General features: G+C 52.0%; 1 protein-coding gene and 1 long non-coding RNA gene across 6 annotated transcripts; both read right to left on the minus strand.

Annotated features, from left to right (window-relative positions):
- Positions 1-11,052: 11,052 nt before the first annotated feature.
- On the minus strand, positions 11,053-12,768 carry LOC144378920 (uncharacterized). Of its 2 annotated transcripts, none has more exons than XR_013440875.1 (3): positions 12,630-12,768; positions 11,786-11,926; positions 11,053-11,070 (listed from the first exon to the last, which is right to left on the minus strand). It is a non-coding gene; the product is annotated as an uncharacterized LOC144378920 (long non-coding RNA). The 2 variants fall into 2 exon arrangements; XR_013440874.1 differs by lacking the exon at positions 11,053-11,070 and adding an exon at positions 11,227-11,319.
- A 42,222-nt stretch (positions 12,769-54,990) lies between these two features.
- SMOC2 (SPARC related modular calcium binding 2) lies at positions 54,991-213,401 on the minus strand. Of its 4 annotated transcripts, none has more exons than XM_036088111.2 (13): positions 213,197-213,401; positions 163,780-163,951; positions 151,548-151,654; positions 149,244-149,343; positions 138,245-138,292; positions 135,089-135,139; positions 133,764-133,838; positions 100,078-100,264; positions 93,728-93,810; positions 65,893-65,992; positions 63,822-64,069; positions 59,048-59,085; positions 54,991-56,465 (listed from the first exon to the last, which is right to left on the minus strand). In XM_036088111.2, the coding sequence occupies exons 1-13, from the start codon at positions 213,278-213,280 to the stop codon at positions 56,448-56,450; spliced, it is 1,311 nt and encodes a 436-aa protein (XP_035944004.1). In that variant the 5' UTR covers positions 213,281-213,401; the 3' UTR covers positions 54,991-56,447. The 4 variants fall into 4 exon arrangements, with proteins under 4 accessions (XP_035944004.1, XP_035944003.1, XP_035944002.1 ...); XM_036088110.2 differs by having other exon boundaries at positions 63,795-64,069; XM_036088109.2 differs by having other exon boundaries at positions 135,089-135,172.
- Positions 213,402-275,427: the final 62,026 nt, after the last annotated feature.

Raw genomic sequence — 275,427 nt, forward strand, 5'->3', positions numbered from 1 at the left:
GCCAGAAAGACAAGTTTTCTCTTAGGGTTTTGGGTTCTCCTATTGTCACTGCTTCAGGGAGCCTGGGGCTTGAGCTGCCACAGGACAGGGCCAGTAGGGAAAAGACGCAGCCAAAAAAGGAAAGAAAAGGGAAAACAAGAAAATAAATGATTTCCTCCCATACTCTTAGCTTCTCCGTCTCTTGACCCCAGTCCCGGTCCTCAGACAGGTAGATGGTAAATCTCAAGACTTTGCTATCTGTGTCTGCGTGTTGCTCCTGACTAGGAGGTCCTCACATCAAAGCTGGGACATAAAAAAGGGAAGTCAACCAGTGAGGCTTCTTGAACTGTGACTGCCCTCCATAATATAACTGTTAATGAACATTCAGAGTCCTTGGGTAATTGCTTTTGGATTTGTTAAAAAACAAAATTAACTGAGTAAAATTGGTACATCTTATTGGCTTTATTAAACAATTCATGCACTGGGCAGCATCCCATCTAGCAAACAGAAAGGAGTTCCTAAGAGTGATACACAATGAACATCTTTCGTAGGCAGAAGGAGGCAGGAAAAAGACATTTGTTACTAAGAGTGGATTGGTTCAGTCAAGGTCACCTTCCTACAGGGACAGAAGGGGTCTAGCAGGCTGGTGACCTCACTAGCACTGACAAGGGGACGCCACATGGACGTTCGGTGAGGGCTGACCCTGCAGTTAGGTTGGGGGTTAAGTCTTGGTTTGCTGATGTAGGACTTAACACGAGTGACTCCATTTGGGGCCTGTTGTTTCTTTCTTGACAGTTTTAATTAGTGGGGTGTTTGGGTTTGTTTTTTGTTTTGTTTCGGGTTTTTTTGGTGTTTTGTTTTGTTTTTATAATTAGTAGGAGAGGCAGGCTGCAGGGTTTGCTGCCTGGGCAACACCACAAGTATTTTTTCTCATATTCTAAACCTCTCATGCTGTATCTATATATTGATTATGAACTACAGTTAGACTGTGGGAAGACAGGAAGGAAGGGAGAAAGGAAGGAAGGAAGGAAGGAAGGAAGAAGGAAGGAAGGAAGGAAGGAAGGAAGGAAGGAAGGAAGGAAGGAAGGAAAAGAAATAGAGAGGGAGGAGGGAGGAAGAAAAACATTTGACGTTTTGGGGGGTAAAGGAGATCCAATGACACGCTCTCTCTCCTTCTCTATCTGGTATAAAAAGGATGAGAGTATTGTCACCCTGAATGAGGAAGTCAAACCAAGCAAAATCTGAGTTTCTTCCTCTCATATGAAAATACAGATAAAAAGGAAGCCCGTCTGTGCTCACGGGTTCCGTGGCATGTGGTCAGTATGTGCCGTGCTGCATCGTGAGCCTGCTCCCCATTCAAAGAGACCAGACGGCCTGGGGACCCACAGCCCCTCAGAGTTTCAGTTTGCTCATTCGGGGGAAGTAGGTGATAACCCCCAGCCTCCTATCTGACCGTGGGGTTGTGAGAGTCCACGAGATGCCCTTTGACCTGCCACGTGGGATATAAAGAGATGCACATATAAGGTGCTTGAATAGACAACATACATTACCACACATGTGTGAAAGTGAGTGTCACCAAAGACACAAAACTTCGTTAGAGAGACCTTCCCTTGTGCACTGCCAGCAAGTCGGGGCCTGGGGTTGCTCAGGGCAGAGTTTCCCCTTGTGACAATTACTACACTGACTTTAATATTAGCAAAGGGCTGTACGGCTTGTCACCTGAGCGACCAGTGAGGGGTCCTAGGCATACGTGAGGTGCTTCTCTTTTCAGCCAAGAAGGGTTATTGTCTCTCATTCCCGTTTACATTGAGAATGCTTACAAAGCAGCATTGCAAAATAGACCGATGCCTCGCTCTGCTCTCGCGCGGACCGCAGGGTGCTCCCAGTCTGCCTGCCGAAGGGGTCTTAGCTGCAGTCAGACGTACAAGGAGAAGGAGAAAATGCAAAGCTCTGTCCAGAAGCATCACCCAAATACACATCCAATGAGGAGGTTTGTAAAAATCCTTTCTGAAGTGATAACGTAACTCAGTACAAAGACTACGGGCGATCATAGCGTTTGCTTTGCGTAGATGCCGCACAGGGACCCCTCCTTGTCTTTGTCTTTGTTCGTGCGTCTGTTTCTAAGAGGCCCGTGACTGGCCCCTCCGAGGACGGTGCTGGGAGCCTGTCCACCACACACAGCGGAGCAGATCCTGAGGTTATAAAAACCAAAACGGAAACTGAGGACAGGATAGATTTTTAACTGTCACAACACATGCCTTTAATCAACTCTATACCTCTCCCAAAGTATTTACTGAACATCACAGAGTAAGGTGTTTATTTAGTTCAATACAGCTATGTCCACAGGACAACAATTAATTGCTTCAGTGAAATCAGTCATTTCTGTGAAAATAAATTAAAACCGTCATAGAACAAATTGTCAGGTTTGCCTATAACGACTTCTGTAACAAGGTAAACTAGGGTACATTAAAGAAATTAAGAGTTTATTTATTAAAAATCAATTCTAACGGGGCAGCGCCCAACCGGAAGTGGTTAGTAATGCTCCGCTCACGGGCGGAAGCCAAGCGAGGGACTGATGGATGGGCTGCCGCTGAAAGCCCAGTTGGCTGTCAGTGATGGGTTGTCCTTACATTTTGATTTTGTGACCTTGAGGCATTTACAGGCTTCGATTTTGGTTTGCTTACATGGGCCACCAGGGCACCCACGCCACCTCAGGCCAGTGTCCTCCTTGTTGAATTACAATAACACTTCAATCCTTTTTATTTGTTTGCTTTCTGCTTTTGCAAAGCCGTACTCTTGGTCTGTACAATGGATTTACAGATTCACTGTGAATGCTTTTATACAGATGTTTCTCACAAAACTCACCCGGAAGAGTCAACCCTGAGTCCCTGAGTACTGACTGTTTGGCAGATAAACTTCTACCCAACAAAACGTGCCATCAACAATGGTGTGTTTCGAGATCTTCTTGATTCTAAGAATATTAAATAAAATAAATGTTGTTGGAGTTTGTTACTTAGAATAAGTACCCTTTTTATGAGAAACAATGGCTTGGTGTGGTTTACTTATCATCACAGGACCCTACACAGATCTTCCTTTGCTCGTGTTGATTTTGCACTCTGACTTCTGTTTTTATGAAAGATCTGCCTTTTTTGTTTTTTAAGTAGGTTCCACACCCAGTGTGGAGTCAAGCATGGGGCTTGAATTCATGACCTGAGATCAAACCTCAGCTGAGATCGAGAATTAGACTTAACTGACTGAGTCACCCAGACGCCCCAAAAGATCTGTTTTTAAAAAAGTAAAACTAGTATTGATGATATTTGATAGATCATCCATGTTCTTTGCGTCATGGAACAAAATATCTGCCCTGTACAAACCTAGTTTCTAGGGAACAAAGTACTGTTTTGTTTCATTTGATCTCTTGCAGGTGAATTTGAAATGTTCTTATTCCCCGAAGAGGAAAAGTGTTTGCATAATTTCATAGAAAATTTAGAGATGCTCTACCACCCAAGTGAAACGTTTGATTCTGTTATCAGAAAGCACATGGGACTCCTGGGTGGATGCCTTCAATGTCCCACTCTTTGGTTTCTTTTTTCAAAAGTAAAATGATTATATTTTATAACAGAAGACAAAAATTAAATAGATTAGCATTAAAAAATTACAAAATTCTAATTTGATTTGCTAACATGGGAGGGGCACTTACTGCTCAGAAAACTTTCCAGGTCATAGGTGTGAGAACAGAGATAGGATGGGATCATGATGAGGCCCCTGAGACACTTGCTGTAAGGGCCACGGGCTGCAGAGCTCACAGGACTCCAGGCAAATAAGAGGGGAGGAAATGAGTAAGACCTGCCAGTGCCGATCACGTTAACACATTTCTACGATTAATTTCCAAACTGAATCTTTGAGGCAAAATGAAACTCAGAGACATTCAGTAACAAGCCCCAGTTCATATTAGTTAATAAATGGACCAATGGACCAAGATTCACAGTGAATACCCCAAATTCAAATTCACTGACTTGAACACATACGTGATATTTTAATTGTTCTGTGGCAAAATAAAGCAAAGGAATGCTAAATTTACTCAGTGTAAAAAAATTATTGATACTTAAAATTTATACTTTCTCCTTTTTGGATTATTTTTTCCCTTTCAAATGAAATAAGGATAATAATAGATTGCATTTCTTTATAATGTCTAATCAGTAAATAAATACAAATATGAAACAAAAACCATGTGTTGGTCTTCCAATTTATTAGGCAATTCTGAATGTCTAAGATCTCAACTTTAAGGAGCTGCCCATGTCTTATGCTCGTGATATAAGCTATCTCTAACTAAGATCTATCTCAATCGACAACAGGCTTTTTTAGTTCAATCGGAATGCAAATGTGATAATTATTTCTTCCATTGTATTCTGTGTGTTTAAAAAAAGACTATTCATACCTACTTTGGTACTATGAGTCAGAGATTTAGAATGCCACCCCAAAACTACACTCTTGGAATATGAAATAGTCTTCAAAAGTCTCTAGAGAAAGAGCTCAAAAACACGGCATTGGCTTAAAACCACAATCATATTTTGCAGGAAAATATTTTTAGCTACAAAAAATAATTACTACTTTCTTGTACTTTCTTGGTAGAACCGCCCTCTCTGCTTTAAAAACGTCGGGCAACCACTGAAATTCCTAATCAGAAGATCAAGATACTAAATCCATTTTTTTAAAATTTTTAATAAGATCATTGATTCATACAAAAACATATTTTTTTTTTTTCCTAGAAGACCATTTTGGTAAGTTTTTGAATCAGAATATTATTAGCTTTGTAATCTTGACTTTTCGCCCTATTCCTTTAAAGTGTGAGAAAAGTGCAGTCTTTCTCCTCGGTGACAAAGCCCCTTTCTCCCAGCGGCAGGAGAGGTGACGGGCCGGCCTGGTGGCGGGCGCTGTGGCCTGGGCGCTGATCCCGGTGGGGCCGCCGGGGCCACGGTCCTCAGGCTCCACGCAGACGGCGCCGGGGCTGTGTAGCTCTCTCTGTTACAGCAGCTGCAAAACCAGGACAGGCACGGAGAAAATCTGGAGAGTCTCAAGTGAGAGAAAATTCTAGAATGATTTACGCGAGTACTTTTTCACTTCAGAGCAGAGTCCGCGAACGCTGATTCCAATCCGGCCCTGGCGGGGATGGCACAGCTTGGAAGGCGCCCTGGCCGTGGGCAGGACGGGCCTGAGGGACCCAGGGAGGTGTCTGGGGGTCTGCTCGGCTCGGGGGGCCTTGCCCTGTTCGCTGTAACTCATCAAAAACGGAACCTCCCACCCGTGATAAAGCCTCTGAGGTTTCCAAGGATACACACAAGCAACGTTTTGGTTTAAAAATGGAAGACTTGGGCGCCTGGGTGGCTCAGTTGGTTGAGCAACTGCCTTCGGCTCAGGTCATGATCCTGGAGTCCCGGGATCGAGTCCCACATCGGGCTCCCTGCTCAGCAGGGAGTCTGCTTCTCCCTCTGATCCTCCCCCTCTCATGCTCTCTGTCTCCCATTCTCTCTCTCAGGTAAATAAATAAAATCTTTAAAAAAATAAAAATAAAAAAATAAAAATGGAAAACTGAATTAAATGTTCATTTCCCCCCCCCCCCAATCTTACTCATTTCCATTCAGCCACATCAATTTTGCTTTTGGTCTTCTATGGAATTTAGGTTGAACTGGAAAATATTTGTGGTTAAGGCGAATATGATTTTATTGGAATCATCAGCAAAGGGCTCATCGGGAATGCTTCCCAACTATAAATGTTTAAACAGGCTTTACCTCCTGGAGGTTTCATCATTTCTCCTCACCCACCTTATGTTCACGACCCTAGGCTGTCTTCCCCGTGCCGTGATTTTTCTATTCCTTCCGTGAGAAACCTGCACATGGAGGTCACGTAGCTAGACGGATCGACGCCCTCGCTCCGAGAGTGTAACCGAGTTGTTTTCCTAACACGGGTCTTTCCGAGCCTGCGCAGAGTCGTGCATCCTTCATCTGCCGGCAGCGGATGCCATGTCGGGCGGGCACGTGCCTGGGCCCAGGCTCTGGGAGAGGTGAAGCTGCGGCTGTGTGTGGGGATGCTGGGCAAGGGGAGAGGACGCAGGAGGGAGAAGAGGGGGAGACAGAACCAGCGAAGGCTGGGGAAGGCAGGATGCACAGGCTTCTAGATAGGACTGCTTCCCGACACCTGGAAAACCTTGCCCCACAAGGCTGGCAGGGGGCTTTTTTACTGGATGCAAAGCAGGGGAGAGGTTGAGCTCTGCGGGGGGGGGGGGTGTCGTCTGTCTGACCCGGGGGATGTGGAGGCAGAGACCCGGGAAGGAGACGGGGGCTCTGGGCAATCGCAGTCTGTGAAGCTGGGAGCCAATCCCCCTCCCATTCTGAGTGGCTGGGGAGGGGTGTGGGGTAGCTGGTGGCCCTGTGATGGGCAGGAGGGGACCCACGGGCCTGCTGTCCTCACATGCTCGCCGTGAGGGGCTCTGCCCCCTCTTGTCGCTTGCTCTGTGTGCAGTAGGACCAGCCGCACAGGGGAGCCCCCAGGCTGCCACTTGCCTGGCTCTTGGGATCCGAGCGTCTGGGCTGATGGCGGAAGCCGTCAGGAGGGGCGGACACAGACTTTGCGTGTTCTGGGGGAGTCGTGTCTGCAGAAGGCACACTGGGGCATTAACCCCAGCCACTGTGAATATGATCGCATTTGGAAACAGAATCTTTGCAGATGTGGTCAAGTTAGGATGGGCTCATCTGGACCCTGAACCAACATGACCGGGGTCCCTCCGGGAAGAGGAGATGAGGACCCTGGTACAGGGGGAGACAGAGGTCAGGGGCGCGGCCCGGCCAGCTACCCTCAGCCCCCGGGAGCAGGAGGCTGCAGGAAGGAGCCTCCCCAGGGGCTCGGAAAGGGGCATGACCTGTGACCTGTTGGCTCCCGCCGGACCTCTGGCCCCCTGAACGAGCTTAAGAGAACAGATGTCGGTTGTTTCAGACCACACTTTGCAGCTCACACCTGTACCAGGTCGAGCTGCCCGGAGACCGTCACGAAGGAGGGAGGGAGCTGTGAGTTCCTCTGGCCTCCCCGTCCTGCCACACGTGGTCAGCACTGCCGAGGACCGTCCCAGAGCCGTGACCACACTGACGGGGGCCCCGGCAGACACGTGCGGCCCAGGAGGCCCCCCACTGGCCAGCGCAAACTTGGCGGTGACCACAGGTGACCATAAATTATAAGTGTCCTTCCTAATTACAGCTTTCAGGAGTAGACGGAGCTGAAGTATAAATAACGGTGTGCAGGGAGAGTGGTCAGCTGGGGCTGGGGCTCAGCCCGCCTCGTCCTTCTGGAAGTGTGGCCGCGGCCACCCTGCTCTCCTCCCCACAGCACATGGCACCCGCTGCTCCTCACGGTGGTCGTGGAAGAAACGTGACGCTCGCTTTGTGGGTGACAGAGAGACAGAGACAGAGACAGAGAGAGACAGGGAGCAAGAGACAGAGACAGAGAGCAGCCTGCGCATCACGCTGTTCGAGCCCGTGCGGCGGAGGATGGAAGGCACGCTGTGTGGGGCCCGCGGACCGTGTCTGGAACGTTGCTCTTCTCGGCCCCCCCCCCCCCAGGCACGAGAACATGGCCCCTCCCCCTGAGCCAGCACCGCCTCTGGCGTCCTCCCAGCCCCGAGCGCCTTCACGGCCGGGGAAGCCTGTCCTGGGGCCTCAGCAGGTGACACCCTCACGGGCTGCTCCGAGTGGCCCCCGCCACCTCCACAGCACGGCGTCCCGCCCACCGTCCTCCCCGCCTGTTCTGAACAATGCAAATCGCCCCACAGGACCCCAGGATCGGCCTCCCTGTGGCACCTTCTGAGCTCATTTAGGGCGCGTGGCCTGTTGCGGGGGGGCCCGCGTCCAGCGCCCGGCACCACTAGTCTGGTGTGAAATGGGAAATACCACGGCCAGGTCGATCCTGTCACTCCCGTTACTTCCTGGGAAGAGTCAGCCTGCTTCGACGCCAGAGAGCGCTGGAAAGACCCTTCTCGTCCCAGGCCTTCGTGTCTGTGTTCGGAGCTGGCCCCCTGACCTCCCCAAGGTCACCTGGAGCCCCACTTGGGATCAGGGTCTGGCTCGGCGAGGAAGGAGGGGCCGGGCATGGAGTCTGTTGCTGGTGTCTCTTCCTCCGCAGGCGGGAACCGCACGACTTGAGCGGACGGTGTTGTTGAGCAGGTGGACGCTCCCCGTGTCGCTGTGGACGGAGCAGAGGTGGGAAGCCAGCTCCACGTTCACACACAGCGGACCTCAGCACCCCTCGTGCCCGCCGCGGCCCCCCAGCCTTGCGCCTGGACCCCAGGTGCGCGGGGCCTCCACGCCAGGCGCAAGCCACAGCTGCCCTTATTGACTCTAAACAAAAGGAGAAATATTAAGGGGGAGGAGAAAAACGCCGACCAAAATGGATGTGTTTGCTTTTTCCATTTCAATCATATTGGGCTGAGAAAGAGCAATTATGGGAAACAGCAGGGAAACGAGCTTTTCTTGTAACTGTTCCCCTGATTCGCCGAAACGCTTCCACCGCACACAGGAACTGGTGCTCCCCACGGAGGCCCAGAAGCTGCAGGAACCCGGGTGGTCTGGGCCCTGGCCTCGTGGCCCCCAGCATTCTGAGACTGGCTGCATGTGTGGTTGGTACCGGGACGATTTGGGGTTTATGTAGTGTGGTTTAATTCACAAAAGAAAATTCCTTTAATCAGGCAAAGGGAATGCTGTCCTGCGCTGTGTGCACCAAGGACCCGGTCCGATGAGTCTGCTGCGTCTGTGGGGGGCTGGGACCCCTCCCCGGGCTCCTGCCGCAGACACAGACCTGCCCTGTCCCCGTCCCTCCACGCTTTTGCTGAGGCCGGCCGCCTGGGCTGGGCACGGGCTTCTCGTAGGAAACACACCTGTGCGGGGCCCCCGAGTCCACACGGGCCCAAAGCGCAACGCGGGCCAGTCCCCGCCACCGAGGGTGCCAGGCGGGCCTCCACCCCTCCTAAGACGCGCGGGTGCGGGGGTTGTGCTTTTGTCCCGAGCCTGCCTGGGGGCAGCGCGCTGAGGCGGGACAGTCAGGTGTCCGACCTGCACTGGCCACGTGTGGACGGCACCGGGAGCACCAGCCTCATGGGGAACGTGCCGGTCAAGGCCCGAGCCACAGGACGCCCCGTGTGTGCAGGCCCGCCGTGGACAGGTGCCTCCCAGAGCTTTATCCAGGCTGCCGGTGCCAGTTTTCAAACACGCTCGGCGGATGGAAGGGTAGCCTGGCGGTCAGGGCTCAGGCGCCACAATGTCCCCGTGTCGTCAGCGCACCGGCTCCCGAATGGCACACGTGATTTGTTTCTGTCGCAGACGATGCTGCCGGGGTGCGTTCTCGGAGGAGTTGACCCTGCGGCCTCTGGATGGAGGGCTGCCCGGACGCATCTGACAGGTGACTCCAGGCTTTGTGAGGTGGGAAACACATTGTCCCAGAAAACTTTGTGCTGTTCTTAGGACGAAAGTTATTTCTACAAAACTCTTTGAATATAGGCGATGGCCTGCCTTTCTGGTAGGAGCTTGCCAAAACCGGGTAGGAGTGATGCCAAGGATAAAATAGCAGAGAGAAGGAAACAGGGACTCCAGACTTTGAAACCCCCTCGCGTACCGGGGTGCCATCTTGGTCAACAGTGGCGAGAAGGGGGGCGAAGGTCTGGTCTCCTCAGCTGCTGGGTGTCCTGTAAGAGCACTTGCTTTCCCCAGTGGCATTCAGAGGGAGGGCACAGAGGTGTTTAACCAGGAGAGAGGCCCCAGTGGTCAAAGCCACGTCCATGTGGCTGAACCTCTCACAGATGGGTTTAGGAACAGATACTGGAAACATACACTAAGTCGGTTAAGAAGCAGAATTGGAAAGAGAGGAGCACCTCAACTTCAGAGCCATTCTTTCCTCCATGCGTCTTGGTGATTGAACTACGTTTCTTCCTGGGCCGCCGGGGCGCGGGGAGGGCAGGCCGCACGCTGGGCTCGGGCAAGCCTCTGGGCTCCCCCAGCCGCTGCAGGACGTGCCCTCCAGGGGACTGTGCTGTCTGTGCTCCCGACGGGCTCACCGGTGGGGGCGCTTTGGGTCAAAGCAGGTGTGCCGTGGAAGAGGCACAGTCGTGTTCTGGCTTCTGTCCCCCGTGGCCCCGAAGCGCTCCAGCCTCGGTCAGTCCGGGGGAGTGTGCGCCAACAGGAGCGCGTAACCCCGGGGCCGTTTGCTGTGGCTCTTGATCCTTCACCACCTGAGTATTTGTTGACGGGATGGAAGCTGGGCACAGGAGGCGTGCTGTTTTTAGCCCGAGGGTCAGTCCTGGACCTTTAAAGCCCATCACAGACCAAAGGGTCTGTGAGGAATGTTCTCAAAGGTGTGCGGCGCTGCATGGCGGCTGGGGGCGTCCCTGAGGGAGGGGCAGCCTTGAGCCGCGTCATGGGCTGAGAGGCTAGAGCGGGCCCGCACCAGGACCCTCGGACCTCGGAGTGCCCTCCGCTGAGCCCAGCCGGGGTCAGAGGGAGAGAGCTGGAGCCCGCACAGGGGCATTTCCTCAGCCCCCCGGGTCCTGTGAATTCCTCACTGTTCAGCTTCAACTCGAAAGGAGGTGCCCGACGTCCTGTTACGAACTGGGGAGCCCTCTCCTTCTTTCTTTCAGGCTTGCAGCTTCCCCTTGTCTCTGCCCAACAGAAGTGGGAAAATGCCAGCCCCTTGTGCTTCAAACCCGAGTTTACAGTGTTTCTAAAAGACTCACATTCCTGGAGAAATTTTAAGTGTTGTCATTTCAAATTGGTGCTAATCTATAGCAAATTATTTTTATTAGTTATAAAGATAAAACTTTTTTTCTGCAGTGGTAATTTGCATTTAAAAATATATGAGTGAAATCATACGGTATTTGCCTTTCTCTGACTGACTTACCTCACTCAGCATCATACTCTCTGGCTCCATCCAAGTCTGCAAATGGCAAGATGTCATTCTTTCTGACGGCTGCGTAATAGTCCATCGTATATATGAACCATGTCTTCTTCATCCATTCGTCAGTCGATGGACACTTGGGCTGCTTCCATAAGTTGGCTACTGTAGATAATGTTGCTGTAAATATTGGGGTGCATGTACCCCTTTGAATTGGTATTTTGTTTTCTTTGGGCAAAGTGGGTAGAGAAGAGTGGGAGACGCAGGCTTCCAGCTATGGACTGAAGGAGTCACGGTGTGGGGAATATAGACGAGGACACTGTAGGGGTGAGTGTGGGGACAGGAGGTGGACACACTCAGGGTGGGCACATCATAAGCTGTGAACTTGTCAGTCCCTGGGTTGTGCATCTGAAACTAATATAGCATTGTGTGTCAACTATACTCAAATAAAAAAATAAATATATATATATATTAACACAGGCTAACCTTAAGCTTCTTACATACTCTCAGGGGTTCTAGAGAACTTTCTCTATGAAAGGTCTATACGGGCTCTGAATTTAAAAAATGCCGTCTGTTGTATTCCCACAGACCCCATCCTCCTGGTCACTACTCGGCACTCAGCCGTTTTGGAACTGTGGGGTTGGGGTGATGGTCCCCGAGAGCTGGTCGCCCACCGAGGGCCACGCGGCGGCCCCTGCGTGTGCTCGCTGCCCCGTGGGAGGTGGCGGCCTGGGAGCTTCCCGGGGCTGCCGCGCCAAGCACTGAAAACCGGGCAGCTTCACACGACAGATATGCTGTCTTGCAGCTCTGGAGGCCCAAAGCCCCAAATCCAGGTGTGGGGACACATGTCCTCTCTGAAGCCTCCGGTGAAGACGCTTACCTGCCTCTTCCGCGTCTGGCGCACCAGCAGTCACGCTGTCCCTTGGCTTGTGGACCCGTCCCTCCAGGCGCGTGACTCTTCTCCCCGCGTGCCTTCAGCCATCTGCCTCTGGGCAGGTCTGTGTCCGCGTCCAGATGTCTCCTGCCCATAAGGACTCAGTCACACTGCGTAAGAGCCCACCCTAATGACCTCGTCTTAACGTAGCCACCATCCCAACAAGGTCACGTTCTGAGGTTCTGGGGGTCAGGACTCCAACACATGAACGGGGGGCCCAGGTAAGGCTCTATTTCCCCGGGGAAGAACCGAGGGTCAGAGTGTTTGTGGAATACCCTCCGCTGAGGCGACCGAGCCTGCTGAGGATGATAGCGACCCCCTTGTTGTGACAGGCCCTGCCCGCTCCTGGATGCCACAGGCCGCACGTGTGTCCTGTGCGCACACAGAACCAGGCTCCCAACCTGGGGCACCAGCCTCGCTGCCCGTGTTCCTGCGCCTGAGACTCGCGCTGTGCACTCGTGGACCGCTCACGGTGGAGGCTCTTCAAGCTCCAACCTGACAAGGAAAGCTCCTTCTGGCCCCGAGGTCTGGGCAGTGCCGGGAGTGTCTGTATAAGCCGCACAAGGACCCCGGGGCGCGGCCGCCGCTGGGGGGACACAGCCAGCCAGGCAGCGAGCGGTTCGCGGGGGCTTGGGCTGTGATCAGCTCTGCTGGCCTTCGGAGGGCGCCCTGAGGGCGCACCAACAGTGCACGCCCATTATGGGTGCGCAAGCGCGCTGTCAGGGTCGGAGAGCCGAGGACATCCCCCTGCCCACACCTGTCGGCAGACCGGCGACGCAGGACTACTAACCATGGGAAGGAGGAGAAGGACAAGGAGAGGACAGGTCCACAGGTTTCCTCCTCTGCAGGGAACTGAACTGCGAGACAGGAGGGGCCGGGCCTGCCCAAGGACGCACTCGCGCTGCTTTCCAGGAGCACCGGCATCTCGGTCTCACTCATTCTCCCCTCCCCGAAGTTAACCTGTGAACGCTTCACTCTTTGACAGGTAACCACAAGTGGATGAACACGGTAAACCAGTCCGCACTGAGACAGCTGGCATGTTATCACGTGTTAATTCATGTTAGTCTGGTGACAAAGCACGTGGCCCCACCTCAGGAAGCCCAGAGCTGCGGGGGTGGGGGGGAGCAGGGGTAAAGAATCCTGAACACCTGGCCCCTGGCCCCAAACAGGTAGGCCTTTATCTGTGAAAACGACCAGCGCAGTGATCCAGTCAGATGGCTCCCAGTCCATCCTCCTCCTCAGAAAAGAAAATACGGTTACCCCATTTGGTTTACTGAACGCCTCCAGCCATGACCTTTAGCCGGGCTGGGACAGCCTGCCTCACCCCGCGCAGCTCTCCAAAGGCCAAAGCAACATGACAGATAGAAAGCAAGTGTCTGAGCAGCCTGTTCAGCCGCCATCCCCAGAATCCTCTAAACAGAAACCCACCACCAAGGTACCAAGAGAGTATCGTACACATGAGCACCGATGCTTGTCCACTAGGTTCTACGGATTCTTCCTCTGGACCTCACGGGCTTTGTCACTGATCAGAACCAGATTCTGTCAGAGGAAGCACCGTGTGATTTCGGACATGTGGCATTCCTGTCGCAGTTCTGGAAGGACGCTCCCATCCCTCCTTGTTGCTCTTGCTTCTCATCCCCCGCCCGCGGGAGCTCCTCCCGGCCTCCTGCACCTGCTGCGCGGCCACACCTGGGAACGTGGCGCACGTGAGCTCCTGCCTGCACACCTGGGGACCGTCTGCCGCACTCCTTTCTCCCCTGAGGCAGTCGTGCACCTGCGAGGTGTCTGGAAGGAATGCAAGTGACATTTGAAAACAATTGGCTCTTTTCTTCTCTGAAGCTTCTCAATGACTTTTCATTCTTGGAGAACAACCCTACCTCCCACAGCACACCTGTCGCCTTAAGGTGACCACGGTGCTGTGAAGCAGACATTTGAGGATGCATTCCGTAAGGAGGACGCTAGGTTAGGGGCTTATTGTTACCATCAGTGTGAATCAGGACACACTCAAACCTGTTCTGGGCTGTCTCTCCCAGGAGGGACCTCCGACAGGGGGACCGAGGGGGTGACCGTGGCCTCGCCGCATCGCGGCTGGGGCCGTAACCAGGCAAGGTCAACCGTGTGGGTTAAAACAACAGAAATTTGTTCTCCCACAGATGTGGAGGCCAGGAGTCTGAGACCAAGTGTCGGAAACTCTGTGTAGATTCCCTCCTTGCCTTTCGAGCCCTGGGGGCAATCCCTGGCGTTCCTGGGCTTGAGGACGCTTCACGCCGTCTCTGCCTCCTCCACACAGGACTTCCACCGTGTGCGCGTCTGGGCCCAGACTTCCCACTTATAAGCACAACAGTCTTGCTGGACCAGGGCCACCCCAACAATCTCATCTTAACTTGAGCACATCTGCAAAGACCCTGTTTCCACATAGGGTCCCATGGCCAGGTCCTGGGGCCAGGCGTCCCCTCACGGCGATGCCCTCACAGTCCTGCCTTCGGGGGCGGTTTCAGGCAAGCAGACCTGTGTCTTCCCCAGTGTCTGTCGCTGCTCTCTCAGAGATCCCTAAAATCAAAACAAAGCAAAGAAGAATACTCCAGAAGAAAGCCCATATTTTTCTGTAACTTTTTACCTTAATAAACTAAAAAATCACACGAAGGAGCTAAAATGTGAATTTTAGCATCATTTCCTGTGAGCCGATGTCATGAGTCCAAACTTCTGCACAAGAACCTAATATTTGTGAACTTTGACCCCATAAAACTCTAGGATTCAAGAAAATGTCCATCAATCAGGTAAAGGCATGTGAGACTTTGCCACTACATTCCTTGTAGTTTTATGAAATAATAAGTTATTCACAAGTTCGATAAGAGGAAAGGGCCACTTCGCGATGGGACAGCCTCGGTGTCGTACCGCCTGGAGAAAAACAGAGTCTGAGCATGTGGATACAGAATGACCTCAATTATACAAATATATGTATAAAAAGCCTGAAAGAAAATACATCCAAATGTTAACAGTAGTTCGCTCTGGGTGGCAGAAATAGGAGTCATTTAGATTTCTTCTGTATACTCTCTTGTATTTTCTTAATTCTCGACAGTAAATATAAATTATATTTATATAGAACAAAAAGGCAGGAAGCATTATTTCAAAATAAATACAGGTTATTTTCTGACAGCCACAAAAAAAGGGGAGGCAATCAGTACAATTTTGGCTTCTGATGGTTCTTCTTAACAAGCACATTGTGTGAGTGCCCGGGGATTGAAAGCCTCCGAAAATGCGCAGAGCAAGGCAAGTTGAGAAAAATCAGTGAAAAAAAAAAAAAAATAGGGACTCTGGGGCCATCTTGAAACACTTACCTTTTATGTTTTAAAATGTTACTTGAGCAAAATGAGTCCGTGGGGGTGTGAGGGACAATGATGCATTATGTGGCAGATGTGATAATGCGTGTAACTGATCCATTTTCCGGCTGCGTGTATCTCAGAAATAAACATTTTAATGCCGTGGTGCCGTAGGACCTACCTGCCTCCGGATGCCGTGGGCCACATGTGCGCTTCTCCAAGTGGGCACCGTCCCCGCGCTCCTCCAGGACGCGGGCGCATGCGGCTCTTCCGGCCACGCTCCTGGGGTCGCTGCACGCCAGCCCCCGGCCGCTCAGCCCCAGACGCCCTCCGGGACCAAAGTCCTCAGCCCATGGCCTTTCCTCTTCCCGGCACCAGGGGCACCAGGCGCCCCCAAGCCCACCCCACAGATGCCCCTCTCTCTCTGATCTCAACAGCAGCCTCCCCTGGGGGACGCGGACTGCGGATGAGGAGACCTAATGGTCCCGTCGAGAGCCGTCCCCGCGGCGCCCTGTCTCTCTGCAGCGAGGGCTCCCGCCGTCCACCCAGGGCCTTGGCAAGTCAGCATGGAACACACCTGAAGTCCTTCTTTCGGTGCCAACAGAAGCTCTCACCTTAAAATAATGGTGGGCCCTGCTCCCCTGCTGCCTCCCCTTGACAACAGAACTGGGGGGAGCCTGGCGGCTTCTACTTCCTTCGGCCGCTTCATCTCCATCCTCACGGGGGCCCTGAAGCAAGGGCCCCCTCACCCTCCCTCCTCAGGCACGGTCCTCCCTGGCTCCCCTCTGGGTGGGTGGCACACAAGACCCCGGGGCCCGCCTTGCCCCCAGTTCTTCCCAGGGCCTCGCACCAGTGCTGGTCCAAGCGGCTCAAACCTGTCTCCTCGCCCACGGCTCTCACGCTTGTATCCCCAGCCCTGACTGTGCCCCAAGTCCCAGACTGTCTACCAGCCGCCGCCCCGCTACCTCCACCCAGATAGCGAGTCTCCGAATGGCGCGCTGTCCCCCTCCTCCACGTCCGCCTCTCCTGGGCCTGGGGGTTGGCTTCGGGCCTGGATTTCGAGCTGCACCCACCCCGCGCCTCCCAAGCTGCACGGACGGGGTCACAGAGGAGCATCGCCTGTTCTCCGAGTCCTGACGCTGAATCAGGACGACGGGATTTCCCGGAGCCGTCTTGAGTATACACTGAGTCCTTACGCTGAAAGCCCCGGGCACTGTGCCCGGCATACAGTGAGTGCTACCTAAGTGTTCACTCTTGATCACCATCACCATATTCTCCACCCAGTTCCTAAAGAAAAGCCTGACAGTCCTCCTTGAGATTCACCCCATCCCCCCCGCCCACACCAAGCTCACCAGCAGAACCGCTCCGGACACCTCTCCACTCCGCACGCAAGCCTCCGGGAATGGCCGCCACGCACCCCCCAGGCGGCCCCAGCAGCAGGAGTCCTGGGCTCCTTCCCGAGCGGTGGGTGCGTCTCCCAGACAGTCCCCAAGCAGCTGTGTTTGAACACATGCTGTGACTGCCAAGCTCAAGCTGCGGGAGCTTGAGTTCTGTGGCCCCAGCCCTCTCTTCGTGCCATGGCAGGGCCCTTCCCCTCCTGCACCCCGGCCCCCGGCCCCCCATACGCTCGTCCCACTGTGTGGCCTTGGTGCCTGCTCGAACCTCTGCCTGGCACGACTTCCTAATTCCATACCGATCCCATCTTCCTCGAATTCAGGCCAAAAGTCACCTCCTCACAGAGGCCCTTCCTGATGACCCTGAAATCTCCCCCGCCGCCCATTAGTCCCGGCCCCACTGTCCTCCTGTTTCCCGTTTCCCATTACAGCACTGACACTCTCCCACGTAGGTCCATTTGTGTGTCTGGGTGGTTTTTGTCTCTTTCCTCTGTAACGCCAATTCCTTAAGGTCGGAGATGTCTGGGGCGTGTGCCGCGGGGTCTCCAGCTCCTAGAGGAGAGCTTGGCCTGGCTGGGTGGGAGATGCTTGTTTGGGTGGGGGGAGGCGGAGGAACGAGGGAGGAGGGAGGAGGGAGGGACGACCCAATAGGAAGATGAAGACCAATACCTGGGGGCCAGGCTTCCTCGCGGACTCTGCGTCCCCGCCATCCTGCCGCCGCCCTGCTCTGCTCTCCGCAGCTCAGCTCCCCATCAGTGCATTTGAACTTCATCTGCATTAGTCTGAAAACTGTCAAGTGCTGTTATTAGGGAAGAACTTTTAAAACCAGAAGGGACTTCTTCAATCCTGGTTTTGGGAAACAGTTCATTGTATTTGAAAACTTACGTGGTTATGAGCCTGGGTGTTATTCCGAGGCCGCAGACACCTGCAGACCTTCTGCTTCAGGGAGAAGCCCGAGCTTCCCTGAGAGCCGGCGGCCTGGAGTCTCGCTCAGAGCGTCCGGGGCGACAGCCTGGCTTGCGCCCCAGGTGCCCAAGGCGGAGTGTTGTCACGTTCCCTGAGGACCAACCCCCTCGGCCTTCCCCTCCTGAGAAACCCTTTGTAACAAAGAAGTCTGTGTCGCTGGTGTTGAGACGAGCTTGTCACCTCCTCACGTCTGCAGGATGAGACGCCTGTCCCACCGGCGTGAACACTCAACAGTTTGGGGGTCTTGAGAGGCGTCGATCGATGCTTGCCGAGGTCCGCGGCCGACACAGCCGATGCACGATGCTTGCTCCTTACCGCACCTGCTGAGCCTCCCGCACGCGGGCTGGCCAGACCTGGGACTGGCGGGGGCGATGGGACACTGGGGTCGGGGTGACGGCGAGCCCTCCGGGCCGTACCCGTCACCCTGCAACATGGAAACGTCCACACTCAGAGCCACTAGAGGTTGGGCACATCTGATCCAGTTCTTTTAAAAACATGAACAAATAAAATCTGAGATGTTTCGAGTTCCAGGCTTGTTATCAGGATTTCGTAAGAGAAAGGTGTTTTTCTGAGACTTTGGGTCCCAGAGTTGGGGTTCTAGGGGCCAGGGGGCAGGGGTCTACCAAAATATATTTGCCGTTCAAACCCTTTCGCTACGGCCCTCGGGGTGGAAGTCGGACTCCATGCACTCCCACCATTTTTCACGTGCCCCCCTCCCCCAAGCAGCGCCACCGGCGACCCGCGCCTCACACCCTGGGCTTCTTCACAGAATTGAGTTTGGAGAAGGGATGTCATGGCAGAGATGTCTGAAAAGCATTGGGGCTGATGATCTTTAAGGTTGCATTTCATCCTGGGATTTGACCATCTTGTAGGTGGTTTCTTAGATACTCACCGTCAAGGATTTATTGTTTTCCAACCACAAGTGTCCACTCTGTCCCTTTGTCACCGAGCCGCCATGAAGGGCATCTACGCTGGGCACCCAGCATCCCCAAAGACACACAGAGAGGGACAGTCCCCCCAAATAAACCTACGGGGCAGAAATCCACGTTTCCCTTCAAAGAAACTGCGGGTAGAAAATGGAAGGCTTCAGATGGTCTTTGAAACTAAAAGGTGTACTTTTTAATGAAAAGAGCTTAGAAATGCAAATTGCAGCGAGACTAGAAATGAGTAGGTGGCCACGGTCGGTCACTGTGCGCACTGGGCTCCGACCGGCTGCTGGGGCGGACAGGCCTCCGCCTGCACCGTGTCCAGAAACATTAGCTACGGAAGATGGGCCGTGGAGAGACACAGCTCCCGGGACTGACAGGCGCTGGGCACCCTGCTGTGGACACGGGGTAATGAGCACAAAGTTCTCATGGTGGCAGGGTGCCGTTGGAGAGGAAGGATCGGAGTCTGGCGGGGCGGCCAGCGAGCGGAGCTGGGAACGGGACCCGGCCGCCCCGGTGCCTCCAGCCTCGGCACCTCTGGGGGGGAGGGCTGACTGATTTCTTTAATGTCAAAGGATTCCATGGACGTTGCTCAAAGCTCATATTCGGCATCCGACCTCTGGAGCACCTGGAATATTCAGAAGGTCACTGTTGTTTTGTACGAGCCCTCTTCTTAAAGTTTATTTTTATTCAAAATTTAAAATTATTAAAAACAATTTAATTCCTAGATTTAATGTCTCATCGGAGCGAGTTTACTGAATTTCAGAGCAGTGTTTTCCAGCTTTCTCCAACAGTTTAGCCTTAAAGCACATTTGGCGCCTCTGGAGAGACATGAATTTTTCCTAGACAAGGTTTTTATGGTTTCATTTTGTAACATTTAACTACATGTTTGATGAAGAAACCACAAAACCTCATGAACCTAGATGCAATAATGTCAGATGGAATCCACTGATTCTGTTCTAGGCTTCAGCACAGCCATATGACTTTAGTCAAAACCATGCCAATTAAGACAAGAGCTGCACTGGAGGCCAAATGAAGGGTTTGGAGGCCGCGCCAGCCCGTGTGTGGGGGCCGTGGGGCTGCGTCCCACAGCCCCAGCCCGACTCGCTGCTGCCCGGGATGCCCTTTCTAGAAAGGCGGCCCACCCCGGGCTGCAACACGGCCCCAGTCGTGAGATTACAGAAAATTATCTTTAATAAATGTTCCGGGAAGTATGAAAACCCAGCAGGCAGGATTTCCAGACCCAGCCGGAGCACCCGCCGCACCAACGCTGTCCGCCCAGAGCCTCGGGCCATGCCCGGCTGGCCCAGCTCCCTCGGAAGGGGAGGACAGACAATGGGGGCACAAGCACTCCGACACTGTTTCCAGGATAGTTGGGCACATGCTTTCCAAAGGCAAAAGCTCGTTGGAAAGCTCACCTCCGATTATTACACTGAGTTTGGCCGTTCCTGTGAGCAAATGGAACTTGGATCACAATCTGGATCTTCTGTGCACATAGCCCAGCTCAGGCTCGCTATGAAAACAGTGACCGCCCGGACACATGAGACCCTGTTCACACCTTGAAATTGCTGCACGCTTTTTAGGTCTATGATCCCAGAGTGAGAAAGGTGGATTTGGACACCGGTTACTTGAGTTAGTGAGTGAGGAGATGTCCACACTATGCAGGGATCGGGACAGTGTGTTCTAGCCACCGAGGCAGGGGTGTGGCCTAATTACGGGAGGAGAAGCTCTATGAATCTTACGTTTAGGTTACGAATTCTGGTACTCTCTCAGCTCCTCCTTGGGGCGCCCCCACCCCGCTGTGCCCCTGAAGCCTTGGGAAGAATCCCCTAAGATCTCACACTCTGGCAAGACTCAAGCTCATGCCCTTCCCAGTGTGCCGGTCTGTCTGCTTTGCTCTTTCTCCCTGAACTCAGAAACGATCCCTTCACGCCCTAGAAATCTCGTTTCCAGCTAAGTCTCCGTTTCCAGCTAAGACCTTCCTGCTGGTCCTCCCATTCCTGTTCTGCGCTCTCAGGAATTCCATCCTTATGTGAAGAAGAGCAAGCAAGAATGTTTCCTTGACACTGAGTGAAAAGTAAGTCACGTTACGTGCTGTTCTCCTCAGCAGGCGAGAGAGTCGACTGTCCAGCTTCAGGGGAGTCGGGGGCCCCGTAAACTTGCATCATGCGCTGGCACAGACTCCAGCAGGATGTTACTGTCAAACCAAATGCAAAATCTAACTCATGCCAGGGCGCCGGGGTGGCTCAGTCGTTAAGCGTCTGCCTTCGGCTCAGGTCATGGTCTCAGGGTCCTGGGATCGAGCCCTGCATTGGGCTCCCTGCTCAGGGGGGGGCCTGCTTCTCCCTCTCCCACTGCTGCTCCCCCTGCTCGTGCTCTCTCCCTCTCTCTCTCTCTCAAATAAATAAATAAAACCTTTAAACATTTTCTTTAACTTGTGCTGTGCCATGGCAGGGAGCAGAAGGCCAACTGCAGAGCCAGTTTGCGTTGGGGGGACAAGGATGCGAGAGCTCAGGGACACTCAGACAGGCGTGCACAAAGAAAAGCCCCTCCAGGAGACCGAACATGTTGGCCATGAGCGATGCTCTGTGGGGCAGCAGACGTCGGGGTGAGTGTGCACGAAGATGTGCCCTGTGATGGTTTAGTCTCCGTGAGCCAGCGTGCCGGCTGATAGACGCCGAGAAAGCAGGGCCTCTCTGAGGGCACCACCACCAACACCCTTCTCTTCAGGTCATCCAGGGGCTGCTCCCAGTTCAGAAACACCCCGTCATAGGTTTTGGTCGTCCCCATCAGCATCCAGGTGGCATTTGACAACACTGACAAGTCCTTTTGGGATAATGATTCCCACTGGTCCAGCTGTGGACCAGATGCGGGGGGCACCAGCTGCTGTCCTTCCGACGAAGCTGCAAGAGGACAGAGCTGTGTTTGGAGACGGGAACGCACTCATGGTCACAGGCCACGCACGGCCAGAGCTCAGCAGAGCAGCCTGCCCTGCCCCCGCCGCGGCACAAGGCCCCTTATCCAACTTCTCTGCGTCCCTGTTTTCCATGAAAATGGGTGGTCCCCACAGCGTTTGCCCCCACCTGCCCGGCCCTCCCCTGGCACCTCCAGCCGGTCGGGCTGCCGGAGTGCAACACCACAGCTGGCCAGACACTCCCTGTTCCCACTGCTGAGGCCGGAAGGCCCAGACCAGAGGGCCGGCGGAGTCAGGGTCTGGTCTGGGCACGGTTCTGGCGCAGAGAGCCATCTTCTTGCCCGCCACGTCCTCATGAGGGGGAAGGGCAAAGGAGCTCTCCTGGGTCATTTATAAAGGCCCTGATCCCACTCATGAGGGCCCCACCTCGTGACCTGCCCCCCCCAACAAGCCCCACCTCCTCACACCGTCACGTCGGGGTTGAGGTTTTAACATGGGGATTCAGGACCCACACCCTCTTTCCTGCATCCGGTCCCCTGCATGTCTCCCTGAGGCTGCCACCCCCAGTCCAGGCGTCCTGGTGACCGGTCACTGCACACACCTCTCTGTCCTGTCAGCTCCGGCCTCTAGTCCACACTCGGCCTCATCTGTCCTCCAGGGAACCTTCTTCACATTCTGATTATGAACTGATTACATTTCATTTTCTTGAAAGAGCATTCATTCTTATTTATGTTACAAAATAATAAGCCTAGACTTTCAAAATAATGATGTCAAGCACAGGTCCGCTATCCTAATAAATGTCAAAAAAGATAACGCAAAGAACAAGGCACGTAGTAATGTCACTTCATAATTCCAAAAGCCCTGCTGTGGTCCATGTTCTAGTCAAAATAATGCAACAGCCTTGTCTTGCTGACCTGTGTTCATCATAAATACTGTTTTTAGAGTTCTTCAGATGGCCCTCCGTTGACCGCCATGACTTCCTTCTCACAACAGAAATACCAAATCATAGATAGGACTCCAGAGGGGTGCACGATAAATAAACAGGAAGCCCCAGTGAGTTAAAGGGCGGTTCGGTTAAGTACGGATGCTATGATGGAGTTAACTGATGGGTTCAGTAAGTTTCTCACCGAACTTACACCTGGGGATGTGTTAATACTTTAGATACTGAAAGATTTAGAATTAAAGAGTAGATACAATGTGTGCTGTAATTTTTACAAGTCAATATTTTAATAACCACAATCATAAGGCCTTCCTTACATTTGTTAACACACTTAAACTATTCTGGCACTCTTCTGAGTTCTATGAACTACTTAATCGATTAAATTTTTAATATTAAATTTTAAATTTTATTTATTAAAAATGTGGTGTTCCCACGAGCCTGTGGAGTAGGCTCGGTTTGCACTGCAGCTGCACGGTTGCTGGTGCATTTTCCCTGGCCGAGTCGCCACCATGTCCTCGCACTCTGTGCCCAACGCCCAACGCTCCACCTTTCCTCACAATCACCCAGACCGTTACAGCATTTAGTCACTGAGTCAAAGGGGCGACAAAAAAAGAGAAATTTCCAGAAAAGTGCATAACACAAAGTCTTTTTTTTTAAATAACTTCCTTATTTTGTTAAAATGATCATGCCATTATAATAAGTCACAATGATACAGGGAAGACTTCTCCCCCAAAGTCATTGCCAAGAGGTAAGCAAAGTGCAAACTTTAGTATCCACCATGGTTTCCTCAAAACCAGAAATTCGTCCTGGAAAGAGGTAGGGCCTGTGAAATCCTCTCATGATTTTGTGTCGTGTTCCTTTGGATCTCCCTCCATCGTGTTTTGTGATGACTTAAGGGCGAGCTTAGAAGTAATGTTTCACACAAGAAGGGACAGCGTTCGAGCGTCTTCTTGCACCTGTCTGTTTTACTTCCCATTAAGTCCTTTCCTGGGGACCAGACAGGATCCTGTCCAGGGCGGAAGCAAACCACAGCCCCCTGGAGGCCCTTGTGCTCAGACCCGCGCTCCTCAGAGGAGGAAGCCTGCCAGCATATTTCGTTTCTGAAATCCTGGCCCTGGAGGGCGTGAAAGGGTTAAATCTGTATCCTTGATCCTGGACCTCTCCCTCTAGGGCAGGACAGATGGGAGCAGGCGCATCCATAGTGAACCCCCGCCAGCCCCTCGCCCGTGGGCCGTGTCGCCTAAACGTGTGAGCCGTGAGAACGCAGCTGCGTCCTGACTGAGGCTCCCCGACTCTTCAAAGGAAGCCCACAAACCCCCGTGCGAGGGCGTGCGCATACACGTCAGCCGTGTCATCCCACTCGGATCTGCACACGGGCCATTGTTTAAATGACAAATATGGAATTCCCTTTATATTTACAAAGTTCCATGTGCACATGCAACCGAAGCAGATGTAAAAATCACAAAGATCGAATAAAAGCCCTCGATGAAACCCCTGCTTCATGTCTCAGAAAGTAAAACAACAGCTTCTAATAGAAACGCTGTTTCCATAATAACCTGTCAGAAAGCCTTCGCCCGCGGCCAGCCGCGGAGCCCAGGAATGTAAGCTCAGGAAGCCTCATGAATCACTGGAGACGTGCTCGCCTCGGCCGTGTCTGCGGAGAGTGCTCCAGGTTTGGGCTCGCAGGTCCGGGAGGCGAGGGCAGACTCGGCGAAGAGGAGGAAGGGCTGCTTTGGAGGGGGGCACATCGAGAGCTGTGCGGGCGGGTCCCATGGAGGGCGGCGACCCCAGCACTCAGGGGCGCGGGGGGGCTGGGGGGTGCGGCCCCACGGGCACCTGGCCAGGCCGAGTCCTGCTTCCAGACGCTGACCGCTCGTCACAGGCCAGCTCGGCGCCGGGGTTAGGAGAGTGTGGCTCCTGGGCCTGCCCGCTCCTCACCAAGGAGCCACTTTGGCCTCGCGGAACGAGGGTCCCAGCACATGTACACGAAGAACTTTTCTCAAGGTCCCACCCGGGCCTCTTCATCCTCCACAAACTGGGCAGGAGGAAAGGATGGCCCAGGCCATTCAGTGGGTCCGGAAGCACATTTTGGGAGGAATAAGAGCCGTTTGTTCCATGTCTCATTGCCAGACTTGCCACTATGTGTCCCCAAGGAGCGTCCTGCTGGGTCACAGTGGGTGAGATCACCACGGGCCTTGACCACGTGCACCCAAAGCAATTTGCAAAACAAGATGGCGTTTTAGCTCTTAATCCATGTTCGCCGTAGAGCTCCTCTTTGCTGAGGCTCTAGGACAAGTCAGGTGAATAGATATTCTCCACTCTGTAGTCAAAGGCACAGAGAGAGTTAAGAGACCCCAAATCCCCCAGAGCTGCGCGGATACGGTCCGTTCCTCAAGCAGCAGAGTCTTCCCCGGAACAATGATGTAAAAACTTCACCAGCCCTGCACTCGATGCTCCCGTGCCCGGTCAGCTTCCTACAGCTGCGTGAAGAATTAGCGCTGTCATCTGCAGGAGGGGGCATGGAAGGAACCAGCCAGGGCCCAGCGGTGGTGGTAAGAGCCAGGACCCCACCCAAGCCAGGCCGCTCTACGCTAGAGCTCCCGCTGCCCATATCGGTGTTCCGCCACCGCCGCGACGGGCCACTAAGTGGCCACGGAAATGCCCCGGGACCGCTCGGCGATGCTATTCTTTGTCTGTAGTTAGGGTTGGTTAACATGCACCTTTTAAAAACTAATTACGGTCAGAAGAAAGCAGTCTGTTCCCAGCCGCGGCTCTCCAAGCCGAGGCAGGCGGCAGGTGGTGTCTCCCACGGCAACACGGGGGCAGCCTGACCGTCCACGGAGCCAGAGGGCCTAGATGAGGGGCGCCAAGCAGGCCCTCCACGGTCAGCCCACTTGCGTTTGAAGATCGGGGGATCCTCCACTGCCTGCGGCATGATGGAAATTCCCGTTGCTTACAGCTTCTTATAGTTTTCTCATCTGCAAAATACAGAGAATCATACCCATTCTAGAGGCGCCCAGGGCATCTGAGACAATCAGCCGCGTGTCCTTCAATGTCAGTGCTGCGTGCCTGGGGGGGCGTCACTGTTCCGCAGTTTGGGGGGAGGCGAGTGCCTTAAAACAGGGACCCATCGTAGAGCCTGTGGGGGCTTCTCTAAGGGTCCTCCGCAAAAAAGCCGTTGATTGAGGGAATCCTTAAAACCAGTTTTCCTTCCTCGTGAAGATCACTACCTCATACATCAACTTCACACCCCACTTCACACCCCCACCTCACATTCCACTTCACACCCCCCTCACACTCCCACCTCACATTCCACTTCACACCCCCACACCACATCTCCACTTCACACCCCACCTCACACTCCCACCTCACACTCCCACCTCACACCCCCACACCACATTCCACTTCACACCCCCCTCACACCCCCACCTCACAGCCCACCTCACACCCCCACTTCACACTCCCACCTCACACCCCCTCCTCACACCCCCACCTCACACCCCCACCTCACACCCCCACCTCACACTCACACCTCACAGCCCACCTCACACCCCCACCTCACAGCCCCTCCTCACACTCACACCTCACACCCCCACCTCACACCCCTACCTCACACCCCCTCCTCACACTCACACCTCACACCCCCACCTCACACCACCACCTCACAGCCCACCTCACACCCCCACCTCACACCCCCTCCTCACACTCACACCTCACACCCCCACCTCACACCCCCTCCTCACACCCCCACCTCACACCCCCACCTCACACTCCCACCTCACACCCCCTCCTCACATCCCCACCTCACACCCCCTCCTCACACCCCCACCTCACACCCCCTCCTCACACTCACACCTCACACCCCCACCTCACACCCCCACCTCACACCCCCTCCTCACACCCCCACCTCACACCCCCACCTCACACTCCCACCTCACACCCCCTCCTCACATCCCCACCTCACACCCCCTCCTCACACCCCCACCTCACACCCCCACCTCACACTCACACCTCACACCCCACCTCACACCCCCACCTCACACCCCCACCTCACACCCCCTCCTCACACCCCCACCTCACACCCCCACCTCACAGCCCACCTCACACCCAACACAGACTCCCAGCTCATGCTCTCAGCCTGTTTTCTTTTTTTCTTCTTCTTCCTGGTGCGTGTGGAGAATGCCTGTAGTTAAACATTTACCAGCCCCACTGCTTGTACCCCACATCATGACCAGCCTTAGAAATGTGTACTTTTGTTTATGCCATGTGGAAAGCCCTCGTGTCCTCATGGTCTCACAGTATGAGGATTGCATAACTGTGGACTTTAGGAGAGGTTTGGACTATTGATTTTAAACTAAAGATTAATGCCTTATACTTTATTACCAAACCATTTTAGAGATAAAAATAATTATCTCAAACCTAAATTATTTTACCCTATTTTAATATGACCATCTTCGTTGTGGATAAAAGAGCACTAAGTGACCCCAATTGATTGGCGCTATTCCAAGACCCATTCTCTTTGGGAGTGAGTATAGATGAGTAGGTGTGGCCGATTGCAGCGACATCTGCTCCTTTATCATTCCTGGGGTATTTTCCATCCACCTGCAGTGTCCTTCACTTAGGAGGGAAGACACCCCACTGCAGGCCTGGCACTGGGCCCTGTTTGGCCAACACTGTCTTAGCAGGAGTGACACAGCCGAGGTCTCAAAGGCGCTTGTTCACGGGGCTCTCTCTTCTTCCACTGCCGGGAGAATGCACGCATGTTAGCCTGCTGGGGGATGAGACGTGTGGAGCAGAGCCAGAGTGCTCTAGTGATCCTCGTAGCGGCGCCCTCCATCAGCACGTAGTCGGACACCCCAGATGTGTGAGCACGCCCGCTGAGGTCAGCCGAGCTATCCCACCAACCACCCATACACAGGAGCCATGTTCTCTTTGGCAGATGTCACCAAGTTGTGATGGTGTCAGCTTTCTAGTCGCAGTACATGACTTACACGGTAGGGTTCTGCAGAGCTCCTCACTGCTGATTGGAGCCCAGTGCCCCTGACCGTTTTTAAAGACAATGCTGCCCTTATTTTCTTAATTGCTGCATGGAACAGGTATTCCCACATGCTCTCATTTCTTTTACAGGCATCTTAAAAATGATTGCTTTACTTCCCACCTGATTTTCTTCTCTCCATAGTACAATATAATTTTTTCTGACTATTGACTTCAATTGAAATTCCTTTTTTTGTTGTTTTTTTGCCTTTTTTCTGTCTTTTTCTCCAGAGTTGGCTGGTTAGTGCTATTACCTGTCTCACGGCCCTTGTCTACTTGCTGGGAGTTCCCACCCTCCTTTGCTTCCTCATCTGAATCTGTGACGGCCTCCAGCTCAGTTGAGCCCTAGTGTCGGCATTCATTCACTCTGATCTTTATTCTCAGGAAGAAAAAGTAAATAAGCCTCATGCCATACCCGAGCCTGCCTCTTTAGTGAGGAAATAACATTCACACTAACATGTGCTTTCATAACAAACGGCAATTACCACAGGAAATCCGACGAAGGCCTGGAAAGACATGGGATCTCATCTGAACGAACACTGGGCTGCACAGTCGCCTCTCATCAGCACTGAGGACCAGAGGACGACATAACCGAGCTGCCCCTGCCCCGCAAACACGGGAGTGACGCTCTGCAGTCTGCACCACGTTACACACGGGTGAGGGCAGACAGCCAACAACCCGCTCCATCTGCGACAGAGGTCCCAAACGCCGGCCTGGTTCGGTGATTTCAGATGGACAATAAGCCATATTTCTATGTGAGAGCAGAGGACAAAAATGGGACAAGAAGGAACCAACCAGCACGAATGCTAATTTTCCACCTACCCTCTTGGTTCTTGGTTCTAACATAATAAGGAGAGTTTCATTTTTTAAATTTTCTCTCTTTAAGAGACGTTTCATGTAGGATTTTCTCAGTGATTTTCTACGGTATGTGCTGACTAATGTTTACTTTGGGAAGGTGATGACTAGTTTAACTGATGCAAAATATATTTAAGAAAGAAAAATTCTTGGGGAGCCTGGGTGCCTCAGTTGGTTAAGCGTCTGCCTTCAGCTCAGGTCATGGTCTCAGGGTCCTGGGATTGAGTCCCGCATCGAGCTCTCTGCTCAGCGGGAGCCTGCTTCTCCCTCTCCCTCTGATGCTCCCCCTACTTGTGTGTGTTCTCTCTCTCTGTGTGTCAAATAAATAAAATCTTAAAAAAAAAAAAAAAGAAAGAAAAATTCTTTCAAAAATCAAATAAAAGACTGCAAAGCCACGTAGAGTCAGGGTCATACCCACTTAGTCATCAATGCCACACCCACTTTACATCTCCCATCCGCACATATGCACACACATTCACACCTACAGAGGTCAGTGGTCTCCTTGGGTATTTTTAAATACTCTTGTATGTTAGCAGTAAACATTCACTATCTCTTAACATTTCACAACTTGAGAAGTTCCCAGTATGTTTACAGGTCAAAAATTAAGCTTGCTCATTCAGCATTGACTTAAGAGTTAGCTGCTTCTCGTGCTTCTAGTGAGTGTCTTTACCAGTTCTGGTAAAGAAACATGATAATTCTCAATAAGAAATACTTTGACTTTCAAAGGTATGCCCTCCACCTTCACTCCCTAGACTCATGCCCTAAAAGCAAGTAAGGACATCAGCAGCAGCAGCCAAAATTTATCACAAGAATAAGTGACTTGATGTTGATTTTAGAGTGCAGGAATTGCTGTCTCTTCTCACATAAAGAAAATGTCCTGCAATCCAAGTAATTAATCCACCAGTCTGTTAAAATATTATAGTTTTACTACTTCTCAAAATAGACTTTTAAAGGTGACACAAGTCACACACGGTGGAGCAGGCTGTGACCTGTGGCACAGAAGGAGGTCGTGTGGGTACAAGACTGGCCATCCGAACTATTTTCATTGGATTAATAGCAGCACAATTGTGGTCTGGGACAGAATTATTCAGGGGACACTCAAAATTCAGTTTCCAACAAATCGTGCAGGGATCAAACCTCAGCATTTGTGTGTCTTCTTAGGTCATGGGTTTGTCTTATTTACTCATCTAATGGCAAGCCAGCCTTAATGAGTAATTGTCAGCAAGATAATTGCATCACGTAATAGAATTAATTGAAAATATGAACTAGTTACAGTATTGAGGTTTATTAATTCCTAAAAATATTCCTTCAGAAATCTCTTTTATGCTTTATTAAATGGAATTGTATCTTCAAAACAAAGATGAGAATCTATACATAAATATTTACCAGTAAGGGAAACATACTGTTTTCAGAAAGAAAAACTGTGCTTTAATTTCTCATAACCTGATAATGTAAATCAGCTATGCATTCTCTAAGGAAACTTACACCAAGGTGAAGAAGTAACTATACTTAACATTGCAGAAATGAACTGAGAACAAGAGCTAAGAGTTCAGGCAAATGGGTCTGCTGAGCCCCATCACCTATATCTTTGGAATTTGAAGGAAACCGATTCAGTTTTGATTGCCAGAGAAGTAATGAAAAAAAGAAAGATAATTTTCATGTTCCAAAATAAAATGAAATATGGTTCGACTTGGGGATTTGGAAACCTATCGCGTCATAGAGCATAGAAAATCTATGAAAAGATGTTGTTAACATAAAATAGAGAAAGGATGTGTAAAACCTTAGAACAGAGCTGCGAAGATTTAGATTTCAGGTTCTATTAAGATCAGTACTTGAAGTCAGACCTCCTTCAGCTTCTTAAATGATTCCCTCTGTCTTTTTGAAGGAATAATATATTTCCAAATCACCTCATGACCCAACACGTCCTAGCTCACTGGTACTGATAGGCAGAGCCCCGTCTACGCTGAGTGCTGGGACAGGAAGCTGCGGGAGAAACCAGTAGGACTTGTCTTTTCCAGCCAGGAAAGTATCAGACGCAGAGCAGATGACCTGCCAGCTACCCGCCCCCTCGGCCTGCTGGTCAAGGGAGAAGTGGTCCCCGGAGGGGCTGACATTCTTCCTTCTTCGAGAAGTTGGCTGGACTGCATTTCCCTGTGTAAGTCTCCACTTGGAGTAGCTTTCCAACACTGAAGCCCGTGCCTTTTGTGTCCAGATCGTACTTGGTACCCCAACACCTCAGACCTTTGTGGTTGACGATCCTGATACTTCTTGCCTCTTCCTCGTCCTCTGCTCACCCCTGGGGTACACGGCGCCTGGCTTCATTCTTGGGGCCACTAAAGTGTGACCTTCCTATGCCTGCATTTTCAGTTGCCTTTCACTGAAAACAGACTTCTTGGGTTGTGCTCCTTTCAGTCCAAAATCCATCAGGGGAATGTGCCCTTGGTAAGAGTGGGGGGGGGAATATATGTATGTATATATTTATCTACAAACACTTACCACCCCAGGGAAACAAATTATTCCTTCCCTTCTTCTAAATATATGTATATATAAAATATACCCACAGAGGAAAAAATGTGTGTTTTTGAGCCAAAACATGAGGCAAACATTTTTATTCAGCCACACGAGTTGAAACAGAAGTTAAAACTGCAGTTGTACGTTCAGAACGCACCAAGTGTGAGTGCAGATCTGAGCTCAACCGGACTGATTTTTCCCGGCCCGAGCCTGCCGTGGGTTGGGCACCATCGGGGAAACACGGGCTCCCGAGGGAGGTGCCCTCCGCCGGGGGCCATGATCCTGACCTGACCCCACCCCTGGACACAGGCCTGGATGCGGGTCCTCCCCTTTGCTCCACAGCAGGACTGTATTACGGGTCTCTGTGATTCAAAGGAGATGTTTCTGAGCCCAGAGACTTGATCTCCCCCATTGTAAGGCCTGAAGAATGACTAATTACCTCTAGAGTTCCTAAAATTTTGCTAAAACCAACCTGCATACTACATTGGCGATGGGCCGGGGATGAACTAGCCTCATCAGTTACATACATATTTATCAGTAACTTGACTAGTTCTTGGCAATATACACCTGAAAAAGACAGGCCCTGCCCTACGGAATTTGTCTTCTGGGAGACACAAATCTATAAACAGTACATACAAAGAGTACAAAAGTCTCACCCAAACATGCAAGACTGGGATGGCAACATGAAGGGAGGGTTACAAGGTTTGCTGGAAGGCCCTCGAACCAGGAGAATGGGGAACATCACTCCTCCAGATTTGGGGAGAACAATACTAATTTTACATTCAACTGGGCCCTCGGTCATCCCACGCCTGCAACTGGGCTCGTGGCCGGCAGGGTTTGGGAATCGTAGGGGGACGTGCCGAGGTAAGACAGGGAGCGGTTGGAGTCATTCAGAACGCGTGAAAGATGGGTCGGTTCTCTCTCGATTCTAGCAAATCGATGCTTCGGAGGCACGATGCACGCCCGGAGAGGCAGTGGGGGTGTCCAGGTCAGCGGTCCCTCGGACGCCAGGGCCCGGGCTGTCGGCGCTGTCACTGGACGTCAGCAGCGGGGTGGCGTCTGCACCACCTGCTCCAGCAGGCCTGTCACCTCTGCTCCCCCCGCGTCAGTGCGCACGTCCTCTGCAAACTGCTCCCTGTGCCTGGACACGGTGGACACCGGTCCAGCGCTGGACGTGCCCGCGCAGCCCACTGTGACGGAGGCTGTGGGCCACATGGCATCCCTGCTCCAGGCTCAGCGGGATGGGATGGGGACGAAGGAGAGAAGTGCTGTCCTGGGGGGGACAGAGTATGGGACTCATGCCGCTGTGCCCCCACCCCGCCACCCCTGAGACCGGGGGCTGCCCCCAGAGGAAGCGGCAACTGACTTTCCACCCAGATGCAAAGGTGGCAGGTTCCGGACAAAGTCTGTAGGTCGCGGGATTGGGGCTGGAGGTGGACAGTCTCTTACCCGCGCAGATCCCAACGACCAGGTCGTCCCCCTGCCCCGTGGGGTTAGGTTTCCTGCACGCGGACACGCCTGATCAGCCGGCCTACCGAGCGCCCTCGTTGTGCCAGCGTCCCAGCGCCCTCCCCGGGCCTCCCAGCTGTCCTGCCCTCAGCGTGTTTGCGACTTACATCCTAATAAGTTCTCCAAACTAAATATAGAGGGATTAAATACTATGATGTAGCAAATTTTTCCAGTCACATGTTTATGAATTGTTTGTTTTTCCCTCCTTGGCGGATAGAATTATAGTTCCCATTAAAAACTGAAAATTGTTGGAATTTTCATTTCTCTTTTAATATGAATTTTTAAAATACTGTCTTAAATTGTTTTTAATAACAACGAGAAAGCATAAGAAAAACCCCGCTTCCTTCGTGGCATCCCAGCAGTCTCTTCCACCAGTCCTGACGGTGTCTCTGTGGCCAGATCGCTGCCACTCTGACTTTTCCCTTCCCCCGAGCTCCCCCGGGAGAGCCGCCCGCGCCAGCCGCCAAGCCAAGGCGGCGAGAACCGGGCCGCGGCTCTCCAGGCCGTCGGGCTCCAGCATGTGGTTCTCATTTGGAGGCTGAGAAGCTTCAGTGTTCTCAGGGAGCTCCAAAGAAAAGCCGTCTCCCTGAAAACCAAGGAGCACAGTGAGAGGTGATGTCCTCAGGATCTCTGACAGCCAAGAGCGGCACAAAAAGGTGCATTCACTCACGCTCAGCTCTGACAGGATGTCCAAGGAGGCTGTCTGCTCAGAACAGCTCGCGCCACCTGGACCCCCACCAGCTCCTGCCCTGGAGAACGTTGGCCCCCAGGGCCTCCAGAGTCAGATAAATAAACGCTTCGTGAAAGTCAAGTGCATTCACATTCTTGGGAAATCTTCAAGCCCTAATTAGGCCTAATAGTCCCCAAGTTGCGAGCTCCTATGGAAACCCTAGACCCTACTCACCTAGTGTGTGCAGAGCAGCGGCCGTGGGAAATCACGCCTGGTGGGGGCGTAGGAATGACTGCCCCGGATTAAACTGAAGAGGTGACCAGTGCTTAGAGTGAACTGACCACTGACTGAATATGTGGTGTCTTTGCTGTTTTTATGAAATAACTGCATTTGGGAACAGAAAAGCATAGTCTTCTCCATGAGATTTGCCTTGTTTTCTTCATATCCGTCAGTCAGCTGAGCAAACACACAAGTGAGATGGCATTTGGCCGCTCCGGTCCGTCTTAGATGGGGCAGAGGTGCAGGGCGCTGGAAAGATGCCTGGGGTGCCCTGCAAGCCCGTGCAGCAGGGGACCTGCTGAGATCAGCCCGCCCCGAGAGCCCATGACCCACAGCCCCAGCCAGCAGTCGGTGGTCAGAGTCATCTCCTGGGCTGGTGGCCCCTGGCTCCTGGGGGTCAGGGCTCTGACCCCCAGGACAGAGGAGGACGACCCAGTCGGCCTATGGAACATCACTTTGTCCCTCACATACTGACAGCAGGTTTGAGGAGTGGGATGACCTCTCCCAAACAAAAGGCCCACGTGGACATGGCCTGGATTCTGGAGCGTGGACTCAGCGTGGTCAGCCCACTGCAGCGGCCTGGAACCACTTCCCCACGGAAGAGAACGGTCTGTTACCCTGACTCCCCTGTGTGGTGCAGGCCGGCGGGGTGAGGTCACTTCACAGAGCTCTCCTCAGAGGGGCCTGGTGCATCAGGAGCCCAGCAGACACCCAAGGCCAGCCCCTGCAGGGGTCTTTGGAAATATAGGGCCAGGCTTCCATAATAGAAAGTACCAGGCTTTGCTTCCTAAAAAGGGGAAGGCACTCCTAGTAATCAGGTAACCGCGATAGTAGTCATTGTTTCAGGAACATCCATACTCCTTGTACGTTTCATTCCAATAGCATGATGCCCATCACATGGGGATGGTGCCCACATTCCTAATGAGACCTGACGTCCCAGGTTAAGTACGTTACTCAAAGTCGCACAAGTGGTGAGTGATGGATCTCAGGTTTCAACTAGACAGTGGTGTTAAAGATAAACATAAGGAACTGTATCCAAAAATTACAACCCCTTGCAGTTACCAACTAAATCATGTGATGTCTCTAAGCGCCGTCACAATCACTGGTGAGTGTCTGCCTGGGTCAACCAGGTGAGCAGACTCCCTCGAGGGGAAGAAGCAAGCTGTATTTTAGGAAATCCTGTCATAAAATAAACAACAATGTTTATTCGGAAAAAGAAACTACACTCAAAGTAAAATTGGAAATGATATAGTGGGGGCTAGCGCTCCGCATGGCCAACGGAGCTCATTCCCCACGTCGTGGGGGCGGGGGGCCTAGAATGAGGTGAGAAGAGACTGCCCCAGAACAACGGACAAAACACACCAATAGGGGTCACTGAAGAGCAAGCCCAAGGGGCTCAGACTAGAGGGAAGTGGCAATAAACGTCTTTCTATAACTGAGAGATTGAGTACGTTGTGATGCACCATATTATAAAACACCACGCCGCTGCTTTTTATAATTTTGAAATTTTGAACTAATCACAGACACACAGGACGCAGAGGACTCCTCTGGTGGTTACGTCCCATGTGACTCAAGTGCGCTGGAAAGACCAGGGCATTGAACTCCGCACAATACGTTTAGCTAGACTACCATCCTTACCCGAATTCTCCCGTTTTTGCAAGTGTTCTTTTCTGCATGGATGTATTTTGTGTGTAATTCTGCAACATTTTATCACATGTGTGGATTCACATCAACACCGCCATGATCAAGGTACAGAACTTTTCCACTGCAACAAAGAACACAGCTAATCTTCAGGTGGGTTGTGTCTGTATTTTTGAAGTAAGGAGACATCAAGGCGAAGACGTCTCAGGGTAACGCACAGGTCTGACCCCACGTGAGAAGGGAAAGTGCCTGAGCAGATTCGTAGGACAACAGAGAGAGGAAGGAACAGAAGGAAGGAAAAGATGTGTAACTTCTTCACGCACCTGATATTACCTAACCTAAAATAAGCATTTTTTTGATATGAGGTAAAAATATTAAAATTCAGTAAAGAAGAAAGCAAAGCACTTATGGAACGGAAGGATACCTTCCACACGGAATTTGGAACGCCGTGGGTGGAAAAGAGCATCAGCCTCACTGAGAACGCACAGCACCTTCTGTCAGCAAATTTGCTCTGCGTGGGCGTTTTCAACAGAAAGTCATCCTATGCTCTGAATGTTGCCTCTCCTGGAATGTTCCAGAAGGACACAAAGGCTGACAGAGTTTGTCTACAGTATTGGCTCATGAGGGAAGCTGGCTTGCTCTGCAGACCAGGAGGTGCGGCGTCCCCATCCCAGGGTGAGAGCCCCTCCCTCCCGCCGCACCCCGAGTTTGCACCCCACCGCGGCTCCAGGTCCCCAGAGGCTGACCGTTGTTTTTGAGTTCTGAAAGCTGGCTCCTATCGGGCGGGATCTGAAGGTTGCATGTTTTGCCTGGCTGCGTGGAAGGTTTTCTTGTCATTTTGTTAGATTTCTGACTTAGCCACTTATTATATTTTGTCCTTCAGTGAGTTGAGTAGCCATTTGTCCATTTGTGTACGCATGGTTTTTAATTTAGCCGAAAATCTTGCCTAGCTCTTCTTCAAGGTCCCAGCACTCTCTTTCTCCTTCCAAAACCCTACCGAGCACACTCGAGGACGATCCAAGCTAGTACTCACCTGCAGGAGAAGATACGGACTGTCTTAGGCGCATTCTTCCCCCAGGCACGTGAGCTTGTGATTACAGCATTTTGAGCATTGAGTACACACAGGAGACATTATTTTATTTTTCAGAGTGAGGCTAGATCAATAGAGTGTCTTGTTCCAGGTCAATTAGTAAATTAGTAAATTAATTAGTGGCACAAATGAGACCGGACAACTTTCTCCATACTTTATCTTCCTCTGCGATATATTCTGCATGTGGGCTTTAGGCTAGCTACAGAGCTTCAGTGAAAACATGGAGAGAAGAAAAATGTATTTAAAAAATAATTTTTGCAGGCCCACAGAATAAAATCATTTTAAAGATGTAAATTATTTATTAAACTTCATATTAATAAATAGAAACTCTGTAGCGGCTCTTAATAGGCTTGTAATGAAGTTCATTTTAAATTCCATCCAAAATGTTCCCAACATTACCACCATTAATTGGTCTTTTTCGTTCCCTTTTACTCTTCAGCATTAAACTCCATTTCTTTACTCTTTACCCACGTGTGTGTATGTACAATTTGAGGGGGTGGTGTCAGGTGGAAGAGAGGGTCTGGGAGTGAGGGGAGAAGCTACAGGGAAATGAAGGACCCCAGAGAGGAAATATAAAATGTCAGAGCGCTCCACTCCTAAGATAAGAATTCTGCCACCTGACGCCTCTGAGCACGGCCGGCGCATTCCACACCGCACCCGGACCCTATGAAATGCCATCTGGAAGGAAAGAAGACATTCCTGTCTGAGCCCAGCTGGTGATCTGTTCAGAGCCCTGGGCTCGAGGATGATGCCCACCACAGGCCCCTCGCCGGACAATGGGGGTCATTGGGAAGGTTCCTGTCATCGACGGGTAAGCTCCCACAGGACGTGCAAATGCAGTGTGTCGGTGCAGGGCACAGTTCAGCCCTGGTTCTCATTCACTGCATTTGCCACATCTGACGCAGACTAATACCCAGAAGATTCTTCGGGAATTAGGCCTCTTTCCGATTCTGAACATTCAGTGTAAAGACAACAATTTAGGAAGTTTGCTAACTGCATCTAACTAGCGCTATTTCATCATACCAAATCCATCAATAACTTTCCCCTTCTTTTCATTATCTCAAAGACTTTACAAGTCTGCTCTCTAATTCTATGAATTTACATGGAGAACAGACGTCTTAAGAAATGAAGAAAAAGCAAAATAAAGAAAAGAAAATGCATGCGTACATTAAAAGAACTTTTGAGGTATGTGAGCTAAAGACTAAAAAATGGGTTAATAAGTGTTAATGTCTGTGGAATCACTCATCTTTTTGAAGTGATTTTTGATAAATATCTTTAAAATAAAATTTAAAAAATTAAAAAAAAACTATATTGTGACTGATGGCAACTAAGTAAAAGGCAAACAGGCAATGTTCCCTCCTTGTCTGGGAAGCCAGCTCCATGCTCCTGTTATACACTTCACATAGGCCTTACCGTTGTTTTAATTAATCAAAATATTAGTATTAATAGTTATTATTTATTGGTGCAGATGATTGACATCTTTCCCTATTTTCCTCACTTTATGAAAGGGTTCAAAAAGAACATTTCTAAAACCAGAGGACAAAAGGGGTTAACATCACTTTAAAATCACTCTATATGTATATATATAAATATACTGACTTTCTCCTCTGGTTGCAAACATGTTCATTCTTTTAAAAACTTAAAAAAAAAAAAAAAACCCACCTCCCCTATTCTCCCCTCAAGTCAATTTTTGTGTTCCTGAAAATTCTTTATTTAAAACACAAAAACAAGCCTGCATCTTACGTCGGGGGAGGGGAGAAGTCCATCGTGTGGAAGGGAGGCCGCGTGCTGAGCGTGGAGGGGCTCCTCGCCCTGCGTGTGCTTTCGGAGAACCCGCAGGCACGTTCCCATACACAGTAACTTTAGAGAGCCCCTCGCCACTCACAACCTAAGACCCCCCTCCCCCACAGACCGGCTGGGCCCCTCCCCAAAGCTCGGGGGGACCGTGGGTGCAGCCAGGCCGATGACCTGGGCAGGGGCTCGGGAAGGGCAGGAGCCGCGTGCCCGGGGCCCCGGGGCCAGCAGACTCGGCTGAGCGCTCAGGAAGCAGCACGCGCACCGAGGACCGGGGAGCTCGCCTTCAGACACAGCGGTCCTCGGGCCACCGATGTGAGGCTGGGCTGCGTGGTGACGGGGGTCGGGGGGAGTGACAGGTGTTCACGATGACTTCATGGTGGTCCACATAAAAAGTGAATACCTCGTCATTCATGCAGAAGTTACAGAAATAAAAGAAATGATCTGGAAAGGCTTTTAAAAATATGTATGTTTAAAATCCTCAACGAGATCTGGTAGGAAGAGCAGGACGTCATGAGGGAAGGAGAACATGTCAACGTCTAGGCGGCGATAAAGGACGTATTTGTCCCAGGGCAGGGGAATAATATTTCCACAGTTCTCAGGAAAGATGTCCTCAGCCTAAAATACCTCCCAGTGAGGAGATCAGATGACAGCATGGTGACAGAGGGGGAAACTGAACTTACTGCTTGCAAAGAAAGCCCTGAGGAAGAATCACAAGCGCACGCACGTGAGCAGAGCACGAAGACACCGGAAGGAGTGAGAGAGATCGCAGGGACGCGGTTCTGAGCAAAGTCATCGGCACCGCCTGACAGAGTGATGCCGTGTTTATGTTGAAAGGGGAACTTAAGGCATCGTGAGCACGGACGACTGGGGAGGCATCTTAGAGGCTGATTGAACCCCTTTCTGAAAAGAAGGTGGAGATACTGAATAGCTCAAAACTTGCCATTTGCAATGAAATCAAATATACTAAACACGTTTAAGTAGCCATCAATGGGATGTGAACACTACCTGTGAATACTGGAACCAACAGGGGGACAGGCAGGGGGGTCTGGAGAAATGGGACCCTCCCGTTCCAACACAAGCCAGGAGGATGAGGAACAGAAGAAAAGAAGGTATAAAATGCAAAATAAAGTTATTTTTATTGCATCAGTAGTGACAATAAAGATAAGTGTCTTACCTCATACAACAGAGAAAAAAATTGAATTGAAAAATTGAATTAAATTTTTAAAGAATTTGAATTTAAATCTCCAGCTTCATGCTGCTTATTAGAGACAGTGTTAAGATAAGGAAACACAAAATAATTTGAAACTAAGAGGAAGGAAAACCACAACTCTGATACAACAATAATATCTGATAAAGTAAAATATATGGCAAAAATGCTAAGTGGATAAGGAGGGTTTTATAGGTTGAATTGTGTCCCTCCCCAAAAAACATATGTTGAAATCCTAACCCCCAGGACCTCATAATGTGGAAAGGTTTTTTTTACTATTATTTGCATGTATTTTGTTATTTGGAAATAAGGTTCTTACAGAAATGATTAGGGTGGGCCCCGATCTCCTGTGACTGGTACCCTCCTGAGAACAGGGTTTGCAGACATAGGCAGGGAGGGAGGACGCTGCGAAGACACCAGGGGCTCCAGGTGAAGACCGGCCGGGGGGCCTGCAGCCCCGGCTCCCCCAAGCCCGTGCTCCCCGGAGCCCGCGCCGGGCCTCCCGCGGCTCCCAGAGTGCAGGCTGCTCGGTGCCACCAGGTCCTGGAGCTCTGTCACGGCAGCCCTGGGAAGCCGAAGGGAGCGACACACTCCTTGCAGAGAGGAGAGCGGGGAAGAGCAGGCCGAGCACATCCCGCCTCCCAGCGGGCTCCGGAGGTGTGAGCAGCGGCCGTGGCGCGGAGCGGAGGTCACACAGACAGAGGGGCCGCTGCAGCGGCGAGCGGGAGGGGGCGGCCGCGGGAGGGAGGACACATGGGCGCGGCTCGCGGTGACAGTGGCCACGCCAGAGCAGGGGGGAGACCAAGCCTCAGGATGAAAGGCGAACGAGAAACGAGCTCCTTCAATACACCCCTTGCTGGGGACGTCGGCAGAAGTCCAAGGTCCTGGAAGAAAAGGGACGCAGGACCTGCTCCAGACAGAAGGAAACCCGGGCGGGGGCAGCGCACGGACAGAAAGGAGTCCTTCTGTTGTTCTTCTGCTTGGCTGGACCCGCTGGAACCACCCACCACCTGCAGAATTTGAGTGGGGCCCGTGGGTTACGTGGTGGCCTGACTGGTGTCAGCTTGTAGGTGGTCTGACGGTGGGTGAGTGTCCTTGTTCGGGCAACGTGGAGTGAGTGCGTAGGAGCGCTGGGACATCACGTCTGCAGCCTTCGCTCAAGGGTGTGAGTGCGCGCACATACGTGTTGTGTGTGCATGCATGAGTGCACACGTGTGTGTGTGTGTGTGTGTGTAGGAGGGCGATGAGCCAGATAAGACAAACGTGGAAAAGAGTTAACAACTGAAGAATTGCACTGAAGCACCTGGGGGGGGGGAGTGTTCTATGTGCTGCTCTCTCAACTTTCCCGTTAGAAGTTATTTCAAAATAAAAAATAATCAGGTAAAATGCAAAATAAACACGAATGTCAAAAGGAAGAAGAGAAAGACCCGGGCAGAAAGGAGGTCCTGACGACGTCCAAGGCGGTTCTACGTACATGCTGCGTTTGCCCTCAGCAGCGGAACGGCTCGGGTCAACGTGAGCATCACCGTGCCCGCGCTTGGGAGCCAGACGGCGCGCTCCTGTGTTGACCATCCGCTCAGACCCCGTTGCACAATACTTGCACCCGAGTGGTTGAGGAACCGCGAGTTATCAAGATTAGTGTGATGCAGCACCAGGTCACTCCAGGGGCGAGTGGCCGTCGGGGCACGTACCGGACGAGAAGAAAGTGAGTGAGCTCACGGGGCGTCCGGCTCCGGGCTCGGCCTGGGTGCAGGGCTCCCCGCTGACCCGCTGTGCGGGGCTGGGGTTGGCGGTTCCCTCCGGGCACAGAGAAGCGTGTGTCGCCTCCATGGAAAGAGCAGGCTGCAGCCGCCTTCCCGCACACGCGCAGCTCCCCAACCTCATCCTAGGCTTTTGCTGCTTTTAAATGTATGTTCTATCTGCACCATTTCCTGACTTATTTATTTTCATTCCGCTGTTCTAAATATGTTTTGTGAGCTGTGGAGCAATTTTATATGGGACTGCCATCGACTGAGAAAACATATTTGTGCCTTTGACAGAAAGAAAAGCACCCAAAGAAGTCGTTAAACCTCAGTGGGCTGCATAATGCGTCAGGGCGACGGCGAGCCGGCACGCGCTTCTCGTTCGGTAGCTATCGGCACCCTCCGTCAGCGCCTCTGAGAATCGCAAGGTATCTTTTCTGGCTGGAAGTTCGGGAAGTCGCGGAGAGGTAGTGCGTGTCTACACCAACCCCGCCGACCCACTTCGGCCTGAGCTGAGTCACCTTGGCTCCGGGACGACTGGTAGGCGCTCTCCAAACACTGCTGTTTGCGTGGCCCACGTGGAGCCGAGGACGGGTGGTCACTATTTTTCTCCCTAAATGTCACTTCACATAGTTTGGATTCAGTAGGTTCTTTCCATGCAAGAGGGCTTTAAAGGAAAGTATGACTCATATGTTTCTAATTCTCTTATTCTTACTGAAACTTATCTAACGTTGCTTTGTAATGGTTTTCTGATGTCTGAAAGTTTTTGAACTTTCAACTGTTTTCCCCAAGTCAGGACCTTATGCTCAGAAAAACAATTAGCTCAAAACCCTGCATATTTCAACTCTGAACTCATGAGGTTTGAAACGACTTTTGTGCGCAAGCGGATGGCATTCTCCACAAATAGCTGAGAATTCCATCATCGAATTCCAGTTTTCTGTGTGGCCTGGTGGGCAAGAAACAACGATCCCCCAGGGACAAGTGGGCTGAGGAGCAGAAATCAATGTAATACATCACGTAGATGAAGGTGCCTCACACAGACAGAGGTGCTTTTTCTCTTCCTTTTCATCTCTTTTGCAAAAAAAAGGGATTTTTATTCCAAATAAACTCTAGTGAGTTTATGTCTCTGATCCCCAGGGGGTTTCCTGTTAGAGTTCTGCGGTGCTCTCCACTGCAAATTCTGTCCTTAGTAACGTGTGTGTCTGCACTGCTGAGGAGCTCTGGAAGCATCCGCAGACATGGAGAGAGCGAAGTTGAGACCCAGCCCCCCAGGCTGTGGTGCCCATATTAACCTGGACGCCCAGACGCGGAAGATCTCAAGACAGAACACTTGGGGTTGAGTCCTAGATGCCCCGATTTTTAACTCCAGGACCTTGGACAAATAAATCAAACTTAACAAGCCCTGAATCTCTTCATTTGAAAAATGCAAATAATAATACACCATCTGCTTCACCATTGAATTGGATGAGAGTACTTGAAAAAGGAAGTAATAGACCCAAGCACTCCACAAATACCAAGTTATGTGTTATTTCTGTCGTCTGGGCTGTGGCCTCCCCACCTCCTCCCGGGCCCCGCTCTCCTGCCCACCAACGGCATCCCATCGGACTGGAGGTGGCCGGGGGTCCCCTGGGCACCCCATCAGAGCTTCAGTGGCAACATATGGCACGATCTGTGCTCGACAGACACTTTTCCTCACGGGTTCTGTGAGCCGTTCTCAGGCACTGTGTCAGGCCCTCCCCAGCAAGATGGCAACAGGTGCTTGGCGGCTGTTGAATTAGTGCAGCTCTAGGCAGAGACCCTTTGCGTGTGATGTCCCCGCCCACCACTGTGGCTGAACCAGCCGCTATCCACCTGCTAGGCACTTCCCCGGAGACATCCCTGGACTCCCAGGACAAAGACGTCTGGGTGCCCCTCCCCTAGCGGAGTCACGAGGGCAAACTCCCTGGGATATGCTCTGCACCTCGCTCGGAACCTGGGTGGCAATCGTACAAGACCAAGGATCAATGAGGTCGACCAGAAGGTTCAATCAAGGTGGCATCACAGCCCAGCCACAGTCTCTGAGAAGCAATGCAAACCTTAATAAAGCACCGGAATTTGACATTTCAGATGCAGTTTAGCTTCCAAGTGACAATTAAAATTCTTCTTACATGAATAAGCATGAGGAGCCCGGTTCACACTGGGAGCAGGAGAGACTGGTACACAGGCTTTCTCTTCATGATGCACAACACCTCTTGTCAGCGGGATGAAGTAGCTCATGTTTATCAAGTATTTATGAGGGTTTGTTTCACTTGTCCCAAGACCTCACCCACCATCTAGACCCCCTTCAGGGCTTTGAAAGAGCCTCTGAAGATACACCAGAGTCAAAACTGGAAGGATCAGGGCAACTGGGTGACGTTCTCATTTTATGAGGAGCTTCTGTGTTGCTCTCTGAATGGGCGCTGACCAACCTGTCCTGCACTAGATGCGGTGCAAGGCCAGCCCGGCTGCAGAGTCCGCTTTGGGGACAACATCATGTTCGTAACTAAAACAGTCATGGAGAACATGCCAGCCTGGGGCCGGCGTGTTCCCAACGATGATGTTCACATATGAGTCCCGGGAAGCATTTGGGACTGATGGTGCATTTTAGAGTCCTTAAGTCCTTTTTTCTTGAGTTTCTATGTTCGGCTGGAAGGACGTCTTTGCAGCATGATCCCTAACGTGTCGACATCACGCCCACAGAGGACATGTCTGTGATCGCACAACCTATTGACCGTACTTCTGCTCTAAAAACAATCTCTCTCTACAACAGCCTTAAAGGCGGTTTGGAGGAAGAAAATCCACCCCTCCCCCAAATTCAGACTTGTTTCCTTGAGGAGTATATCCCCTTCCTATTTTGCTCCTGCACCATCTCTGCTGCATGAATGCTGAGACGCACTGGGTGGGGACCAAGGGTGAGGACCCCCGGTCCCCTGGGGAAGATGAGCTCGTCTGAGCCAAAGAAGGCAGGGAAGCTAAAATGACGGGAGTAATCTGCCAAGAGTGGAGGAGGGATCCCCATAACCAAGTGACAAGTGGGGAAAGTGGCAAAGGGAAGGGAGGGAGGCCACAGTGTGTGAATTCTGAGGACCCCTGGGTAATCTTGTGAAATTGTGTCCTCAGAATTACTCCACTTTATGTTGAGGCAACTGGCCGTTTATCCACCTGCTCCCGCCCTTGATGGCTTCAGGGTTACCCAGAAGCCCCAGGTCCCGCCTCTAGTAGGTGGGGACGTTCCCGTGACAGAGAGGCACAGAGGACCTGTCCTTGGTGTGTGGAGCTGTGTTCGTGGGAACCAGCCCACCTCGGCAACCTCAGCACTGGGCCAAGGGGTCCTGGGACCGGGGCAGCTGTCTGCGGTCACTGCCCTGCTGACCTGTGAGAGCCTATCACCAGATGTGTCCACATAAAACCCCTTCTCCAAACCATGGAATAACGTGACACAAAGACACAGAGCAGTCCCACGCAGCAGGCCATGCATGCAATCAGAGATCCGGGCCCAGACGTGGACTTTTCCCAACCTGTAAGTGACGAGAGACTCGGGTGACAGGGGCAGTTGCTATGCACCCTTGAAGGGGTCTGAGGCCCCGAATATTGCTCTCCTCTCCCCCAAGCTGATGGCGTCTGGGGCAGAGAGGGTCTCATAGCTCATGGACAGCAGATGCCCGTCTCCCTCCTACACTCACAGGGACCTTTGAAGTTATTCTGTCCCTGTAATTTTGAACACACTCTCTCTCTTTTTTTTTTTTTTTTTTTTAAGATTTATTTATTTATGAGAGATACAGAGAGCATGAGCAGAAGAGACAGAGGGGGAGGGAGAGAGAGAATCTTAAGCAGACTGCACGCTGAGTGCAGAGCCCAATGGGGGGCTTGATCTCACGACCCTGAGATCATGACCTGAGCCAAAACCAAGAGTCGGATGCTCAACCCACTGAGCCACCCAGAGGCCCCTAAACGCACTCTTCTGATGAATACAGAATTTGACTATACATAACACATCACACTTAACCACATTTATCCCAACCCTGGCTTAAGTAAAGGGCAGATCCAAGACATTCTTCATGGCTAAACACCAGCTCAACAGAAGAAACAATGAAATTACTAATAAACCCTTCCCATCACTAATTTCTTTCATCCATTTAAAAGAAAGTAATTGTAACCTTGACTCTTGCCCTCTGATGGGAATCCCATATCCCAAGCGTGTAGCATCTGCAGAAGAAAGCCAGTGAAAATCTGAATGTTTTAGCTTAGCTGAGCGGAGGCCGCCTGACCTTTTTTTACAATTCTGCTACCCCTCCCGATTAAATGTTTCGATAAAATCTCAAGACAATAGGGAGACCATTATTATTAGTTCACCTCTGGATCTTTAGCAGCACATGAGGTTTTCGGAGAGCATTTAAACATAAAAATAGACCTAAGAGAAGCACGCATTAATGCTCATGTGATAATTCAAGCCGTATGCTTCACGTTGTACATGGAGGATTGATGTCAACCAAAAACAAAGTTACATTTAAAACAATCGCAGCTGTCAATGAGCACTCATTCTACATTTGCATGTTTTAAGGAATTCCAGGGCAGAGAAATATGGAACTCATTGTCTTTTCTCTTGTGATCCCATAATAAGGGGCAGCTTTTGATAGAACCCTCAAGAGTATTTGCGCTTTGTATGACTTGTGCTTCCTTCAGCCTTGTGTTCAATTGGTTGTTTTTAGTTAGAGATATTATGGAAACCCAGTGGACTTACATTGAGGGACGTTTCTGGGAACAATAAGAATGGGAAAGCCTGAACCTGGTCACTGTGTCCAGAGGGGAGGAAAGGAACACACTGTTAGAAATCCATAACAAGATGATAGTCTTGATGGTCTTCCCATTTTACCAGGGACAGACGGATCCACTCAACTCAGCCGGGTGCTAACAGATCCCCATGCAAGATGCCAGGCTACACGCAGCCTGCTGCGCAGAGAGCAACTGCGAAGGTGGAGCTTGAAGCGCACTTGAAGGCTGAGTGGCCAGGGGAGGCAGCGGGGCTGGTGTCCCTGGCTGTGGGGCCCGCGTACCAAGGACACTGCAGATGGCGGGCACGCGGGCTTCATGGCTCATGAACACACTGGGAGGAGGTGCTCCTGTCTTCTTGGAACTTGGGCCATTCTCATCGGAAAACGTCTTACACTTTCTGCTTCTCTGGCGAAACTTCTCCTATGTGGCAATGCTCCCCGTTTGTAAACACTTCAGGGAGATGAAACCAGGCAGGACCTGCCCTATTCCTCAAGTTAAGAAAAATAAAAAATATAGTGATGTAACAGGAGTTTCACCAGGAAGCACATTTCACTTTATTAGAAAATATGAATAATTGACAACCATTCAAACATAGTCCAGAGACTGGAAACGGTAGGAGGGACCCATGGGAAACAGGGATAAGGCAAGGCTGAGTTAATGGCTTACACAATAAAAATCCTTTTTTTCAGAAGAGTTTTCTAATTAAACACAAAAGTGTCTTAATCTTTAACTGTTTCTATTGTAGTCCTAAGGCATGTGCTTGAATCAAAGAACCAGCCGCTAAGCTCCGGATGGGAACAGCAGGTGCACCTCGGCAGCTGCGTGAGGGCAGGAGGCAGCTCCGAGGGCTAGGGCCACCGTCCAGGGAGTCCATTCGTTGCCTGCTTGGGTGCAGATCCCGTCAGCTCTGAGCCTCGGGGGCTTGCGGAAGCGTGCGAGAAACCGAGTCTCTTCCGCTTGGCCTTGCAGTTAACGTGGCCTCGGGACCCCTCCTGCAGTGGCTGAGTGCTGGTTAGCGGGTTACCCCCGCTCTCTGCACAGTGAGGTGCAGGCTCCCCAAAGACGGGCTCTTTCTTCATGTCTTAGTTTTCCCCTGATGCTGCTGGCAAGATCCTAACACTTCATGGACTTTTCTGTCAGACAGACTGGACTTGAGCTCAAGTTCTGCCGTCTGGCCTCGCCATGTGAGCCGTGGAAGCCATGGGCCCCACACCCTGACCCCAGCGTCCCCATATGCCCGAAGTGCAAGTTCATCATGAGGTTTTGAATATCGAGTGGTCAGTCAGCAGGCAGCGGGCATAAATCATCACAGCTGTTTGTATTTGTGTAGTTATGGGGGGCCCTTTATTTTCCCAAGCACCGTCTGCATCACGTCCCATTGAATCCACCCGGGCCGCACCAATCTGGGCGCAGTTTGCAGATGCAGAAGCTGAGGCTCGGCCTCCTGGAGCAGAGGGCTCCAGAAAGGGATGGAGCTTCTCGGGAGCTGAAGGAGCCTTTGGGTTTGGTATTGGCAGGGAAAGACCACTGACATAGATAATGTCTTGCTCACAGGGTCCCCAAGCCTCAGTGCCGAGAGCCTCCAGCAGAGCAAGCTCTCAGTTGTGTGGCCGTTCACCCGCTGTTGGCTTCCGCAAAGCCCGCCCAGGCTATCTCTGCCATAAAAGTGAGTTATGCAGGAACTTCTGCTTTATTTTAAGAAATATTTATTTTTCTTAGCTACAGCACACCAAAATCTTTCAACCACCACCAAAAAGAAAAAAAGTGAACACTTTGCTATTTCCTTCACCATCAATGTGTTTGCTAAATAAATAAGTAAAATGTATTCTATCAGCCAAATCTTCAAAGGATCTCCTGGTATAGAGAATAAAAGAAAAAAAATATTATGGAATTAAGTTTTGTTTAAAGTCTTAATATATAAAACTTACAAAGAGAAATTCATCTCTGTTGTGGTTCAGATTTCCTCATTCTGCTGAGATCTGCTATTAATTTGGAAATGTATGTTGGTTTCTCCTTTAATTTTTCATTAAATGTCACCTAGGCTGCGTGCATCTCGTGGGGACTAGGAGCTGGTCTTCACTACAGACGGTATGTCACTATGAAGGCGAGTGAGAGTCAGACGCACACGTGGAGGAGAGGAAAAGTCTCCAGGAACGCCTGAAGGACTTCATAAGGAAGCGGGTTCTCTCCACACATTCAACCCTGTGTTGTCTGTGTTCGACCCTCCTCACTCGTCTGGCCCCTCTCCAACCTCCACACCTGGCCCTATTATCCATCAGCGCTGCGGAGTGCAAACACCATTCACCTCCTCCTCCAACTTGTATTCACTTCTTTACAGTATGTTACTCAAGGGTCTCACCTGGCCCTCCGAAGTTTACTTGAAACTTCTCACTTCTTGAATGCATTTACATCCAAGTAGTCCATATGGAGAACCTATCATGGACTGAACTGTGTCCCCCCAAGATCCATAAGTGGAAGCCCAGACTGAGTGCTTAGTGCAGGTGACAGGGGGACACCAGGATCAGAGGAGGAAGGATGCTGAGAGTCAGCGGGGTCCATGGAGGGGAGGGATGTTGCACAGAGAGTGTCACCTGCTAAAAGAGAGGAAAAGGCACATCCCGTCCACTGAACCACGGGGAGGGAGGGGAGGGATGTGGACCCAGAGATCTGTGTGATGGGGAAGGGGGAAACTGTGCCTGCAGCCGTGAGGTGAGAGGCTGAGCAGCTGAAGGTGTTCAGGGTGGGGGCTGGGAGCCAGAGAAGGAGACGGGAAAGTGAAGGGAGTGGCTGGGGACCCAGGAGAAGATGTGGCATCATCCTGGCGTAAATGAGAGACAAAGTCAAGACAGAACAACCCAGTATAACCAAACGGCGACATGAATTGGCATAATTTTTGTGATTTTTCTCCAACCGTGCTCTATTGCGCGGGTGTGAGAGCAGAGGACCTCGATTCCTGGGTTCACTCAGTGCTGGAGCTTTGCCCGACAAAGGCAGAATGCTGTCATCGGGTTGAGGACATTCGCAGAGGGGTGAGTCTAAGGACAAGCCATGGAGGGCGGAACGTCAGGTCGCAAGCGGCAGAGGGGTGAGATGAATCTGCAGGATATTTTCAGGGGGCTGAGGGGCATTTCTGGGAACCAGGGACATACGGTGCCTGGATCTAGGGGTGAGGGTGAGAGCTGTCTCCCCTGTGTCTCGAGGAGGATGACCACTATGGAGGAGGAAGGACTCACGGCAGAAACTAGTAGGGACCCGGCGTTGGCGGAGTGAAGCTGTGAGCCAGGCGCTAAAGTAGTCAATGGGAGTGAGTGAGAGCCCGGGATGACATGGGCACCACGCTGGGGCAGACAGCGGGGAACCAGAGGTGGGGTCCTCAGGAGCGCTCCTGTGAGGAGGAGGGGTGGGGTGTGGAGGCTGTAAGAAGCCGGGACAGCCCTGACTTCCCCACTGGAACCGGCTTATCTGTAATCCGTGAGACGGACATTAATGTTCTCATTTTCAAGGGGGGGAACTGAAGTCCAGAGAGGCTAATATCCTGCCCAAGCTCACCGACTACTAGAGCATTCCACAGGGTCACACACTGCCCTCCTCAAATCAACTGCCCACCTGCGGGAAGGATTGCAAACAACTTCTACTACCTTCTCTTTGAAAATGGAATCAATCGTCGATCAGCTTTCAGCAAAGGTGAGCCTGAGCCACGTTGCTCTACGAGAAGTTACCAAGGAGAGAATTCTGTGGCTGTAAAAGAGAAAGATAGCCAGGAGTATACCCAGTGTCCTTGGTACGCTCCTGGGAACGTTGGCAGTAAGCCCTTGGAATGATAACCAGAAGAGGTGCCCAGAGTTTGTGTGATTGGGGTCCACTGCCCGATCAGCACATGTTAGTCTGTCTCTAATTGATTGAAAATGCATCCAACTTATAATCAAATAAGAGTACTTTGGGCTCTCTGCCAGAGGGTATTAATCTATGGGGCTTTTCTACACCCTAAAGGTAGCCATCTGGGATTGTTAAAAGCTCCTCCTTTCCAAGTTCTGTTTACATGAATGGTTTTGCTTTTAATACTCAATGTGCATTTCATCAACAAGATGGGATACAGCCCCGTGCCCCAGTCTCCAAAGAAGCCGGCTCTGCAAAACGGGGGTGTGTTTAGCATTAAATGAAAAGATAAGTTCTCCTACATTTTTTTCAAGCGTGAGAGACTAAAGAACATGAAAAATAGCATGCCCGCTGCAAATTTATCAAATGCCCTTTCTGTGTCAGGTTAAGCATATGAAAAATACGAAAACCAAAAGAAAAAGTTGTTGTTAACTAAGATACACCTGAAGATAATGAAAATAAACTTGTTGGGAAGAAAATATATGGATTTAATTATGAAGAAGGTATTTATTTGATGTGAGCCCTGAAAATACAGAAAATTCTTTGGTAAATCTAACTTTTTGAAATGGTGACATAATCATGACCTAATTTAATGACATAATTGGTGTTTGCTAAAAGTGTGATGTACGGTTTTAGAAGTATATCCTTTACAGACACACTTGGCATGTGGATTCTTGGACTTAAAGGAAGAAATCATGGGTGGATGAATTCTTAGCAAATCTTACACATGAGGAATTCCCAAAGGCCCTTACGGGCATCTAGTGAATTACACCTGAGCCCCAGCAACACGTTGCAGACAATCCAGACAAAAACACAAAAATAGCAACTTCTAGAAATGAAAAACGGGTGAGATTGTTCAAAATTTGGTGAAACAAAAATCAAAGTGACCGACGAATGTGGAGAGCTGTTGCGAGGTGGGAATGGTGTCACAAGATGTGACTCTGTGACGATGCGGTGCGACCGACCTTGGGGGGGTGACCCGCGGCAGGAAGCCGCCACGCCCCTCTCGCCGGGCTGGGACTTCAGTGGCTCGTGCTCACGGAGCAGCTTCCTCTCCAGAGTTTCCAATCTTCTGTTACTACTATTTTCCTGTCTCTGGAACATATCTTGATCATTGTAATTAATGACATTAATTACATTGTAATTAATTTAGAATTTATTTCTAAATGTTTCACTCAATAGACCTATTTTCCGGGCACATATATTTGGAAAAATCAAAGATAACTACACTAAATACCGGCAGACAGGGATGAAGCAGACGACGTAGTCTTACATTTATTACTGAAAATGTTGGTGGAATCCTGGGGCCATCTTGATCCGTCCACAGAGTAGTTTCTGAGAGCTTCTTTCATGTGATTATTGCGTGCTTTGAGGAATGGTAAGTGTTGGAGTACGGGCCCTGCTTGGAGGACCTGACAAGACATCGTGGCGTGCTCGGGACGGACGCCATCCCCGGGCTTCGGTGTTTCTGGTTGGCTCCAGTTAAAAGCTGGTACGTGAGCGGGGCTCCCAGGAAGAACGGCCTTCCAGTGCAGGCTTGAAGATTGCAATGGGCACATCCTGCTTCTATTTTATCCCTCTTTCCCCAACTGGAGAAGGAGTTTAACGGGAGGCTCAGTGAGTATGCAGTCCGATGTCAGAACGTCCGGAAGCTGCTGTCTGCAGAGACTCTTCAGATGCAACAAGGGAGGGATGTCCAGTGCAGATGCCACTGATCAGAGCGGGACTGGCAATCAGAAATGCTGTTTTCTTTTTTAAATTGTTTTTTATTTCAGTGTAATAACACACCAGTGTCATATTACTTTCAGGCATACGGTATAACTATCCCGCAAATCTACACATTACTCAGTGTCATCACCATATATGGACTCTTAATCTCCTCGGTGCTATTTCTTTCAACATTAAAAGAAAAATCGACTATGAAACCAAATCCCAACTCCATCTTAAAACACATTTAAATTGCTTATTTTATCTTACTTTTTAGAAATATGTTTCTTTTATTAGAGCAAGGCTCAGTTAATAAAATTACTAGCCGAATTAGAAAGACCATTTTCTTCGATGAAAAAGTAAAATGCTCACCGAATTTTATGTAATAAAACTGAGTTCTTCTACTATAATACTCAAAGAATCATGAATATGTACCTTTAAACTAAAACATTCAGAGTCTTACCCCAAGGCACACTTACAAGATCCTTAGAAGCAATAAAAAGGCACCTTTCCTCTTAACTACAGTAGCCACAGTTAATTGAAAAGGCGATATAAACACAGGCTGGTAGGGAATATAAAAATTCCATCTTTTCAACAAAGAAACAATATAGTCACTGAGCATAATTTCCACTTTAATTCAGGGAAACAGAATATTTGTTCTGAAGTTAAAAAATTAATAACAAGAAGTATAAAACCTTTCTGCTAGGAAACACACATGAATTGAATTAAGTTGTCAACTTTATCAGTACTTAACCTCCAGACGTCCAGAGAAAATAGGCAAAAAAGAAGGTATTTATTTCACGTAAAGTATATAAGAGAGAATAAAGGTTATTATGGGTGTACCATTAAATATCAGAGGGTGGCTGAGGCAAACATTGCTGACGCCTTCCCCCTCGGCGTTTCCAGTAGAACTCCCTTTTTGTCCCCGGCGGCAAATGCACGACTAGAAGTCTGAAGCCAGGGATGCCGAGGACAGATGTCGGCGGAAGGACACTCATGGGAAGTCTACTGGATGGGCCCAGGGAGCTGTGAATGCTGCATTCAGCGGGCACAAGCCTCTGCCTGTGCCCTCCGCCCCCGCTGTGTCCACTGGCACGCACACAGACGCGGGGGCCCGGCGGTAACGTGCCCGGACCAGCCTCACGCTGGGATGGCAGCACGACCCTGAGGGGGCTGGCCCGTGCGGAGTCGGTCTGTCTGCTCGCGACAGGAGGAAAATGCCTCCTGCACCACCGTGACCTGGCTTTCTATTCCGTTTCTTATAAATGAAGTCAATCCCCAAGGATAAAATTCCCATATTTCCGTCCTGAGGGAGTTTCCCTCTGTAGGAATGACCTGCCATGTTTACCCCGATAAGCGTTGCTCGGGGTTTCAGGTTCAAGTTTCCCTGTCCTTGATGCTTTTCTGAGGGGGAGATTCAGAACGCCTTGATACAAAACAGTCCTGACACACGTTTGAGTTCATAATGCCATCACCTGGACGCCTGTTTTACACCAAACAGGTCACATTGCCGGTAAATGCTGAAGCGTTCCGTTCTGTTGGTGCAGTGCGGTCTGTGCTCTCTCGGTCCGATGCGGCACACTAACGCGCATCCCCTTCTGCCGCTGCTGTTCGGCTGCACCACTGGACGCTGAGCACTGCTAGCAAGAGGTGCAGGTCCACTTGTGTGCTGGACTGCGGTCCAGGTGGCCGGTCTTCCCTACATAAGTAGGGCCCCATATCCACACCCTGCCATGGCCTCCTGGTGGGCAGCATGCCTTTCCCTGCCTTGTGACTCGCTCTGAGCCATGGGATGGGTGCTGGTGTGTAGACTTGGGCAGACAGGTCACAAACTAAGGCCTGAATGCATTTGTGTGGTTGGGTTTATTTTGCTTCACGCACAACCATGCAGGAACGTGCCCCCGATGACCGACTAGCCCACAGAAGGTGAGGGAATGAAGCAGACCTGCACCAAGTGTGATGCACGCAGGAGAGTCAAGCTGAGCCCAGACTGGACTGCCAACCCCAGCCAACACGAAAAGTGTGCACAGGAATAAACAGGGGCTGTTTTAAGCCCTGAGTTTTAGAGTGGCTTGCTCACAGCATATCAGTAAAGATGGCTAAAATAACTTTTTAGAGTGAAGCAATACCAAAAATGGCTAAATATCTAATTAGTTAAAAATGCTTTTTACAATTTCGGTTTATGTAGTATTGTGTGATTAGGGAGAAAACATCATCACCATCATCATCACCATCATCACCATCATCATCACCATCATCATCACCACCATCACCATCATCATCATCACCATCATCACCACCATCACCATCATCATCATCACCATCATCACCACCATCACTACCATCACCACCATCATCACCACCATCATCATCACCATCATCACCACCATCACTACCATCACCATCATCATCACCATCATCATCATCACCATCATCACCACCATCACTACCATCACCATCATCATCACCATCATCATCATCACCATCATCACCACCATCACTACCATCACCATCATCATCACCATCATCATCATCACCATTATCACCATCATCACCATCATCACCATCACCATCATCATCATCACCATCATCACCATCATCACCATCACCACCACCATCACTACCATCACCATCATCATCACCATCATCATCATCATCATCATCACCATCATCACCATCATCATCATCACCATCATCACCATCATCACATCATCATCATCACCACCACCACCATCACCACCATAAGGCCCCATTCGTACATTCTGGGGCAGTTTTGTTGCTTGCATGATGTCTCTGTCCCCTTGGCAGTTTATGATTATGTCAGTCATTTCTGCACATTGATTAAAAAAAAGCTGATGCCTTTCACCTGATAACTTTAAAAAATTCCAGGTGTAACATTCATAGGCCTGATTTGTAAGTCGGTCAGTACACTTCTAAAAAATCTCTAACTTGGAAGTTTTTGACAAGGATGCAGGAGACCATTTTTAAACATGAGCAGAGCTGGGGAGGGAGGCATCTATCGCTAAAAGCAGCCGCACTAGGTCTGTGAAGGAAAGAGATTCCTGTTTTAGATTTTGAAATCTTGATGCTCTACAGTAAGAACCATCTGCTCCAGCCCACACTCACCGGCTCGCTACCCTCTGGGCCCACCTTGACTCTCCTGCTTGTCTGCCTTTATGTGAGCTCTTTCAGCTCCCGTAAACCCCTTATCCTCGCCTCCCTGCTCCAGAACCTGGTCCAGGCCCCACCCCACCCACAGGCATTTCCCGAGGGCTGTGTTTCCCCTAGCTCCATTCCCAGTGTGGTCTTTACTGCACAACTCACTTGCTAAGATTGAGTTTTAAAAGATGACTCTTTTCTGAGTAGAGAAAAATGTGCAAGAGTAAAAACTTATCAGAAGGGAGGAGAGAATTCTAAAGGAAGCATGACTGCTTAAGACACTCCTGCAATGGTCCAACTAAAACGTAAGAGCCTGGCCTAGGACTGGACACTGGGACCGGAGAGAAAGGGAGGGCTGACAGCCGTCAGGGTTCTGGTTGTGGGACTGTGAGGAGCAATGGCTCTGAATAAGGACCTTCTTTGTTCCTTATGTCGTCTGCCGTCTGCCGTCTGCCGCAGCACCTGGCAGTAGGAGGTGAGTGAGTCAGTACTCGGTCAGTAGTCAGTGCTCAGTCAGTACTCGGTGAGGGAGTGAGGGACTGCTTCCCATGACAGGGCCCAAAACTACACCCTGAGTGCCAGGCCCTCAGCACCGCACAAACCCACGCGCATAATCCTCACCCGGAGGTGCTGCCGCCACCCTCCCTGTTTTACGGAGCAGGACTAAAGCACAGAAAGTGGAAGTGGCTTGTCCCAAGTCACACAGCCGAGGAGCAGAGCCAGGATTCACTCACTCCAGCCCTTTGCCTCGTGACGTAGACAGCTTGAAGATTCAGCAATTCTAAGAGGCTGTCTTTTGCTGGAAAGAAAACAGTAAGCAGAGTTTTGATAGCATATTTTATTTGAATCTAAGAAAAATGATTAAATTCAAAGTTCAGAAATATAAAGGATTATCCAATAAATTTAGGATCATAACTGTTGCTTAAACAATGATAACACACACTTAAGCTGGTTTTGTGGCTCCAAGGTTTCGGGCTTTACTTTCGCACAGTTTAAATAAGTAAGAAGCCTCATAAAATATCTTCATGCATATGCACAGAGATCATTTTACATGACGTGTGTTAGGGAATTTGGGGCCATGAAGGTTATTTTTCCAACCAAAAGTTGGAGCTGAAATAGCATCACTACTTGGCCCACACAGCCCTCGGCCCGCCCTCCAAATGGCTCCATCGAGCCAGGGGACGCTCGCTGGTGCCCACTGGTTGTGCCTACGGGCCAGTCCTGCTGCTCACAGTGTGGGCAGTCGGCTCCGACCCTGCTCTCACAAGCACCACTCGGGCGAAATTTCCTGAGGCCGGGAGAGAAGGAAACTTGGGGCCTGCAGGCACTTGTCCTCGGCCGCCAAGACCAGCGTCCAGCGCACAGCTTATGCGGGCTGAGCCTTCTCTAAGGAGGATATCCCAAATTGGTTCAGGGGATCGTTTGACCTTCCAGTAGGCCCCAGAGTGGACCGGGGTAGGACGGGTAATGGTCACATGTAAGAGAAGCAGCAGGGCAGACAAGCACGGGCATGGTCACACTAGGACTAAATCTACTGCCTGGTTACGCTGCCTCTGGACAGCCGGGGTAATTCTCTAGAACTTTACGGCGTGATTAATCCGAGCCCAGGCCAGAGCTCAAACAGAAGCTTGGAAAAGAAAAGCTGCACATCAAAGATAGGTGGACAAATGGTCTTTCCTACCAGTTACCAGATGGCTTAGTGGTGACTCATGGCGTGAACAAGATCTCTGGACAGCAAAACAAAACACACTAACACAAAATCCCAAGAAACAAACAAACCCATGCACTTGTTAGCGGCATGATGAGGACCGCAACAGGTGGCAAACTTCGATGGAAGCTTCCGACGTAGATTCAAAAATGCCGCGGGCACAGCGGATCTCAAAGGGGAGCGAATGTGGCATGACGAGGAGTGACTGCCCTGGGTGGGGAGGAAGGCACAGGGTTGGGACCACGGGGCCCGTGGCTAAGAGTTCTACTATGTCAACATGTGTAGGATACAGAAATTAAGCTTAAAGCCATTCAAAACACATCTCCACCAAATGCCGATTTCCAAGGTCAAAAGAGGACACATACATTGTATGTGATTAGTTTTCTGAAGCCCTTCCATTTCACAGATTAAAGCAGTCTGTTTAAATATCTCATTTCTACAAAGTGAATTTACATTTAAAGTACAAAGTGCAAAGACTATGTGTTTTTGTTTTTTGTTTTTTGTTTTTTTTTAATTGGTTTTTGGTGAGGGAGTCTCCCACATGTCCAGGACCGCCTTGGATATGTGAGCCGCTATCCTTGCTTCCTTGGCTGAAAAAAAAGAAAGAAACAGAGACATCATTAGGACGTTTCCACACCGCATCTGTGAAGACCGAGGCTTGCCTTCTGGGGATGACATAAGCCTACCTGTTGTCAACAGGGCAAAAGCAATATTTTTAAAAAGACATAAAAAGAAAGAATGCTGGTTTGATAATCTGGGTCGTGAGGATTAATAAAAACACAATGCAAACATCAACTTCCAACACTTGCCTCCGTCTCAGTGATCAGGAATATCAGGAAAAACATACTGGCTGAGAAAATTAGCATTTGCTTTAAATATTTTAAATAGATTCAGTACATCAAATGTTCTGTGCAGTCTCCCATCACCTTGGATTTGTTATACAAAATAATCTTAATAATCTAATTTATGCTTCAAGTTTGACAAAGGCATCATTGATTTTTAATTTTTCTTTTCATCCATTCCATTTACAAGTCTCTCTCTCTCTAGGAAGAAGAGAAACTTGAAAAGTTTGCTAAATACTGGAATTCTGCACCCTGACTGCCAATTAAAAGTAATTTGGAATGAAAAGGAAAAGCCATCTACAATCTTCTAGATCTATTTTCCCAAGTATACCGATTCCTATGATATAAATTGATCCCTGCTTTTGCTTCAGTATTTAAAATAACACTTAAACCTTTAGGAGGCTTCTGGGCTTGCTCTCCTCCCCTGATAAAGATACTAGTAGGTGCTCAGAAGAGAAAGGAGCGTATCTCCTGCATTGAGCTAATGGGAAGTTCTGTTTTGATTTGTTATGGATAAAGATAAGCTATCAGCATATTCCTGGAAGTTCTGGAAGCACATCAGAACTGTTGGAGGAGGGGCGCCTGGGTGGCTCAGTGGGTTATATGTCTGCCTTCCACTCAGGTCATGACCTGGGGTCCTGCGATTGAGCCCCATGTAGGGCTCCCTGTTCAGGGGTGAGTCTGCTTCTCCCTCTGCCTCTGTCCGTCCCCCCAGTTCATGCTGTCTCTCACCTCTCTCTGTCAAATAAATAAATAAAATCTTAAAAAAAAAAGAACAGTTGGAGGAGACGGGGCTGACTTTTAGCCCACATCCACGTCGGCGTGGGGGCACTGCTCTGGTCCCGTCTGAGTCCTGCCAGGAAAGAGAGACCTCAAGAAAGACAGCTCGCTCTCTGAATCAGTACCAGCTCCTGGGCCCTCCTAGCTTCCCTTTTTCAACGTTTCTTGTCTGGTTATTCATATAGTGAAAGATTTCAGTGCTTGGTACTATGTTTGACTCTTCAAAGACACATCCACATATTAAGGAGGGCACGTGTTGTGATGAGCACTGGGGTTAGCAAATAATGAATCGTTGAGCACGACATGGAGCACTAGTGATGGACTATACACTGACTAATGGACATAAAAAGAAAGAAAGAAAGAAAGAAACATCCACAGCCTCCATTATTTCATCCCGTGCAAGCCACAGCTGCTTTCGTGAGGGACCGAATCCCGGGGTCACAGTTACAGTAACGGCTGGGAAGTCAGTCCATCCATCCACACACCATAAAAAGAGCTGGAGAAACTGTCTGGCTCCCTTTTCTGGGAAACAGCTGACAAGGGAGGCTCGTGTCTTGAACAGAGTTTACTTACGGTCGAGAGCCCGGGTGGTGATCGTCACCACCGCGTAATGACAACCACCTGCGGGCACCTCAGCTGGGGTAATGGCTTTCAGACCTGCCCTGTTCTAAAGTGTAAGTGATTTGTGGTAGGACTTAAAAGTTAAAACTGTAAACACGTGCTAAACAAAGAAAACCCTATCACACATTGTTCCTAATGAAATGGTTTTAAATTACATCCAACGTGTGCTTTGGAGGTCTCTACTTAAACCCTACAACAAACACAGGGCTCGCCTTAGGAAATGTCGACCTGACATCAAACAGGTGCAGACAAAATAAAGTACAAATTGGCAAGTGGTCCTAAGAAGGGAGGATTTTGCCTTGGCTTTGAGGGAGGGAGCAACGCATCCACTCCTGTTTATCCTCTGGAAAACATTCTCGACTTTGGATGGGTGTGGCATGGGGTGCTGGGGAGAGACAGCATAATTATCTATTTTAATTGCACATGCAATGATACGAGAGTCAGAAACACAGAAATATGTTTGTAAACACACATGGCAGGAAACTGGAAATCCCTTTTGGAGCAGAAGATTTGTCTCATTAAGATCCCGAGATGAAAAGAAAATGTTCACCTGAATGCCCAGAGGATCTCCTGTCCCTGCAATCTCCTTAACAAATTATAAAAAATAAATTGTAAATCCCTGGATAATTGTTTTAAAAAAAATTTTCCACAAAACAACAGGACTTGAAATTTTTTCTAAAAATAACAGAATGATTGAAATTTCAAATGGTATAAAAAAAAAGACAAAATCTTCAAGTTGATGATTTTGATGGAATTTTGCAAGACTCTTCTTGGTCTCACAGGGATGTATGTATGACAGGTTGCTTCTCCTGGATGGTTTCTTTTTGGGGAAGGTACTTTACTTACCAATTCTACAAGACACTGAGTTTTCATTGCCTATAATTAAACCGGCAAATTATTAATGCTAAGATACAAACTAGAATACTCACCTGTCTATTAGAGGCACTTTCAGCATTAGCTCTAGGGGCTAACAGGGAAACAAAAAAAAGACACTATTAAAAACCAAATACTCTTCAGCTAATGAAAGTCTCAATACAATTTTTCAGGAAGGGACCAAAACCACTTTAGGGAAGCCTCATCAACCGGCAACCTTACTGACGTGAGAAAACACACACACAGGGAAACAGCACGGATTCCCAGCAGCGGCTTCTGCCACGATGTCCGCACTTCCTAACAGTACAAATGCTCGCATCCAACTACAGAAGAATGTTTTCTTTTACCAAAACTTGCAGAGCACTGTCTACGAACCAGAGACCTGTCTCACCCACGCGGAACTCCCCCTGGGGACAGGAGGCCCTGGGCAATGTGCTACCTTGGTTCTTCGACATCTTTGGGTTTTTTATTTAAATCACGAGAAACTAACATGTGTGACTCAAAGTAATTTTTCCAAATCCTTGAGGGAAATGGAAGGTGGAGGGAGATGCGTGAGATGCATGGTGTTTGCCCTGTGGCCTTGCCCCGTGGCCTTGCCCCGTGGCCTCGCCATGTGGCATGTGGTAGAAGAGCAGCCTCCCGCGGGCACTGCCGGGGCCCAGCCACGCGGCACCTGCCTTCCTCGCTGGAGCCCCCCCCCTCTTCCCCCCGGCTCCTCCGTCCCTTCCTGCCCGCACAGAGCACCACCCCAGCAACACGGGGCCACGCGAGGCAAGGCCACATCAGTAGAAGAAGGAGACAAACACAGAGGGGAAAGGAGTGAGTGTTTCTCAGCCACGCGCATGGTGTGGTGTTCCCGGACCGTCGGGAGTGTTTATGCCATTGGTAACAACGCATACTGAGTGTTCAGGCGACCCCACGGACAACAGTGCGTCCATCAGGCAGTATGTCTGGAAGGGACGCAGCAAGCGTGGCAATTTTGTTGAAAGAGAGAATTTGGTCAAAAATGAGTATTTCTTAATTGCTGAGTTTCTGTGTAATGGTCATTTTGGAGAATCATGAGGGAATGATGTAATGGTCTATGAATGTTTTTTTCAGAAATATTTCCTTTCCTGGTTGTATCATTTCTCCATGGTTCCAGTTATTTTTTTTCTTTTCTGCTTTTTTTTGTAATAGTGAAAATTTAGATCAAATTTTCCAATAATATATCTTAGTTGCAATACTTTCAACGGAAAATCTTTTGTAATATCATAAATTAAGTGTGATTAGAAAATACATGGGTGACTCCATCAAAAACTAATAATGGATTGTATGGCGACTAACATAACACAATAAAATAAAATTAAAATAAAAAAAAGAAAGTACATGGGTTATGACCCCATCTTGTAGTGAAACGTCATAACACACGCACATACTCGCGTACACGCACACAAACATTTCAGGGGAAGATAGACTTGGGTCTCATTATGTCTAAGAAAAAAGTCACATGTGATCTGTTTTCTATTTAATTTCTGACTTTTTTTAGAATAAAACGTGTACTGCTAAGTAGTGAGTAAAGATGAAGGAAATGAAAGGCGCTGGTAACAGTCTGCATATTTAGAGCACCCAAACTAACCCTCTCCTGAGTACTGAGGTTTTTCTGGCTTTTCAAAAGCAATTTCAAAGTACACAAGGCAGGACGAAGGAACGAATTGAAAATTGAAAAGGAAAATGTCAGTAGGAAAACAGAGAAATTCCTCCAGGAAAATAAGAGTTGCAAAATCCACTAATTATGAATCCAAATCCCCAATGCTCATTTTTGACCAAACTGCCACTTCTACCAAATTTTAGCTGGCTTTTTTTTTTTTTTTTTGGAAGGGGGTTCACGAGCTCTCCTTGTTGCTAATGTGACTGTAAAACTCAGATACATCCGTTGGCGTAGAGCCACCTGAGGAACCTAAGTGATGGATGTTTCTAGTGTCGAGGTGTCAAGGGAGACCCCTCCTGGGCACAGGGGACGCACTCCCGCCCACTCCCTATGCCGGCCCGGTGCACAGACGTGCCCTGGACCCTCCCAAGACACGGCCAGCCGCGGACCAGCTGCACTGCCTGAACACCTGCCGCCTGCGAGTGGGCGGGTCGCTCAGCCTCTGTGCCAACACGCACGTCCCAGACGGGCTTCTCCGCAGACCCACCCAGCGGGGCAGCCAGCCTCCAGCCTGGAGCAGGACGGTCCCGGCCCGCAGCCTGCCTGACCCCTGAGCCACAGGAGACGCACGGCCCTGGAGGATGGGCAGCGGGGTCCGACGTCAGCCCAGCCACCGCGCAGCCTGCTGTTTCCTGTGGAATCTGAACCTGCGCAGTCTCCACGTTCGAGCTTCTGCTCCATGTCAGCCCGGGCCACCGGGGAGGAGCCAAGTCCAAACATCACAGTGAAGAGCTTCTATTGTCCACAGCTGTGCAGAACGCCTCCCGAGTAACCAAGGAGGTCGACTTGTCGGGAAAGGGCCTGTCTATCCTGGTGAATCCAGTCACGGGCCGGTTCTCCCCAGAGGAGGTACATCAATCATGCTTTTACTTTCTGATGCTTTCCCAGCAGCGGCCTTACTGACCCCGGAGTGACTGCCCCTGTCAGGGCAAGCCACTTCCTACAGACAGGAACACTCAGCCAGGAGCAAAGCAGCCCACCCACAGCCCCACACTCAACCCCCTCTGTGGGGTTCTCCCACTCTGGGCCACTAGCCCCCTGCCCTCATCACCCACAGAGCACGGACCAGACAGCTAGCCCCCACCCTCATCACCCCAGAGCAGTGACCAGCCAGCCCCCCACCCTCATCACCCCAGAGCAGGGACCAGACAGCTAGCCCCCCGCCCTCATCACCCCAGAGCAGGGACCAGACAGCCAGCCCCCCGCCCTCATCACCCCAGAGCAGGGACCAGACAGCTAGCCCTCTGTCCTCATCACCCCAGAGCAGGGACCAGACAGCTAGCCCCCCGCCCTCATCACCCACAGAGCACGGACCAGACAGCTAGCCCCCACCCTCATCACCCCAGAGCAGTGACCAGCCAGCCCCCCACCCTCATCACCCCAGAGCAGGGACCAGACAGCTAGCCCCCCGCCCTCATCACCCCAGAGCAGGGACCAGACAGCCAGCCCCCCGCCCTCATCACCCCAGAGCAGGGACCAGACAGCTAGCCCTCTGCCCTCATCACCCCAGAGCAGGGACCAGACAGCTAGCCCCCCGCCCTCATCACCCCAGAGCAGGGACCAGACAGCTAGCCCTCTGCCCTCATCACCCCAGAGCAGGGACCAGACAGCTAGCCCCCCGCCCTCATCACCCCGAGCATGGACCAGACAGCTAGCCCCCTGCCCTCATCACCCCGAGCAGGGACCAGACAGCTAGCCCCCTGCCCTCATCACCCCCGAGCAGGGACCGGACAGCTAGCCCCCCTTACAACAATATGTGTTTGCCCAAACGAGGCTGTTCTCTGGGACACCACACAGCTACGGTGTCGGTCAGGCCGCCGCTTTCTCCAGTGGAGCGGGGTTAAACCGCTGGATTCTTAGGTGCCGGAGGGGCCTGAGGGAGCACAGTGTCCCCAGTGCTGGCCACAACGCCCGCCTGGTCTCCCTCCTGACATCCTGAGGGCTGTACTGGGATGTCACTCCCGCTGAGACCTCGGCTGAGCTCCTCAGCCAGAGCCCAGTGCTGTCCCCCCGGTCCCAGGGCCACACTTGCACAAACCGTCACACCCCGAGTCGTGCTCGGGCTCCTGTCCTGTAAGCTGTAAGGCCTGCACGGGGAGGCACGCGGGCGGCCCCGTATTTTTGCCACTGGCCTCTAGAAACTTCCAGGACGGCAGGAAGTGCAGGTGGTCTCCGAGATCCTGCACACAAGTCTTCCAAATAAAGCCTAAGTTTTCTAAGATTGACTTCTCACGGAGACATTGGCAAGGAGCATCTCACAATCACACAGATCCAGCCTGGAACCCACTGAGCTGGATGGTGCTGAGTGACCATTATGACAAGAACTGGGGACGCGGGACAAGTCAGAAGGAACTGGCCACGTGGGCCAGAGCTCGGGGCTCCGTGTTCCACAGCCGAGCGGCGGACACGGACGGCCACGCTGAGCACGATGAACCAATGCCCCAGAGTCTACTCTAACCGGGTTTCTATTTCAGAGGTGGTGTCACCAAAATTGGTAACAGAAGAATGGAATCATAAAATACCGGTGATACCAGGGACCTCTGCAAACCCTCCCCAGCACCCACTGCACAAATGAGGAAACCGAGTCCAGCAGACGCATGCATGCTGCCTGTGGAGGATGTTGGGGTCCCGCTGTTGTAGGGTTTCTCTCGACAACAGCTGGTTTGTTGGGCCATGCCCACCTTAAAAAGATGCACTCAACTGGTAAATCAGCTAAAACAATGTTTTCAGCCATCAACGTGGCTGGTTGGGATAACAGGAATTATTTAACTGCCTAGAAACAGGCCCGGACGTTCGGATGGAGTCCACACACAGGGTTCTCGAGTGACTCCCAGTGGTTCCCAGATTTGCACTTCAGACATGGGGACGGCAGAAAGTGTTTGCAAAGTCGGCCACCGTGGTCAGAGCAAAGAGGACTTGCCTCAGACAACACTCAGCTCCTCCCTATGAACCGGCTTCCTTCCGACAGGTTACCGACGGTCTGTTATTACTTCTATGGACAAATGACCTACAAGTAAGCAGCACCCTCCGACCAAAAGGACGATCTACTCAGCCAGTCGAGCAGGTGTCAAGACCTGACGCACTGCAAAGCGCAAAACAACGAGAAAGGCTCTTACTAGGGCGCTTCTTTGCGTTTGCTTTACCTTCTTCTTTCGTCACCCCGAGGCAGCCCATCAGCTCTTGCACGGAGATGGATTTGTCGTTATTCACATCACAGTATTCGACAAACTTCTTCACACATTTTTTGGGTTTTGATTTTTTCCGAAGGAATCTCTTGAAGGGCTTAATCTCCTTCTTGCCAATGTCCCCACTGGAGTTTTTATCCAGTAGTTTGAAGTACCAGTGGACCACTCTCTCCTCTAGTGTGTGGCTGGGGTTGGGTTCAGAGAGCCTGGAAGAGCACACAAGGTCGTCAGTCACACGGGCCAGCCGCCGCCTTCCCCGGCCCCTGTCCATCTACGGAAGGCACACGTGCCCTCCAGCGCTCCCAGACGGGGCGCCCCGCTCGTCACTCCTGCGATGCTGATGCCTAAGCCTGTGCTGGTTCACCATCCATACAGTGATTTTAAAAAATAACTTAGAGAAAGGAATTTAGTAAGAATATTTCAAGTTGGTTTCAAAATTGCAAATGGCACAATGAATTTCACGTGCTTATTACACACTGGTGTTGGCCAAGTCTTTAAGGACAGAAGCCCCCTTGTCCCAGGTTCTGTGCTCCATGGAGTTGGCAGGTCAACTTGCACATCAACGCCCCCTACTAAACTCTGGGACCCCAAGGTTCTCAACTCCTTTAAACAGGATTCACTGGCATACCATTTTATACCGTAGGGGTACAGAAAGATGCAAATAAAAATACATCTTAAAGTGGTAACTAGACATTTTCCCTTGGATTAAAAATAAAAAGTTTGATATTTTAAGATATAAACAAATAAAAACTCTCCTAGAAGGTCTGCTTTGAGTCAAATCTTTGAAAATGTCCCACGTGTTAAAACGTGCCTTCGCACTAAGTGGAAGATGAACGCATGCGCGCATCTGCTGGCCCCCCCTCCACTGACGCCCACGTCTAGATTCTAGAGGCGCGGAGCAGAATGTGCTCCCCGAGTGTGAAAACCTAACAGGTCTGAGGCGTCCTGACGCGACTGAGTATGTCCAGACTTTCAGAGGAGCTTCTGAGACAGCCATTCATTCATTGCCTTCAGAGTAGAGCAATCTTTCCAAGAATATGTCAACTTGAAATGTAGGTCATTTTTTTTTTTTTTTGCTTTATTAAGCTTGATCTACTGCTTGACTGTGACATGTTCTGTTAGCATCGCCTTTCTTCTCTCCTTCAATCTTACTCTTAAGGACAGAGGTAGAGAGACAGCCTTTAGCTGAGGAGACTAGGGAGCTTTAGATCATGCAGAAGAGACGAGACCATCAAGGCTTTGCAGGCAGAGTGGGGAGGAAGGCCAGCGCTCTAAGGAAATAGGAAGATCCTCCCTCTGAAAAAGCCTCTTGGAAGAAAGGCATAAACTACTGCTAATTCTCAGGGGGTCCAGGGCTCGCCATGCCACGCCCAGCAAAGCTGGGAGCACCCTCCCACCTGCAGGTAGCTACAGAACAGAAGAGTTTTGGGGAACTTACAGGAGCTCAGCTCAAAACCCCAGACCTACGCCACGTAGCACATCTGCCCCGCTTCCAGAGTTTCAGGAGTCACCCTCTGAGCAGTGTCCGTGTAAATAATGCCACTGATTGTGCATTTGAATCTTAAGATGTAAATCTTATGTTATATGGGTTTTTCTACAATAAATACATAGTATGTTTAAAACCTGAAATCAAACACTTTAAATCCAAGTATTAAAATCTACTCGATAGCTCTAAAATGCAATTCTAAGGCTCGAAGCAATTGGAACGAGGGCCCCACATTCTGTTCCTCGCCTGCCTCCTGCTGGCCCGTCACCGCCTGACGGGACGCTGGGAATCCCAGGATCCGGCTCCTCCCACGGTGACATGGCCCTTGGCGGATTAACTGCATCACAGGGAAAAGCTGCTGGACAAACCACCTCCAAACGCATGGAGCACTGTGAGGTTCTGGGAGGGGACCCCTTTCCCAGAGCCCTGAGCGCCCTGAGAAGCTGAACTGCCTGGGATGCCCTAACAGCTACACCCACTTCCAGCTTTCAGACCCTTGGGGCTTCTTCTCGGCTCCTCGCTCTGTCGTCAAATGTAACGCACCTGCCAGAGGAAGCGGGGTCGGAGACTGCGTGGACCATGTCCGTGGACAGCGCATCCAAAATGCTCGTCAGAAACTCATTCTTTTTGGCACCAGGACAACCTAAAAAAATAAAGTACATATATTTTTTTTTCATATTTCACAAAACCCGCAGGGTAAGAGAGATCTTTCTCTGTAACGAAAAGAAATGTTTAATATTTGGAAGTTAGTGTGCTGGGACACCTGAGTGAGCTCAGGTGAATGGTCATTTGAGCACATTGTAATACACATATAGATTTGGATCATAATTTTTTTAAAGATTTATTTATTTATTTGAGAGAAAGAGAGAGCGCGCGCGTAGGCATGCGAGTGCGGGGAAGGGCAGAGGGAGAGGGAGAGAGTCCCCAAGCAGACTTCCCGCTGAGCGCAGAGCCCAGCCTCGATCTCATGACCCATGAGATCATGACCTGAGCCAAAACCAAGAGTCGGAGCTTAACCAATTGAGCCACCAGGCGCCCCTTTTGGATCATAATTACTGTAAATGACAGGACCTAACACTCAATACATCAACACGGGACGAAGAGATTCGCAGGCGCTAATCATCAGAGCAGTGGTTTCTGGGGGGTGCTACAACTAGCCAACGTTACATCTGAGGTCCTGGCACTTGGAAGCATCAGGAGGCGCCCCGAGGTCACACTGCTGGAGCAGGATGAGGCTGAGTCCTCTCCAGGTGAGCCAGAGTCCAGGGCTCAAGAGTATCTGAGTTCATGGGAAGCTCAGCTTCCTACAACATACTTTACCTGCAAGACACCACCTGGCTGGCAACCCCTCTTTCCCACACACACGCCGCCGGGATGCCCCAAACTCCACACCGCGAATGCTATTCCCCATCCCGTTTCAGGAGAAGGACAAGAAGGGCAGGAGCAGGGCTGTCTTCTCTGGACTCGGGAGGACAGGGCCTGGGGGGACGGTGGTGCCCTGTTACGGCAGGCTGGTCATTCAGATACCAACATGCTACATGGTCACATATGCTCTGGTTTCATCAATTTCCTTCTGACACTTGAGTTTTTGTTATTATTATGCAAGTACTTGTTAGCTGCCGATAGCAGGAATCTATTTACGTCGGTTCCCACTTCATTAAGTACACATGTCAGAAAACAGATGCGAGTCCTCACTGGGGACAGGAAGAATGGTGAAACAAAGCTGTGTCTTCCCCTCTGATCCAGCTGAAAAGGTGGATTCTGCTCTATGGGGAAAATGCACACTATTGGGAGAATGTTACTTTTTAAGAAAAAACAATGGTCTACTTAGCTCTTCCCTCGGGGAGGCTGCGGGAGCGTCGCTCGTGATCCCGAAACCTGGGGAAGCTCCTGCAGCCGCCCGCGCTCTGGCTGGGAGAAGACGGCGGCCTCAACAGAGGCCGGCAGGGGCAGCGACTCTGCGAGCAGCAGGACCGGCGGCTGTCAGAACACAGAGGACCGGCAGACCGGGCTCCCTGCCCAGGAGCGTGAGGGGGGCCTGCTGCACGGGGGAACCCCTCCAGCCCAGACAGGCATCCACGGGCAGGAGCATCCGGGGCGTGTGCACGACCGACCGGCCCCAATGTCCCCGGGGCCCACAGAGGTGGGTCCCTGGGATCCCTAGGGCCCATTAGCCTCAAGACACCCAGGGAGGGATGAGCTGGGGGTGAAGAAGATCCTGGGTTTCTGGGAAAAGCCTGGCATGTTGAATCGTGCTCAGCACGGAGCATGGTGCATATATTCTGCGTGGAGAGCATGACCTCGGTGGGGACACAGCCAGGTCGTTGTTTTGCTGCTGACCTAACCATATCCTGTAAATGAAGTAAAGCAGTGCACGGTTTCTAATTGGAAATGACACCTACTGTCAGGAAACAGGACTGAGGGCATGCGGAAGCTTTAGAATTCTTTAATGCACAAAGGGGTTAACATAAAAGCTTAATTTACTTCTAAAACAAGAAATATTAAATCAATCCTGCTAAAGAGCTTTCTTTCTGTTCCATAAAACAGACTGAGTTGCACTGATCTTCCTGCATAGGTAAGGACTGTATTTTGCCATTGAGACGCTCTTTGGTCCAAAAAAGAACACTTTCCATTTTTATGTGGAAAGACATCGAACTTCCTTTTAAATAAAGAAAATAAATCAAAACTGAGTTCGTCTCAGACAGACAAAGCCACCTCCCCTGCAAGGCCTTCCTCAAGGCGAATTCCGTCCCCCATCTGCATCTCCCCCGTGGGTTGGCATTAGCAGGGACCGCACACACAGGTCCCCTCGCGGGGGGCGTTCTGGCCACACCACGGCGCTCGCCTCACAGAGGGTTGTTGAGACCCCGGCGAAGGTGCTGGGCCCAATCAAACCAGACGGGGCCAGCGTCCCGAGTCCTGGCCTGCCCTGGCGGGACCACGGGATCCTGATTTACCCCGGACTTTGGGAGCACCATGGCTACTGCTCTAAGGATTATGCTAAGGATGCAAGGATGGGGGTGCCATGTCCAAATCAGTGGGGAAGGTGGGGCTTGTCGCCACCAGGGTCCAGGGAACAGAGTCCCACAGGCCCTGCACGTCAAGGGTCGGGTGGGTCTACAGGTCAGTTGGCCTGAGGGGCGGGAGTGGGGAGGCAGCCGGGGAGAGGGGCCCGGCCTCTGTTGAGTGTCCCTGTCCAGTCTCCGCCACCATGTTCAGTGACGACGTTTGAGAGGACTCTCCTCCTGGATGGAGAGAAGATTCCTCGTTCTATTCACCCTGGAGTGCTCTTCGTCCCTGCACGATGCGGACTGTAGCTCAAAGCTATTTCCGAGACAAAAAGGCAAATGAAAATGTAAAATGAAAAGAAATCAGAAGAAAAAAGTTCAGAACTCTTTGAGGGACTTTTCACCCCATGGGAAGTGACAGAAATACCGTGACACGGACAAGGTCTTGAAAACGTACAAAAGCAGCCCCAGGCCTGGGCAGGAGGGAGCCCGCCCCCAAGCCACGGGGGCTTCTCCCACATCCCCGCCTCCGTCCCATTGGCCACTGCTCGGGGGGCAGAGAGACGTTCTCGGAGCCTGCAGACCTGCTTGTTCACCCAGGCCTCTGGGGCCTAGGGGGGGCCGCATGCCGACAGGACGGCTGCCCGACGACGACGCAGGGCCCTCACTGCATGGCTCTCCTCCTTCTCTCCCTGCACAGCTGCCCCCAGGGTGGCTCCCCCTAAAGCTCGTGTTGTTAAAAGCACAGCCCACAGGCTCCAACGTAACACCAAGTCACTGTTATGTGGGGACAGCTGTCCGCAGAGTGCGCTCTCCAGCCAAGCCTCGGCCCGGGGGGCACGGCACAGGGGGAGCCCCCCAGGAACTCAGGCACGGCGAACCTCACAGCCACTTGGAGACGCACACGTAGGGAGAGAGGAAACCAGACTGCCCTTGCCAAAGCTACAAGCAGAATTACTACGCCAGTTTATTTACAAGTCTGTGGCAAAATCAAGCATGCCACTTAGCCTGAAGATGCTCTGTTGATCTCATTTATCTGCAGAATCCAAGTAAAACCCTTGGCACCCAATTAGATTTCCACGAAAACGCTTGAGCACTAATCCTGGTTTGGGGACGCAGTGAGGACGCCAGACTGTCCAGCGGCCGCCGTCACTGGTCTCCCGGGCGGCCGGGCACCCAGGCTGTGGACGGGCTCAGCCGGCCGCCCCGCCCTCCCCACGTGCCACGGGCTCTCAGGAGACTGCTGTAGATTGGGACATTTAAAAAACCATTTTACTAGCTGTCTTTCAAGATGAACGTGTTTCTCACTTTCTATGAAACGTCCTTATTTTTAAAAACAGAAGCTTTTTGTCTAGAAATTACAGTTTCTTCTTTTCCCTTTTTCCTTCAAACAGACATTGATGCATCTTCAGGACTTCTCCCACAATCACATCAGAGAACCGCTCTCTGAATCAAAGCCAGCGTCCCCTTCCTTCCTGTCACCTGGCACGCTCGGGATGGCCGCCGAGTGGCGAATGAAGGCCGTTTCCTCAGACTTCCATCAAAAGGAAGCATTATGTGGAGATAACCCATATTTGAGGACCCATGTCCACCAACACTGACCCACGGGTGTGGTCCGACCACTGACCCACAGGTGATCACGTGGGCTCCCCGGCCACGGAAATGGGAAGGGGGCCAGGCCTCGCGCTTGGGTCCTGCATTTCAGTGTAAGTGGCCTCGTGGGGTGGGGGTCAGGGGCACCGACACTAACTAATCAGCTTTCAAGCATCTATAAAGTTTTGGCTGCCTGGTTGCAGGTTTGTTATTTCACATGCAAGGGAATGGATGCAGGTGATCATTTATAAAAACAAGAAATATTAGGTTGCTTTGATACTCGTTGAAAACACAAAATCTGGCAGAGAGAAGAAGGAAACATCTAGAGCAGCCAAACAACACGGCTGCTGAAGTAAAACCATCTGAGACACGGAGAAGATGTGAGAGCAGAGACGCTCTGAATCCACGGCACTGCGCCGATGACAAACACCGCACCCTTCTTGCGCACAGCCCAGGTCGCGGCGGGAGCCCGAGCGTCTGCAACAAAGCAGCGACCCAGAGCAGGGTAGGACGGGTGCGGATCCCCCGAGACTTGCGGGGTGCCGGGAGCCACAGGAAGAAGCTTGGGGGGATCTGTAGGATGACACAATCTGACTTCCGGTCTCTGAGTGTCCTGTGAGCACTGTGGAGGCCCAAGGGAGCTAGGCTCCCCCTGTGGTCCAGCGACGGGCTTCCTGAGACAGATAGGGCGTGGGGCCGCGGAGGCCTCTGGGGACGAGCTCAGGGGGAATCGGGGAGGACGCAGCACTCTGGGGGTTTCCAGCCTGGGTTAAATCAGGCCCCAACACAGCAAGTACACAGAGAGCGTCCTCTGCAAGACGCGGGCTTCCGTTCACTCCTCGAAGCCCACCGTGGTGGAGGGCCTCTGCCCTCTGCCCTGCAGCCGCAGGAGGAAGCCACAGTCCAAGCTGGCTCGCGGTCTGAGTGCCCCTTCGAGATGACGGAGTCAGAGGCCTGGGGCTCCCGCCCCCAAGAAGCACGTCCTCCTTAAGCCTCTTGTGAGGCTCACAGCCTACTCAGTTTCTAGAACCCATACTGGAGACTCTCAGTGAGGGTCCACACTCCAATAAAAGCCTTCAGGAAAAAGCAGGAAACTTTGCAATTTTAAGATAAAAACAAAATCTCAACTGTAGTGTACTGACTTTAGTTTTTCTATCTTTCCTGTATTTACATATTTTATATACTTATTTCCATATTTCCTTACTTTCAACATTTTTCATTATTCTAAACAGAGAGGCTCATAGGCTTGCGACTGGGCTCTGATCAGTTAACAGTAACACACGTCAGAAATCAGCGTTGGATTGGAAGCCAGGGCCCGCGGGACTCTGGAATCACTCCCGTGAAGATGCGCAGAGAGCCACCACCCACTAGGGGCCCTCCCCATCCCATCCTCGCCATTAAAGGGCTGGGCTGCGGAGGCCCTGGGGGTCCCTCGGCCTGTGACCTTCCAGAAATTCTTGGCCTCTGATTTTAATTCTCTCTTGGTTAGGTCATCTGAGTCTATAATGTGCACTAGGAATTTGAAGTAGTTGATAAGTTAATTACGAATATTTATCTTAAAGACAAATGTTTACGGTTCCCAAATCTTCCTACATTTCTTGAGGACAGCGCTATGTCACCGTTCACTCAATCACTGTCTGCTAACCATATGTTTGGTGCCAAGTGCCGTCTTTACCCTCAAGAAGCTCATAAAACGAAGTGTGGGCGAGCACACACGGGGGTTCTCGGTGGCCTGAGTAATAAGGTGCACACCATTTCCATAGTCCTACCTTCAGGGGATGGCCCCACCACCTGCCGTGGAACTGGATGCGTCTGTTTCTATGTTTCAATGTCTGATAAATATTTTCACCAAGTCTTAGGATTATCTTTATTGTCCTTTAGAGGCTTTCCTGGTTGAAGGCATGCTATTCTCTCTCCCCGTGTCACTCAGGAGAACAAAACAACTGCTTTTGGTTGAATTTTTTCCTGAGCAAAAATTTGTTGATGTTCCCAAACTGACAACAACATTTTTAAGACCACTAAAAATAAGTAACTGTCCAATGTTTACTCTCAAAGCCTTTGAATCCCTACGGACTTCAGGAAGCCATCCTCACCCTTGTGGGCATGTGACCCGACATCACATAATGGCCCCCCTTAGCCCCAGTTCCTTAAAATGACAAAGCCTCAACGGAGAGAGCACGCCTTTGTTCAAAGATAAGGCAACTGAGAAAGAGACGCTCAGAATCAACACGGAGTCAACGTCCAACCAGAACGAACTCCAACCACACGCCCAAGGCTCATATGCCCTTTGGAAACCGTGGTCCCTTGTGAATAAGCATAATGCGTGTCCACGGGAAACGATTTTGATACTCTACTGTGTGCAGAAGCATCCTGCGTTTGACTCTGATCTCATTCACTGTCACACCCTCCATGAATGGATCGCATACCCTGGCTTGCATTTCTAAGACTACTTCTGAAATATTTCTGGAGATAACACTGCCTTCCTCTAGGAGCTAAGCCATGCTTGTCGCCATAAACGTAGCTGTGAATTAGAAAAGCCTTGAGGTCCACTATTACTACTACAGACCCGGAGGTAACAGCAGCCGCGGGTCTGAGCTTCCGCACGGCGGACAGCACCCTCAGATCATGTACTGCGACCCGTCCAACGCGCTCAAACACGATGCCCTCTGGGTGAAGAGTGACGTGCCCTTCTGGGGCTACTCAACCGGGCAGAGGCCGGGCCAGGAGGAGGGTGACCCGGGGTGTGGGATGGGTCCGCTTTGTTTGCTCCCCGAGCAGGGCACGCACCCCCCAGCTAGCTGCCATTCTGAGAGGCAGCCGTCCCCCTCTGAAAGCCTGGCATCCTCCTGGTCCGGGGCTGGAGGGAAGGAGCAAGCAGCTCGCTCCGGGCTCAGCAACAGGACAAACGTGCACCTCGTGGACAGTCCAGGAACAGATGGACTCTATCCAGGGGTTCAGGAACAGGCTCGCTTTCCTTTTTTTAACAGATGCAATTTAAGGAATGCTTTCCATTCATACAGAGAAAACTTCCTTTCAAACTACTAGCTCCTTTAATTTTACTTCCAATAGTTCGCTCTACAGTGTTACCGCTTCCATATCCATCGTGAGGAATTTAAGAAGGAACACAGGCTTGACAACAGGATACACAGCCCATATATTTTAAAATCGAAACCTGTGCAAACTCTTCCTTCACTGTCATAAAAAATAAGCTTCCAACCTATGATGTGCTTGTAATTTATATTTTACAGCACCAATGACCTTGACTGGATTGCAGATAGAGTTCCCGGTCACTCAACTCCTAACATAATGTCTGGGGACAGATGACCCCAGCCACCTCCGTGATAACTGGCAGGGGAGCCGGGCTGTGTGTGGGTGACTGCAGGTGAGGTCGCCAGACTCGGCGCTTCTCCCGGCTTCCTGGGGCGCAGCAGCATCGGGGCGTTTCCTGTCTCCGAAACAAGCAACAGAGCCGTGGCCGCCCCACAGCCTTTGAGCTCAAACACGACAGGGCCCGTTCTGTAAAACCACAATAGAGTCACGTTCAAATAATGCTCGGAAACCAACTGAAAGCCACACACACTTCTTAAAGAGGTGAAGGAAAGCAGAAGCGAGGCCGACCGGTGCCTGGAACTCCGGGAGGCTCAGCCCACGAGGGCGCCGCTCTGACAGGCTGCGCGGGAGACCTTCCCCGGGGCCTCAGGAAACCGGCCGCCCTCCCTTCCAGAACGAGGTGAGGGGCAGCGCTCTGAGAGCCCCGCTGAGAATCTCCCAGTCCCCGCGGCCACCCACCTGCCAGCGTCATCACCGCCCACACGTGATGCGCGGTCACCCCACGCCCTGAGCACCTGCTGAGCCAGGGGACAGACGCGTTATCGCGAACCTCGCAAGAACCCTGAGGTGTGGGGGCACCCCCTCATTCCCTTCGCAGTAACGAGCAGACAGCCCCAGCAGGAGCGGGTAGGGGGCACACCAGGCTCAGACCCACGGCCCCAGCAGGAGCGGGTGGGGGGCACACCGGGCTCAGACCCCCGGCCCCACAGGAGCGGGTGGGGGGCACACCAGGCTCAGACCCACGGCCCCAGCAGGAGCGGGTGGGGGGCACACCGGGCTCAGACCCCCGGCCCCACAGGAGCGGGTGGGGGGCACACTGGGCTCCGGACCCCCGGCTCAGCAGGAGCGGGTGGGGGGCACACCGGGCTCAGAACCCCGGCTCAGCAGGAGCGGGTGGGGGACACACCAGGCTCAGACCCCCGGCTCAGCAGGAGCGGGTGGGGGGCAAATAGGGCTCCGAACCCCCGGCCTGCCTGCAGAGCCTGTGGCTCGAACCGCTGTTCTCCCTTCACACAGAAGCTCTACGCAGCCCCGACCCGAGGGCGTCGCAGATCTGGGAACTCGTTCCCGCACCTTGGCCCTGGCTGCTTGCTTCACCCAGCTGCCCTGCGTCCACCTCGTGCACGGGGTCAGGCTGCCGTCCTGGCACGGATTCGCCTCCCACTGGCTTCCATGCAAGCGGCCAGGCGCTCCTGCTCTAGCATCCTGGGCACCGTCTCTGGTTTGGGGTCGTTCTTAAACTATTACTGAATCTATCACATTTGGTTGTTCCCTTTCCTTAACAGAGTCCACGTGCATGCGGACGAGGGCCCTGTGTCTGTGTCACTGTGACCCCGAGGCCACGCCTCAGAGCAGCGGTGCACAGACCACTTAACCAAGGACCTCCTTCTGGGGTTCGCCTTCCTGTTGCTTCTGAGATGTGTGGTTTGTCCCCAGAAATGAAGACATGGATCAAACTCTCCGGGGCATGTGTGAGATGGTTTCTCAAGTTTTCAAATATCAGAAGACTTCCTATGTCTGCATTCCTCAATGTCCAAATGATTATCTGAACACAGCACGTGTCCCAGAGCCCATTTCCCACGTCACGACACCCTCCGATGCCCACAGAGAACAGACACACAAGGGAAAACTCTCCAAAGAAGACAAATGACATCATTCCGACTTAGGTTCTCCAAAGAGCAGCGGGAATTGGATTGGCCTGGTTGCTCACCAACACGCTCAGAATAAAACAGAGAGAGAGCTCCTCATGGTTCCGAGCGGCCTCCGTTCCAAGGGGAAGCTGGAACTGAAAGGTCGGCCCCTCCAGGCTTCGCTTTGGGCCACTTTTTCTCATTTCCAATGAAGATAAGGTAACTTACTCTGCTCAAGTGAAAGAGGTCAGTGACTTGCCGCTTTGGGGTCAAGGCGTTAAGTCAGTGGACTAGAGTCAATGTCTGTGAGCTCTGTGGGGGGCGCCCCAAGACCCTGCCTTTAGCTTTCTCATTTTCAAAAACCCTTGCAAAGGCATGAATGGAGAAAGACACGAATGTTCTGCGTATCAAACTTGGAAGTGCAAAAAACGAGGATGGGCTGTAATAGGCTAGACAGGAGAATTATTAAAATCCTGATTCAAAACTATCATGGTGTCTGGACATGGAGTCAACACCAAACAAAACATGACAAAGTGGAAGCCTTGCGGTTTGACCGCGCAAATGCGGGACGTACGGTGTTTGAGACAACTGACAATCACTGATTTTAAAACGTTCAGTAAAAGGCAAATGTCTACACAACCCTACCGTCTTACCCACCAGCCCGCACGGAAGAGCATTCCATTCAGCAAGGAACAAAGGGAGAGCACGAGAAATGAGAGATCATTTCTATGCCTGACTTTCAGTTTCGTACTTTTGAAAAGAGTATCTCACAAATAAATTGTCAGGGATTGACGTTACTGACATCTGGCACAGCTGCCTTGCGGACAATCTGTTCTCGTGCATAGAGGGCAGTTTTTAGGAATCGATCTAGTTAAGGGAGTACTGGCTATTGGGATGGAATATTAATATGGGATATTACTTCTTGTGTGCCTGAGTTAAGTCACTATTAACCAACTCAACCAACCACTCACCAACCAGGTGCCACAAAGTCTCCTATCATTTCAAGGATTCAGACAACGATGTTTTAAGATTCTGGAATGATTATTTTACTTCATATTTAGAAAGCATCCGGTCTGGAGATGCTGAGAGGGGAAAGGTGTTCACTCATGGCTCTTACGATTCACATCGATCTCTTAAAACTGTTTGTGATCCAGAGTCTGTTTTGGTAGCTGGTTAGAGAGCAGCTCTGTCCTCCTGCTCTGCCATCATCATCATCATCACCCCCGAGCCAGCCGTTATGAGCCTGGGTCGGGAGGCTGTGTTCCAGCACAGGATTTCTGGTAAAGGGCAGAATCCTTGAAGAAAAGATTACATATATGCTTTTCACTTGGCCCCACAATCAATGACTGCAACTGGAAATATTATCTTCCATAGGAAAAAAAAAAACCTAATAGTACAATGGGATATGAAAAGAAAATTAGGAAACCACACGGTTTCTGTCTTCCTTGAATATAAGCTCTTCCCAGACACGTTCTTAGGTGAATTAATTGTGAACCTGTGTTTACACTTGTGCTTCGCTGCTCAAGGAGCTCACCACCCCCCCCCCCCGAACACAGTGTATTCACTGCCCTACTCAATTCTCTCCCATTTTTAATAAAGTAGCTGAAAGCTGTTTTTCTCCAGGGACACTTACTGCCTAGTTCAGCTGACATGACCCGTCTTCTCCTGCAAATTCCCGATGTCAGCAGCAGCCGTACACCTACTGGGACCAAGCTGGGTGCCAAATGCTTCACGCATTCCCGTGCTTTACAGGTCGGTTTTGCTGGGATGGCTTTGTGTTGAGTTTGGAAAATCAAGCTATGTGTGTTTGGATTCTTTCTACCCTACAAATCTCTGACGAGGCGGGGCTCTTGAAGGAAACAGCCTGAGCTGGATGTGAAAAGGACACCCCACCGACACACAGTTTATCCAGATGCCTGAGCCAAAGGACGCTGAGCCATGAGGTTTCGACGCGGACCAACCACAGGAGAGGCACCGACTCACGGCTTCCCAAAAGCCGACCGCCACCAAGTCACCTGCTGGTTTCGAGCAAACGATTGCGCTTTGAAAGGGAACAGGATCTGTGTGGGCCAGCTTCATGAATGCTGGAAACACCTACACTTCAGGAGAGTTTTAAAAATCACCGCATCAAGCCGCAGAACACAAGAAAACAGCTCCCGGTCTGACTCACGCCCTCTGCTCCGCCCCTGCCCCACGCACACGTGTAGCGGCCCACCCAGCAGTGTGAGCAATCATCTCTGCCTCTTGAGGACTCCCGGGGTCCCCGGGGATGTAGCACCCGAGTCTTATACACAGAAGGCGATGTGCCCCGACAGGGGTCCCCACTTAGAGAAACTCCAGCTGAATGACTTGTGTATCGTAGTCCCAGCTGCATTACAATTTCCCAGGTAACAAACATGGATTTAATCACCTCTTCAGAAACCAGCGCTCAGGGAGCCCACACACCCCAGATGAGCTGACACCTCTGAGGACCCCTGCCCAGAGCCCTTCTGAGGAGCACAGCCCGGGGGAGCAATCTCCAGGCCCCTCCCATCTCAATTTTCAGACGGAAGAAATGAAGAGAAGGCAGTGCCCGAGAACAGGGGTGCACCCCCACCCTGACATCCGGAATCTGCAGTGTGAGCGAGGTCACAGGCTGCGTGCACAGCACCAGGCCCTGCAAGACCGAGCACCTGGTCCCAGGAGAAAAGCTGCAGACATGGCCGCCCCCACCCCCCCCAGCCAAGGTGGAGACCTTCAAGGACTCTCCCTGGGGCCCTGGTGACCTCAGGGCACCTCAATGACGGGCCTGCTTCCCACCTGCAGCCCCACCGCACCGGGTCGGGAAGCTAGCGCTCTGCTCCTCCCAGCCGTCTGAACGCGCTGGATGAGCCTGGATGAACACCCTCCCCGGCGGGCACGCCACGCGGGACAGCGCGGCCAGAGAACCAGGTCAGAGAGCTCGGCGGGTATTTACGAAGGACAGACAGCACCAGACAGCGTGATCCCAGGTCAATGCCTACCTTTCAAACCACGTTTCATCTGCATGGTCCTGCCGAAAGCTATAGCCTTCATCTGCTGGCATTATTACATTTTAAAAGAGTAAAGGTGTAAAGGGTACACAATGAGATTGCAGTGAAGTCATGAGAAAGTCTCCCCGGGATGTGCCTGAAGCTGGTCTGATGGTGAACCTTCTAGAAGCCCGACTAAATGAATAAACACAGTGAGGAAGTGAGCACTTATGAAAAGGAATATGGTTCAAGGATAATTTATATTGGATCCACACCACGAGTTTCACATTTTCAGACTTACACTGTTTCTCTAAATTACACACTCAAGTCATTTCTTAATGTTGAAACTGCATGTGTTTATTATCTCCCTACAGATTTTCCATGGGCTGGCCCTTCTAAACAGATGGTCACAAACTGTTGCCGACATGGAGAAACAGAAATCCTGTTTCATTTTGGAATGAAATGCTTTCACTCAATGCTTCAATGTTTATTTATATTTGTTCAGGGTATATTAATTTAAGGCAGAACTATTTTCTACAATCCAATATTTTTATTTGGGAGGTAGCCACAGAATGGCTAACTGTTCTCCCTGGAGGGTAACTGGATTTTATTGTTCTGTTTCCAAGAACTTTTGTAGGCACTTTGTTTCCCCAATATAACCGTGCCAGAGGTTGAACGGGCCGCGTGCAAACCGCCTCACGGCCGCGCAGGAGGCCCCTCGGGGGGCAGCTCGTCACAGCCCCACCGGCAGGCACGGTGACGCCCACTGGATGCCCCCGGCTGCCCTCCCCTCGGGCCAGGACCTCAGACCTTGAGCCAGAGCCCCCCGTGAACCCGCACAGCGACAGGGCCATCCATCAGCTTGGCGGGAATCCATCTTATCCGAACTCCTTGCTTAGATTCAATCACATTGAACGACAACCAGCAGCAGCCGATCCTGTACTTTGCAGTAAGAAACACGTTTCCCTCCTCGACACTCTGCCCACAGATCATAACACAACCAGCACATCCCGGGGAGACTTTCTCATGACTTCACTGCAATCTCATTGTGTACCCTTTACACCTTTACTCTTTTAAAATGTAATAATGCCAGCAGATGAAGGCTATAGCTTTCGGCAGGACCTGCAGATGAAACGTGGTTTGAAAGGTAGGCATTGACCTGTGCGAGCATTCACTCTGACTCCAGGGAGTTATGTTCAGCTTGCCAGGGCACAGGCACCGGACCACAGTACAAGTCAATTTAAAATGAACGAGGAGGACATCAACACAGGGAGAACGCAAGGCTACCGAAAGTTGGTGGAAACTAGAGTCAGGTTAATATACGGAAGGCACATTTGCTGTGGATCGAGTCCAGAGCTGACACAAAGAGGGAAGGAAACGCAGCATGAATCGGACAGCAGGGAGAGAAAATGCCACCTGCTGATACTGAAGCAAGAGAGGAAATCTTTCCTGTGGCCAACGCATGAGCTGCGTCGTGAGGCCGGCCGCAGACCTGCCGATATCGCGACCAAGGACAGGGCTTCCGAAGGGTGTGCCCCCTGCAGCTTAGAGCGAGGCCCCAGATCTTACTAATCTTACTAGAGGAGACTCGGCTGCGCATACACTCCCCTCCCTGCTTGCCCAAGGTTCCTGTGCAAAAAGATCAAGAATAGTGTCTATTTCTCTCATGCACATTTGTTATGTTTTCTCAGATTTTGATAAATACTGCTCTCCTCCAGATGTTAGGGGCCTGGAATGCATCTCTTCTCTGAAGTTGGTTAAATGAGGAACTGTTTGCTTTGAGAATCACATCAATTAGGAGTCTAACCATAACACACTGGATAGAAGAATGTTCCTTACTTACAGCGGTGGCAGGCCAAAGTTCCCAAAAAGCCGTCTGGGGCCCACTCAAGCACACAGAACTGGGTGATCCAGATCCTGAGTCTCTAGGGCGGTATTTCCAGCCTAAAAGAGCCTGTGAGCAGGTGTAGCCAAAGGGGTCCTTCAGCCATGACTAAAATTCCTAGTGAAGACGCTGGTCCTGGGTGGTGCAGCTTCCGGGGGAACTGTCCACGATGGCTGTGAGACACACGTGTGGGTAACAGAACGAGGTTGGCTGCTAACCAGATACCAGTAAAGGCTAATGTTTAGTTTTAGGATTACTGACCTATAGCCCTTCTTTGTGGGCGATAATTAGAGAGTAGGGACCATTGCCTTTTATGGCCCCGAAAGGTGCAGACTGTCGTAGAAAGTTGCAGCCAACAAAGACAAAACCCAAGTGGCCACAGGCACGTTTGTGCAAACGTTATGGCCAGGTCCTATTAAATGTGTCTATTCTGATTCTTTAATAGAATGTGTATAAAAGTGCAGCTGTGCCCCAGACTTCCCTGAACTCCCTCGAGTAATCTGAGCGGTGCCTGCAGAAATCTCTCACAAATGGCCAATTATTTCCGAAGAGGGAAAAGCGGAGGCTAAATAAGAATTCTGATTTTCTGAGTCCCTTCCTCGAGCCCCGCGCAGCAGCGGCCTCCATCGCTGGGGTGGACGTGGCTGGCCCGACACCGGCCCCAGAGCACCACCGGGAGCGAGGCAGGCCCGCGCTGACTGACCCCGGCTCGTCTCACTTACGCTTGAGGGGATTTTCCCTCCAGAGCTAGACTTCTCTTCCTGACCAGCTGGAGGAACGCACCTCTTGAATGCGACGGGGCTTCATCCCCTGTACTGGAATCTTGTCTCTGGTCAGGCTGTTTGGATGATTTCTCCAATGAGCAACGTCGCAGACTGTTGATTTTTACTGTTCCTAGCGAGGCAGCTCTTATCTCGACAGTGCCCGCAGACTATGAAAGCCAGAGCGATGTCTTCACTCCAGCGTCCAAGAAGGGTGTGACAGGCTATTACACGTGTAAACACAGAATTCACTTTCTCCTCAGAGGGCTGCTTGCCTTCTGCGGTGAGAAAACCCAGGGCTCGCCTGTCTGCGTTCTCTGCACCCACGAGCTGGCGTCCCCGACCAAGGAGCTGCAATGGGCGCACCGCTGCACCTTGCAGAGGGAGGAGGGCGCTTGGCAAGCGGGTCACATTCGCCTGCCCCAGGGCCTGGGGTTACGGAGGGCTCAGCTCTCGGCCCGCCTTTGCTGTGTGTACACCCTCAACACTCAAAGGGAAAGGAAGCTTCCCAGGAGGTGGCACGCGAATCCAAGTGGCAAACTGAAGGCCAGCTCATTGCTTCCTACATCTGAGCCTGTGCCATTTACTTTTAATAGGTAAAGAAGAAAAAGCAGGAAAAATACAACCATGAAACCAAATGCCGTGACGAAAGGAAACTAGAAGACCGATAACACAGACGAGAGCAGGATTCTAGTTCAAGAGGCACCCCACACTTGCTGGTGACCTCGCGCAAGTCACCTGACCTCTCTGGATCTCAAGGTCCTCACCTCAGAGCAGTGCCTGGACTGGCAGTTACCCAGGCCAACACCCTGTGCTAGCATCCCATAATTTCTGCTGGGTGGAACCCGAATGGGCATAAGGGAAGGTGGGTCTCCTGGCCTATTGCCCTCCAAGATCATCCTCCCAAAAATATACTCATCATAAGCCAGAGCCAGAGCAAGATCCCAGCTCAGCCAAGGATGCTCAGCATTCTCGGTGGCCTGGGAGCCCCAGGTATCTTGCTATGTCTAGCAGCAAACCCTACACAGGAGCCCCAGGGAAGAAAAGTGGGAGGACAGGGAGGAAGGTGCAGATCATTTGTACTGATTTTGGTAAGTTGAGCCTCATTCAAATTGGACATTGATAGTATTTGTAGTGATGATGGTGGTGATGATGGTGAGGGTGATGGTGATGATGATGGTGGTGGTGATTGATGGTGATGGTGATGGTGGTGATGGTGATAATGGTGATGGTGGTGATGGTGGTGACGGTGATGATGGTGATGGTGATGATGATGTTGATGGTGATGGTGGTGATGGTGGTGATGATGGTGATGGTGGTGACGGTGATGATGTTGATGATGGTGGTGATGGTGATGATGATGATGTTGAATGATGATGTTGATGGTGATGGTGATGATGATGATGGTGATGATGATGTTGATGATGGTGATGATGATGATGATGATGGTGATGATGATGGTGATGATGATGATGGTGATGGTGATGATGATGATGGTGATGATGATGATGGTGGTGGTGAAGATGGTGATGATGGTGATGGTGGGGTAGTGATGTTGGTGTGTGTGTGTGTTCCATGGTGTGGGACAACAACTTTATTATAGTTTTATTTTGGTTCCTTTAATAATACATCACATAAGGCATTCAATATAGCCCACCTTATTGTAAGTGCCATACTACAGAGAATTTTGTTCCATGTGTGTGCGTGTGTGCATGTGTGCGTGTGTGTGTGTAGCTCTGATCAGCTTCCACATGAGCTATAATAGGTAGCTCACTATACTACTGTGGTGAGGTCTCAGTTATACAGATTTGGGATATTTCATGACACTGTATTCATCTACAAAGAACAGATAAAGTGGCTGCTGTGAAGATTGAGTGAATTAATATACATAGAGCTTCTGCACTGATGCCCTCTGAGTTCTCAGTCAATATTCACGAGCACGGATGCTGTTTGGTTTTTGGTGCTATTGCTGTTTTGTCTTGGGCACCTCTGACTCACCATCCACAACTCTGTCAGTGATTTTTTTAATAAAAAATTAATTATACAAAACTTGTCCAGGATACAGTCCAAATTCCTTAATAGGACCTGATTTGAATCCTGCCAAACCTCCAGCCTGTTTCTCCTTTTAGAGTATCACATGGTGACCTCGGTTTGCTTCATGAATCCAGCTTCTCTGGCTTCATATATTTAAGGAATTCCATAGGAATGCCCCAGATGTAGGAGCCAGCAGATCATGAAAGGGCTCATTTAATCCATATTCATTTATGTAAAAATTGAGCTAAGTCACTGTCCAGATACATACGTTATGAAAATTAAAACCTTGTCTGTAGAGAGGGCTTCCAAAAAGATTGCTCTTTCTAGTGTTTACTAAGGCTGGCTGCCAGGACACTCATTCTTGCTCAGAACCTGAGCGGTTCCTGCTTTCTGGAGTTGTCCTGTGCTTGGAGGGGAGAAGCGCTCTCATGAGCCCCAGAATAATGGCCTTCCACATCCTGACTTCCCTCTTTATGGGCCACGTGTCCCAGGTGCAAAAGCAATCTGCTTCTTCTGTAAAGCATTTTGTATATCAGCTGCTCCTTTAGAAGGAGACTCTGTATAGGGGCGCTGACATCAGAAACAACGCCATAAAGCAGAAGGGACTTTGAGTTAATAGCAGGAACACAGGATTGCAGTCACAGCTCTACTCTTGGTCGGCTCCCTCGACACAGGGCAACCACCTCACTTCTACTGAGTTGAGGTGAAGTGGTCAGAAGTCAGGCAGAAGTGGACTCCAGGGCTGGCACATTCTGGGAAAATAGCATGTGCCAGAAGAGTTGGTTCACTTGGCAATAAAAAGCGATGTCAACAAATAACATGTCACGTGCCGTGACTAGAAAAAGAGGGGAGGGTCACAAGAAACGGGGATATGCACAGGTGTCTATGTGACCCATTGTATTCCTCTCTTTGCTTCAAAAATAATTTCTCCATTAGAGAAATTACGAAGAAAAGATTGCTATTCCCTTGCATTTGAATTAACAAATTTAGCCTGCGTAGGTAACAAGCGGTTATTATTTAACAGTGTGAAGCGTTAAATAAAACATTGACTTCAGTGGACTTCTAGGGGCCCATCAAATGGTGCTACCAAGAGCGGTATTTCATAGCAGACAATGCATGTATCTCTGGAGATTAAAAAAAAAAAGTCAGAAATCTAGGACTTCCTGAATTTAAGGAATCTCTGACGGCAATGCCATTCTGTATAATCTGCCAGATTCTGACATGTCTGACTCTGAGCAGAGAGAGGGGCCTCAGTTTCCCCACTGGGAGCAGGGCATTATACACGCCAAAGAATTTACTTAATTTAATAAGCAAAAGTGCAGAGAAAAGACAGGATGAGAACCCAAAGCTCTAAAACTAGTCTACTGAAAATCACTCTCGAAAAATTCATCTCAGGCATTTCTGAAAGTTACCTAACAACCAAGGGACAGTCCATTTATCCTTTTCTGTCAGAGGGAGAAACCACTGATTTTTCTGAAAAATTGTTCTTGATTTGACAAGTCAGGAGAGAGCTGAGAATAAAATTAAATCATCGTGTCAGGGAAAGTATTCTAGAAGTTTCCATGGCCTGCTGTTATTCATTATAAACCAGGTTTTGAAAGTTTCCTACCATCGCTGGTCATCTGGGAGTGTCCAAGTAGCTAGACACAGAGCTTATGTATTTGAGCACTGTGGTCTCGGTTTGTCCACTGAAATTCTTAAAGAATTAAGTTATCAGGAAGAATGCAACTCAATTTCTACCGTCAGCCATGCCATTTTCATTAGTTGGGCCTGCATTCTAAAAGTAATCACCCTGTGCTCTGGCCAATCTCCAGCTTTGATTGGATTTTGCCTGTGTCCATTCCCTTTGGGATTTCTGGAAGAGAAGCGATTTTTCACTCCGACCCCCCAGCCCTGCTCGGTGTCGGCTCGATGATGCTCCCCAGACAGTCCTGACTCCAGGAGCACTACCTGGGGTGAGGGCGAAGTGTTCCTGACCTGGACACAAAACCTGGAACAGGGCTTTTAAGAATGATGATTCCAGGACATTTTCAGGCATTAAAGGGAAATTTTATCGTGCACCAATCTCTCTATTTCCTTAATTTTCCTAATTGCGTAAAATGTTGCTGTCTTGTTTAAGAGCATCGGTCCCGGGAACATAAAACTGCAATCTTGGCTCCCAGACCATAGAGACTGGGTCTTAAGTGTCTCCGGCCCGGGGCCATCTGCACAATAGGATTGCCACCCACGAACATTTGCTCACAAAGCTAGCAAAGAAAGGAACTCTCAGTTATATAAGAATATAAAACAGAGAAGGCCCAGCACAGTTTTGGGGCTCTGACCGGTTCTGGGTTTAAAAACAGGAGAACCAAGAGGATAAGGGAAAACTGTATGGGAGACCCGGTGAAGGGCTGGGAGGAAGACAGCCGAGCTGAAGGCATCTGCACAGCTTCCCTGGTGAAGAGGGACGAGCAGGGGCACACGGCAGCCCTTCATTCCAGGCCTGCACGCCGGGCGCCCGGGACCCGGCCTCGCCGAGCCCGCGGCCCAGACCCACAGGAGGAATGCTCGGGCTGCGCTCGGGAAGGGAGTGTGGGGAGCAGTGCCGATGGCCGGCCCTTCCCACAAGACGACTAAAGATGCAGAACGTGGGGGAGCAGAGCTGTAGCTGTGGCACAAGGAATTCTCCAGCTGCGGCCGACGCCAGGTCACAGCCCGGGGCGCTGAGACCCCCGCTCTGGGTGCCGGGCCTGCACCGTGTACCCCAGCACATTACTGAAGTGAGTGTGTCACAGCAGCTCGTGATCTGCTCACGGCAGGGGCTCGATAAAGTCAGACGCGTACGAGGGACGCCGACGTCAATAAAAGGGAGTTGTAGGCCAGTTAAGAGCGAATTTGTTATTTTCCAGTGTACCCTATACTTGGAAGGTTTTTAAAGTGGTTATTTGGGACAAAACTGCTTATCGTAGAATAGCAGTTGTTTAACAACAAATTTAACTTACTTAATGGTGTTTGAGGACAGTCTGTCCTCCTCAGTTATTCAAACTGTCTCTGAAACGTTGCTTACACCATTAGTCAATCTGGCAGATGCTTTCCCATGATTAACGTACATTTAACCTTATTCCCTCTCCCCTCTGCCGAATCATGACTTTCAAAGGAGCAGATCAACCAGGATTCTATGTACTAATGTTGTTGATAGAACTCCCCTACCATCTGAGAGAATTTTTTAATCAGATTAAGCTCAGATTTCTTCTGGAAGAACCGTGGGAGCGTGGTGCTGAGCCCCGGGCGTCTCTGTGAGCTGGTGCGCCCTGAGCTTTCCCGCGGCGGCAGGTGGGGGTCTGCCAACACCCGGGGCTCTGCGGTGACGGCAAACGCCTGGACGTTTGGAAATGAAGGTACTTCTATGCTGTTACACTGGGGAACGAGAAGTCAGCTTGGACACTGCATTTTAGAAATTTAAAACTTAAAAAGAAACAGCGAACCTCTTTTTAACCATCGGTTGGTGTGATTGTATTTCAGGAATCCTAGGTCACCAGTGCGGGTCTAGCCACGGCTCAGGTGAGTTTTCAGTGGTCCTACCACGGCCTCGGCCGTGTGCCAGCCCAGGGGGCCGCAGGGGAGAGCCCCATGTCCCCTGGAGTGGAGCAGGAGTATTCCTGACCCCTCAGACTGTCTGCGGACGACCCTGAACCGTGTCCACGTCTTCCCTCGCCCTCCGGGTGGCCTTCCTAACCCGCTGCCGTGTCCGCTGGCGCCACGCACTCCCAACCTGGCTCCTTGTGACCGGGCGCAGGACGAAGTGTCAGCACAGGCCACACCCAGCTCACTGGCAGGGCCCAGTGCAATCCTGAAAACGCGGGCCCTCGTGTTCAAAACCCTGAGGAAGCTCGAGTTGGCAGCAGAGAGCGGTTAAACCACACGCAGACGGGGAAGCTGCCCAGGCCGCTCCCAGGAAGCCAGCCCTGCTGCTAATGAAATACTTCCATAAATATTTACGTCCCAACCAACCAGGGCCAGGAAACCTGTCCATCTTCTTGGACAGGAGGCAAACCTGTCCATCTTCTTACCTGCCCACAGATGTCAGATGATTCACGCTCTGGGGGACCCCGTTCACCTGGCAGCTGGGAGAGGGTGGCCAGCAGGTGAAGGCCGGCCTCATGGGACGCAGTGGAGGGCAGACCCTCACGACGTCGCACATCGGCTTCGAGACTCATGTGCCTCCTTTCCTGGAGCAGAGGTTCAGTAAGAGAGAGATACGGGGCTCTTGGCAGGGAGAAGAGGGAAGTTGTGGGGTTGGCCACGGCGGGCCTCGCCTCCAGGACACGCATGCAGCTTTGGCTTCTTCTGGTAGCAAGGGGCCCCTGTCCCCAGCAGCGGCGCATGGTGGGTCCACGCCAGCAGCTGTGACCCAGGGATCGGAAACCCGCTGGGAGGCCACTTGGAGACCTGGCCAGGGAAGGAAGCTGAACGCAGAGGGTGAGACGTGAGAGGATGCGCCATTGAATACAAGGGCCACATCGAAGTAGCTGTTAGGCTCAGGACAAGAGTGAGCGCGGCTTCTAATCAATGAGTCATGAAAGTCGATCTGAAAGGATAGGAAAGACACAGTCTCCCCAGCCCCCTGCACTCCGTAAACTCCATTTTTATGCACAGGTTTTCATGAGCTAGACCTTTCTACTTGCTTGCGGGCACAGCCCGGCGCCCAGGAAGCCCCTCTTCACATTCTGTGGCTTAGCCAAGAAACAGCCCTCACACTCACTTCTTCTCATTCAGCTGTCGAAGTATAAATAAACGGAAAAAGTGCCCAACACCTCCTTGTAAGTAACTTCAAATTTCCAGCTGACCTTTATGAGTCTTTCCTCTGCGTGGTAAGGCCGAAAAAAAAAAAAAAAAGCCTTTGCTTTTTTAACTTGTCTTTATTCGTTCTTATTTTATTGTGAATGAGTAATTCCCACAATTTTCCACCAAGCCTCCTCCAGTGTCTCCTCATCTTCTTAAAAATGGAGGAAAAAAATCAACTGAACTAAATAAATATCCTAATAAAAATCTCACTAAGAATTCTGCCAAGTGTGACACAATTAAGACCGTGTAGTTCCTGCCTCACACACGCCTCCTGCCACATCCAGCATCCTATCTGCTCTCCTAAGAAACAGCGCAAGCATCCCGCTTTTCACAAGTTTGCAACACGCCTCTTCGCTTTCAGGAAAGACCCACCTTAGAAGCTGTTTTCACTAATGGAAGGCGATCTGCAGACGGTGAGATGAAAAAACAGAGAGACGCGCCCGCGGCGCCCACCGTTGGTCGGCAGCGGGCTCACCAGCGGGCACGGAGGCCGCGCTCACCGAGCACAGGCTCCCGCCCCGGGGACGCAGCAGCATCTCCGCCCCAGCCCCAGAGCGCCGGGCAGAGTCTGTGAGCATCCGGGCTTTATCTCCACCTATTTTGTGTCTTTTAGCAAGATGTATCCTCAGGTATCAGTCAGAAAAGCCTAAGACAGGTGAGTTTTGGGGTCTGGGAACACTCAGAAATTCTTCCACATAAATTAATAGTAATGACTTCTTTACACCATTTAGTCTTACAGGAGATTTCACCGAGACGCCCTGCTTTCAGGTGGTAGGCAAAACAGAACTAAATAAAGGTCTCATTGAAGACATGTCCCTGTGTCCTTCAGGGCCTTGTGGGTAATTCTCTGAACACACCTGGGAGATGGAAGCAGCATCTCCGGATGTCCCCACAGATACCATGCCTGACGGTCGCGTCTTCTCAACCACTGCCCCCCACCCCTTGTCCTGGGGTTCCTGCCTCACATGGAAAATACATGTGGGATTATAACGGAGTTTTCGCTCATGGCATCCTCTCCTAAACCTGGATTTAAGGGCCCATTTCTTCATCATACATCCTACAGAATGCAATTTGCTTTTGAAGGTTTAGTAATCCTGTTCACCTACAAATGTCATTTCACATTTAATCATCAAGCTCACTGGTCAAAAAAAAACCAAAATAAAGTAGCTCCGGTCTCTCTCCCAAGCATTGCGACTCAGTCCCTGGCCACATCCAGAAATCCAAACCCAAACTTCTCACCTGAGTTGACAAGCATGAATTGTTCACTGTGATGCCATCAGACAGCTCTTAATAGCAAAACCAAATCCTGTCTCACACCCAGCACCCCCTGCTCTGTCCTGGCCCGGCCTCTTAGCAGGCAGGTGGCAGGAAGCCTCTCTGAGCAGCCGCTGAGCGTGGACGGTGCTGGGCCACGAGCCCCATGGACACAGAGCACGTGTGGCGACCCTGAGCTCACCCTGTCTGCCGGGTAGAAGGCTGCCCGTCTAAAATGAAAGACTTTGTTTCAGATAAAATTTGGGAGACGCATGTCTGTGAATTTGGTATTTGATTTGACACAAAAATCGTAGAAGTTGACGTTTTTAATGGGTGAAATATTGACATCTCATATTATCCTTGAAAGAGCCTTGAAGGCTGCGGGGTCCTCTGTGGAAGAAAGGTAAACACGGGGGTTTCCCGGGGCCCTGCAGTCCCTGCGAAGGGGCTAGGCTCAGGGTCCGGGTGCCCTTTTGTTCAGTGGAGTACAACCACCATAGTGTTGTATTGGCTTCAGGCGTAGGATACCGTCATCCCACAGCTCCCCACATCTCTCGGTGCTCCCCACATCTCTCGGTGCTCCCCACGTCGGTGTGGTCACCAGCTGTCAGTAAACACTAGCACAGAATTACTGACCACACTCCCTGTGCTGGACTTTTCATCCCCGTGACTTATTTGTTTTGTATTGGAAGTTTGTGCCTCTTAATCCCTTTATCTCCTTCACCCATCCCCGCTCACCTCTGCTCTGCTGACCAGATGGTTCTCTGTAGTAAGTCTGGTTTTTTGTTTGTCTCACACATACGAGTAAATCACACATATGAGTAAAATCATATGGTATATGTCATTCTCTGACTTATTTCACTTAACATCATAAATATATAAAGAACTTACACAAGTTAACACCAGAAAAACAAATAATCTGATTAAAAATGGGCAAAGGACCTAAACAGACCTTTTTCCAAAGAAGACATACAGATGGCCAGCAGACACATGGAAAGATGCCCAAGTGCTGGCGAGGATGTGGAGAAAGGGAACCCTCCTACACTGTTGGTGGGAATGCAAGCTGGTGCAGCCACTCTGGAAACCGTATGGAGGTTCCTCAAAAAGTTGAAAATAGAGCTACCCTACGACACAGCAATTGCACTACTGGGTATTTACCCAAACAAAATGAAAACACTAAAACACTAATTTGAAAAGGTACATGCACCCCTATGTTTATTGCCATTATCTACAACAGCCAAGACATGGATGCAGCCCCAGTGTCCACCCACAGGCACACGGATGAAGAAGAGGCGTGCGCGCACGGGCAAACACACACACACGGAGCGGAGTGTTACTCAGCCACAAAAAGGATGATCTCTTGCCATTTGCGACATGGATAGACCTAGACAGTCTAATTACCTTTGGAAAAATATCTTAAGCTATGCTCAGGGCAAGGTAAGGATCATTTTATGCTACCTCAGAAAATCATAATTAACTTTGAAAAAAATTAGAATAGTGCTAAAATATGACTTGGAAAACGCAGGGGTGCTTTTAGGGTTTCTCACAGAACCGAAGATTCCTCTACACCCGCAGTCACTGGGGGCCTTAAGAGAGGAGCCTTTTGTGTCTGTAGACTCGAACAGACGCTGTGCCGTGGCGGGGGAGGGTCCCCGTCGCTGGCAGGTGTGCATCCCAGCTGGCTCCTGCTCCCCTGCACCTCGGGCCTGCAGTCGGTGCCTGTGTGACCTCGGGGGCCTGGGGCCACGGCCGTCAGTCTCGTCATGAAGCTGCAGGTGCCGCCCAGAACGGGCGGGGGGGGGGGGAGCACATGCCCTTCCTCCGTCCACCTGGCGGCAAGCACGCGGAGGCCCAGCAGGAACGACGGGCTCTTACCCATCAGGCCGTCCTCCCCCCGCGTTAGAGCCCCCGGGCCCCCGAGACTCACACTGCGCACCCCTCCAATCAGCAAAACCACCCAGTGCCACTCAGTACAGAACAGCCCAAGGCTTCGAGCAGGAGAAGAATCACGGCCGAGTGTCCTCCCGACAAACTCTTCCCGCGAGCCGTCTCCCGCATGCTCCCTGCTGCGCCGGCTGGCGGGGCCCCCGGCGGCTCAGCGCCCCCTCTCGGAGGCCACGAGGGTGTGCGACACCGCACACAGCCCGCGGACCCCGGGTGCCTCGGGGACTTGTACGGTGGGCCGTGCCCCATGGACAGGAGCCCAGGACAGCCTCCCTAAGAAGCTGCGTCCTGGAGGCCACACGGGGACAGTGGGTCGGTGAAGGAGCAGCCCCGGGGGAGGGACCCGAGCAGGCCTGGGCTCGGAGAGGCCCACATCTGGCTCCTGCGCTCCTGCAGAGGCGAGGGGGTGGGCAGGCTGGAGCACATGGGCTGGATGTCGACCTTCCTCTATAGCGAGATGCTGCCCGTCCCTGGGTGAGAGCTGTGGAAGGTCCTAACTACCCCAGAGACGGCGGGAATAAGCATCTGACAGTCAACAAACCCTCGAAACAAGTGGGCCACGTGGGAGAAGGTTATCAGCTCGGCTTGGAAAATAAAGGACCCTCGCTGGCTGGGACTTAGCCCCTGAAAATGAACACTGCACCTTTTAAGAAGAAAACGCATCTGCCTAAATGTGGCTCACGTGTGTGCCCACGGAGCTGCCACGGTGCTCTTCTGAAACAGTTTCCTCTCCACCAAGAACAGCCTCTCTCCTGGAGTCCTTCCAAGACCTACTTGTTTTTTTCCCTAATAAGGATAATTATCTCCAAAATGATGAAGTGGTCATGAGCGGTACCGAGCTGACCATTACACGGTTTGCATAAAGCGGCTTGTGTGCCTGGAGACTCTGGTTTTTATTTAAGGTATGGGCGAGGAGGGGCGTCTCTGCCAGGACAGCCTAATAATCCTGCTCCCACTCGGCCAGGGGCCGGCTTTCCTGCTCTGGGGACGCCTCCTCACCACGAGCTCCCGGACACCCGGACCGCACTCCTGACAGACCAGCCAGTGAGACGCCCCTTGCGTTTCTCAGTTGGACGAGCAGCTGCTCCCACAAGCCACCACCATGCCCGTCCTCAAATCAAGAGCCCGGTCTGGTGTTTAATGTGCTGGGTCCACCGTGAAAAGAGCTTCCTGGCGAGCACGTCACTGCTAGGAGGGAACAGGAGAACTGCCTCTTGTCCCAGCACCTTTTACTAACAGACAGCAAAGCTAGACTGGACGTTCGTAAATGGACTGGGTTTCATATCGTATGTGCAAAAACCACCCACAGCTCGATTTCTGATTCTTTATCAAAAAGAAACCGGTAAGAGTCTTGGACCCTTAGAGCCAAAGAACAGATTGTCTGATACTCGTGCAACATGATTAAGACCAGCTAAAACCAGCAAACATTCAATGAGGGCTCTCCATGCACCAGACGCCTGCTAGATTCATTGTTTCCTGTGAAGAAAAATCTCGTCTACCCACTCATAAGGCCTGACTTCAGAGGCAAGAGATTACAGCAGATGACGGAGGGGGAGAACTCCTTCTGGTCTGAGAACATCAGGGAGCATGCAATCCAGCTGTTCACTGAGCTCCTTCCAAGGGTAAGACATCACGTATACAAAAGGTGCTTAACTAGGAATCCGCATGGGTGCTTGCAGTTGCTCCTTTGTGATCTCTGTCTCCCTCTCTCCCCATCCCCAGATGCAGGAAGGAGCCTGATCCGTGAGACGCACACACACTGACCACAGAGAGAAACACGGTGGGACAAAAATCAGAAAAATAAAAAATCACAGGCTCCTTGAACCTGCATCAGAAGGAAGTCACTGGAGAGACCCATGGCCAGGAGACGGCCCGGCACGGGAACGTCTCAGAAGCAGCAAAGGGCGACGGGCAGAGTCGTCTTCAGGTAGGAAAGCAGCCTTCGTCCCGCCCCTCCTCTTCCTCTGTCTTAGCTACTTTCATTCCCAGTGTTGCTGAACAGATTGGGACAGGTCTGGGTGATAGTCTAGTCATTTCTACCTTCGTCCATAAACATCTTTACTCAGAACTGAAAACCCTCTTTACTGATACTAGTGCAAATAAAGCAAGAACCCACTTTTCTAGTGGAATTTATCCGGACTTGGTATAAGACCAAGACCAAACATGTGCTCTGAACTAAGGACATCAGAGAATGGTTTTCACAGTCTCTGAGACATTGGCTAAACACACACAATCTGGAGATATTTAAAAGAAAAAAAAAAGAACCAATTTTCTTTTAAATATCTGGAGATATTTAAAAGAAAAAAAAAAAGAGAACCAAAATGAAATAAAATAGCGACTAGCTTTGAAGCATCTTACAGATGCCATCAAATTCACCCCATGATGTCAGAGCTGTGTCTCTAAACTCCTTGATCTCATGAGATGAGCCAAACTGCGGGACGCTCGCCTGCCGGGCGGGCCGGGCCACCTCACTCACCGCCGCCACTCTTAATCCCACGTACATTCCTGGAGGGACTCGGGGTCCAACAAAGGCTTTAGGTTTAACTACTAAAATCATCATCATTTTTGGTGCATCATAAACACTTTTGTGCTTTTTGATGAAAGATAACATCCATAAAACATTTTCTGTGAACGTATTTTTAATAATTATAAGATTAAACTCACTGCCTCTGTTTAATTTGAAATACTTCTTTGTAATTGAACTCACTTGATACAAAGACTGAGCTCATGTTTTATTAAAACCTAAACTTCAGCTTCTTGAACTGTTGATTCTATTCAAAAGGAATGCCAGAAAATGACATTTGAATTATTGCTTTTTTTTAGGGAAAAGAATTAAAGGATCCTTTGGTTTAGAAGTTCTGATTTCAGGGGACATTGTTTGCTTCCCTGGGTCTTAGACTTGGCACTCGAGCGTTGCTGGCCATGGGTGCCGCCGACCTGCGCGTGCCCTGTGCGTGCTCCCCGGGGCCCTCGCACGTCTGCTGACCGCAGGCCCCTGGGGAGGAGGTCCCTGGTCGACGGCTCTGAGGCCACCGCCCTCCCCACCGGGAACAGAGCTGGAGAAATTCTTTCTCGTTCTAAACCTGCAAGAAAGCTCAGAGCGGGGGTAGATGTCTCCACTCACCTTGGAGCTGGCGGCCCTTGTACAAATCCCTTGTTTTGGTTGGGTGAGCCCTGGCTGTGTTATCGCATTTCGGCTGCTCGTACCTGTGAGGAGGGGAAGAAAGGGAAAACGGGTTTGACACTTGGAAGAGGATGCTTTCCTCCGCTGCTCAGGCGCTCAAGCAAGGGCAGCCGCCCTCGGGTCGATGCACACGTGTGGCGTCGGCTTCCCCCGACTGAGGACCGTTTTCGACCTCTGTGACAATTTACTATAATAAGCTTATTTCTCACAGTCAGTAGGAAGGAGCACACCGCACAGGGCTCTGCCTCTGCATCCAGTTTCTGAAACAAATCTTACACAGGGGCTGCCGAACACCCCACCTCCGCAGCTCTACCTGTTCCAGGATCCGACAGGGTTCAGAGAGGAGGGGCCGGGGGGAGAGGAGGCCAGCGGGTGCGGCCCCGGAAAGAAGGCAAAGTCTCAGAAGTTTAGATTTATGTATTACTGAAAGACCAGCTAAATCTTAAACTGATTAATGAAGCTACAAAATGTTGTCCCTGTATTAAGGGGAAAGGAAGGGGAGGGGAGGGGAGGGGAGAGAGCGAGAGAGAGTGCTGCGTGGCGCCCCACGTCCAGTGAACAGAAACTGCAGAGAAAGCTTGACAGGTGGGTCCTGACATGGGGGCAGGAGGTGTGGGTGCTGCGGACGCCCCCCTCACGAGAGCGGCTCCGTGGTGATTCTGGAGCAGACGGGACCCAGGGCCCCTCTCCCTCACGGGCTTCCCATGCAGGCCCAGGGCAACAGCGGGTGCTCTTGGGCGGCTCTTCGGAAACGCCCATGGTCTGGGCACTGGGTACCACAGACAGGGAGACCCGGGCCACGTGGAGAACCGCCCCCGTCCAGTGGGGACACTGACAGAGAGAACCCGCCGCCCCCAGCTCCCCATGTAGTCTGACGGGTGGACAGTGTGAGCCAGTGGGCAGGGCTGCAGGTGGAATGTTCTGGACTGAAGGCCTGCTGATTTCCAGGATGTGAACAAGGTTCATTGGCTCCTCCCCACCCACTCTGCCCCATCTTCCTTTCTCACTCCCCAAGAAAGGGCTGGGAGCTCATATTTACTTCATAGGAATCATTTCAGATTCTTATTTTTCCTTACTCTTTGTTTTCCCATCACGGGAAATAAAGGAGAATGAAATGTCTCCCCGAGGGACACACTGTGAGTGTCCTTGCCCTGGTGGCCAGTCCTGGCAGGGCTGGCCGGCTGTGGCTGAAACGGAGCCAGGGGCCCCCATGCCCCTCCGGCCCCCCCACCCGGAATAGCCTCTTGGATGCCAGAGAACGTAACACCCACTCCTGCAAACCTAATATGTCTTTTTGAAATGCTGTTTTTGAAATTAAAGAGTCCCTGACACACTCCAGCAAATAGCTAAGCTGTCACGTTTTAACCAGTAGCCATTAGCTCATATTCTTTTGAAATGCAGCGGGGTTCAGCACAGACGGCAGAGGGAACCACAGTCATGAGAATGTAAGGGGTGAGGGGACCCACGCCTCCCTGACCAGGGCGGCTCCTCTCCCCGCAGGGACATCGATGAGAGCCGAGCATTCGCCACGAGAAAATGAGCAAAAGCAGCACGCTCACGGAGGGTCGCTCATGTCCAGGGACACATGCTAAATCTGGAGAACGCTCACAGTTTCAGGCTCTGGGCCAGCGTCTGTGGGGTTGGAACAGGTCCGACTGGCACCTACGTTAGCTGGCATCTTCACAGCTGAAGGCCCGCGAAACGTGAGCTGTAAAAAGACAAGCAGGTGCCCCAGCTCCTGATGGATAACGTGGAAACTCAAGCGCCCGGCCATTCTTGGGGACGTCCTGTTTGCAGGAGTATCACAGTGCACCTCGGGGATGGCCACGGGCTACTCTGTTGGGTTAGAAGCTGAACTAGTAACAGGAACTCTGTGCGGAGCCTCCAAAACGCTAGAAGTCAGCACTGGCATCCTTCACCTGGGTGATAAGAGGCCATATCGTTCCTAAACCCCCATTCTGAATCTTTAACTTTGCAGCAACCTGGAAGCTAGCCACACTGGTCATTCTGGTTCTGTTCCAAACTTAACCTGGAGATGCCTTAAGGATCCCAGCACTATGCTGACATGAAAAATGTACATTTAAATGACAGTATTCTGCCTCTTTTAAAGAATACTGGGAAATGCCTTAACTTGCAGAAATGGCAATCTCAAGAAATAGAACTAATGCCTTTGAAGTCTCAAATAAAAGAAATCCAAATTTAGTGTTGACATCCATCACATTCTTTTCAATAGTGTTTAACTTATTTGTATGAAAACAATGAACACCCCATGACTATCTGCTTGCCCATCAGATGCCAGGCTTTCTGCCAGGGAGAAATGCGACGTCACACTCACATGGCCATGTGCACTCGACCAGTGAGAGAGGCGGTCTGTGGAGTCAGGGGACGGGGCAGCCCCGAGGCGAGGTAAGAACAGCCTGAAGCCGGCAGCAGGTGGTGAGCCCTTTCTCGGCCATCAAGATGGTGAAAGAGGAATCTCTCCGTTCTGGGAGCGAATGCAGTAGCTAGCAACCAGCTTGCTCCATGCTTAGCCTGACAGCCCATTCCAGCTCTCCCCATGACCCAGCAGCAGCCGGGCTGGAACCTGCCCCTCTCCTCCCAGATCCTATTGTGCCAGGCACGGCAGGGGCTCGTCCAGGTACCTGGGCCCTAGCCCACAGGCAGTCTGTACACCGCGGCCAAGATGTTAATTTTGACACCAAAAAGCAGGAGGACCAGGATGCACTTCTGCCCCTGGTCCAACTCATGTTTCTACCCAGGTGATTATCCCAACTAGAGACTGTTAGAAGGAAGCTGCTGTCTACCTGGGCCGGCAAACAGCACACGTTTATTGTCCTCAGCACAGCCTACAACAAAATCCATGCATTTAAATTATCTTGCTTGGTAGGGGCGCCTGGGTCGTTAAGCATCTGCCTTCGGCTCAGGTCATGATCCCAGGGTCCTGGGATCGAGCCCCACATCAGCCTCCCTGCTCGGCGGGGAGTCTGCTTCTCCCTCTCCCTCTCCCCCTGCTTGTGTTCCCTCTTTCGCTGTGTCTCTCTCTGTCAAATAAATAAATTAAAATCTTAAATAAATAAATAAATAAATAATCTTGCTTGGTGACATGAGGAAAAGGGAGCTGGCTTATAATGACAATGCATTTTATATTTATAGCTTCTGTCTTGGATTTTTATATTATTCTTCCCCATTTGCACATATAAATAGGATAATTGAGGGAGAAAATCTGAATCGTCTACCCAAATATAAAGCAAAACTATAAAGTATCTCCCTTGAACTGCTTATTTCAGGAAATCATAAGAAAGTAGCATGAATACAACAGAGGGTATTTAGGCAGGAGTGCGGAGGACTTCCCGCGACTGTTCTGGCCGGTCGCAGAGAACCAGCGGTAGGAGTGGGTTGGTGAAGCTGACCAGCAGCTTACCAGACAGCCCTTAATGTTGATAATTTTGACTGATTTCCCAACATCCATGTCTCCCTAGAGATCAATTTAAACTAATTCCATTTTTCTTGCCAGTGATGGGTTTAGTCATGGTCATATGATCCGATTCTGGCCAATAATCCATGCATTAAATTTGCCAGGGGGCTTTTAGGGAAGGTTGTTTGGCTTCCTAAGAAAGAGAGAGGTGGGCGCTATATCCTCTGAGCACTGTGGTGTCTAGATGAGATGCCCAGAGCTCTGCAGCCATCCTGTGACCACGAGAAGAGTCTGTCCAAGGGCAAACATCACTGTGTCCTCAAGTGACATCACCAAATCACAGTGTCAACTGAAATGGAGTTTTCTCCATCTCTGTAATTCTTACCTGAGGTAATAGAGTCCCTTGTTTATGCCTCCTTGTCAGATTTACCACTATTACAAATGAAAAACTTCCTAATTGATACACCCTACCTTTGGGCCAAAACAACTGGATTCTGGCTCAGGGCCCTCCACTGTGTGGGGCAGTGCTCACTCCCTCTGCCTGGACTGTGCTCCCACAGACATCGTCAGATTGCCCCCAGCACCTTCAGGACTTGACTCCAACATGCTTTCCAGGGAGTGCCCCTGGCCATTCAATTCAAGTTGACCGCCCCCCCCCCGCCCAGCATTCCCTCTCCTATTTATGGTTTATTTTCCTCAGAACACTTGTCATTCACCAGCATATTTACTTATATCTGGTGCATCTACTTATGTGCTTTACCTACAGTCTGTTTCCTTCCATTGGAACATAAGCCCTATGGAAGCATGGATTTTTGTCCATTTTGTTTCCTGTACATCCCCCACCCCCAGAACAGTGTGCACAACAGTGAGGGCACTGGGCTGGTGGCCCTGTCCCAGGCCTGGTGCCAAATGATGGCCTCAATGGCCCTTCCTCCATCAGCAGTAGGCCTGGTCTGGGGGTGATAGTCTGACCAATTCAAGTGGGGGGAGGCCCCCTGAGGGTCTGTGGGGAGGGCTGTCCTCGCTGTCAGAAAGAAGCACCAACTATGTTGGATGATGCTTCTAGAAACCCTGTCAGGGATAAGCCACAAAGCAAGCCAGTAAGTCAAAGATGGCAGAGCAGGGAGAATAAAAAATGGCTTACTGAAGGATACCCTTGAGCTGCTGAGATAGTCCGAACTTCCCTTCACCTTTGAGGTGTGTGAGTTGTTAAGACTTGAGGGGAGAGAACGTCCCTGAGAGAGGAGACCTGCTCTGTTGGCCAGTGCTCTTTCCTCAGTCCCTGGAATAGTTATGGGCTATTGCTGACCATTAGCATTCGGGATGGAAGGAAGGAAGGAAGGAAGGAAGGAAGGAAGGAAGGAAGGAAGGAAGAAGGAAGGAAGGAAGGAAGGAGGAAGGAAGGAAAGAAGGAAGGAAGGAAGGAAGGAAGGAAGGAAGAAGGAAGGAAGGAAGGAAGGAGGAAGGAAGGAAGGAAGGAGGAAGAAAGGAAGGAAGGAAGGAAGAAGGAAAGAAGGAAGGAAGGAGGAAGGAAGGAAGGAAGGAAGAAGCAAGGAAGGAAGGAAGGAAGGAAGGAAGGAGGAAGGAAGGGAGGAGGAAGGAAGGGAGGAGGAAGGAAGGGAGGAGGAAGGAAGGAAGAAGGAAGGAAGGAAGGAAGGAAGGAAGGAAAGAAGGAAGAAGGAAGGAGGAAGGAAGGAAGAAGGAAGGAAGGAAGGAAGGAAGGAGGAAGGAAGGAAGGAAGGAAGAAGGAAGGAGGAAGGAAGGAAGAAGGAAGGAAGGAAGGAAGGAAGGAGGAAGGAAGGAAGGAAGGAAGGAGGAAGAAAGGAAGGAAGGAAGAAGGAAAGAAGGAAGGAAGGAGGAAGGAAGGAAGGAAGGAAGAAGCAAGGAAGGAAGGGAGGAGGAAGGAAGGGAGGAGGAAGGAAGGAAGAAGGAAGGAAGGAAGGAAGGAGGAAGGAAGGAAGGAAGGAAGGAAGAAGGAAGGAGGAAGGAAGGAAGGAAGGAAGGAAGGAAGGAAGGAGGAAGGAAGGGAAGAGGAAGGAAGGAAGGAAGCGTTGGCGAATGATGGATGGATGGATGGATGGAGTGTCTCCTCCTTGAAATGTCTCATGGTCACACTTGAAAAATTGGCGAAAATAACGTAGAAAGTGCCAGAATGCCCGTGCCTAGGTGCTGGAGATGAAACCAGTAGCTAAATTTGATAACTTTTGAGAGATAATATTTTTGTACATTTGTAAATTATTTTATATAAATCTATGAACATTCAAAGATCAATTCATATAACGAAGAACTGCAAACACATCTTCACCCATGTTTTTACCAATCCGTGAGTAGTTCGTGTGCTTCGGGTGTGATCATGCAACTGTTTGCTCAAACTCACACAAAATAGGAGTGAACAGATTTTTGGATCCGACCCTGACAGCGACTGCTGCTCTCGCCTTAGCACACTGTCTTTATCTTTATGCTACCGAAAGCCATTCCAGCCTGTGTGGTGCTCGGCTCCCTTGGCCAAAACCAGAAGCTCCAGGAAGCTGCAGGTGATGTGCGAGAGCCCGCCACGCCGGATCCGCGAGCGGCCTTCACAACCCCGGCCTGCGGGAGAAACGACAGCAGCAAACCTGTTGTAAAGACCTCAGCCTGCAGGCTCCCTGCTGTCGTTCACACAGGAGCTCCCGGCGGCCGTCACAGACGGTCTCCCCCAGCTTCTGATGGGCAGGGCCGCCAGTTCCCGCAGGCCCCCCGTGCAGGGGAGCGAGCACACGGCCAGCACGGCCCAGCGGCCAGGCGAGGTCTGGGCGCCGGGCCTCCACGTCAGCGGCACCCGCAGGGGCCTGCCTTCCCCGTCTCCGCCCTCCCCGGCCCATGGGCGCAGCTTTACCTGGTGGATGTGCCGGGGATGGGGCGTCCAGTGTCCACCAGGACGCACCAGCAGTAGCCGGTGGAGGGGTGACACTGCACTGGCTTGTAGAGGCCGCCGTGGGCGCACTCGGGGATCACCACATTGTCGTTCTTGGGCTGCCTGGCCTCTTCCAGGGCCGACTGCTGCTCCTGGTCGCACGAGGACGCTGCAGGAGGACAGGCAGGGTGTGAGCACGCAGCGCACAGGCAGTCCCACGCGGAGCCCCTGAGGGTGCGACCAGAAAGCTGCGGGGAAGCGGGAAGGCGGGGGCAGGGGCTGGCCAGTCGGAGGGGCAGACAGCTCAGGAGGCAGGCAGGGCGCGGCGGGCCCATGCGCCCCTGTGGCCATTCCCGTTACAGGTTCTGGACGCACGACTGGACTGCATGAAAATCAGGACGACATCAGCCGGCATCCGGGTCTCAGTCTGGGTTGTAAGCGCTGAGGCCATTTGTAAGCATTTTCAAACACTCTTTTGCAATCAGTGCTAGACCTAGAATCATTTTCTACTTCTTTCAATGTTGTCACCAACTTTTATTTAAGATGATGCTGAAGCAGAGGGAGTGAAAGCCTATGCGCCCGGCTTATTTCTGAGCACAGTGGAACCCCGTCTCAGCAGACGGTGAGCCCAGGGCCACACGTGGCGGAAACAGCCCCAGTGTGTAGGTAGCACAGCGAATCCTAGAAATGACAGTGGAAACACTTGCTGTTATTCTAACAGCATCTAACACTCATGTAACAAAACAGCTGCAAGAGTTTTCCATGCACTAGAACTGCCCTCATTCATTTCATGGGTTTTCTCATTTAGCCCCTTGGTAGGTGAGAAAACAGAGGAATGCACAAGTCATGTGGGGAAGGCCAAGCAGTCAGGGAGGGGCTGGCCCAGAACGCAGATCCAGCCCGTCGAACTCAGAAGCACACGGTCTGATTGCTCCGCCAGCCGGCGGCCCACTGCCTCTGGGAAGATGGAAGTCTCACACCGTCTGTGTAACACTGACTTAAATAAGCCATCTGCAAAACAGTACGGAGGTTCCTCAAAAAGTTAAATACAGAACTACCCGACCCAGCAATTGCACTTCCGGGTGTTTACCCAAAGGATATGAAAACACTAATTCAAGGACACCTGCACCCCGATGTTTATAGCAGTGTTATCAACAATAGCCAAACTATGGGGAGAGCCCAATGTCCACTGACTGATGAATGGTAAAGAAGACGTGGTATATACACAATGGAATATTATTCAGCCATAAAAAAGAATGAAATCTTTTTGCTGCATTTGCAATGATGGGGATGGGGCTAGAGAGTATGATGCTAAATGAAAGAAGTCAGTCAGAGAAAGACAAATACCTTATGATCTCACTCACATGTTGAATTTAAGAAACAAAACAAATGAACATGGGGGGGAAAGAGAGAGAGAAAAACCGAGAAGCAGACTCTTAACTATAGAGAACACACCGATGGTCACCACAGGGGAGGTGGGTGGGGCATTGGGGGAAATAAGTGATGGGATGAAGGAGGGCACTTGTCATGGTGAGCACCAGGTGACGTATGGAAGTGATGAATCCCTATATTGTACACCTGAAACTAATGTAACACTGTATGTTAACTAACTGGAATTTAAGTTAAAATTTGGAGAAAAAAAAGAAAGTTCTAAAAGTGAGTGTACCTCATGGGGTATTCACACTCTAGCATCACAACAAAGTGAGTCCTATCTACTCAGTATTCCTCCGATGGTAATGAGTTTGAGTCAAACAAAGCAAAACATGGAGAATACTTTATCCTTCACTATAAAGTCACATGTGGTTTAAAATATAATTTAGAAATAATCCACATATTCCAAATGTTCCTCTTCTGGATCCTTCCAGCCTAAATACATGACAATAAACATTAACACTGGCAAATTAAATCACCCTTCTCATACATTTTAAAGAAAATGTGGGCATGTGTGTCAGGTTTGTCTTTGGAGTGGGGTTTCTCCAGGTGTGGCCTCTGGACCACTGAGCAGGAAGCGGGTCGAACGAGCATCCGGAGGCACGGCCACTTGCCCTCTGACCCCAGGGGGCTTGAGGTCAAAGCTAGTCACAGAGCTGCCATGTCTCGGAGGCGGGACTGGTCGGGCCTCCCAGTCACAGAGGAGCTGCCGAGAACCGAGCCCTGAGTCCACGGTCACGCACACGGCTAACCACAGAGCGGCTCTCCACCCCAGGGCCCGCACACCCAAGAGCGCACCTGCCCTCACCCGGAGCTGTCCTGTGGCGTCTAGAAACGACATTCTTTTGCTTTGACGTTTCTCCTTACAAAGGAAAATAAAATAGAATGAGGCACTGAGTGAATGTATTTGATATAAAAATCTCTATAGCACTTTTCTGCTTATGAAGTGATTTTCCATAAATTATGCTTTAGTCTGCTTAGGAACCAGCTAGCTACAATTTACAGGGATTTTATGACTGTAAATGTGACATCAGTCAGGTGGAAACCACTGAGGGGCTGGGAAAGAGCATGTTCCTGTGCCAGGAGGCTGGAGCCTGGAAGCAGGGCTGCACTCCGGCGGAGGACGAGCACCTGCTTCCAGCCCCGCCACAAGGTCGAGAGTGAGACGTGCACAGCATGACCACAGACCGTGTTTCAGAAGCGTTAGCTAATATTTCCACTACTCCCCCAATACTAAAAGAGTGTCTGACCTAGAACAGGCACTCAGTAAATTTCTTTTTAGATAATAAACCTGGTTATGATTTTAATAGTTGGAAAACTATCCAGATTTTAGCTTCTCTAGCAGCTCCATGTACTATATGTGGGTAATCGTACATGGAATTTTGTGATTAGTCCCTTACTGACTTTACGAATGCTATTAGATTTTTTTAAACCATATATATTTCTGTATATGTACTAGAAAAACACAGAAATGTTGCCTCTTAGATCCTCCTCCATGTTCCTACTCGAAAAGTGTGTTCCCTCCCATGGCCTCCTAGACTGAACACAGCCTCCTGAAAATGCGGATGAGTGAGACTGAAGCTTAATTAATCACCATACCTGTCCAGATCCACATTTTGTAGGATAATCACAGAACCCATGAATCATCCAAATGTCACAGTAGGTGCCAAAATCATTTTCATGGATAAGAGAGAGAAGGAAGAAATTGGCCCTTGGGCGCTCAGCCCAGCTCGCATTCCTAGCGGTGCATGCTCTGGTCGCGGTACAGAAAGCCTGGTATGGAGAGCCGTCCCAGCGGCCAGGGCTCCAGCCCGGTACCGGGCAGCCGGTGCACCCTGAGGCTGGTCTGCAGGGTCCTGCGCTGGGTCCAGCCGTGCCCACTCGGGCGCTGTCTGCCTGGCATGTGAGTATCGAGGAGGCTGCTGTATGGTCTCTGGGGCAGTCCAGACCACGGAACCCACTCCGGAACCCCGGGGAGCAGCTGTCTGAGCTGCCCTGCACTCTGCGAGGCCTCCAAGTATTTCCAATAAATTCCCTGTAGCTTTAGTTAGCCAGAATCAGATTCTTTTACCTGTAAGTTAAGAACTTAAACAACAAAGTTTTGATCCTTGAACAGACCGACCTTAGGGCTGGCATTTGGTTTCGATTTCTGAAGTAACACTAATGATCAGTGTGTCCGACACACGCTGGAAGACCCTCTCTGTGCCAGGCACTGTTCCAGGTGCTGGCGAGACAGCCCATGCAGGCGACCTCTAAATACACAAAAACAATTCGTGGCCACTCCATGTCTTATGACACCATCACCTGATTCTTTTAAAATTTTAATTTATTCCTTTTGAGTTCTGTCCTATTCTGTACACTCTAGATTTTGTTCATCAAATATGTAGATACCTAAATAAAATCCAACCATGCGTTACATGGTTATTGTAAAGAAGCTTTCAATCCGACTCCAACTTGGAAATTGTCAAGAAGAAAATGACGGTGCTTTGATTTCTTGCTGCGTTGTCCAGTAAGTCACCATCGGTCATGAGAAGTCACCAAGGAAAGCAGAGTTGAGCCACATCTCAGAGGCAACTAGGTGTTGCTTTTCAGAAACCTGCAGAGTAGTTAGCCCAAGACTAGATGGACTTACATCCTCGGGAGAATCAGCCAGTGCTGAGGACTGCTTTTCTAGCTGGCACCCCTGGGAAAATGCACCACTCACTATAGCATGCGCTTGGTTCCTTTTCGGAAATTTTATTAATGAACAGAATTTATGGTGTGATTATCTGGGCACAAAATACTTTTCATGCTCCATCCAAGGACATACTGTACTTATAGAAATGGTTTAGGGAAATTCTTGAAATGTCCCTTTTGAGTATTTCATTTCATGTTTGCAGATTCATATAAGCAAAATAAGACTGATTAAGTCAACAATCTCTTAAAATTTGCCAAGAATGTAAAATATAGAAGATAGTACAGCTGAGTCAGAAGGAAGTTCGTGCTTGTTTGCATAAACATCTTGGTTGGTCAGAAACGTTAACTGAAGCCATTTTATTTGGTAAATCTGGTTCCACATGGGGAATTCAAACTTAGGGCAATGCAGTTATGTTTTCTGTTGGTGAAGGCCATAATGGAGGAAGAAGATCTTCTTTAGACAAACTACTGACGACCCTTGGGAACAGAGGCTAAACAGAAGCATGATTTCTGCATTGGACAGTTGGCCTTCACCAAGATGGCCCCAGCCCCAGGGAACCTGACCACTGGTTCTACACCAGCTCACGTTGGGGCCACAAGAAGATGGCACAATCACCCCTTGTGCCATGAGGGACATCAAGCACTTACAAATGGAGGTAAATGGGGAGCAAAGCAGTGTAAGTAATATTTCACCACAATTCCGGAAGCTTTCAATCACTGAGACACACAGGAGAACAGCTTCAAAAGGGACCCAAAGAGACAGGTCTTGAGGAAGGTCCAGAAACATGTCGATAAGACCCCACAAAGCATTAGAAAAGGACACAGGGAAGAGGGGCCTTTTCTGAGAGAACAGAGCAGTGAGGATGGAAACAAGGAAACTCAGAAGGAGAGCCTGGCCCGCGGAATGTGGTGAGCAGGGGAACGCCGTAAAACATGACATGGGGGTGTCAACGTCTGCAGCTGGCCGGATCCGTCAGGTGACAGAGGCCGCCAAAGTTGGGGTTTTAAAATAATGGTAGTATTAGAGGTTAGACTTAATCCATTCCAAGTAATGTCCATCAATGGAGAAAAATAAAGTTTGGGATTCTGGAAAATAACTCAGCAAGAAAATAAAATAATTAACGCATACAAAATTCAAAGTATAATATCCAGTTTAATACAATAGACACAAATATTTCAGTTTTCTTTCCTATTCAGCAGGGCTTTATTGCTATAATTTTCTCTTACACTAAATGTTGAAGAGTTAATGTATAAAGGAAGACAGATTGAAAAAGAAAAAAAAAAAAACGAATAGAAGGAATTTTAATGTGAGGTCATAGAAAGGGCCAAGGAAGGTATGGTGTGTCAGAAGTCACTGAATCTGTCCAAGAGAAACTGCCCAAAGAGAGTCCCCATTTGGGAAATATGCCACGGGAAGGAGAAAAGTTGAGATGTTATTTAGAACTGATGATTGGGTTGAATGGATACTTTTCTAATTAAAGAGGTGGGGAAAAGAGCCTTGGGGATAAGTGAGGTTCCTGTTCCTGCAGAATTAGAAAGGGAGTAGAAGCTTCCCAGTGCAGCTGTGGGGGGATGGGGACAGGACAGGAAGGCGGTTCTGAGCCCTGCAGTGTCATCAGGGAAAAGGTCAGGTTTTGGAGTCGGAGTCAGGCTCCCAGCATTTCTGGGTCCCACAGTCTCTCGTCTGACCAATTTCAGCAAAAATCGAATCCCACGTCCTCATTTACGCCCATCCTGACTGTCTCCCAGGATGACTGTGACTGAGCGTGGTGATGCATACAAAGTGATAGGTTCCATATGAACTTAAAGTGTTACCAATATTGAGTGCAAGATTTACATAACCCACAAGGCATAGAGACACAAAGGTTAAGAAGAACAAGACTCATAGCCCAAAAGAAAATTTAGATGCATTCAATATCATGCATGTAGATATTTTTAAAATCACATATACCAGCATCAGAATGGTGAAATACTAGATATTTCTATAATTGGTGGATTCATCAATGCCCACGTTCACATGACATTATCCTACTAATGACCTGGCACACCCAGTAATGATATATAAAGAAGCCTCAAGTTATTGATAAGAGTTGAAACAGCTGAAGGTATTTCTGCTCATGTTCTGCACTTTCTGTGTCTGTGTCTGGTCATAGAGGAAACTCCTCAGCTCTCAACATTACACGCACAATTCATCATGCCGCGAAATCCCAACATTCTCTACAGAAGAGCAGCCTTCCATTCAGTTTATCAGATCTGTTCTCATCCAGGCCACTGGTTTTCAGCAATCTAGATGGTTCTGCTCTTGCAATAACTTCATCGGCTGCCTCGCTGATCCTTTGAGCCCGTGTGGGAAGGCGTTAGCTCTCCAACACAACTGCAATAATTGCATTGAACTTCTTCCCTAGCTCACCCCACTTACTGCCGTATGGTTCTGAGCAGTCGTGCTCTCTCTGGCTCTTCGAGCTTGCTATGTGTGTGGCTCAGACACATGACCTGCTGGGCCACACACTCCGTTCTGAGCAGACTCCTGAGAGGTAATTAGCACTTTGGAGATAGTCTGCCTCAATAGTTTTCCATTAAAATATTAAACTAGAAACATGAGTACAATCCTAATTTGTTTCTACAAATTTTAATTTCTACAATCATATAACAACTCTGTAATTTTAGAAAACTACCTCTGTAAATTCGGTTGGATTGAAAAAATTAGTTAATTTTAAAAATTATTTTATTTCCCAAACTAGCAATAGATTTTGGTGATTTAAAATGTGTCTGACAGTGTGTTCAAGTAATCTGACAACCAAAGGCAAATGAGATTATAACAAACAGCTCCAGGACATTTATGAACTTAAAGGGAGAAAAAACCTCTTAATTGATGATCTCACTAACTGTATACCACTTGATTTTAGTATGATGATGCCCAAAGCATTTTTAAAAAATCACATCCATTCTAAAAACAAAACAAAACAAACAAACAAACAAAAAACAAAAAAGAGACCTTTGGGTTTGGCTACATTTCAAGAATACGCAGGCTGCGTATGTCAAGTTCTTTCGCCTAGCTCACCTCCTAAGAGTTTCACATTAATATTTAGGGTTCCATTGTTCACTTTCCAACAGGCACAGAATCCTGAAAAGCTCCTTAAAAAGCTAAGATACTTGAAACTATGTCTTTGCCCGTCCGCAAGTCCACCACCATAGACACGGAATTCTGACACCCGCAGCTCATCACGAGGTTCTAGTTACTTCTTCTTGACTCTGTTTCCCCCTTGTTCCATTCTTAGTTATCTGTACACTTTGCAAGGACTCCACTCCTGGTCCCAAATCCTCCACAACGGAGTTGCTATTGTTTGTGTTGTTGGGGAGAGTGCTGCCCAGCTGTTGGCTGGTTGGTTGGTTGGTACTGTTGTTTTTTGTTAAGGGATGCTGTGCCCCTCTATCCATACAATAATCTGCTCTTGGAACATTTTGTTTTCTAAGATATACCTTGTTATTAAAGAATTCCATAAAATTGTTATTTAATAGTAACCAATACCCTTAGAGTTCTTCAGAAGCTATTTGCAGGTATTGAAAGTGTGCCTATCCATTACCCTAATCGTTCTTGCTCATTGTATTTACATTAACTCATATCTAATTTATACTGACAGATTCTATATTCTATTTACTCTCATCTAATTTATTTCTATAAATGAAGAGGCAATTCAGCAAATTTAAGATTCAAAGTCAGCATTGTTACTTAAATCTCTGGTAATCCTTCCGAAAATATGGCAGGCTGCGTAACATGAAATGGAGAAGATTAAACAAGATAAGGAGAAACACAGAGTCAAGACTCCATTTAGTCTGATCTGGCCTACAGCTTTAGGGAAGTCATGTGAATTACAGGAATCATTTGCCAAATGGTATCATACCAGTGTAACTCCTCATAAGATGGTCAGGGGAGCTAATGGAATAATATATGAGTGTATTTAGAAAGAAGGATAAGGTGTCTTGCAAAATTGAAGGGACTATTTAAAATACTAGAAATAATACTCAGTAACTTTCAGATATTTTAATAACATTATGCCCTACATTAAAATGTTTTCAGTTATAGTAAAACTATCCATTTTTAGGCAAAGAAAATTTAGGTGTTCACTTTTATTAAGGTGAACCACTTTGTCAATTAAATGGCAAAACTCCCAGAAAACTGGTATTAGAAGAAAACCTTCTCTATCTGCTAAAAAGCATATATTTTAAAAACCCACAGCTAACATCAGATTTAATAATAAAAGACTGAACGTTTTCATTCTAAGACTGGAAATAGTCTCACCACTTCTATTTATCATTACACTGGGTACCCTAGGCAAGGCATTAAAGGTAAGAAATAGAAACACAGAAAGATTGGAAATAAAAATGTAGAACCTTCTTTAATCACATGAGATAGAATTATGCATGTAAGAAGGATCTAAAATCTCTACAAAGAAAAAAACTGCTAGATTTAATAAGTGAATATAGTGAAGTCTCAATGTATAATGTCAATATACAAAATCACCTGTAACTCTATGTAGTAGCAATGAATAACTAGAAGATAAAATTTTTAAATGGCATTTCCAATAACATCAAAAACATGAAATAAATTTATGAAAAGATGTGCAAGACATTGAAAAAGCGCTGATGAGGAAAATGAAAGGAAGCCAACACAAATGGAAAGAGATGTACCATGTTCATGGGTCAGAAGACTCAGTGATGTTATAATGTTCATTCTTCCCAAATTGCTCTGTGGTTTCAACACAATTTCTATCAAAGTCCTGGGAAGCTTTGGGCCCCTGGGTGGCTCAGTCAGTTAAGCATCTGCCTTCAGCTCACATCATGATCCCAGGGTCCTGGGATCAAGTCCCAAGGAGCCTGCTTCTCCCTCTGCCTCTGCCTCTCTGTTTCTCATGAACAAATAAATAAAATGTTTAAAAAAAAGAAACAAGGGGATACATAGTACATTATGCTATTTATATGAAACTCTAGCCCAGGTAAAAGTAACACAGAATAATGGAATAATGGAATTCAAAACAGGAGTTACCTCTGAGAAGGCACTGACCAGAAAGGCCTGAGGGAGCTTGTCCATGTGATGGAGACCATCTTGGTCTTAATGGAGTATGAGTTACATGGGCATTCCCACTTGTAAAAGCTCATCTCACTGAACACATCTCACTGGTCTGTGCATCTCACTATATATAATTTCCTCAATAAACAAAACAATACTTAAATGAGTTTTTAAGTAAAAAAAAGTTTTTAAAATAAGAATAAAATAAGAATTCTAAGATATGAGAAAATATTGGTCACAATTTAAATGGCAGCATGTTCTTCCTTTTTTTGGTCTGTCTTATGATGGATAATGGCTTGAATCAGTGATGTAGAAAATACATGTGAAAGCCCACAGCCAGTCCCCAGGAAGTGGTGCTTAATGAGTGTTTAGTCTTTTCCTTCTTTTTCCAGTAGGACTTGGTGTCCCATTATCTATACATGCTACAAAACAAAGAACTCTTAGCATGAAATATGGCATAAAGAACAGGACGTGAGCATCTACAGGCTGAGTGGGACTCTAGACCTGTAGTGTTAACTTTGTCCATAATAACCCTTGGGCCTCCAAGTACTGACTTACTTGGTTAAAGAGAGTTTCCATTAAAAGCATGAATAAGACCAGCAGAAACTCTGTTGGGTCTCATGTCCAAAGGACCCTGATTAACTTTGGTGTGAATCTGTTCTGTAAGAGCCCCCCAGTTAGAAGCAATTTTCCTGTCTGGTCCGATGTGTCACATAAACAACCCCTGCATCGACCCCTCCGCCTCACTTCCCCCGTATGGTCCTCGGTGTCGTCTGTAAGTGTCCTCTGCTGGCCCGCAATCTCATTATTATTGGTTGGCCCAACTCCCAAGTGTTCACAGGCCTGCAGCACTGCTCTGACGTGCATGGACGTGCTTGTTTACCTCTGAAAGCTCTGCCAAGTCCCAGTTACCACTTCAACCACAGCCTGGGAGGCTGGGAAGGCATTGTTTCCTCAGCCGATTCCCACACTCATCCCTGATGGTGTCTCAGCTCCTCCAGGGTCTCCCACTCAGGATAATTGCACACTAACTTCAGGAATCAATAGATGGCCTTGCTGGCCCATCCTTCCTCCCTCCCTATCAGCAGAGTTTCTGCAGCTTTTCCACACTGGCAGGGAGCCTTCTACTCTGTGAACTACCTGGCTTGTGGGATGTCCGTAAGCATCAAGCAAGCTGGGGCTTGGCAGGTGTGTGCGTTTGGACCTGCTTTCCTAGCTCTTGCTCCAAGAAGAACATTCCCATTTTCCCACTCAAGCAAGGAGGATGAGACATGTGGAGCAGAGCCCAGCCAAGATCAGCAGGTGCATGAGAAACAAACACTGATCATTGATTGCCACAAACATCCTGGGGTTATTTGTCATGAACCACTAGCTCTCTATACAATAGTCATTCCAGTGTAAGCTTCCAAAACCAGTATCTCCCATTTTTTTTTGCATCTCCTCCATATTCAGAATTCTCTCAAAAAATATTCCTAATTAAGATACCAAATATTTTACTCCAAGCATTTTGTCACATTCCCTTGTTAGTTCATGACCCTTGCTTTTAATGTGCACACAGTTAATGACATGCTCACTGAGCAGACCTGTGCTCAGCAAACACAGTATAGGGGGCACTGAGCTACACGTGACGATACGTGACCACAGAGGGAGGGTCCACGGCAGCAAGTGGACATGGAAGGCAGCAGAGACCTCACCTGGGGGGGGCTCCTGAGCCAAGTTGAGGGACTTCCACAAGCATGGAAAGCCTTATAAGAATTTTAAAGACTGCTATGGTCATATTTGTGCTTTAAGAACGCTGGTGGCAAGCTCTTCGATAGAGGACCAACTTAAGACTATCTTACATTTCCTTACCTACAAGAGATAATGAGGCCTTACAATCTGAGGCTACAAGATACATGTGGGGTGAAGTAGTAAACCCTGCAAATATTAGTAAGCCCAGATAAAAATACAGAGATGATTTAGCAAAAATGCAGTAAATGACTAAGGCCCAATTAAAGGTGTGTCTAGACCACTGTTCTTTGGAAGGCCAAGGATACCCCACTTTACCTCCTGAAGCACTCAGGTGTACATACACACTGATCCGGTCAGTACACTGGATCAGTGAGCCTCTCACCTCTGTTCTATTGTTTTAAAGTGTATATAAGTGCCACTGGGGCTCATAAAATGTAAGGTACTCTCCATAATACTGCATACACACTGCTTTGTGTGAATATGTATGGTCTAACTTGTGGATATTGCAAGTTTCACTGCTACATAAAGGGAGGTCTGTGAAGTATTTTGAAGTTTAAAAAGGACTTCACATATACAAGTATTTCAGAGATAAAATAATAAGCAGTTTGTTCAGTAGAATCCCACTTATAAAAACCATGTGAATTTTGCACATGAGCAGAGACTGGAGATTGATAGTTGATAACATTTAGTGGATATGTAGGACTACGAATTTTTCATGTATTAACTTCCTTAGTTACATGTTAATTCTATGAGGCGGGATTATTGTCATCATTTTACAAATTCAGTGACTGAATCAGAGAAGATAAATCATTTTCCCAGTCTAGGTAACGAGTGGCTGAGACTGGACTGGAACCAAGCCATCAGGACCCCAAAGTGCTGGTCTGGGGTGAGCTGAGTGATTTGCATTTCTGACAAGTTACCAGATAATGCTAAAACAGGCATATATTTTCATCTGTCACAGATGTCATCAGAGTGGTTTCCATATTTTCTTAGAATTGAATCCCTGCTCTTTACTCATACTGTCTTCATCAGTCATGGAATTTTTGTGGTTTTCGTTTTAATTATACAACACAGTTGATCAAAGAAGGCAAAAAATAAAAAAAATAGAATAAAAAGAAATGCACCCTTACAATTTGATTTTCTAGAAATGGCAGATTGGGCCAAGGGAGACCTTGAAACTTACAGTACGAATGGAGTATAATTACCCACAGGTCCACTTTCAGGAAGATACCAAATGGGAGTCACAATGCTAAGGCTTTGCTCATGAGCAACATGTATTTGTGACCAGTCATGCTATTTAATTCCAAAGGAAGGTTTTTCAGATTAGCTTTTAATCCAGGATCATTGCCTTAATATTTACAGACATTGCAGGCATGGAACTCAGCTTCTGCGTATTCTCCTGGAATCCTAGTAATAACAGAATGAGGGATATATATTCCCATCATGTATTTTACCAACAAAACAAAGGGAGGTTCTGAAAAGGTTTATGGCTTACTCAAGATGGCAAAGCTAGGAAAAGCTGAGTGGGAATCCATACTCAGGCTATGGCCCATAAACCCACACACCAACCACAGTGCCCCCACCTCTCGCTGCCCTCTCTAGAAATGCCAACAGTAAACAGACAATATGGGAAGCCCACAGCCAAACTCATGTTTCCAAAAAAATAAAGATTTGGATGCAATTCATGGATCTGGTTTCTTTGGAAAGAAAATAGTAACCACAGGTGTCCATCCCGATTATTTTTCCCATATTTATTTCCCATAGCAACAGACCCAGACTTGAGTAACTGTAGATCTAGAAGTCATTCCCAATCTGAAACATGAGGCGAAGGCCCCTGAGAGAGGAGGAAAGCACAGCCCCGGAAGCCACGACAAGGACAAGCTGCCTCAGCTGGCTCTCAGAGCCCCCTGATGCTGAACGATCCTCAATCACACCCCTTCCCATCTGACCGCTCTCTATCTTCCCTGTGTCCCCAGTGTCTTCGGAGGGTTCATCCACAGTGAAAGGCAACCTCAAAGTTTTCTTTTTTTTTTTTTTTTTAAGATTTTATTTATTTATTTGACAGGCAGACACAGCGAGAGAGGGAACACAAGCAGGGGGAGTGGGAGAGGGAGAAGCAGGCTTCCTGCGGAGTGGGTACTCACAGATACTCAAAGATAATCATGAGTACTCACGGATACTCCCAGATACTGATGAACACTCATACATATTCACAGATACTCATGGATACTCATGAACGCTCATACATGGTCATAGATACTCATGGGTACTCACAAATACTCAAAGATAATCATGAGTACTCACGGATAATCCCAGATACTGATGAACACTCACACATATTCACAGATACTCATGGATACTCATGAACGCTCATACCTGGTCATAGATACTCATGGGTCCTCACAGATACTCAGATAGTCATGAGTACTCACAGATAATCCCAGATACTGATGAACACTCACACATATTCACAGATACTCATGGATACTCATGGATACTCGTGAATGCTCATACCCGGTCATAGATACTCATGGGTACTCACAGATACTCAGATAGTCATGAGTACTCACGGATAATCCCAGATACTGATGAACACTCACACATATTCACAGATACTCATGGATACTCATGAACGCTCATACATGGTCATAGATACTCATGGGTACTCAGTTCAGAAACTGTTCTCGTTCCACCTTATAGGTGAGGATCCTCATAACTCGCCCAGGCCCCCTCAGCTCCACTCAAGCACTGCTGGCACACGGATCACACATTCTACCCAGAGCACAGCCACCAGCAGCACCTGGTAATTTCCCTCCGTCCTAACCACCTGTGCAATAAGCACTGAAACCCCTCATGAGTTCCCCTCATGGACACAGGTGCAGGGAAGTTCAGTGGCTTCCCGAGGCTGTGCAACAAGTCATGGTGGAAGCAGGACACAAGCCAAGTTGTTAATCCCGAGGCGATGTACTTCCACTTTCTCAGGAGCCCAAAATGTGGTTAAAAAGACTGAGCCAGTGGAGTCAGCTGTGGTCTCCCAGAAGCTGGCCTCTCAGTCCTGGGCTCAGCTCACAGGACAGGCAGTGATCCCCTCCATCCACAGTGCACTACTGTGTCATCACGTCTGTGCCCTGGTCCAACTTTCTGTCCATGGCCTTGTTGCATAGGTGCACCTGACCCTGAGCTAGATCTGAACACCATTCATGCTGTGACAACCAGCTGATGACTGCCAGGGTGGCTGGCAGGCATGCCAGGGCCAGGGGCAGGACAGCGATGCCTCCCACCCACTGGCAACCTCAGGGAGGCCAGGACACATGTATCAGGTCCTCCCCTCTGAGACTGGCTCCGTGAGAAATTCTGACATTCTTCAGTCACTTTTCTATTCACTGGACCCAAGACAGCTAATGCAATTGAAACCAGAAGCATTTATGTAACTGGGGCAAGAGGGGAGAAAACTAAACGTCATGAAGTTTAAGTGCCAGCAAGCTCTTGAGGAGATGGAAACAGAGGCGCTCAGATCGAGTAAGACGCCCTAACTGGACTTTGGCCCCAAGATATTTTTTTAAACATGGACAGATTTGAAAGGGCAAATGGCCATTTCAACACAAGTATCTCCAAGGATACGGTGGCTGGAATCTCCTTTTCAGGGTTTCTTTGTTCTCGGAAACCTTAAGAAAGGGCCCTTCCGGCTCTGCACATAACGTGCATCCCCCTACTTGCTTTTGGAGAAGCATCTAAATGGCCTGAATGTAGACGTTCGGGGCGAGGAGCCAAGAATTCTCATTAGGGCTGGAAGCTTACACGTGTGGGTCCAAGATGGGCCTCAGGCTGATGAGTCCCTTCTTTCACTTCTGCCCCACGTCCTCAGGGGAACTCCCCTAATTCTCTGCACCAGCAAGGGACTTGTGTTGTCTGACCTCCCACTGCACTCAGCTTGTCCGCGTGTTCTCCACACAGACACGACTCCTCTGTTTGCCTGTGATGTGTCCACGTCTTGTCCCTACTCTAGAGCAGCGGTTCTCAAAATGTGGCCCCAGGGCCCCCCGGGGATCCATGGGGTCAGAACCGTTTCTGTAAAATATCAACGTGTCCTTTGCTTTTTGATTCTCGCAAGTGACTTGTGATGACACAGACAGGCTGTGTCCTCAGGTAGTAAACACTTGTCAGCTTTAACACCGACCATAAATACTTGTAGCTACAACCCAGGTTAAGAAAAGCTCTTTGAGGTCTCCAATAAGGTTTAAGAATGCACAGGTTCTTGCGCTAAAAAGTTTGAGAATGCTGCATCAGCCCACCAATTTAAATTATTTGAGGAGAAGACCCTTGCGCTGGGTATGTGTCTATGGACTCTTCTAATAACGGTGAATCTGTGGAATGTTTGGGACCAGCCAGGCCTGCTCCACGCACCCGCCTGGCTGCTCAGCACAGCCGTGTATGTGGAGACCACTGTCCCCCCACAGGACAGTCTGAGAGCTTCAGCCTGACCCACACGCGGGCCACGCGGGGGAGCCCCGCACCTGCTGCCTGGCTGGTCCGTGGGCGCGCGGCCCCCAGGCGTCGAAGGTCTGGCTGTGTCAGGCCCTGGAGAGCTGAGATCAGTGAGGTCACAGCGCTCGAGTGCAGTCCCTGGACAGAACCACAAGCTGGAGACGGGACGGGGCAGCCTCGCAGGAGGGCCGCCATCCCGAAGAGGGAGGCGGGTAGTTCTGGAGGTCGCCGAGGACGAGCCGGATTATCGAGCTGTGTGTCCCCAAACAGGCAGCAGCCAGGGGAGCCGGCCCAACGCCCGGGCAGGTTTCCCTCGGCCATAGGGAAGGCCTCACACTGCCCAGCAGAGTTCATTTTTCAATGTTTATGGCTGGTTCAGATCGTTCTGCCTGTGTTTTGCTCTCCTCAGCGAAGCCAGGCCGTCGGCTTGGCTCTGCCTTCTTTGTGAAGACACCCAGCCTCCGACGGGCTTCTCCATCTTCCTCGTCAGGGGCAATGAACGGCAGGTCTTCGCGGGTCCATGCGGTCCTCCCGCTGCTGTGGGGAGGGTCCCCACGTCCCAGCAGAGGCAGCTCTGCCCCCTCACCCCAGCCATGCCCCAAGTGTGGGGACCTTAGCAGACACGCTCGGAACCGAGGAGGGAAAGACGATCATCAAAGGCGAATCGAAAACACACATCTGATGTTCATTTTGTGACCTGATATCTACATTCATTTTCAGTCACAGAACAACTGTGTTTAGACGTGAAGCCGAAGAATTAGGGAGCTCGTGGACCACCCATCCCATCCTCGTGACGACTGACCCTGCTGGGCTGGCCCCCGGGGGTCACGGCCGGGCCTGCCCCCCCACCCAGCCCCTCTACTCACCTCCCCCAGACGCTCACCCTCCAGCGAGGCCGGAGGACCATGCACTCGCGCTCTCCCTGACAAGGGGAGAGAACCTAAAAACACGTTTTGGCAGAAGTGTTCAAACAGAGCTGAGTCTAAATATTTAACTTCTGCAGATCCCAGTGCACAGGAAATGGCAAGTCTGGCACCGAGGCCCCTAATAAGGCAACGTTTGCTCCAGGGGATGCAAAGGGCAGCCGCCGGCCTCCTGGCCGCCTTCACACGCGCATCGCGCCCGGGGCGCCTGGGTGGTTAGGAAAGCAGAGCCCCCCTGGCATCTGCAGCGACAGACCACGGAGCGCAGCCTCACGGCGGTCAGGGAAGCCAGGACCAGCGGTGAGAGCTGCACTCTGCCTCTCGTCCCCGGGCCGCCACACAGACTATTTCCCTGAGTGAGGGGCACAGAGTCTGACGCGCTCAGGAGCAAACCTGAGCTCTAAACACTCAGCTGGAACATTCCAGAACACATCTGTCCCCTTCATCTGCCCGTGCCCAGGGCTGCACGTCGCTGACCCGCACGCTCCGGAGTGCTCCCACTCTTTTGAGTCCTGCGGTTTGAGGGAGTCTGAGTGCACAGGGCACGCGTCACCTCCTCACGCCGTAATCCTGCACGCTTATGTCTCCTGTCCCCTCCCTGCTGCCCAAACTGTCCTGCTGACACTTAGGCCTGCAGTCACCTATCCCACTCTCCCCCCACCCATCCTGCCGTGAGCCCCGTGACCCCCAGCACCGCTTCCCCAGCCTGGGCCGGTTCTCAGCTGCAGGGTGTGGGGGGCACAGTGGTCACCCCACAGAAGCAGCTTGTCTTCAGAGAAGAGGCCCCAGAGCCCCTGGTGATGGCTGCTTCCTTTCCAGGCACCCCGTCCTAGTCTTGTAGGGTGAGGGGACCACTCCCCCAGCAGTCAGCCCGTGTAGTGGGCACCCACAGCTACCCTCTCCCCGCCTCCGGCAAGGGACCCCAGCACAGCCAGTGAGCATGCCCTATCCCTCCACCCGAGGCTGGTTCGGGGCTGGACAGATGACCCAAGATTGTCAGTTGAAAATAATTTCTGGGACTTCCATTAAAAAAAAAAAATCCACTAGATCTCTGGAAGTATGGTCGAAAAAACCCTGGAGCCACCAGAGCCCACACATGGAGAACGGCTGCTTGATAATGAAGCAGGTGCAGAGACGGGGAGGGGGCAAGGGCCCCACAACCTGGAGTGAGCCCGAAGCCCCTTGAGCTGGAAACCAGGACATGCAGCAAACGGTCCACACTGCCTCTTTGTACGTCAGTGCTCGCTGCTGAAGCAGTGAGACAAACAGTCACCCTCTTTGCTGCCTCCCCAGCCTGACCACGCCAACTGGGGTCCCAGCACCGGGGGCGCGGGCGTCCCCTGGGGGCCCGCCAGGGATGCAGGCCCCCACCCCCACAGCGAACCAGAAACTGTACTCTGATGTGATTCCAGGTACCGCTCCTGCACACCAGGGTTTACGCAGCGTTTACGCAGGAGTAAATGGTCCAGAGGCCGTGCTACGGGCATCCAGAGCTCGGAAAACATGCGTCTCCTTCAGCCAGAGCGTGAGGAATCCTCAGGAAGTATCTCCCACGCACATAATCACAAATGTGCAGACAATGGATCAAGAAATTTGTTCCTGGGGCGCCTGGGGGGCTCAGTCAATTAGGCGTCTGCCTTCGGCTCAGGTCATGATCCTGGGGCTCCCTGCTCAGCGGGGAGCCTGCTTCTCCCTCTGCCCCGCCCCCGCTTGTGCTCTCTGTCTCTCAAATGAATAAAATCTTTTTAAAAAAGAAATTTGTTCCTTAAAGAATTGTTAATAATACCAAAATATTAACATCAGTATAAGAATCTTCTCTTGAGAAATGGATTCAGTAAACTGTGTCACATCATACAACGATGTGGAATAAAGCCATGAAAATAATACTGTGGAAAAGCATCTCCCAAGTATTACTGTGCAAAACCATCATCTGGAGAACGTTATAAAGCCTCAGATTCCTGGACCCGCAAGATGCAGACTCAGCAGACCAGCCCCGAGGCCTGCGTCTCCCCGCTCACAGGGACGGCTGTGGCTGGACCGTAAGCAGTCCCACGGCGGAACGATGCGTGGGGGCGCGGAAAATGCTCAGTGTCACCTGCGAAGTCCAAGCATGGCACATGCAGATGAGGATGCTGTACCCCCCAGTTATCACTGGATTAGGAATTCACAAGTTATTTTGTTTTATTTTCCTCTGTGCCAATATTTCCTATACTAAACACTTGAAAATTTTGTAGTAAGCAAGAAATGTTTCCAACTGCGAGTCTAAACACAGGCCCAGATGCTCCCAGGCAGAGCCCACTTGCAGGTGAAGTAAAGAGCAGCCCATGTGGGGTCTGCCAACAAAAACGAGTTGCTACAGGGGTTCTGCTTCATGCCCTGAACTTCCCTGCCCCCCATTCAGAGACACACCAAAGTGGGGGGTGAACGTCCCCACAAGCAAGATGCTCTTGGGAAAGATGAAGGCATGAAGAGAGAAAAGAAGAAAGATTTCCAAAAGAATACCCTGCCAAGAATATGTAAATAAGGCAGAAGTAAATGCAAGGAAGCATTAGAAATGTTCCCACCAAAAATAGCAATGTTACATTTTCCATCTACGACAGAGTGTTTAAAGTACTAACTAGAATTATGTTATCTTCAATTGTCTCCTCGCCTCAAATGTTCTTTTCAAATTATTCTTTCTGGAGTCACATGGAGCCCTTCTGCCAGGTTTGCAAACACCCTACATGTCCTGATGGGAACAATGCCCATTGTAAGTGCCGCCCCACCTCACGCCACAGAACGTATTTCAGCGCTTCTTCTCCCTGCAACATGGGGCACATCGCCGAGGAGCAGAAGCACAGCCGGCAGCCCATCAGGGACGCTGGGGAGGGTGGGCTTCCTCTAGCAAAGACCACGACTGAACGTGGGCAGCAAAGCTGTGAGTCGTGGGGAGCGGGGAGCATCCTGGGACCCACTGGGACCCCTCCGTCAGGATTTTTCAGCTTATTCAGGAGAGAGCATGGCCAAGAGCTTGCATCTCCACAGCACCTTCCTGTTCAACAAGTAACCTCCCCATCCTTGCTTCTGAGGCCTTTACTCACCATCAATCCCATTCCCAGCCAACTACTCACCCCGTTGCCGGTTTCTCAACATTTTTATGTCTCAGCACTGTTCTGGAGGCCAGAAGTAGACGCCCACAAATACACCTAACTGAAGTGTGAAAAAGCAGCAAAGACAATGTGAGGGGATCAGGACCGTCTTTTCAACAAAGACACAACTGGACGTCCACAGGCAAAAAATGAGTCTAGACACAGACCTTCCACCCTTCACAAAAATGAGCTCAAAATGCATCACAGACGAAATGTAAAATGTAAAGCTATAGAATTTCTGGGAGATAGCACAGAGCGAGTCTGGATGACCTTGGGCTTGGTGAAGACTCTGGATGAGACAGAGTTGTGAGCCATGAAAGAGACGACTGATAGCCTGGACTTCGTCAGGACAGACACCGTCTGTCCTGCAAACGACACTGTTGGCAGAATGAAGAGACAAGCCACAGAGATAAAATACGTGCAAAACATATATCGGATAAAAGACTGTGTCCAAAAGACATAAAGAACACTTAAAACTCAACAATAAGAAGACAACTTGAAAAAATGGGCAAAAGCCCTGAACAGACACCCCACCAGAGAAAAGACACCCAGCAGTCAAATAAGCACATGAAAAAGTGTTTGTTCAAAGTGATCTACTGACAGGTGCTGCTTCCCATAACCCCACTTCCTGTGCAGCTTTGTCGTAACAAGCGGTTATTTCAAAACTTGAAGCAATGGCTTTAGATACAATACCTCAGCAATCATGAGAACACATCACGACTGAAAAATGCTTCAAATTAAAAAAAAATCTTGAGCTAATAAAAAACTCTCTTCCCAACCAAGCATTTTAGAGAAAATGTTTTCTTTTTTCTTTTCTTTTTTTTTTTTTTGTTTGTTTCAAAAACTAACTTCCAAAATGAAGAAAACATCCTCCTTTCTCTTGTGGCAGGGTAACACAAAACATGAAAACAAACTTATTTCCAAGTTTCCAGGCAAGAGAGAAAACACGGCCACTGGCCAGGATGAATCTTGGAAACCTCGCTTCCCAAGCTAAGGTCAAACAGTGGTGAGTAGCAGGAATGTGGTTAGAGGGAGCTCCTTCTCTTTCCATTCTTTGTCGAGTCCTACGTGGGAATGAAGACTCTGCTGTGTGTCGCCAGCCTCTTCCCCACATCTCCCCAACACGCGCCCAGCAGGTGCGCCTTCTGGCAGGACCGACCCCGCGTACCGCCCCGCGTCCTGGGCGGTCTCGCTCTGCACCGGCCGAGTCGAGGACTGACGGTAAAGCTGGCAATTCCTTTCACACCTTTAGCTGAACTAGAAATTTCATTTCTGAAACTAAAATTAAACGCACAATTATTCAGTGATTAAACCCACAAATGTACGAAGTAAAGGCTGGTTATCTATTACAAGGATCTGTGATAAAATCTCAGAGGCTGCATTTCACCCACAGCAGGTCTTACTGAGAATTGCACCGAAGTTGTGAGTCGTCAACAGCTCCCACATCAAGGGCCAGTGTGGGGATACGGGAGCATCTGGAGAAAGTCCCCACTGGCTTAAGTGGCCGACACATTTCAGTAGCTTCATAAAATACGTGAACTTCTTCTTAGTTGACGTGAACTGTACTTGGTTGGTTTTCACAAAAATCGGGGGGGGATCACCAATTGAAAATACCTATTTTATACAAAATATTTGTGGGGATGAAAGCAAAAGCTAAATTTGGGGGAAATTGTCAACTTTGTCTTCATCCATGTCACTGTAGCTCAAAGAGGACGCTCGTACCCAGGTGCACGATTGTTAGAATACTCCTTTACAGACCACAAAGTCATTCCTGTTGTAAAGGAACTTCTTCACAGAAAGACACTAAGCATCTAGGGTGACCACAGAGAGAAGGATGAAGAGGTGTGGTTGAAGATGTACATCAACAGGAGACAATCCAGGGGTGAATTTTACCTCCACGCTGAGCCTTTTTACCGATAGGTTTTGCTTTTGGTGCAAAACATCCAAATGCAAGTCACACTAAAATAATTCTATATGTTTTGGACTGAGTTGTGTCCCCCCAAAATTCATATGTTAAAGCCCCAACCACTCCCCAATGTGACTATATTTAGAGATAGGGTTTCTAATATAATCACCTTCTAAGGAGGTTTTGATTGAGGTTAAAGGAGGCCATGGGGGTGGGGCCCTGCCGTGATCCGGCTGGGGTCCTCACAAGAAGAGGAAGGGACCCCATGAGCATGCACTTGCAGAGGAAAAGCCACACGAGCACCAGAGGGAAGGTGGCCGTCTGCACGCCCAGGAGGAGAGCCTCGTGGGGAGCCCACTCTGCTGCACCTGACTCCCAGCCTCCGGGACAGAGAGAAACTCTGTGGGGTTTCGTTATGACAGGCCTCGCAGACAAACACACTGTGTTAACATCTGATTGTTGAACAAAGCCCAAGGAAACTTTCTCCACTAAGGTGAGCTACACGACGGCCGAGCCCAGGAAAGTGTATTTACTGAGGGAAGGTGGACAGATCACATGTGCAATAGCAGGTTAAATGTGAATTAGGGTAAGTTTGTACCATGCAAAACTTAATGTTTTTTTTTTCTTTTATAGCATTTCCTCTTACTCTTCCCTTATTCAGAGTTCCTGTTGGTGTAACTTCTAACCAGATTCACTTACTTTAAATAAGAAGGAGGAGGAGGAGGAGGAGGAGGAGGGGGAGGAAGAAGAAGGGGAGGAGAAGAAGAAGTTGTTCACAGCGAAGGGAGGAAATTATCCAGCGGGATTAACCTCAAGGTTCGGGTTAATCTCAGGTAAGAGGAAGATGTGCGGGCATGTGGCGCACATGTGAGGCGTGCTGCTCCCGCAGCCACATCAGGGTGGGGGGCGTCTCCCGGGAGCCCCGGGGTAGCTGCAGCTTGCTCTCTTCCCCGGACGGGGCTCAACTCCTATGGTTTCCTAAGGGCAGGACCAAAGCACGACCAACAGAAGAAAAACAGATGAACTGGACTTCATCAGAAATAAAAGCCCTCGTGATTCAAAGGAGCCCATCGAGAAAGAAGTCACAGAACAGGATAAAATATTTGCAAATCAGGTATCTGATAAGAAACTTGAATCAAGAAAACATAAAGAAGTCTAACAACTCAGTGATAAAATGGCCAATAACCAAATATTTAAAATGCACACAGGATTTGAATACACGTTTCTCCAAGGAAGATACGCAAGTAGCCAACAAGCACATGAAAGGGTCCGTCTTTAGTTACTATGGAAATGTGAGTCAAAACTGTAATAGTACGAGACAGCACACATCACCAGACGGCTGTAATTGTCTTAAAAAATGGAAAGTAACAAGTATTGGAGAGGATGAGGAGAAACTGGAACCCTCCTGCGTTCCTGAGGATCCAAATCAATACACTGACTCTGGCAGTTCCCACAGACGTTCAGTCCAGAGTCACCGTACGGCCTAGCAATTCTACTCTCAGCTAGGCACTCGAAGGAAGGGAAAACTACGTTCACCCAACAATGCACACGCAGATGTTCAGAGCAACCTTGTTCATTGGCCAAAAAGCGGAAGCAACCCAATGTCCATCAGCTGATGAAGGGAAGCATAAAATGTGGGTCACCACTCCATGGAACATTATTCAGGCATGACCAGGGATGGCATGGAGACACCTGCTAGAGCTCGGGTGAGCCTCATGACCAGCACGCTGAGGGAAGGAAGCCAGGCTCGAGAGACCACACCCTGCCTGACTCCATCTGCGTGAATGCACAGGGTGAGCACATCTACAGGGACAGAAGTAGATTAGTGTTACCCGGGGCTTGGGGTGGCCAAGGGGAGTGACTGCTAGTGGATATGGGGCTTGGGGTTTAGTTGGAATGATGAAAATGTTCTAAAATTAGATGGTGATAGCTGCACAACCCAGAGACTCTACCAAAAACTTCAACTTTGTCCCATCTTGAAGAAAGATTTGCTGGTAGAAATAGTGTAGGGCTAGCAAAGCTCTATACTACTCACCCAACACAAATAATTGCACACAGCTAGGCAGGGAGAGGGCACAGGCGGACGCACTCGATGAGGACAGCCATGGACAGAAGGCCCCCTCTGCTCTCCCTGTGGGCGAAGGCAGGAAATCTAATCTCGTTTAACTGTGAGTCATTTCCAAGAAGACCCTCTCTTGCTCATGAGCTGAACTGATTCTGATTTAGTCTTTAATCTAACTGATGGGAAGACCATAGAGACAGATCATGGTTATCTGTTCTGTCAAATTTCTATTCCTAAGCATGAAAAACAAGGAGAGACATTTCATTCAAGTTCATCCTTCAAACCACACCAGGATTCAAGACAACCCATGAATTTCATTGCAACCAGCAAACCCTCTCTCGGGGCATCTGTTATTTGTCCTGTCCTTACAATTTCTCGCTCCTGATTTCTCAGCATGGGTCTCTAGTAACTTTACAATGAACACACATGCACAGGATTCCCAAGGAGCATCCTCTTGTTATTTGCAAAGTCTGAGGCTGACCTGAGATGTGAGCCACTGGGAACTAGTCCATCCTGGGACTGCTGACACGGATGACCCCACTGGCCGGCAGGGCTTTCACACCCATGGTCCGACTCCTGCCTGGTCGGTCTCCACACTACGCTTTGAAGATGAGATGCTGACACACAGAGAGAGATGAGCTGATGAGGGTCACGTAGAGGGAACCCCAAACCAGCACCAGTGACCTTCTGTGCCCTCAGATCATCACAGAGGCCAAGGGAGGCTCTCGCAGCAGCTGAGATTCTGCTGGAAGAAAGGCCACAGCTAACTCGCAGCCACCCAGAGAAGGGACAGTCACCTGCTCTGTTTGCAGTGTTCCCACGCACACCATGTGTGTGCATGGCGCCCCAGAGCCCTTCACGGCACGCAGCGCACCTGCCTCTCTGCAGGCGCCTCCGCTCGCCCAGGGCATCCCTTACCCCGTAAATGGCAAGGAAGGGGCAGCTCTGCTTTCAGTTTCCAGAGTGAAGACGCTGACACCTTCCTCGTCCTCACACCTGTGGCCCGTCCACTGGCCTGACACCTGCTTCTGCCCAGTGCTACTTCCCATCACGTCACTTCACTGGCCGCCCCCCTCCCCCAGAGTCCAGGCCTGCACCCGGTCAAGAGCTCACAGCAGATGCACCACGGCCAGGCAGCCCAGTCTGCTCTCAAGCACAGGGACAACTTCCAGAGAATGGGACCAAAGTCATTCCATGGCAAGCCCACTGGCTTTGAAACCAAACACACCTGTCTGATCTGCAATGCAGCGGTAGGAAATCTGGAACCCCAAATCTGGGCTAAATCCAAGCATCTGCTACTTAGGGATTTTGGAGACACGAATTAGATTACATTATCCATTAAAACACATGACACTTTGCCAGATGCATAGCTTTCTCTAAATTGTAGCTATGGTTCTATTTAGTACCAGACCTCATCAATTCAATGGAGAAGTAGATGCACATCTTTACATGGTGAGAGCATGAAGCTTGGATAAACACACGGCCGGCACGTGTTTTCAAGCAGCTTGGGTGTGATGTGCTTGTTCTCATTACTATTTCCTGCACTCACACTGAAATGCTGCATCCCGGTTATTTAACCACAGTTTGGATACTGAAATCTAAGAATTACACATGATTCAAATTAAAACTCCCCTTTACAATTGGAAAAATTGAATAAATTCAGTTATGCACACTTTTGGGTACATTAATTAATATTTTTTAAAATAATATACTTCTACAGTCCACATTTAAAAGAAGTTACTGGATTTATTTTAATACTTAAATCTCTGCAAATAACCGAGATTTTATCACTTAAGAATCTAGTTGGTATCTTGATGTTACTGCAATCCTGTGTTTGAAAAACAGAATAAAAAGGAAAATGGGAGAACGAATACTTTAAAACTTAGGAACGATAAAGAAAACATAATGGGTATTACTTTTTCCCAAGGGAATGCAATTTACCATGATTTAAAGCAGAATCAAAAGATAATTATCTTCTGGCACTAATTTTAATATGTGCAATAAAACAAAAATTATCAACTCTGAAGAAAGCAGAAGAATGTTTCCACTGAGGGGGTCCCATAAAACCGTGGAACATCGTGGGCATCACGGACATCCCCTGGATGTAAAACAGAGCCGTTTTTAAGAGTTCAGGAGGGAGGAAACATTTTTCTCCCGAGTGGGAGGAGGACGTCAGAGAGGACGAAACGGGCCCCACGTTTCCTCCCGCCCACAGGCACTACTTGAAAAGACCAGTGAAACCAGAGGCTTCTCAAGGCTGCCCACCCGGCCCCAGGCTGCGCTCCCCCCTGGGGTCTCCAAAGGGCCATCTCGGTGCCCGGCTTTTGGAAGAGCCACAGGCCGAGAGAGAAAAGACACACTGCACCGCCGACTTCGGATGCAAAACAGTGACAGACCACCAAGTGCCACGGAGTCTGCCCCGTGGACCCTCCCTCGGAGCTGCTCCAAGAGGCTGCCGGCGTCCCGAGGCCCATGGCCCCCAGGGTTGGACGGCGCCCTGGGTCGGCGCCCCACTAGGGCTAAGCAGAGCGCTGTGACCTGGGCCCCGAGAGCAGAGCTCAGCCATCTGGGACCCGCACGGGTGCTCACAGCTCCAGGGGCCAGGCTGCCTCTGTGCTCACGGCCGTGGGCAGCAACACTGTCTCCCACGGGGCACGTCCCATGGCGGGCGCGGCTCAATCCACCAGCAGCCCCAGGTCATTAAAGGCAGTGGCCAGAAAGGTCAGCCTATTGCCCCAACACAGAGAAAGGTCACGACCCCTCACCTTCCCCGAGCAGGGCAGCGGGCACACCCCTGATGCTGGGCCCACACCCTCCGACTGACCACCCGGACGTGACACACTGTGGGCCTGAGTCCCGCTTGCCCCCGGGCACAAGTCAGTGTCCACATTCGGGGAGGGACTTAACTGGAACGTGGGGGCCCCAAGCAAGTAGCGGCAGGGTTCCCTCGGTCTTCCCTGAGAGGGCAACCGCGTCATTTGCCTGGCGATGCGGAGGTCACCCCCGCCCCCATGCCACGCCTGCACTTGACATGTGAGGCTCCCCCGTCCTGCTGGGAGAAGCCCACTGAATTTTGAGGGCAACCTGCTTCACTCGGAGCCGGCCGATTTAAATGTTCATCTACAAAATACCACTCAGAAATATCTAGGGTGTGGCCAGGCAGCTGGGCTCCACGTCAGTCAGAAGCTGCTGGGCCCTGGCGATTGGGAGATTTGGGGGTGCAGCTGGGCTCCACATTCAGGCTCCGGTCACAGGGGCAGGCCCGGGACTGCGTGGAGGCGGCTAGTGGGGCTTCGGTCGCAGGAATTCTGTCCTGAGGTGCTGGTATGACGGACCCCCAGGGACCTCCTCCTGTGCCGGAGAGGGGGATGGGGCAGTTGCCGTGACAGGGGAGTGTGAGCTCTGGGGCCCACGTGTCCTGGCAGCCCCCAGCTCAGGAACCCTGGACTGGACCAGCCTGGTGGGCACAGAGCTCAGGCTGGGTTTCCTGATGGGTTTAACAGCTCCCAGCGTATAATTCTTTCCTCTCCAACTTGCAGAACCACTAGCCACTTGGTCTCTTGTCTCCCTGGCCAGTGATCACAGGTCCCTGGAAGCGGGACCGTCACCAAGGCAGGGAACGCCGGAGGCCTGAAGGACAGAGGCCTCGCAGGCCGGGCCGAGGGCAGGAGCTGAGGCAGGAGGGCGGGGGCGCCGGGCGGGGCCTGAGCCACATCACTGTGCAGACAACTCAGGCCACCAAGTCCGTCTCTGTCCCCCCCTGGGCTCTGCTTTTGCTTTGTTCTCCGCGGACTGTGTGGTAATGGAGCCCAGTGGAGCCGCTGCCCAAGGGAGCGCGTACCCGCTGCGCCACGAGGCTGACTCAGGGCAGAGGCGACAGCGCCCAGGCCCAGGTGGACGACTGCAGAATCCACCAGCAGGCCCCAAAACGACAGAACTCAGAGGAGAAGTAGGCGTAAGGTCTCCCACCAGACAGAACACCCTCGGGGCAACCGGCGGGGGCCGGGCCCACGGTAACAGCGAAGGTGCAGGCCCCAGTCACACAGAGCTCGCCCGCCAGCAGAACGAGCCTGCCGGGGGCCTTCCCGCCGCGGGTCCAGGTCCTGCTCCTCACTCTGCTCTCACGCAGCCGAAGCCACAGATTGCAGCCCGGAGCTGCCTTCCTGCTCCTCCAGGCAAGGGCAGTGCGAGCCGCACCCCAGGCCGGGGCCTCCAGCCTCCCCAGACCCTGTCCTCCTTCCAGAGGCTGACGGCTGCAGCCAGCTGGATGCTGTTCGCCGGGGGTCCTCCCCTTGTCTCAGCTCCTGGACGCTCCGCGTGACGGCCCCCGACACCGACACCCTGGAAACAGATGCCGCCCTGGGCCGCCTGCGTCTCTCAGTCCCCGTAGCCCCCCTCGCCCGTCTCTGCTTCACCCAGGAACTCTTGTGCAGCCGGGCAGCCAGGCCCTGCTGGAGGTGGGAAGCTTGAGGGGAGCTGGAGCCTCGCCGGGATCAGCGGATACAACCCTCCGGGTTCTCAAATTAAAACCCGCCTGTTGCCCCTGCGCAGCCCCTCCCGGGGAGAGGGTGCTCTGCGCTCCCCAGAGTTCCGTCCACCCCCGTGCCCAGTGCAGGCCCACTCCCCTTTGAGCCCCAGCCCCCCTGGCCTGTTCTGAGGGCCAAGCGGACAGGGCAAGAGTGCACACGAGGGACTCGCACACAGCTCCCCTGCTCGAAGGAGGGAAGGACCGGCGGGAAGCGGTGAGTGGACGTCTGCCGACGCCCCCAAACCTCCAGCGCGTCACACTGACCCACAGAGCCCTTCCGCGCGCGTGCGTTCGGGGTCCAGAGAGGATCGCTCTGACGTCCCAGAGCCAAATACGACACTGGGAGGAGGATGGCCATGGCAGTCCTAACTCAATCACAGTCATCTCCGGGGTCGATAAGATTTTACTTACTTTGGTGAAAATACGTTCAGAAAAAGACCCGAGGTAAATATCTAAAATTAACACCTACGTTCAAGCAAGAAAGACAGTGTCTGCAAGCTCAAAGAGGGACGTGGCCAAGTCAGCCCGTCTCCCCCCAGACCGAGCCTGTCCTGAAGGTGGGGGGCCCCGCATGTGCACGCGCTGCTTGGAGGCCAGAGCACGAGGGTGCGGACGGCGGCGAGACCGTGGGGCCGCTGGGTGATGGGGTTGTTGGAGGGCTCAGGGTAGGTTCGTGGATCTGCTCATACACAAGGAACCAAAGTACTGTTAAAAACCGTAAGGAACCCAGAGCCGTGACTCGACAAGACAGGAGAGCCATAATGTGTCGATTATGTGGGAAGGTAAGGAGGGCTCAGGAGGCGGGGGCGATCCAGGGCCAGCAGCACCGATGTCCCCAGAGGAACGCAGACTGAGGGGGCAGAGCTCAGCGTGAAGGAAGGCAGGAGTCCCGAGGAGCAGTGGGCACACCCGAGGGGCAGCCACAGGCAGGACTGATGGAGGGGACCGCACAGCCTCACCCCCGGCCCAAGCGTCAAGCGTGCACCTGCACTCGCCTCAGCCTTGTGGGGCTTTCGTCCTCTCAGTAAGCCTCACAGATCACTGGAACATTCCGAGCGGAGACGCTTATGTCCATGCAACTTGGCTTCTTCTTACAGGACAGCACATTAAAAAAAAACACATATCCACCTGGTCTGCCTGGAGTGAATTACGTGTCTGTCTTGAGGTCCATTTCTTCGATCGTTACATTAAATGGGTTGAATGAGATGATCTCTGCGCCTTATTAGCTGTAAGATTCCGTAACTGCACTAAAGCCCATCCATTGTGCAAGGCATTTCCGAAAGCTTGGCTTCTCCATGAAATGTACTCAGTAAGTTGAAGAAATCCCAGAAACGGCACTAAGTCTCTCCATTTTTCTGAGAATTGTTTTTTTCCTTTTCCTTTAATTCATAAAATGAGGGGGCTGGGCTACAGGGCACGACCGTCCCTTCTAGCTCAGAGATACATGATCTGCAGCCTCCAAATCGACCCGTTTTCCCGGAACTCCTGTTCAGTTCTGATCAATATTGCAAACAATACTGACTTTCTGTTCTCTAGTATGAGAGCATATTTACAGAGGTTTCTTGTTCAGAAACCTCTTACTCCTTTCACATTCTATAAATGAATTTTACATGATTCAAAGACCATATGTTACAAAACCTCTTCTGTGGTAAAATGTTGTGATCAAGTTTTATATCTTATTGGATAGAAATAAAATATGATAAAATGATTCAAGAAAGTAGTTGAAACTCTCAATTTTATATTGAAAGGGAAAACTGAGTAATACATTCCTTTTTTTAAAAAGATTTTATTTATTTATTTGAGAGAGAGCACGAGAGAACACAAGCAGGGGGAGCAGTAGTGGGAGATGGAGAAGCAGACTCCCCACTGAGCAGGGAGCCCGACGCGGGGCTCCATCCCAGGACCCTGAGATCATGACCTGAGCTGAAGGCAGATGCCTAACTGACTGAGCCACCCAGGTGCTCAATACATTCTTAACTAAAACACAATTTTACGTTTTACTCATTGATGTATAATGATTCACATAATGGGAGCAATGCTCTTCTTGCTAAATGAATCACCAAGAGACTATTTCATTTATATTTATATTGAATTTTGATTAATAAAAGTACAGTGGTCAAACTGAACTTAAATTAATTCTCTTTTCTAGTTATTTATCTGGTTTTGTTGTTGTTGTTGTTGTTTGCTTCATTTAGTTTGTTTTAGGAAAAAATGTAATGATACCATCAGAGAGCCAATGGAACCTCTGATGGTAAAACTCTTTACTAATTTAATAAACACTCCTTGAGTACCTACTATGTGCACATGTTCAAAGACAAGAGTACTACATTGTCCTCTGCAGGAAAGGTCCCTCCTGGTGAACTCCTTCACCGAACGCTCCAAGGCGCACTAACTACAGGCCCACAATACACACTCACTACACAATCATATTCTACGTATTTAGTAGCAGAAGTAATATTCTATTATTTTAGCACAAACTCACGGGGAAAAAAACAGAGGGACTTTTAATTGATAAAGAAACATCGGAGCAAGAGAAATACACTCCCAGTCTGGCCTCTTCCGTGAAAGAGCATGAATAAGTAAGGACAAACAGCTAATTTTTAAAAAGAATACAGAATAATAAAACACAAATTATTTGTGCTTTATTAAATAAATGTGCCTACTTCTATCATAGAAGATCATTAGTAAAAGTATCTTTTAAAAATAAAAATTAGGGACGCCTGGGTGGCTCAGTCGGTTAAGCCTCTGACTTTTGATTTTGGCTCAGGTCATGGTCTCAGGAACCTGGGATGGAACCCGCATGGAGCCTGCTTGAGATTCTCTCTCCCTCTCTTTCAAAATAAAAAAATTAAAAATTAAAGAAATAAAAAATTAAAATTAAATACAAATGAAGCTCGTTTTACATTTGAAACCTCAAGAACAGTGGTTGTTATCCAAACCTTATGGTTGTTTGCTGTTTCACTGTTAGACTTAATTAATGAAATACTATTTTAATATTGTAAAATACCAATTTCATCTTTTTTTGGACCCTCAGAAAGAACTTATATCTAGAAAACTGACAGAATCCAGTAATTTCATGCCTCATGTCCATAAGTCAATTGAATGTCATCTTTTTGTGTTCTGCTCATTTAGGCTGACCTAAATCAAATTACAGTATAGGGTGACTTAGGTAAACTGGCATTTCCTGAAACATCATTTTCAGCCCCACCACGCATCGGCAGCCTGGCCTGCTGTTGGCCTGAAAAGAGCCCGTGATGAGTGAAACCCAGAGACGTGCTTGCTCCATGAGCTCACAAGCAACTTACTCTGTCAAAACCTGAAATCATGTCCTCTGACAACTCAAATGGCTTTTATAGAAAAACGCACATTACTGGGGACATTATTCAGAATAATTTTACATGTGTTCTTCAAGTTAAGCTTGGGGAATGCCACATTGCTTCACCCATGAGAAGCTTCCAAGATCCACGGAAAACATACAACGTTTTGTTCATTCCCCATGTGCTAATCACACGCCACAGGGCAAACCTAATGAGATCACTTTTGGAATTAGGGTGACAAGATTGAACAAAACTAACTGCCCATTTCTACAATTCATAAGAGAAGGATGCATGTTGATATCTTTATACAATAGGAAAATCTTTTCCCAATCACTTCTGAGAAAAAAAAGTCGAATTCTAGAAATATGATTTAGATTTCCCTGCCATTTGTACACATGTATCTGATAGTCAAACCTTTGGATTTTTCCCCCTCTCATCTCAGCCCTGCAGGACCTGTAGCTGGAAGGGGTGCGGGTCACGTCCTGGGCAGTAACAACGTAGCTGAGCGTTAAGATGTGGGGCCGGCACTCTGGAAAACAGTATGGAGGTTCCTCAAAAAGTTGAAAATAGAGCTACCATACAATCCAGCAATTGCACCACTGGGTATTTACCCCAAAGATACAAATGTAGGAATCCGAAGGGGTACGTGCACCCCGATGTTTATACCAGCAATGTCCACGATAGCCAAACTGTGGAAAGAGCCAAGATGTCCATCAACAGATGAATGGATAAAGAAGATGTGGTATATATATACAATGGAATATTATGCAGCCATCAAAAGGAATGAGATCTTGCCATTTGCAACGACGTGGATGGAACTGGAGGGTGTTATGCTGAGCGAAATAAGTCAAACAGAGAAAGACATGTATCATATGACCTCACTGATATGAGGAATTCTTAATCTCAGGAAACAAACTGAGGGTTGCTGGAGTGGGGGGTGGGGTGGGAGGGATGGGGTGGCTGGGTGATAGACACTGGGGAGGGTATGTGCTATGGTGAGCGCTGTGAATTGTGCAAGACTGTTGAATCTCAGACCTGTACCTCTGAAACAAATAATACATTATATGTTAAAAAAAGAAGAAGACAGCAGGAAGGGAAGAATGAAGGGGGGAAAATCAGAGGGGGAAACGAACCATGAGAGATGATGGACTCTGAGAAACAAACTGAGGGTTCTAGAGGAGAGGGTGGGAGGATGGGTTAGCCTGGTGATGGGTATTAAAGAGGGCACGTTCTGCATGGAGCACTGGGTGTTATGTACAAACAATGAATCATGGAACACTACATCAAAAACTAATGATGTAATGTATGGGGATTAACATAACAATAAAAAATAAATAAATAAAAAGAAAAAACAAAAAGATGTGGGGCTGGAGGTAGTGAGGCAGTGAAAGGGAACGTCATGGGCAGAAGCCGCACAAGAAGAACGCATCGGACATGTTCCGCGCCCACCCTCCAATTGTGCCTCTGCGGCCCATTCTCCGTGTTGCCTTCTGGGTGGTGAGTCAGTGACCATTCCCACCATAGAGAGTCTGCCCTGGGGCTTCCAGGTGGCTGCAAAATAGCAAGACTTGGGGCTTCCCATCAGGAGTCCCCAGGGTGCGCATAAGGGCACAGTAGGGGAAGAGAATCAAACTATTCTTGGTATCCTGAACTTTGAGAAACCTTTTGAATTTTTTTTTCTGTAAATGGGCATTAAAACACTCTTGAAAGGAAAACATGTAACCACAGGTAGCCAAGCTGTGGTTCTAAGGCTGCTTTTGTGAATGCTAATGGCTTTTACCTGAGGCCCATCACAGAACATTCCTGTTATTACAGAGTCTGTGGTCCCTTGGCAGCTGGATACTTTAAACCTGGAAGGACACTTTCTTTCAGTAAGTATTTATACAAAAAAATCATTTGAAAAGGCCAGAGGAAACACACACAATCCACTAAGCACAAAGATCACAGAAGGAGTCTGCTTTCGCAAAACCAGCAAAAGTCGCAAACCAGACAGGAGGCAACCCATCACCTCTCCAAACGTCAAAACGGCTTTAAAACGTAAAAGTCTGCCAAACACTCCTTTGTAGCAAATCAATCCACATAGTTTTGAGAATTTTGAACTAAATTAGCCAAGTGTTCGGACATCTCTGAAATTAGGTCAAAAACAAACACCTATTATCAAATACTTCTATTTTTATTCCTGAAGCTATCATTTGCTTGACATTTTCAAAGAACCCTTTTAAAGAACTCAGAACATTTAATAAAAGCACTAAAATCTGAACTATATTTTGGTGGTCAAGTCACAAGAATTATTTGCATGACTCACTGAAAACTGCAGAAAAAGAAGGACTACATGCTTAACTTCCAGAAAACAAAACCACTTCCTACGTCTATTAAAGCACTCCTCACAAAGTGACATTGGGCCCCCTTTTACCTGAATTCTTATTGGTTTTGTTCTGCCGACTTTTAACTTGTTCAGTCCAAAGTGTGGGGTAACGTGATGCGATATCTAATAAACCAAAACAAAATGATAATTATTTTTAATGCATCATGAAAACACAGTCTCTTAATTAAAGATCTCAGTAGGTAACCTAAAAGCCAAAAAGTCAGTGTGCTCAATAAATACATATCGTACATTTTTAAAGAAACCCTTAAAATGATTATGTATGTGAGATAAAAGGAAAGAATAATACACGTTTTTAAAAGTTGAGCATGTTTTTTTCCCCTTTCTTCATCCGGAAGTGTAAATAAAAGTTATATGGATCCAGACTGGCTCCACTGAAAAGAAGTGGGTTTCAGAGAAAAGCCCTGACAGAAACAGACCCTCATGCAGTAAAGATGGGTATTCATGCAACACAGGAGGTTTTGCTCAGGGAAGATTCAGTACAAACTACAACGTGGAAGATATAATTCTGCACAAAACGTTTCAGGAACACATCCTTTTCTGCAATACCATTGAGCAAACCCCTGAGGGTTAGCGTGTGCATCAGTCACACTGAGGGCCTGAGAACCTGCGGCAGGGCCGTCCTCTGCGGCTCTGAGCCTGTGACCTCAGACCCGTGACATCAGTGTTCTTGTCTGTGAAGCGGCATCTGAGGACTCCGTGAGCTAATGACACATGTCGCAGATGTGAGCCTTTCCTATTCCTGTTCTCTACAGAGCACCATGTAATTCTACCTTTCAATCTCTGATTTATTTATCATGTGCATTCCTTACACTTTGTCTTCAAACCCTCATTCCTTTCAAACTGAGAATCTGTGACCCATTGGCAAATACCGAAGACGATTTATGAAAGGCTAAGAATAGGAAATCCATCCTTGCCATGATTACAAAGTTCAAAAACCCTTTAAAACACATGCATGCATGTGACCTCACACATCTCGTCTCATGCACCGCATTGTGGTGAACACATGATGGGAAAGACATGATATATGAACAGGGAACATGATGTATGTGTTACACCCTTTTGAAATAAAATACTTTATGTTATCCAAATTATACAATTTCAACTCAAATTTCGATTCAAAAAAAAGACCTTTGGGTTGTGCTATATGAAAGCACCATGGCCACACTCACGAGCCTGCTCCAAAGTCAGAGGAAAGACAGCAGGAGCCCTCATAAAGTTGCAAGTGGCCAAATCCAGTCCACTTTGAGTGGACTCCCAGCAGCGTGACTCGCCCGCACTTCCCAGGCCCATGCCTGCCCCGCTGCACACCCACCGTCCTCCCCCAGCCAGAGCCTGTTCTGTCCCGGGCTCACCTTCTTCATCTCCTTGAGGTTGAGTCTCCAGCGCTGGAGCTGTGGCATCATCTGAATTCAGAACGGAAAAGATTTGCAAGGAGACTACAATTATGAGAGTAAGTTCAGTAAGTGTGCATACAGGATGGAAGCTGAGGGCTTGCATACACCCCACACATCAACAAAAACCACCCCCCCAAGGTGCACAGGTAAGCGGAGGGCAGGGGCTCCCTGAAACCGCACAGCAGCCTCGGTGAGCTGCCACATAAAGGGAGTGCAGGCTGGGAACCGGGCCCCTAAGGGAAGTGCTGGGCCAGTCCCTGGGAGCTGGAGCAGCTCAGACAGGTGAGGAAGACGCAGAAATAACATAAGCCAGGGAACATAGCATGGGAGGGGGCTCACGTCGGCAGAGTCAGTGAGTTGGGGTGACCAGAGGGACGGGATGGGGCGGGCTGGGGAAGCCAGATATCGTTGCTCTGCCCCCTGCCCCATTTTCCCAAGTGCAAGGCAAGGATCAAATAATCATAACTGACTTGCTGCCCTGCGCAGCCCTGCACCATCAGGCCCTCCGTCACCCCTGCAGGAGCTGGAGGAAGGAACCCATGGAGGGACCAGAGTCAACGTCACAGAGCTGGGGACAGGCGTGGGTTAGAATATCACTCTGTATCATTTCTTTGGAGGCATAGATCCCAGTGGATAATCTTTATTTAATTTGTAGAAAAACTGACTGTGGGTTCCCTGGTAGGGCATAAAGTTCTAGAGAGTTCTGAGACATAGCAGGAAGACAAGGAGAATGAGCTGCTGGCAGTCGGCTCTGGATGAGCGGGGCCCCTGCCAGGGGTGCAGTCACAAGGCACTTTGTGGGGCTCCCAAGAGCCAGTCTGGTGCTTTTCACTCAAGCTTGCTCATGTGATTTTGTTATATAATAATTTCAGGATTAAAATACAATAAACAGTGGGAGAGATAAGGACCAGCCATAAGGCTTATCTGTGATTCATGACTTTCCCAGATGTCTGAAGAATAAAAATGAAGTTTCTCATAAATTCTTTTTGGGGGAAAACCAAAAAGCCTTTTTTAAAAACTTTAACACAGAACAATCTTTTGGGGAAAAAATGTTTCCTTTCTATCAGAACACTGAAAACAAAAAGTAATGTTGCCTATTTGAGAAACCCAAGTTCTAATACTGATAGTAACTGTAAACCCATTGACCATTTTGTAATCTCCTTCCAGAAACTAAAATTAAATGGGGGACATAGCTACAGTATACTTAACATATTTAGAAGTCCTTTGAAATGACATCAATCAAGCACATTATTAGTGTTGGACATATTTACTGAGGCCTAGGCAGGTCACCACTGTGGGGCCACCAGCCTGTTCCCAAAATCCCTGGGTCCGAGCCAACCTAAAAACTCAGCCCAGCTCACTCACAGCGGGCGAGGCTCAGGGCACCGTGGGGAGGATGATGCTGAGGGAGCTGCCACAGGCCTCCCTCAGCCCCCAACTCCAGCACCAGGGGCCCTCATGTCTCTGCCCTGGCCCTACCCCTGCTGTCAGCATGAACCCCCTCCACCACTGTCCACGCTCGGGGCCTGTGTGTAGTTCTGTCCCAATGTAACAAACGCACCAGCACCTACTGAACTCAGCCTCAAGAAAATGAAACAAAACTGTGGAGAGCTGTGTGCTTTCTGTTTTCCCTACTAGAGTTTGCAAAGGCCTCGTTTTTATCCATAAGCCAGATGTGTGGCTGAATTTCAGGCATTTTTCTCTGTTGTGTACATGTCTGTAGATCAAGAGCCTTCAGCAAAAGGAATGTATTCCTGCCCACATACCAATTCCTGTGCCCACACACCAATTCCCTAGGGATTTGTTTTTTTTTAACTTCCACAGCAGGTTCAACAATGTGCTGCAAGGCCCTGCATCAGGAAACCGCGTCTGAAGAAGCGTTTCCTTTGTCAGCTCTGCCCTTGAGCATCTGACTGATGTTTGTAATCATGAATATTGTCCCTTCCTCCTCTCTAGAAAATACTGACATGCCCACCATGGGACCTTACAGACCCAAATCCAAGCTGTTCATTTAGCATTCTTTTCCAAATGTAAACCCTCACTCCGGCCAGCATTCTGACTCTGCCTGCAACTGTCTTTCCCCTAGAAAACAGGCTATCTTCCCCAATTATGAGGTTGCTCTACCCCACATCATACCCGCCCCCACGTCCACACCCTCCACGCCCACCCACCGCCTCCCCTTTCATGAGACTGCTCTGCCCACGCTCCCACCACGCCCCCTCACACACCGTCCTCACAGGCTGACGCTGTCCCAGGTGCCCATCCCGTGTTGATCTTCATGACTTAAGGGACCCCACTGTCCTCCGAGGAAGGGACCGTGTTTGCCACAGCCTCAGTGCATGCTTGTGGGAATGGACTTGAGTGAAACTCAGGGCTCCTTGGCTTTATATCACTTTCCTTTATTACTGGGTCATATACTATAACCTACGTCAGAAAAAATAGAATTGCCTAAAATTTTGGTACTAAAAATGTTTTATTTTGTCTTGAAAGCGACTTCTGACTTTAAAGGTTGATATAAGATAAAGGCAGAAAACACATCCCTGGGTCCACAGGACGATGACCGCGGGAAGGGCGAAGAGAAAACGTGGGGCTCGTGGAAGGCCCCGGGGGTGCGCCACAGCCCGCGTGAGCTGGACAGGTGCTACGGAGTGGTTCCAGAAGCAGACGGCTAGCTGCTCTACCTGGTTCTTGCTGGCCCCAGTCCCAGAGCAGGTGACGGTCACAGGCGGGAAAGCATACCCCTCTTTCTCATGAGGAAGCTTTGAGAGGTCTTTCTCGGCGGCCCGCAGTGAGTGCCGTGCTCCACAGTCACATGCAGAACATCCCGCGGGAGCCCGCCCCACAGGTACAGACTCCAGGAGGCACCTGCCAGCACCGGGGGTCCCGGCACAAGCCACGCCTGAGAGGCCCTCACGCGGGGTGCGGGGGTTACCTGCCCAGCACCTGCAGACCCCTGGCCATCCAAAGGGACAAATACATGTGTGTTGAATGAATAAGTAATTAACTGTGTCAGCTCTCCCTATCACGTAGTCCACATTTAAATTTTAACTTAAGGCATTGATGGAATTAGCTGTTATATATTATCATCATAGAAATTCATTTTAAGATAGTTACCTGTTTTTCCTGTGCCTTCCCGTTGGGGTACCTTTTCATTTACGGAACCTAAAGGGGGAAAATAAGGAATAAATTATTTTTGGCCCTCACATGGTCATCAGTAGTTGTTATGCAAATATTGGGTTCCACTTTGATTAGTTCACAGTGCTTGTCATTTCCTAGTTGAATTACACGAGCCATGTAGTACCCTGAGGTGACAACGTCATCTGCAGTCATAGGCCTTCAACTAGCAAACCGAAGATCAGTTCCTACTTCTGCTGCTAACTAGTTGGCCTTGTATATGAGGACATACACTCTAATATGCAATATATCATAGTTTCTTCACTTGAAAATTGTCCTAATCCCCTTAACATACATTGCCATATTGAGGCAGCAGAATGAATTAGATTTAAAAAGGGAAACATTTTTAAAATAATAAAAAGTTATGCGACCAAAGATAAATAAAACCCTGGTTTCAGCTGGATTTCGTCCTACAGGAAAGAAAACTGAGGAACTGCCTTTTTGTGGAAGAATGCAGGAAAAACATGAAGGGTGTCGAAATAATTCAGGAGAGCACGTCTAACATTTATGTTAAACTGAGAGGTTTGCATTACAAATGTGAGGTGTGGCTCTCTCTTCCCCATTAGCTCAAAACTGCAACAAGCACTGTTTCCCTCGCCATTATTACACCTACTCGAAGGAATAAAAAAAAAGAAAATTCTGTTCAGAATGAGTTTGGAGTTTACCTGCTGATTGTGTTCAGAATCGTCCATGCAGGATTCACTTAGAATTACCACAGTCTCATGCTGGGGTGCACTCCTTAGCAAAAACATCTCACGACACAGAACGTGAAACCCATTAACTTGTTTTATAATTTTGAATGTGACGTTGAAATACAAACCAACATTTATGCCAAAGATATAAACTGCATGACATTTAAGAATGTTTATCCTGTTTCTTGGAATTTAACAGTAATATAATAGGAAATGCAGCAGCAGTTCATCATAGGAAAGGATCTCACAGGAGAGAGAAGTTAACACAACCTTGCACAGACCATTCATTCTCTCGAAATACTGGTGGAAATCACATGAAGGTGACAGGTTCTCACATCTTTTCCCAAAATTAAGTCAGCAGGTTTACTTCAAGGAACAAAATGCACACACAATAAACCGTTCTCCAGCAGTGGGTCCACCGTGGACCTCCCACCCAGCTCGGGAGGAAACGCCCCCACTCCTCCTGCTGTGAGTCTAAGAATCAACTGAGTGACGCGCATTTGGAAGTTTCATTCCTCCAGTGGACGGGAAGGACGCGGTGTGCCCACTTCCCAGCTGTTCCTTCTGCCCCTGGGGGAACGACCCATGGCCTCCAGGCTTCAAAACACAGGATTCTACCTCGGCTAAGAACCCCCTGGCATAGAAAAAGGGCCCCAGTGTGTGGCCTTCTCTTAAAGCTTTTGGGGCCCTACTTTGCTTGCTTTTCCCTTCGAGCCTCTCTCCACAAATCCAGATTTCTTAAAGAGCTTAACTGTCCTTAGTCGTCAGCTTACTGTTATCATGTGTTTCTGCAATGAGTCAAAAAATGTTTTCTACTTTGGACTGGAAATGATAATATTTCAGTAATATTTCTGAATGTGACTATTCAGGTTTTAATATTCTGAGCTAAATGTAAATATCCCACATAGTCGTTCGATGCCCCACATGAGAGAGCCTCTCCACTGAATTAAAGCAGTATTTTGTAATCAAAGGTTTGAGGACCACAAGCTGTGGATTCGCAGGCTGAGGCCAAGGCCCTGGGGGCATTCGGACAGCGTCTCCCTGCACCCTCGGGCATGCTTTCTCCCAGAACAACCACCACTGAGCTCTCTCACCAGCCCCTGAAATTCACTTGGTATTTACTCAAACCAGTCCACACAAAAATAATTCCATCTTGTTCTTAATAGTATGAAGTGATTTTAAAGCAGAGTCAAGTGTCCTTGGTAAGCTGCTCCATGATTCAAGTATTTTGCAACAGAATTTAAAGAAGATCCAGATGTGCTCTTTATTTCATCTTCCTCTGGACAAAAAGCCTCCCTCAAACCTCACCTCCTTCCCTGCAATGTCCTGTCCCCAGGAATGTAGAAGAAAGCTGAACATCACTCTCCACACAGCAAAACTGCTATGCCAACTAGAATCCATGAACCCCAAACCAGAAAGCAGCTCTTACTCTTTCCTTACAGTTTTCTGAAGGATTTGCTGAAGAATTCCCAAGAATTTGGGACAGGTGAGATTCTAGGATGTAGGTGTGGAAAAGGGCTTCAAAAGGGGGGACCTGGGAGACGGTGAACAGCTTTGTAAGCCACGGGCTGGTCGGGTGCACCTTCGAGACCTGATCCCTGCTCATGGACAGAAACACCGCTCCTGAGTCATCTCTCAAAGGACACCGTTGAATTCCCTCCATTGGTGAGATCTCAACCCTTTTAAATGCTATTTTAAGAGGTGGCTTTTTTAGCAATTAGGGTATGTGTTACCAGTGAAGGAAACCACAAAAACACAATGTGGGGGGATCAACACCTGCGGTTCACGGGGAAATCATGTGAGCTGTAGTTCCGAGCACCTGGTTCAAATCCAGCTACACTCAGGCATCTCAACTTGTTGCCGGAACAGCCCCGCCGGAGTGTGCCATGTCTTGCTGAGCGTTGGTGGTCTCGGCAAGCTCCTTCCCCAGCTTTAGAACCAATGAAGGTGTGTGTGGCCGGGGCAGAAGGGAGAGGGTTAATGACGTCGCCCACTGCAGGCGAGCACAGGTCCAATATGCAGAATGGATGGCTCCTTCGGGGCCCAGTTAAAAAAGCCACAGTGATTCATCCATTTCTGGAAATCGCACATTCAAATGCAGATTTACTACACCACATGGCTTTGCTTCAGAAAAAAAAGAGACACACAATGGGGGGAAAATAGACAGAGAAAAGGAATACAAGGAACGGGGCTCTGTTCCCCCTGCATCTTCTGGACACGCATCTCTTTGCTGGAACTCTGAGTGACCCAGTTGGTGCTGTGCTCTCTGAAAGCATGCTCACCGCCCCCTCCAGGCCTTTCCTCCCGCCGCGGGACAAGCCAGCGGGCTTTTCTCAGGCCCTGGCTGGTTGTGTCTGCCCCTCATTCCCTGGTCAGAACGGCCTGCAGTGCCATGAACGATCCCGCAAACACCACAAGGCCTAGCGGGGCAGGGAGAAGGGCAGAACCTGGGCCAGAGAACAAATTCACTACATGCCAGGCGGCTTCACCTGCCCCAACCTCCATTCCCTCATCTGCAAAATGGGCAGTGTCAGGAGTATCTGCTCACTGGTTGAAGGAAACGGCAGAGACACCAACAGGTGAGAGGCACACAATGAACGCTCACCCGAAACACCTCAGGCGCTCCGTCACCCGTCCGTGGTCTATTCCACCTGTGGCCGCTGTCTTCACACAGGAGCATTTTACATGCAGAGGCGGTGACAGGGTCTGCGCATGACACACACCAATGCTGTGTCCACTCACAGTAAGCGGTCAGGCAGGGCACCAGGGAGCCCGGGTGAGGTCACCCTCTCTCCGTGACCACGTTCATTCATTCATTCAACACACGCTCACTGTGTGTGGCCGACAAACAATGCAAGAGATAAAGCACTAAAAAGTTTCATCTACTTTGCGGAGATAAGTGTGAGATGGAAATTACTGAAACGATGTACACTACAGTCGTGCACACAGCTATCCATACAGTTCTTACTGCGTGTTGGGCATTGTTCTAAGTACTTCACATCCATGAAGTCATTTACTGCTGACAACAACCCTATAAAGTAGGTACCATCATTATGCCCATTATACAGATGAGGAGACTGAGATCTGGGCAGGTGACTAACTGGCCCCAGGTCACCTAGCCAGCAAGTGGCAGAGCCAGGATCTAAGTCTGCACCGTTAGCCCTTGGGGGAGCTGAGCAGACAGGCAGGCCCCTGAAGAAGATGGAGGGGAGAATAGGCCCTTGGGAGGGGATAGCAGCGTGAGTCAAGAGCGAGGCCAGCAGTGCGGTGGGGCATGGCACGTCCAAGAGAATACTCCACAAGTGTGCTCTGCAAGCTACTAGTCCCCCTTATTCTGTGCACATCCTCTGTTTACGAGGACATACCTCCCCACATGGGGACTTTCCTATCATCTTGGCCTCCGCAGAATCTAGCATGGTGCCCATGTATGGAAGACCCTGACTCAGAGTCAGGATGCCCGAGCGTGACCTGTGAAGGCTGACCCAACCTCTGCCAGCTCCAGTGGCCCCTCTGATCTCAGGTCTGCTGACCCTCCCAGCAGCAAACGGGCCCAGTGGTGGAGAGTGAGGGCAGAAACACTGAGCGTGAGATTTCTGTTAAGTGTCTGAGGATGAGATTTCTGTTAAGTGTCTGAGGAATCCTGGCTTTAAAAGATTCACAGAGAGGGGAGCCTGGGTGGCTCAGTTAAGCATCTGACTCTTGATTTGGGCTCAAGTCATGTTGCTGGGCATGGAGCCTGCTTGGGATTCTCTCTCTCCCTCTGCCTCTGCCCCTCCTCCCCCCCCACTCTCGTGTGCATGTGCGTGTGCGTGTGTGTGTGATTGCACGTGCATCCACCGTCTGGAAATTTTATCCGAAATTTTACATACCCCGTGTTGGCTATACCAAATTCTTATTTTATCTCATTAGGGATGTAAAATGAATTTTCTCAGTACTTCAAAAATTGTCACAGTCGTCCCTGATGATTTGTATTTTTCTCGAGAGCAAATCTCGGCGAGTGACGTCTACACTGCAGCCCCGCAGCCACAGTAACCCACGCTGGTTCTCACCCCCACGGCCCACAGGCTCCGTCCGCGTGCACCTTCTACTCTCGCTAAAGCTGTCTGTTTTTATTCCCTTGCCAGTATGCACTGAAATATTTTACTTTACTATCACTTTTCAGGAAGAGAATTGTTAAGCCTAAATGAAAGCCAATTTGAGGGAAAAAAGGGCTCCTTCTGATTGGTAACCCTGCAGTTCACACACAGCAACTCTGAATTTGCATTTCAATAATTTGTACAAAGAAATGCTCCAGAGACTTTAGAAGCCAGGTGCGGCCGTGTTGTTGATTTCAATACCTGGAAATTCAGTTGTTCTGGGTGTTTCTTTCAAATTCCTCAGCTGCACAGGTTCCTTCACTTAGCACCAGGGAAATTCATTAGTGAAAAATGAAAAAAATAGTTAGCTTCTCTCTATCAAGTGAACATTTTCAGAAATGATTAGGATATTCATACAAACGTGAAGCGCCCCCGTTTCCGGGAGAGGCCAGAACTGCAGGCATCGTGGGCAAGTTCGAGGATCACAGTTAAACTCACATAGACGATGTACTGAGAGGCGGTCCAATCTAACCCCAAGTCCTCTGTCATTCATGCTGGACCTTCCCAAACCCAACCGAGAAGTTGCTCAGATAAGCAATCAGCCCCAGGAAAGGACCGCTAACCTGCTCATTCCTGTCCACAGAAATGCAACGCCTCCAGTAATGGACACCGAAGGAGAGAGAACACTTGACGTTATAAAGCTTGCCAGGAAACGAGCAGGGCCGGAGAGCTGGCTTTCTGTCCCGCACCACGAGAAGGCGCTGGAACGCGGGGAGTGGAGCTGTCAGGTTGAGCAGGATCTCCGTCCTGCTCGGGACAACTCTCCCCATAACCGGCCCTGGTTTAAGAAGGGGGTGGGGGGGCAGCTCTCAGGCGGGCCTCAGTCATGGACGCAGGACTTCTCCCCTCCTCTGCTCTGTATCCCCACGTCTGTAGCTGACTTCAAACACATACCTCAAGCTGAGCTACATACGAAGATTCTGGGGATATTGTAATACGAAGAATTCTTGCATGTAGGTTCAGCTTACAGTGTCTCAAACTGCTTTGTACTCATGCCAAGAATAAGCTCTTGGCCACGGTGCATAGTTACAGAAGGGAGATGAGATTAAAAACCCTAAAGCTATTTCCAAATAATAGCGAATAGGCGAGCTACAAAAATCCTCCCTTGGAGAAAAGTCCTTTGTTTCTGAGTTCTACTCCACCCCCAGCAATGTTAGTCTTCAAATCTTTAGAAGAAGAAAAGAAAAAGAAAAAAATCCTTATAGAATAAATATAAATCAGTGGTGCACAGACAGAGGCATGTTGACCTGGCCCCTTACCAGCACCAGGGATGGGGAAATGCTCGGTGGGCTCCCTATCATTTCCTTCATCCCCCGAGAGATCTCCCATGCAAGAGAAGACCCTGAGCAGAAAGCCATCTGCAGACCCAGGGGTCTAAATCAACAGGGCTTGGTGAGCATATAAATCTCCAAGCCATGAGCAAGAAACACCTGCTTTGAGGCAGGGCAAAGCCTGGAGTGCCTTTGGAGGCAGGTCAAAGAGCAGCTTCTTGGTCCTAAATATTTCTCAAGGCAATGTGCTGTTTGCCATGGACATAAGCGCCTTCCCCCAGAAGGGAGAAAGCTCCTACCATCCTCCACGCTCACCTTCCGTGCTTGCCTCAGGAGCAAGCACAGCAAGGAGGGAAGCAAGGAGCCACACTCTCAAGAATAAATGTGGGAACAAGATAGTTCTGCCCCATTGTTATGCCAGGCCAACGTGTCCCTCTTTTTCAGAACTGTCCTCACCTGTTCACATCCTCAGGCAGCAAGCCAACCTCTCCCAGCCCATGACATGTATGTCTGCAGGGCCCTCAACAGACCAAGGGCGCCTTGCCTGGCAGATGCTCAATAGATTAATCAGAAGGAAAGACGAGTGATTCCTTGGGAGGAAGGTAACGTTGGATGCTCTCCGTGAGTTTCTAGTGAACGGGCCACATACACTATGATTTACTAAAGCAGAATCTCATGACTCGTTAAGGGATCACCATGTTAGGCCATTCAGTCACTGGAAAGTGTGTGTCAACAGGGGTCTCGGGAGGGCAGGATCTGCCACCCCCAAACTTGCCCCTCCACGGAAGCCTCTGCCTCTCCCCGCCTGAGCACCACTCACTCCGTGGCCATGGCTGGAAAGACAAGGCTGATGACTCACTAGCTGTGAAAATCTGAGCAGAGCACTCAGCCCAAGGGACAGTCCTTGATTCGTGTGGATTAAAGCCAGTGGTGGGTTTTCAGCAGCACCGAGGAGCTGATGTGCTGGGTGGGGAGCAGCACGTAGCTTCCTGTCCTCTAAGTACCTTGCAGGGGCCGGACAAAACCTCCATGTGCTCGTGGATCTCACACCCGGAGCTATACATATTCTAAGTAAGGAGTTCACGGCCCATGAATTTACATTATTGGATTTGGCAGAAAATGTGGGCTATGGAGACAAAAAGAGAGAGTTTTAAGTCTTAGCTCTGTTGCTTACAAGCACGGAGGCCTTGGGCAGAGTCCCCACCTGTAAACTGGAAAGTAATAGCACTTCCTATCCGAGCTGCTGTGACTCCCGACGCCTGGCGGGTCCCCTCGCGCGCGGGCAGAGTGGTGACACTGACAGGGGACAGCAAGCCACCACCCCCACTCCTCCAGAACATGGCGGACGGCAGACGGGAATGCCGGTCGCCCCCAAATCCTCACCTAGGCCTCTTCCACCCCGTCCCCCCCCATGCAGCCATGGTGCATCCTTTCTTCCCCACCCCTTTCCCTCCATCCATACCCTCAGGTTGATGCATAACTTTGGGAAGGATTCAAGTCAGTGTGCTACTTCCTCCAGGGACATCTGCATTTTTAACTCTTTAAATCTCTTTAAATCTGTGGACTTCTGCACTCCTACCCATAGACATGCACGCACAGCCCGATAAACTATTGTCAAAGATCCAGAGAAGAAGCTTCCAGGGCAGGAGTCGCCGTGCCCCACCCCCTCTCCAGTCAAAATCCTCCCTTCCCACCTGCAACTGCTGACCTGATCCTACCATAACCCCTTCCTCACTGTCTTCGTGGCTCTCTACCCAAAGATGTTTCTCTAAGTGCGGGAGTTGAGCTTTGTCTGGTTTTGAATTTTAAATGGACTCGTGTGTTGTGTTCTGTGCTGTGGTGCTTCTGCTCAGGACCCCGCCGGAGCCGTGGGTCCTCACAGACCGAGCAAACCACGTGGTCCATGCATTCGGGTACCGTGGCATCCAACCGTTCCCCAGATCCGGTTGTCAGCACAAACGTGGCTCTGGACGTTCCGTGCGTGTCTCCTGCTGCAAACATGAGTGCATGTCTCCGGAGCCACGGCGCACCCCGTCACCCACGCGTGGGGGGCAAGCAGATTCTGCACCCGCGGCGCCCCCAGCGGGGGAGGGTCTGCGCATCCGTGTCCTCACCAGCACACCACACATCACTTTTTCGTTGCTGCCAATCAGGGTGGGGGGTGTGTGGAGGGGAATCTCACTGCAAAGTTCATTTGCACTTCCCTGGTACTAATGAGCCTACCCACTTTCTCCTGTGTTCACGGGTCGTTAGGGTTTCCTCCTTTATAAAACTCTGTCTGTTCAGGAGTTTTGACCATTTTTCTGCTAGAGTATCTCATCTAATTCTCCTTATCAATTTAGTAGGAATTTGGGTATTTTGTATTAATGGCTTAAGAATACATAATTATGGAATAAAGGAATACTCCCCCTTTTGAAGGGCCTTCTGGGAGAAGCAAGAAGGTGGAGTATTTGGGGGCAGGAGATCGGACACCTCGCTAACACATGGATGTCTGCTTTCCTCCCCACGGCTTGCCTCACCGTGTGTTTGCACATGTTCATAATAAACACACACGTGCATGTTCTAAGTGATAGCTATTGTTTATAGCCACATTTTAAATCTCTTGTCACATTTTTATAGCGTGTATTTATAGGGTAAGCTTGGTGTGAACTCCAGGGCAAAAGATAATTGTTGAACCCTGAGGCTTACCTGATTTTAATAAAACGGATGAAAACCACTGCCATCGTTTACAGTGAGTGGGTAGTGTGCACTAGCCAGAGGACGCACCCGCTCATGCACCAGTGAAGAGACGAGGATGTACCTAGAGAACAAGCGCCGGGCTGTTTGCAGATGAAAAACGTGGTCATCCGCGGTGATGTCAGCAGCACGACCCCATGCAGAGTCATGCCCTATCGCCCTGCTCTGCTGCGTTATTTCTGAGGCTCTGACAACATCTGGGAAGAAGTTAAAGTACATTATGCAAAAGTCTGGCATAAAGTGTTCCTGCATGTTTGTGTGTGTGAGAGACTGTGTGGGGGTGTGTGTGTGACTGAGCACTATGAGTTTGTGTGTGCATTGTGCACGCGTGTGTGAGCGTACTCGTCCCGAAACTCTCCCCGGCCTCAGACATTCTCAACAATTCCCCAAACTCTGCAGAGTTTCTGAGCACAGGCACCTGCTCTCCCACACCCACATTCCTGCAGAATAAAAGCGTGATGCAGCGGGGGGTTGGCAGACCATTTCCACAGTGCGCTGGCGTTACCGAGCGTGTCTAGAATGAGCAGCTGTGAGGTGACCCAGCCCCGAACTGCCGCCCAGGACTGAGAAGAGACAGCGAGTCTGAGAGCAGAGCCCCCAGCCTTCACCGCAAGTCTGACCTGACCCACTGAGCCTTGCCCACAGTCCCCACACAAGAAATACCAGACTTAATTTTAAGCACACTGTTTTCCATAATCCATCACGTGGGACCAAAAAGTCCACACGGACTGCAGCATTTCTATATAGTCAAATTATAATTTCCATAATTATAATTTCTGGTACCTGGTTGAAAAAATAATGTGTAAGTGGACAGTACAGTGGTTTGATTCCCAAAACAAAGTACTATTTGGAGAATGTAAGAAATGCAGCCAGTTTTGTACATGGCTTTCCAATAAAGATCTTTCAGACACAACTTAATTTTCTAACAGTATTGCTAAAATCACAGAAACGGGCACCCCCCCGGCTTTCTCCTTCGTAAAATAAGGCTGGGTGCCTAGTGGTGCCGCATGCCCAAAATAAAATGCGTATATGACAGTATCTCCCAGAGTGAGGGACACACAGAGAGGGCGTGTGTTCATTTTCCTCTTTCTTTCACTTACTCAATGAGTTCATAAAAGAATTATTAGGTGCAAATGTTAGCTCACTAAAAATATTTGTCAGCAATTTTTAGCTCTTGAATTACCAAAGTTTTTTTTTAAATAAATATATTTTAATTTCACATGATGCACACCCCGTGGCTTTTAAGTGATGACCAGTCACTGGAAATATTAGGTTTCACGTTACTGTTAATTACAGATGTCATCACGCTGAAACAGTTATGAGTTCTGGCCTGTGCCTTGGCTCCTGGTGTAAACGTCTGAGTCACGAACAGAATTCCTAATTATAAGATGTCTGACCTTTAAAAAAAATAAGTCTAAAAGTAAATCCTAAATGCAAATGTTTCAGTATTTTACATGAAAAATCAGGAACATGCTCTGCGCTCTCTTATCACCGTGGCTGCTTCGACAGTTAACTCGTCTAGTCCAGGAGCCTTGGGGCAAAGCTCAGGACTCCCGTCAGAGGCAGTCCGATGATCCCCCAGCCCCGGCCAATTAATCCCAACTCAAGCTGTAAAACTTTCTCCATTTACATCATTTTTGGTAAAATATTAAAGGCAAACAGACTATTTCGCAGGTTATATCCCGGCAGCGTTAACGCCTCCGTGCCTCAGGCCCTCTATGAGGAACAACACCAACCATCTGGAAATGGACTCACACAGAATGACCCTCTTTTTCTTTGCAAACATATACATGTAAAACCAGAACTTTTCTTTTCCTTTCTTTCTTTTTTTTTTTTTGCCAAAGAAAACATGTGGTCGTTCCCCTGCTGCCTGCAGCCCTCGGGGTCATTCCCAAACCCCAGAGCCGGGAACCAAAGCCCGTCAGAGCTCGCCCAGACCCCCGTCTCAGGAACAGTGTCCGCCAGGCCCGGGGCTTCGTCCCGACACGGACCCCGGTTCCCGGCCTCCTCGCGGCCGCCTGCGGGTTCCCCGGGCCCTGCGCGCAGACGCGGGCGGGTGAGCGGCCGACGCGCGGGGCTCGGCAGGGGCTCCCCGCGGACCTACCCGGGCACCGCGGCGTCTTGCGGGCCACGGCCGTGCCGCTGACGGGCCTCCCGTTGGGCGTGACGCACCAGCAGTATCCGGTGTAGCTGTGGCACTGCACCTGCGGCGGGACGGGGGGACGGGGGGACGGGGGGTCAGCGCCGCCCGGACGCGCTTCCCCGCCGCGCACGCACGTCCGCGAGGACCCCCGGCCCCGCGCCCGGAAGTAGCGAGCGCGCCCCGCGACCGCGGCCCGAGTGCGGCTGCGTGCCAGGGCGCGGGCTGCTCGGCTGTGCGGGACGCCCGCCCTCGAGCTGCAGCCGCGCCTCGTGCCGCCGCCGGGCAGCTGGGCCCCAGGGCGTCGGGGACACGCTCGGCCGCTCCCCGCTGCACCGCGGCAGACGTGCGGAGGGGGCGGCATCCCTCCCCGCCCCCGTCCCTGGCGTCCCTCCTGCTCTGCCCCCACCCCAGGGTCTCCCCGGCATCCCGCCCACCCCCCCGAGGTCTCTCAGGCATCCCACCCCCCCACCCCCTGGGGTCTCTCAGGCATCTCTCCCCCCTGCCCCGGGGTCTCTCAGGCATCCTTCCCACCCCCCCCCCCCGGGTCTCTCAGGCATCCCTCTGCCCCCAGGGTGTCCCCAGCATCCCTCCCACCCCCCCGAGGTCTCTCAGGCATCCCACCCCCCCACCCCCTGGAATCTCTCAGGCATCTCTCCCCCCGCCCCGGGGTCTCTCAGGCATCCCTCCCACCACCCCCCTGGGTCTCTCAGGCATCCCTCCCCCACCCCGGGGTCTCTCAGGCATCCCTCTGCCCCCAGGGTGTCCCCGGCATCCCTCCCACCCCCCCCAGGGGTGTCCCGGCATCCCTCCCACCCCCCCCGGGTCTCTCAGGCATCCCTCTGCCCCCAGGGTGTCCCCTGCATCCCTCCCACCCCCCCCAGGGGTGTCCCCGGCATCCCTCCCATCCCCCCCGGGTCTCTCAGGCATCCCTCTGCCCCCAGGGTGTCCCCGGCATCCCTCCCACCCCCCAGGGTCACTCAGGCATCCCACCACTCCCCCCCCGGGGTCTCTCGGGCATCCCACCCCCCCCAGGGGTGTCCCCGGCATCCCTCCCACCCCCCCCCCGGGTCTCAGGCATCCCTCTGCCCCCAGGGTGTCCCCTGCATCCCTCCCACCCCCGAGGTCTCTCAGGCATCCCTCTCACCCCCCCACCCTCCCACCCCACCCCCATCTCTCAGGCATCCCTCTGCCCCCAAGGTGTCCCTGGCATCCCTCCTACCCCCCAGGGGTCTCCCCGGCATCCCTCCCACCCCCCCCAGGGGTGTCCCCGGCATCCCTCCCACCCCCCCGGGTCTCTCAGGCATCCCTCTGCCCCCAGGGTGTCCCCAGCATCCCTCCCACCCCCCCCCAGGGGTGTCCCGGCATCCCTCCCACCCCCCCCGGGTCTCTCAGGCATCCCTCTGCCCCCAGGGTGTCCCCGGCATCCCTCCCACCCCCCAGGGTCACTCAGGCATCCCACCACTCCCCCCCCGGGGTCTCTCGGGCATCCCACCCCCCCCAGGGGTGTCCCCGGCATCCCTCCCACCCCCCCCCGGGTCTCAGGCATCCCTCTGCCCCCAGGGTGTCCCCTGCATCCCTCCCACCCCCGAGGTCTCTCAGGCATCCCTCCCACCCCACCCCCATCTCTCAGGCATCCCTCTGCCCCCAGGGTGTCCCCTGCATCCCTCCCACCCCCGAGGTCTCTCAGGCATCCCTCCCACCCCCCCACCCCCCCACCCCCCCACCCCACCCGCATCTCTCAGGCATCCCTCTGCCCCCAGGGTGTCCCTGGCATCCCTCCTACCCCCCAGGGGTCTCCCCGGCATCCCTCCCACCCCCCCAGGGGTGCCCCCGGCATCCCTCCCACCCCCCCAGGGGTGCCCCCGGCATCCCTCCCACCCCGCCCCACCCCAGGGTCTCTCAGGCATCCCTCCGCCCCCAGGGTGTCCCCGGCATCCGTCCAGCACGGGCTTCACCCTCAGAATTAAACTGAGACTGGATCCTCAGAGATGAGCTGGGGGCACAGGGGCTGACCCGCCTCACGGAGGGAGCCGTGCCAGACCAGGACACAGTGAGTGACACAGGTGGACAGCGTGGCCCCAACAGAGAACCTGCGCCTGGAAAGGCATAAGTGAATGGGCTCGCACAACTGTCCGTGAAAGTCAGCCCTGTCATTCACTCACTTCCAACATGGGCAGCGAGTTGTCCCCCTGGAGCCCCGGGCCCTCCTTCCCGCAGCCCCCGCCCCGCTGCTCAGGTGCAGAAGCTGCAGGGCGAGCTGGTCACCTGGCTGTAGGTGCCGTCATCGTTGCATTCCGGGATGAACACCTGCTGCAGCTCCTTGCGGGCCTGCTCCTGGGTGTACTTCCTCTCGGCCACACACCTGGACACATCTGCAGGAAGGAGCCGAGCAGAAGGGCAGAGGTGTCACAGAACTGGGAGATGCAGATGCATGAGTCACCGCGGCCGGTGGGGGGGCAGGGCAGAGGGTCCCCCGAGGAAGGACCACAGGCCTGCACGGTAAGAAGGGCGGGGTGCTCTCTGCTCTTAAGGAGCAGACACTGAGGCTCAGAGACGGCCGCCCTGCTTATCCCGTACAAGGTGGACTTTGCTGCCCGAAGGTGAAGACGTCCCCCTGTGGTCTGGCCAGCCGCAGACAGGCGTCTGTGGGTCCGAGGAGGTGTGTGAGCTCACCAGCTCCAGGACACACTGTGCACCAGGGCTAGAAGCCCTGCTAAGACCAGACCCAACGCCCTGGCCCTCAGCCGCAAGGTCTGAAGCCCGCCTGGGCCAGGAAAGGACAGTGACCCTCCTGTCTGTCATGCTGCCCCAGGGTCTCAAAGCCATACTGAGGTCCTGTCCCCCCAAAACTGCAAGTGGAAAATCTGACAGTAAGTCAGATAAAAAGTCAAACATCCTTAGCCCTCCCTCCACTCTGTCCCATATTTTCAGGCTTTTGGGTTAACATCACTATAACATAATTCAATAAAAAGTGCCACGTTCCTCCTGCTCCTCAAGGAGTGATCACCTGGGTCCCAATAAGTTCACAAAAAAGGGAGAGTCTAAACACACTGGAGTGTGTCTACTCTCTCTCTGGACACCGGAGGTTTGGAGACAGACCCTCAAACCAAACACGGAGACGCGTGTGTGCGAGGGACGCGCTGGCCTCGGAGTGAGTCCCCTCTTCATCCCCACAGCCTGCAGCAGCCTGCGTGCAACCTCTGGGACCAGAAGGTGTCGTAATTCCTGCTGTGAGCGCCCGCCGTCCAGTGACGCGCGGAGGTGTGAGCCCCCAGCCCCCCAGCACGGAGGGTGTAGCAGAGCGCACCCACGTGCACCGTGCACGGCCGCGCGCCCCAGGACGCCTCCACAAGCTCACGTTCCCTTCCTCGGCCGCCATTCGAGGTCTCTCATCGGAGCCTTCAGACTTGAAAAGAATGGCTATCCCAATTTTTCTAAAGTGTTTCCAGATTTAAATAACAAGTTGTCGAGATCTTAAAGGCCCTCTGGACTCCGAGAGATAACTTCTTCAAACGTGTCCACTGGCCAAGATCTTTAGATGGTGACTTTTGATTGCCTGGTAGTTGAAACTGCTGGGTCGGACCGCATGCTATCTGGGCACCCGCTCCAGGGCCCTGGGCCGCGGCCACAGCTCCAGCGGCCTCCGCGTGCTGAATATAGACTCTGCCTCTGAACAGACTCGTCCTGGGCTTCGGTGGGACCCTGGCTTGCAGGCTGCTCCACACACTGCCGAGAACAGCCTTTCACGCAGGCGCGGTGCTCAGGCCCTCATCTACAGTTTGGCCTGGCCGGCCAGCACTTGGCAACATGTGGTTTTAGTGCACTCTGTGTTTTAGCTGAGGACAAATCACTGCTTTGCTGGACTTCTGTCGTTTTTTTAGTAGAACCTGTGGTTTGACTGTCTAAAAGGAAAAGTGATATGACTTCCAGCTTGCGAGGTCTCCACCAGGGTACAGATGGAATTACAAATCATTTCTAATATTTGAGCTATCATGGAACGTGCCAAAATAGCATAAATTTTCCAAACAACTCGTGGACCTTGTTCCTGGCTTGGATGCCTTCCTTCAAAGACTCTCTACTTACTTCTGATCAGCTAGTCCTCAAACAGGCAGCTCTCATCTTTGATGGAAGATTAAATTCTCAGTTTGCCTCCGAACGGGGGAGCTGGACGAGCAGAGGCTACCAGACAAAGGAGACACACTCTCCTGGGGCGGTGGCCACAGAAATGCTGGTCCTATGCGTGACATGCCTTTTATGTGTATTGGCATCCAGTGAAGGCAGACACTGTGTTTCAAAGGTTGTAATATTTTATCCACCCATAATTTTGAAGGCCAGACTATGAGAAAAATTAAGGATTCTGTGCTACAAATCTCTTCGCATAAATAGAACGTTCTTTCCCTCCCTAATATAGGTGGCTGTGCTGTGATAAAAGGCCAGCAGAATGGGCAAGGTGACCCATCCACCCTCCTCCTCCAGGCAGGGAGGACAGCAGGGCCGTACGTCCGCCAGAACCATCCCTTGACCATAGCACTCCAGGGCTAGAGGGGAAAGGAACAGAGTTTCCTTTTTAAATGACTATTATCAGTTTAAATGCAGAGAGACAGAAACAAATTGTAATAGGAAAACCTTTAGTCCATAATTGGGCTTGCCAAGTCATACAGGAAAAAAATTAGATACACTGCAAACTCTTGCAAGAATATAGTAAAGTATTCAGACAGGTTTTACAACATTTATACGGAAAAAGACTGATGACAACCATCTGTACGGTAATTGATAACCATGAGCATCCACGCATCGAAACAGACCCCTGCAAAACCGTCACCAACTCTCCTTTAACCAAGTCTGAGTGCAACCTTCCAAGGACAGACAGGCCGACACTGTGCTGAGATTCTCCCGGTTCTGCTGATGAACTAACACTCTGAGAATGTAGGTATTGCTAAAGCAGAGGGAAGATTTTTTTTTTCACGTATAATTCCAAAAAGTTCTGTCGTGTTTCTGATTGCAGCTTGAACGTGAAAGTGATGGTACTACCTCTTGTGTCAACTTTAGTCCATAAGGAAGGACGTTTCTAACATCAGACTTACTAGAACACCATAAAGGAGTTAAGGCAGACATGATCTGTGTAGGGTTTCAGCAAGAGACAAACACCGATATGATTAAAAAGTCCTCGAACACCACCTGATGTCATGGCTATCTCAGAAAGCCCGCTGTGGGCAGGAAGAGGTGTAGCTTCGACGCGGCAGGTGGCACTGACAAGGACCCAGCCTAAAGACCGGACAGGAGAGTCACTACGCACACATGTACACGCACAGATACATGGGCATGTGCACATACCTGTACACACACGTGCACATGGCGTGCACGCACACACAGATACATACATGCACGCAGCTACATGCACACACATGCACACATACATACATGAGCATTGCGCACACACATACACGTATGTACACATGAGATACACGTGTACACAGACACGTGTGCACATGCTCACATACACACGTGTACACACGCACAGAGATACACGTGTGCACAGCTACACGCACACGCACACACAGATACACGTGTGCACAAATGTACATACATACACACGTGCACACGTACATGAGATACACATGCACGGAGATATGCATGTGTGCACACACATGTACGCACACAGATACACACATACATACATACACATGTGCACATGGGGATATACATGCACAGGCGTACGCATGTGTGCACACACACGTATGCACACAGATACACATATACATACATACACATGTGCACATGGTGATATACATGCACGGAGATACGCATGTGTGCACACACATGTACGCACACAGATACACACATACATACATACAGATGTGCACATGGAGATACACATGCATGGAGATACGCATGTGTGCACACACATGTACGCACACAGATACACACATACATACATACACATGTGCACATGGGGATACACATGCACAGAGATACGCATGTGTGCACACACATGTACGCACACAGATACATACATACATACATACATACACATGTGCACATGGGGATACACATGCACGGAGATACGCATGTGTGCACACACATGTACACAGATACATACACATGTGCACACGGGGATATACATGCACAGGCGTACGCACGTGTACACGCACAAAGGGATATTCATGCACACACACACGCCTATATCCTGCATAGACTTCTTTTATGGAAATATCTGTTTTAATGAAGAAAATAACAGCAGGCTAACAATTGATTTATAGTAACCAAAACACACCCTGAGACCGACGCTTTCTGTGGGTTCACAAAGTTCCTGGTGAAGCCGCGGCAGACACCCAGGTTGCTCCGGCTTCCCAAAGATAATGCCACCAGAAGCCTAAGGAAATGGCAGGCGAGGGAGCTTCCCAGCCGGTTTCTTGACTCTCCACACGTAAATCAAGGCTCATTAGGAGGAATTCTTGGTGTTCATCTGATCCCACCGCCCTGTTTTACAGACGAGAAGGCTGGTGCAGACCGGGGCCGGTCGGTGAGAGAAACTCGCAGGTGCCCCGGCTCAGCAGCCCTCACGCGGGTCTGTGATTCTCGCACTGGAGGGGGCGGCAGGGCGCTAGAAAGCCTGCAGCTGCGGGCGCTGGCACCTCCCCTCCCTGAGCCCAACCCAGCAGCGCGGGGCTCTGAGCAGCGGAGAACCAGGGAGAGAGCAGAGCAGACACAGGAGTCAGAGGCTGCAGGGCACTTACTGCTGCTGGGCATACACCACATTTTTAATAAAATTAATGAAAAAATAGAGGACATTTAGAGATGGCAACACCCAACCCAATGGGGGGTGACACACAGAAACCCCGCTCGAAAGCCTGGCTGATTTCAGGGATGACACGTGTGCGGCCTTCTGCACTAGTGATCGTGGTTTATCTGGAGAAAACCATGTATGTGTCACTCAGGGCTCTCGAAGGGAGAGAACAAGACGCTGAAGCTCATCCAACGTAGCAGTTATTATGAATAAGAACCACTCATCGGTCCCTGTTGTTAGGACACAATCTGCCTCCAAGCTGACACCGCGTGTCCTGGCCCAAGTGCTGTGTGCTCGCCAGGGGCTCACCAAGTGCTCGCTGTGTGTTCACCGTGTGCTAGCCGTGTGCTTACCGTGTGCTCGCCGTGTGCTCACCGTGTGCTCGCCGAAGCTCACTGGGGACCCACCGGGGCTCGCATGTGCCCGCCGTGTGTTCGCTGTGTGCCCACCAGAGCTCGCCAGGGGACCACTTGGGGGTGGGGGCTCTTGTGGCTCACGGAGACTGCAGCCTTGCTCAGGTGGTCACAACAAGGACCCCAAGACGCTGGCAGCCCACTAGGGGGAGGGAAACCAGGAGCACTTTGTAACTATGCTCCTTTCTTCGGTCCTGGGAATCCCCAAGACGGCTGTTTTCCGACAGATATCCGTGATCACTTTGTTTCCAGAAATCTCAAAGTAGGTCTAATGCCTCCTGGCATTTAACTGTTCTTCTTCTTCCTTTTTTTTGTTTTTTGTTTTTTGTTTTTTTATTCAATGCCAGAAATTTTGTTGAAAAGAAAGACAGCTCCAATGGTCTCAGATCAAAAGAAAAGTATTAATGTGTTCGCTAAGTTCTGAAAACACAAACTCCACAGATTTCTAAGAAAAATCTATCAGCGTAAACCACTGCATTTCTATTCAAGGTCAACAGTTAGATCGTAACATCCAATTCATAAAATATTTTTATCCAACTTAATTAACTATGGACTAAAATATTTTAACGGTTGTTTTCAAACTAGTATATTCAAAATAGACAGGCCTAGGGCGCCTGGGTGGCTCAGTTGGTGAAGCGACTGCCTTTGGCTCAGGTCATGATCCCAGGGTCCCGGGATCAAGTCCCACATCGAGTTCCCTGCTCGGCGGGAAACCTGCTTCTCCCTCTGACCCTCCCCCCCTCATGTGCTCTCTCTCTCTCTCTCATTGTCTCTCTCTCACATAAATAAATAAAATCTTAAAAAAAAAAATAGGCCTATAGGACTGTCACCCTCCACCCACAGACCATGAAAATGCCCTCAAAATATGCAGTTTCCCATTTGTCAAATTGACACTATTGTGCACTAGCTTATTCCAACATCAGGAATAATTTAGAGGAAAAATCCAGATGGTTATCAGTATCACGTGAAGTGGTGTAAGGGGACACTCGGTCTTGTGCTCCCTCCTTCCCACTCAGGGAAGCAAGCTTTTGACCTGGCTGTGTCGTCGAATCTGCCGTATTTGTGCCCACAGAGGACAGAGGAGGGTCACAGCCTAATCTGCCCTGCGGCCGCGGGATCCCTGTCTCTGGGCCCCACCCACACCCCGGCTCACTTTACCTCCTCCCATCCCCAGGAACCACTTCCTCCCCGTTGGCACCTGGACAGGCTGGGGGTGTTGCCTGCTGGACGTCAGGACATGGCTGGTAAGCGGCTAGCAAAAGACGCCAGCCAGTGCAAAGGAGCCCATCCTCGGAAGAGGCCCGCCTCCCGCCATGAGCCAGGACCCAGGCCAAAGGTGCTTGTGCAGGAAATGTTGGATTGTGGACTGGAAGCCCGCTTTCAGGGCGCCCCCCGCGTGGCACAGATTCATGTCACTCACAAGATGAGGGCTGTAAGGGGAGGCTTCAGAGCCCCCGCCCTGTGCCCTGAATCCACCACAGCAGAGGTGCACAATGCCCTGATAGTTTATTTTGTTTATTATGTAGGCTCCGCACCCAGCACAGAACCCAACGCAGGGCTCGATCTCACGACCCTGAGATCCAGACCTGAGCTGAGCTCAAGAGTCAGACGCTTAGCCGACTGAGCCACCCAGGCGCCCCACCCAGTTATTTTAAAATAAACATGTGGCTAACAATGTCCCTCTAAAGTAACTTTAATATTTGCTACCCTTGTTCGCTAAAGCACCAAGTAAACATGATTTTGAAATCTATGGGCATCTGTACATTCTTTTTATTTTTACCCTTTTGATTTAATTGAACCAGCTTTTGTGAGGTGAGTTTTAGTTCTACCCACTTCCCTTCACACATTTTCTGTGTCACAAATTTATGGGACGACATTTGTTCAGTGAGCTGAATGAGAATCCCACCCAGGAGAATTAGCCAGAGCAAGTAGGCTGGGTCCAAACACAAAGAAGCGAACAAGGACGTTATCAAGAAGCAATCCAGCGTGGACCCCACAGCGGGCACAGCCAAGCTCTGAGTCGGGTTTCCACCCAGAGAGGACGAGGTCCTCTGGCCTTGGTCTACCTGACCCAGCACAGGTGCCCACAGCATGAGCGCTAATGCAGAGGCTTCACCTGGCACTTCCTCATGGCCTTCCAAGACAACAGCTCATTGGGGTTGTCTAAAGGAACGTGGCGGAGAAAGGAACGTTAACTCAAATGTTACCACCACCTCCACAGCACATTGCCACAAGCGATGCCAGCCTGGGTGATTGCTTCTAGAAACTTCTCTGAAGATTAGAGCATCTGATATTTGAATTTATTCTTAAATCACTTCTCTAGTCTCAGCACAGATAACTGAGGTGCAAAACTACAATCAAGGCATCCGAATTTTTCTCAGATTGATGTGTTTAGAATAAGGACACACAAACTAGACACAGAACGGAAAGGAAGAGAAGTCCTTACATGGAAGCTTCTTCTTGGATGCCACTTTGAAGCCATGATCCTGCTGCTTCCATGCTGAGGCCCACTGCAAATCATTTCTTTAAATTCCAGGATAGTTAACAGGCAGTTACAGGTGGACAATCTAATGATTCACCAATTCTGCACATTACTCAGTGCTCATCAGGGTAAGTCACCCTAATCCTCATCCGCTATTTCCCCCATCCCCAACCCACCTCCCCTCTGGTCACCAGCAGTGTGTTCTCTAGAGTTAAGAGTCTGCTTCTTGGTTTGACTCTCTCATTTTTTACTTTGCTCATTTGTCTAATTTCTTAAATTCCACACATGAGTGAGATCATATGGTATTTGTCTTTCTCTGACTGAATTATTTTGCTTAGCATAATACCCTCTACATCCATCCATGTCATTGCAAATGACAAGATTTCATTCATTTTTATGTCTGAGTAATATTCCATTCCAATATATATAAATATATATCACTTCTTTATCCATTCATCAGTCGATGGACACTTGGGCTGCTTCCATAATTTGACTATTGTGGACATTGCTGTTATAAACATCGGGGTGCATGTATCCCTTCAAATTAGTGTTTTTGTATTTTTTTGGGTAAATACCTAGTACTGCAATTGCTAGATCATAGGGTAGTTCTATTTTTACTTTTTGAGGAATCTCCATACTGTTTTCCAGAGTGGATGCACCAGCTTGCATTCCCACCAACAGTGTAGAAGGGTTTCCCTTTTTTCACATCCTTGGCAACACCTGTCATTTTGTGTGTTGTTAATTTTAGCCATTCTGACCAGCATGAGATGATATCTCATTGTGGTTTTGATTTGTATTTAGCTGATGATCACTGATGTTTAGCATCTGTTCATGTGTCTGTTGGCCATCTGGATGTCTTTTTTGGAGAAATGTCTGTTCATATCTTCTGTCCATTTTTAATTGGATTATTTGGGGGTTTGGGTATTGAGTTGCAGAAGTTCTTTATATATTTGGATACTAATCCCTTATTGGATATGTCATTTGCAAATATCTTCTCCCATTCAGTAGGTTGCCTTTGAGTTTTATTGATTATTTCCTTCACTGTATAGAAGCTTTTTATTTTGATGAAATCCCAGTAGTTTATTTTTGCTTTTGTTTCCCTTGCCTCAGGAGACATATCCAGAAAAATACAAATCATTTTAATCCCCAGACAACTGTCCGGGCACACCATCCTTCTTAGTAAAATGTGTGAGAACTCCAAGGGTGGTCTGTGTTGAAAAGCAAAGTAGAACAAACCAGGAATGGTGGTTTCTGATGAGCAGAAGTCCTTCGGTTTAAATATTGCTTCTTCAAAAAATATTTCATCTCCAGATATCTAGGCTAACTCAGTCTTTGTTGAGGACACAGTAAACAAATTTCTAGTGTTAGGGGGTGCAGTTTTGGGGGCTTTGGGTGTCCTGTTTTCATGGCCCCCATGATGGGTGAGCTGCCCTCTGGGCCCAGGAGACCTCTTGTCTCACTTTGCCTCATGAGGTGCAAGCTGTCTGGTCACTGCAGGTTCCTGAAACCCATGTGAGAGATCGTCGGAGGAGAGCCGGGTGGTGGGAACATCTGGGGTTCTGGAGAGTCTCACACGGGCCATTTTAGAGCATGGAGGAGGCCATCCACAGTCTAGATGATGTCATCGTGAACTGAAGGTTCTTACAGAGCCCCTGAGTGCCTAGGAACTAGAAGTCAATCAAAGGCAGGGAGAGAGCCTGGCGGTCATGTAACAGGTGAAGTCCGCTCACGCTCATCCAGGGAGCCATTCTTTTTTTCTTTTTAAAGATTTTATTTATTTATTTGACAGAGAGAGACACAGCGAGAGAGGGAACACAAGCGGGGGTGGGGGTGGGAGAGGGAGAAGCAGGCTTCCCGCTGAGCAGGGAGCCCGATGCGGGACGTCCAGGGAGCCATTCTTAACAAGGAACGTTAGTTTACCAAATGTACTCATGCAGCCATACCTCATCTCCCTTTATCAGGCAGATACTCTGCCAACCGAAGGCTGGTGGCAAACCAGCATCGGGAAGTCAGCCAGCGCCATGTCTCCAACAGCATTTGTTCACTTCCTGTCTCTGAGTCACATTTCCGTGCTTCTCGCAATATTTCAAAACCTTTTCATTATTATTGTATTTGTTTGGCGATCTGTGCTCAGTGATTACAAATTACTGAAAGCTCAGATAAGGGTTGTCATTTTTTAACAATAAAGTACTTTGTAAGTAAGGTATGCATGTTGTTTAGTTAGACAAAATGCTTTTACACACTTAGTAGACTGCAGGATAGTGTAGACAGAACTCATGTGTGCACTGGGATACCAAAACATTGATCGGCCTCGTTTTATCGGGATACTCACTGCGCTCGGTGGTGGGGAGCCCAGCCCGCCGTTCTCTGAGGCGCGCCCACACCGAGTAACTTCAGAATCTATTGGAAAATCTCAGGCTGGTGCTAAGCGATGATTTAACTTTAGAATCACACAGAATGAAGCTGCCTCAAGAGTATCGATTGTTTGCTTGAGTGAATGAAGTTTTCGTGTGTGTCTGTATCGCCATCAGGTGTATCTGAGGTTTTTCACTCAAGTTTTCTCCGAAGGAATGAGAAACAGCATATAGTTTACCGAAACCTAACGGCCACCGAGAAAACAGGTACAAGGACAAAATAGGGTTCAGAACGCTGGAGACTCAGGTGGATGGGATTTGATAAATTATATTCTACTGTTTTCTACAAGTGGGAATGGATATTTAAGGAGAAAAAAATCATTTTTCATTTACAAAAATCTTTTTTTAAAGGTATGTTCTGCTTTCTTCCATCCCACGAAGAAAGGCAGAGCAAGCCTGGCTACACCAGGAATCCAGCTTCCTCTGCATGTGACCCTTCCAAGATAGCTTTTATTGTGGATGGTACACACAAGGATATATAATTCAATTAAATAATTTCAAAGGCTGCTAATTCGAATTATCTCAACTTTTATGGAATTTTTCTATAGAAGGATATTTCATATCTGTGCTTTAACATTTTAAAAACTATTTTTCCCTACAAAAGTAAAATTTAATTTGTGAACCATATGGGTTCTGTTGAACAAAAATTACAGGTCTTTACTTTGAATGCACTGTTTTCTGCTTGGGCCGGAGTTGGAAGAAGCGCCTTCCTGTGCGCCCGGTGGGCTGCAGCATCAGATCCCCGGCGTCTCCGGACTCTGGTAGGACACCCCACCGCAGCACCTCCATTTCAGGTATGAATCAAATACTTTGTTCCCTGCATTTTCATAAACTCAGTAACTTACTGAAACTGAATTAAAACCACGCTTCCCCTCTGGCAACAGCTGCTTCCTTCACCTCGGGCATCCCTCTGAGAGCAGGTCCAGGAGGACGCTCGTCGTGGCCGACGCCTGGGGGAGCCCAGAGCCTGCGCACCCGGCAAAGGCGCAGCGCAGCCACGAAGGAGCCGGGTGGCGCGGTACGGCGAGGGACGCGGTCTCAGCGCAAGTCAGCTTACCTCTGTCCCTCTTCTGCCTCAGCTCCCTTTGGCTTCCCATTTCCCCCTAAGGAAAAACTCCAACACCTGATACTCTAGGTCTCCATAGTGAGATCAACCCCTTGTCTCCCACCCCTCCTGATGTCTCTGCTCGGCCTCAGCGCTGAGGTCATGGCCCCTTAACGAAAAGGAGGAAACACTCCTTCTGTGTGATTCCCACTCGGGGAGCTGCATCTGACCACAGGATAAGAAAGGGACTCGGTGTGCAGTGCTCTGCTGTCCCCTCACAGAGAGGACCTTCCCAGCTTCCCCAGCCGGAGGGCGTCCCACTCGCATCAGCTCACGTCCAGGCCTCTCTGTGGCCTTTAAATCCTAAGGGTCTAAAATACTTAGACTCTGAACCAACCACGATGGTGGAAAGAAAGCCTTCGTGAATGTGTGACCATCGGTCATGGGCAACACACACGTACCCACGTGCAGTGCGTGCGGACACGGACCTGTCCCGGGCGAGCCCACGGCCCCAGCGTGGGCGCAGGTGTGGGTCGCTGTGGGGAGCCTGGGTCTGCCGGCAGAGCGCCCCCGGGGGTCAGCGGGAGCAGGCAAGGTGCCGACTCACTCACGGGCAGAAGTGACTCAAACGTGTTCACCTCGGATATATCGTATTATGAAAGAAGGAAGAGCAGGTTATTCAGAACGTGGCCAATTTGGAGCCGAGACACGGACCACCGTGGCCGACGGAGTTTCGCCTTGCTGTGGGATTGCTGGGCCAACAGCGAGACCGAGCGGAGCCTCCTCTCAAAGGCGATTTTACTCTGTGTGGTCTTTTCTCTTAAGATAACAGCAAAAAGAAGGTAAATCTCTTTCTGAACGCGACTGTTTGTGCTTGAAACATCAGCGTGCTTTGTTGAGTCAAAGCCTTCATTAACATAGGAAGTATTTCAATGTTTTGCTCTAAGCATGTTAGCTAAATCTAAATCTGATTCTTAAATCAGGATCATCAGAAATTACACGTGTAAAATCAACGGGAAGGAAAATCACTGACAGTCGGAGCAGGTGCCGTATGCACGTCCCGTTTGCAGAGAAACAAGACGGGGTGGAAGGAAGCAGTACTGACTCTGGTGAGAATCCTTTCTGAAGACTCAGATAAATGTATGTCCTGATAAAATATCCCAAGGAAAGAGCATTAAACAACTTTAAAAGATGCCTCTGCTCCTGAGACTCATAGAAATTACTCTTCTTCCTTATACATTCTGAAAAAAAAAAAAAACAAACCTAAAACCCTTGAGCTTTTACATATAAAAATTAGCAAAGATGAAAATAACATACATGGCCTTCCATGTTAACGGCTGATGGCACCCAGCTTACCTCTGCAGTTTCCTCGATAAGCAATTTCTAGCTGAGGGTCTTTGCATTTGGCGCGCTGGAACTCGCAGCGAGACAGGAAGGTCCTGCCGTCCGACGCACAGAGGGGCTTCTGCGAGGAGCCCCCACAATCCAAGCTGCAATCCTTGTCTTTATCTTGATCGACTCGCAAAAACTTGGGGGAGAAAAAAAAAAAAAAGAAGCCAGACAAACGTAAAGAGGCGTCCTGCAGAGCCGCAGAAAACAGAAGTCTGCCTGAGGCCACGGCGGGAATCCCTGAAGAATCTGAGCCCCGGGCAGTCGGGGATCTCGAGAACCGATCCTCTCCAAGCCAGCTACACTAAGTGGTGCACAAAACCGTGAATATCTGCAGTGGGATGTGCAGGAATTCTGTTTGGCCGTCAATATTTGCCCTTCCGTTTGTAAATTCGCTTGCGAGTCCCCTCCTGCATGCTCCGTGTCTTACTGCCACCCTGGAAGTTACTCCCGAGAGTCAGGAGTCCACGGAGAGGACTGGGGGCGGGCTAACCCCTTCTTGCGTCCTTGCTTGAACTAGCTTACCGTCTTCTGAATCAACGCCCGGGCCCGGGGGCGGCTGCTGGTTTCCGTGACGTGCCTAGCAGCACTGCACCCCATGCCTGCATGCATCGCCCCAGCGTCAAGTGGGCACAGAGGTCAGGGGCCTGCCCTCACCCAGCGCTGCAGGTGCATGCGAGCACAGGCCCACGTGAAGGAGCCCCTGAGATGGCCCAGCAGCCCCTGTGCGGCTGCCCGCGCTCCCCCTCGCCTGCTCCAGGGTCCCCATCCTTGCCTTGGCTCCTCCTGATGCCCTGACACTCCACTGCAGAGCCAGCTGTGTCTTCCAGGGGCCCGTCTGCCCGCACCCCTGCCCTTGGTGGACAATGCCACTCTGACCTGTCCAGTCCGCACACACCGGCGGAGCAGTGAGCATGCAGCCGGGTCTCAGAAGACACTTGGGAAGGCTTTGTACTGCAGGATAAATGGGGTCTCCACGCAACTGTGGTCACTGATGGAGGTATCCCCTGCCCCGAGGCGTTTTCTCTGATTTATGGAGCATTAGCAATTCATTAAAGGAAAGAAAGGAAGGGAAAAGTAGGAAACTGAGAGCTGTGGTTATTTTTTTTTTTTTTTTAAGATTTTATTTATTTGTCAGAGAGAGAAGCAGGCTTCCTGCTGAGCGGGGAGCCCGACGCGGGGCTCGATCCCAGAACCCTGGGATCATGACCTGAGCTGAAGGCAGACGCTTCACCGACGGAGCCCCCCCCGGCGCCCGAGGACTGTGGCCATGACCGAGTACCGCACGGTGGTGTTTGGCTCTCTGAGTACTGTGTGTATTGAATAGGTTTATTTGGCACGTTAGTCCCAGTAATATTTATGGAGGTAGAGAGAGCCATGCTCAGAACAGCCTGTTCGGTCTCAGAGTCCAAGCTGGGGGAAAAGTAGGAATGGGGTTCAGAAGCTCAGGGACCCTCATCCACTTGTTCCCTCATCAGTACAAGAAAAACAGGAAATTCTCAAATTTAAGATACTTCATTCCTTAAAAGGTACCGTACTTCCCCCATGAAGCTCTGTGGGTCCTTGCAGGCACTGTTAACAGAGTAACCCAAAGCTGACCCTGAGACAGCGCGGAGGGAAGGAGGACCGAAGCTGGGACGGACCCCACAGGGAGTCCGGGCCAGGCCTCGCGCCCCTGACCGGGGTCCTGGGAGGGAAGGGCCGAGTGCACCGGCCAGGAGGGGGCTGGGGAAGGTGGTCATGTCTCCGACGTCTGGATGAAGGCTCCAGTCAGGAGACAGGTGACGGCAGCTGGAGGCAGTGGGGTCTCCCCTCAGTGGGGCCTGGGGCCACGGCAGGGACACGCTGTTCTAACTTGCTGCAGCTCAAGCAGCACGCCCTAATGTGTCCTGAGAATAAGCTGACTTGCTAAAATGATCTGTGCTTATTTTAGCCAAGAGGCAAGTGAAGACAGATCATTGCTTTCTCACGGTTGTACAAAACGTTGTTCTTTTACTTAAAAATGGGCAAAGCAAGCCCATAAAAACGCCTGATTGAATTCTGTCTCTATAGAGTTTTAAGGCCTGGTTTTTTCACTTTGCCCCAAATGTGTTCTAACTTTCCAGCCACAGAGGTGTGCCCCTGGGGGCCGCCCAGTTCCTGGGAGATGCTGACGCTTCAGCGTAGTGAAATTAGGAAGTGCGTCCACTGACATGTCGCTTCCAGTTTTGTGGAGGTTTCCCCCCCTTGCCTTATTCTTCCCGCAAAGCTCTGGGGGGTTTGATAGACCTCCTCTGAAAACAGCATCATGCAGGAGAGAGACATAGAGACAGACAGAGGGACGGACAAAAAGACAGACAGAGACAGAGATACACAGAGAGAAAGAGAGACAGAAAGACAGAGAAACAGAGACAGAGAGGGGAGACAGAGAGAGGAGACAGACATTCAGAGACAGACAGAGCAGAGACAAAGACAGAGACAGAGACAGAAAGAGACAGACAGACGGACAGAGATGGGAGACAGAGCGCATGTGAAGCAAGGAGCCCACCTGAGGCTGTGAGGTGCTCAGGACCAGCCCCGCCCCATAAGCCACGCCCATCCCTGTTTCAGTGGAAAGGTGCAGTCACCCAAATCCCACTAAGTTCGATGTGTAAGAGGTGGTCTGTTTGCATTTCCTAAACCTGAGTTAGGAAATGCAGATTACTTATGGTAAGACATTGTAATTATCATTTTCTCTAAAGAGAGAGACAGCTTCTACATCTTGCAATAAAAAAAAAAGAAGGCCTAGCATTCAGGCATTTGGAATTTGACCACAATTCTTTATAATTTAATGGTGTAGAACTAACAATGGAGCTTTTCTTTGTCAGAAATAAGAGAACACACGCTTTACGCACGTTTCTCCTCCCCCCCCCTCACTTTGAACAGCAGTTACGTTCCAAGGCAGACGGTGCACAGAAGAAAATGAGCTTTTACTCGGCTGTACTCTTTAACCAACAAAGCCTGTTAAAGGAAAATAAAACAGCCCTATTTTAAAGAATTCACAGTTTATTAAAAGAACTTGGTTGAGGGTCTTCAAACTCGTTAAGATAAAAGGTAATTTGCCAAATTTAGAAAGAAATCAGACATTGAGTGACACGAAGACAGACCTCAGAGTGCCAGGGGTCCCCGTGTCTTTTATCTTGACAAGGCTGTGCTGTGTGCCATATGCAAGGACAGTGGCGGGAGGAAGCTGCAGAGGGCGCCCGCGCAATCCTGCGTGGAAAATAGGTAGGTCCGATGCAAACGATCAAAAACACGGTCTATATTTTGCTTACTAAAAAGCAAGGGTGTAAGCCAGAGGGAAAGTTAGAACAAGACCCAAACATTGAAGAAACGGGTTAAAACACACTCTTTAAATATTCATGTGGATGGATTTTCCCACAGTGATACTGATTTAAGACTTTTTTTTTTTTTTACTGTTTATGCTACGAGATAGCATTAAGAAATACATAGTTCTGCAGCTGTAGGATTCACAAAAGCAAGAACTTTCTAAATCAGAGACCACTGGAAAGTGAGTATAGCTTCTAAGTGTGTTTGCTTAATCTGCAGATGAGGCTCACCCTGGGGTTCGGGGGAACAGACACACGGCGAGGGCATCGGTGAAGTGTGCACACCTGCTGGGATGTAAGAGGGAATAATTATGAAAGCACCCGAAGGACAGGTATGAGCACGGTCACAAATGCAAGCCTGTTCGAAGGAGCAATGTCTCCCTTTAAGCTCTGAGCTTTCTCAGATTCCAGGAAAGAATTCCCTGCTTTTTTAGTAAACCAGGGAACTGAAATTGACGATGCCAACATAGAGATCTTATCCGTCTACAACCTGCACTTAGAGGATAAAGTGAAGCCAGAGGGTACTTGCTGCAGGGTGCTTCTCCCAGTGAGACCGCCTTTGCAATCCCTCACTCACGCCACGCGCTAGAAGAAGTACAAGTCAAGTCAGATCCAGCTTCAACTGAACTTATTAAATAATTATTGAGTGACTGCTCTCTACCTCCTCTTGTCTCCAGGACAGTGGGATCCAAAGGAGGGCCTGCCCTTGTGGAGCTTACGATTTAAGGGGCAACAAATCTGGGACCATGGATGATCACCAGGTCATCTGGGGCCACAGAGGATCACCATGTCACCTGGGCCTACAGAGGATCACCATGTCACTTGGGACCACAGAAGATCACCATGTCACCTGGGCCCACAGAGGATCACCATGTCACCTGGTTCCACAGAGGATCACCAGGTGATCTGGGACCACAGAGGATCACCATGTCATTTGGGACCACAGAGGATCACCACGTCACCTGGGACCACAGAGGATCACCGTGTCACCTGGGACCACAGAGGATCACCAGGTCATCTGGGACCACAGAGGATCAGCATGTCACCTGGGACCACAGAGGATCACCAGGTCATCTGGGACCACCCATGATCACCAGGTCAAGAGGAGGTAGCAGGTTTTTTAAGGAACATGCAGGAAGCAGAGGAAGGGTCAGCCCTTCTCTCAGGGTCAATGCTGAGAGGGTGCCTGTGACAGGAGGACCCACTAGATGGGGCAACAGGTGTGGGACGGGGTGACAGTATTGCTCTGAGTACCGAACCCCAGGAAGCTTGTCTACTTTGAGTGGGGAACCAAGACAGAGCTCTCAGGGCTTGAAAGCCTCTGGGAGAAACGCAGTCCCGACCTTCGAGGAGACGCTCAGGGATGAAGGTTCTGGATGCTTCTTACGGTCAGTAGTGACATGGACAGTCCAGACTCACTGTGAGGAAAGCAGGAGCCTAGAAACTGCCATTTTTCTCTCTATTTGCCGTGCTGCCGTCACCGCTGGCATGGTGGAGTGCTCTTACAGAGTCCTTGCTGGCCTTTGGTCCCCTGACCCGTTGTTTCATGGACTCTTCTAGCTCTCTGTGGACATCCCCTTCTGCACGGTGAGGCTTTGGTCCCAGCCCACAACTGAGGATGGGCATGTGCTGTGCTGTTCTGCCTGCTCTGCGTATCTCTTCCCCTTTCCCCAAACACTTCTTTCTTGTTTGTTTTCCTCACCTGCTTCCACATCAACATTAATTTCAATATTCTTGTATTTTTTGCTTTTTGTTAGCACTTCTTGGAGATAAGTCAAGAAATCTCTTGGGTTATTAATTTTCCCAGTTCATGTTAATTTGAGATTCAGTGAGAACTTGGGTATCATAAAATCCTTCTTAACAAAAAATCATATGGATGGTATTACCTTAATACAAGAAGGATCTTTGGCAAAAACAAAAAAAATCACGTTAGTCAACACTCACCATTGTTCCCCGGTATCAGAATTGACTTGTCTGCACACGGCAGACTTTGACTCTGATTCCCTATAGAAGACTGCGTGGAGGGAATTTCCAGTCCCAGGGGTCACACACCTACCTGAGGGTCTCAGCAGATTTCCTTCATGTCAAAGCATTTACAGAGGGCTCACTGGACCTTGGGTGCTATCTCTATTAGTTCAAGGGACAACCAAGTGCCACTCTCTTATCCAGAATCCCAGGAAGAATCAAGGAATATGCCAAATGCATATATCACAATTTACATGTTCTTCTCGGGCTACAGCCTCAGGAAACAGCACAAGGCTGGCACGTGGAGAACATTATAGTGGACACTCAACCAACAGTCGGGAACCCACGGGACACCACCTTTACAGGCTACAGAGGATGTACGTTCATCCATGTGGCCTTGGCAACCCCACATGGGGTCTGGTCGACAGCTGTGCTCAATAATGTTTGTATATCGTAACTCTGTGGGACTCACTCCGGAATGGCTAGGGCAGACGGCAGGGGAAAGAGAAGGTGTTTGAGCACACTGATGCAGGGATGCGGGAATGAGAGCGAGCCGAGGCCGTGGACAGACACGTAAGCTCAGGAGGAAGCCACGGCCGGTGCTCGCTGCCGTGACTGCGTTAGAACAAACAGCCTGCTCTCCGACCGGACAGTCCGGCCGTCTGTCCGCCACCCTCCGTGGCACACGCCTTATTTGGCAGGCATCCCAGGCATCTCCGGACCCTGGCACGCAAAAGCTCGGACCTCAGCTCTGCCCTTCAGGGGCAGCAAAAACAAACATCCTACCTGGAGAGCCATTCCCAGTGACAGGATGAAAGTTTACATGAGAAGTGTCTGAAAGTAACAATAAAAGGGATTAAGCCGCTGCCAGACTCCACTTCTTAAACACCCCGGTCTGCACACAGGGATCCCCACCGCCGGCAGCTGGCTCACCACGCAGACCCCCCGGCCTCCCCCGCAGGGCCCCTGATTTGCAGACCTGGGGTGGAACCTGGGAAGTCCACGACTGATAAGCAGGTCACGTGGCCGCGCAGGAGGCGCCCACCGTCAGCACGGCTGGCACCCGGCCAGGTGGTGGTGGCCGCTGCTGGCTGTGACGGCCAAGCCCCCGTGTTCCGGGGGGGGCCACGTGACTTGTCACTTCCCCGGGAGCCCCCACGCTTTCTGAAGCAGTGAAAGGAGCAACAGATGGTTGCTCTTTCTCTTGGAGTCCTCACTTTCCTTAGACTATCAAATGCATTTCATTGATAAAATGACATTTTCAAAGGCATTCAGGCCGGAGTTCCTGTTTTGAGGCTCCTGCTCATTTCGAAGCATTTAGAACAAATTACACTAAAACACATGTTAGAGAGTAACCTGCGAAGCCGGGGAATGCATCCAGAAGCAGAGATACCAGATCATTTGTTCCCTGGCCAGACCTCAGTGGGGACCACGTGCTCTGCAGGGAAATCATTCCCACTGCAGGCACCATGAGGCGGAATCAGGAACCAGGACACAAGCCTTGCTGGAAGCAACCAGCTCACGCTGCCGCGGGGAGATCAGCACAGCACCCAGAAGCAGGCACGAGAAACAGGAAGTGCCAGGAAGCCTCAGGGATGCTTATGACCATGTTTGCATTCTTTAATTGTTAGAGAATGAATACCTCATGTCAGGGCCAGGGACTCCGCTCTCTGAATGAAGACCAAGCAGGGCCCAGTTCTGGGTCCGCATCTAAACACCAGCGAGACCCACACGGCGTCCAAAATCCCATCTGCATTCCTATTTCTCCCTGGGCTTGTGATCTCACTCTTTCTCAGACAAGACGAATGCCCAACAGGGATTCTGAAAGTAGGGATGCTTCCCTGCTAACAAGGGTCACGGGGCTCAAGATTGCCGTGGGTCTGCTTCCTATAGGGTTTTCCTGATAAGTCCGCGCACAAAGCAGGTTCTAACAAGGATTTGCCATGTGAATGAGCCGGACAATGGGACGTTCCTGAGATAGACCGTTTGTGTGCAGAACACCAAAAATCCTGAGGGAGGTGAGTGCTCAACAATGCAGAGGGGACTTCTTGGAGGAAAAGAGGGGACAAGAGAAGACCTTCATCTCTCCCATACTCATCTCCACCAACCAACACAAATACCATACCCCAAGGTGAAAGAAACCGATGCAAAAGTCTGAGTCCCTTTCTCTGTGATAAACAGAACCAAATGCCCTGTGCTCACATCCAGGGGCCAGTGTGGATGGAATGCTGTCAGGGTCTGGAGGCTAGGTGGGGAGCTCTCGGGAACACAGGTGAAGAGACCAAGGCCCTCAGGGGACACCATGCACAGGTACCTCATGCGACCAATGAAGAGACGGAGGGTCCCAGAGGAGGTCACCCAACTAGTCTGTGACACAACAAGAACCACACCAAGGACTCTGCCCCCAGGCCACTACTCTCCACCCCAAGCACTCATGGCAGGGTCCTCAACCCGAGGGCGCCAGGGCTGGGTCGTCCTTCTCCAGGCCCTGACCCCAGGGCTGCAGTATTCACCCAAAACACAGGACCAATTTTCTAAAAGAAGCCTCAGGGGGGGATGCATGGAAGAGGGGCTGCCTTCCCGTCCCCCTCTCCTGTTTTCATCTTCTTCTGTCTTGAAGGGCATTCAGTGCTGGCTTGTGTTTGGCATCATCAGAAGTGGAAAATAGCTTATTCCCCCTCTCACCTTGGTTTACACATTAAATCAGATTCTTCACATTTTTTAACAGTCTTGGTTTATGTTATGAGATAGCCAAGGCATGAGATCCTTCCAAGGGAATTCTCTTCACAGTTCTTTGAAATGTAGCATCTGAAACCTCTAATGCAGTCATGCCACCATCCAAAATTATCATCATTATTGAATGCATAAGTACAATCTCTGAGATAGGTGAAAATGGTTCTGGAAGCCCCACATTCACTAAAAGCTGGCTGCTTCTGTAGTCCATCATCTGACACCTCTCGCTGGAGCGTCTGCATCGCCCTCCCCCAGGTGCCAACGCGGGAAGGACCCGCTCTCTGCTCTAATCTGCATGCTTCATACAATACCGTCCCCACACCACCTCCCCCAGGTGCCAACGCAGGAAGAACCCGCTCTCTGCTCTAATCTGCATGCTTCATACAACACCGTCCCCACACCACCTTCCCCAGGTGCCAACGCGGGAAGGACCCGCTCTCTGCTCTAATCTGCATGCTTCATACAATACCGTCCCCACACCTTCCCCAGGTGCCAACGCGGGAAGGACCCGCTCTCTGCTCTAATCTGCATGCTTCATACAATACCGTCCCCACACCACCTTCCCCAGGTGCCAACGCGGGAAGAACCCGCTCTCTGCTCTAATCTGCATGCTTCATACAACACCGTCCCCACACCACCTTCCCCAGGTGCCAACGCGGGAAGGACCCGCTCTCTGCTCTAATCTGCATGCTTCATACAACACCGTCCCCACACCACCTTCCCCAGGTGCCAACGCGGGAAGGACCCGCTCTCTGCTCTAATCTGCATGCTTCATACAATACCGTCCCCACACCACCTTCCCCAGGTGCCAACATGGGAAGAACCCGCTCTCTGCTCTAATCTGCATGCTTCAAACAAGCAAAAAGTGTTTCAGTAGAATCTGAAGCCTGGAAAGCATGAGTCTGCCTTCCACCGAAACCTTCGGAACACGTAGCGTACTCTCATCTCGAGCTGTGCAGTCCAATACAGAAACTGTTAGCCATGTGCAGCCATTATTATTGAAATTAACCAGATTAGATGAGACTTAAAATTCAGGTGCTCCTCATAGGGGAAGGGAGGGAAAAAGAAAACAAGACAAAATCAGAGGGAGAAAACCGTAAGAGATTCTTAAGCCATAGGAGACTCGGGTAGGGGGATGGGGTAACTGGGTGATGGGCATGAAGGAGGGCACGTGATAGAAAGAGCACTGGGTGTTCTATGCAACTGATGAATCACTAAACTCTACCTCTGAAACTAAGAATACACTATGTGTTAATTAATTGTATTTAAATAAATTAAAAAATAAAATAAAATTCCAGTTTTCCTTCGCACAGCTGCTCTGAGTTCCCAGAGCCACCTGTGTGTGGGGCCGACAGCGGATGATGCTGTTTGCCTCCCTGAGGACGGCTCTTTTCAACACTGCCGTCGGCAAGCAGGGAGTAAAGGGGCGTCAATCCCTCATCTAGCTCCCTAAAGCTCAAGTTTTTAGAACAGTTGCAAAAGGACAAATAAAAATCAATTCCGTGGCTATATTAATAATGAAACAAATCCAAAATGCTGAGAAAAGAATCTTCTTTTGAAAAAGTTATGTTGAAATTCCACAACTTTAAGTACAGAGGAAAGAGAAATGCCTTACTTACAGGGAAGAGGAAGTGGACGATCCCTGCAGAGGGGCTAGAGAGGTTTCTGAGGCCGTCACCGGCCACTGCAGGGCTGCAGGGAAAGAGCAGGAGTGGCGAGCAGAGCGAGGGGCAGCCGGGGGCCCGTGGGAAGGGGAGGAAACTCTTCCCTGGGGAGCCGCGGGGACATGCGGGGACAGCAAGCCCAGAGCGGCTGCAGTGGGAGAGGACGCTGTGACTCGGGCAGCGGGGGCCCTGTGTGGTCTGAGTGAGCACGGGGACACACGGGGACACACGCCCAGAGTCCACGGGCTGCTCCAAACCGCGGCTTCACTCGCGCTCCTGGGGTCGCTGCCAACCAGGCATCTTCTCTGTCCACAAGGCACCCAAAGCATCGCACACACGCCACCCGCACTTTACAGACCAATTAAATGTCCCGAAGAGACACAGAGAAAACTTTGGGTTTTTCCGAGGAAAATGTCAGAAGTCTGGAAGCAAGCCCCACAGCGTTGCCTGGAATCGGCACAGATGGCCCTGGGTTAACGTCTGGCGGCGCCAGACGAGCGCATGAAAGAATCGAACTTGCCATCGTGGGTGTCCCAGAGCCCACAGCCTCCAGTCGGGGGAAGTGCACCCCAGAGTCCCGAGGGCTGGGAGTGGGGGAGCTTCCTGGATGTGCAGAGCCCCTAATTCCGTGACTCATTTAGAGAGTGGAGTCCACATCCACGCATGGGCTCTCCACATCCTCAGACACACCCTGGCTGATTAGCCTTGGAACTTGGGGGTCAGGAACCAGTGCTCTGATCCAGCCGGGCCAATGGACACCTGCGATTCCCAGAACCCCCAAACCCCTGGTCAGGGTCAGGGCAAATCAGCAGCTGCACCCTTGGTGGCGTGGCTCAGGGACTGGGCTGCTCCAGCAGGGGCTGGGCTGGCTTTGGGGGGAAGAAGCACAGAACAGCAATGTTAGGAGAACTACACCCTCAGATGATGTCTGCTCCAAGGGCTGGGGCTTCCTGCCCCAGAGAATCAGTCACATCCCAAGTCAGAGCACTGCTAAGTTCCAACATCCTTATCAAGTTTTTCCCATCTTCTTAGCAGTGACGACGTGTCCAGGAAATATTTCTAGTGAAGGTTCATTTATCCAAGAAGATTTTGATGGGTTCTTTCCCTGGAGTAAAGCATTTCAGCGGAAGTCCTAAAAAATGCTAGGTGTTAAATTCGGGAAAACAGGAGAGGGAGGAAGAGAAGACTCTTATATCCCTGCAAGTCTCCTAATCAGGATGAAAGACAGGATTGCAACGGTGCCCGCCCCAGGGTCCAGCCTACTGGCCCCAGATGCCGCGCTCTGCCATCGCACCAAGAGTAAATCCACTGGGACCGCCTAAGAGGGGAAGCTACTCTGAGCAGCATCTGCTAGGACTATTTAACAGCCTCGCCAAGATTTGGGCCGATATGCTTGGAATCTCGTCAAACCAAGAAAACAGTGAGGTTTATAATGGAAACAGAGACACACTTTAATTTAGGATTGTTCCAAAAGCATCAGAATGGTTCCACACTCATAACACTTGGTATCCACGGCTATTGACGTGCAAAGCTCAGAGAAGTGGCCGCTGCGTGGAGACCAGTTACGTTTTCTGGGTGACTCCTCCATTAGGAGCTCGCGTCAAGTAATCCTGGACGGCAAAAACCAGGGAGGACCCCAGCAACAACAGAGGTGCTTAAAAACTAGAACGCGTGGCCGATGGAATAGGTTTTCTCAGCTGCCATTTAACTGGGGAAAGAAAACCAGGATTTATACACTTTTCTGAAAAAAGAAATATATCTGCATTATCAACTTGCTCATCTATAATTAATTTTAACCAACCAGGGTGTAATATACCTAAAATTTTGATATTAATATATCAAACTAATATAATTTTAGGTGATGATACTATTATAGGGCCAAATCTTATCACAGTGGTGTCCATTCTGAAGATGTCTTTATACTTTGAACGTCATTTCCTGAAGTTTCCCTTTGGTTCTGGAAGCCTGTTATGCACGTTGGAGTTGCATCCCATTCATAAAACATTTGCCTCCACCATTTGCAAAGCTACACAACATCTTGCACAAAGTGATGGGAATTGAGTTTTTAACAAATCTCTGCTGGTGAAGATCAATGTTCCAGCCAGTGTCCTTCACAGAGATCACTTCTGAGCATCTAAACATTCCATCAGTTTCGTCTTTATTTCAATTTTCAAGGTCTTCCTTGGGAACTACCTTCCCACAATTTATGAAAGACTCAAGAAAACGTGCCGGGTGACACCAAATTTCCTCCTATAGAATCTGGTTTAACCCAGCAAGCCGGGCACGGCACGGGGAACGGGAGAAATGCCCCCCAGTGTGCCAATGGTGCTGGTGGAGAGCCGGGGGCCACGCTCGGGGTGGAGGCGCTATTCCGTGGGGGGGACCAGTCCGCCACACGCATGCGCCTCTCGCCGCTGTCTGCATGTGGTCTCTCCAAGCGTGGCTGACCCGCGACCGCTGTCGTCCCCGAGCCCGGAGAGAAGCCTGTCCGGCTCAACCGACCTTACGTGATTTGGAATGATGGTCCCTTCGTCTCGTGGTGCCTCGGGCGCTCACACGGCCCCTCCAGCCTCACCGTCTCCCCTCCAGCCCTGGACTGTCCCTGAAGGGGGAACCGGCCGGCTTCCCACGAACCAGATCTGAGCAGCAGCAGCTGTGAAAACCAGGCGTCTGTGTGGGAGCGGGCGGCTCTTCCTTCCAGCCTCCGGGAGAGTCTGGCTCTAAAACCTAAGGGGACTAGAAGGGGGCAGATGGAGGGACAAATGACAGTCTTCGAGCCAAATCAACTTCACGCTTGAGTGTGTGCGTGGCATATCTCCAAGAGGACGGGGGCCAGGCCACGAGGACTCCCTGAATGGCAAGCTAAAACTGCCATTCGAAACACAGTGGGCATTTCCACTCGAGGTAGAAAGGGCCTTTTTTGCCTCCAAAAGGAATTCCCCTTCAACTACAACCTGCAATTTTTCACGCACAAGTAAAAGATGAGGAGACGTTATTCTGTTTGAATAAATTCATCGGTAATTCCAGAAGCAAATTCAATATTAGAATGAACTAAAATACAAAGAGATTAATTAATTGAAGGAATTTAATAAATTGGAAGACTGGCTTCTGGCATGAGGACAGTGGTTCCCTGAAGGAGAGGGGATGCGGGATGGGCGCCTGGTCCTCCGACGGCCACGCTGGTATTGCTCTGTACTTAGCAGCATCAAGATTTGCTCCAGAAAAGACCAAAGACGCCGAACAACACAGCTCGCTCTCCCCGGGTTTGTAAAACCACCTGTTTTTAGTCTCGCTAATACAGCCAACAGGGCAGTTGTTCTTTGAAAATACCAAAGTAAAATTACGTAAACCCAAACGGCTTTTCTGCATCCGTGTCCGGTAAGATCAGAACATCCCTACGGCTCATATGTGCAGACATTTTAACTCCACTATCCAATCAGTGTTTTGGTTCAAGATTTCATGAATACTTTATTAGCAGGAATAACAATTTAGGTCTTCAGACACACACGTGCGGCCTGACTCCATCGGGCATCACTCAGGAGGATTTCTGGGCTCCCTGGCCCCACATGCTGGTTCTGAAAGAGACACCCTTCTTGCCCTGGACTCCCAAGCCAGTTCTCACGTGCTAGGGAAACTGTCTTAGCATCGATAATTTCACATAGACAAATTACGTTGTGACTTTGTTAAAATAAAGTCAGTTTTGTGTTGAGCATCGTGCATCTCTGGCTTCATCACTCGTCCTCCTCCAGCCTTAGCTGGACCCGGACCAAGAGCGCGGCCCTGCTCAGAGACAGATAGGGAAACTATTTGCCATGACCTGAGCTGACCCACCATGAATTCTACCGGATGATACAGAAATATTTCCCGTTGTCAGGAGCGACCACCCGGAGTTATGCAGGGTCACCCTTCCTGAGGGAGACACGTCCCCTGCCCTGTTTAAGTGACATGTGAGCACACTCCAGCAGATGCAGGAGGCTCCCCTCCACATCCTGCCCCAGTGTGAGTGGGGACTGCAAACCCCAGACCCCATCGGCCCCGGCTGCCATGGGTGTGTGGCCACGGCAAGGGCGCCGAAGGGGACACGTGCCACGTGAGAAGCGTGTGGCTCCCCAGCTGGGCCACTACACACCCGTGGCTCAGGATCTGAGTTTGCCACCTGCCATCCCAAAGCCTCCCGGGCCGGTGCCTGAGCTGCCCCTGGGACGGCTCTACCCCAATTTGAGGCAGACTTCATCATTTATAAAACCGGAGCATGAGGGCGCCTGGGTGGCTCAGTCGGTTAAGCTCCCGATTCTTGATCTCAGCTCAGATCATGATCTCAGGGTCCTGGGATCAAGCCCCATGTCCGGCTTCATGCTGGGTGCAGAGGCTGCTTGGGGATCTGCTCTCCTTCTCCCTCTGCCCCTCCCCACTTGTGTGCATGCTCTCTCTCAAAACCAAATAAAAATAAATGGGGGGCATGAGAGGATTTCTCAGGTCCCACAAAGTTTTAAAATCGGGAACCTCTTTCCGCCGACCACTTGTCTCAGAGTCCCGCGGTGTGCTTCAGAGGGAGGTGGGCAGGCGCCCCTTGGGCGGGAGCCATGCGCTCTACACTTGTTAGGTGTCGTCAGCCCCGCTCAGGGACTCTCACCCCCTCTGCAGCCACCTCCCCCTGGCACACAACATTTTGTACACCATGCAGGGTACTGGCCCCTTCCGAGGACGCGTCCCTCTTCCCTCCTGGAGATGGAGCTGTGTGCCGGAGAACCTGGAGCCGCTGACTGAGGGGCTGGGTCCCCTTCGCCTCCCCCTACCAGAGCACTCAGAAATCAGGCTGTCCCCTCACTGCCTGACGCACATGGACTCGCCCCAGACCCGCAAAAGCAAGGCTGCAGGTCAGAAGGCAACAGACGGAATCGGGTTTGTAGACACTGCTGTGGGCTGAGCGGTGTCCCCCTCCAGAAACATTCCATCTTAGCCCCAGTGCCCGTGAATGTGACCATATCTGGAAATAGAGTGTTTGCTGACATGATCAATTGATGATGAGGTTACACTCAACTAGGGTGGCCCCTGCATCCAATTGCTGGTGTTAGGGGTTGAATTCTGTCCCCCAAAATCCATATGTGAAGTCCTAACTCCCACCACCCCAGAATGTGGCCTTGCTTGGAAATAGCTGTTACAGATGTAAGCAGTTAAGTTAAATTGAATCATGTTAAAGGAAGATAAGCCTTCACTCTGATAGGACTGTCGTCCTGTAAAACAGAGAAATCTGGACACACACACGCACACGGGGAGAACGTCGTGGGAAGATGAACGACCGCGCACGGACACGAGAGGCCGGGCAGGGGCCTGGGGCAGATTCTCCCTCCCAGCCTCAGAAGAACCCCCCTGCAGACACCTCGCTCTCTGACTTCAGCCTCGGAACGGGGAGAGAACAGACGTCTGTAGTCCACGGTCGTGTGTCACAGCAACCTGGGGACACTAACAGACAGGCAACCTGGTAACAACCAAGGAGTGAAGTAACAGAACTGTGTTGATGTCACTGCAATGAAAAATGCCCCAATCAAAATGATTGGGAAAATTTACTGCTTTACATATAAGAGATGCACAGATTACCCCAAAAATGCTCAAAAGGGCGAGGCTCCTGGGTGGCTCAGTCGTTAGGCATCTGCCTTCGGCTCAGGTCATGATCCCGGGGGTCCTGAGATCGAGTCCCACATCGGGCTCCCTGCTCGGCGGGAAGCCTGCTTCTCCCTCTCCCACTCCCCCTGCTTGTGTTCCCTCTCTCGCTGTGTCTCTCTCTGTCAAATAAATGAATAAAATCCTTTAAAAAACACTCAAAAGAGGAAAGAGAGCTGCATCTATATGTAGATTTAGTGCCATGTATATGCATCTTCTTTGATCAATGGTTGTTCCTATATTCAGGCTGTGTTTACCTCCTTTGTAGGTATTACACTGCCAGGTGCCTGGGTAGCCCAATAAACGCTAAAATGCCTCCCCGTGCAGAACCGAGCTTCCCAGATCTTTCCTGCGTATTGTACTTTCTAAAGTACAGATGTTTGCAGGCCCGAGGGGAGGTAGTGGGCTGAATGGGTTAGAAGCCAGAGATGGGCCACGCGTGTTTGCCAACAGCAACTCTAAACGGCACCTGTGCCCGATGCCCAGCGGGAACAGACTGCTGAGGAGAGGGGGTCCTGGAGGGTGACAGGCACTGGGAGCCGGGCGGCCCCCCCTGGTGCCCGAGGGGGCAGAGCAGCTGCAAACCCCGGAGGTGCACACCGAGAGGAGGGCGGCCAGAGGACCAGCCTCGCCTGTTACCGGGGAGAGTGTGACTCCGAGGACAGGCACCTCTGACGGCTCCATCAGGGAGAAGAGGAGAAACTGAGACAAAGGGCAAAAGGTCCACTCTGTGTGGCTGAAGGAGGTGAGCAGTGATGTGGAGGAAGAAGGGGGCTGGGGCGCCGTGGACCACGGTCACGGTGGACAGGGGCAGTGAATGCCATGGCGGGCGCTTGCTGTTTCTTCGGGAGCACCCTGCCCTGGCCAGCAGGTGCACAAACCGGGTCTCTGCAGGCGGCGGTCGTGCGGGTCTGCGGACCTGCTGGGGCCTCCTCGTCAGAATGCGCACATGCTCCCTGCCCCCGCGCCCAGCGGCTGCCTTCTGTCCACTCACATGTGGCCCAGAAATGAATGAATTCGTTCACTGAAACACAACAAAACCACAAGCCCACTCTGGCCTGGCCTGGATATGGCGACCGCAGACGTTTACGGAGGCCCCGAACACGCTAGAACGCGCCCCGTGCGCGCTGCACCCACAGGCTGATACCGTGAGGCTGGCGTTTGTGACTCTTACACGAAAGGCCACTGTGAAGGCTGAGGGCTCGCCCAGGACTCCTGCTCTGTAATGAAAAGTTACCAGATGTGGACTTGGAGGGCAGAGTCGGAGCCAGGAGCACTGGTTTGGTAAGACTCTGCAGACCGCAACAGAATCGGAGCAAACTAAGCAGGGAGTCAGGTTTTCGCAGCCGGGCCTCCGAGCGCTCTGTCCCTGATTCATTGGTGACTCACGATGGGTTTGGATGTCCTTGCGGCTCTGGGCAACGAAGCCCTCGGAGCACCTCGTGCAGATGAAAGCCCGCGCGGACCCCAACCTTGCGGCACTGTTCCCCGCGGTCTTCATGCCGCGGCGGCAGGAGACAGCACGATGCAGCTCCTCTCCCCGGCTGTGTGTCCCCCCCCCGACGTAGTGGCCGGGCTCCCCTCAAGTGACACGGCAGTGCATGAACTGAGGGGCGCACATGTGGGTCACGGGTCGGAGCTGTCGTGGGCGAAGATGAAATGCCACTTTCAGAGTCCGCGGCTGGGACCTGATCTCCCTGTTCTGCCCTCAGACTTCTTCAGCGGCTCTGGAAACGGAACCCATTCCTGTGGCCGTATCCCTCCGGTGAACACTGAGCGGCCTCTTGGGCTGGACCCGGGCTGGACCGGGGAGCCCACAGCGAGATGGGGAGAAGACAGGAGCTTAATGGCACAGCGCGAGCCCCTTGAGGAGGAATGGGGAGCACCCTCCTAAGTCTTGTCTTGGTTCCCAGACGTTCTGTGGCTTAGTTCATAGGTGCTAAGAATTACTCAGAATATTACAAAATTAACCTATTATGTGAAGTACTTTCAAATTTGATGAAAAGCCACAGGAACCTAGAGGGAAAGTCCTGAATTTTATTATTAATACACAGAACCTACTACCATTTTCCGTTTCCTGATTCCCTTTAGTCTGGGGAGCAGAGCTGCCTCCTCAATGTAGTTTATAAACACTTTGTAACATATTTATCAATGACCGACCACACATGACGATCTTGCCAGGACTCACAAATATAAATCAAGGACTGTGTCTTTAGTCACTAATCAATGGCAGAATCCTTCCCTGTAAACCTGAGTGGTTCAAAACCAGAGGTCCCCAGCATAGACGTGCCCGCTCTCTCTCGGAGCTCAGACACCCTGCACGACCACCCTCTGTCCCGCAGACAGCACTTGAAACTCGAAGGACAGCTGGAGGGCTGAGCAGAAAGCTGTCTGCCTCAGATGAACCCCATTCCTGTCAACCTGTTGCCACACCGGGCATAAGGACACTCCGTTCCAGCGGGTCACCTCCATCTGGTTCTCTAGAAACACTCTCCTACCCACCCCCTGCTCCTGGCCTACGCACGCCGACCTCCGCTACGGGGAGGAGTCCCATCTCTGAGGACTCAGCTAACTCTCTGGGTCCCCTATGCAATGGCTCACCAACCCAACCACAGTCACCCTTCCTTTATCCAAATGCCTTCAACCATTGACGTCCTAACTGCCTCAAGACAAAGAGGAAGTCCAGACTGTTCTCTTTTTATTCCAGGTCTTTATGTCTTTGTTCCCTATAAGACGGAAGGTCTCCAAGGCCAGGAGCTGTGATTTATGACTCCGGGCACCTTTCCTAACGTCCACCGGTGAGCGTGCCCCGTGCATCGCTCCTGACTGCCGACGTCGTCCGGGGGTGAGCGCGCCCCGTGCATCGCTCCTGACTGCCGACGTCATCCGGGGGTGAGCGCGCCCCGTGCATCGCTCCTGACACCGAGCGGTGGGCGCCCAGCAGGTGTAAGGCACACCAATGACGTAGACCCACTTTGCTTCACAGATGCTACTGGCCAGGAATCCTTATACCGAAGAATAGTGAATGTCCTCGTGCTGTGCTGTTCCTCTGGGGGAGGAAACGAGAGGGGTGGGCCCAGGGGGAGTGTCTAGGAGCAACTTCCTCACGGAGAAGCCAGGCCCAGGAGAACCAAGCAGTCTGTGAAGCATGACAACTCTTTGTAGAGTACACAACGCTGGAGAAGTGTGACACAGTTGTGTTCCGTGTTTCAGTTTTCATCTCATCCCCAAACAGCAAACATATTCGGGGAGAGCTCTTGAGAACATCCCACCCTCCCTCGTGCACGTGCACATGCACATGTGTGTACACACACACTCACATGTGCACAGGCTCGCACGCACACACGTGCATACGCACAAATGCATGCACACACACTCACACGCACACACATGCATGCTCGTGCACACATGTGCGTGCGTGTGCGTGTGCACACACGTGCCCGCACGCACACATGTGCATGTTGCATGCACACGCACGTGCACACACACGCTCTCCCAGCGAGCTGCCGAACCCGCCACAGACAGCCAGGCGGACTGTGGTGAACTATAACATCTTCAGCACATGTGCATCTTGTTCCTTCATTTCCTCTTCCTGCTGGGCCCAGAGACGGACACAGAACAAAGAGAAAGGGCTCAGTTACAGGTCCGTCACTTCCAACTGTCCTCTTCAACTCACTTGGTAGAGAAAAGAGGTTATAAAAATACTCATAAAAGAGAAATCAATGATTGGAAGTCCATCTAAATGCACACTGCATGACAAAGTACCACACAATGAGTCCAAAGTATACATTTTCACGCTCTGCGATTGAACAGCTGAATAACAGTGATCTGGAGTCCAGATTCTTAGATCAAAAACCAAGAAAAGCAGATTTGCTGATTCTGAGCTGTAAGCGGTGACTTGTTCCAAGTAGTTCCAAAAGCTTCAAGAGTTTCACAGACTCAGACACCCTGACTAATTCTAAGTGTGTATTAGAAGCCTTTAAAATGTTGATGCACAAGTCCATACCCCAAATACATGTGAAGAAAAAAATCAGAAAAGCACACATTATGCACAGTATTGCTCATTGCAATCTTATTTCTAATAGCAAAGTAAATCTGAAAGAATTAAATATCCAACCACAGAGGCTTAGATAAATAAATTACTATAAACCCGTACATCAGAAATGTAATATAATAATCCATCAAAAATCATGTAAAAGGTATAGAAACTATTTCCAAACAAAAAATATTTAAAATTTTAAACTACAAATTTTAAAAAGTGTAGAACAGATCCCAAGGCTACATACACTACACATAAACACACACACACATATACACATATCCAACACACACATGCACACATACACTAAAGACCACAAACTATCAGTCCCGCAAAGTTTTATCATGTGTAGTCTCTGGGGAGTGATAAAACGGGAGATTGACACTCTTCTGTTTCCAAATTCCCACAGTGGATCTCAGCGACTGTTCTTTTTTAAAAACAAATTTTTTAAAAATTTTATTTATTTATTCATGAGAGACAGAGAGAGAGAGAGAGAGAGAGAGGCAGAGGGAGAAGCAGGTTCCCAAGGAGTAGGGAGCCCGATGCGGGACTCGATCCCGGGACCCTGAGATCATGACCTGAGCCGAAGGCAGATGCTTAACCATCTGAGCCACCCAGGCACCCCCCCAAAAAACATTTTTAATACATGTTATTTTTAACCTATAAAATACTTCCAACCTGGGAAAATATGTAACGATATGCCCATCACCCAGCGGACACATACTGGTAGTAAAGGAAGACAAAAGCATGAGTTATTAAAAGCAATAGCAAAAAATAAATACCCCAAACATCCATCGACACATCGAAGGCACATATTCTGTGCCTGGTGCAATACGTTCGGATTCTCATCTAACAAGTGGTCGGTTGCATACGATGAACACTTCAGTCAACACGCATCCCTATCACCACCAGAGCTGGACTGACTCCCCAAATCGGAAATGCAGCCAACTCTTTGGTCAAGCCCTATTTTGGTCCTCTGCACCCACGAGCTCCTCTGTGTCCATGAACTGGAGTAACAGATCCCTCCCCGCGGCTCTGCCGGGGGGTCGAGGGACACAGAACACGCGAAGAGCCTGGCACCCAGTGTCATACCACAGACACTAGTCATCACACCCCAAGACCCCCCACAGTCACGTGGTCCCAGACACCTCCTGCTCCCGCCTGTCCTATCTGGTCTAGGGCACCAGCCCCACCCTCCTGTGACGTCCCAGCGCTTGGAGGGAGCCCGGCTCCCTGCCACCTGCAGCCCTCCATCCCAAGCCCACCCTCCCCTCTGCCCAGGACTTCATCTTCTCCTACTGGACAAGTGTCCTTCCTGCAATGAACCCCCGCCTGGGCCGCGGGCATCCGGCCAGCTGGGGTGCTGGTCCTCTCCATCCCCAAGCTAACTTCAGCCTCCCGTCCATCACCCTCAGGACACACCCCACCTTCCCAGGCTGGACCTCATCTCCTGCTCTTCTCCCAAGGCTTCCACAGGTTTTTACGGAACTGACCTCGTCTGCACATCCGACTCGCTCTCCTCGTGACTCACAGAGCGGAGTGGGATGCAGAGGGGATGAGCACTGCGTTCTTCACTGGGCATTTCTGCCTGGGCCTGGCACGCGCAGCCATTCCACAAATGTCTCAGAAATAAATAAGTAAGCAAGTGAGCCCAATCTGCTTCCACAGGGAGGAGGAAGGGAGGCATAAAACTGTGCTGTTTACACACGAGGTCAACGACCCTTCGTAGGCGTTGTCTCCAAACCCTGAGAGCAGCATGCTGTGAGGGGACCAAGAATTTTAGAAGCTAACAGGGTTAGAGCCCGTGTCTTTCTGATTCCACATCTCCCATCTCCACGAGTTTCTACAATAAGAACGATCTGACGTGAGTCTGCAACACTCAAAGTCGTCTAATCTGAAATTACAGCCAAATCTACCTTACATCCTTTACTTCCTTTTTAAAAAAATCTATTTAGAAGTGTATCTGAATCCTTACTCATAGGACTTGAAATTAGTTTTCTATGTAGTTAGCAATGTGGTATTATTTAAAAGTGAAATGACCCGGTAATACATCCCAATAACGAGGAAACCATGGTTTAACCTCGGAACCACCTCACGCACCTCCGTATCCAAATGTTTGGAAAATGTTAAATGCTCAGAAAGCTGAGGAGATGCTTAGCTGATAACTTGGTCATTTGTTCCAGGTTTTCTAAATTAAATAGCAGCAGCTTAGCCTAAGTTGGTTACTTAGCCTAAGCTGGTTACTGTGCTTTACTGTGCACGTGAATGACCCCCCCGGAGTTGTGCAGTGTGCAGCCTGGGCAGCTGTACACAGTGCTCTTGGCTGTGGAGCTCTCGCAGAGGCAGTTGCGGGTGCATCTGGAGTTTGGCTGGATGGATAAATTTGGAAATCATCAGATTGCAAATGGTGTTTAAAGACTAGGACATAGTGGCATTACCAAAACATAGGGTGTGCAGAGGGCAAAGGGGCCAGGACCAAGCACCAGACAGAGGACAGAGAGGGCTCAGTGCGGGACAGGGTGCCTGGACAGGAGGACCAGTCAGCACCGGAACAAATCCAGGAGTGGGCGGCGACCGCAGGGCCCAGGGGAAACTTCAAAACGAGGAAGCCATGAGTTCATTCAACTTACCCCAAAGCCTCAGCCTCACCTCCCATGACATGGGGTCCAGGTGGGCAGTTAGCATCGCCCTCCCCTTGTGCACAAACAGAGCGGATGATCAGGAGTTGGCTGTCCACGTACAAACCTGCAGGAAGGTCGGCCACGGCTGCGCTTCTTCTTCACCAGCCATCCCCCAACTGGGAGGTGCTCATGTGCTGAGGGAAGGAGCCACCCAGCCAGCAGGGGCCAGTTTGCCGGTGACCCAACACCCGGTCTGACGGTGCGTGTGCTTGTGTTGTTGCGTCATAGCAAGAGTGCAGAGGGACTCACCCAGACACACGCTCACACTTGCACGCTCACACTCACACCCAGACACATGCTCACACCCACATGCTCACGCTCACATGCTCACACACCAGACACACTCACACTCACATCCAGACACACTCACATGCACATGCTCACACTCACACCCAGATACATGCTCACATTCACACCCAGACACATGCTCACACCCACATGCTCACGCTCACATGTTCACACACCAGACACACTCACACTCACATCCAGACACACTCACATGCACATGCTCACACTCACACCCAGATACATGCTCACATTCACACCCAGACACATGCTCACACCCAGACACACACTCACACTCACACCAGATGCATGCTTACACCCAGACACATGCTCAGACTCATACCCAGATACACGCTTACTCGTACCCCTGGACACATGCTCATACCTAGACACACGTTCACTCAGACACACACGCACTCACCCAGACACACTCAAACCACCACATACTCACACCCACACTCACACCCAGACACACGCTTACTCATACACCTGGACACATGCTCACACCCACATGCTCACACACACACACCAGAAACATGCTCACACTCACATCCAGACACATTCACACCCACATGCTCACACTCACACCCATATACATGCTCACATTCAGACCCAGACACATGCTCACACCCAGATACACACTCACAGTCACACCAGGCACATGCTTACACTCATACCCAGACAAGCTCACACCCAGACACACATTCACTCACCCAGACACAGGCTCACTCACCCAGACACCCTCAAACCCAGACTCATGTTCACACCCAGACACACTCACACTCACACCCAGACACATGCTCACACCCAGACACACACTCACACTCACACCAGATGCATGCTTACACCCAGACACATGCTCAGACTCATACCCAGATACACGCTTACTCGTACCCCTGGACACATGCTCATACCTAGACACACGTTCACTCAGACACACACGCACTCACCCAGACACACTCAAACCGCCACATACTCACACCCACACTCACACCCAGACACACGCTTACTCATACACCTGGACACATGCTCACACCCACATGCTCACACACACACACCAGAAACATGCTCACACTCACATCCAGACACATTCACACCCACATGCTCACACTCACACCCATATACATGCTCACATTCAGACCCAGACACATGCTCACACCCAGATACACACTCACAGTCACACCAGGCACATGCTTACACTCATACCCAGACAAGCTCACACCCAGACACACATTCACTCACCCAGACACAGGCTCACTCACCCAGACACCCTCAAACCCAGACTCATGTTCACACCCAGACACACTCACACTCACACCCAGACATGTGCTCACCCCACACACACATGCTTACACTCACACACCTCCAGGCGGGAGGAGGGAGAAAGTTGGCAGTGAGGGCACCAGACGCACTGAAGGGCAGCCAAGGTAACAAATCTGGGCAGTGGATACAAGAGAGGAAGCCCAGCGGTGTGGATCAGAAGGGGCACCTGGGAGCACACCTGTCCTGCTGTACCTGGAGGGCCCAGACTGTTGAAGGTGCCATTTCATAGCTTCTGGCAGCACTGAACCCAGGTAAGATGGGGAAGGTCTGCACAGTGTGGCCACCTCCCCGCCTGCATCCCTCGCAGGTGGGCCGCGGTGGCCTTGGCCTTTCTCCAGCCCTTCCCATCAGAACTGAGGGCAGCACCTGAGCTTCATCATGCTGAGGTGTGCGGACCAGACCAGACACCTGACGCAGCAGGGGACAGAGGATTTGTAGTCCTGGGTAACAGCCAGGGGAGAGGCGACGGGTGCCTGCATGCACGAGCCGTAACCTGCCCCAGGTGCCTGCCATTGCGGTTGGGGACCCTCGAAGGAGAGAGAGGACTGGGTGGGGCCAACAGCGGGGGGGGGGACAGCTTTCCAACACGTCACACGTATTCCAGTGAGATGTGAGAAGTCCCCCATCTGCCCTCCAGCGTTAGCTGAAAAGTGAAACACACAAAAAAGGGTTCTGTTCCTAAGAAAGCAACCTCTTCCTGCAGTGTGGCCTCGTCCATGCCTTGGACGGAAAGAGCCTGCATTTCCATCTGTCTGCACAAAGGATGACATCTATAACCTAATTTGGCAGAAGTCTTAATCATACGGTTACTGGCAAATCAAGACGCCACAGACAACAGGGATCTGCTCTCATAGCAATGTGGAAAGTTTCACCGAAATACATGAGAGAGACGGTTGCCTTCAGCAGCCGCTCCCAGAACTCAAGGTGGGGCCTCCGGCCCATCCCGCCATTCACATCGGCGCCCTTCTGTTTCTGAGAGGAGCACTTTAAAAAAATGATTTGCGCAGACAGAAATCTCCGCATTAACATAAGATTAAATAGGTACAGCGGGGTGCGTATAGAAGAAGCTCTGAGCATCTCGCATTTGATATTTCTTCCCTATTTTATGTTTTGGTAAAAATTATCCTGGAAGTACCTCAAAAGGCCATGGAGAGAAGCCAGACTTCTTGCTAATCTTCAGTGTCTTGGGATTTGTGGCCTTAGATGCATTTAATATGACTTCATTGAAAAATAGAATGTCAGAGAAACGCTTTGTGGGATCCTGGAACAGAAATAGTTTTCAAAACTTTGAACACAGAGCAAACATGTCACAGGTGGCCAAGTTTAAAAATTGGATTTTTTTTAAAACAATAAACTATCCATGTGGCAAAGTGGGTTCACGGGCAGGTCCTTCTCATGAAAAGGAACAGATGCCCATAAAGGGAAGATGAGAGCCTTATTTCTGAAAGACACTGTGTAGGAAGACTAACATTAAGTTGTAAGGATCCCCAGGAGATCCCACCTGAAAAGAGCATGTTCTGGCTCCAGCCAGTGGATCCTGTTTCGGGGACCCAGGGTGGGTGTAGACGGGCATTTCAGTGCACACAGTGGGCAGTGCTGGTGGGTGTCAGCCCTCGCCCACACTGTGAGGGATTCTGCACGAGATCCTACACGTGGTCGCGCGGGCCAGTTTTGAGGAAATGAAAGCACATACAGTTTTGTGTCTTTTCCGTGAGCACATCGAGCTTAGGGGACATTATTGTCTCAGTTAGCCCTCCAGCCCAGAGACAAGGAAAAAGACACATGCACAATTTCCTTGAATGGCCTGGAAATTTCCATTCAATTTTCTTGAAGGGATGAGAAAACATTTGCAATGAGACTGCAGGCCAGGAATCTTGGCAGTGCTCACAATGTGGTAGATGCTCTTTGTCTTCCTAAATGTCATCTCACGGACCAGCTACGTTGGGAGGGAGCCTAATGCTCTGCTTATTTTTACTACAAAGGCATGTGATTGGGGTTTTGGTGCAGGCCTGAATTTGCACGGTGCTCTGAACTGCTAACGTTTGTTGATTTCAGGACACCGTTTACAAACAGAAAGATTTAGAAAATCGCTTCTGTCTCCAAACCCTGACCCTTTGAATTCTAGGGCTCCCCTGCGCTCCACCAGCCCAGCCCTAGTGTTTATGCAAACCAGCACGCATCTGTTTACAAAACATACTCAGTCGCCCCCAGCGAAGCCCACCCGCTGTAGCTTTGCCAAACTTTTCCTCACCAGGGAAGGCACTGTTTAGGAATTTCCAGAGAAATGGAGATTTCAAAAGGCACTGCTGAAGTCACTTCCCTTGATGTCCCTGCGAGGGCCGGACACAACACCCTGGAAGGTGTGGCCTTACGTGGGATGGGATGAAGACTCGCTTACCAGTCGGGGGCCACGGAAGACCCCACCCACAGCTGGGGCCGTGGCTGCCCACAGGGGGCAGCGCTGTCCTGGCCACCCCTGGCCTCGGTCCCCGAGGGGCACAAGACAGCTGCCGTGAGTGGAACCCCGGGACCCGTCAGGGCAGGGCGGCCAGACCTGATTGTTACGGGGGCTTATACCACGGCTCCGGCTTCCTGTGAGACCACGGGAAAGCAGGGCCACCCACGAGCCCGCTCAGCCGTTCGGCTATGGATGCGGCGGCTCCCAAACACGTACCAGGCGCTGCACAAGTGAGCTCGGTGCGTGGGGAACTCCAGAGTCCTTGTGAAGCGGCGCTCCATCCGCACAGCGGGGAAAGGTGGGGGTGGTTCTAGGTCTCCACAGAGCATCTACGCACTTTAGAGGAGAGCCTTGAAAGTCACTAACCCGAACAGCCACACACTGGTGAGCGTGTGCGTGCAGAAGCAGGCAGGGCCGGCCGAGAGGCCCACCTCACGCACGCCTTACCTGCTCCAATCACTACGGCAAAGGGGAAGCCTGCAGGCTTCCATTCCTGGGCCTGGACACAACCCTGGGTCAACGTCCCGGCATTTTGTCTCCGGCTTCTGATTTTGTTCAGTGTTGGTACTGATCGACCGAGCATGTGCTCATTGAACCAAGGAAGAGCAGAGGTGCACACCTGACAGCTTCCTGGAGTTACTCTTAAGGGGCAGTTATTAATGAAATGCATCTGTTATTTAAGCAAAAAACGCAATCGTTGCTTTCTCAGAATATAGATGAGTCTGCAACTGGTTGCTGTAGTTTCATTCCATATGTCGTCTATCTTCTCACATAGGCACTACACAGAATTTAAGAAAAGTCTGAAAGAGAACCATCCACGGCAGAGCTGTCAAAAGGAGAATATCCTTGATCGATAGCAACAGTGTCTGAATAAACAGTAAGACACTGAAAGTAAAATACAATTTTCACAGCTTTGTTGAGATACGTTCCACACATAATAAAGTTCATGTGGACAAGAGAGTTTTCATTTCAGTCCGAGTGCATGGGTTTGGGGGGTTGGTTCAGTTCAGGCCACACGGCCTCCAGGGGTAGCTGGAGCTGCAGGACCCCCAGAGACACGACCCAGGTGCTCAGTGACCCACCCCGCGGTGCGGGGGCCTCGAGCGATTGGCTGAGACAATTCCCCACCAGAGACCCCCCTTCCTAAGAGGGTGGCGACAGCAGCCAGGCCCCAAGCCGGCCGCACCGCTCACCTCTGCCCGGCGCCACCCAGCACCTGCGGGGAGGCCCAGCCAGGAGGACGACTTTGCATCCGGCCTCCCCGCACCGGCTTCCTTCCCACGCCCAGCCCTGGCCGACAGGGACACAAACACACTGCAGGTGCACCCTGAGCCAGCAGGGTTTCCAGAATTTGTCCTGTGGGACAAATACTATGAGAAGTATGCTTTCTTCTTGAGACTTCTGGAAACCGCCTCCAGCGGAAGTCCCTTCCTTGCCTACGGACTGCACCAGCAGCCCCGCCACCATCAGCCCCGGTCACCAGCAGCCCCGCCACCATCAGCCCCGGTCACCAGCAGCCCTGGACACCAGCAGCCCAGGTTACCAGCAGCCCTGGACACCAGCAGCCCCGGTCACCATCAGCCCGGGTCACCATCAGCCCCAGTCACCATCAGCCCTGGTCACCATCAGCCCGGGTCACCATCAGCTTGGGTCACCATCAGCCCTGGCCACCATCAGCCCGGGTCACCATCAGCCCCAGTCACCATCAGCCTCGGTCACCATCAGCCCGGGTCACCATCAGCTCGGGTCACCCTCCTGACCCAACCCAGCCCAGCTGAGGGGCTCTCGGAAGTTCTGGGGAAAGATGAAGGGCCTCTGAGCTTGCTCTCTCGCTGCCAAGAAGTCGAGCAAACGCTGTTCTATCTACAGCCAAGAACTTAAAATATAAAATACTAAATTTAAAAAACCTACACAAAACGGCAGCTGCAGGATCGCCGACTACATGTTGCTGAGTAAAGAGTATATAAAGCAACACGGAAATCCACTTTTTATTAAAAAATAGAACAGAAAGAATGTGTTGAAGCTTTGGCAAGAAGTGGCAGATTAAATGAAGCAGCAAGACCCTTAAAGGCTGGCCAGGCTCCTCCCTGAGGCAGGGCTCAGCTCCGACGCCTGCGGTCTGGTCTGGGGGCAGATAGACCAGAACCAAGTAGCCCAGCCCCTGGGGGCCCCGCCCCGCCCCGCCCCGCCCCGCCCCGCCGGGCTTCAGCCCACCTGTGACCCCGTTGCCCCGCGCGTCTTGGTGGCAGGAGGCTCCCCGAGCACTTCTGTGCACACTCTGCAGTCGGAGCTCCCTTCCCTGGTACCTCGGCCTTTCTATTCCTCTCTCCGGCGGTTTTCTTGAACACGATACGGTCCCAGAGAGATCTGTTTCTGCAGCAGCAGAATAAAGCTCACTAGTACAATCCTGGCGGAAATCCGGAAACTTGGAGAATACTACTACTTACAAGTTCAATAATAAAGGTTTAAAGTCCGTGGCACACACTGTCTTCAGGTTTGTCTGTTTGTGGTCTGTGGGACTGTCATCAGAGTGGGATCTCACACTGGCCTCTGACCTGCAGGTGCAGCGGGAAGGTGAGGGAGACATGGCATAAACCGACCCAACACCCGCGAAGCCGGGCAGAGCTGGGCCCGTCACCCGCTAACAGTCCCCACATGGTTTCCGTCCTGGGGGCACTCGTGTACTCTTCCCCAGTGAGCATAATGCCCCCAGAGGGAGCACGGGACAAGCTGCTCCTCCAGCGGCCTCTGGCTGCCTGACTGCCCGCTAGTCACTGTCCGCAATCACCACGGGGCCAGCCCCCACAGCTGCTGCCCCCAGGAACCTGGGGTTCAAGTCCTAGAGATGCAGACCCCGACCCCAGCACCATTCTACTCCATTCTAGCCAGCCTCTCTCCACGGAAACCCCTTCCCTGCAGACACAGCTGCCCCTCCGACCACCACACCCTGGCAATGCCCTGGGTCCCCCGCGCGGATGTCCCCCAAGATCACCCGAGAAGTGCTAGGCTAGAGGAACTTTCCCAGGTTGGTGCTTGCTGCAAGCACGGGACATTACCCAGAAGCACCTTCCCCTTCCTTCTGCGACCCCAGACACCTCCTGCGTCACATGCGCCTCACTTCTGCAGGCTGCGATCTCTCTCCCCAACTTCACATCCCTTCACATTCTGATACCAAATCCCTTCAAGCACCACATGCATTAAATGAAAAAGTCAAACTATCAGATTTGAGGATCCTCTCAAACCACTCAAAATAAGTGCTTTCCCCTTTATGTGATTAGAGAACAATCTTCACGTACGTGAGAACCCAGTATGGCCGACAGGTACCAACTGAAATTGCTTCGTTATAACTTACTAACTGTGAACTGCCTCAAGCTTTGATTTCTTTATGACTAATGTTCCTATTTACTAAAATGAGCTTATCCTTAAGGTAAATGTAGAGGGAAAATGTATATTACTCTATATTAAGCAGGTAATGCTCATCCTGCATTTTATGAGTTTCTGTTTCTCGAGTTTGGGTCAGAAGCATGTTTTAGGAACAGAGCACCTGAGAGCTGGATGGGTGAGGGAGGGGCAGGGACTTGGAGGGAGCCCGTGAGAGTCATGCCCAGCAGGGCCAGACCCCAACAGTGTCCTCAGATAAAGGTGGGGACCTCCAAATGAGACACCTGCTTCGGTATTATGGATCACTACCAACATGGCCGAAGGTCATCCGAATTTTGGAAACTGTAGGAAGAGTAGTTTCTCTCACCCACTTAGCCGTCTTGCCAGGGACACACCCCCTTTCAGTCTCGCCGGGTCCCCGCACACAGAGCAGCGGGCAGAATGCACAACGTATGCTGGGAGCTCCTGAGGTCAGGTCATTTCCTAAGCTGATGTACCCCATCACCCGAGCTTTTTCTCTCCCTGCGACCTCTAAATTCACCTCCATTCCCTCCCTAAACATCTCTGCATCAATGCGGTCTACATGTCCACTGAATGTCCTAACTGTGTGATTCCACGTCAGTCACCAGAATCTACCTTTGGAAATCACGAGATGAGAGCCTCACATGTGCGTCCAACACCATGAGAGGTCGGGGCTCCAAACCGAGGGAGGAGGACAGGTGACCCCAGCCAGCAGAGAGCTCAGAGGAGCCCGAAATCCTCAGCACAAAGGCCGGGGGGGTGGGGGAGGGCCCTGGAACATGGAGGCCGCATACCAGCCTGGAAAGGACCACGTAGTCTGCAGACACTGGGCAGTTCTAAGCCCCATGCATTTTCCACCCCACTGCAAACACGAAATCTCCCCAAGGCCCCTCTGTCAGAGCTCAGCATGAACTTCAAAATATGGGAACAGTCTTCGTTGTACTTGACCGACTTGGAATCCCAAAGTTACCCAAGAAGCAGGCTCAAGTGACGGGCTCTGCTGACCCCAGTCACTCAGGCAGCCAAAAGTGTCAAAAGTTAGGGGAGGTGAGGGAAGGATAGCCAGGTGGGGTGAGGAGGTGCCACGTGCCATCTCCCCGCCAAGGGACTCCGTTTATCCGCATCGCAGTGTTGATCTAGAACACTGTGCATTAGGTAACAGTGCCCCGAAAGAAACTAGAACGTTTGCCGCTCGTGGAGAGTCAACACCAGAGGGGTGAGGAGCGGTGTTTCCAGGGAGCGGCCTCACTCCCCGCCGGGCGCGCCTTCACTTGCTGATTTACCAGGTTCGATTACGAGAACTGTCTGTCTGCATGGGCTCCACCTTGTTAAATGTGCTAACAGAGATTTGAGTTTACATCCAAAATGCTTTAAACTGCATCAAAATTCAACACCAGGCTCTCAATAAATATTCAGAGAAAAACCAATATGATAGTGGAACAAAAAGCCACTAGAAGATGAAACCTTACTCAGGTTGCTTTAAGAGTAAGGGTGAGCCCCTAAAAGGTATCCTTCCCATTTTAGTAGTCTCCAAAAAATACCCCAAAAGATTTACAAGTGATTCACTTGAACTTAGAGTATGCCCAACACCACAGGGGAAGGAGGTTAGATTTTCCTTATCCTTTCAACCAAAATACTATGTAAGCATGGGCATCTTACAGACAGATGTCAGGGCCCCCAGGGTCAACCGCGGCCCTTCCTGTGCTCACCCAGTGCACCGATCATCTCTCACCCTCATGCAACAAGCATTTACAGCAAAGAAAACCACAATGGCATTCACATAATTTTGCATCCTTAATTTTAAAAATAGACTCTACTAACACATTTCCACCAAAATAAGTCCTTCATTTTTATGAATGCGATATGCCACGAGGGTTTGGGTGCTGAAATCATTTTTGTTAAAATTTGGCATTAGGTTTCCCTTTAAACATCAAGCCCGCAAAGAGGGCGGCAGAAAGTTGGCAAAGCTGAGCCCACACACTTGTGCTGCCCCAGGTGCCCCAGGTGCCCAGACTCGGGCTGCTCATTATAAAATGGTGGCTGGTGAGCACGCCTCTAACCCCTTCCAACTCCCAGGCTGCTGAGATGACTCACTTTCAACCTCGCCTTCCCCACCCCTCAACGCTACCAAGTAAAGACATTAAAAATTCTCATCATAACCGTGTTTTTCAAAACCATGTGGGAAAGTCTTGAAGAGGACACAGCAACACAGAGCAGATGTGTTGGGTGGCACCATGTGGGTGGGCAGTGTTATTTCTCAAGATAGCTGTTATGTCATTATGTTGCTTCCAGAATTTCTTCTAATCTCCTAAGAAGGACGCCCCATCATGCCTTCCTAGAGAACGTCTCAGAGGACTGTGGTTTGGGGCATCCTCTAGCTGTTTAAATGTGTGCTCACTGGTCATGTGAGCACATCCACTGCAGTTTGAGGCAAATGTAGCACCCCTGGGAAATCTTTTGGCACATCAGTCTGTCAAAGCAAACTCCACCTAATTACGCTACGTTTACACATCAGAAGGTAAGACTTCCAGGGGACTCCATAGGGTTCAAACTTGCAGCAAGAGAAACATGAACCCATGAAGCCTTCGGAAGTCAGCACCACCACTTGGGGGACACGTGTGAGGAGACGAGATGGGGAGAGACAGGGAGAAGCCCCACAGGGACTCGGGATTGTCCCCACCACGACAACCTGGCTCCCAGACGGCCACAGCCCCCCACCCACGATGCCGCTGCGGATCCGGAGCCTCCCGCAGGGCACCATGGAGAGTTCTCCTCTGGCACCTGTGTGGAGAGTTTAGCCCAGATGCTGCAGCACGCTTCCTGCCTCTGCCCCAGATTCTTTGTCCAAAAAACCAGTGGACTCTGACCTCGACAGCAGTGAGTCTGAGGAACACTTCATGGTCAACACAGCTCTAGCCCTTGGCTCTAAGACCCTCGTCTGCAAACCTGCTTCCCAGCAAATCCACTGCACCAGGGACTCACCCTGGCCCGTGACTATTAGCTGTGTGACCCAGGGCTTGGCACTCAATCCTTCTGTGCCCCACTTCCTCACCGCAAAGTGGAACAGTTAGCACGCCCACCGGATGGAACAGGGGAGTGAGTGCACGGCCCTGAATACAGTAAGCATCCCGCTGACTCGTATTTCTAATGCATCAGTCACAGCGAGGGGGGCACTTTGCAACTTCTGCTAAATTAAACTGCAAGATTATGCTGGTTTCCAAGATATAATTAATAAATTAGCTTTTAATTATTATAAAATGAGAGCAATAATAGCAATATGCCTAACTGAATGCCCCAGCTTTTCTGCAGCTTCCACACGGAGTTGGCAGTAGACCTGACCCTCAAGGGTCAGGAAGGCTTCCTGGAGGAAGAGCTGCTGTTTGTAGACAGTGAGGAGGCCGAAGTAAGCACACAACAAAACACAGGGTGTCCAGCAGGCCCGGCAGGTGGGGGAAGAGCGAGTACTCAGCGTGCAGGACTGAAAACAGCTGGGCAGGAGACCAGCATGTGGAGGGGGATGGCCGCACCCAGGAGGCTCAACTCCCTTCCAAGAGCTGGACTCTAGGCCAGGGCAGTGAAAGAAGTGCATGTTGACAGGGACAGCCAGCCCAGGGCACGGTGACATCTTGCCCCGTGGAGGACCGAGCTCAGTAGCTGGCCCCACCCACCACCAGCGACAACCCAGGGCGCCAGCCAGACTGAGTCCTCCCACCCTCTGTTGCCCAGTCCGTAGGTGCCCAGTGAGGCGCCGCCAGCCGGATTTCGTCCTCACAGCGTCCCTCCAGCACGAGTCCAGTCTGTGTCCACTTTCGTGGCAGGTGAAAAGGATCGGCTATATGTTGTGCCCTGAGCGTCGCCAAAGAAGAGACTGCAAACACGAGGTGAGTTAGCCACGAAATGACTGACGATCCAGAGGAAATGGAGTAGGAATGTCCCTATTAGACGATTCAAAATGTTCCTAAACAGAAGGAAAGAGAGCGAGAAGAAAAACTTCTGGAAAATCCAGAGCTTTCCCTCTGGTGGGCCTACTGTCCTCTGTCCCGCTGGGATCGTCCTGAGAGACAGGCCAGGAGTCCTCGCCCCGACAGCGGCCAGCGCTCACACAGCAGGCTGGCCACGTCACCTCGGCCGCCCCTGGGGCGCTGACAGCTTCAGCTCAACCCCGTAGACACGGCTACACTCCGGCTGCTGCTTATCGGCAGGTGGTTCCTCCGAGCCCCGCCACGCCGCCCGGCTTTGCTGCAAACCCGACCAGCCACCCAGAGCAGGTTAACACCAGGGAAGGACCATCCCCTGGGACCGCCCACCAGTGGCCTCCGCCCGGAGGCCCCTCCCCTCCACGCCCCGCCCCGCCTCCCCACGCCCCGCCCACCACTCCTCTCTAGACCCCTCCAATCCCATGCCACCTCCCCACCCCGGCCTCCCTCCATACCCCACCCATCCCGCCTCCACCCACACCATGCCCCACCCTCTCCCTGCCCCGTCCCCCCATGCCCCGCCCACACACCCTTCCACCTCCCATGCCCCACCCCCCCACACCCACCCCGCCTCCGCGCACACCATGCCCCGCCCCCGTGCCCCGCCCACACCACGCCCACACCACACCCATCCCACCTCCGCCCACACTATGTCCCACCCACTCCCCGCCCCATCTCCCCTGCGCCCCGCCCACATCCCCGCCTCCCGTGCCCCGCCCATGCCACACCCACACCACGCCCACCAGTCCTCCGCCATACCATGCCCCCACCTACTCTCCCAGCCCCGCCTCCCCCCACCCCACCCACTCCCCGCCCCTGCCTCCTCACGCCCCGCCCACACCCACACCCCGCCCCCCATGCAAGCCCCGCCCACAACCCGCCTCCCAGGGCCCACACACAGGGTCTCCTCCCCAGTCACAAGTGTGACCATGTCCAGGCCACAAATGACCATGTCGTCATTCAAGGGTGATGTGTGGGACCAGCTTTCAGACAGCGCGGTGGCTTAGCAGCGCCCAGAAACCAGCCCTCACTTGCTGACACCCCGAAGAGAAACCGAGTCCTTCCCAGCGCGGCCCGCGTGCCCACATTCAGGTCCCACCCCACTGCCCTCCGGGGTCGTGCCGCACAGGGATCGGCGCCCTCAGGGCCGGGCCAGGGCGCTGCCAGCGCTTCACAGTTCAGAAAGCCACGTGCGGCTCCTGCGGACACCCGGCTGGGGGCGGGGCACAGAACGCACCCCCGTGCGCCCTGCAGACACCCGGCTGGGGGCGGGGCACAGAACGCACCCCCGTGCACCCCTGCAGACACCCGGCTGGGGGCGGGGCACAGAACGCACCCCGTGCGCCCCTGCAGACACCCGGCTGGGGGCGGGGCACAGAACGCACCCCCGTGCGCCCCTGCAGACACCCGGCTGGGGGCGGGGCACAGAACGCACCCCCGAGCGCCCCTGCAGATACCCGGCTGGGGGCGGGGCACAGAACGCACCCCCGAGCGCCCCTGCAGACACCCGGCTGGGGGCGGGGCACAGAACGCACCCCCGAGGCCCCTGCAGACACCCGGCTGGGGGCGGGGCACAGAACGCACCCCCGAGCGCCCCTGCAGACACCCGGCTGGGGGCGGGGCACAGAACGCACCCCCGAGCCCCCCTGCAGACACCCGGCTGGGGGCGGGGCACAGAACGCACCCCCGAGCGCCCCTGCAGACACCCGGCTGGGGGCGGGGCACAGAACGCACCCCCGAGCGCCCCTGCAGACACCCGGCTGGGGGCGGGGCACAGAACGCACCCCCGAGCCCCCCTGCAGACACCCGGCTGGGGGCGGGGCACAGAACGCACCCCCGAGCGCCCCTGCAGACACCCGGCTGGGGGGCGGGGCACAGAACGCACCCCCGTGCGCCCCTGCAGACACCCGGCTGGGGGCGGGGCCCAGAACGCACCCCCGAGCGCCCCTGCAGACACCCGGCTGGGGGCGGGGCACAGAACGCACCCCCGAGCGCCCCTGCAGACACCCGGCTGGGGGCGGGGCACAGAACGCACCCCCGAGCGCCCCTGCAGCCACCCGGCTGGGGGGCGGGGCACAGAACGCACCCCCGTGCGCCCCTGCAGACACCCGGCTGGGGGCGGGGCACAGAACGCACCCCCGAGCGCCCCTGCAGACACCCGGCTGGGGGCGGGGCACAGAACGCACCCCCGAGCGCCCCTGCAGCCACCCGGCTGGGGGGCGGGGCACAGAACGCACCCCCGAGCGCCCCTGCAGACACCCGGCTGGGGGCGGGGCCCAGAACGCACCCCCGAGCGCCCCTGCAGACACCCGGCTGGGGGCGGGGCCCAGAACGCACCCCCGTGTGCCCCTGCAGCCACCCGGCTGGGGGCGGGGCACAGAACGCACCCCCGTGCGCCCCTGCAGACACCCGATTGGGGGGCGGGGCACAGAACGCACCCCCGTGCGCCCTGCAGACACCCGGCTGGGGGCGGGGCACAGAACGCACTCCCGTGCGCCCCTGCAGACACCCGGCTGGGGGCAGGGCACAGTACGCACCCCCGAGCGCCCCTGCAGCCACCAAGCTGCAGCGCTGGGAATGCACGTCGGGCATCGCCTGTGTGACGTCAGGATGGCCTTTGGGGTTCTCTAACTCCCTTCCCTGTGGTGTTCGTGGTCCCCACGACTTAACCACTGACCCGACGGCCCTGCCGGACATGGGACACCAGCGACTTTGAGTCAGCCCAGGGGTAATGATGACATTTGTGTACTTTGTTCTGCATTTTTTACCTGCTTGTGTCATGTAACCTCCATAAGGTGAGTGAGTCTCAGTCTTGAGAAAGTGAATTTGAAGGAGGGGAGGAGAGAGGACGAGCAGGAACATTTCCAAATAGAGGCCAGGAGGAGAGAGAAGAAGCCAGCCTCTCACGGTGGGGAAACCCAGCGCAGCCCCCCAGTGCCTGGCCCCAGAGGCCACCCTGGGCATGGCACCACGGAGCCATGACCTGCCCGCCTCCCCCCGTGAACCCCTCATTTCTGGCTCTGCTCAGAGGAGACGACTGTTAGGACAGAAGGCAGCAGGCGGACGTGGCCAGGCTGTTACAAGCTCTGCGGATTCCACAGCTCACACACTAGAGCCAGCCCGACGTCAGCCGTCCTGCCCCGGCCCCGTCTAGGGTCGGGCTGAAGCAGCAGAGAGGGTTCCTGCCCTAACGAGGGGACAGCTGAAGAGCCAGAACCAGGGACCCCTGCCTCACCTCACAGGGTGCAGCCCCCGCCCCGGCACCCCCCGGAGCACCATGGCTGCACCCCTGTCCCCAGTACCATGGCTGCACCCCTGCCCCCAGCACCCCCCCCAGCACCATGGCTGCACCCCTGCCCCCAGCACCCCCCCAGCACCATGGCTGCACCCCTGCCCCCAGCACCCCCCCAGCACCATGGCTGCACCCCTGCCCCCAGCACCCCCCCAGCACCATGGCTGCACCCCTGCCCCCAGCACCATGGCTGCACCCCTGCCCCCAGCACCATGGCTGCACCCCCACCCCCAGCACCCCCCCAGCACCATGGCTGCACCCCTGCCCCCAGCACCATGGCTGCACCCCTGCCCCCAGCACCCCCCGCAGCACCATGGCTGCACCCCTGCCCCCAGCACCCCCCCAGCACCATGGCTGCACCCCTGCCCCCAGCACCCCTTGCAGCACCATGGCTGCACCCCTGCCCCCAGCACCCCCCCAGCACCATGGCTGCACCCCTGCCCCCAGCACCACGGGCTGCACCACCTGCCTGCACCCCTGCTCTGACACCCTGGGAGGGCCCCCTTAGCTCTCAGCCCCCCCTCTCAGAGCACCTCCTGCTCTTCCCCGACCCCTGCGCCCTGTGGGGGACCCTCACGAGGCCTCCTCACGTGTCCAGGCTCCTCTGTGCATAGAACACTCCCAGCACTGGCTGCCACCCAGACCCTCAGGACTTGGGGGAGAGCCACCTCCTGGGCAGCGTTTCTGACAGCGACGACCCCTTCCCGGAGCCCCAGCCCACTGTCCACGGCTCCAGCAGGGGCACAGATCGCGTGACGCACAACTGTCTTGTCTGCGGGACACTGTCCTGTTTGCCCTCCTGTCCTGGCTGGACAGTGACCTGTTTGTCCCCATCGTCTCGAGCCGACAACAGGCACCCAGGGGGGACTTCACGTCTGTCACACACCGTGGCCCGTGGGGCACATCCAGACACGGAGCGTGCTGTGCCACCTCACTCATACGCTTCACTGGGCCGCCCTTCCTTCTCCTCCTCCAGAGTGCCCTCCGATCCACGGAACACGCGCTCAGAGCAGCCCACCAGCACGGGGACGGGGTGCCGGCCCGCAGGGCCCCTCGCTCACATGCACTGCCCACCCTCGCGCCCAGATGGGCACCTGCCTCCCCGCCCGCAGAGCCAAGACTGGACCAGCTCCGCCACGCTCGCCCTTGGGGACACCCAGACAGCAGGGGTGCCAGGCCTAAGAGCCTAGCTCTCACAGCCCTAAACTTACAGTTCCCAGTGAAACTGAGAAACCCAGAAAGTAAAGAAGAAAAGGTCAAAAAAAAAAAAAAAAAAACCAGTGATTTTTTTAAAACAAAGCCTGGTTAGAATTTGGCTGAGTCAAGCTCTGGGTTGGTTCATGTGTTCTTCTCGGACATTTCAGTTCACGGAGCCCGATGACATACAGGCTTTTCCATCCTCCCTGCGGGGAACAGGTGAACGGGCCGCCCTGGTGGGGGAAGAGGGAGCGAGGCTGGGGCCCGGGCCGGCGGGGCTGCAGGTGGTAGCCAGGGCCGCAGCGAGGAGGACGAGGATGGCAGGGCACGACTCCATGCACTCTGGGCAGACTGCAGGAAACCCAAGGGCAGAGAGAGACAGAAATACAGACAGAGATAGAGAGAGACACAGAGATAGAAAGAGACAGAGACAGAGATGGAGACAGAAATAGAGAGACAGAAAGACCAAGAGCTTTAAAGAGAGAGACTGAGGGAGAGACAGAGACAGAGAGTAACCTCTAACTCTACCTTTGCTTTGCCAATTAAATTGTTTTGTTATTTTTTGTTAAATTTGGGGGTTAGGTAAGAAGAGCAAGGATGAGGTTTCGGGAAAAGGGCTGACAGGCCAGGCTGCCCCGGGAGGAAGGATGCACAGGTTGCAGTCCGGGCTGCTCTCTGGACGCGTCCTCCCGCCCCACCAGCCTTCCTGAGGCCGACATCAGCACACACGGGTGGAGGTGCACCTGCCGGGGAAGCTCGTCAGGGGAACATGACCACCGGTTGACCTAGGGCTGGGCCCGGGCTCTGGGAGGCTGCTCACCCTCCCCGTCCTGACCCCCCCAGAAGTCGCCCAAGGACACAGCCTCGAGATGGATGTGTGCTGTGAGCCTATGAGAACTGGTACCTGACTGCGCCCAGCCGAGCCTCTTTACAAACATTTCCGACGCGGCGGGAGACAAGACGCCAGAGCCCCTCGTGGCCTGGGCCACAGCCCAGGACCCCCGGAGCCCGGGGGCGGCCCCTCCGACCCAGCAGCAAGTGGCAGGGCTACCCGGGCCCCGCAGGAGCCTGGAAATGAGCCCCAGCTCTGTCGAGGTCCAGCCTGGGGAAGGGACACCCCAGGACGGCGGGCGCAGCCATCCTCCTGATGGCCTCCGGAAACAGTCTGTGGGCGACTGTAGCCGCAGCAGAAGGAGCCAGAAAGAAGAGCCCAAAATGAAGAAAGGGGAGGAAGCGGAGATGTGAGTACGGCCAATAATGACTTCTCTGAACTTCCTTCAGAGTTTGGGGTACAAAGAAATGTGAGTGCTTTCTGAGCCTGCTGCCGTGAGAGGTCAGCGGGAGTCCGGAGGCACGAGGGCGCCCCCGACACCTCGCGGGGAGGGGCTGGACCTGCTGCACTGCTGTGCTCTGAGGTCAGGACGCGTCGTGAGCTGGCACGCTGGAGAGCTTCCGTCCCCGGAGCACGGTGGGGTAGCCTACGGATTTAGCAGGTGGGTGATACCCGACTCGCTGAGTGAGGGGGTCCTGCAGCCGCGGGCAGCTGGGGCACAGGCAGCTCTGCTCGGGAGCCCCTCTTGTACCCCTGCAACACAGCACTCCTGCGCGATGGCCCAGTAACAGCCCTGCATTTAACATGCTTATCCCAGACTTAAATACAACTGCCAGAAACATCAGATAAAAACTGTCCCTGTTGCTTGATTCCCTGATTTAGCATCTCTGCCTCATGACTCAAATCTCTAGAACTGGAAAGGTGGATGTGGGGCCCAAACTCACACGAAGTGGCAGCAGCCCGTGAGGTCTTTTTGTTGTCAAGGTGGCAGAGGCTTTGCTGGTGGTCGAACCCCAAAGCCCACCCAGGAGCCCCCCAGCGCAGGAGCCAGGCTGCTCTTGGGCTCCCTCCGGTGGCGGATTCCGGGAACGTCAGAACCTGCTGCCTACCAAGCAGCGGGGTGGCGGTCCCTGTCCTTCAAGCAGGGTGTGAAAAGGAGCCCAGGCGCCAAGGGTGCCGGAGGAGAAGAGATCCATGACTCCACCTGGATTATATCTCTGAATGAAAAGAATGATCCATCTGTGGCAACTCCCTCCAAAAGATAAATCTTTTAAGAATGAAGAATTGATTATCATGAGCACACATCCACAGATCCGGCGAAGCTACGACTTAGCAAACGTGTATGTTCAGGTCAGAGCTGTTACTCACTTTCCTTACCCTGAGGCATTTACAAAAATCTAAAATATATACACCCACGAAGTATGTATAGCGTCTTGGCAAGGATATTACAAGGACAAATGAGATACTACGGTAAGAGCACAGAAAGGGGGCTCTCTTGGGAGTGTCACAACAACGCACCACACAGAAGCCCCAACCCCACCTAGCAGAGGCGGTCACCCTAATGCTTAGAAGAACATGCCCGCGTTTCCAGGAGATACCCTGTGGACAAGGTGCTAGAATAGGGTGTGGAAGAGTCAGGACTATTGGGAGCTGGTTGAATGACCTTATTCAATTCAAGTGTCAATTATCGGATTAGCACAAGCTTTTTAGAGTAAGGTTCACAGGAACGTGTACTTGGAAGTCCAATGTAGTGTTTTCCTGATTTTTAAGTCATTGATTCTGAAGGGGGGTCAAGGAGGGGAAAGAAATACCCACATCTCCCAGGGCTTTTTCCCTGGAACAGTGAATCAGTGCAGCAAACGGACATACGCTCTGTGTCTCATCTTGTGGGAGTGAGTCCTGGCCTGTCCCTCAGGTGCATCGAGGCCAACAACCTCTTACAGGAAGACAGAGCAGTGCTCAACAAATTTGCATGAGCCAGAGGGGACAGTCCCAGTCTAGGATAAGGGGGATCAGGATGCAAATCTGGTTGTAATAGGAATAACATATAAGATACCACTTACAAATTAAAAAAAAAAAAAAAAAAAGCAGCTACAGGGGGACACTGGCTAAACAGAATCTCAAATTTAGAAAGTTACATAGAAAAGTTAGCCAAGCACCCACTGGCGCCTCTTACGAGGTTATGCTTTGCTGCCTAATGACCAACTGCTTCTACAGTCTTCTATCTAGACCGACCGCCACATTCCTGAAGGATACTGATCAACCAGAGCTCAAAACGGAGCCTGTTCAGAAAGGAAACCGGGAGCCTCGGGCCATCAGGACCCCCGTAGAAGGGACAATGGCAGACACAGAGCGATGCTTAGCGGTCGCCTGGGGCACGTGGACAACTCCCTTTATCTACAGAGTCCTCCAAGTGCTGGAGAGAGAGCCCAGGCGGGAGAAGCAAGGGGTCGGGGGACAGGAGGAAAGGCGTCTGGCCTCCAGAAGACCTAGTCATCTTCTATAAACACCTACATGAGTGGCCCATGGAAAACAGACGATGTAAGTTCTTGCTGATTCGGTCATAGATGAATTTTTAAAGCTTACATGATTGATTCTCAGCCTGTATTAAAACCAAACTCCTTCCAGAGTTGCTACAGGTCCAAGAGAATCCTCCCGATGACAGATTGTATTCCCTGATGAATGGCACTGGATCAAGGCACCAGGATGTTTGTATTATCTCTTTTCAGTGTTTAAAACTTTGTGTGTGTCGGTTTCCCCAAAACGAAGGACTCTCTGGCCATGATGTCCTAGCACTCAGTTGTTTCCACAGGAGACAGGGGCCTCCTCCGTCCCCTTCCATCTCTCCCTCCTCTCCTCCTCCATCCTCCTCCAGCCGGCACGTCCTCGGGCAGCTGCCGTGCCCGGCCCGGGGCGGAGGCGTGGGGAGGTGAGCCCTGCCCCGCATGGAGCCCGGCTGGATGGCTATGGTGCTGGCCTGTTCGGGCTCAGCTGTCTAACAGCGAAGAACGTAACAGTTTAGTAGAGCACTTAACGTGACGGATCTCTGAGCAGAAAGTAGGATGGGAGAGCATGACCTACACTCTACCCTCTACCGAAGGTAATGATGTGCCACAGAAAGGGTGCCAGGGGGACCTCTGCCCCAGCAGGTGACGCGCTGTCTGGAGCCCTAACCCCAGTTGGCTGGGAACCCCCACAAGATCATTCGTGGGGCCATCTCAACCCTGCCAGACACACAGAACGGCAGGACACTAACTTCTGGCTTCCAAAGATCTATCTTTTTTAATTAATTTTAAATGTACTTTAAATAATTTTGTGATTACACATGCCCAGTTCCCCTGTGGAAAGAATCAATACACCACAGAAGACAAACAATGCACTAAATTCTGCTCTGAAACCTTCATTCAAATCTCACAAGTCGTTTTTAAAATTACAGGCATTCATGGAATTTATCATCTTCTTTTGTAATTTCCATTTCATGTTTCCAAGTGGTTGGCTCCTCTCAATGGGGCGACTGTAACCCTATGAAGGCTCTACCTCGACTGATGTCTAACGTGTGGCGGCGAAGCTTTGAGGGTGCCTCTGGGATAACTCTGTTCTTTGTGCACTTTTCCCGGTGTCACAGGACAGCTGGCGGCAGGGTAGGAGAGCGCAAGTCTGTGACAGGTGCGCGGGGACAACTAACCGTGTGCACGGAGCTAACCAGAGATGTGGAGAAAGGGCAAGTCTCCCTTCGGTTCTTCTCGCGACAGGCCAAACAAAGTGGTGAGAAAGGAGTGGAGAGAGGGAGAAAAAGGCATCTGGGTGTAAATGGATGGGGACCGGGGTTAGGCCTGGGCCATGGGGGCCACAGCGGCCCCCAAGCCCTCACAGCTCTGCTGCAACTGCGAGAGTCTTGGGGAAAGGCTCCTGCCCAGGCCCATAGGTCAACGAGCTCATCACGAACGGGGCCACACTAAAGCTGAGGACGTTCCCTCAGAAATTAGAACCCTCGGTCGGCGCACTCGGGGATGCTCTTCCCATCACCCCTCAGAGTGTGTGCAAACCTCTCTCAGCCACTGTCCACTGAAGCACGCTAGCTGTCTGATGGCCCTCACGGTCTGGGGCCACCAGAGCCGGAAAGTCTCCTCCTCGGGCTCCATGGGGCACTGTGCCCTCCCCTGCCGCCCAGAAGGGGGCTGGGGCCGAGGGGAGCCCACCCTGACAGCGTCCCAAGGCAGTCTTGGGGGGAGGGCCCAAGAGAGCCTCGGTCACCGCACACAGCCTCAGCATCGCTCCAGAGTGCTACCCCTCCCCCACAGCACGGAGCGCCTTGGCCTGGTCCAGGGAAATGTCTATCATCTTGTCTGCCCCTTGCGGGCTGGGATGGGATGGACCGAGTCTTGGGAAGTCAGACAGGCTCCCCAAATCCCAGGAAGGAAGTCAGCTGTCTATGATGCAGACATCTCGTAGGACAGATTCCTTTGTTCCTGGTGCCTTGATTACTGAAAAGAGCAGAAGACAAATGCACAAAACAGCCCCACTCGGGCAAGGCCAGCCTGTGTACCTCAGCGTCGTTTTGCCACCAAACTGATGAACTGGTTCTTTAAGTGACTAAAGTCTAACAAATCTGAGAACATCCAAAATGGAACGGGGCCTCATAGCCTGGGCCACACTCAAGTGTTCTGAACCCGTGATCAAACACACCGCAGATTATTGTGTTTACCTAAAACTCTTCATGCTTTCTGAAACTTCATTATTATCGGCAGAGACTTTGCCAGCAACCTCAAACCTTAAGAATTGGCTCACCCCCCACCCCCGCAAAAACACTCTGCCCCAGACGTGGGCCTTGCTAACGGCTGGGTCAGTAACAAGATGCTGGGGATAGAGTGACAGCGAAGGCCCGCCCCCCGCAGCAGAGTGACCGCTGAGCGCCAGGGCGGAGCAGAGGGGACGCCCCGCACTCACAGGGGGAGAACGTGAGGGATGGACACTCAGAAGCCTCTGCGAAAATAGAAACAAAAGCCTCACCGATGGCAGGTATCTTGAAGCGAAGGGGATTCACTGTGATTTGGGCAGAAGGAGAAAGGACAAAGACCACCAGGGAAAAGAAAGTAAAACAAAGGAAGACACATACTGGAGGTAGGAAGAACTCACTTACTGTATGGACGTTTTACCTTGTCTTAAGTGCCAGCCTCATGGGTTACACGCCGCATTATGTCATACACAATAAAATCTGAACATAATTGTGGTTTTAGTAGGCATTCTGAGACTGCCCTCATGTCAAAACTTCTAATTAAATTTAGCCAGATATTACAGTACGCAAGCTTCCATTTATAATTTCTTTTTTTTTTTAATTCTGACAATATAAATGCATTAACATTTTACGTGGCTCCAGTTTTCTTGTGTTTACGAATCTTTGCTCTTTGATTTTCAGCCTGGGACTACAAAAACCACATAAGACCGTTATTAATACTTTTAGAATAATTTCTTCTCAGCCCACATAAAATTAGGATTTTATTTTCTGAATTCTTTCCTCTTGTGGGCTTCAGTTAAATATTTAATGCATCAAATGTTATTCAAACTCTAAGCACGTACAAATATTAATAGTGGGATCCCACCCCATTACCGACACCACCAATTAGCAAAACAGAAAGCGACTATTCTAGTTTTCTATAAATGAACTCAGAATGCTATTTCTCAATTTTTTTCTTCTTAAATTTCAAAATCTCACTGGAAGTCCATTGTTTTTAGTCTGTGTCTGTTATGTGGAGAATGGTATAGTTTTAATTCAAAAATACGTAAATGTGACCTTGCTCTCTATCCCAGTGCTCTGCTGATCCCAACAACAGCCCCCCTTCCTAATCCTGGAGGCTTATGAAGGCTTCTTGTGATACAGAATTAGCTAGAAATCTGCTCTGTCCTGAACTGTTGTCACATCAATGCCCATTTACTGCTCAATCCTGGCCCCTTTAGGGCCTGAAGTTGCTTATAGTTTTATTTATGGTCTTGATTTCAAATCAGAACTAAAGTGACCCTCCAGATGTTGGGGTTCAGTTGCCATAAAGGGGCTTCTGGTTGGAAACCGCCAGTTGTGTTTGCTTTCCTCCTCCCTGACCACCTCTGTGGTCGGTCTTCTGCTGACGAAGGAAACACAGCCTTCCCAGAGCATCACACGTGCTCAGGGCATCTGCAGTGGGAAGAGAACAAACACCCAGGATCATTGCCTGAAGAATCTGACCCTGAGTGGGCACAGAATCAAAACCGTATGGTGCCCGTTTCAGCCTCAGTGGCCAGAAACGCAGGAGCATTTTGGTGCTGATGTTCCCGTAACATCAATATCAGACCCTCCCATGGGCGTGTTAATGATGAAATGTTTTAAAATTTATAGATGAGCAAATACTGTCTTTCTGTTTCCTTCCTTATCTTCCAAAGCAAAGAGATACTTACAGGGGCAGAAAACAGCTGTTTCGACTCTGTCCTCACACATCCCCCTGACCAGTGAGTCCTGAGTACGTTCCCTCCCCAGCGGAGGGATGACAACGTCCCTGAAGGTGACACAGAAATTAGCGCAGGGAACGCCCAACCCCCAAAGGAAGAACAACAAATCCAGGTTGAATGTGGAAATGGCCAGATGGGCTCAGGGCCCAGGGGCAGTGCCCTTGTGTCTCGAACGTGGGTGCAGCAGGACATCTGTGGATGGGTTGTGGTGAGCGCTGCACGAGCAGAACACACGAGCGGCCCCTTGCAGAGTGTGCAGCTCAGCGTGATCACCCAAGTCCCGGATACGAGCCCGGGGCAGTGGCATCATCTGCCGGTCACAGGAAAAGGCGAGGCGTCTGCCTCTGAACTAGGGGCCAAATACCACTTAGTCGGTTCTAAAAGGAATCCACTGGCTCAATCTCAAGTACTGTGGGAAGGGGGTCAGGGAACATCACTGCCCCTGAAGAAAACACTCAGGTGTAGGTTTACCGTCCATCTGCCGAAACCCATACAACTACACCTGCGACAAAGCGAAAAGTGAAGGAACGGTGATCACAGGTGCACAATCTGGAGAACAGAGTTCTGTGCACCCAGATGACTTCTACTGCAAATTATTCCACAGTCTGAGCCATTCACAGAAATAAAAAGAGGGGCGCCTAGGTGGCACCCCGTCAGATACGTGTCGGAGTCTGTTTGAGATTCTATCCCCCTCCTCTCCCTCCCCCTCCTATCCTCCTCCTGCTCTCTCAAATAATTAAATAAATAAATAAAATCTTTAATTTTTTTTAAAAAAGAAAAGAACTGAAAAGAAAAAAAAAAGTCAAGCATTCCCATGAAAAATGGACATGATCTGGCCTTAGAAACCTACTTCTTAAAGGGAGAAAGAGATGAGGACTCAATTAGGGCAGACCAAACATACTTAACAACACCATCTGTTGATTGGCAATAACCCCAAAGTCTGACTGATGACCAGGAGATCATGCAAAGCCAGCAAAAGGTCATAAGAAAAATACAAAAGGGCCTTATGGTGCCATTTCTAAAGAATGACTTTGGTGGAAAAAAAAAAAAAAAGATAATTTTCCAGCAAAGCAGATGCTCTTAGTCTTGAACACCAAGTAGTAGCGGCGATCAAACCCAGGGCCAGTCCGACAGCGCCACCCCAGACAAAGACCATCTGGTGTCAGGAGGGAGGAAGCCAGGTGTGACAAGCTTCTAACCCACAGAGGTGGAGGACTATCCCTGTTCCTAGGTGAGAACAGAAGGTGGGATAGAAGGAGGCAGAGAGGAACCCGTGTTCTCTCCTCTGCCCGTCGAGCCCTGCACAACTGACCCCAACTAAGCCCATGGGCGCGCCCAGAGCAAAGCGGTGTGCTGGAAGCATCTGTGATGGGTGACAACACCATGAACCCCATAGGCTCTCACCCGAAGGACACAGCAACAGAGCTGATGATTACACTATTCAAAACTACCTCGTATGGACCAAGGGCATGGGTCCATCAAAAATAATGCTAATTGGAGAACTAACATATACTGGGCATATTAAAAGCCTTATCTTTAATCCTCACAGCATGCTAAGCAGACATTACTTTATCCCCACTTCACCGATAAGGAACCTGGAGATAAAGAAAGTTAAATAATGTGTCGAGAGTCAGTCACACATCTAGAAGACGCCCAGGCTCCCATGGGCGGCCGCTGCCTTTCTGACTGATTGAAGATCAGACGTAAATCTTGGAGAGGAAATGAAAGATCCCCAAACACTAGAAGTGATCTGAAAAGAGATGATCACCGCAGGAGATCCAGCACATCTAACACTTCCTCGTGACCCCTCAGCCAACTTGCTGAATTCGTAGATCGTGGGGTGGGACAGGGAGGAATATGCTAAAACACTTGAGGGCTTTAAAATTTTCTTCTGGATGCGAAAGCATCATGCATTGTATTTGCAAATGTAGATTTAAGGCAAAGGTCTTCTGAAAATATTGCAGTACAGTACAGGACATTGCTCCCACACTGGAATCCCCAGGCAGGCAGGCAGGGGTCTCTGAAGCCAGGAAAGACACAGAGCATCCTAAGAAGCAAAGGACAAGGGGTACCTGGGTGGCTCAGTCGTTAAGCACTTGCCTTTGGCTCAGGTCATGATCCCAGGGTCCTGGGATCGAGCCCCGCATCAAGCCCCGCATCAAGCCCCACATCGGGCTCACTGCTCAGCAGGAAGCCTGCTTCTCCCTCTCCCACTCCCCCTGTTTGTGTTCCCTCTCGCTGTGTCTCTCTCTGTCAAATAACTAAATAAAAAAAATCTGCAAAGGACAAGGGCTCCAGAGTAAGACTTGCACTGAAGAGTGGCCGGGAGGGAAGAGACGAGAACCTACAGAGATTTAATAACTAACCATCTCACTTCTGCTTTTCCAGGGAGGTACCAACAGACCCAGGCGCTCCCGGAAAGCGGGCACACGGGAGTCTACATTTTCCACGTTCAGAAAATCCGTGGCAAGGGCAGGAAAGCTCCAGCTCTGGGAGAAAATGCCAGTGTCTTCTTTTGAGAATTGCTCTGCTCCTCTGTGGACTTCAGCGTGCTCTGGGTGGGAGGCGTCTCCTGTTACATGCCCGTGTACCTGTGCGTAGATGTACTGTGGATGTAGACACACAGGAAGTAGAGTTTGATGGCCTCTCTGGGGTGATAAAAGTTCTGCAGGAAAGCTGAGCCTGTGGAAACCTCCTTAGAGCTTCCAGGGAGCAGTTTCTAATCTACAAGTCATTTGCAAGACACAAGGCAGGGACCCAAGGACTGCTCCAGAAGAATTTTAGGTATGAACAGTGAACTCACTAACTTCTTTCCCCCCTGTACTGCTTGAAAAAAAAAGAAAAAGAAAGAAAAGAAAAGAAAAAAGAAAAGAAAAGAAAAGAAGAAGAAAGAAAGAAAGAAAGAAAGAAAGAAGAAAGAAAGAAAGAAAGAAAGAAAGAAAGAAAGAAAGAAAGAAAGAAAAAGGCTCACAGGACTGCTTCAAATTTGCTGAAAAGCAGAACCAACCGGACCAGAGCTCCTTTCAAACCTTAGGTATTTTCGATACAATAAACCCCTTCAGGACAAGTCCCACTACTTAAAAGCATCTCTCCACCAGAGGTGTTCTCTCTACCTTCGTGTTTTCTCAAGCACTTGTTCAAAAACACATTTAAGTGGAATGTTTTCGTTTCTGCAGATTGCATTAATTATGGGTTTGCAAACACTGCAAGCCCGTGAGGTCTGCCCGAGCTGGGGGCTGCAGACACCCCGCCTGGGCCGGCGGCCGGCGGCTTGGCTCGCACCCTGCACAGAGCTCCGGGCTTGGCCCTGCGCTCCCCCGGCCAAGGCTGTTGCAGAGAAGTTTCAGCTAAGAAAGAAAAACACACAGCGGTCAACCGCGGTGACCCACGAGCTCCGGAGCGCGCCTGCCTGCGCAGCACCCCGACCAAGAGAGGACCCGGGAAAGGGGACGGCAGGACGTGGAGACGCCTCGTCCCTCAACCTCTGCCTGCTACACGAGTGAAAACAGTATTTATTTTAACGTCATCTGCTTCCTCCTAGATTCACTTGGGGAGGGTCTCTGGGACAGGCAGGCGAACCAAAGGGGGCTCAGGAGCAGGAACCACGACGGGCCCCTCCTTCCCGCAGCAAGCGGCCGCCGGTCCGCGCGGTGCCCACCGAGGGCCGGAGCGATGGAGGGACGCAAGGCCGAGCGCGCTCCGGGCCTGAGGGACAGCGGTGAGTGGGCAACCGGACCCCCGCTGGGGCGGCCCTCGGACGGTCCGCGGGGCGGCGCAGGCGTCCCCAGCCTTGTGGCCGCGCCTGGCCCTGCGCACCCGTCAGCTGGAAGCGCAGGACCCCGAGAGCACCCCCACGCGGTGGTAAGACCCCAGAAGCCCACGCAGCCGCCTGGACACCGGCCCGGACCCCACCTGCTCGGACCCCGCAGGCGGGAGGCGGCGCCGGTTCCCGAGGGTCACCTGCTTCCCGCGCCCGGGCGCTCAGGCAAGAGGGGCAGGCGGGGGCCGAGCGGGGGCGAGGCGGCCGGGTCCCCGCGGGACGACTCACCGTGAGCGCCGAGAACTTCTGCGCGGGCGCGGGCGGGAGCAGCCCGGCGAGCAGGGGCAGCCAGCAGAGCTGCGGGAGCAGCATGGTGACGCGCGCCGCACGGTGGCAGGGGCGCAGCGGCCTCGCGGTCCTCACCCCGCGCTCCGGGCGCCGGACTCCACCAGCGGCCCTCGGCGTCCCGTGCGGCTTCGCCGGCTGCTGTCAAGTAACTGCAGAGCTTCCCGGATCCTCCTCCCGGCCGCTCGCTCCCTCCCCCTCCTCCTCCTCCAGCCCCACCCCCGCGCCGCCGCCTCCGCGCCCCGCTCGGCTCGGCTCGGCTCGGCTGCGCGCTTCGGCCGGGGCGCCCTGGGCGCGGGTCTGCGGGAGCGGGAGCTGGAGAGGGGCCACCAGGGCTGCGCGGCGGGTCAGTGCTGCGTGCGTGCCCGCGTCCCTGCGCCGGCGCGCGTGTACACGCGCACACACACACGCGTGCACACACACACACGCGTGCGCATCCTAGGAGAGTCCCAGGCACAACCGCAAGGTGCGCGGAGCCCTTCTGGTGTCCCAGGGCACCGACCCGCTGGGTGCAAGACAGACCATGCGGTTAACCCACCACTTTACGCCTAGGTCCATCCCCAGTCCCCAGAGTTCCCTAGACCTCCAGTTTCTTTTTTTTTTTTTTTTTTATTTATCTGAGAGAGAGAATGGGAGACAGAGAGCATGAAAGGGGGAGGATCAGAGGGAGAAGCAGACTCCCCGCTGAGCAGGGAGTCCGATGCGGGACTCGATCCCGGGACTCCAGGATCATGACCTGAGCCGAAGGCAGTTGCTTAACCAACTGAGCCACCCAGGAGCCCCATAGACCTCCAGTTTCTGATGCTACCTCATCCAGCCCAGAACGTCGCCTCTCATATTTGCTGATTGATTAGCTGGCTTTCCAGCAAAAGAAGCCATCAACACCACTTGGTCCAGAAAATGCCCGGAGGGCGGCTCGCCTTTGCCATTTTTTAGCAGATTAATGCATTTGGGGACGAATTTTGGACTAGAGATTCATGATCTGACCGCAGTGACAGGGGACAAGTCTGGCGGGAATGTGGCTGTTTCTAGAGCTGCTCTGTCAAGGTGGCTCAGGTGTTTACGCAGGAAGCACAGTGGTGTAAAGGGTGCAAACTCCGCAGTGGGGACTGGTTGGAAACCAAGAGAATTTTGCACACCCAGTCTCTGGATAGTATCCATTGCAGACGACATTGCTGAAATAGTTTAGCCTTGGCTTACAACTTTACAGGGGGAAAAAAAAAATAGACTAATTCTGGCTCACACAGAAAACCCAAGAGCGAGGATTTTCAAGAACAATGCCTCAATTGACTTGTCAGGGGCACTGGGAAAAAGAACAAAACAGAAAATCCAAATCTGATTTTTAATCGATGTTTAATCTGAAGCTTTGGCTAGAAAGGACAGGGTGGGGGGGGGGAATGAATCTCAGGGCTGCATCAGCAAATCCCATGACTGGTTACTGAGACAAAAGCAGTGTTATTCCAACCACAGGGCCCCACACTATGGAGAGGTCTTCCCACATCCAACAGGAAAGTGATGGACACAGGATCAGGGAAGATGCGGAAGAAATGTATCTTCCTGAAAGCCACTACTATGTCTCCTTCAGATCCCAGAGCCCTGAGAATCTGTTGAGTACTTAAACACATTCCTCCTGGCTTGAGGGCTCAGAAGGAAATTATAATAAAACTCCTGGGCCCTGAGGAACAGGTGAGCAAAGCAGCTGCAAATGATTACGTAAATAAGGAATGCCATTAGGAAATGTTAATAAAAATTAAGGTAAAAATAAAGAAGTAAATACTGCATACCATGAATTGTAAGACCATCCAAAGAAGAAAATTTACAGTCAGGGCTGACATGAATCTTTTAAAAAGCACTTCCTACTAAAAATTTTATGTTTACTTTCTACTTTAGTTAGAGGACTGCTGATAGTTGAAATGTTGATTTGATATTGTGCACTTCTCCATAGAACTCAGAAGACTTGGACACATGTCCACTCATTCACCCTCATTGACTTCAAGGATGGCAGACAAGGAGACTTAATGATCCCCACTTTACAGATGAGAAATAAAAGCAAAGAGGCCAAATGCCTTAGCCAGATCTCACAGGCAGCAAGATCAGGACCAGACCCAGATGCCAAACCCTGTAGTACTGGCAAGTCTACTTCCTTTCCTTCGGAGGCGTGGGGGCCCAACGGGGGCAGAAGAGAACTTGGCTCTCAAAGCCTCTTATTCAAGAAAGATGTGTCAGCATATCCATCACACATCACCTGCAGACCCTCCGGGAATTCCCGAAAGATAAATGCAATGGGTTTGTCTAAGTCTCTGACAGATGAGTCAGGGCTGGATCCTTCACAGACTCCCTAACAACTAGAAGAGCCAGTGGGCGCTGGATGCCAAGTGTCACGTTCTTAGAGATATTTGTGGTGGGGTCTGGAGACATGGTCAGTTTCCATTTTTATGGAGACAAACAATACGTTTATTTAAAACACTAGGTCATAGTTATGTCTGTCACTCTTAAGTCTCCAGAAAGTTATGACTGGCATGAATACCAGATAATCGCCTCCCATGAGTAAGGACACGGATATAAATATTTCAAAAATAAGACAGGAAATAACTCAATATTTTCCAAACAGTTCCTATAGGACAGACAAGTCTGTAGAAGAAGTTCCCTTCTCTTGGAAATGTGGGATTTTCAAAAGTAATAAATGGTGAGAGGTCATTCTAAAACATGCCTTCTGGATCCAGAATTTAAGTTCCTGTCACTGAGGAAGGTTACAGTAAAGAAGAGTCCGAGAAACTAAAGACCTAGTATTCCCGCCGGGCTTAGATTTATAACCTACTTAGGCCGTTAACAAAACCCTTTATCAGGCACACCAGCTTACTTTGTTTATTTCTTTGACTATGCTAACACTGCAGTAGGACTTTATTCTTATGATATAATTTAATTATTATTCTGGGTAACTTGTGTTTGGCCAGAACACTTTCAGTCCGCTCCCTTTTCCACCTGCACATGCAGATGTGGGACATCTAACGCAAGGTCTGCCGATCCTCAGGGTCAGCCTTCTGCCCGTCAGCTGCCGAGAGCACACCCCACGTCACCAGCCACCTCCACTCACTTCCTTTATGAACACTTCTCCCAGCTTCTACTTAAGCCTGGCAAGAAGAATCTTCCCAGTTCACTCAGTTTCCCTTAGAGAGATTCTGAGTGCTTGTGATCTCACCTGGCAGTCCCTTGCCTCGGTCCTCGGCTCTTCATCCAATCCCCAACTCCAGAAACCTGTGTCAAAACAAAGAGTTGCGGAGAGTCTGAGCTGACTGGTCCGGCAGACGCACAGTGCTGGGTAGGCTGGCCTCTGCAGGGACCGCCAGGCGTGAGCAGCATCAGGGTCGCAGCGTGTGGGGGAGCCCTTTGCCGAACGCAGAGGTTCTCCCCCTATTTTTATGCATTTAAGTGACAGATCATTTGAATTTGTCTTTGTTCTCAATAAAATCATGTAGATAGGTTTATCCTTCCTTCTCAAGATGCTTTATAACAAGTTTTATGACAACACTTTTCAGGCACTTTATGGAAATTTTAAATAAATTGAAATATACTGGGTGTTTTATACACATTATCTAATTAACTCTTGCAGAAACTCTGCAAAGCGATTATTTTCCAGATGGTAATGAGGCGGCCCAGGGAGACTACAGGACCTGCCCCCGTTTGCACAACTAGTAAGAGGTAGGAGCAGAACTCAGCCTTCACCCACGGTCTAGGATCTTTCTTCCACATCAGTTGGCACCCCTGCGTGTGTGAGAGCTCAGATGCACAGTCAGTGGCTTGCACTGTTTTGCACATTGTTTAAGATCCACCACCAAACAAGTGGAAAAAAGCACATTACAGTCCTTCTTGATTTATTGGTAAGACTTTAACTAGAATGTGTTCCAAAAGTAAGATTTAATGTTTCCAAAGAAAGACAAATTTGCTACAAAGCCAAATGCAAAACTGCTACTTTTATGGCGAGAACATTCCCTCTAAAGTTGACAGGAGATGCCTGAGCCGTTTGAAAAGCAGGATTCCTGCTGCCAGAGATCTGCTCAATCTACCCAACCGATCTACCATCAGGTCCCAACACGCTGCTACCACCGGCAGACACAGCACAAGCTTATTGAAATCTATTTGTTTCCATAATATCCAGAAGCTGTTTTTGCCGTTCGTGAAACTACATATATCAGTACACGAAACTTACAGAATGTATCACTTACAGAGCTAAAAATAATGATCGTTTTAAAAGCCCATCACTATCAAGACTAATGAAGGTGCGAAATGTGAGCGTGGAGAGGCCTAGAGCCAGTTAATGGCTCCAGATGACCGAAACTGCCTTTGGGTTCTTCCTCCTTATTAACCACAGTCTAGGAGTCCCTTCCTCCTCTCTTCACATGAGAACTGCCTTTAGGGGGAAAAAAAGTTTTTAAATGGCAACAGAAATACGGCTTGCCAGAAACACTCTGCAGCGTGTGGACCACACAGATGTGAGTTATACCGACAGAAAGCAGTGTAAGAAGATACCCCAATAAAGAAACCTTTCAATTACCTTCAACACCCCTCCCCCTTCCCTGGCCCAGCACACACGCCAGGATGGCATCCCACCACACCCCGTGTTCTGCGGCAGCTCTAAGCAGAACATTAAAATGCATCTGCCCAAACTTAGTAGAAGGAAGGAAATAACAATGATTAGAGCAGAAATAAATGAAATAGATACTAAAAAGACAATAGAAACGATAGCTGAAACTATGCTGGTTCTTTAAAAAGATAAACAAAATGGGCAGGTCTTAAGCTGGACTCACCAAGAAAAAAAAGAGAGGGCTTGAATAAATAACATCATGAAAGAGGAGACATTACATCTCTGCCACAGAAATCATAAGAGATTATTATGAATAATTTTACACCAACAAACTGGACAACCTAGAAAAAATGGATGAGGTCCTAGAAACATACAAACTACCAAGACTGAGTCATGATGAGACAGAGAATCTGAACAGATGGATTACTAGCAAGGAGATCGAATCATTAATCAAAAATCACCCAACAAACAAAAGTCGTGGACCAGATGGGTTTACTGGTGAATTCCACCAAATGTTCAAAGAAGAATGAATACCAATCCTTCTCAAACTCTCCAAAATCTAGAAGAGGAGGGAACTCTTTCAAATTAATTTTACAAGACCAGCATTACCCTGATACCAAAACCAGACAAGGGCACAAGAAAAGAGAATTACAGGCCAATATCCCTGATGAACAGAGATGCAAATATCTTGAACAAAATATTAGCAAACCGAATTCAACATTAAATTAAAGGGATCACACACCAAGATCAAGTGGGATTTATTCCAGGGATGCAAGGATGTTCAACATCCACACATAGGTCAATGTGGTCCACCATATTAACAAAATAAAGGATAAAGATCACATGATCAACTCAACAGATGCAGAAAAAGCATTTGACAAAATTTAATATCCGTTTACAATAAGAACTCTCAACAAAGAGGGTATAGAGAGAATGTACTTCAATATAATAAAGGCCATTTATGACATGGCCACAGCCACATCATACTCAATGATGAAGACCTGAAGGCTTTTCCTCTAAGATCAGGAGCAAGACAACGATGCCCACTCTCACCACTTTGATTCAACACAGTATTGGAAGTCCTAGCCAGAGCAATTAGGCAAGAAAAATAAATTAGAGGCATCCAAATTGGAAAGGGAGAAATAAATCTGTCACTATTTGCAGATTACATGGTTATTACCTATAGGGAACCCTAAAGACTCCATCAAAAAACTGTTAGAACTGATAAATGAATTCAGTGAAGTTGCAGGATTCAAGATCAATATATGGTAGTTTGGAACGCTGATCAGCATGAGTGGTTGAAGCTTTTGGCCAAAAAAAAAAAAAAAAACAAAAACCCAAAAAACTCGAATTTCATTATTTATTTATTATTTATTATTTCAGTCCTTTATTTTTAGGATTTTTTTTGTCATTTTAAGAATTTGTCAGGTTATTTTATGACACTTTGGCATTTTTTTATATTTTGGCATTTTTTATATTTTTAATTTATTTCCACCTGTATAGAATACAGAAAACACTATCATTGGAAACACGCCACTATTTTGTCAGTCACTGTCTTACAAGTGGCGTAGGGTCTGTGCCCCTCAGAGATGCCCCAGTATGGGGCAAAGAGCATGTGTTCACGTATAAACTCCGTTTGTCTGCTCTCTGCTGAGGGAACAATGGTGCTAGCTAGCAATGGGCATGGTCTGTACTTTGGTTTATTATTTTTATTCAAAGTAAGATCCATACATATGCATCAGAGCAAAAGAAAAAGAAAGAAAAGAAGAATTCAGACGACACCAAGAGTTCTCCAATTAGTGACCGTGGTAGGAATGCACATATTTTCTCCTGCTTTCTCCAGAAATACCTTCAAAGCAAGAGTAGTGGAGTTTTTAAAGCCATAAATCCATAAGGAGAAAGAGAACAGCAAGAGGTGACCAAGTGCAGGAAAACCGCAGAAGCTACAAAGCAGAGGGGCAGGTGGCTGTAGAGAGAAGGCAAGCTGACCCCGTTAGGGAACCGTCAGACCCACGTCAGACTGTCAGACGGATGCAGCCCCAGGATGGCCTCTGTCCTTGTCCCACAGAGCGGAGAGAGAAGCCAGTGCCAGGCCCCGGGACTGCTGGACACCTGTGACCGCCCAGGGCAAGGCCCAGAGATGCATGTGCAGGTGGTAGGCAGGGCCCTGTGACAGATGCCGGAGGAGTGAGCCCGCTCGCTCCCCGGGGCACCGCAGGCAGGCCTGTACCCACCGGGAAGGGGTCTGGAAGAATCTTCTCCAGGGTGGCCAGTGGTGCACAGGGAAGACTAGGCGATCCTGACCGTGGGGTCTCCCTGGAGAGACAGGGAGCAGGCCAGCCACACACACTCAGAACCACCAGACTATGACTAATGTCTCATGCACAATATGAGCGGACAGCAGGAACCACGAGGCAGGGGAGGGAAGACTGTCCTCGGAGAAACTGAGCCCAAAGCCAGCCCAAGAAGCTGACACCTGCAGGAGAGAGGCCGGCGTGGGGTTCTTGGGCCATATTCTGATACATGCCTCTGAGGAATCTACACATCCAACAAGCAAGAACTGGCTGCTTTTGGTTCTTTTCAAAGTAACTGCAAATAGGAAAAGGTAAATAAATAATCTCTTAGCAGAGATGGAAAATACGGTGCAATGGCTGAAGGGAAAAGTGAAGAAAACACAGCAAAACCCCACTGCCCTGAAAACCAGGAGAGAAAACCAGGGGAGATCAGAGCCCCACGTGGGGAGAACATAGCCTCCCCCAGGAACGGGCCCTTGGGAAGGGGAGAGGAAGCAGGCCCGGGAGGACCTCCCTCCCCTTGCCCACCCCCCTCCCCACCTGTGCACAAGCCCAGTCTGGCCTTGAGGAACGTGGCGCAAAGAAACAGCCACGGGCAGAGCCACCTGGGACAGGACCAAGCGTCCCCCCAGGCTCCCTGACCGATTCTCAGATGGACATTGTCCCTCAATCCCAAGGTCCAACAGGTGGGCCAGGTGCTAGGAAACCTGCTTCCTTGCCCGCCAAGAAGGGAGCCAGTGTGGCCACAGTGGAGAGTAAGCCACGTCTTCTGTCACAGCCGTCCTGAGGGACAGCTTTCAAGGACAGGCCAGCTCTGGGAAGGAGGTTTCCTGGGACCACCCCCAACCAAGATCTGGGGAAAGACAGGAGCTCCGAGGCCAGGAGCTGAAAGGCACCCCCGTTTCCCTATCCCTCCAAACAAGGCACAGAAGGGTAGAATGGGGCCCCCCTCCTCCAGCCTCCAGGGAGGGCAGGTGGACCCCAGGTGCTTCTCCTCCAAGCACTCTCGCCTCTCCCGTGAGACCCTTTTGCACTCACAGGGGTTATATTATTATATAGGGGTTATATTATACCTCAATAAGTCACACACCCCAGTCTGGTTTGCTTGCTACTCTATAGACATAAAATTAGGCTCCTGACACTGATGGGGAAAAGCGGGTCGTCACCATCAAACACACTGTTATGAAGTAACCCCTCCGTCAGCCTCACTATCACCAGACCCGTGCAGGGGGCGCTCGGGCAGAGGGAGGGGAAGGTGCACTCAGGGCAGTGCTGTGGCAGGTGCAGAGGGAGGCGGGGAGGGGCTGGGGGGACCCCTCCAGGACAAGCCCCTGCAGCAGCGGGGCTCAGGAGAAGCAACGCCTCTGCCCCAGACTTCTAAGCAAATGGAAGCGAATTCCAGCACCTAAGCCAGAGAGCCTCACACCCATGTCCCGTCCCCGCTTGAACTGAACACCCCGTTCCTAAGACACAGAGGATCAAGGGGAGAAACGCTCTCGAGACCATGAACATGGTGGGCGCTTTCTGCCACCCTCCCCAGCTGGTGGCGCGCTCTACTGACCTTCCCGCTGACGGGCCTTCACCTGCAGCCGCAGGGCCCAAACCCCAGGGAGAGCTCGTTGAAGACTTCAGCATTCCCCAGGATGCGCGGCCAGGAGCCACCAGCGTCCCTTGTGACCCCCGAGGGCAAGCAGGGCCCCTGCACAGCCGGATCTCAAAGTGAAACTTGCCCTTTCTGGGCTCTCCACTCATCCAGAGCCCGTCTCTGGGTCCAGCCGTGCTGGCCGGGAGGGCCTCCCAGCCAAGACCCCGAACCATGGGCATCGAAGTCGCTTCTCCTAGAGGCCACCTACCTAGCACAGAGAAAACCCCCAACAAAACAACTCCAGAACATTCCCAAACGGGGACAACATGTTTTGAGACGGAATGGGCCTCCAGCGCTCAGAAGAATGAAGGCAAACAGTGTGAACTCGAGGCCCAGCCTCAGGAGCCAGCAGGCCAGGACAGCACAGACAGCCCTCCTAACGGCCCCGAGCGAAGGAGACGTTATCCACAGAGCAGGGGTTGGGGCGGTCTCAGCCTTCCCAGGGCAGGAGAGATGGAGGACACACGCACACGCCCGGGACACAGACGCACACACATGAGTGCCCACAGGTACACATACACAACACACGTGTGTATACACACAAGTGTACGTGTGCACAGCCACATTCACACGAGCACACATACACATGTGCATAAACGCACATAAACATGCAGACATACATGCACGCGCACGCATATGCACACATATATGCACTTGCACACGTGTGCACACGAGCACACAAACATACACATGTGTGCCACACAGCACACGTGCATACACACACCTGCACACAAACACATGCACACATGTACGCATGCACGCAAGGACACGTGTGCGTTCACATACACATATGTGCACACAAAACACATGTGGGTGTGCATGTCCACACGTGTGTATGCGTGCAGACACGTACACACCTGCGCACATGCACATGCACACACGCATGCAAGCACACGCATACCCTCCAAATTCCTTTCAACTCAATCCTCTGAGAAAGTCCTGTGGCCAGAGTGCCGGACTCCATCCCAGTGCGGCTGCCCCTCTGCGTCTGGCCAGGGTCTGCCCTCGCCCCGTGCACCCCTGTCAAAGACACCACCTGCTCAGGACCCAGGAATGCAAACATGAGAGGGGTCCATCTAGCTGGTCACAAGTTTCAGGAAAAAAACCAAGTTTTAAATAATTTTCCACCCAATTACGGACACAGTGGAGAGCAGCCGGCTCGAAACAAGACGGGCTGATGCTCGGCGCAGAATGAAATCACCAGTCAGTCGGTCCTCTGCAGGGGACTGGGGAGGAGAGGAACACAGGGGTCCCAGCGGGATTAACATGCCACGGCGTGCCGCGTGTTCAGCCCAAGCCCAGCTGCAGGGAGGCGGCAGTGCGGGCCTCCTTCCCTCATCCCCGGCCCCACAGGGCACTCCCCTTCTTTCCCAAAACCAGTCTCCCTTCTTACAGCCCCACAGCACTGCTCACGTCCTCAAAGGACTGCTCGTGCTTGTGAACAAACTTCCTCCGCTCCCCTGGAGGGCCATGAGGGAGAGCAGGGTGCAGTCTGCACCCCAGACGTTTGTCCTGTGAAGTCCCCAGCCCCAGCTATGGGTGTCGTCCTGGTCCCGCACCAGGCACGTGTTTGCCGGGGCTCGGCCCGCAGGCCTCTGGAAGGCCCAGCAGCCAGCCGGCAGGATGGAGATGCAGGGGCGAGTGATCCGTTGCTGAGATAAGCCCTCGGTAAAATCTCCCTGGCAGTTTGGCACACATCTAGAGTTTAAACTTCCCTCCTGGGCTTGGGCTTCTGGCCCTCAAGTTCTTGTCTGCACCCAGCTCACAATGATGGGCCTCCTTGCTGGTGTCCAGTATTCCCCCTGCTGGCTCACCTCCACTCCTCAGCCCACTCTGGCTCTGGGGAAAGGGTCCTTGGCCCCCCAGGCCAAAGACCACACTGTTTGTTGTTGAGTTGTCTGGGCACTCGTCGAAATCGAGACCTGGCTGGGTTTCCCCAGAATTTGGCTCCTGAGCCTCTCTGACTAACACGTCTGCTATGCTGGTTCCTTGAGCTGGTCCCATGAGTCTACTGCCTTGGATGGAGCACCCACCCTCTGGGGCAATGCATCTTTTCACCTCCTCCCACCTGCTGCTGGGTCAGACCTTGTTACGACAAGTGGGACTCTGCCTCCCAGCTTCCTTCCGTGCTGTGACATCCCACGGCAGACGCTGGGTCCCGGGGTTCCCCGGGGCTGGGCCCATGCTCTCGGGGACATGTGCTCTCTGGGAATGGCGACTGAATCAGAACTAGAGCGCTGGGAGGTAGATGTCCCTGTGGCTTGAGTCAGAGGTAATCACAGAGGATGTGGGGCTTCAACAGACTCTCAGAAGACAGGATTTCAGTAGGAAAAGGGGACTGGAGACTTTCCATCTGCAGGAAGACAGCTGGTGTAGAAGCAAAGAAGATGCGTATGAGCAGAGGGGACGTGGTTGTGTAGAGGTAGTCGGTGCGCCCGGGTGTTAGCTCAGACGCCACTGCGCTGAGCCTCCTACTGTCGGGAAAATTCTGGTTTTATGGCGAGCAGTAGAGAGTGGCTGTATTAGCCAGGGTTCTCCGGAGAAACAGACCGATCTACCTATCATCTATCTATCTATCTATCATCTATCTATCGAGAGAGGGGTTGTGGGCACCTGGGTGGCTTAGTCAGTCGTTAAGCGTCTGCCTTCAGCTCAGGTCATGGTCCCGGGGTCCTGGGATCAAGTCCCACGTCGGGCTCCCTGCTTGGCGGGGAGTCTGCCTCTCCCTCTGCCCCTCCCCCTGCTTCTGTTCTGGTTTGCTCTTGCTCTCGCTCGCTCTCGCTCTCTCTCTCTTTTGCTCTCACTCTCTCTCTCGCAAAAAATCTTTAAAAAAATTTTTTTAAAAAAGGGAGAGAGTTTGACTATAGGGACTTGGCACATTGGAAATCCGCTGGGCAGGCCACGGCTGCCACCCCAGGGAGAGAGATGCTGAAGCTTGAGTAAGGCCGTCTGCAGGAGAAGCCCTTCCTCCTCGGGGAACCTCAGACTTCTCTTCGGGCCTTCAAGCGATTGGACAAGGCCCACCACATTATGGAAGGTCACCTACCTTACTCAGAGTCGACTGATTTAAATGCCAGTCTCATCTAGAAATAGCTTCACAGCAGCGTCTAGAGGGGTGTTTGGCTGAACACCCAGGCATGTGGCCCGGCCAAGTGGACCCGTGCAGTCAGCCAGCTCAGTCACTGTGTGCTCCTGAGTTGGAAGTGACGTCCCCACACATGTCAGAGCGGACGCACGGCAGCGGGGGCTCTCAGTGGGAGAGCCACACTAGGTCCTTGCTGGGCCGGGGAGCCTGCCTTCCGAGGGAAGACAAGGCAGAGATGCTATGTCAGGACAAGCTGGAGAGGACAGCTCACTTGGTAAATCACCTGCTTTGTCCTCTCCTGATGTTTCCTGTTCCCTAGGAGCTCGGAGGACAGAGCACAAAGAGTGACGGACTTCAGGAAGGCGGCACCATGGTGGGTCCTCTCTGGATGTCCAGCGATGAGCCGGCCCAGATAAGGAAGACAGAACTGGCCATTATTGGCCTTAGCACCTGCCCTCCAGCAGGCCTGCGTCCCTTGGTAACACTCGGTAAGTGTGCCGTAGTAGCAAAGGACAGTGAATCTAAGTACCAGCGTGAAGGTCAAGGCCATGAAGCTACACTGTGCCACGTGAGGACACATTCAGAGAAAAACAAGGCTGTGCTGACCAGCCAGGCCTGCTCCCAGGCAGAGGGAAGGAGCGGGACAGGAGGTGGCTCTCAGGGGTGGGGTGCTGTGTTTCTCCATCTGGAAACTGCTTGTGGGCAGGCTCACTTTACTTCCAGCTGAATGTTCATGCTGGGATGAAGCACTGCCTCTCACTTAAATCCCCCCCCCCAGGCTTTGGGTTCCTGGCCCCAGTAAATACCCGGCACTGTCCGAAAGCCTCCCGTGGATTGAGCTAGAGGACTAAGAGCCATTCACAGCTAGCGTGAGGGTTTTACATCCACGACTACAGGGTAGACCGTTCCAGAGAGCCACACCGTATGGATGACATTCCTAAAGACTTTCATTCATTTCTGTTCACCAACCGAAGTTTTGTTGAGCATTTGAGGTTTCTCTTTGGAAACGTATAGTGAACAGGATGTTGCCCTGGTGGCGATTCATCACAGAGCATAATAAAATTAAGTGGACCCCAAAAATATCCACGGATCACGTATCTGGCAAAGGAAAGGGCTTATAACCAGAATACACAAAGAACTTGCAATACTCGACAGTTAAAAAAAAATCCAATTAAAAGCGGGCAAAATACATGCATAGATATTTCACCAAAGAAAATACACCCATGCAAATAAGTGCAGGGAGAGATGTCCAGCGTCATTAGACACGGGGGAAATGCCACCTGACACTGCGGGCAGCCATCAGGGCACCATCAGAAAGGATGAAAAGTCCACGGCGGCAGTGACCAGGGCTGGAGGAACTGCCCTCTCGGTGCAGGCAGTCCCCAGACCAGTGTGACCATGGCAGCCGCGACCCACTCATCTCTCCACCCAAGCTCTGCAGGGCACAGCGACCAAACCTGAAATTCCTGTCTCCTGAGCATCTTGAATGATCCCCTCATCTGGTTCAACTCTCCACGTCCCCCTGGATGGTCTGCGGCTCCGACGGGTCAGCGCGTGGAAACGCAGCGCCCTCCCCACACTTTCCTTTCCTCTGACTTGTCCTTTTGGGCTCACTACTTGTACCCTACTTGGCTGCACGGGGGAACTTGTTCTGCCCAAATCGTCTCCTATGTCAGCATCTCTATCTGCACCGGCGTCCATGCTGCGCCCACTGCCCGGTGCCCCCTTCTCTGGGCCCGGCCGCCTCTCATCCACCGAGGCCCCAGGCTGCCTTCAGGTGCCCGCAGCCGTGGAGAGAGCCCAGAGGCCGCCCCAAACACACTGCACCAGGCACACTACGGGAAAGAGCCTCGCTGCCACGGTTTACCCACAGTGCCTCTTTCATACTTGTTCTGGGTATGTTATTATCGATTCGAAAATAAAAATAAATTAATTTTACATCCAATTGTGATGCAGGAGTCAGTGATTTTCCTGTTCAAATGTTTCCTGAGGACTGAAGACTTTTTGACTCAGCTCAGTTGGCTGGTAGGTTTCCTTGCCCTCTGACCGGCCCCCTTGCCCCCTGCTGCCCCCAGCCCTGGACATTTAAGGCCCCACCTGCCCAGGCAACAGCCAAGCCCCAGTCCTGTCCGTGGCCGTATTTGGAAGGCCTCAGCTTCGGGTGGGATCCTGTCACGTGGACCCATGGCGGGGGCTGAGGGCTGCCCGTAAGGCGACAGGGTCCCCAGTCTGATGGCAGGTTCATCGTAAATTACGAAATCAAGTACTTCCATTTCCCCAAATGTCACGGGAGGAACATGTGTGCTGCTGCTTTTAATGTTACGCTGGCCTCTGTTAAGGCCCCGTGTCCCCAGCATTCACACTGAAATCCTGTGGGAGGTGGTGAGGTCCTGGGGTGGAGCCCCAGGCATGGGATCGGCACCCGTGGGAGACCCCAGAGAGCCCCTGGGCCCGTCCCTCAGGGCACAGGAGAAGACGGTGTCTGTGAACGGACAAGCGGGTTCTCACCACACACGGGCTCTGCCGGCGCCTTGGCCTTGGACTCTGGCCTCAGAACCGCGAGAAGGAATGTCCGCTCTTCAGGCCGTCTGATGGGACGCGCTCTGTGTTAGGAGCCAGCCCCACTTCCCGCCTGATGACAGCTGATGACCCCGAGGGACCATGGCCGCTTCCTGTCCTGTGTCTGGCACTTCCAGTGGCTCATTTCCAACCCCTGCGCTGTCCCCAGCCCCTGGGAGTTTGCTGGGAAGTGGGGGAACCCACTTGGGTCCGCTCCGCCGTGGGGCTATCGTCAGCCGCTCCTTAACCAAGTCCGTCTCACTCCCGCGGCAGAGCCAACACCCGAGTTCCTCCCCAGGGCCTCCCTGATCACTACCTCCCGCTGCGTCCTTGTCCTCGTCCTTGAGAGCCGCCCACGCGGTGGCTCGGATGCCGCAGGACCTGCCTCGCCTGTGCGGCTGAGAGCAACATTTTCGGGAATTTTCCGGAGCTCCTCGTCAAACACAAGGCAGGAAAGCTTCCGCCAGCCCCGAGCCCCGAGGAACTGTCACCCCTAACACGGGCCCAGCAGAGCTCCCGGTAACTCAGGGAGGGGACTCCTGGACATGCAGTCCCCTTCCCTGCCAACGGGGCTTCTCGGGGAGACCTTGTGTTTCGGCGGCCACGGGGCCGCCCGCGCCTTCCCTTCCCCCGCGGCCTGCTGCCCCGCTCGGCCTCCCTTGCCTGTGGTCGTGCTCTCAGGACACTCAGGTGCACTTCTTGGCTGTAGGTGACAAGAGACTTCAGATGTTCACTCCCTCCTAAAGCATTAGCAATCTCGTCAGAATGGGAGCACGGGCCCGTGGGGACCTGCGCCTTCAGCCCGGGCTCGGAGCGCGTCCAGGGAAAGTGGAAACAAGGTCTGGATGGCCGGAGTGAATAGCGTTTCTGTTCAAGCCCAGCAGAGCCAATGCGTTCCGAGGAAGGCGCGAGAAAACCGCCTCCTCGCTGGCTCGGCCACGCAGAGAGCGCCAGGTGGGTAATTTTACCTTTCATCAGCAAATGAAAATTCTTGGCTCCTTTTACACCAATTCTGCCTCTTCTTTGGCCCACCTGGGACGTGTACAGCTTTTGACATGTCTTAAAGAAAGTTTGCTTTGCAACACTGACGGGAATTTAGGGGGAGAACCACGGGACTCATGACAGCTTGTTATGTGCCCGGAGCTCCCGCGTCCGTCCACACAGCTGAACCCGGAGCCTGGAGACACGCCAGGCCTGCTGTCTCCACTGCGGGGCCTCTCAGGTTCTGGAATGCTCCGTCGCGAGCCTTTGATTCTGCACCATGTGAAGGCAGAGCCACGGTGCCCCCGGCGGCTGGAGTCTCTAATGGAGGCCTCAAGGAATCTTGCTCAGCGTCTTTGGCAACCCCCAGTCTCCCTGTTTTCATAGTGCCTTTCAGAAAGAAATGTTGAATTATCCCCCAGCATTGGGTAACATCTCTCTCTAAAGATAGGTAGATAAGCTGTGTGTGTGTGTGTGTGAGAGAGAGAAACAGAGAGAGAGAGGCAAAATGGGAAAATCTACTTAAATGGTAGAACTGTATTTTAATGTGTCTAATTCACGTCTGCACTTCGCTGTTCTTTTTGCTGAATTATTTGGCATGTGACACTGCACTGGGTCCTTGCTGTTAGAGAGGGTCCCGCACACACGTGGGACGCGCACTGCGCCCGCACTCTTCCAGCCAGGGGTGAGGCCGGACACACCCGAGGCGGACACACGGACGCCCATGTGCACGCAGCAGCCCCTGCGGAGCCCCCTCACCCTCCTCGGGGAGACCGCGCGTGGGTGTCAGCTGGTTGCCAGCCATGAGGGAAATCGGGGCAAGTCACCCCAAACGGCCTCCAAAGTTCTTCCTTTCATCTGTAGGTGAGGAAGCTTCGTGGGAAATCATGCATTGCTTCAAGCCCAACTTTTAAAATATCTGATAAATATCTAATGAAGAGTTCATGGGCCAGAGAAACAGTATTTTCATTATAAAGATGCATTTCTGTTTTGCTAGGAGCTTGGAGCACGATTCCAAGCCCGGGTTCCGATGCGTGCAGCCTCTAGGTGCCAGGTGGTCTGGCAGAAACGGCGCCAGGGCCAGGAGCTGCTCCAAACGCAGGGAGGGCATCAGGGTCAGATGCTCAGTCAGCGCAGGGAGGAAGGCAAGGGGCAGGAGGGGAGAGGCGGCCCGTGGGGGCTCGCTGACGGAGAGTCCTGCAGCGTGGGCGTGGAGCTCCGTGGCCACGTGGCTGCCACCACCAGCCTCCACTTCCCCTCCGGGAAGGATGACAGAGAGAGCCAGCCTCAGCCTCAGAGGGTCCGGTTGGAGCGGCGGGCGAATGGGGAGGTCCCCGGGAGGGGCAGGCAGCCTGTGCTATATCTTGACGCAGGTTCGATGCTTGCATTTGACCAAGCCAAGACTCGGTTTCCCTCATAGAATAAGGATGCCTGCACCTACCTGGAGGGTCCTGGTGAGGATGCCGTGGATCCCAGGAGTCTTGGGAGCACAGTCACTGCTCAGTAAATCCCTGCTTCCCTGATGAGCATGAGTCTCCCCCCAGCACGGGGCCCTTTCCCTTCAGGGAGGTGGCATCTGGCTCTGACTCCCCACCTTCTTTCTGCCCCCTCGCAGCTGCGCGCTCACGGAAAAGCTGGGGGCCACCCCCAGAGAACCAGGCGCAAGGCTGACCCGCACACACGCACAGGCCAAAGCCCCGGGGGAAGGACAGAGAGCGCGGTCAAGGTGGGAAGCGCAACTGGACTTCCCACCTGTGGACACCGCTCACCGTGGGGCTCGTACCATCCTGTGTACAGAAGCAGGATTTCCTGGTCTTTGCTTGGGGGCTCCCACCCTGGCACACGGGTCCCCTCTCAGGGCGTTATCCTTGGAACCCTCGACCCCGCCCAGGTGCTCCCTGCCTCCCGGGGGGGAGCAGGCTGGGGTCCCCCATGTGCAGGGGCATCCTGGGGACACGTGTTTACCCTCTCTGGCTGCAGGCTCTGGGCTCTCGGCGGACCCGCAGCCTCCGGGCGCCCCTCCCGCGCTCCTGCCCACGCGGGGCCTGCTGTGAGATCCCGGACGCTCTGTGCCCGCAGCTACCCTAGCCCGCAGTTGGCCCAGTCTGTTAGATAATTGGGAGGCCCACGTGCCTACCCAGCAGGGCAGCGTCCCCGGCACCGGGGACAGGGACCCGGAGACACCAGAGAGAATCTGCATGATGAACGTTCTCGTGACAGCATGTTCCACCGGGTAAGAGGCTGGCTAGCCTGGGAAGGCTGGGGAAGGGCTGGATTTCGAGCTGGGTCTTCAAGCGGCAGACACCGGTCGGCAAGGCCAGGCTGAGAATGCAGGACGTGCCAAGGTAAATATAACCCCTGCACAGTGGGTTCATAGTCTCGCCGTCCTCCCTGCTTGCGCGACTCCCGCACACAGAATAGACGACTGTGCTTCACCGGGTTTGCTCACAGACCCTCGTTATGATCCTATAGTCAGTGACTCATAACTCTCTGAAAACTTTTTGGCTGAGACTATTTAGTCTTGTTTTTTTTCCCCCAAAGAGGTGATTTTGTGTGAATGTTTAAGACGGAACAAAATTGTGTTTTATTTTTGAGTCATGAGAGTGTTTTAAAAAAGTCTTCTTTGCTCTCCAATGTAATTTCTACGTGGTGGAGACAAATGGGTAGATTCCGTGTGCTTCTGAGGAATGTCTGGGCCACTCCTGCTGTGGCCCAATGTCCTTGCGGCACGGCCTCCCTGGTGTCCACCCAAGGGCTGCAGCTCGCACGCCTTGCCCCCAGACGCGGACGACGTTCCTCAGATGTCCAAGCCTTTTGGAGTTCACAGGTGAAGATGCCTCGTGACAGCAAAAGAAGAGCTGAACTGGACATCGAAGGTCTCGTTTGGAAGTCCTTTCCTGAAGGGCTGCTGCCTCCACGACAGCGTGCATGCCCGAGGGTGTTCCCGGACGACTCTGCAGGTTGGCTCCGAATCTGGCGTCCCCAGCGTCCCTGGCATCCCCGGCGAGCATGGGTGGGAGGCAGGTGACTGTGACCCCGTGAAGAGACAGCAGTGTCTGGGACGGAGTCTGCAACGTTGGGGACTGCAGAGGAGGAGAGTGGAGGTGGGACCCCCATGGACCAGGAGATCGCCTGACGGGCGGCAGGACCCAGGTCCGGGCTCCTCGCTCTGGGACCAGGGTTTAGGGCTTGAGAAAACGGCGGCTACAGCAGCTCCTGCCCACAAACCCCGTGGGCTTGTTCGGAAAGGGGGCGTGTGGTGCAACCACGCACACGTACTCAACTACGGAATCGGAACCGCACACTCTAACACGGGTGAGATGATGAATTTCATGTTGTGGGTTTGTTTTTTTTTTTTACCATAATTAAAAAGGAAAAAGGAAAAAGGAAGCAGAGCCCGTAGGAGACACCAGGATTCAGAAGAGCCACAGCTGTCCCTACAGTCAGGAAAGGGAAATAGGGACATGGCTTCAAATACCTGGCGGAGAATGACTTCCCCCTGGAACCCTGTACCAGACAGAGTGTGCATCCACAATAAAGGCACAATGATCCCCAAACAGTTACTTCCTTTGGGTGATTTCTCGGGTGACCCTCTACCCAGACTGGGGAGTCAGTCAGGAAGGAGGAGACAGCGCTCAGGTGTGGGCAGGGGAGGGGAGGGGAGGGAGGGGGAGGGGGGCCCAGGGAAGGAGGGGGAGGAGGAGGGGAGTGGAGGGAAGAAAGGGGGGGGGGGGGAAGGAAGGGAAAGGGGAGGGGGTGGGGAGTGGAGGGGAGGAGTTGGGGGGAAGCCCAAGGAGGGGACCTCCTGGGGGACAGGGCCCCACCCACGGCGTGTCTCCCGCAGAGTCCACTGAGCAGGCTGGGCTGGGCCACTTGTTACCCCACCTGGCAAAAATGAGGACATCATTTCAGCCTAATGCCCTTGTCACGGACCAAATTATGTCCCCCAAATTCCCACCTTGAAGGCCTAACCCCCGACGGGACTGGAGATGGGACCTTTAAGGAGGCAGGAAGGTCGGGTGACGTCGTGAGGGTGGGCCCTGATGCTACTGCAGGGGACTGGTGTCCTTCCCAGCAGGGGGGCCGCAGGGCCCTCCCCGCTGTGCCCCGTACCAAGGACTGGGGTGTCTGCTGGCCCAGGGACCAGCCTCCGGGGCTGGGACAGAATAAGTCATACTGTTGAAGCCACGGTCTGCGGTCTGTGGAGTGCGGTCGGGGGTGAGCTGACGCACAGGAAAAACAGACTAGCTCACCTCTCTCTGTCCACGTTTCCGCCAAATTGTCCGGCACCTGGCTCAGGGTCGAGCCCTGAAGATGCCCCGCATTTTATAGATACTTAATGCCCTGACCACGACGCTCTAGCAACACTTCGCCCGCGCTCCAGAGCCTGAAACTGCCGCAGGCCCCAGACCCGATTTAGCACCTGTCGCCCAGGAGGCCCCAGCATGCACAGGACCGCGGGACCCATGCCGCCTCCTCCGTCCTTACGGGAATCAGCCCTCATCAGCCCCACATCCATGCATTTCCAAATGACGATCCGTAAAATGATAAGGTATTTGCTTATAAAGAAGAAGAGAGATTGCTTTAGAATCATTTATCTGGGAAGATGCCCTCTTTAGTCAAAATCCAGGGAAGCCGTAGAACCTCATCCCACTGCATGCACATATCAGAAAGCCCTTTAAACCAGACCCTTCCCAGAGAGAAAGTGTTCTCCATGTAACACATACGAAGACACAAATAACTAAGATTGAGAAATGTCATCTGTGACAGGACACGCACCTGCCGGTCTGACCTACACCCAGCCACAGCCCGGAGCCGCAGGGTTCCCTGTGAGCCCCCCCTCAGGTCTGACGGGAGGAAGGTCAGTGCTACGGAGCCCGGGGGCCTGGGGCCTTCCCGCCCCGGACACACACAAGCACGTCAGCTGCCACGCACCCCCGCGCGAGACGGACATTTCTTGGGGCACCAGCCTGGCCCACGCACAGAACCATGCTGCAGCAACGGGAGCATTTTTAGCTTTTCTTATAAATACGTGAGTTAAATTTTTATTAAATTGCCTATGATTCATTCCATAATTATGGTTCAGTACGTCCTTGTGAATCGGTTAGTTTTTAATAGTTTCAGGATCGAAAAGAGAACTTTCAGGTATTATCAGGAGCCATCCCTGAAATAGAGAGACCAGCCCCAGCCCTTGAAATCACTAATCTCACCCCGGACGGGGCAGACGATGCACCTTGTCACCTTGCACCAAGCCTGGTGAGACCCTCCTCCCTCTGCTGCCCACCTGCTCTACTGCATTGCACACCGCGGCCTCCCTCTGCTGTCCCCCAGTACTACTGTCCCCCTCTGCTGTCCCCCAGTACCACTGTCCTCCCTCTGCCATCCCCCAGGACCACTGTCCCCCCTCTGCTGTCCCCCAGGACTGCTGTCCCCCATCTGCCGTCCCCCAGTACTACTGTCCTCCCTCTGCCGTCCCCCAGGACTGCTGTCCTCCCTCTGCTGTCCCCCAGTACTGCTGTCCTCCCTCAGCCATCCCCCAGTACTGCTGTCCTCCCTCTGCGGTCCCCCAGGACTGCTGTCCTCCCTCTGCCGTCCCCCAGTACTACTGTCCTCCCTCTGCCGTCCCCCAGGACTGCTGTCCCCCCTCTGCCGTCCCCCAGTACCACTGTCCTCCCTCTGCCGTCCCCCAGTACCGCTGTCCTCCCTCTGCCATCCCCCAGTACCGCTGTCCCCCCTCTGCCATCCCCCAGTACCACTGTCCTCCCTCTGCCGTCCCCCAGTACCACTGTCCCCCCTCTGCTGTCCCCCAGTACCACTGTCCCCCCTCTGCTGTCCCCCAGTACCACTGTCCTCCCTCTGTTGTCCCTCAGTACCACTGTCCCCCCTCTGCTGTCCCCCAGTACCGCTGTCCCCCCTCTGCCGTCCCCCAGTACTGCTGTCCCCCCTCTGCCATCCCCCAGTACTGCTGTCCTCCCTCTGCAGTCCCCACAGGTGTCACTGTTGTCCTCTGCAGTTCACTGGGTGATAACTTTTTCTACAAAACTACAAGGAGAAGTTAGGGGTACATGTGTTTTCCTCCAGTTTCCCAGTTTGCTCCCCAGTGACCCCATTTCAAGCGCAGCCGCTGCACGTCGCCAAGCTGACTCGAGGCTCACAATCCTTCAGATGCACGCTCAGTTCAGGGAGAGCCGGCGTGGCCTCCTTGTCCCCCTTTGAGGAAGGCCAGTAGGGGCCAAAGCAGGCGCCCTGGCCACAGCCACCCCGCCCGGCTCCCGGACCAGCAACGTGTCCCCGTGGCCTGCCATCCGACTGGCCGCTGACCAACAATGTCTCACCGTGTGTGTTCTGTGACGGGGCCTCTCTGTCCGCCCCCCGTGCCCGGGGAAGCGTTAGTGGGCGCGCTCAGCCAGGCACCTCCCCGGCCCTCTGAACCCCCAAAGCCCGTATTGCCGCGGGCGGGCCAGGGCTGCAACTGTCCTGAGCCTTCTCTGTGCATCAAAATTCATTTCATTCTCAGAAAAGAATCACTATGAATGAATTGCATGGTTCCCTGTGAGGGATGACAACACACCTGCCCGATTCACAGAGAGATTCGAACCCAGGCCATCCGGCTGCCCGGGTCCCCGGCCTGGTGTCACCTGGCAAACCGCGAGAGCCACCTTGGCAGTTTGAGCCGCTTCGCCGAGCTGGCCTGGAGCGCGGGCAGGAAGGGCAGGCGGCCAGTGCCCGCAGGGGCTCAGGAGTGCTTACTGTTGTCGAGTGCAGGAGGGGATATTTCGGTGAGGAGCCCGTGACCTGCCTGCGGCCGCAGACGTCAACCAAGGACTTCTCCCAGAGGCGTGGCCGGCTGTCCACTGAGGGCCCGAAGAAGCCTTCCCTTTCACAGAGCGTCCGCGTGCCCGTCAGGCTCCATAAACCCTGGCCCCAAAGGGGTTTGGAGCCCTATGTCCGAGGAAACATGCGGGTGACCGTCTGCGGAGCCGGCAGGCAGGGCCCCCCCTCCCCAAGCATAAACACGGCCTCACTCCGGGGCCATGCGGGGCAGGCTCTGCTAAGTGGTCAGCCACAAATTTGTTTTCTTTGAAGGAAATGAAAAACAATTTTTCTATTGTATACAACCAAAAATATACCACTTAATTCTAGTCTGATTCACTATGTAGCAAATCTACCTCCCCACACGGGCCTCACCTCTTAGGGAGTAAAGTGAGGGCATGTCCTCCCTCCGAAGGACCCAGGGAGGCTCGGAGGAGTCCTTGGCATCCGTAATCCTGGGCCGTGCCCCTGAGGCCCACGTGCACGGGGGTGGCCCACTCCCGAGCCCCACGGAGGATTCTCTGAACCCTGAGGCTGGTCCCCAGCCCACTCACCTCCCCCAGGCCTCCCTTGGTCTTAAGTCGTCATATTACCTTCCTGAGCTCTCTCTGAAAACAGCCACAGAGGCAGAGATTTTGCACACAGTAGGTCTTCAGTGAGGTTTCTTGGGTCATAGGATTAGGTTCCACAATGCAGGAGACAAATGTTGTATCAGCCTTGTTCTTTTGAAACTCTGATTTTGTAAATTATGAAAGCATTTATAAAAGCAATAATGAGCTTGCAGCAAGACAGTTCAGTGAGTGCAAAAAGACACCAAACAGAAAGTAAGTGTCGTGCCTCTCACCCGTCTGCTGCGGACCCACGTTCTTCTACCTCCATCATTGCAAATAACTCTTAGATATCACAAATATGCAGATGCCAGTAATTTCTGTCTCATTTTTTCACAGGTGGTATGTCAACACATTTTAAAGGCCTGATTACTTGTACTTACACTGTGAGCATTTCCCTCCTATCGTGAACCCATCACCCGGCTCCCACCCTCATAGGTAAGTATGCCTCAGGGTCTTTTGTGTGTTTTTCCAGAGTTTCTTTATGCACAAATAGACAAATCCACATGTGGATTCCTATTTTCAGCCTTTTTTATACGAAAAATACTGTAACGTGTCTACTGTCACGACCTTGTTTTTTTACTGAACAGTTGGCCTTGCGAAACTTTCCATACTGATGCCTGGAAACATCCCTTCTTTGTTGAACAGTTCCAGAGCACACCGCGGCCTGGCGGTTGACCCGGCCAGTCCCTCGCTCCTGGAGTCCGGGTGCCTGCAGATGCTGTCTGCACATCGTAGGACGTGATGTAGGGACACAGGACAAATGCCACAAGGGAGGGTTATCAGGTGGAGGCCATGGACATGCACCTGTAGCTTGCTGGACGGTGCTCTAAACAGCCCCTGAAAGGAATGAGTGCATCTGCTTACTGACATATCCAGTTGACCCAGCTGTCTGCAGACTTAGGAAAGTTAAGGAATTTAACACATTTACATCATACCCCCATTTCCTCTTCATCATCACTTAGCAGTTTTCGATAATTTCTATGTCTGATGCTGTGAATGTAGACTCTATAAATTGATTCCCCACTTTTAAATCTGAGGGAATGAGCTAATCTGGACTCCCCATCTTTCCTCCCTTCCCACCTTCCAGCATCTGTCACTTAGATCCTTCCTTCTATATGATCAGGTTGTAATCATGGCATCCTTTTCTATGCCCTAATGATTCTAAACATTGAAAAATATGAGTCTTCTGTATTTTATCATTTTATACAACTTATTCACTGCAGGATCAAGCAGCTTGACTCAAACAACTAGACTGTTTACAAGTTAATGCTTCTGCTATCAAGGCTAAATGGGCATTCCTTCCTTATACTCTTCCTACCTCACAAAATCACGTTGAACTGTAGCTTGCTTTATGCACTCACCTATTCACTCAACAAGTAGTAATTGAGGATTTTCAGTGAGCCAGAGCTGGGTGTGCTGGAAGCAACAGATACAACACCCCCTTGGGGCTTGTATTTCAGTTGGGATTCACAGACACACACAGCAGTCAGGTGGAGGGAAATGCGGAAGAAGGAGTAAGAAACTGCCAGAGGCAAGAGCATTGCTTGTTGAGTAGGAAGCCAAGAAGGTCTCACCTGAAAGGTGGCATCTGAGCAGAGACTTGAAGATGATGGTGAAGGAAAAGAGCCATTTGGACAGCAAGGCAAAGAGCTTTCCAGCCCCTGGGTCCGAAATGGCAAAGGGGCTGAGGCAAGAGTCTTCCCACTGCTAACAGAGTGCGAGATGACCACCGTGGCTGGAATGGACGCTGCAGAGGGGCAGAAGGAGATGTGGTAAGCTGTGGCCAGGATGCAGACCACTCAGTCTTGCATAAGTCATGCTAAGGTTTTTAGGTTTTATTCTAATAGTGCTGAGAGTCCCTGGAGTGCTTTGACCAGGGGACTGACATTATGGGACTTACGTTTTTAAAAGATCATTCTGTTTTCTGTGTAGACAACAAAGTTGGTGCATGGAAGGCCAGCAGCGCGGGCATGGAACATGGGTGAGGGAGGAAGCAGGACGAGCCACAGTGTCCCAAACAGATTGATGGTGGCTCCAGTCGATGTGGCAGTGAGGGTGTGAGATTGGTTGGAGCCTGGATACATTTTAAAGGCAGAGCGAAGAGCACATCCTAACTGATGGAATGTGGAATATACGACAAAGCAAGGAATCATGGATAACAGATTTTTGACCTAAAGAACTGAAAGGATGGAGCTGTCCACTGGATGGAGTGACCCACTGACAATGGACCTGTGCTCTGATGATGGAGCCTTTCACTGATGATAGAGCTGCCTATGGATGACAGATATGCCCGTGGACAATGAGCTGCCCAAGGACAACAGATCTGCCCATGGACAATGGATCTGTCCGTGGAAAATGGATCTGTCCATGGACAACAGATCTGCCCATGGACAATGGATCTGTCCATGGAAAATGGATCTGTCCATGTACAACAGATCTGCCCATGGGCAATGAATCTGTCCATGGATGATGGAGCTGTCCACTGATGGCGTAGGTTAGCCCATGGGAGGAGGAGCATGCAGGGTGAAGGGGATCATGGGTTGGGCCTATTAGACATGCAGGGAGAAATGTTGAGCAATCAGTTGAATACATGAATTTGTAATTTAGAGCTGAGTGAGGTCTGGGCTAGAAATATAAATTTGGGAGTTTAAATATCCAGTGATATTTAAAGCCAAGAGGCTGGATGAGGTCACTGTGATGGTTAATTTTATAAGTAAACTTGACTGGGTCACGGGGAGCCCAGATATTTGGTCAAACATTCTGAGTGTGTCTGTGAGGATGTTTTAATGAGAGTAACCTCTGAATTGGTACACTGAGTAACATAGACTGTCTCCTAATGTGGGTGGGCTCCATCCAATCAGTTGAAGGAATGAGTAAAACAAAAAGGTGGACAGTCCCTCAAGTAAGAGAGAAGTCCACCTACCGGACTGCCTTGAGCTGGGACAGCAAACAGCAATCTTTCCTGCCTTCAGACCCCAACTGAAACATCAGCTCTCCTGGGTCTCCAGCTTATCACCCAGATCTTGAGAGTTCTCAGCCTCTACCCTCCCATGAGCTGTCTCTGCCTCTGTCTCTCTCTCTCTCTCTCTCTCATCCCACTTCCTCCCTCCTTGAGTTTTCTAATTATACCGACAGAGATCCAGGGAACACATGGGATGGGGTGGAAGGAACATAAAGTTAGATCAGGCCAAATTCATGGATGTGTGCTCCTGGAGCAGAGAGGGCAATTAACGGTACAGCTTGGAGAGTGGAAAGGACTCTGACAGCTCGATTGGTCAGTTGGCTGAAACATGAGCCGGAAGGTGGCCCAGAGTGAACAAATTAGAAATGCCACACCTCGGTTTAATCTAGAGAAAGGGATTCAAAGGCTGGGGGCGCGAGTGTTCTCCCTTCTCTCTGGAAATGCACGTTACGGCATTCCACAGCAAGTTTGTCAGTCTGTTCCTTGGTTAGAGTATAAAAGTGAGTATCTGTTGTTTTGAGTAGGCGAACCAGCATTTACTCATTTCCTGCAACATCTTGAACGCATTGTAGAAGAATGGATGGATTCCCTCTGTTCCCCAGCTGACACTTCTGACCCCAATCAGTCACCTGGAAAATACACTTTACTGATCGTAAGAGACCTAAGTTGAGAAAATAAAGATAGATTAATTTATCCATTCCTGCCGTTGGAAAAACCCATGAGGCTCCTAGCGGTTTGGAGATGAGTCTGTGTCAGCGTAACTAGAACACGCTTGTTTGTGACTCGCAGAATGGCTGCATTTATTGGCGGGTGTCGTCAGAATACTTTTGTGCCAATACATATTTCGTTGCCCAGGCTACTGACATCAGGCAAATGCCCTAAAAACACCTGCTGGGAGATGTGCGTGGAGAGTTGTAAGGAGAGTGTCATCCACGGCGGTATCTGCCCTCCTCTGGCACCGACCCTGAGCTCGGAGCCCTGCTGGCCGGTGCTGGACCTCACTCAGTCAGAAATTCCATCTCGTCAGAGACGCAGCCTTCAGAGAATTAGTTATCAGCTTCAGAAACATCTTTCGTTTGCTCTGACTAAATCACTTGCTCATCTCAGGGTTTTTATTTAACAGGAAATATGCAGCGCCTGACCTCAACAGGCCTGGATAAAAAGTCACTTGGAAATTTTCCCACGCCGACGCTCTGCAAACTATCGGAAGGACCTTTAAATGTGCCATTTACAAAAGAAAGTCTGTTTACCTTCTCTGGCTCGTCACACACCTCTATTGTTCAGAATATCCACCTCGAGGTAATGACGCATGTGTCCCCTCCAATCTGTTTATCCTTATGTACGAGTCCTAGCCCGTGATTAAATTTTTATGTCCATGACTGTACTATCTGGGAATAATTACATTCTCAAGACTTTCTTACGCAGAAATCCCCTGAGGAGGACATGGAGAGTCCAGTTTGTGGACATTAAGTTAAAGGAGTTTCTCTGAGTTCACTTCTGGTCGCAGCTTGATCAGGCTTCGGCGCCTTAGCCTTGGGTCTTCGTGGTAGAAAACCAGTCACGTGGCCTCCACTGCTCTGTGTGGACAAGCACAGGCCTGATCTGAGCATGTCTCGAAGAAAACAGCTAATATTCTTGGTGTTCAGAACAGAATTAAGCACTTTATGTCCATTATCTAATTAAATGCTTATAACAATTGTATGAGTTAGAGACTGTCACTTACCCTTTCAGAGGAGGACACGGAGGATTCGAGGATGTTGTGGGTTGAACTGTGACCCCCCATAAGATGCACTGGAGTCCTGACCTTCATATATCTCCCTGAATGTGACCTTATTTGGAGATAAGGCCTTTAAAAAGGTGATCAAGTGACCACGAGGCCATTGGAGGCCCTATCCGATACGAATGGTGTGCTCAGACGAACACGCGGGGGGCACCATCTGGAGAGAGGAGGGGTGAGGGGTTGGGCTGCGAGCCGAGCTCGGCCAGGGACTGAGGCCCTGGATGCCGCTCCCTGAGCCTGCAGGGAGCACGGCCCTGCCCGCACCCGGACCGCAGACTTGCAGCCTCCGGAACAGTGAGAGGGTGCATCTCCATCGTTCACTCTGCGGTGTGTCGTTATATTTGACCAAGCAGACGCGTACAAGGCCCCACATTGTTGAGGGGCAGCGTGGGATTCAGACACGATGGCTCGAGCGTGCTCACTCATCCTGATCACCTTCTTGGGACGATGACCTTGGCTGCTGGCTTTTTCCCACGTCCTCGCACCCATGCCTCATGCGGCACCGTCGCCCACGCTGCTCTGAGGGAGTCCCCCCCCGACGGCAAAAGCTGCTGGCCCCTGGGGACCGCCCCGTCCAGGCCCGTACTGGGCCTTCTGGCTGGACGTCCAGGCTTCACTCTGGCCCTGGAGCTCACCACCACACGCGCCGACGCGTCTGCCTGTTCTCCAAAGCGGGAGCAGCGGGGGCGGTCGAGCTGAAGGAGAGGGGAGGCCCTCTGGGGCTGGGCACAGGGGCTGGGGGGGCTGCTCCCTGTGCCTGCCTCAGTTGTCCTAGGTTGAAGATGCATGGTCCACAATGCAGGACTCGAGAGCAGAGGCTCTTCTGTGACCGGAGCTTGTCTGTCAGGCGATATGACAAGGAGTCGGGGTAAGGAATTGAGAGGAAGAGAAGCACCTTCATAATTACAAAATTAGGCTTCAGCCCAAGAGTGAGGCAAAAAGTCGTGGAGGGAATGAAAGGAGAGTTACCTGCCCAGAGAACTGGGATCAGACCTCGTAAATCCGTGGACGAGGCTTTGAGGATGCACGATGCTAACCGGTGGAGAGAACGAAGAGGAAAATCTAGAGATGAGCAGGAGGCAAGTCCCCAGCCGCGTCCAGAAGGTCACGGACAGTAATCTGACGCTCGACCCGTGGAGCGGATGAGAAATAGCGCGGAACAAAGCTCCTTAAACAGCAGGACTCTCCTGCCTCCTGGTCTGGAGGCTGGGGGTGCGAGATCGAGGTGCGCAGACGGCTCCTTCTATGTGTGGGGGGCAGGGTCCGACGTCGGCTGGTCTGCTGGCCATGCTCCGCTGCTAGAGCATCAGCCCCGCACGCCCCCCCTTCTCCAAGTTCCCGCAGCGTCTTCCCGGCCGGTGTCTCTGGGACTCTTCACCTCGTAAGGACACTCTACACCACCTATCTCTTCTTATCCAGTTGTATCTGAAATGGCCCTTTTTCCCAGTCAGGCCATGATCGCAGGGCTGGGGGCTCAGACTTGTACACATGAATTTGGGGGACAGTTACTTCTTGCTCAGGCAGATGGGTTTTGTGCCCAGTGGGTGAGGCCACCCAGCACCCTGGAAGGTTTGAGGTTTGGGCCCCACGCCGCGAGCTGGAAGGTCTGAGTTGTGCTGACCTGAAGGGAGAGGTCACGTGGAAGAGAGACTGGGGAGTCTACATGGCCCAGGGGAGCCTCTTGGAAGAGCCCGATTGGACCTGAGGCCGCAAGGAGAGAGAATGGACAGGTTTGGGGCAACCACACGTAGATCCTCCAGAGCGGACCCCTTAAATGTAACTGAGCATCACAATCTGTCATTTCTGGGAGCGGACAGCATCTGAGGGCTGCATGGTGGTGCACCTGCTCATGTGTGGGCTCTTGCCACGCTCCACGTGGGGCAGGTGCTCCATGCGGCCCCCGCACACTCGCTGATTCTCAGGGCGACCCCACAAAGAGACACAGTCAAGCCCCAAAGACGTAGGCTTGCCAGGATCATAGTGCAACTACGGGGGCCTTAGGCAGCTATGGAAGACCCAGGGCCGGCCGTTGACCCAGCCACGCTGAGCCCCGGCCCCCAGATGTGGGTGTCCCTCACAAATGCCACATCTAGGCTTCAGGGTGCAAGGGAGCCCAGGACGAAAGGCAGGGCTGGGCCCCCGCAAGGCACTCTCTCCAGACTTCCGAGACCTGTGCCTCACCAGGACTGGTGGACTGGTGGACAGGACCACCTCGAGGCCCCTCCTGCCTGAACACTCCCACTCCTACGCTTGCTTCTGGCACAGCTCAAGGGGAGACTCGTTTGAGGCCAGCAAGAAAGAGCTCAGGGAGAGAGGGAGAGCCCTGTGCCCCATCCGGGCTGCCATGTCCCCGGTTTGCAGGACAACACTCAAACCACAGAGAGTGAGTGGAGCACGGAGCTTTGGAAATATATGACACAACCCTAATGTGATAGATGAGAGAGTAGGCAGGGAAGGGATAAGTTTTCTCAAAGCAAGAGGCCAGAGTAGAGGAGATGAGAGAGAAGCCTTCACACCAACCTCCTTCCCTGCAGCACCCCATCTTTTCCTTCACAGACTGCCTAAGGGTGAGATTAGAAGGGTAGGAAACGCCTCCATGTCCCCAAATATTGGCCTCTCTAAGCTAGTAAAATGTGAAATCTAAGTTTATGTTTTAGGTTAAGGTTTTATTTCTATGATGACTCTAGATGAAATAAAAATGTATCAAAAATCAGTTAGGATTTTGTTTGGCTGCATAGAACAAGAAGTCCTTATTCTCCTCCAAACAAAAAGAGATAAGATCCAAGTGTATTTCTGTCTTTCTCTCTCTCTATCTCACACACTCACACACACACACACACACACACACACATTAAAGCAGGCAATCCATGTTGTCTCCTCCCTTAGGATTTTTGTCTATCCTCAAGTTATCTCATGACCCAGGATGGCTGCTGAAACTCCAGCCATCACATCTGTGTTTCAGGTTTGAAGCAAGAGGAAACTGGCAAAGGGCAGTATCCTGACAGTCCACACAATACCATGCTCACAGCTGATTCCTTGGAGCTTAGTCATATGACTGGACTGGCTGCAGGGCAGGCCGAGTAAGGCCGCAGTTTAAGTGGACATATTGCCCAAGGCTCTGTTCCTGCAGAAGATGAGGCGGGGGGATGAAGGGGATGAGCCACCTGCACTGTGGGTCAGAGCATCAGGGCCTTTCTAGGGTGGCTTCCTATAAGTCTAAGGTCTTGGACTTAAAAGGCCCTCAAAACCTGCCTAGTGTATCTGCTACCTGAAGAGGGATTGCCCACGGAGTCCTGCAACAGTGTGTCCTCCAGCAGCCCCCTGGATGTTTCTGGTAAAGGGGACAGTGGAGGGTTTGGACAAAGCCATAGCTGGGTGCTCCTAACACGGGTCCAGCCCTGCTGGCTTGTCTGCCCCGGTCCCACCGACCGTCAGCCTGGAGTGGTCCTTTGGGTCTTCTGTGTTCAGACCCTCATTTTCCAAGCATGTAGCTATTCGTCCGCGCTCCAGTTAAAATGCTGTCTTCCCGGCGTGGTCACACCAGCCCCGCTGTGTGTGCCTGATCCAAATCTGTCACGTGAGGGAGGCCAGTGCCACAGTAAAGGGAGGACCTCCTCGGTTTATGGAGGAAAGGTGGAGAGCTTGGGCACCGGTGGGAAGCAAGGGGATGAGGGGCGTGTGGCCGAGGTGAGGGCAGAGCAGAGGCTCTGGACCAGACAGCACTGTTGCCCACCCCCAGCCCCTGCAGAGAACCGCCTGCAGGATCCAGTGGTCCCCTGGGGAACCCACCCCTGATACTGTGGAGAGGTGGCTGCCTTCAGCTTAGATGGAGTTTGGCCCCCGCCATCCCGGTTGTGAAAGCATTTTAACAGCTCGACTCCGATGACAAGATTTGAGCAGGAGGTGAACCCAGCAAGGTGAGGTGAGGGTGAAGACAGGTGACCAGGCGGGTGAAGGGCAGGTGGACTGTGGTGCGGGGCAGGTGAGGGGTGGGGGTCTGTGGGTGTGGGGCAGGTGAAGGGCGGGGGGTCTGTGGGTGTGGGGCAGGTGAGGGGCGGGAGGTCTGTGGATGTGGGGCCGGTGAGGGATGGGAGGTCCGGTGGGCACTGGGCACTTGACAACTATCATTGATTCTCTCCTTCATTCATTCAAACAAACTGCCTCATGTGGACACCATCTGGGCTGAGTGTGGTGGGAGATCTAAGGTGGGCACAGCAAGCCTCACTCTTGGATAAGGCCCTCTGCTTGCATGAGGACAAAACCTACAAACAGGGTGGATGTCACTCCTCTGACTAGGTCCCTAATTGGGTGAATCCAACAAAAGGAAAAATGTCCTGGGTGAGCCTGACCTCTCCTCCAACTAGCTCAAGTCCTCAAGGACTCAAAGACATCTGGGAGCCCCACACTTTCTTGCCTCCTTGAGCACAGAGCTACCCCTAAAACAAGTACCCTTTAGGGCCGCAGCTCTTAAACTTGATTGGGTCTGCCACCCAAGAAACCTGTTTAAAGATGGTGTTTCTGGGACGCCCCCCGACTCTGAGAGTGGGCGGGGAGTGGGCAGGGGGCTGAGAGGTCCCTCTGACGAAGCCTCGGGCAGGGTGGAGGCAGATGGTGTGGGGACCACTCTCTGAGGAGCCCCGATGAGGGACTCCAAGACTCGGGACCCAGGATCCAATAGCGGGCTGCCTTACCCTCCACGATCAGCTTCTTTCTGCCGAAAATTTGTCATATTTTTTAAAAACTAACTTCTGAATAGTAATATTACAAACTAGGAACATTCAAAGAGAAAGTGTTCAATCTGCTCCAAAACTGAAAATCTCATTTCCCTGATGAGAGGGGTGACGGCCTCGCCCGGGGGGTGGTGAAGGGGATGGGGCAGAGGCTGGTGTGCGTGTGGCCGCCCGGGTCGGCGGCAGGGCTGCCCTGGGCTCTGCAGGGACTGGCGGGTCGCTGCCCCAGGGCCGCGTACAGAAAATGCTGTGCAGACCTGCAGAGAACAGGCATCTCATGAGAACGGCCGACTTGTGTCACACTTTGATAGGAATGGTGTAAATTCCGATTTTCCTCGGTGGACTCGACACCTCTGCGGGCATCGTGCTGTGTGCTCGGCCCTTAAACGTTGAAAACGGCAGATCTGATCGAAGCCTCGCATCTGATTCTGATTTATTTGCATTTACCTCCTTGAAATATTAAAGCTCTTTAAGGTCAATGAGGGTGCTTAACGACCTTTTAATACTTCTCTCTTAAAAGCAGAAGTTGTGATTTGCCTGGTATGAACAAACGCAAAACATCGAAAAAGTCCAAGTTTGGCCCTAAATCCTAAGTCTGCAATGATCAAGAGAGATTGTAAATGTGGCAAGTGTTTCCCTGGTTCCAATTTCCCACCCATGCCCGTGGGGTGCAGGACACACACAGTCCTGGCTGCTCACCTTGCTAAGAGCCACCGGGCTTTCCTGATGTGCGGAGCTCACCACAGACACTCACATGTTCACACAGGTGTGTGCACACACACACATTCTCGTGCACATGCCCACACACATGCTCACATGGACACACACTCGCATGTTCACACAGGTGCGTGCACACACACACACATTCACGTGCACATGCCCACACACATGCTCACACGGGCACACGCTCGCATGTTCACACAGGTGCGTGCACACACACACATTCACGTGCACATGCCCACACACATACTCACACGGGCACACACTCGCATGTTCACACAGGTGCGTGCACACACACACATTCACGTGCACATGCCCACACACATGCTCACACGGGCACACACTCACATGTTCACAGAGGTGCATGCACATGCATACACTTGTGCACACACACCTAGGCACACAAGCATGTTCACACACACACTCAATGCACATACATGCACGCATGCCCATGCTCACATGTGCACACACAGGTACACAATCACACATGCTCACTCACAGGGACATGCACACAAAAAAACAAACTAAATTCAGTTTCAAAGCTAACTGGGTGACTGCTCTGTCCATGCTCCCTGCCCATCCAGAAGCTCAGCTCAGTGAAGCTGCCTCATCTTGTCTTCAGCTTCCCATCGCCCCTCTAGGATTAACAAGACCCCCTGCTCTGTTCTGAAGCCCCTGCACCTGCCGGACCCCAGGGGAGGAGGGGAGGGCTGACAGAGGGAGAGGACAGCAGGGGTGGAGAAGTGTGTGGTCGGCACATCCTCCCCAGAGCGGCAGGGAGATGCAGGGACATTGCTGCCACCCGAAGTGTCACCAGAACACGTGCATCTGAAATCCGCCTTCCGCGGCCACCACACTGTATGGATGTGAATGAGCGCCTGAGGAAACTGCCAGAGAATGCACAGTGGCTCGCTAGGAGGGCTTTCAGAGAAGCTCCGGAGCTTCGCTTACAAAAGAAAATGTAGAAGTTGTCCTAACAATAGGGGATTGGTTAAATAAATCCCCATGCAAGCAGGGCAGAAAAACTTCCAAAATACAGTGATGAGAAAAAGCGTGGTCTCCATGTTGTTTTGTTAGGCGTGTTTACACAACACACGTGCATGTGAGCACTTGCACCTCACTGTGCACAGACCCCGCGCAACCCTGCCTGTTTTCCTTACACTTCTGATCTCACAACGCGGTGGGTTCTTACTATTAATTTCACCCCATCTTCAGAGCGAGCCACGGAGCCATAAAGTGCACTTCCCTCCGAGCCTTCAGTTCAGCTTCTTTGACCATGAGATGTGTGTGAGTGTGTGTTTGCACCCGTATGTGCGTGAGTGCGTGTGTGCATGTGTGTGTGTGAGTGCGTGTGTGTGCGTGTGTGTGTGTGAGTGCGTGTGTGCATGTGTGTGTGTGAGTGCGTGTGTGTGCGTGTGTGTGTGTGAGTGCGTGTGTGCATGTGTGTGTGTGAGTGCGTGTGTGTGCGTGTGTGTGTGTGAGTGCGTGTGTGCATGTGTGTGTGTGAGTGCGTGTGTGTGCGTGTGTGTGTGTGAGTGCGTGTGTGCATGTGTGGTAGCAAATGGAATAAACTTCGAGTCTTGGGTGTCAGAATTACCAAAGGGCCTCCCTACCTCCCTCCTCCCTCCTCCCACTCTTCCTCCCTTCTTCCTCCCTCCTCCCTTCCTCCCTCCCTCCTTCTTCCCTCCTCCCCCTCCCTGCCTTCCTGTCTCCCTTACATTCTTCTTTCTCTCCTTCCTTCCTTCCTTCCCTCCTTCCTGCCCTGTGTTAACTTTTCCTTTTCTTACAGAAACACACATTGCTTTTGTCATCAGACACAAGGGAGGCTGATGATGGTCTTTAATTCTTGGCCCCACAGTGAGGGAGCCTGGTTGGCCGGGAGGGGAGTGGTCCCTGCTTGGCTCCTGCATCCCAGGGGCATTAGCTCAGACCTCATCCTGGAGAATTCCGTGGGCGTGACAGCACAGAGATCTGGGTTCTCTCGCTGACCCTGTGAGCACTGAGGAGTCTCCCCCAGACGCAAGGGATGAAGGCTGCCAGGAACACGATCTCCCCTAGGTCAGGTGAGGGGGCTGCAGACACATCCTGAAATCCCGGAGCTGTTGACAGTGGCTGGCATTTCATCCCACTGGGAAGTGTCAGAGCAAGAGCCCCGGGGGCCCACTGCCCTCCACAGTCCAACTGGATGCATCCCAGGACTTCACGCTGCTCCAGAACCCACTCTGAAGTGGGACACGGCATCTTCAGCCCCGTGAGCAGGGCCTGGAGGCGGCCTCCGCCCTGAGCTGCCCGGCCACGACCCCCTGCAGAGGCTGGCTTTGTCCCCACGCGTGGTTCACCCGTGCACGCAACGGAAGGCTCCGTGTTCACTCGGCTTTCTGAGCCTACGTGTCTTAGTTTAGTTTGCCGGAAGTAGACCCAGAAACCAGGGTTTGGGGGCAAGAGGTTAACTTGGGAGTGGGCGCTGGGGAAACACAGGGGTGCTGGGTGAACACACGTGGAGCAGGAAGGGATGTGGTGCTGGGGCCCCTGGGAGCAGGATGGAAGGTGCCCCGCGAGCTACCCCACGCAGGGTGCGTGGACAGAGATTCACAGACCTCTGCCCGCCCCTCGGGCGTTCCCGGGGCCGGTGCCCAGCGGGGCGAGCAGCCTCCCAGGAGGGTGCGCCCGCCCCCAACACGACCGCTGCAGAGCACCCCGTAAGCAAGGGCACTCAGCAGGGAGAAGCCTCCCCACGAAGAAGACTACCGTGTAATAATCGCTGGCAGTAACTTACTTTGCAGATGCACCCAGGATAGGAGATTAAAATACTTGGAAGAACAGAATAGTATTTTAATCTATCTTATTTCAAGGGCAGGGACCAAACCTGTTTTTGATTTGCGAGGCCAGCAGAGCTTGAATGCGATGGGTGTTTTCTAAAAAGTAGGTTAGTGGGATGTGCCAGGCCTTTGCTTATCCCTGGACGTGGCTCGAGCATGTTCCGTCTATAACGTCTCAGATTTACACTGGCCTTCCAGCTTGGGTTTCTCAGCTCAGAAGTCACTTCCTGAGCAGCATCGTGAGGCCACGCCGAGCCGTCCCGCAGGCCCCAGGCGGCCAGGCCTGGCAGCCGCCGCATGAACACAACCTCCCAGAAGCCCAGCAGCTGTCAGGGGACTGAGCGGTCAGCTGCTGTCTGTGCCGCTGAGACACGATGGGGCAAAGAGCATCTATTTTAGCGCAGTAAGTATACACAGCCATGTGAAGCTAAAGTAGGGGTTTCCAGACATTTTTTTAGCCTCAGATTCAGATTCCTTTCTTCAAAAGAAATCTCACCCAGAAATGTAAACACATGGAACAGAGCAAGTAGGACAGCCCCTCGTGGTGGTGCAGGAGGCCCAGACACTCTCCCGGGGACGTCCAGGGCTTGGAGGGGCCGTGCGGGTGCGGACACAGGCTCTGCGAGCGCCTGCTGGGGCCGCACTAACCAGCCCAGGAGCCGCCTCCTCCCCCGGGGCGTCCTGTCCTCCGTGGCCGCCCGCCCGCTGCCTGTGAGCCACGGCGAACAGAAAAGGGAAGGTGCCCGATATTTGCCCGCACGCCTTTCTGTCCCCTGCAGCTCTGGGAGGGCAGGGAGCTGTCCCTCCGTCCTTCCATCAACAGCCGGCAGCGGGACACCCGTCGTGCCTCAGGCACTCACCAACGACTTGTGGATTAAAGGAGACACGCTCGGGACCGGCCACCTTTGTTCCAGGCCACTGTTACGTAACACACGTTTAAAACCACACTTGAAGTCACGCTGCTGTGCCCAGGAACCTTCCGGGACACCCTAGTGGCGCAGCCAGGAGGGCGTGGGGGGAGAGGGCATCGATGGGAGGCACAGCCAGGCCTCGGCGCTCACGGGTGGTGGGAGGCCAGGGTAGGCCTGCGGTCCTGCCCTCTGCAAAGTGCCTACGACAAGTTACAGCTGGACCGAGAGCGCCTGCGGCTGAGCCGCCCCGCGAGGCCCGGAGGCCCGGAGCCAGGCGCCCAGGGCTCCGCAGATACAACAACGGAGCCATTCTCTGCGGGGTGGAGGGCCGCTCGGGGTCTGTCTCTGCGCCCCTTTTTCTCTCGGTTTGGCTTAATTACGTGTTTGTATCCTTGGAAATACTTTTGGATTCTGGGAATCAAAGAAATGCAGAAAGTTCACCTGGTTTTAAATCAAACCCTTCTTTTCTCCTGGCCTCCTCCGCCCTCAAACGAGAGGAAAACCGAGGCTCCAGCGCGGCTCCCAGTCGCGGCCATCAGTCGGCGCAGGTGTGCTCCCAGGCCGGCCAGCCTCCGAGGGCGCCCGAGCAGGGTAGGACTCTGCCAGCCAACTGGCCGGATGCTGGCAGCCCGCGCCCCCGCCACACCAAGGGTGGGGTCTCGTGTGACCTGGAAGTGAGAACTCCGCCGGTTTCTGAGGGGACGCGTGTGCCCTGGGCTCCGCTCTCGCGCACCGGAGCGGACACGGCGTCTCCCGCAGAACCACCGCCCCTGCTCCGGAGGGGGTGAGCTCCCGGTTCCCCAGTTCTGGGGCCTGGGGGGCGGGGGTTCTGGCACGGGGGCGGGGCCAGACGCGCGCACACCTGGCCTGGCACGCCCACCTCACCGCAGGGCGGGCCTGGGGGCGGGGCGGGGCCTGGGGGCGGGGCCGGGCCTGGGGCGGGGCCGGGCCTGGGGGCGGGGGCGGGCCTGGGGCGGGGCCGGGCCTGGGGGCGGGGGCGGGCCTGGGGGCGGGGCGGGGCCTGGGGGCGGGGCCGGGCCTGGGGCGGGGCGGGGCCTGGGGGCGGGGCCGGGCCTGGGGGCGGGGCGGGGCCTGCGGGGGCGAGGGGGCCCACCCCCCCACCCACCTCTCGGGTGGGAGCGACCACAGCCAGAGGTGTTCCCTGCCTGCTGGGAGGGTGGGTTTAAATGATCCTCCCGTAGGAAGGGTCTTCCCTCTCCCAACCCGAATCAAGGGACCTGTGTGGCTCTCCCTGGGCTGGTGCCCGGGCTGCAGACTGTCGGGCCCGCAGGGACCACGGGAGACGCAGACCGGGTCTGGCGTGGGCTCTGCTCGCGAGAACTGCTGGGGTCGTCCCGCAGCACGAGGGGCGCCACGCGCCGGGGGTTTCCCCACAGCTGTGCTGTGCGCCCAGGACGACCTCGGTGCGAGCCCCGAAACGTTCGACGAGCCGTCCCCATGGGCCGCCTTTCCGTGGCCGTCCCAGCGCCCTTCCACCCGTGGGATGGGCTGCGTGGCCGTCCCAGGCCCCGGGGTGGGCTCTGTCCGCCGCTGGTGCAGGATTGTGGGGGGCCCTCTGAAGAGGGAGAATGGGGGGAAACAGCCACTTTTATTAGGGGTGTGTTGACTTCCGATGCAGAATTATAAACTTGTCTCCGCCGCCTCCGGGCGCAGGCCCCAGGCCCCAGGGAGGGGGCAGCCCAGGCCGCGCCCCAGCGCCCCCAGCGCCCCCAGCGCCCCCGGGCACCAGCGCGCATGCAGCCCGCCCGCGGCTCCTCTGCGGCCTCCGCTCCTCGAGTATTTCGCATGTTTTTCACATAACTTCGGTTTGATTAAAACCCCAGATGTGTTTGGCCAACCGCCTTTCCCTCTAATTTTTTAGCATATATTTATTTTAAGGGAAATACAAGCCTTGCATCTGATTCACTCATTGTTCATCGCGCGGGCTGCCGGCGGGCGGGGGTTGCTGCGGGTGCCCGGGGCCGGCCCTGAGTCCTTGAAGCGACCCGGCCGCCGCACCCGGGGCACTGGGGGGACACCGGGCGGCCGTCCTGCCCGGGGGCGCGCTGACCACGCACAGAGGCCGGAGGACGTGCCGGGAGGGCCAGCACGTCTCCCAAATCTGAACGGGACCGAATTGTTATTGTTGGAACACCGAACCCCTGATTTTCGAGGGGTTTCGACTTGGAACAGCATGTTTTCTCCACCCTGACAGAAAGCTCAGGTCTGACAGAAGCATGTGGGGAGGCGTGCGCCCCGCGCCCCACGCCCCGCGGCCGTCGCCTCCCCAAGGAGGTGTCCCCTCAGGTAACACCTGCTCACCAGGAAGAAGAAGAAGGAGGTGAACTTTTACCGAAAACACTGAAGTGAGTGGAGTGCCTCAGCACCCGCTGCTGGGTGAGGGTTTTGTGCCGGGAGGGCCGTCCTCTCCCCAGAGGCTGCGGCTGTGGTCGACCAAGGGCGTGCTGCCAGGGTCCCCAGTGCTGGGTCCTCCATCACCCCCTGTCCCTTGGGGTTGGCTCTCCTTCAAGGTGAGGGTCGGGGCCAGGAAAACCCCAGGCAGTGAAGGCACTGTGTGCCCAGAGCTCCTGACAAGGGGGTCACCCCATTCCCGAGAGGGGCCCCCACTTCCACACTCAGCTGTCTCATCCTGATGGCCTTGCTCCTGGACCGCGGGAGCTACCTCCCAGACTTCCCATGAACATCGCCCCCCAAGTCCCCAGGAGAACCATCCCTTGCCATTATTTGAACATGTGCATATTTTGGGAAATGATCCACCACTGTCTTGGTCACGGGTTTGATAAGTGTACCATTCTGTGCTGTTACGCCCACGTGAAAATCACCTCGATGTCCCACTGCTCCCAATATTCCAGGTCCAAACTCCACCTGCTGGGTTATTTCTTATCCTTAGAGGCAAATAGTTGGTTCAATCCCGGAGAAACCCACCGGTGCCTTTCCTGGAGAGCTCGACTCAGGTGCTAGGGGCTGGGACCCTCTGTCCTCCAACACACTGACCTTCCCATCAAGGGAAGGTCATCCTACCTGACTGCCAGGTGATGGCCTTCAGCAGACGTTGGCGGCAAAGTGGCAGGAGGCAGGGATGCTGAAAAATACATTGTTCAGGGGAGGCTCCTCTGACGTTTTCAGAGGGGCCAGGCCCACTCAGATGGACATTGGTCCCGGCCACTGCACCGGGAGCTGAGGAAGAGGGAGGCTGGGGCTGGGGCAAACCTGGTCTTAAACCCCACTACAGGACTCACAGGTTTGTGGTATCAACAAGTGACTTTCGCGCTATGAAGTGTCTCTCTTCATTTGTAAAACGGGGTCCCTAACACCTACTCACAGCTCTTAATTATTAAATTCAGCAGGATAATGAATGCAGGGTAGACGACAGGGTTCCTGGTATCCAGTGGGTGCCCACTCTATGTGGATTATGGCCTCTGTCTCCTAAAACCTCCCTCCCACCAGTGCTCAGTGTCCTGTTTCTGCATGCCTGGCCTGACAGAGTCCCCACAGGGCACATCTGAGGAGAGGTCAGGCTTGTCCGGACCAGCCGCCCCTGCAGAGGGGCCTCCCACAGCTGCCAGCACGCAGAATATGACTTGGGGTCCGTCATGGTCCGTGTGATAGAGGCAGTTCCCACATGGCTGAGTTCACGGACCTCAGGTGAACTCCCTTCTAGAATTTTCTCCCCCATTTTACTACTGCACACCCACTCGGCAGGCTTGTGGACTTTGACCTTTGCTCATGGCTTTGAGAATAAAGTAATTCTGAGACGAGTTCACAGATTCATTCCTGGAGGCAGAGAAGTAGGGAACCCACAGGTGGGTGGGGAGCCATGTAAGCCCATCTCCCACCCCACATGTCCCCATTAGCAGGGAACTTAGGACAGAAAGTTGTGCCATTCCACTATAATGCCAGATTTCTCTTCCATCATATTTAGTGTGTTAACATGAATTTTGCTCCAAAAACTAGTGGCATCCATACATGTATATGCACATACGTGCCCTGTGCACACGCACATGGAGAATGCAGGCTGACTGTCAAACTTTACTTAGCCTCTGATCAAAGCACCCACTCACTCTTGCATTCGTTCCTTCCCTGTCTGTTCCAGAACCACCCACCCAACGTCTACTGTGGCCAAGAATGCTCTGGGCCCAGGGGTTATGGGAAAACTAAGACATATTTCTCCTTCAAGGAGCTTCCAGTGGGGCTAAGATGCACAAGGAAACATGCCCTGAAATGTGCCGCCCAACCAGGGGAGGGGGAGGAACAAGGGAAGTGTTCTGAAATCTTACAGGAGGGAGCAGACACGTCGGGGGGAGGAGTGCTAGACAAGCTTAGGAGAAAAAAGCCCATAGAGGAGATTGCGGGTCAGCTGTCTCCTTTCGAGACCCATTTATTCAACCTACCTTCACTGAACGCTTCCTGGGAGCCAGGTGCCTGCCCTGGGGCTGCAAAGGGGAAAAGGCACTGTACTCTTGGAGCGCACCATCTGTGGAGGGACGTGATGAGTGGTGTTCGCGGGGCTCAGAGATGTGCGCAGAAGGAGGTGAGACTTTCCTCGAGCCTGAGGCATGGTCTGACATCATCTGGGTGAAGGGGGGAGGCGTGGTGCCCAGAGCACCACCCGGGAACTACCCCAAGGCCTGGAGTGCTGGGCGACCACTGTCAGCCCTGAGTCGTGCTGAAGGGGCCTTCCTGCTAATGGAGAGGGAGCGATCGAGAGTCTTTAAGAGCGGAGGCTCCTCGGAGGATGGACAGACTGTCACAATTCTGGGAGGAGAGAACAGCACCATCAAAAATAACTGGGCAGCAAACTCCTCATGGGGAGCTCAGAGGCCCGACATGGCCAGGATCTGACACAGGCCCCTGGGTTGGAGTCAGATCTCCAAACAGTACTTTTAAACATCTACAATAATCCTTGGAGACGTTACCTAACAGAGTGTTGGAAATTAGTAACATCACAGAGCAAGTGCATGCAGCCCGGGACGATGAGACCCAAATGGGCAGAGAAGATGGGGGACCGCTTCTAATTCATCTGTTTCACAGGAGGCAGGTTGCAGACAGCTGACCTCCAGGACTGTAAGGGAACACATCTGTGCTGTTCTGTTCCAGCACAAAATCAGACAAAATTCAGGGGGCAGAGGGAGAATTTCCCTGTATATCTTTTCGAAGAGCAAAAAATCCTTCTCGGTCACTCCCTGGCGAACTTTCTTCACATGTCATTGTCTGGCAGGGATCACAGGCACGTTCAGAGAGGTCTGGTCATGGTCGGCTTGGACGGGGCTCTCAGCCGGGTCCGCGCTGCCCCCAGGGGAGAGGGTGGACGGGCCAGGGTGCCGCTGAACGAACTACACCGCACGCCCCGCAAGGAGGATGTCCTGCGCACAAGCTCATGTTGCCTCGGGCCAGTCTGGAGCTGGGTCAGCTTCCTCTGAGACATGCTTGTACTCCAGGGCTGCCTGAGCAAATCCCACGTCCTGTCGGGATGGAGACGTCGGGATGGCTGTGGAGCAGGCCTGTCACAGAGCACGGTTCTTCCCCTCAGCGGTGGCTCTGGTTCCGACGCTGGTCTGCCAGGCAGGGCGAAGTGGACTTGTCTAAGAGGACATGCATGACGGGTCCTCATGGCCCTGGGGGGCCGGCAGGTGTCCTCGTCCTTGCCCTGGGGCGCCCTGGGGTCCCCGATGGCCAAGGGTCACAGATGGAACAAACCCCCCATGAGAGGTGGCTCAACTCCCCAAGTCCTGGCAGGATTTGGCAACTCTGGCCAGTTGAACATGAGTAGGCGCATTTCAAGGACAAGAGAAAGTCTGAAAGGTGCGCTTATCAGACTGGACAGCTGGGCAGAGAGTGCTCACCCCTCCGTCCACAGAATACAAGCCCACAGCCTGGTTAGGGTGCGGGCCCCGAATGCCTCAGGGACCCTCTCCACCAATGGGACATTTTCCAGCCGTGTGGCCTGGGGATGCATTCTCAGGGGTGAAAGCCATGCAGACACAGGTTCTGCTAGATAAACACAGCATGCAGATGAGTGTTCGCGGAGTGGCCTGGACGTGAGAAATGTCGGAGAGCCCGTCTCCCCAGCACCGCCCCGGGCAGGCACCACAGTGTCTCAGTGGCAGAATCCCAGAGCATACAAAGGCGTTGTTAAGTGGACATGCAAACGTCGTATTTAAGAACTCACTGATTTCTTCCTCTTCAATTTGCAGCTGAAGTTTGGCAGAAAGAACAGAAAATACTGAGGACAAACGTGGAGTAATCCCACGTGTTCTGAGGGACCTTGACTTGTGTGCCTCCGCCCCTCCTGGATCACGGGGCTTCCTGGCCATCCGGGAGCCAGGAGCCCTGTTGCTGCATCTTCCGCACAAAGCACCAGGGGCTCGCCACTGTCCCCACCCCCGAGGGGAGGGCAGAGGGCCTGGGGGGGGGGGTCTTCGTTTCTAATTCAGCCCCACACCCATGCTGCTTTTTACACGAGCCCTCTGAGAGTTTTCTTTGGGGATTAAATGGGTACCTTACTAAATTCAACAGATTACTTAGCATCATGTGGTATGAAAACATAAAACCAACAACAACAAAAAACCCCGAGAGACACCTTTATTTTAAAAAAAATGTATTTAACCATCTGCACACATACCAGGGCTACCTTGGTGGCACCAGCCTTTCATGTTTAAATTGTAACTACAGGAAGATTATAACATCAGATTTGAGGAGGCCCCAGGAAAAAGATAGATTAGCTTAGATATCCTACATCATCAGGGCATGGACGCCATTACTTGATAAACGTAAGATGTTTACAAATAGACATAGCAGGATTTTTAGAAGGAGGGAAAACCACTTGTTTCGGTTGCTTCAATGACACAGACCTGCTTATAGGGCCAGAGGGGCCAAGATCGGGATGTGGCATCAAACCTGCCACGTGGCTCCTGAACTGGGGCGATAAATGTCCACCCCGCATCGCTGTGTGGGGTGATGGCACGTGGCAGAGAGAACCAGTCGCGCTCGCGGGCCAGGCGAGGCAGGCGAGTCCACACCTGGCGCGACCCAGTCTGGGTCCCGTCTGGGTGGTCACCCCACCCCGGAACAGCTCCTCCTTGAGAATTTTAAAAGGCGGCTCACGATGAAATGTGGTTAGCCTGGCTTTTAAGATGCAAAACCTGATTCACGACTGAATCCCATCACTAAATATCCACAGGACATTTTCAAGTAAGAGTCCTCGCTCTTGCGCCGAGCATGCAGGCGCAACGTCTGGCTGGGGGACTCACTTGGCTTCTCTAGCTCCTCTCCACACGCAAGCTCTGGCTTCGACGCAAAATAACGCCGCGCTGCGCCGCCATCAACATTCCCTGCCGTGACGGGCTTCCCCTAGACACAGCTCAGTGCTGAACGGAGAGGTCACCCCGGCTCCCCGTGCCCGCCGGCCTCAGCAGAAACACAGGTGCCCCGCGTCCAGGACGTAGGGGAGGGCAGTAGGAGCAGGGGCAGGGGGCCCCTGGGGGCTGTTTGCTTCAGGAGACTGAGCGGGGAAGCAGGCTCAAGGCTTCCTGAGTGAGGCCTCGGGGGCTGTGGACACCTGGCCCGTATAACCCTTATCACCCCAGCACCTGCGAGGTGTTTAGGGAAACTCACTCTCTCTAATCGGCACAGTTCCGTGAAGGACCCGCTATTACACTCAGTCTGCAGATAAGAAAACTGAACCCTCCCGAGGTCGGGTGATTGTCCAAGTTCCCGAAACTACAAAGCAACAGCACCGAGATTCAAATTCACCTGGTCTGACCCCGCACCTGAGTGCCATCCCCTGGCCCGGTGACCTGTGCGGGACGGTGGCTTTGACCCACAGCGTGGGCTCGCGTGGGCTAGCGGACAGTCTGAGGCCGTGTCTGCTCTCCCAGCGAAACTGGTGGCTTTGCTCGGCTGGCCGGAGGGGCCGCCCGGGGCTCCCTCCTACCCCAGGGTTCTGTGGGTGAGCGACAGGCTTTCCTTCCTATGATGCAGGAGCCCGTCCACCCCCGGCTCACAGGGTCCCGGCACCAGATCCTCTTGGGCAAACATTATTCTTCGAAATCCCAAAATAACAGGCAGGAGCAGAGAGATCTTGTTGGGCGCGCTGGTCTGGTTGGGGGCACGGCCAGACCTCTCCCGGGAGTCCCGCCTGAGACACTCTGGGAAATCCAGACGTTCAGAGGGACGCAGCTAGGAAACCTCCGCCCTGGGGCTCGAACGGCAGTTTGGCCTCTCAGCCGCCGCCTAGAGGGTGTGGATTTGGCGTGTGGTACAGGGCAGGACAGAGAAGCGACATGCCCAGGGTTCTGTGCTCACACCTGGCCCGTGGAGAGACGTGCCCCACGTCCCCTGAGCAGGAGTGAAGGAGGAGGTTCTCCAGCAGGCAACCCAACCCCACCTCGGGCACAGAGGAGTGGGGACACGGGGGACCTTCAGCGACTGCAGGCTCCAGACGGACCCCCTTTCCACAAAATCCCTCCCATGGCAGCCTCTGCAAGGGGAGGGGGAGACGTCCACTCCCTGTGGGCATCCCAGGGCCTGGAGTCCCCCTTGGCGGCTCTGTCCCCTGGCTCCGGGTGCCACACCCTGGACCTGAGCCCCGGCCCAGAGGCCACAGGAAGTGGGACGCAGGGCAGCTCATGCAGCTGGAAGGACAGGGCAGTCCGTGGGAAGGAGTCGAGTTTCTCTCGAGTTCCACTTATCTGGAGCACCCTGCTCTCAAGGCCGGTGTTTGGCTCAGTTCCCGCTTCAGGCCTGGGTTCAAGCCAGCGGCTCCTTTCTCCCTTCTGTTCGGCCCGAGCGGCTTCTGGGGAAGAGGTGATGAAGGTGCATCTGCAGAGTGTGTCCTGGGGCTGGAACCGCTGGAGGGAGTGACCACAGGATGAGCCAAGAACCATAACCCTCCGTGTCACGTTCCCAACCGCCCACGTCCAGTGCCCGCCAATCCAGGCCCAGAGCAGGTGGACCTTCGTGGCTCTGTCCCTGGCTTTCCACTGCTGTCCCGTGACTCAGGCATGGGCGGCTCGGTCCCTTCCCCCCTGCGGACGCCCCGCACCCCCACGGAGAGCCACATCCTCTCTGGTCTTGAACAAGTGTGTGAGAAAGAACAACTTAAACCACTTCTATGAAAACATTCGCCTAGTTTACGGTCTGCAGTGGTTTAGGAGCGTTGAGTTTCTGTTGCTTCCATTCTTAGCGTGGGTTAAGTTCACTCAAAGAGCATATTAACGAGGTAGGGAGAAGCGCTTGACCGGCCAGCTAGCCGTGCGTCCTCGCGCAGGCAGGAGAGGCCCGGGGCCGCGCGCAGGCTTGGCGACCCGAGGGCAGAGACAGAGGCGCCCGGGCGCAGGTTCCGGTCTCCGTACCGAAGCGCACAGGAGACCGCGGGCCGCGCCCGCACCCCTTCCTCCAGAGCTCGGCCCCTAATGCCCCATCTGGGCCACGACGGCTGAACGGAGCCACACCCCAAGCCGTTTCCCTTGAAGGGCACCTTCCTCCACGTTCCTGAATTAAAAAGGGGGGGGAAAAGAGTTATCTTCTTTTGAGGCTGTCAGTTTTCTGATGAAGGGGCAGCTGCAGATACCGGTCTTTCTGGGTAAATAAAACATCGCGTTTCTGGAAAGATGAATGCTGCGCGGGAACAAGTCAACACAGGTGCTCTGTAATTGCAGGAGGCAGGTGGGGGCTGTTTTCTCTTCCGTCAGAGCCAACCTTCCCCTGCGGCTCAGCCCCCCCGCAGGCCCGCGCCCCGTCTGGCCGGGCAGGAAGCGCGCCTGGCGCTCCGAGGTATTAAGCCTCCTTATCAATAACCGCCCGCCCAGCGGCTTATCCTGGCCGCCGGCACCTGTAGACCAATAAACGGTGGTGGGAAGCGCTGCCATAAAGCGAACCATAAAAGTGAATGCAAGGGGGTGAATGGGGCTTTGTCACCTGTCAGGCGGCCGGTGTCAGCCGGGGACTTCCAGCTAGCCTCTCTGCGGAAGGGGCTCACGCATGGCAGCGGGCGGGGACCGGAGAGTTCCAGAACCGCCCACCACCGACGCGAGACCCCGGAGTCACCCTGGCCTCAGGCCTCCTCCCACCTCCGGGTCCCATAGGCCTGGGGACAGTCCACACTGTGGTGTGCCTAAGACAGTCCACACTGGGGTGTGCCTAAGACAGTCCACACTGTGGTGTGCCTCAGACGGTCCACGCTGGGGTGTCCCTCAGACGGTCCACGCTGGGGTGAGCCTCAGACGGTCCACGCTGGGGTGTCCCTCAGACGGTCCACGCTGGGGTGTCCCTCAGACGGTCCACGCTGGGGTGTGCCTCAGACGGTCCACGCTGGGGTGAGCCTCAGACAGTCCACACTGTGCTGTGCCTCAGAGGGTCCACACTGTGCTGTGCCTCAGAGGGTCCACACTGTGCTGTGCCTCAGAGGGTCCACACTGTGCTGTGCCTCAGACAGTCCACACTGTGCTGTGCCTCAGAGGGTCCACACTGGGGTGTGCCTCAGACGGTCCACACTGTGGTGTGCCTCAGACGGTCCACACTGTGCTGTGCCTCAGACAGTCCACACTGTGCTGTGCCTCAGACGGTCCACACTGTGGTGTGCCTCAGACGGTCCACACTGTGCTGTGCCTCAGACGGTCCACACTGTGCTGTGCCTCAGACGGTCCACACTGTGCTGTGCCTCAGAGGGTCCACACTGTGCTGTGCCTCAGAGGGTCCACACTGTGGTGTGCCTCAGACAGTCCACACTGTGCTGTGCCTCAGAGGGTCCACACTGTGCTGTGCCTCTGAGGGTCCACACTGGGGTGTGCCTCAGACGGTCCACACTGTGCTGTGCCTCAGACGGTCCACACTGTGCTGTGCCTCAGACGGTCCACACTGTGCTGTGCCTCAGACGGTCCACACTGTGCTGTGCCTCAGAGGGTCCACACTGTGCTGTGCCTCAGATGGTCCACACTGGGGTGTGCCTCAGACGGTCCACACTGTGCTGTGCCTCAGACGGTCCACACTGTGCTGTGCCTCAGACGGTCCACACTGTGCTGTGCCTCAGACGGTCCACACTGTGCTGTGCCTCAGAGGGTCCACACTGTGGTGTGCCTCAGAGGGTCCACACTGTGGTGTGCCTCAGACAGTCCACACTGTGCTGTGCCTCAGAGGGTCCACACTGTGGTGTGCCTCAGAGGGTCCACACTGTGCTGTGCCTCAGAGGGTCCACACTGTGGTGTGCCTCAGACAGTCCACACTGTGCTGTGCCTCAGAGGGTCCACACTGTGCTGTGCCTCAGACGGTCCACACTGTGCTGTGCCTCAGAGGGTCCACACTGTGCTGTGCCTCAGACGGTCCACACTGTGCTGTGCCTCAGACGGTCCACACTGTGCTGTGCCTCAGACGGTCCACACTGTGCTGTGCCTCAGACGGTCCACACTGTGCTGTGCCTCAGAGGGTCCACACTGTGGTGTGCCTCAGAGGGTCCACACTGTGGTGTGCCTCAGACAGTCCACACTGTGCTGTGCCTCAGAGGGTCCACACTGTGGTGTGCCTCAGAGGGTCCACACTGTGCTGTGCCTCAGAGGGTCCACACTGTGGTGTGCCTCAGACAGTCCACACTGTGCTGTGCCTCAGAGGGTCCACACTGTGCTGTGCCTCAGACGGTCCACACTGTGCTGTGCCTCAGACGGTCCACACTGTGCTGTGCCTCAGAGGGTCCACACTGTGGTGTGCCTCAGAGGGTCCACACTGTGGTGTGCCTCAGACAGTCCACACTGTGCTGTGCCTCAGAGGGTCCACACTGTGCTGTGCCTCAGAGGGTCCACACTGTGCTGTGCCTCAGAGGGTCCACACTGTGGTGTGCCTCAGAGGGTCCACACTGTGGTGTGCCTCAGATGGTCCACACTGTGGTGTGCCTCAGATGGTCCACACTGTGCTGTGCCTCAGACGGTCCACACTGTGCTGTGCCTCAGAGGGTCCACACTGTGGTGTGCCTCAGAGGGTCCACACTGTGGTGTGCCTCAGACGGTCCACACTGTGCTGTGCCTCAGAAGGTCCACACTGTGGTGTGCCTCAGAGGGTCCACACTGTGGTGTGCCTCAGACAGTCCACACTGTGCTGTGCCTCAGAGGGTCCACACTGTGGTGTGCAGATGGTCCACACTGTGCTGTGCCTCAGAGGGTCCACACTGTGCTGTGCCTCAGAGGGTCCACACTGTGCTGTGCCTCAGACGGTCCACACTGTGCTGTGCCTCAGATGGTCCACACTGTGCTGTGCCTCAGAGGGTCCACACTGTGGTGTGCCTCAGATGGTCCACACTGTGCTGTGCCTCAGACGGTCCACACTGTGCTGTGCCTCAGAGGGTCCACACTGTGGTGTGCCTCAGAGGGTCCACACTGTGGTGTGCCTCAGAGGGTCCACACTGTGGTGTGCAGATGGTCCACACTGTGCTGTGCCTCAGAGGGTCCACACTGTGCTGTGCCTCAGAGGGTCCACACTGTGGTGTGCCTCAGATGGTCCACACTGTGCTGTGCCTCAGACGGTCCACACTGTGCTGTGCCTCAGAGGGTCCACACTGTGGTGTGCCTCAGAGGGTCCACACTGTGGTGTGCCTCAGAGGGTCCACACTGTGGTGTGCAGATGGTCCACACTGTGCTGTGCCTCAGAGGGTCCACACTGTGGTGTGCAGATGGTCCACACTGTGCTGTGCCTCAGAGGGTCCACACTGTGGTGTGCCTCAGACAGTCCACACTGTGCTGTGCCTCAGAGGGTCCACACTGTGGTGTGCCTCAGATGGTCCACACTGTGCTGTGCCTCAGAGGGTCCACACTGTGGTGTGCCTCAGATGGTCCACACTGTGCTGTGCCTCAGACGGTCCACACTGTGCTGTGCCTCAGACGGTCCACACTGTGCTGTGCCTCAGAGGGTCCACACTGTGGTGTGCAGATGGTCCACACTGTGCTGTGCCTCAGAGGGTCCACACTGTGGTGTGCCTCAGATGGTCCACACTGTGCTGTGCCTCAGAGGGTCCACACTGTGGTGTGCCTCAGATGGTCCACACTGTGCTGTGCCTCAGACGGTCCACACTGTGCTGTGCCTCAGAGGGTCCACACTGTGGTGTGCCTCAGAGGGTCCACACTGTGGTGTGCCTCAGAGGGTCCACACTGTGGTGTGCAGATGGTCCACACTGTGCTGTGCCTCAGAGGGTCCACACTGTGGTGTGCAGATGGTCCACACTGTGCTGTGCCTCTGAGGGTCCACACTGTGGTGTGCCTCAGATGGTCCACACTGTGCTGTGCCTCAGAGGGTCCACACTGTGGTGTGCCTCAGATGGTCCACACTGTGCTGTGCCTCAGAGGGTCCACGCTGGGGTGAGCCTCAGAGGGTCCACACTGTGGTGTGCCTCAGAGGGTCCACACTGTGGTGTGCCTCAGACAGTCCACACTGTGCTGTGCAGATGGTCCACACTGTGGTGTGCCTCAGACAGTCCACACTGTGCTGTGCAGATGGTCCACACTGTGCTGTGCCTCAGATGGTCCACACTGTGGTGTGCCTCAGAGGGTCCACACTGTGGTGTGCCTCAGACAGTCCACACTGTGCTGTGCAGATGGTCCACACTGTGGTGTGCCCCCGGCTGGGGTTCGCTCCCGATGCACACGGGCATGCAGGTGTGGTGTGTGCACACGCGTGTGTGTGAGTGCCGTTGTCCATCTCCATAGCCCCCGTGTCTTCGGACTGCTCGGCTGCTGTGTCTTCAGAGCGGTCATCGTCCGCAGCCCGGTCCCTGCCGCTCTGCCCCGGGCTGCTGCTGGGGAGCGGAGTCTCCCTGCACCCTGGCCGGCCCACTTGCTCAGTGAGCCGATGGCCGCACGGGGCCTGCACGGAGCATCGGCTCGCACCCCTGGGCCCCTCCGAGCTGACGGAGGGGAGGTGGGCCTTCCAGCCACAAGCCAGCGGCTGGAAGCTGAGGTCAGCGGGGCGGTGGGCAGTGCAGCCTCTCCTGGGACCCGTTTCCCCAGAGGAGGACAGCGTGGGCACCGGGGCACCTGCCACACAATCCTGGACAACAGTGCCATCTGGTGCCGACTCCCCCTGCGGGGCCTCCCCAGGGTCTGACCCTAAAACGTAGTCTGAGCGGTGTCGCCCCTGGGGTGGGGGAAGGACGCACACGCCGGCCTCCCGCGTCCACACAGCCTGGCCTCTTGTGACGGGGAGAACCGTGTCCCCAGGGAGAGGTGCCCAGGTCCCAGCACGGTGCCCTTTATTTGTGAATAATAATGTGACTGTATTTGTGCAGACGTTACCAAGCGAAGACGGGGCCATCGTAGAGGAGGGTGCACCCCAGTCCAGTGACCAGTGTCCCTCCAGGAAAGGCGCAGACAGACACAGCCGGGAGAGGCCATGTGGGAGACAAGGAGTGTGGCCACAAGCCAGGGACCCTGGGGCCCCGTGGGGCTGCAGGCAGCCAGAGGGACCCTCCCTGGAGCCGCTGGATGCTGGGCCCCCACCTCCAGAGCCGGGAGGCTGCGCTCTTGCGCAGGAAGCTTGCCCGGGGGAAGAGGAGGCCAGCAGCGGAAGCCGGGTGTGCGCAGAGAAGGGAGGACGAGGCCCCAGGGTGCGCGAGGGACCTGGCCCCAGGAACACGGCAGGTGGACGGTGGACAGCGGGTGGAGCGCCGCGGCTCACAGCTCGGTGGCCTGGGCGCACAGTGCGCGTAGGGACCAAAGCCGAGCCCCGGGCATGGCGCCCCGAGTGGGGCCCATCCACAGCTGGGGAGCAGCCCCACCGCCAACAGCAAGCTCCCCAAAGTCTCCGGAACGTCCGGTCCTGCATCTCCTTGTGAGTGTGTCATCGCGCTGGAAGGTGGACACCAGCTCTGCTTCCATCCATCCTTCCAAAGAAGGAATGGTTTCTGAACCGCTACAGCCCCACACGGAGCCAGGGCCAGACTGAGGAGAGCGGGGCATGGAACACAGTCGTCAGGACGGAGGATGCTTAAAACAGTGTCTCACAGTCGGAACTGACGCGGAAATCCGTGCTGAGCAAGACTCCGAGTCAACCCAGGACCAGGACGGCTGGTTTCTTTCTGTCTCAGGTGGCCCTGCTGACCAGGCCCCCATGAATTTACGAACAAACGGTGCCACTCGTCTTTGCCAGTCAGAAATGGCAACCTGAATAAGTCGGGGGAGGGTGCATCTTGGCCCTTGTGGTCAGTGACCGGCCTGTGCACTCAAGGCCACCACGCCGCCCGCAGAGGCCCGTCCCCGCTCCCTGCCAGCAGCGTGCGCACCCCCGGGGCCAGGAGGGAGGATCGCAGTGCGGCAGGACACCCCTGCGCCCAGTGGGGCTGCAGCCACACGGGCTCTGTGCGGGACTTCACGGCCACCGCGGAGCCTGGTGGTCTGCCACCCCACGGTTCCTGCGCAGCTCCCGTGTCCAGGTGCATACTTCACGGAGCTCACGGGAAAGTGTGTAGGATCTTCGGGTGTGGGAGCAACATCATCCCCTGTGACCCCTTCGTCCACTTCAGATCAAGTTACATGACAGTAGAGTTTGGGGCTGGAACCCCAAGGTGGAACACAAGCACTTACATTGAAATTTTTAACGCAGGTGATTTTCCCATCACACCCTGTAAACAATGATCCGTCACCTTGGCAATAAGGGGCACGTGGCTTTTCCCAAAGTAGAAATGTGGCCAAAGTCAGCCTGGGACTGGTCACATGATGCTCCTCTGAAAAGCAGGTCCATCAGCAATTTGGAGGGTCGTCCGAGGTTCCAGGCCTGACCCTGCGGGCAGTGAGCTGACCCCATGAACTCGGTGATCGGACTCAGGGGTGGGTGCTTTCCACGGGCCGGCTGCTGGGCAGGCGTCGGGCGGTGTGGCCTTCGGATTAGCTTTCCCGCAGAATCCCCGGCTCCATGCTGGTGTGTGTGCTCTCCTGCTGCGGCCTACGCTCCGCCTTCCAGCCTGGGCACACGTGGGGTCAGCTGGGGCTTCTGCTTGTCCTCCTTGCCCGGGACAGAGAGGGGGTCTAGGCCGCTTGCTTTCTCTGGCCTGAGTATTCATAGCCAGCCAGCCCCGCAAACCAGCTTCATTTGCAGGGCGTCTTCTAAAACACGGTTCCTGTGGGGCTCCCGTGTCCAGGTCCTGCAGGTCCTGTGAGAAGCCCCAGCTGCCCCCCCGCCCCCCGCCCCGGAGACCTTGGGAAGCCCCCACCAGCCCCAGGAACTGCTAGAGTCCCAGCGTCCCTTCTGTGGGCGCCTGCCCCGCCGCGGGCCTCGCGCGCATCCGGATCTTCCCGCTGCCTGAGGGGCTTGGCCGTAGTTTGCTGTGGGGCGATTTCCAGCTGGATTCAGCGGGGTTTGCAGGGAGGGTCCACCACGTGCTGCGCGCAGGTCCCAGCCCTCGGTCTGAGGCTGCCCCCTGGCGGCTGGCCGCGGCTCTGCACGACCCCGCGCACGAACCCTGCGGTGTTTAAAGACTTGGGCCTAGTGGACACACGGTGTGACATGAGTTTTGGGTGTAGACACAAAAACTCGACAAGTTTATACGTTATCCCACGCTCACCGCAAGTGTGGCCACCACCTGTCCCCATACACACTGCTACAGTATCCTCGTCTATATTCCCCGTGCTGTGCCTTGTTCTCTCTCTAACTAGAAGCCTGTGCCTCCCACCCCCCACCACCCATTTTCCCTCATCCCCTCACCCCCTTCGCTCCGGCAACCATCCCTTTGTTCTGTGTCTTTATAGGTGTGACCCTGATTTTTGTTTATGCATTTGTTTTGTTCTGTAGACTTCATGTATATGTGAAATCACATGGTGTCTGTGTTTCTCGGACTGACGGATTTCATTTGGCCTGGTACCCTCTAGCTCCATCCACGTTGCTGTAAACGGCACAGTCTCATCCCTTTTGTGGCTACATAATATTCCATTGTGTGTACACCACACCTTACTTATCCATCCATCTATTGATGGACACTTGGGCTGTTTCCACATCTTGACTATTGTGAATAATGCTCCAATAAGCATAGGGATGCCTTTTAAAACAACTTTTCAAAAACAACTCAACACCAAAACAAACAAACAATTCAATGAAAAAATGGGCAGAAGGCATGAACAGACACTTCTCCAAAGAAGACATGCAGACGGCCAACAGACACATGAAAAGATGCTCAACATCACTCATCACCAGGGAAATGAAATCAAAACCACAATGAGATACCACCTCCCACCTGTAGAAAGATGCACACATTCCCCGGGCTTTGAAAGTGCAAACAAGAGACCCCCTACACACCTCTCCTGATGTAAGTCCCCAAGGAGGCCTTGGAAGAGCTTCAGCAACATGAACTGAGCTAAAAGGGTGGGTTCATCTACAGAAGAACCTGAGTGCCGCACGGCCAGGCTGTTCCAGGCACGGGGGGGATGGTAAGGGGCAGAGGGCAGGGCCTCTCCTCCTGCACAGTGTGGGGGCAGGACTGGAGCCACGGACAGCCTGCGGGGGACAGGGCAGGGGTCTGGGCAGAGTGGGCAGGCGGCCCCCTGCTGGACGGCAGGAGAAGGCACCTCCACTGTGGCGGAGGGAGCGGCGGGCCAGGAGGAGCCCTCATCGGAAGTGGGGGGACGGTGCCCCTGAACGGACCCTGGGGAAGGCGTTCCGCCCCACCAGCTTGAACAGAGGAACACGGGGCCTTTGCTTTCCTTCAGCACAGACAGCTTCTGTGGCCCCTGGTGCCCGGACAGCGGGGGCCGGGAGTGGCCTCCATCCCCTGAAGCCCCTGCTGGACAGACACCATGCAGCCACCTGGCTTCTCGCACCTGCAGGAACACTATGCCGCTCTGCAGGGAAGAAGCGCTTTGTGCGCTGAGAATAAAAACCCCTGAATGATTCCTGTTTCTCCAACTCTACTTTGAAGTTCAAAAGGAGCTAGAAAAGACAAATGGATGACAAATTCTTCTTCTAACATGGAAGGGGCAAGAACAGGCTCGATCACGTCCAGCCGATGGGTAACCACACTGCTTTCTGCATCCGGGTCTCAGAGCCTCTCTTGCAAAACACTGGTCACTCCAACCCCACACTCCCTCCTCAGTTTTCACAGCGGTGGCCGGAAACTTGCCCCCAAAAATAAATAAGTAAAGCAGAATTGCAAAATACTTGGAGATTCACTGTGAGCCAGCAAGTCTGCAAATAATTTTCAAGATGAAAATGAAAATAGTATTACTTTGAGTAGGGATGGGATTTGACTTCGTAAGGTCCAGTTTGCACCTAGAGGCCCGGACGAAGAACAGAATTTTAATTTGCAGTGTCAGGCTCATCTTGGGCCCCTAACAGCATAAACCTGGTAAAGGGTATTAGTAACCTGACCTAGTTCTTTCCAGTTTCGGAGACCACGTTCATACCCGTCATCTTGGCAGAGGCTCCCTGCGCCCCTGCGTGGAAGGCATAGCGTTCAAAGGCGCCAAGATCCATCAAAGAGGCGGCTGAATGGAAGGAGTGAGACTGTCTGTCCCATGGCGTCTGTCCCATGGTGAGACAGGGGTCAGGCCAAACCTGAATGGGAATCCTGCTCCCCATCTCCATCTCCCGCAGAGTGGCCGCACTTCCGGGCCTCCTCCTGTGCTGAGCACGGCTCCCAGGGGCAGGGGCAGAGACTGCGTGAGGACCCGCAGATTGTGGGGGGGCAGGGGGTGACCAAGCACCACGGCTCCCACCCGGCAGCCCACCGGCTCCCGAGCACGCAGAGACTCCCAGCTCCCCAGAGCCCCCCAGACGCTTCCTGGCGTGTGTGAGGGTGTCTGCCCCAGGGGCGCTTCTGCACAGGGTGCCTTCGGAGGCAGCCTTCTGAGGCAGGTCGGAGGGTGTCCCCAAACAGGGCTTGCGCTTCAGCCTCCCTCCTGGTTCCCACTCCCCGCAGATCTGGAGCAGCGCACTTTTCCTAAAATAACATTCACGGAGCAGGGCTCTAATGTATCTTAAATGTTAAAGGTACTTTGTTTCTTCTCCATGTACAAAATAGATATATATGTTTTGCAACAAATGTAGTCAATAGAGAAAGTGTAAAGGAAAGGGGGAAATACCCTAAAGCCCCACAATGTGGCCAAGTCTGTTATTATACACGTTTCCACCCAAATCCAGGGGATAATATACATTCTTTTCGTGGCCAGCTTGATTGACCTAAGGATACTCCCCTCAGGCATGTCCATCACCCTTGAGCGGCTGCTTGCAGGCTGGGTAGTGAGGTCTCTAACCAGTCCTTTGCATCCTGGACAAGTGTCTCCGGCTCGGAACTTGGAAGGGGGAGGAAGGCCACCAGGTGTGGCCAACGGTTGCCACCATTCTCTGTCCCTCCGAATCTCATCCGCGACCCCGGGACTCGCAGGCTGTTAGGGTGCAGCAAACGCAGGTGGCCCGAGACGTGGCCCGAGACGTGGCCTGTGTGGGTGGTGGCGGTCCCGTGGAGTGTCGGGGCGCACACACCGACGCCCACCCCCCAGGCCTCCGCGTCCTGTTCACTTACCTGTCTTACCGTTCCTAGACCGACGGGGTCATGGAAGGAAGCCCCAGGGAGGGATCTAGGCTCTGCGCACTTGGCCCCAGGTGTGCGCAAACAGGTGCGCACTGGGTCATTGATTTTAGTCCATCATTGAAGAGGGGGCTTCAGGCGCTCCGGGGAGGACAGACTCAGACTCCGGGGCGCCAGGACCTTCCGCTCACAAGAGACTGCTTCCCAGGCCCACGACTTCTGTCAGGGGAGGTAGAAGGTTCTGTTGTCAGATGTACAACTTCTGTATTTCCTTTTCATAGGGCTCAACAGTCAAGGAGAGCATCCAGTGCTCCTCCAGAGGAGTCTGCGCTGGGGGGTTTGCCCACAGTCCTGGGCCAGGCATGCACGGCATCGAGCAAAGACGAGGGGCAGGCCGGCTGGGGGGCAGCGGCAGAGGCCCTGGCTGGGAGCCGCACCGCGTTCAGCTGTCAGGAGGCGTGTGGACCGAGGGGCGCTGTGAGTTCCGTCAGCAGCCACGGAGCTTCGGCTTACCGTCCCACCGTCCGGCTGACCATCCTTCTGTCCTGTGGAAAGACTGGGACACTCCAGCCTGCCCCCGCTCCCCCCCCCCAAGGCCACCCCTCTCTCCTGCCAGCCTCCCTCTGCTATCCAGTGGTCGGCCCCAGGGGGCGGCTCCTGCACTTCCAGACGCCCTCTGGGCTGGGCCTCGGAGCGGAGTCTGTCCAGGCTGCCTCGCAGTCCACACAGGCCCACGGGGGAGTGTCATGCGGTGCCTTTGGGGTCTTCCTGGGCCCCTCCTTTCAGGAAGGCAGAATGAAAGTGCCACGGGGGCCGTGAGTCTCAGCAGGGAGCCCAGCTCGGACTCAAGAGAAAGAAACCATATAACCCAGCATGCCCCGTGGAGCTGGCCCTCTGCCTGCGATGCCCGACCTGCTCGCCCTGGCCCCGTCCGCACGAGTGCTCTCTGAGAAGCCCCTCGGAGTGACAGCAGGCCCCAGCCCGGCCTGAGGTCATGGTGTCATTCCGGATGCCTGCTCCTAGCTGCCCTAAAGTCATCCACGCAGGACAAGGACTCCTTATCAGAGGCAGGAAGCCCACTTGCACAGGGAAGTAGATGGAAGCCTTGGGGACAGAGGGAATAATTCGCCAGGAGAAACTGAGTGCCAGTCAGCAGGTGACTGCACCCTCGTAGGGACCACCTGCTGTCAGCCCCTCTTCGGGCCAGGCCTGCCACCGCATCTGGGAGGCTCGCCACCTTCCCTAGGAAAGAAATTCCTCCTCGTTGAATCCTAGGCTCGTCTCCCTGTCTCTGACCCAAACCAGAGGAAACACGTCAGATCTCCCCCAACAGAATCGTCACCATGTCAGCCGGAAGAATCCCCCTGAGGACACCTCACAGGCTCCAGACTTCCCGAGGAAGAAGTAGGAGCTTGCTTACACCAGGATGGCTGAAGGAGGCCATGGGTAGGTCCCTCCATAAAGAGGAGCACCTTCCTGCTGAGACACACCCCACACTCCTCCCCGTGTGCCTTCCCTGTGGTCGCCCTCCAGCCAGACGTGGGCCAGATCCACCCCATTCATCCTTTCAACACGGAAACCATCAAACCAGATTTGGGGAGGACACTCACCCTCTGAGTGCAGGACCACCCCCCAGGACCATCTCCCAAGGACCATCTCCCCAGGAACACCTCCCAGGACCACACCCCAGGACCACCCGACAGGACCACCCCCAGGACCACCCCCAAGGACCACCCCCCAGGACCATCTCCCCAGGACCCGCCCCAGGACCATCTCCCCAGGACCACCCCCAGGACCATCTCCCCAGGACCATCTCCCCAGGACAATGCCCCAGGACCATCCCCACAGCCACACTCAGGACCACCTCCCCAGCACCATCCCCCAAGACCACCCCCCAGGACCATCTCCCCAGGACCAACCCCACGACCACCCTCAGGACCATCCCCCCAGGACCACCCCATAGGACCACCTCCAGGACCACCCCCCAGGACCACCTTCCAGGACTACCCCCAGGACCATCTCCCCAGGACCACCCCAAGGACCATCTCCCCAGGACCATCCCCCAGGACCACCCCAAGGACCATCTCCCCAGCACCATCCCCCAGGACAACCTCTCCAGGACCATCCCCCAGGACCATCTCCCCAGCACCATCCCTCCAGGACCACCCCAAAGGACCATGCCCCAGCACCACCCAACAGGGCCACCCCTAGGACCACCCCCAATGACCACCCCCCAGGATCATCTCCCCAGGACCACTCCCAGGGCCACCCCCCAGGACCAACTCTCCAGGACCACCCCCCAGGACCACCCCCCAGGATCACCCCCAGGACCACCTCCCCAGGACCACTTCTGATAGTCATTTCACAGGTAGGACCACATTTCACGGGTCCTTTCTGTTTCCCGTGTATCTTCATTCAGTTGTTTCTAGTGGAGTAGGATGACTCCCCTGCTGGAGGTGATCGTGCTGCTTCCGGTCTGGTCACAGTACCGCAGTGGACGTCTCCTACAGTAGTGGCTACTGCCTCCCCGGTGGGAGGCCGCGAACGTGTCTTCTGATTCAACCCGACTTGTCAGTCACGTTTCGAAGACGACCATGGTGGAAGGTGCTGGGGACCCCTCTCCTTCACCCCTGCCCCTGGAGACCGCCTCGCCCGGCCAGCTCCCCTGCCCTACCTGCGCGAACCACCCCCACCCCGCCTCTCCGTCCAGGCCAAGGCTGCTCTGCCCGCCACAGCCCAGCGCCTCGCTAGAAGCCAGACTGCTTTTCAACACCAGCAACCTCGCTCAGCAAAGCTCGACTTCACATGCCAGAGCATGTCTGACAAACAAAACATATTTCTATTACAGAAATAAAGAGCCTGTTCAAGAAAGTGTCGGGCCTGCCGTCACCAACGCCTGCATCCCATTTCCAATATTGGTTAAAATTTGAACCATCAACTTTGTAAATAAAAAAAGTTTTATTTTTTTTCACCCTGGGGAGTGGGGTGGTTCTTGATTGTCCTCAAAGAATGTCTTTTAATATTATGCACATTTAGAAACACACTTCTAAAGCACGGATCTTAAGCAATAAAGCACTCTTTGAAAGCATATGAGGATGCGCTGAACTCTCTCGAGTACACGAAGTGACATGAAGTCACGCGGGCGCTGCTCCATCCCACGGGGCTCATGTGAATGACATGATGTGACAGCTCTGAGATGGCGCACTGGGCCTTCTCACTGGCACCAGCTCTCCTGAAGCTCATGGACGGGAACGTGCTGGTGTCTGCAGCCCGCGGCCCCCAGGGCAACAACGCATGTTTTCCTTTAGAGAAGGGAATTCCTTCTCCTGTCCTCACGTCTTCCCAGGCCACCAGCGCAGAGCCCCGACAAGAGAGCCGCAAAGCCCCGCGGTGGACGCAGGGGCCTGCGGGTGCAGACGGGGTCCCTCTGAAGGAGACAGCACCGCAGGACCAGTCACTGAGGCCGAGAGCCCTCGAGGAGCAGCCGCACAGGACACAAATGATCTCGGTTTGGGAGTCACCGAGACAGGCACGGGGTCTTGGAGTCGGTGGAGGCCGAGCCCGGTTTCCAGGGGGCTCTCCACACCCCACCAGTCCGGAGGGAAACCTGCTGGGTGACTGGATCAGCCGGGGGAGAGCATCAATCTCTGCGCTCCTAAACCACGCAGACAAGCTGAGCCTGGGGTCGCAGGGAGACTCCAACTTAACAGCACCTTACAGATCCCTAGCCAGCCCCTCCTTCCATGGTCTGGACGCAGCACCAAGACCAGAGGTGCAGGCTCCAGGAAGACGGCCCCGCCAGACCACTGCCCTGCTCGGGAGGAGAAGGGGGGCGCACCGTGAGTGTGTGTGTGTGTGTGCACGCGCACGTGGACATACACGTTCACCATTAGTTCCAAGAAGAATCAATGGGAAAATAAATGGAAACTATTTAAGAGAAAAAAAGGTTCCCTTTAGGTGCAGGGAAGGAGCCGGGTGGAAGGGACTGGGTAGAAGTGGGACTTCCCTGAGTTTTCCCTGCTTGTGGTTCCAACCTGAGAAGTATAGACATTTGTATATATAACATGGAATCAAAAACTAGCAGTTCTCAAAGCTGAAAACAAATGAAACTGATTCTAGTCCACGTTGGGAGCATAAATATGGGAAATTACCACAGGGAACTTTGTTTTCTTGACCACTTTATTGGGGTACAATTAACATACCATAAACTGCACATTCAAAGTGTACAATTTGGTGAGTTTGGATGCGCGGACCCACTCACCAAATTGTACACTTGTACACCCATCGACGTGGTCAAGATAATAAACATGTGCCACACTCAAAAGATTCCCCTGTCCCTTGGGGGTCCCCCAGACAGGACTGACCTGCCATGTCTCACCCAAGAGGAGATCACATTTTCTGGACTTTCATCTACACGGTCGTGCCGTCAGTGCTCTGTTTGGGTCTGGCTCCTTTCGCTCAGTGTGGTTATCCTGAGGTCCATCCATGTTGGTTCTCGGATTGATAGTTTCATGGATTGCTGATAGTATCCCATTTTCTCAACATTCCACAACTTGCTTTTTATCCATTCTACCCTCTGATAAGGATTTGGGATGTTTCCCATTGTTCACCCTTACGAATAAAGCTGCTACACTCTCTGCATCCAGTCTTGGTATAGATACCTGCCTCCTTTCCTCTTAGGTGAACACTAAGGAAGGGAATTGCTAAATTGTGTGGTAGGGGTCTTTAACTTTGAGAAAACAGCAACCACGTTGTGTGGTTGCACCATCCTGCATCCCCACCAGTGTGTGCGAGTCCCATGTGCAGGTCCTTTCCACACTGCCCTCAACACTGGGTATGGTCGTTTTTGCTGATGTTTGCCTCTCTAAGACATGTGTCATGGTGTCCCTTCGTGGTTTCCATTTATGGAAACCTAACCATTAATGATGATGAGCATCTTTTTATGTGCTTCTCTGCCATCCATACATCTTCTTTGGAGAAGTGTCTGCTCACAATTTTTGCCCGACTTTTCAATGGGTTGTTTGTTTCTTACTGAGCATCAAGATCCCCTTAAACGCTCTCGAGATTCAAGTCCATTACCAGATACGAGATTTGCAAATATTTCCTTCTCCCAACAGCATCTTTCAAAAAGCAGAAGTTTCTTATTTTTAAAGAAGTTCAGTTTATCAACCTGAGTGTGGTGTGTTTGTGTATTTTATTTCGTTCTGTTTGAGATCACCCTGTGGTACCCTATCTAAGAAACCTGTGCTTACCTGGACAGCACAGAGATCTTCTGTTTTCCTCTGGGAGTTTATAGTATCAGGTTTTCCATTTCTCTCTCTCTGATCCCTTTGGAGTTAATTTTTGTATGTTGTGCAAGGCATGGATCAACGATTTCTTGTTTGTTTTTGGCATATGGATATACAGTTTTTCCAGCACTATTGATTGAAAAGATTCTCCTTATTCCACTGAATAGCCTTTAAACACTTTTCAAACATCAAATGTCCCTATATGCATGATCTACATCCACATCCTTGACTCCGTCCTGCTGATCCGTCTGTCCACCTCTCTGGCCATAGCATTGTGCTCTAATCACTGTAGCTTCATAACAAGTCTTGAAATCAGGTAGCATTAGTTCTCAGTTTTGTTTTTCTTTTTCAAATTTGTTTTGTTGTTCAAGATCCTTTGGATTTCCAAATGAACTTTAGGATCAGCTTGTCCATTTCTACCAAAAAAAGACCTGCAGAGGTTTTGACTGGAATTGCATTAAAGCCATAGATAATTTGGAGAGAGTTGACATTTTAATGATATTGAGTCTTCTGACCCAGGAACAAGATCTATATCTCTGTTCATTCAGATTGCCTTTGATTTCCCTCAGCGATCTTTGATAGTTTTAATTGTGTAGGTTTTTCACATGATCCATCATATTTATCACTAACTATTTTGTCTAAACTCACTCAGTAATCATATTGCTAGAAAATTATTGGTACTGCGATTTTGAAACAAATATAGGTAGATTGTAGGATAAAACAAAATGTAATCCTGTTCATCTTGTTAGAAACCAATATTTTTTGCAGAAAAGAGATATACAAATATAAATAGCAATGAAGAGAAGTAAAAATCCTAGGTTCTTTTTTTTTTTTTCCTTTTACTTCACTAACATCTAAGTTACTAACCAGTTGCAAACAGGAAA

The sequence above is a fragment of the Halichoerus grypus genome, chromosome 9 (genome assembly GCF_964656455.1).
Source record: "Halichoerus grypus chromosome 9, mHalGry1.hap1.1, whole genome shotgun sequence".
Taxonomy (NCBI): Eukaryota; Metazoa; Chordata; class Mammalia; order Carnivora; family Phocidae; genus Halichoerus; species Halichoerus grypus.

What these genes read in the sequence shown, in the direction of transcription:
- SMOC2 (XM_036088108.2), bottom strand. Translation starts at nt 213,280, where the DNA reads ATGCTGCTCCCGCAGCTCTGCTGGCTGCCCCTGCTCGCCGGGCTGCTC. An exon ending in AGAAGTTCTCGGCGCTCACG is followed by an intron (nt 163,952 to 213,196) that starts GTGAGTCGTCCC and finishes TTCTCCCCCAAG; the next exon opens with TTTTTGCGAGTCGATCAAGA. An exon ending in ATGACGGCACCTACAGCCAG is followed by an intron (nt 149,344 to 151,547) that starts GTGACCAGCTCG and finishes GTCCCGCCGCAG; the next exon opens with GTGCAGTGCCACAGCTACAC.